The following is a 268,836-nucleotide window of genomic DNA, read 5'->3' as shown; positions in this document are numbered from 1 at the left end:
TTACCATGCTCATTGTATAGGAAACCAAAGTTCTCTGTCATTTATCACAAGGACAGGTGCAGCAGAGGCAGTGAAACTGAAGCTATCCTACTACTACTCTGAGTAGTGTGAGTTTAGTTTGTGGGCACTAGATTGTTGTGTGTTTTTTTTTGTTTTTATTTATTTTTTTTTTTACACCCAGATGTACATTTATATATTCTGCACAGTAACATGGCTTCCAAACCTTTGACTACTGCCCCTGTGTGTTCAAGTCCCCTTTCCTTTCTTCTGCCTTTGCTGGTATGCTAGCTGTTATAGGTTTTCGTAACAGTAATAACAGCAGACAAGGGCCAAGAGGTTCATCCAGTCTGCCCAGCAAGCTTCTTATGGTGGTATATGCCACACCGTGCAGGTTAACCCCACGTTTTTCTTAAGGGTAGCAACTACCGCTCCATGTAATTATTTTGAGTCTGCTTGAAAATTGAGACAGTGCTGATGTTTTTGCTTATGGACTTGAAAAAGCAGTTCTGTGCCTTTTCACTTATGTCTGCATATCAGTACTCCAGATGTTAAAAGTCACGGTCTGTGTTGGTCATCTAAATCCAATTTCTCTTCCACACCTACCACCCATCTGCAAGCAAGCAAGTTTCTCTGCAGCATGACTAATAAGATATCACAAATCTTTTTGCACTGAGGTACCTCACTCCAAAGCCATACCTATGCAATTTGGCAGTTATGGCAAAGTTAAACAATGTGTCCTCGCCCTGCATGTTACACACGACACCACAAGCCTATTAAATGCTTGTTCCATCTCATTCTGCTACATCAGTCCAGCCCTTACAAGTGAGTTATTTCCCCCTAGCAGCAAATGGAGGCAGACAACCTTGTTTTCCTGTGTGACGTCACAGGCCCTACATTGATGGTGCTAGCAGCAGGAACTAGTATTTTCTGTCTCCAGCAGAAAGCTTCTACACTAGATCCGTCAATGGTGGCCATGTTGCTTTCTCCTGTGGTGTGTGCTGGATTACAGCAACATTCCATGGAGGCCATGGGAAGATTTTTTTTTTTTTAGGCTGGATTACAGCAGTGATCTGCAAGGGAATTGTGTGGACTCCCTCCAGCTTTGATTCCCTGGAATTTTTGAGGTGTTTCTTTTTAGCCATAAACTGGACCCTGAGCACTTCCTGTGGAACTCCTGATCTTCCAGCCAGCATTTGAAAATTACAGAAGCCGGGGGCCAGTTGGAGGTCTTCTGTCAGCTAGGTTTCACTCACTGACTTTAGCAATGCATTCAGCTAATCAATAAAAAAAAAAAAAAAGCTGGCTATAGTGTCTGTCTTTTCCCTGGCCCAGAGCTAGTGTGGGTGGAGCCTAAGGCTGAGCCTGATTCAGGCAGATGATTTCCCTACTAGAGGGACAGTGATGTCAGAGGAGAGGGCATGGTAATTTGCACCCATTTTTATGAAGCTCTTAATACCTCCGTGGTTGGTCAGGTGCAGTTTTGGTTTGAAATAGCGGATGCCAAGATGGTCTGGTTGGGATCCCTTTCTTAGGGGAGTCATATCTGCACAGGTTTTTTGTTGTGATCATTGGTGCTTGGGTTGGAGGTCCACAAGGCGCAGCCTCAGAGGCATGAAGACTTTGGTCAAGTCTGTCTTCTCGGGCAGCGGATCAGCATTTATTCCAGAAGAAAGTCTAGGTAAGTCTTACCCTGGCTGCTGTTACTTTCTACTGGGACTGAAGTTTGTGTATTACCTCAGGATAGTCGAATGGGTCTCTGCTACTTTCTATGTTTTGATTCGGCAGTCCAGATCAGCATGGGAAAACAGTGTGCTGCAGGAACATTTTCAGTTCTGGGCCTTTTGGTCTTGCGACTGTGCCATGAGTGTTACCAAGGTCATGATCTCGCTTCGGCACAAGGGAATTATGGTACACCCTTATGTTGATGATTGATTAATACATGCACTGTTATACAAGGAGGTGATGCAGGTGACCCAGTGAGTGGTTCAGGTCTTAAAATACTTGTGCTGAGTGATTAATTTTTGCCAAAAGCTTCCTTCAGCCCCTGGAGTACTTGGGGGTGCGGTTCGTCACTCAGGTGGGCCAGGTATTCCTCGTGGAAAAGTGGGTCCGCAAGGTGCACCAGCAAGGCCTGAGCTTTCTGGAGTTGTCTATTCCCTTAGTGTGGGACTATTTGCAGTTGCTCGGCTTGATGGTAGCAGCTTTAGAGCTGGTACCGTGGCCCAGGGCACATGTGTCACCTGCAAACATCCCTTCTGTCTGAATGGTCTCTGTGGAGTCCCAGAACTAAGGGGTGAAACTTCCTCTGTGGGTTTGAGAGTCATTGGCCTGGTGGATGCACCCGGCCCATCTCCTGAAGAGAATCAGTCTTTGCTGTGTTGAGTGTTAGTGATGACTGATGCAAGCATCTTGGGTTGGGGAACTCATTGTCAGGAGCAGGTGACTCAGGGCAAGTGGTCCCTGATGGAGGCCTCTTGGTCCAGCAACAGTTTGGAGACTAGAACTGTTTGGTTGGCACTCCTTAATTTTCTCCCTCTGATTCGGGTGAGGGCCCTTTGGGTCCTCTCGGACAATGCCATGGCCAAAAAAGATTTGGCTCTGAGTTTTTTTTTCTCTCAGGAGACAGCTCTGTTTCCTTGCTCTTGCAGGGCTTAGGGGGGCTTGTCCCCTTGTGTTCCATAACCTAAGCCCCTTTTCGGGGTGGTCCTATTGTGGGGTGAAACTGGTGGTCCAGTCACTCCCCCCTTGCCTGGCTGCTTTTTGATCCGGAACGCTTCTTCACTGGCAGTGCCCTCAGGGATGTGCATGCCCCTGTCTCTAGCTTGCTGAAGTAAAAATAAATAAATAATAAAGTGAGAGAAAAGCCCCAAGCCAGTCAATTTTACTTCTGGGCACTTTTTTTCATTTTTCGACCGGCAGCCAGGGTCTGATTGACAGAGGAGCGTCAGGGATCGTTCCTATGCCTCCGCTCCTCCCGGCAGCGAAGTTTTTCTCTCACAGCTGATTTTTTTCTTCAGATTGTGGCTTCCCTGCATCGACTATGCCACGATCCAACTGCTCTCCTTGCCTGTGGAGAGCCCTCGATGTGTTTTTCGCGCGAGGGGCTCTGTTTCTTATGTTTGCTGGGTGGGGAAGGTCCCTCCCCGGCAGCAAAGCAAGCCCAGGGTCGCTCTGCTCCACGCATGGCCAGGCCGTTCCTGGATCGGCAAACTACGGGCACGGTAGCCATCTTGGGGGGGGGGGGGGGGTTTCAGCAGCTCCCGATTTGGAGCTGCTTGGCACAGAAGATGCAAATTTTTTGGGGTCATCCCCCTCCGGCAAGTCTAGGCCTCGCTTTTTGTTGGAATTTGTGCTCCTCATGCACAAATCATATCAGGCCAGCTTGCAGGAGTAGGAGGACCCCTCGCCAGGTCCCCTGCCAGCCAAACTCCCGCGGTTGGACCCTGTGCTTGCTCCGGATGCGCAGGGGTTTGTCCGGGTACGGGTGGTCCTGGGGGCCTCTCCTTTCCTGGACCCTCCAGCGCCTCTGGGGACCATGGATCCGAATCTGGCGGAGACACTCCCTCTTCTGGAAGGGGATGATCCCAGGGTTCTCAGTCACTTTCTTTCAAAAAGAAGAGTTGGAACCCATCATTCCTTTTGTCCTTCAGGAGTTAGGGATTGAGGGACCCCCAGCGGATACTCTTACTGCTGCGCTGCCAAAGCTTATGGACCCTGTCCTGGCAGGACTCAGAGTTCCGGCTTCTGCCTTTCCTTTTCACCCTATGCACAAATTGCTGCTCCTCCGGGAATGGGAAGCTCCCGAGGCAGGTCTCCGTGTCGGGAGAGCCATGGACAAACTGTATCCGCTCCTGGAGGACTGCCTGGAAATGCTGAAAATTCCCACGGTGGATTCTTCAGTCTCCGCGGTTACAAAGCACACCACCATTCTAGTAGTGGGTGCTATGGCCTTGAAGGATGTACAGGATCACAAGCTCGAATTCCACCTTAAGCGTATCTTCGAGGTGCTGGCTTTGGGAGTCCGGGCGATTATTTGCAGCAGGCAGGCCTTAGGTGGGTTCAGCAATTACTGGGCACCCAGTATCTCCCGTCTGCTGAAGCGGAGCAGGCTGAACGATTAGAAGGCGTCATTCTGTATGGGGCGGATGCTCTGTACGATGTTCTCCGCGTCCAGGTAAAAGCGATGGCCTCGGCGGTCTGCAGAAGGCTCCTCTGGTTATGCAATTGGTCAGTGGACCCGTCGTCCAAGGCGCGCTTGGGCACTCTGCCTTTTAAAGGCACGGGGTCCCAGCGGTGAACTAGGCCTGCGCGATCGGCGCTGAAGCCCGTCGGGGTAAGGCCTCTTGTTCCGCTCACCCCGATCGGGCTCCCTCGCTGACCGCGGGCCTGGCCCTAAAGCTACCTCCTACCTGCAGGGCCGCGAATCCCCGCCTCCAGCCGGCCGAGATCGGAGCCGCGTTTCGCCGCATCCAGCCGCCCCCGACCCGGACCACGAGCCCTCGCCTCCAACGGGCCCCGAGCCGCAAGCCGAGCCCCGAACCGCCCACAAACAACGTCGCGGCGGTGACGTCAGAGGCGCGACCGGCGGGATATTTAAACGGCCGCTCTGCTCCACAAACTCCTTTACCATCCACGGGGTCCCAGCGGTGAACTAGGCCTGCGCGATCGGCGCTGAAGCCCGTCGGGGTAAGGCCTCTTGTTCCGCTCACCCCGATCGGGCTCCCTCGCTGACCGCGGGCCTGGCCCTAAAGCTACCTCCTACCTGCAGGGCCGCGAATCCCCGCCTCCAGCCGGCCGAGATCGGAGCCGCGTTTCGCCGCATCCAGCCGCCCCCGACCCGGACCACGAGCCCTCGCCTCCAACGGGCCCCGAGCCGCAAGCCGAGCCCCGAACCGCCCACAAACAACGTCGCGGCGGTGACGTCAGAGGCGCGACCGGCGGGATATTTAAACTGCCGCTCTGCTCCACAAACTCCTTTACCATCCACGGGGTCCCAGCGGTGAACTAGGCCTGCGCGATCGGCGCTGAAGCCCGTCGGGGTAAGGCCTCTTGTTCCGCTCACCCCGATCGGGCTCCCTCGCTGACCGCGGGCCTGGCCCTAAAGCTACCTCCTACCTGCAGGGCCGCGAATCCCCGCCTCCAGCCGGCCGAGATCGGAGCCGCGTTTCGCCGCATCCAGCCGCCCCCGACCCGGACCACGAGCCCTCGCCTCCAACGGGCCCCGAGCCGCAAGCCGAGCCCCGAACCGCCCACAAACAACGTCGCGGCGGTGACGTCAGAGGCGCGACCGGCGGGATATTTACACTACCACTCTCCCTGGCGTCGCGCGCCGGGCGTCGCGCGCACGAAGGAGCACGACAAAGGGGCCTGCCCCTTTGTCTCGCCCCTTCGTCGGCGCCCCATAGGAACCCAACTCATCACCACAAAGAGACTACAGACTAACCGTAATACAATCCGTGACCAACAAGAAAATAGCTGAAACCAGGCGGGTTGCAACGGGTATCGCAACGCTCCACCTCCCGACCACAACTACACCTCATCACTCCTCTACTAGGGCTCGCGCGGCCGGCGCCACCCACTCGGGGTAAGAGCCTCTTCCTGCTAACCCGCCCACCAGCGTTAGACCCACCTCGATCACCATACTACCTGTTTTGGGGATATAACTTAATGGTGTTTTTAACAACATTCTAAAACAGTCTCTCTGGATAGCACCCTTCCTTTGAATGGTCGTTACATTTGATCACTCTGTATTGTCAGTGTATCTTTTGATCCGCCCTAAGCAAACTATCGTCAGTCAATCAATTGAATCATCCAACGCTTCCTTTCGAGCGTACCATGCTTTTGAGTGTACCCAACGTATCGTTATAACCTAATTGCCTTGTAATCTATCTGTGCTTCTTACACCCTAACACTCCAAGTATCACCACCGCCCCCCCCCGGTGCTTTGGTGCTTACTTCAAGCCCACACTACCCTAGTCCCCTCCCTGCTACTAGAACCATGTGCCTTCTCCCCATCCCAAGACGGCACCGCCCGCTACTACGAAAGCCCCCTACAATCCCCCCCCCCCCCACCCAACCCTCGCAAATCCCTCATACCTATCACGACCCCACCTTTCTCACAACTCCTAGGTCTCACTACCTTAGCCATTACCCTCTTCAATGCCCAATCCATCCAAAAAAAAGGACCTATACTAAATGACCTACTTACAGACGACAATCCCGACCTATGTGCCATTACCGAATCCTGGTTAAAATCCACCGACCAGGTTTTCCTCAACCAGCTCCCAACAAAGACATACGACCTCCTCTCCATCCCAAGACCAAAAAAGAGAGGTGGGGGCCTACTCTTGGCTGCCAAAAAAAGGCTTAACCTCAAACTCCAATCTACTCAACCCCCACCCAAACTAGAAATTGCACTATTTACATCTAAATCCCTACAAATCTGCCTAGTCTACGCCCCCCCAGGCCTAATTGAACAAGATCCCTCACCCATCACCGAATATTTCACAGTCAACATCAAAACAGACCTTCCTACCATTATACTAGGGGATTTCAATCTCCATGTGGACTCCCACCCCACCACCCCTACCTGCGAGATCCTACTGGACACCCTCAAAGCCCTGGGTTTCAATCAAATCATCACCGAACCCACACACAAAGCGGGCCACACACTTGACTTAATCTTTGTGAACTCCAAAATAACCATTGCCACCCCCCCTGTAGTCACCCCAGTACCGTGGTCCGACCACTTCCTCATTAATGCTACCCTCGAAACCAAATCCCCCACGCCTTCCACACAAAAACTCCGCAAAACTATTTCCTTCCGTAAACACTGTAGTACAGAGGAGCTTACCCTAGCTTTCGACAAAATAACCAACAACATCGACCTCACCAATCCAGACACCGCACTTCACTCCTGGAACAACCTTACAACGACCATAGCCAACGACCTATGCCCCACTATCCACAAAGAAGTACCCCTTGCACACTGTGAGAAAAGGAAACCATGGTTCTCCACCAAGTTAAAAACCATGAAACAAGACTTAAGAGCTAAAGAACGCGCATGGCGCAAACAACCATCTGCCACTCTAAAAGCTACCTACTACAACTCACTACACGCATACCGTCATGCAATCACCCAAACCAAGCGTGATTTCCACGCAGCAAAGATCCATGACTACCAATTCAATGCAAATACCTTATTCACTTATATCACAGAACTCACCAACCCTAATACACCCACCCTCAACGAAACCATCTCCAACAATAGATGCGAAGAACTAGCTACCTATTTCAAAAACAAAATCGACAATATCCTACTTCGCTTCCCTGCCAACACCACCCCCCTCACCCCCATTCCCAATGACAAAAAGATCATTCTCAGAGCCTTTGACACCGCCACCAACATAGAAGTAGAAGCTATCCTAAAGAAGATGAAACCCGCCACGCACTCCTCTGACACCATTCCCTCAAAAACACTCCTCTCCATTACACCCGCCATCACCAAACCTATTAAAGACCTTATCAACTGCTCTATCACCGCAGGCAGTGTCCCAGACCCACTCAAGCTGGCCATAGTTAAGCCCCTCCTAAAGAAACCCACCCTCGACCCCACCGATCCTGCCAATTACCGCCCAATTTCCAATCTCCCTTTCTTATCCAAAGTCCTAGAAAGGGTTATTAACAAACAACTGACGGACTTTTTAGAAGACCACAATATCCTCCACACCCTACAGTTCGGTTTCCGTAAAGCCCGAAGTACCGAAACCTTACTACTATCCATGACAGATACCATACTCAAAGGTATGGACCATGGAAACTCGTACCTACTCGCCCTACTAGACATTTCAGCTGCCTATGATACAGTCAACCATCAAATACTAATGACCCGCCTAGCAGAAATAGGTATCGCCGGTACAGCCCTTTCATGGCTCTCTTCCTACCTCACACACAGAGAATACATAGTAAAACTCGACGAGCACGAATCCTCACGCATACCTATCACGCAAGGTGTACCCCAAGGCTCATCTCTATCCTCCACCCTCTTTAATATTTACCTCCTACCCCTATGCCACCTCCTCTCAGACCTGGGCCTAAAATTCTTCCTGTATGCAGACGACGTGCAGATCCTCATCCCGTTTCAAGGGTCCATAAACGAACCTTTGCAACGCTGGGAATCTTGCCTCACCACTATAAGCACCCTGCTATCCAAGCTCCATCTAGCTCTAAATACTTCCAAAACAGAAGTACTCGTTATCTCCAATCAACCCGAACGTTTCACTATACCCTTGCAACAGGACACCCCCCATACCCCTACCACAGCCCTCGCTCAGACCCAGTTTGTAAGAGACCTGGGCGTCTTCATAGATCAACACTTGAACTTTAAACCCCACATCAAATCTCTCCTAAAGGGGGGTTTCTATAAACTCAACATCTTAAAAAAACTCAAACCCCTCCTCCACACCCGCGATTTCCGTACAGTCGTACAGACCACCATGCTCACGAAACTAGACTACTGTAACTCCCTGCTACTAGGACTCCCTGCATCCACCATCAAACCCCTTCAGATTCTACAAAACTCCATGGCTAGAATCATAACCGGTACACGCAAAAGGGATCACATCACCCCTATACTAAAGGACCTACATTGGTTGCCAATATCCTACCGCTCTCAATACAAAACACTCACCATCCTTCACAACTCCCTACATAAACACAATCACACCTGGCTCGACGAAATGCCTCGTCACCGCTCCTCCGACCGCCCCACAAGAACAACCCATACAGGCACCCTCCACATCCCACCCCTCAAAGCAGCGCACTCAACTCACACCAGAAGGAGAGCTTTCTCCATTGCTGGTCCCACCCTCTGGAACTCCCTCCCCACCTTCTTACGCCAAGAGACATCCTTTCACAACTTCAAGAAAGGAATCAAGACATGGCTCTTCCGACAGGCCTACCCCGACACAAACCAAACCTAACATCTCCCCCCTCAGCTTCCCCTGCTCGACCTCTACTACTCCCCCCCTTCTCAGCTCCTCCCTTTTCGGCCTCCTACCTTTCACCCTACCCCTCCGCTCGACTTTTCCCTCATCTCCTCCCTTTCAGCCTCTCCCCTTATCCCTTGTCACCTAGCCGACTCTCCACCCTTAGTATTCCCCCTCCCCCGCAACTCCCTTTTACCACCCAAAATCAAAAAAAGAAAAACTTAGTTTCTTGTGATTCCCAATGACCAACGACCTTCAACCCCTCCGTATCTCTACGTAGTTAAAGAGATCCTTGTATATTTTAAGCCTCTGTACCCCTTCCCCGCCCTACTCACCCTGCCTCTCCTCTACCCTCCTTTGCTAACCTTTGACCCCCCATTTCCCTCCAATGCCGCCCGTTAAATCCTTCTAACCCCTCTTATCTCATATTTAAGTGAATACCGTTAAGCAAATGTCTCTCAACTCCTCATTAGCTCTACAATCTGACTGTAACTGTACTTATCGTCAACTGTATATAGTTGCATCTATTTATGTTTTTTTCACTCCTCCAGTCCAGCCTTGCCCTCCCCTCTAGCTCCCCCTCTCCCACCCTTCCGGTATCCTCGCTTCCCACTCCCCTCCCCTGTATTATTGCTCTATTGTGCTTTTGTTTTATTATCTATTTATCTGTTTTACTGTTTTATTGTTTTATTGTTATATTGTAACTTTCCCCCGTTTGAGTTTTTTGTAAACCGGCATGATGTGTTTCACGAATGTCGGTAAATAAAAGTTAATAAATAAATAAAATAAATAAGTTGCTTTTTGGTGAGGACCTTGAGCAGCTCATTAATTCCTTGGGTGAGAACAAGGGTCAGAAGCTGCCTGAGGACCGACCAAAACTATCCTGAGCGTTTTTGCCTTCCCATTCCCGTTTTCAGGGCCAACGTAGATATATGGCTCGAGGCCGAGGTGCTTCTAGGTTTCCAGGTCTCAATCCTGGTCTCAGCCCTTTCGAGGTCGCAGACCCTTCCAAGAGGGTGCATCTCAGTGTACCACCCCGAAGCCCGCCTCCAAATGAGATAAGGTCGGCCCATTCCTCCGTTCCCAATCTCGGGGGTCGTCTTTCCCTGTTCGAGGAATGGGTCAAGATCAAGTCGGATCTCGAGATTATCCGAGACAGTTATGCTTTAGAATTTTCTCGATCTGCCGTACCTCTATGTAGTTCCTCCTTGCGGACGTCTGAAGCAGGATGCTATAGCCCAAACCCTTTCCAGGCTCCGACAGCTGGGCACCATTGTCCCAGTTCCTGCGGCAGAGCATGGCGCCGGCCAGTGGCCAGTAGGAGCTCCACCTTCAGGCAGCAAAACACTGCATGGAGCGGCAGTAGCCACAGAGGCATTCACGGAGCGGGATGCCAGTGGCCAGTAGTTGGTGTTCCACCTTCAGGCAGCAAAACACTGCACGGAGCAGCAGTAGCCACAGAGGCATTCATGGAGTGGGATGCCAGTGGCCAGTGGTTGGTGTCCCGCCTTCACGGAGGGCTGCCATCTACAAATAAAACTAAAACAAGAAACAAACAAACAAAGCAGGGGTGGGTAGGAGTATGGGGCAGGGGTGTGGCCTGCATGTTGCGGTGGTTGCTACCCCTGTTTTGAGCTGGATGTTCACTGGGATGCGGATACGGCGCTGCTCTCTGCATGGTGGAGGGGTGGAAGGGAGTTGGGGCCGGAGGGTGCTGGAAGCTCGCTGCATGGTGGAGAGGTGGAAGGGAGTTGGGGCCGGAGGGTGCTGGAAGCCAATAGTGATGGGTGGGAAGGGGTGGAAGGGAGTTGGGGCCGGAGGGTGCTGGAAGCCAACAGTGATGGGTGGGAGGGAGGAAAAGGGTGGGGGAAAAAAAAAATGAAAAAAAGGGTTGAGGGAGAAAAAGGCTGGGAAAAAACAAACAAAAAAAAAATAGATAAATAAATGGATGGACTGCGTGGCTTGCTGGGCAGACTGGATGGGCCGTTTGGTCTTCTTCTGCCGTCATTTCTATGTTTCTATTCCATCTACTTCACAGTGCCAAAGAAGGAAGATTCCTTTTGCCCGATCTTGGACCTCAAAAGGGTCAATCGGGCCCTCAGGATACCCCATTTCCATATGGAAGCCCTGAGGGCGGTCATAGCGACTGTTCATCCCGGCGAATACCTCTCCTTTCTCGACCTAATTGAGGTGTACTTACACATCCTGATTCACTCCGAACACCAGAAGTATCTCCATTTCCTCATTCTGGGCCAGCATTTTCAGTTCCGGGTGCTACCTTTCGGTCTCTCCACCGCTCCATGCATCTTCACCAAGGTCATGTTGGTGGTGGCAGCAGCTCTCCACCGTGAAAGAGTCTTGGTCCATCCTTACCTGGACTACTGGTTCGGTTCTGGTCCTAGCTCTTCTTACCTCTCTCGGGTGGATAGTAAACTTCCCCAAGAGCCATCTCCAGCCTTTCAGGTATTGGAATTTCTGGGGGCCCGCTTCGATACTCGGGTCGGCAAGGTGTTTCTGCCCCTTGCTCGGGCACTCATCGACCAGGTATGCAACCTTATCTTGCTCCCACACCCAACGGCATGGGACTACCTCCAGGTCCTGGGGGACTAAGGCCTCCACCATAGATCATGTCCCCTGGGCTTTTGCGCATATGCGACCGTTACAGAGAGCTTTGCTATCGTGCTGGCAACCGGTGTTGGAACAGTTCACATGGTTCTTCCGCTTTCGGCCTCTTATCACCGACATACAGTGGTGGCTTTCGCTTCCACATCTTCTGATAAATTGCAGGAAGACCTTGTGAGGCTGGAAAATTGGGCATCCAAATGGCAGATGAAATTTAATGTGGATAAGTGCAAGGTGATGCATATAGGGAAAAATAACCCATGCTATAATTACACGATGTTGGGTTCCATATTAGGTGCTACAACCCAAGAAAGAGATCTAGGTGTCATAGTGGATAACACATTGAAATCGTCGGTTCAGTGTGCTGCGGCAGTCAAAAAAGCAAACAGAATGTTGGGAATTATTAGAAAAGGAATGATGAATAAAACGGAAAATGTCATAATGCCTCTGTATCGCTCCATGGTGAGACCGCACCTTGAATACTGTGTACAATTCTGGTTGCCGCATCTCAAAAAAGATAGAATTGCGATGGAGAAGGTACAGAGAAGGGCTACCAAAATGATAAGGGGAATGGAACAACTCCCCTATGAGGAAAGACTAAAGAGGTTAGGACTTTTCAGCTTGGAGAAGAGACGACTGAGGGGGGATATGATAGAGGAGTTTAAAATCATGAGAGGTCTAGAACGGGTAGATGTGAATCGGTTATTTACTCTTTCGGATAGTAGAAAGACTAGGGGGCACTCCATGAAGTTAGCATGGGGCACATTTAAAACTAATCGGAGAAAGTTCTTTTTTACTCAACGCACAATTAAACTCTGGAATTTGTTGCCAGAGAATGTGGTTCGTGCAGTTAGTATAGCTGTGTTTAAAAAAGGATTGGATAAGTTCTTGGAGGAGAAGTCCATTACCTGCTATTAAGTTCACTTAGAGAATAGCCACTGCCATTAGCAATGGTTACATGGAATAAACTTAGTTTTTGGGTACTTGCCAGGTTCTTATGGCCTGGATTGGCCACTGTTGGAAACAGGATGCTGGGCTTGATGGACCCTTGGTCTGACCCAGTATGGCATTTTCTTATGTTCTTATTATAAAAAGCAAACTCCCTCCCCTAGTGGGCTCAGCTGGGCTTTTGGGGTATATGTAATGAAATATGCATGATAGATTTGCAAACATTGAGGATCCCGTCTCTATGAACTTAACTCATGCATATTCATTGTGTCAGTGCAGAAAACCTGATTGAATAGGTACGTCTTCAGGAGGGGATTGGGAATCACTGTTGTGTTGCATCCTAAAAACCCTGCCACCAAACACTCTGAACCTTTGTGGCAAATGTACCGAAAACGAGGGTGAGCAAATGTTTTCAGTTGCGGCTCCCCCAAGATGAGTACTATGTACACACCCGGACGTATGTGAAGGGTATTCATCAGGCAGCTGTACTTCCAAACCAGGACTCAAAAACCCCCATTTTGGTTTTTTTTCTTCAAGTTGCTGAAAAGATTAAGTTAAAACACATTGGTATAGAGAGGCAGGCACCCCACACCCATACTGCCAGTAAAAGACACCCAGACATACAGTACAGCTGTGCTAAAAAAGCACCTCTGTTTTCAACGCCTGCTCTTTCAACACATCCTCAGCCCCCTCTGCTGGGCATGCGATACTGAATGTAAATGAGGGTTTGTTGCTAAAAGGCACTGGGGACAATTGTGCCTCTCCTTGGCCCAGGAGAGATGGCTGTCAGTGGATTTGGAAAACGCTCAATTTTACAAGCTTTTTTTTTTTTTTTTAACCTTTTGGTTCCTCTGACAATATCGCTATGATAGTTGGAGGATGTATTTTCTGCTCTTCTGTACACTTTTTCAGGCTACTCAGAAATTAACGTCTGTCCTTGGGCAGGCAATAGTTTCTGAGTGTAAAACGTGCAGATTGGCCGTACATTTTATTTCCTATATCCTGGGCGAATGACTAATAGCCTCATCAACATTCATTTGCATCGATGAGCGTTAATAGTTTTGGGAGGTTTGGATGCGCGTTGTGGACACACTAAACCAGGTTAAAAAGTGCTTGGGTACAGGTTAACATTGAGGGACTGCTGGTGGCACTCTAGATTATGTGGCAGTATCTGTAAAGCTTTTTTGGTCTCCCATCTGCTGGCAGTGATGCAAAACCCGGCAGTCTGGACTGATCTGTGGTACTACAAGGACAACAATTAGCAGCTAAGACCCATTTTTCCCTTTCGAACTGCTGATGCTTGAACTGCACGTGGCTTTAAGGATGTGGAGTACCACACTTTAAACAGGTTCCAATGACCTGGGCCTGCAAAAGGAGGGAAGAGGCGTCTCGGGTGGCAGGAGCAGTTGGATGGGTTAAAGGTGCCACCCGAGGAGGGTGAGGGACAGCATGAGCTGATCCCTAGTTTGGATTAGCTGTTCCTGCAGTTGTTTGGCAGTGCCCTTCTAGTACTGGCTCCTCTAGCCAAGGCCATGTTGGCCATAGGGGCAGCTCTGGCTGTGCCCCACTGCTCCCATCAGCTATAGCTGCTGTTTCTGTAAGGGCTATATAGAAATCTTCCTTTTTTTCTCTCTCTATCTTCTTTACAATGTGCTCTTTAATGGGACCACTTCAGCTATTTTCTCTGCCTGAAAGACTGCCCTAAGCTGTCCTGTGGGCCCTCGCTTTCCTTCTCTGAACTCTGAAATTCAGATTCCTTCTAGGTATCCCGTCTTCGCTAGCTTCTCCCTGTGAAGAACACACAAACCTTCCAGCCTGGTATTTCTTGCAGTTTATCATCCTTAATAGCCCCGGCCATTATAGATCCGTTTGAAATATGTGCAAAGGCTCTCTTAATGAACAGCTCTTCCTGACACAAATATCATATGCCTGTGTCTTTTTTTTTCCTACCTCTGTGGTGTAAGCAGAGCAAGGATATCTTTCTCGCTCTCTTTTATTACATTAAACTTTCAAAGCTATCTTTCAAAATAAAGTGCTTGGTGCTGCCAAGCCCGGTGCTGCGTTATTAAAGGTTATGAGCTAGAGAAAGTAGAGGCAAGCTCTGCAATGTTAATGGAGTCCTCCAGGTCTTGGGCTTACTGCACGGCAAAAGTGTCTGACCTGAGAGAAGCATAAACTGAAACTCCAGGTGTCAAAGTTCAAGACGAGCATTTCCAGGAAGAGGCAGGGAAGATAAATATTCTGTTACTTTCATCCATTCTCTACCACTTTCCCTGTTCCATTACAATGCTGATTAAAAAAAAAAAAGACCAAATCGCCCTCTTTTAGAAAGCAGTAGGCTAGCAGGTCTGCATAATATTGCAGGGACCGTAAATGGTTTGTTTTGATGATGTGCCAAAGAATTTCTTTTCATCACTGTTGCTAATTGAATTTGAAGGAACATAACATGGCTGCTATTCTTGTTTGTGAGTAGTGTCCCTCACCAGCACACAAGCCTGCATGAAGAGGTGGATATTGAAGGCTTCTTACTGTGCTTACCTCCTTGTTTACAAATAAACAGACTCAGTCAGATTAGAAGCATTTATTGGTAAGCAAAATAAGGGCTGACGGTCACTGGCAGGAGTGCCTTCAGTTTTCTGCTTGAACATTAGCTGCCTATATAGAAAATTTCTTTCTTTGTTTACCAGATTCTTCTTATCTCAGTATCATGACAGTTTGTTCTGTTTCTTTTCATCCTAGCCTATCCCATTATTATTGCCCCCAACACTAGAATCTTTTCCTGGTCCCACAAGTTAGCTCCCTTCTGAGTTTCAGTCTCACCTGGCATCAGTGGATTCGGCATCACAAGTCTTTTTTTTTTATCACGTGTCCCATTTGTCTCGTTATCAAATTGCCCTGCTGGCAATGTTTCTTTTTCTGATATGGATCATGAGCACCACAGCTTCAATTCTGTGCATACACATTATGTCTGCTAGACCTGTCGCTCTTGCTCTGCAGATATACATTTTCCTCTCTACCCTTCCCTAAATGTGGACAGTAAGGGTCATAAACGTGAGGTGCAGTGGGAGGGGGTGACATAAGAGAGATCAGATGATCCAGCTGCTGAGAGAGAAAATCTTAGGCAAGATACATAATGTTATTGTTACGAGCGCGCGCGGGCGCGGTCGTCTCGGGCGGGTGGTGAGCCCTTGGGCCACGGTAGGACCCCAGGAGGAGCCCAAGGCCACACCGTGGGAGGTGAGCTGAGCAGGCATGGTGAGCCAGGCAGGCAGGAACAGAAGCAGGAAGTCCGGCCCTCAGCCGGACCTGCATGCCCATGGTAGCCAACACGGGGAAGTTGACTAGTGAACGGTCCTCCGACTGTTCCCGGCCCTTTCGGACCCGCCGCAGGGAACGGCAATGGGCAGCAGGCCGGACAGAGGCGAGGGCAGACAGAGTCCTTAAACAGACAACATCAGACAGGGCAGAAGCAGGCTGAAGCAGACGGAGACATCAGGACAAGGGCTGAAGCGAGACACTAGAAGGATCCAGGCGAGTAGGAACTCCGATGCTGGGATACTCACATCCGAAGCCCCCTCGGCTGGCAGAGGAAGACATCAGGGTACGGGCTGAAGCAGACACTGTAGACAGGGCTGGACGGGAACATTGCACTGTCCATCAGGGCGCCCTACTCAGCCCACCCGTGGGACTGAGTCGCGGACCACCCTGTCCCAGACGCGCCCTACACAGCCCAGAGAGGCTGGTCGCGGACCACGCTGAGAAGGAGGGCGCGGGGAAGACCCAGGCGAACAGGACTCCGATGCTGGGAAACTCACATCCGAAGCCCTTACGGCTGGCAGGCACAGGAACAAACATCTAGGCAGGGTCAGAGACAGACATCAAGGCAGAGACACTGGACATCAGGAACAGCAAGCAGAGACAGGACAAGGCGCCATCAAACATGGAGGACCTGGATCGGCTAGGTTACAGGCGACTGTAATGCTCAGATCCAAGGCCAAGACACAGTGAACAGAAAGTCCTTAAATACTGGAGGTAGAAGGCAACTCCCTGGGAGGAGCTTGCCAGGACCACCCACCGCTGGTCCTATAACTAGGGTAGAGAGCTGCGGGCCAGCCCCTAGGGAAGGGCGTCGCCCAACAGGAAGTCCAAACACTGAGGCTGCAAGCCACCGGCATGCCTCAGGAGCAACTAGGCCTCTCAGGCCCTGGAGCAAGTCCTGGATGATGCGCAGGCGAGGCCCTGGCTTCAGAGCGGCCTCCAGAGGAAGGTAAGAGACCTCCTGCAGCACAGCAGCAGGGGGGATCGCAACAGTTATCACCACCCCAATTTAAATTAGAATCTCAGTTTAGGTACTTCCCTTCCAAAAATCTCAAGGGAAGGAGTACTTAAGCTGCCTGGTTAGCTGAGAGAAGAAGAATATTGTGGTAGTTTAAAAAAGTATTACAGGCAATCCCTTCATCTCTAAACCATGTAAAATTGGAGTATTCAAATTATGGGGTACAACAACTGGCAAAGATACTGGCAAAAGGTGGGTAATCACCTGGTTTAGAGCACTTTTAATACATACTGTGATCAGAAGTAATACGATACTGTTCTGGCTCAATAAAAACATATGTGTTTTCTCATCTAGACAGCTAACTTTTCTTCCCAATCAGTCCTCAAGACAAAGATCCTTTAAGTTTTAAATTATTTATTGTACAGGTAAAATTCTACTTACAATTGTTGCATTTCAAATGTATAGCCCCAGGCAGAAGGTCTTTGTAGCTGGAGATAAGTAGGAGAGGGGAGAACGGAGTTTCTGGGTTGCAGGGTGAGAGGTTTCTGAGACTGATTTAATCTTTGGAATAAAGCGATAAGAAGAATGTAAAAAAAGCCAATCGTTTCACAGAGCTTTACAAAGAGTTGCTGGCTTTGAAGCCCACATGGGCAAGACTGAAACTTTCCTAGAGGGCTATTGCAGAAAATGCCTCCACAAGTTGGGAACAGGGGCCAAGGTCCAATGGCAGTGAGCCTAGGACCCATGTGGCACAGGGGGAGCATGAAGGGCAGTCCCTTGAGCCAATAGGGCACTTAGGAAGACTCAAGTTAGACTGAGGGGCATTTGAGCTCTTCCGATAGTGAGAGAAAGTAAAGGAGGGAGGGAGCTTCTTTTAAGGGCAAAGCTTCTTAAAGGCAGGGCTCACAGACTTTTATCATGGGTTACAAAAAGTGTTTCAATATTAAGAGTCATTGGAGGAAGGACTGCACTAGACACGGTTAAACTGCAATGTATATACAGATACAAACATGTACCCACTGCTGGGGACAGAACAGATACAGTCACTAAGCCCAATGGCAAGATATACGAGAATATTTGTATTGCAACCTTGTATTTGTTCCCAAAGTGATAATGAGGGTTTATGCCACTTGGGATCAGCTAACCAATCAGAGGGTAAATTATAATTTTCACTTAAATGCTTTGTAAAATTAAAAATAATAGGAGTTCTATCAGTAACTTCAACACAACATTGGCAGCAAAATTTAGTTTTAAAGTATTACACAAGCCTCCTTGTGCCAATAATAATAAATCTAATGCTTAGCAGAGGTCCTGTAGGCCTTCGGTAATTTCTCTTATTTGGTTGCACTGTGCTCTTGAATTTCAGTAGTAATATATTTAAAGATTTCAACAATAGCTTGTAAGCACAAAATACTTATTGCCAATCTGGCTGTACTATGGCCAGCACCAAATATAAATACTTTAGCTGCAAAAAGGCTATCTTTCTGTCAGGGTTAATGGATCCCATGTAATTGCTTCTGCTAGGGTCGTATGCTTACTATGTGTATGTATGTTACCATAATTTAATTTAATTTATTTATTTAGCGCTTTTTATATACCGGCATTCGTAGGACACATCATGTCGGTTTACAGGTAACTGAGAAAGGAAATTACAATGAACGATGAAAGAAGGCTAAATAGATAATATATGACAGTGCAAAGAAAGAGAGACAGCGAACAGAAATACAACTTGGTAGAACTAATGTATGTATAATAATGATGTAATAATAATGATGTAATGTTTGTAAAGGATTCTAATACTAAGCATGAAAAAATGCAATATAAAGCAAGCAAAATTAAAATAAACTATTCTTTTGTATAGAATGTTTATAAAGGTAGTCCAAGAAATAGAGATGAAATAAGAATCTGCAGCATTGATGATCTTTTGCATCTCTGCATACATCAGGACTTGTGAATTCATTTCTGGTGACAAACAGGCAGGCAGACAGACTTCCAGTCTGTTGATTCAGGACAAGAAAGATGCCCTTTTTTCCTTTTGTAGCAGGATGCCAACAGTAAAGGCATTTTGTTACTGGACATACAAAGTAATCGGCAATTCTGCTTAAAACAAAAATAAAAACAAAGTGTAAACTAAACATACATTATATTCATGGAAAATAGACAAGATAGCTGCTCTTTCTCTCTATTTCCTGATCAGAGCCATTCCTTATCTATCTCACATACAAGTATTTATTTACCCAGCATTTAGAAAAACCATACATTATGAGTTAATTTCCAGGTTTTTCTTTTCTGGACTCTGAAACATAGTGAATACCTACGGTAGTACTGGTTCTTATCTTTGTAAATCCATCACTAGGAGTCAGTTTATTTGTTAAAAATTTCATAGAGCTTTTCAGCTGCCCCTACTATAATTAGTGGGAAGAGATTCATAGACAGTGTCCCTAAACGCTATTGCACTCCCCTATATGGAGGAGGGTCTGCCTCAGTTTATGACTAAGCTCTCTGGTGCTCATCCTCTCTGCTGGACATCACAAGTGCAGCCTTAGGGAAAGGATTTTATTTCCACAGGCGGCAACATTTTTTTAAGGGCAGACTTGCTTAGGCTAGCTAGTGCTTCTTTTGAGAAGCCAGCAATTTGCATCTGGGCTGCTTCACTAAAGTTCAAGGGATAAGGGCAATCTTGTCTCCCTCATAATTAATGCTTGCAGTTTAGTTAGATGATTTATGGCAAACTCTGACTCCTTTCTTATGATCATTGACTGCTTAGCTAAACTTTTGCGTAGCTCCACACCCTCTACTGTTTTTACTGCATGGTACAGGAAGGAGACTCCTGTCTTCTTCCTCCCTTAACAAGTAAAGGGGGAAGAGAAGCCAGGCAGGACCCATCAACCTTTACCAGCTGTGAATACCTTATCAAACCCGCTCTGCCAGTTTTTCCCTTTGTTCATACAGTAAGGCAATCATTCCTGAATGCGTTTACAATCTCACAGCATGAGTCAGCTGAATTCATTCTGGTTAACAGTTTAACTCTTTTTGTCAGTTACTGTGATTTCCTTCCTAGGACGCTCTATATAGATGAATCAATCTCAGGTGAAAACTCTAAATTTATTGTTTAATTCTTTCCTGTGCATTTTGTAGAAATGCTAGCCATTAAGAGAATTATGCATTTTCTGTTGTCACTTTGACAGATTACAGATTGCATTTCAGTGCAAATGAAACTAAACTTTCTTACTAAATTAAATATGGCTGTGATTCCTGGAGTGGATCTCCACTTCCGGATTTGGACAGACAGCTGTGGTAACTTATTTACACCATAGCTGCAAACAGACATAAACATAAGTCTCGATTCCAAACAGTTACTGACACTTGCCAACCTTTGCTGGAAAAGGCAAGCAACAATTTAAACAATCAAATCAGAATTTTGTCCTAGTGTTAAGATTCTTTAAAATGCTGCCTTAAACTACTTTTTGTTGTTGTGCTCCAGTACATGCTTTTTGTTTAAAGGAAATGCTGCACAGATTTCATCTATGGGCAACACTAAAGCAGAATCAGACATACTAAAGCTTATATTGCAAAAACAACATTTTTCTTAAACTCAATGGGCATTCCCACAACAGAAAAAACTAAAGTAAACTGTACAATAGAAATAGATTTTATACTTACAACTTCCTTATGGAGTTTGTCATCATACAGCTTCACTTACAAATTCTTCTCCAAAGTCTCTCTGCCGAGGCTACTCTGATCATGGATTCCTCTCGGACACTTCTGCTGAGGTTACACTATATCTCTTCTTCCTGTGGAGGATAAACAGCCTTTGCTGTCTTCCAGGCCATGCCTGGGAATTACGAATGGGTCACCAGAATTAAGGCTTCATACAGTGCTTATCCTCTTGTTTACAGATAAACGGTCTCGGTACTCAGTCAGGTTAGAAGCATTTATTGGTATGCAAAATAAGACAGGGTACCGGTAAGAGCCTGACAGTCACTGTCGGAGTTCCTTCAGTTATCTGTTTGCACATTAGCTGCCTTTATAGAAAATTTCTTTGATTACCAGTTTCTTCTTATTTCAATATCATGACAGTTGGTTCTGTTTTTCATCCTAGCCTAGTCCATTATTATTGCCCCCAACATTAGTTTCTTTTCCTGTTCCCACAGGTTATCTCCCTTCTATCTGAGTTTCAGCCCCACCTGGTGTCATTGGTTTTGGCATCTCTTTTGTCATGCGTCCCTTTTGTCTGTTTATCAGATCTCCCTGTTGACAATGTTTCTTTTTCTGATATGGATCATGAGCACCACAGTTGCAATTCTGTGCCCTCACATTATGTCTGCTAGAGTTGCCTCTCGCTCTGCAGAAATACTGTATTCAGCTGACAGATAGCCAGAAAAGTACTACTTATTCATCTATCTAGCAGCTGCTGAATATCTGATTATACTCAGTGGCTGCTAGTTAGCTGGATAAGTGACTTATCCAATTATCTAGTTAGCCAGATAAGAAGTGGGCGAGCAACAGACGTATTGGCGTGGTGCTACTTAGCTGGATAAGTAGCTATTTTCAACTTTAGTCAGATAACTTATTCAGCTCAATAGCATGTTTAAACTTAGATGGATAAGGCTTATCCATCTAAGCTGCACCAAATACAGGAATGTTCAGCAGCATAGCAGTGCTGCTAAATATCCCGTCTAAGTTAGCCAGATATGTCTATCCAGCTAACTTAGATACCGGCTAGGTTTTCAATATTGACCTCATGGAATTTTCTTTTTAGTTATTTAAAGGGTATTGTTTTCCTCTCTAACTCCAAATTTGTTCAAAGTTTTGCATCAGTTTTGTTAAAATTTGGGTGGAGGGTTTGCCTTCTGCTAGCTCCTGTTTTCCTGGTATTGGCTCAAGCAAGCTAAAGAGGTACAGCCATGGGGAGATTGATACCCACATGGTAGGCTCACCTCCTGCAATTAGCTGCAGAGCTAAATCAAGGCATAATCCTCCCCTCCGTCTGTCCTCCAGGTGGTGTAAAAAAGCAGAGCTCATAAGAAGATAAGAAATTGCCATGCTGGGTCAGGCCAAGGGTCCATCAAGCCCAGCATCCTGTTTCCAACAGAGACCAAAACCAGGCCACAAGAACCTGGCAATTACCCCAACACCTAGAAGATCCCATGCTGCTGATGCAATTAATAGCAGTGGCTATTCCCCAAGTAAACTTGATTAATAGCCATTAATGGACTTCTCCTCCGAGAACTTATCCAAACCTTTTTTGAACCCAGCTACACTAACTGCACTAACTACCTTCTCTGGCAACAAATTCCAGAGCTTTATTGTGCGTTGAGTGAAAAAGAATTTTCTCCTGCCTCTTCCTTATCTTTATCAGGTCACGTGATCTGCGTGGCAGGGACAGTTGACAGCTTCTTTTAGTTGTGCTGCAGGGTGAGGGGCACGCCCTGATTGTTCTGCACCACCCTCTCTAACCTGCTAACATGGCAGAGAGACAGCAAAATGACCCATGCAGTCTGGCCGGCTGGTGTTTGTGCACGTAGGGCAGATGCACACACGAGTTTCCCCACATGCCGTCCAACTTCCCCACACCTTTTACCTGACCCCTCAGCCCTTTTCCCAACCTCTGCCCTCCACAGCTGTTGATAGAGTGCCCTACGCCTGCGAAAGTGAGGTCCTCCACCCTCTCTGCACGTAGCTCGTGCCAGGCCTTGCCATCTTCCGCTTGGCTTCTTACAAGATCAGTGCTTAAGCCCACACCCAGGCTCCCTTCCAGGTCACAATCTGGCCTGCCCTTGCTCATTTAAATTTAGTGTTTTAACCATGCTCCAGGACCAATGGAATTATACCACTGCTGTTTAGGGATTAACCCCCCTTTGTGCTGGTTAGCCAAATGCTTTACTCCCTTTTGTACATTGCTTAGAGCAACTGCATTAGCGATTAATAAATATTAATAAAGATAAAGATCCTCTTGCTTCTAGAGATTCTCTGTAGGTGCTGAGTTAATTCTGTTACCTTTGTTTTGTTTCTGTTCTCCCCAAACTGTAGGGGTCAAATCGCGATGGGCCGTTATCGCGTGCATTGGGGTGTTACCGCATCGTGAATTGAAAATGCAAATTAGGGAAAGGGGAGGAGTCTGGGCAGGGTTTAGGTGGGGGCTAAGGAACTTTAGGGGGCCTGCAGCGCTGTGGGCGATAATGTCTCGCACATTTATCACCTGCATTAGTGTCAGAAATAGCTACAGCTATTTCATTGGCGCAAAGGGGGCGATAATGTGGCGGGTGAAAATGCACTGCCGTGATATGGCTGGCTGCTCACTATTGACCCCCGTTTTTTTTTCCTGCAGTGGATCATTTTGCTATAATTACAGCTGGGGTAGATTTTCAAATAGCGCGATTTGGCGTACTTTTGTTGGCGCTCCAGGCGCCAACAAAAGTACGCGGGATTTTAGTAGATACGCGCGTAGCCGCGTAAATCCGGGATCGGCGCGCGCAAGGCTATCGATTCCGTATAGCCGCGCAGCCTACCTCCGTTCCCTCCGAGGCCGCTCCGAAATTGGAGCGGCCTCGGAGGGAACTTTCTTTTGCCCTCCCCTCACCTTCCCCTCCCTTCCCCTACCTAACCCACCCGCCCGGCCCTGTCTAAACCTCCCCCTTACCTTTGTCGGGGGATTTACGCCTCCCGGAGGGAGACGTAAATCCCCGCGCGCCAGCGGGCCTCTAGCGCGCCGGGACGCGACCTGGGGGCGGGTCCCGAGGGCGCGGCCACGCCCCCGGACCACCCCGGGCCGTAACCATGCCCCCGGGCCCGCCCCCGAAACGCTACGGCCCGCCCCGAAAACGCCGCACGGATCGGGCCCACCCCCTCGACACGCCCCCCTCGGAAAACCCTGGGACTTACGCGAGTCCCGGGGTCTGCGCGTGCCGGTAGGCCTATTGAACATAGGCGCACTGGCGCGCAGGGCCCTGCTCGCCTAAATCCGCCCGGATTTAGGCGGTTTTAGGCGAGCAGGGCTCTGAAAATCCGCCCCTTTGTTTACAAGAGTGTCACTGTGTTAAATGTAATCTAGTGTTTTGAGTAAAGTTATGTATTAGCTGTGTTTTTTTTTCTATTTCACAAGTAATCAATAAGGACACATCTGACATGATATGGAAGGGGATTTGGTGTGAAACAGAAACCAGCACAGCATGCACATTGGCAGGGAATGCCAGACAGCTGCCCTGCTCTACCAAAGCCAGCATCTCTGCAAGAGAATTTGCTGGCTTTTGTAGAGGAGCAACCTTGCCAGGTAACTAAATGCAAATGCATTAGGTATCTAATTAGTCTAATAAAATGGTATCGCCGCCATCTTGGCTGGTAACCTGTATATCTATGGATTTAAGCAGACTCTTAGTATGACCATTTTCTTTTTATGTTGACTAAAGAAAAGTATAAGTGCTTTTATCTCCAAAGGGATCGGGAGAAAAAAACCTAGCGCAGCCAGTAGATGGCACAAAGCGTCTTTATTGTAAACGAGGAAACGTCTGAGCAGTAGGGTTTTGGCGTTGCTTGCTCTGTGTGTTGCCTCTGTATTACTCTCTAGTTGCTATGGAGGCTGATATGTATTAGTTTCAGAGAAACAGGAAGGTAGTTAAGGAGCCCAAGATTCATCTGGTCCACCCAATTTACTTCTTGTTCCATTGCCATAGACCCCAGTTGATGTCTGACTTGCCTTCGTGTCTTTACGACTAGGGATCCTCTCTGCCTATCTCGTGCTTTCTTGAATTCCGTTGCAGTTTCTGTCTCCATCACCACTCTGGGAGGCCATTCCCTATTACCTCTGCCTTCCTAAACCTTTTCCTGGAAACCCCATAGCCGTGGGATAAACCTGCATACTCCGAAGGCTTAGTATACGCACATTTCTCTTCTGCATATTCATCGTGGGTATCCTGATGACTCACCTGGCTGTGTGGGATCCTCAGGCCAGGTTTGGGAAGCCCTGACCTAAAAGCTCATTTACCTCTTGGATCAGGATAAGCTTTTCAAATCGCCTCAGTTTCCTGAGAAGATGGCATGGGTTGACATTGATGAGTGAAGGCTTTCCTAAATTTTGGGGGTACCAGGAACCCTACGGCGGTCACTTAACGTTATTGACAGCAGTACCACACATCCTCTTGGAGTACGTACTGGCGAAAAAAAAAATACAGAGTTACAAACAACTGGCAGGTACAAAAAAATAAACTTTTCATTGTATAAACCCCAAGCGTAATATAAATAAGAATATTTACAATGTGCATGTCTGCCTTCAATTCTCACCCCAGCCACAGCTCATCATTTCTGGGTTTGTCTTGGCTGCCACGCACGCTTGTATAAGCTGAATGGCAGAGAAAGCGTGAGACAGTTATTCCCACTAGCATTCGATACCGGGTCAGCGGGGGCAGTCTCCTAGGACATAGAATTAATTTGCCGTGTCGTTACCATATTCAGAAGCATAAAAGTAGCAGGTAAAAGACCAGCCCCCCCCCCCCCCCCCAAGCCTTAACTAATGCTATTTAAATGGAAGAGGGGGAGAGAAGAGCCAGGACCCAGAAGATGAGCCGTCAGCAAGAGATGAACCCAAAAGAAATCCTTGCGGGCCACTCCACCCAGGCAGGTCCCACCACGACGAGGGCCACCGTCTCAGCTGAACTCTTAAATGGGTAGGGAGGTGGTGGCAGTATCTGATACTTAATTCCAGATTGACTCTTTTCCATTAACTCGCTCCCCTGCCCCCTAGCCTCATTGCTTTTAAGTCTGGCCACGAACTGCTTACGTGCCCCGCTGCATTTATTCCTTCTGCTGTGCTGTCCAGAGTAACCGAGCCTGCTTATCTTCCTGCATTTTCTCTGTAGGGTTTGTCTTATCTTCAAGGTCACCCAGTGTTCCCAGCCTGGGCCTAGCCATGATGCCAGCCGCAGAGCCCAGGATCGTCCTAGCAGTGACATTGCAAAAGAAAGCTCATCGGCCTTTTCAGTTCCTACCTGCTGTCCCATTTTCAGTTCCTACCTGCTGTCCCCACTCTGTATTGCTGAAAAGGCTATGAAAGTTTCCCGATCCCTGCTTGGGCCATTCCTCCTGCCTTCCAGTGTCTCGCTTGCAGTGCACTGCACCGGTTAATGCATTTTTGGGGACTGATTTATTAAAGTGATCGAAAGGGAAAATGCTTTTTACAAATCAGGTCTATTTTGTGGAGGAAACAAACTGAGGGACTGGAGAATCAACAATGCCAAACTCTTCAGGCTCGTCCTCTTATTTGCCACTTTTTTCCTTTTCTTCTTTTACACACATTCATATATTTATTTATCTTTTCCTAAAACTCCAATAAACCTTCCTGGGTAAAAATAACCAAATAAAGAATTGTATGCGATCAAATTGTGCAAATTGTGATCAGAAGGCCCCCTCATCCCTGCAGGTCGGCTGGCAGATGGACCCCCCAGACCCCCCCTGCCTCGTGCCAGGCAACGAGGTGAACGGGGACTGTGGAGCTGTAAGCCTGGCTAGGAGCCCCTGGGTATGACATAAAGTCAGAGTGGCCAGATTTTTCATCTCCATGCAGAGAGTGGGTACGACTGGTCAGCTTCTCAAGGGTACATTTCTGAACCAAAACTCCCTAATGTTGTAATCGCCAAGCAAGTCAGGGAATGCATTCTGCAGCGGGTACAGCTCAACATGCGCGGCAGAGAAAGAAGTAAGGTTATTGTTCATGAAAGCAGCAGTGTGCAAAGAGGCTAGAGTCATCTCGGGCTAAGGGAAGCAGCTTCCAATGTATTTATTTATTTATTTTTACTGAATCTAACCTTGCTGCATGCAGTTAAAAAAAAACAGTGAGAAGGAAACTGAAATAAGCACGGCAAGGAGGAAGCATGAGGCAAGAGAAGAGCCTTACAACCCAAGTCGTCAAGGACAATCTGAGCAATGCCTTTGTACCCCACTCCCTTCGGGCAGTGACTCTCCCGCTAAGGTGGCCTCTAGGATTATGGGGTTTCTGGGAGCCACTAAGTCCACAGAAGAGGGGCTACGAGAGGAAAAGTTTGCTTGCCTTCCGGTTGGGTCTTCCAAAACCAGGAAACAAGGGACTGAAACCCACCCAACCAGTCTCCCAGGGGTAGAGAGGGAAGGCAGACACTTTGAAAGTATAATACTCAGCAAAATCAAATGTAAACTTAAAGGAAACAGTTTAACAGTTTGTCTACCAAGAAAATAACGTAAGTTGGTAGTTTGAAGTTTACAAAAGAAACATTTAAGGCAGAAAGTATTATTTTACAATAGAAAATAGTATTAAAGGACTTTTTTGTTTCCTATATCACCCTTCCACTTAGGATTTCTTATCCCTTGTCTGGTACCGGTACCTGCTAATAGGGAACTCTTTTCAGATAAGCATAATTGAGATATCAATACCTTATATGGTAAAAGAGTCATATATATATATATATATATATATAGACTCATTCCAAAGTTAGTTATAAAAGACAATGATCCTTTCAAAACTCTTTCCTCAGGTGTTCAGGCTGATCCTCAGGTGTAATGCAACAAAGAAGGTAAATATGTTTGTTGGTTTTTAATTTTTCTCTTTAATGTTCTCTTTGCTTCACTGAGAAAAAAAATACCAGAAGTAGCACAGTTTCCTTATTTTCACTCCTATGCAGTGTGTAAATATGTAGCTTTCTCAAATTATTACCATATTATGTTGGCCTTAGCTGTCCTGTAGTCCTTCCAGACCGGTTCCTATTTTCCTCGCTGCAGCTCTCCCTTTGTCTTTTCCAGGTGCCGGATGCAGGTGGCTGAAGGCCGTCTGTCTCTTCTCTCCATCTCCTGGAGCAGGTGTTTGAAGTCCGATCTTTAAATAAATCACTATCCGCGACCCCCTCTTCCGAAGATGTGCTTAAATAATATTTCTAAATGCAGTGTCTTATTGAACTGGTCTAACTTGATGTGTAAAATAAAGGATAATCGGTCCCACCATAGACTCACTAAAAGAGGGAAAATGATTTGCTTTCTTAAGTGAACAACAGCTTAAGCTTACTTATAGTTCCTCTCCTCTGCTATGTGACTGTTCTCAGAGGTTTTGAATTTAAAGCGGACCCAGAAATATCTAGTCCTGTTTCCTATGAAACGCTGAATAGTCACTTAAATTGCACAGCCACTCTCAGACCAGAATCTGAGCTAAGTAGAGGGTGGTCCATGGGAAAGCAGCCTGCCTCAGGCGATAGTTTGACAAGATGAACGAGCGAGTGGATCGGAATAGGAAGGCAAAATAAAGCCGGAACAGTGCACACAGGGCGACGCCACATCGCCAGACAGACAGACAGACAGTCGGCAGACAGACAGCAAGGGGCTATGGCCTCCTCCAGAGAGCGAGGCACTGGTATTGGAGGTGGGCTACCTTTCCATGGTCCACCCTGTACTTGTGCTGTAAGAACTTCAACAACAGTCCATGAACTCTCAGGTTCTGTCAGTTTATGTCGCAAACGTTCACAGTGAGGTCAACCCGAAAAGTTTATTTACACTTTTCAGTTAACAAGTAAAGAACATTAGCACAGCGTTTTTAATGCACGTCAGTTTCTCATCCTCGGTACATTTTCTCACTACAACAGTCTAACTGAACTAAGCCAATGAAAATCTCCGCGTCTTGGCTGCAATTTTAAATAACTGTAACTATACTTATGAAAAATAGGCGCGCCTATTTTGCATAGGCCGCCAGCGCACACAAAGCCCCGGGATGCGCATAAGTCCCGGGGCTTGCTAAAATGGGCGGTCCGGGGGGGCGTGTCTGGGGGCCTGGCCAGCCGGGGTGCGCGAGTTACGCGTGTCTGTCTTGCTAGATCCGGGTATATATTTATCTTAAAATCAAGAAAAGTGACTGAACGATTACAGAAAAACAATTTTAATATCCAGTCCCGATAAGATTCCAATAGGAACGCAACAATTAGAGTTGCTGGGGTAATTATATCTTTTTGGGTTGTTTCCAGTAAATTAGTGAGATCCAACGACGGCATCTCCACAGGGATTATGGTGTCGAGTCCATTTTTGATCTGATGGCACTTTTATTTGATTGAGGAATATAATACACTCTAGACATTAAAGGCAGCGTCATCTCAGGAATCTTAAAGACTTCCAACAGATATTTTTTCCACATATCCTTTGGAGTTATTGTATGAGCTTTTGGAAAATTAATGACTCGAAGATTTTTCCCTCTCATTTGATTCTCCAGCTATTCAAGCTTGTTAGTTAAAACTTGGTTACCTTGCTGGGATTCAGAAATTTTCCCAATTTCCAGTTTGAGATTTAGGCAGTCTTTTTTATTATTGGAACTCTCACTTTCAACCAGCTTTAGACGGTGGTCTAACAGGCCAACAGTGGTAATCACAGGGCTTATTTGTTTAGAAATTTTTTTTTTTCAGTTCCCATATCGATTTCAAGGTATTATATATAATGCAGGTCTTACCAGTTCTGGAGATTCGATTCTGGTATTTCCTAAATAGTTGCTCTCAAATTGCCCCACTGCGGCAGCTCTGGCACATTCCCCGGGATCTCTATGGGCTCCGTAGACCTCCAGCTCCTCCTCCGAAGCCTCACCAAGCTGAGACTGAGCACATCGATTTTCGACCACGTCCGTGGTCTCCGGCTCTCGAGTCATCGAGGCATCTCTGGTCTCGGCTGGATTTCCTGCTGCACTGGGGAAAAAGATGGTCATAAGCTCAGGTAGGTGGCCGAGTTCTTCTTCCTCTCGGCGTTCCCTCCAGTGAGCCGCCTCCCGGTGCCCTAGATCCCCCGCAGCACATGGGCGTCCATTGGACCTGTAACCGATAATACCAGGGAATCAGATGCAACAAGATGCTCCCTTGCATGGCGTTTCCTGCCGGAGTGGGGCATCTTGAAAGGGAAAAAGAAATGCGGTCCGTGCAGACTTCTTGCGCTGTTCAGATTAGTCGGCCATCTTGATCCCACCTCTCACCTGCCCCATTTTCTGATTCATAAGAACATAAGAAATTGCCACGTTGGGTCAGACCATCAAGCCCAGCATCCTGTTTCCAACAGAGGCCAAACCAGGCCACAAGAACCTGGCAATTACCCAAACACTAAGAAGATCCCATGCTACTGATGCCAGTAATAGCAGTGGCTATTCACTAACAGGCCTATACAGTACATTGCGCTCCGACGGAGTGCACTGTTAGCCTGCTCTTGGACGCGCGTTTTCCCTTACCCCTTATTCAGTAAGGGGAGAAAAGCACGCGTCCAACCTGCGGCACCTAATAGCGCCCTCAACATGCAAATGCATGTTGATGGCCCTATTAGGTATTCCTGTGCGATTCAGAAAGCAAAATGTGCAGCCAAGCCGCACATTTTACTTTCAGAAATTAGCGCCTACCCAAAGGTAGGCGCTAGTTTCTGCCAGCACCGGGAAAGTGCACAGAAAAGCAGTAAAAACTGCTTTTCTGTGCACCCTCCGACTTAATTTCATGGCGAAATTAAGTCGGAGGTCCCGAAGAGTAAAAAAAGGTAAAAAAAAAAAAAAATTTGAATTCGGCTGTCAGCGGGCTCAAGAACTGACGCCGGCAAAATTGAGCGTCGGCTGTCAAACCCGCTGACAGCCACCGCTCCTGTCAAAAAGGAGGCGCTAGGGACGCGCTAGTGTCCCTAGCGCCTCCTTTTGCCGGGTCTACCGCCGGACATAATTTAAATACTGCATCCTGCGCACCGGCGAGTGGCCAGTGCGCGTGCTGGGAGAGCGGGCGTTTGCCCGCTCTCCCGCGGACTATACTGTATCGGCCCGTAAGTAAACTTCGGAGACAGTTTTTAAAGTTTGTATCACTGAAGGGACCTGAGTGTTTTTTTGGTGGGCCCGGGACAGAGAATGAATGGGGGGGGGGAGGGGGGAACAGCAACTGTTCGCACAGGGCAGCAAAAAAGCTAGCACCGGCCCTGCAATTATGTTAAAGTCACCCCCCCTCCCACTATGAGAGCATATCCCTCCCAACGTAACAACAGTGTAACTAGAGAAGAAAAGAGTTTGTGGGAGTATCTATTTGGGGCATAGACATTGGCAAAAGCTAGTTTTTTTCCCATACAATGAGCCTGCTAAAAAGAGAAACCTGTCGTTCAAGTACAAAAGGAGTAGACTTATGGAAAAGTATGGCCACTCTCCTTTGGCGGGTAGAATAGGAGGAAAAAAAAACATTGCCCTACCCAATCTCTACATAATTTAGCATGTTCAATATCATCCGAGTGCGCTTCCTGTAGAAACGCTATAGCAGTTGCCCGCTTCCTCAGATCTGTTAAAATTTTCTTCCGTTTGATTGGAGAATGCAACCCATCTACATTAAGAGAACATAACAGTACATCGGCCATGAGGGAAACAAAACAGATCCTATTCAGCGATCAAATATATAATACAGAGGCGAGCCCCCCAGCCTATGTTCCCCCCTACAGGTATACCGTCTGCCAGGACCCAAAATAGCAAAAGATTCACAACAGGTGCAACCAAAGAAAGGCCCATTGGTTCTCCATACACACCCAAGCAGAAAGGAGGCAAGCCTAGCAGCCACATCCACTGATACACACTCAAAACCCACACCAACTGGATCATGCACCCATACATTCAAGCATTCACACAACCAAAGCAACTCAACAAGGTTCCCCATGAAACCCTGAGTCCTTGTAGAAAGCACCACACAAATGGCCAACGCCAAGTTGTTTCTGCTCTCTGCGCCGAGCTCAGAGTATCCTCCCCACAAGGCTCCCGGGATCACCCCTGTAATTACGATGCGTAGAAAACTACTGCAGTGATGAAAAGAAAAGAAACCAAACAGTTACTGCCCAAAGCAATGCCAAACCGGATCATAAGTCAACGGCGAGCCGTCGACACCGATAAGTAGGACATCAGGAAGCAGAGTCCGCCCGCAGTGTAAGGTAAACAGCTCTGAAGAACAATACTGCAGAGGCGCAGGCACTCAGCATATCCCCTTCATCACGCGGGAACAACAACAAAAAAAAAATGTCAAAAACGGGGGATGAGTGCGCAGAAGCATGCCGGCTGAGAACCCAGAGCAGGCAGTCAGTGTAGCTAAATATGGCAACCGGCAGAAGTGCTAGGCCACACCTAATGGCGCATTAGTCCTTGAGAGAATCGCTTCATGTGCGGTAGTAAATAATTTTGTGTCCCCATGGTGGAACGCTTTCAGTCGAGCAGGAAACCGGAGTGAGAAACCTCACCCCCAAGCTGAAATAGCTGAGAACAATAGAGGGAAAATTCCCTTCTAGAAGCTTGCACCTTGGCATAAAAATCAGGAAAAAGCAGAAGTCTGGAAGTTCCATATTTGAGATCCGAGGCTTTGCGAAATACTGACAGGAGATTAGTTTTGCCTGTTCGGTTTAGATACCTGACAGTGACTTTTTGGCGCGGCCTGTTTGCATCCAGCCTGCCTGCGCCGAGGCAACGCGCTCGCTCTGCGATGATTTTCCTATCCCCTGTGGGAAGATGAAGCGCCTCAGGCAGCCAGTGGTCACAAAATGTAAGCAGCTCCTCTCATAAGGCTAAGGGAAAAAGGGGAGGTGTCGGGGAAAGGAGCAGGCCTTTGCTGCACAGTTTCCTTTTAATTTTTTTTTTTTTTAAACTTTTGGGGGCAAGAACTGCCTCAGAAGGTGGCGAGGGTCTCCAAAGATCCCCTGGGGGTTTTTTTTTTGCTAGATTGGTGAGGGTTGGGTTTTTTTTTTTTTGTGCCTCAGGTCCATTGCACAATTAGACCGCGTTCTCTGATGCATTTTTTTTTGTCCAGCATTTGTGCCAGATTAATAAATTGTACCGCGATACTGCCATGATAGTTTGTTGGGAAAGGCTCTCAATATTGCAGAGATGCCCCCTCCATGAAATTTGGACCCTCCCGCGATAAACTTTCACAGCTTGGTAAATCTTCCTATCAGGCACCTTATTCAGGAACTTAAATTTAGAGGCCCTGCTCTTTTTAGATATCAGCCCCTAGGTTCCTAAACGTAGGTGCCTTAAGAGATGGTGGGGCCAAAGGCAGAATTAGGGCAAGGGAATGGGGTTAGGGACTCTGCATTGATTTCCAGCTCTGGGTGCCCAGCTTAGGACATCCCTAGCCCTGGCCTCAGTTTAAGGCACCAAAATTTAGGATTCTATATTCAGAAAAATATTTCAGGTGCTTATATTCTCTGATTATAGGCTCTCAGCTTGAGTATCTAACTTGGGCACCTCTACTGAGATACTCTGCCCTCATCTGAATGTTGGGATCCGTATGATTTATTCTTATATTATGCTTAGGGCATGTTTATTGATGAACCCCCCCCCCCCCGTTTTTGAGTGTAACGTGCTTGAGTGCTGGTTTTACCAGCAGCAAGGCATGATCCAAACTGAAATTGCATTATATTACTTCAGCCCAATGTCTGCAACGGCACTCGAATTCCATCTGAGAGAGTTGTGAAAATGTTTAAGATAAGGAGCTGGACATCACGAGTATGATGTGAATCTGGGAGAACCTTAGTGGGAACTGTAGGGAACGAGGTGGAAAAGAGAGGTGACGAGAGAGGTCACGGGAATGGAAATCAGCTCAAGAGGCCATCCAGTTCTTCCCTCTGCCTCCAGGCAAGCTCAGCCATCCTAGCTAGTCGTGCTTGTGAAATCCTACCGTGATGGACCCTACACCACCTCCTTTGCAGTGCTTTAGCACCCTTACCGTCCTGAAGAAGTTGTTTGCATGTCTATCTGGCTGTGCACTAAGAGTAACAGAGCGTCACCATCTGTTCTTCATCTCTCAGATTGTAAGGATGCGGTTAAAATAAACTCCGTCCCCATTGTTTTATCCTGACTGAAAGCTCTCCTTTAATACGCAGCACGCGTAACGAGATACTGAATCGTTAAATGCCTGCGTGTACTCTCCTCCCTTACACAGCACTGTTTCTCTTCACTTCAGCTGAGCCTGCTTCTTTCCTCTCCTCTTGCTCATTCCCTCCATCCTTTCCTCTCCTCCCCTCCCTCTTTGAAAGTTCCTCTCTTCTTCCGTCTCTTCCACATTTTGGTATTTCTTCCCTGGATGAGCTCAATCCCTTTTCCCCTCAACCCTCTCTCTCTCTTCATCCCCATTTCTCAATTTGTCACCTCCCTTCCCTTCCCATCCCTCTCATCTCTCCCCTGTTACCCTTCTTTCATCTCTCCTTCCTTACATCCCTCTCCAGCCTTTCCCCTTCCTATCATTCCCTCTAAATCGCCAGCTTTCTCCCTCCATCCCCCATCTCTTTCCTCCTTTCCCCAGCCCTTCTTCTCTCCCCCTACTTCTCCATCTATCTAAATCAGTTACGTTTCTCTCTCTCTCTTCACCTCTCTTTCTTCTCCACCTCATTCATTCCCTATTCTCTTCCCTCAGCTTGGTCCTTGGTCCTTTTCCTTCCTCTTCCCTATTTGATCTTCCTCTTGTTTCCCCACCAGATCAATCTCTGCTCCTCTCCTCACAACTCAAGCCCCTAGTTCGCTCTCCCTCCCTTCTCTCAACGTTTTGAGCAGGGACTGCCCACCTCTTGTCAATGGAAGTTTCTGTGGTATTTGCGAATGTACAGGAGCCAGGTCCCGGATGCAGAAGTCTTGGCAGCTGGGTGAGTCCGTCTGCAAATGAAGGTGAGGGCCTGGTCCTTAGAGGCCACTTTTAAAATTCAGTTTGGGAGCCAGGAAATCCTGGGTCCTACCCTGGATGATGTCCAAGCAGGGAGCACAAGCTCTTTGAAATGAACAATCACATTTTTGCTGTATGGTAACAAAAGGATGAAACTCAGACCTGCTTTCGAATTCTCCATTTCTGAGGGCAATGAAAAGTTGTCTCTGCTGCCTGCAATGGAGCAGTCCAACTGCGGGTGCCCTGTAAGAGAGAGGATGGACATCAAGCTCAATGCCTCCCCCGAGTGCTTTAGAAATCAGATATTTATTCAGCCTGATTGAAAATATGAGAAATATTTAGATCTGGCCATGGGTCCTCATATGCACTGTAGGGTTTGTGTCTAGAACTGCAGTCCTTTCCTGTAGACTGAACAGAATGGTTTCGTTTTTTCCTCTAAGGAATTACAGTAACCTGCACTGAGATTCAATAGTCGGAGGGAACTTCTCAGGGAAACCCAGTAACTGTGCATTGCTGGACCCCATCACTAGGTGGCACCCCTAAATTTCTTGTTCTAGCCGAGCATGCTGTCATCTAGCTATAGTGGGAATAAACCTGTGCTTATCTTACCTCTGTCTCTCATTCCCGATTCGGTTCGGTTCTTTTGGGCCTATTATAGGGGGTGTGACAGGGAAGAGTCGGATGTTTTAGTAAAAGCTCTTGATTGAGAGACAGAGGTGGTTTGTTAGCCATTAGATCTGCTATTTTTTTGGGGGGGGGTTTATTGGCCAGGTTCTCTGGTTTGATGTGAGAGTTGTGAAGGGGATGGCCTGGGCTTTTCCCTGTCATTGCTTTGGGACTGGGTGAGGAGGGTCACTGTATTATGGAGACCTTGTGATTTTATTATTTTGTAAGATATATTTTATGTTATCTCTGTTTTGTTTGTCATCCACCCTGGATGTTTCTCAGAAGGGTACAAGTATAAGTAAATATATAAATAAACAAAAATACAAAAAACCCCCAAAAAACAGAAGAGCTTGACATTCCCCACAGGTATCAGAAGAAGAGGAGATCAATCATCAGTGCTTCGAAATATGGATAGTGAATAGATACAAAGGCTAAGAAGAAAATAAATGTCTGAACGGGAAAGCTTCTTCAGCTCAAGTCAACCCTGTAATGTATTGAAAAGATATTAGATGGCATGTGCCATTAACTTAGAAGAAATATGGTCCAGAATGTACATGTTAACTTATTAGGATAATTACTGTATGTAGCCTGGGAGAATGAAGCGTTTGTGGTACCAGGCAAAATGTGAAATATAAGGCTTAAGAACAACATGGCTGCAGTCAGAGACGGATTTAGGAGTTTACCACCTCCTAGGCACTGTTGTTGCTGTTGTGCACTCCCCCCCCCCCCCCAGGTAAGGTCAGACAACAGGGAGCAGGCGGTGTTAGGCACAATCCCATGGTTTGCTGCAGCCACTCAGGCATAGATTCTATGGCAAAAACTGGAAAAATTCCAAGCACATTGGCAAACTTTTCTTTCCATCTTTTATATTATAAAAATAAAATAATTTGCCATCCTTGTTTGTGTCTGTATAATTTTTTTTTTTTATTGGGTGAGGAAAAGGGAAGTTAAGTATCAGTACAGGAAGGAGATCTCGGGGATGGGCGGAAGAGAAGGGGAGGATGAGAGGACCAGGAATGGGGTGAGGAGAAGGTGAAAGGACTGGAGATAGGAGGGAGGAGTATGAGAAGGAAAGAGGGCTGGGGATGGGGGAGGAGAGGTAGAAAGGACTGGGGATGGGGAGTATGAGAAGGAAAGAGGGCTGGGGATGGGGGAGGAGAGGTAGAAAGGACTGGGGATAGGAGGGAGGAGTATGAGAAGGAAAGAGGGCTGGGGATGGGGAGGAGAGAAGTAGATAGGGAGAAGAAAGGAGGTCCTGGGATTGAGAAAGGGGGAAGGGAGTAGGACAGGTTAGGGGGTGGGTTGCAGGATCTGGGGGATAGAATCTGAGATCAAGGGAGGGAGAACTGAACTGCAGTGAGGAGGGGGGGGGGGGGGGGGGAGGTGTCCCTACTGTGCCCTGGCCCTTCTCCCACTATCAGCTCCTCCCTATCCTCTCAGTCTGACACACACACACCAGCATCGATCGTTTCTCTCTCACACACACACAAACACTTCTCCCTCCACCCCCATCTGATCCACTCTCATCCCTCAGCCTCTCTTATTGATAAATCCAGGCCTGCCTTTACACCAAGTAACACAAAGATCCCTTGGGCCACTGTAGGACGCACTTCTGTCTCCTCTCCACCAGGCAGCAGGTTTTATCTGCTTGCCTTACCACCTTGTTTTGTACTTTTACCTGTATGTCTCGCCTTCCATGGTATGCAAAATGCAAGGGCCTGTCTCTTGCTATAAATAATCACGTGTTGATTTGATTACATTTCCGCCATCACACCATGGAACAGGCACCTCGGCTGCTTCCTGATTCACGGCACAGAGGCAACACCTAAAGAGAGAGTGGCACACAGAGGTTGTGTTAGTGCTGCCCTGCATAACAAGACGTCAACGTCAGCAGCACAACGCCGGCTTTTTACAGCGGAGGGATTGCTATTAAAAGCCAATTATAAAAGGTGGTGTACGTTGACTTCAGAGCGATACTAATTAAGTAAGCAAAACTCTTGACAGCAAACAAATTGAATGGGTGAGGTCTGACAGCAGCAGATGGCGCAGCGGCATACTAATAAGGAGCAGCCGAGGCAGCGAAGGTAGACAAAGCATGCAACAGGTGCTGCCCGCTCCGCCGAGCGCTCCAGGGAAAAACAAAGCACAATGCACAGAAGGTGCTTATCTAGTCCTGGTTTCTGCAGGGTGTGAAACCCAGGGCCTTATACCCTGCACCCTTATCAGCAGCACTGAGGTTGTGGGGTTTAGGAAAGGGGAGCGACGGAGATGGTAACACATCTGGAAGCCTAACTGTAAGCAAGTGTAACCCCCCTCCTCCCGTGTCCTCCCTATGAAGGTGGGGGGGGGGGGGGAAGCAGCGGGTGTAGAGCCGTTTCCGGACCAGTGGAAGCACTAAGCGGACTAAGCGGCCACCTAGAGTGCCACGGTTTTGGGGTTAGAGACGATGGTGTCTCCTTCCTCCCAGGTGTGGGCAGGAAGACCACGAGGCCATTGCTGGAAGATGCAGACTGCGACAGGGGCCCCCACGATGGAAAGGAGGAGGCCCCAGAGCAACATCGGCCACGCAGGCCGAGAAGAGCAGGAGGTGGAGCAGTATTCACTGCATGGGCAAACGTGGGGTGGGGGCTAGGCAGAGCAGAGTCAGCCCACAGCACAGAAGAAATCAAAAGGCAGAGTAGTCTGGGCCCCAGCCCTGAAGAAAGAGTCATCCTGTCACTGAGGGATCTGAAGGAGGAAGTTGCTACCTCCCTTGTGCTTCCAGACAGGGTGTTAGTGAAGTGAGAGGAAGTGTGTGACTGAGCCTGTGTGAAAGAGGGAGCATGTATGTGTGTGAGAGAGAGAGAGAGAGCGCTAGAGACGGAATGTGAGTGAGCCTGTGTGAAAGAGAGCATGTATGTGTGTGAGAGAGAGAGAGAGGGAATGTGAGTGAGCCTGTGTGAAAGAGAGAGCATGTATGTGTGTGAGAGAGAGAGAGGGAATGTGAGTGAGCCTGTGTGAAAGAGAGAGCATGTATGTGTGTGCGTGTGTGAGAGAGAGAGAGCGCTAGAGACGGAATGTGAGTGAGCCTGTGTGAAAGAGAGCATGTATGTGTGTGAGAGAGAGAGAGAGGGAATGTGAGTGAACCTGTGTGAAAGAGAGAGCATGTATGTGTGTGGTTAAGAGAGGGAGTGTGAGTGAGCATGTGTGAGAATGTTTATGTATGACTGAGCATGTATGAATGTATGACTGAGCATGTATGAGAGGAAGTGTGAAAGGGCATGTGTGAGAGAGGGAGAATGTGTAAGTGTGTATGTGATGGAAAGGAGAAAGTTTGCGTACAATAACCCCTCTCCTTCCCCAACTAATCCATGACTATCTCAGGGCACCTGGAAATCAAAAGTTACCAGATCTGGAGTGTGAGAGATTTTTTTAAAAATCCTTATTAGTTTTAATTATTAATTGTTATTTAATGTGTCTGCTGTTTTGAAATACTTTATTGGTGTTTGGTGAATTACAATTTGATCTGAGTTTTTAATTATTGGATGTTATTATATTCACTAGCTTTTTTTTATTAGTATGGTTTCATTGAGGTTTTATATTTTTTTATTTAATGGTTTTATGAGGAGTGGTAATTTTTCTATTTCAGTACTTTATAAATGATACCACTGCAATGAGTGAAATAATACCCCAAACCAAAATCACTCAGTGTAACACATGTCACCGAGAATCAATTATAAGTAAAAGTATAAATACATGAGTGTATGTTATGCAGAGTGCAAGAAAAGGCTGCAAGTTTGTACTGTTTGGACGAAAAGTCTCCTTCTGATACAGAATAGTTAAGTTTTAATTGCAAAGTAAAAATTAAAAAAAATATTTATACTGCACCATTTCGAATGGAAACACAGTGATTAGAATAAGGGATCGATGCTGAAGAAAGTTTAAATTCAAGTGAGCCGCTGATGAGTGATTCCACACTACATAACATACACTCATGTATTTATACTTTTATTTATAACTGATTCATGGTGACGTGTATTACATTGAGTGATTTCAATGTGGGCAATGTTTCTATTTCTCCAGAAACTGGCGTGTTGCAGTTAACAGTTCAGCTGATGTCTGCAAGATTTTATTTCTAATTTATGGTCTCTTTATTTTGTATTTGGTGAATGTCTGTCTGTGTCTTGTACGTGTGACAGAGGTGAGGTATACCGCTAGCATATAGTTTCGGGGTAGGGTTCTATAGCAACTAGGCTTGTTCTGTATTCCTAATAAGAGGTGTATTGGTGTTTTAGGGCCTGGTGTAATATTTGAGGCATTGCCTTTTCACAGGTAGAGTTGTTGGCAGTTAGTGCTGTTGTGGTAGGAGAAGTTTACTATATTGTAATTGTAATTCAATTTACTCCTGGCTTTCTGAGGGCCCAGCCCAAAATCAGGATGTATTACAATGGGCCTCACACCATATGGGTTCCAAGTGTCTACTAAAAAAAACATTTCAGGGTTTTCTGGTTGGTACCACAGCATATAAATATATTATACATATTGTAAGTGATATTTTTACCTCAGAAAACTGAACTTTGGATGTCCTATTCCATGTAAAATCTGTTATAAATACATAAATTGTAATTTTGCGTGTGTTTGCGAGGGTGAGGTGGGGGTGTGAGGAACAAGCCTGTATGGTTCACCTAGGGCGCCTAATACCCTTGGCCGGCTCTGGAAAAGATTAGCTTCTAGGTCCTTGGGGACTGTACACGTGGGCCCTGACGAAAACAGTCTCCACCTCCTGAATGGTGTTCCAACGGCAAACCTTTCTGAAATTAAACGTCTTCCATGTTGACGATCTGGCAAACAGTGCATGAGATCTGTTTCTCCCATTTACGCACCCCAAAGCCACACAAACAAGATCCCCTTTGCTTCTCTACTGCAGGATCTCCTAATGGGCAAGTCTGGGAGCTTCCCCTTGGACCCGGGGGCAGGCTCCTCGCCTCTTCCTTTGGTTTAAGCCGTGTGAGCGTGCAGACGTCTGAATGAGGCAGAACCTTTCCGGCACCGGGTCACACTGACTGGAAGAGTCAGAACGAAACTCTTGCTAACTTCAGCAGGCAGCTGCATGGTTTCCCAGATCCCTTCTGGCAAGCCAACTGGAAACCTCTCGCGCCGGGATATGAGCATTTTTTCCCCTCCCCGGAACAAGCCTAAGAGCAGGAGCCACCATCCGCACCATTGGGAAGCTCTTGCTCCTTCTCAGTCCATGACCTTAGGACTCGGGATGGAAAGTTTTGAACTTGCTTCACCCTCCTCAGCTCTCCGAGGGTCGGAGTCTATTTAAAAGGTAAGATGGTTTTCTCCGGAGTTTGTAAATCCCATGGGTAGAATACCACAGCTTAGCTGACCCCCCCCCCCCCATTGCGCACCGTGAGATGGCAGCCCCCACATCCGAGGGATGACATCTAAAAGAAATGGTCCCTGGTGCTTCTCCAGGGACCATTTCTCCAGGTATCCATTGACTCCCCCCCCCTCCCCATTTCTGGGGAGGGGGGGGGAGTCAATGGATACCCTCACTCTCCCACCCCCCTTCCGCTGCCCCCTGAGGCGGCCAAACATTTCGAATTTTAAAGAATGCCCTGAAGTTGGTTCCCCCACCCTAAAACCCTTCCCTGTCGTAAAAAAAAATAAATGCTGCAACCTTCTTGGTTCCCCCCTGCCCGGCTCCACACTCTGGAGCACTTTACTGTGCTGGTGGTCCTAGTATAGAAGGCTGCAGTGCCCCTTATGCTTCAGGGCTGACGCCATTTCCAAAATGGCGCCTGCCAGCCTCAAGCATCCCACCAGCTGCACCGGCCCCTTTAAGACGTGAGCCTGGGAGCTTCAACAGCCCGATGCTCCCGGGGAAAGTTAGCTACACCTTGCACATTTTAAGGCAAGCCATATGATTTGATTTCCATGTGCATGACCTGGTTTGCCTGCACTTCCATGCCAATCAGGCCATTTAAATACCTGCACTGGGTCAGGTTTGTGGCGTGAAAGATAACATGCAGTATTTGAAATATCACATATTATCTGTGCAATAAGGCATTTACTGTGCGGTAAACACTATTTACCATATGATAAATGCTGTTTTACTGCAGAGTAGAGCTTTAGTGCAGTTTAATAAATGACCTCCCCCCTCCAAATAGGGAATGATTGGAACCCTGCACTGTGTCTGCAACTACTCCCCTGCATAAAACAGTCTCTGCTGCCTTGTAACTTACTGCATGATAGAGAGAAAATGAACTGACTGAACCTCTACATCCTGGAACTCTCCAGAAAACTCTGGAGCGTTCTCTAGTGGTCCTTAAAAGTCACAAACGAGTCTGATTTTCAGGATATCCACAATGAATATGCAGGCGATAAGATCTGCATGCACTGCCTCCATTGTAACTATGCAGATGTATCTCATGCATATTCTTTGTGATATCCTGAAAACCTGGCCTGTTTGTGGCTCCTGGGGACTGGAATTGGTCACCCTTGTTCTACAGTTTACAGCACGTTTCATCCTGACAACCTCCCAAAGGGGTGCTCTTGAAAATGAATCCTACCAATGTCTTACTCCACAAAAACAAAACATGTTCTGTCTAAAGGGGACACATTAAATTAGTGAGGAACGTAAAAGGGTTTCTAGAGACAAACCTCTGCTAACCTCAGTCAAGCTTCCAGTGAACGCTGGGTCCTTCGAAGGCTGTGATATTTTTTATTGGACTCCGATACGAATTATCGAAAGCAGATGCTGTATGCGAGTTTGGAGATGTGGTCACATCTGAAGAGAATGCAGACCCTCAATATCAAACCCAGCCTGGGGGGAAAGCTCTCCGCTTGGATGCGGTCTGGCACTGCCCAAAGTACTGCAGGAATAAAAACTTTTAAGTTTCACCACTGTCCATACAACAAAATGGAATTTTACTTCACATTTGGACCCTTGGCCTGTATTTTCATAGAAAGAGAGAGATGCTGAACATCTTACAAAGCTGCAATGCGTGACTGATTTATCTCCTGTGTCAAGCACATTGTTCATCTCTGCCTCTGTTAAAGAATGAAATCTTGTCTCAGCAATTACAGAAGAGACAAGACAATGCAGACCTGCTGTGTGTACCTGAGAGGAGTCACAGATCTGAAGTTTCAGCCAAGCTCAGAAGTACTTGGCAACCCAGACTCCAGTCCCGAAAGGAGACCTCATCTGATCCAAGTCAACTGCCACATGGCAGAAGGTGGGCCCTCCTGGGGAAGGTGGGGAGCGGGTCAAGCAGTCAAAAGGAGGAAAGAAGAACCAGTCAGAAGTTGACTCCTGTCCCTATGTTCATTTCCATGATGCTACTGAATATGCATATGCTATCTCTTAAAATCAGCTGGAACTCTAGAGAGGCTAAGGGCTGGAGTAAGAGGGTTCCATGGACACCAGCAAGGAGCTGTCCGAGTCATTGCTTCCAGCTCCGCCCTGCATCTAAAGTGCCAGATGAGATCCAGGGTTCTGGAGCATTGCTTGGAGGAGCATCTCAAGCCCTGTTATTTTAGCTAGACCTGGAACTTGCCTGTTTCTTCTCAAGGAACTAGGTGAATCCTCTGCCTTCATCCAGGTGCAGAGACCCACAGTCTGCTTCCTGGTGATGGAGACAGTGTTTGGGACTTCTAGCACAGCTCAAGAGACAAGAATCTGCAAAGTGGTGAGGCCGAGAGGATTACATTTCTGGGCTTTGTCTAAGGGATACATGTTAAGCATGTATTATAAGTTTGTAAGATCACTAAGTTATTGGTGTTTGTACTGGTAACCTAATGCCATGCAAACAAATCTCTATTCTGAGGCAAACGAGTGTGAGTTCCTGGGCTGATCAGGGTAAAATAAGTGTTAATTTTTTATGCACTGCTAGTTCTCATAGGGGTAAATTTTAAAACATACGCATGGGCGTGCATGGGTGTACATGTGCACGCGCTACCCAGCGTGCACACGTTCGCCCGATTTTATAACATGCGCATGCGTCCCCAGATTGCCCCTTTTTTAAAGCCCCGGGACTTACACGCGTCCTGGGGCCTTTATAAAATAGGCCCAGCGTGCATAACCTGATTTACGCGTGTGGAGCTTTTAAAATCCGGCCCATAGGGAGGAGGAAGAGGGCAATATCCAGACTGCAGCCGATGCTTTAAAAAAAAATCCTTATAGGAACACCATAACGCTGATTCCTCTGATAACTACTACCAGGGTACGTGCTAGGTAAAGAGGGGGTGAGGGAATTTAATTTCATTTAACAAACCTTTTCAGCTATCACCCATAGCGTTGAAATCCGATACAGCAAGGAGAAGGAGGGCGATGGGTGTCGGAAGAGAAGGGAAGGGACGTTGGGACTTGGAGAAGGCAGAAGGGTTAGGGAAGCGCATGATGCATGTCAAGGTGAAAGGAAAGGAAGAGAGGATGACAGGAGCCCGGGAACAGTTGCTGAGGCAGAAAAAATGAGTGAAAAAATGAGTGAAAGGAGAAATGTTGTAATGAAGGAAAATCAAGATCGGAATATAATAATAATAATATCTATAATTAGAATTAGGAAGCATGGCCATTTCACATACAAGTAAATGTGTGCTGTGAATAAAGGCTCAGAGGATACAGGATATAGTATGTGCATATAGTAATTGCAGGCCGGGTGTCACACGTAAAACAAATATCGCTGACTTTTTTTTGCTCAGTAGACTCAGTCAATGACAACTGTGGGAATAGCTTACACGTGACATGAGCATAGGATTTGGTGCGAGAGGTAACAGTGTTGGAGCCACTTGGCAACAGTGGTCACAACATGATCAAATTTGACTTAATAACTGGAGGGAGGGCACTAAAGAAATCTACTACAACAGCATTTAACTTTCAAAAAGGTGACTGATAAAATGAGGAAAATTATTAGGAAAAAAATTGAAAAGAGCAACTGCAAAGGTTAAGAGTTTAGATCAGGCATGGACGATGTTTAAACATGCCATCTTGGAAGCTCAGACCAGATGTATTCCATGCTTTAGAAAAGATGGAAGGAAGACTAGATGACTACCGGCATTGTTAAAAGGTAGGTGAGAAATGCTTTAATAGCTAAAAGAACATTTTGTGAATTGCAAGCTGGTTAAAAGACAGGAAACAGAGAATAGGATTAAATGGTCAGTTTTCACAGTGGAAAAGGTAAACAGTGGAGTGCCTCAGGGATCTGTACTTGGACCGGTGCTTTTAAAAATATTTATAAATGATCTTGAAAGGGGTATGACGAGTGAGGTGACCAGATTTGCGGATGAATCAAAATTATGTAGACTAGTTAAATCTTAAGTGGATTGTGATGAATTGCAGGAGGACCTTGCGAGACTGGAAGATTGGGCTTCCAAATGGCAGATGAAATTTAATGTGGAAAGTGCAAAGTGATACATATAGGGGAAAAATGACCCTTGCTGTAGTCACACAATGTTAGGTTCTATCTTAGGAGTTAACCATCCAGGAAAGAGATCTAGGCATCATAGTGGATAATACATTGAAATAGTTGACCCAGTGTGCTGTGGCGATCAAAAAAGCAAACAATGTTAGGAATTATTAAGAAGGGAATGGAAAATAAAACGGAGGATGTCATAATGCTTGTGTATCGCTTCAGGGGGAGACCACACCTTGAATACTGTGTGCAGTTCTGTTCATCGCATCTCGAAAAGGATATAGCTGCATTGGAGAAAGTGCAGAGAATGGTGACCAAAATGATAAGGAGCATGGAATGGCTCCCCTATGAGGAAAGGCTAAAGAAGTTAGGGCTGTTCAGTTTGGAAAAGAGATGGCTGAGGGGGGATATGATAGAAGGCTACAAAATTATGAAAGGATATGAACAAGTTAATGTAAATCAGTTATTTACTCTTTTAGATAATAGAAGGACCAGGGGGCACTCCATGAAGTTACATAGAAACATAGAAACATAGAAATGACGGCAGAAGAAGACCAAATGGCCCATCCAGTCTGCCCAGCAAGCTTCACACATTTTTTCTCTCATACTTATCTGTTTCTCTTAGCTCTTGGTTCTATTTCCCTTCCACCCCCACCTTTAATGTAGAGAGCAGTGATGGAGCTGCATCCAAGTGAAATATCTAGCTTGATTCGTTAAGGGTAGTAGCCGCCGCAATAAGCAAGCTACACCCATGCTTATTTGTTTTACCCAGACTATGTTATACAGCCCTTATTGGTTGTTTTTCTTCTCCCCTGCCATTGAAGCAGGGAGCTATGCTGGATATGCGTGAAGTATCAGTCTTCTCCCATGCTGTTGAAGCAGAGAGCCATGCTGGATGTGCATCGAAAGTGAAGTATCAGGCACATTTGGTTTGGGGTAGTAACCCGCCGTAACAAGCCAGCTACTCCCCGCTTTGTGAGTGCGAACCCTTTTTTCTTCTCCCCTGCCGTTGAAGCAGAGAGCTCTGCTGGATGTGTGAAGTATCAGTTTTTCTTCTCCCCTGCCGTTGAATCAGAGAACTATGCTGTATATGCATTGAAAGTGAAGTATCAGGCTTTTTTGATTTGGGGTAGTAACCGCCGTAACAAGCCAGCTACTCCCCTCTTTGTGAGTGTGAATCCTTTTTTCCACATTTCCTCTTGTTGTTGAAGCTTAGAGCGATGTTGGAGTCACAGTAAGCATGTGTATGTTTATTTAATAAGGGTATTGACTCCAGGCAGTAGCCATCATTCTGGCGAGTCACCCACTCTTCATTGGCAGCATCTTGACTTTATGGATCCACAGTGTTTATCCCACGCCCCTTTGAAGTCCTTCACAGTTCTGGTCTTCACCACATCCTCCGGAAGGGCATTCCAGGCATCCACCACTCTCTCCGTGAAGAAATACTTCCTGACATTGGTTCTGAATCTTCCTCCCTGGAGCTTCAAATCGTGACCCCTGGTTCTGCTGATTTTTTTCCTATGAAAAGGTTTGTCGTTGTCTTTTGATCATTAACACCTTTCAAGTATCTGAAAGTCTGTATCATATCACCTCTGCTCCTCCTTTCCTCCAGGGTATACATATTTAGATTCTTCAATCTCTCCTCGTACGTCATCCGATAAAGATCCTCCACCTTCCTGGTCGCCCTTCTCTGTACCGCCTCCATCTTGTCTTTGTCTTTTTGAAGATACGGTCTCTAGAACTGAACACAGTACTCCAGGTGAGGCCTCACCAAGGACCTGTACAAGGGAATAATCACTTCCCTTTTCTTACTCGATATTCCTCTCTCTATGCAGCCCAACATTCTTCTGGCTTTAGCTATCGCCTTGTCGCATTGTTTCGCCGATTTCAGATCATTAGACACCATCACCCCAAGGTCCCTCTCCTGCTCCGTGCACATCAGCCTTTCCCCCCCCCCCATCGAATACAGTTCATTCGGATTTCCACTCCCCATATGCATGACTTTGCACTTCTTGGCATTGAATCTCAGCTGCCATATCTTCGACCACTCTTCCAGTTTCCTTAGATCCCGTCTCATTCTCTCCACTCCTTCCGGCGTGTCCACTCTGTTGCAGATCTTAGTGTCATCCGCAAAAAGACAAACCTTACCTTCTATCCCGTCCGCAATGTCGCTCACAAAGATATTGAACAGGACCGGTCCCAACACCGATCCTTGCGGTACACCACTTAAAACCGCTCTCTCTTCAGAGAAGGTTCCATTTACCATCACACATTGTCTTCTGTCCGTCAACCAATTTGCAATCCAGGTCACCACCTCGGCACCTTAGCAAGTAGTTTATTTAAAACAAATCAAAGAAAATTATTTTTCACTCAGCGCATAGTTAAGCTCTGGAATTCATTGCCAGAGGATGTGATTATAGCAGTTAGTGAAACTGGGTTTAAAAAAGGTTTGGATAAGTTCCTAGAGGAAAAATCCATAAACTGCTATTATGGTAATTAATAAGCAATAGTAGCTTGTGATTTATCTAATGTTTGGGTACTTGTGACTTGGATTGGCCACTGTTGGAAACAGGATACTGGGCTGCATGGACTCTTGGTCTGACCCAGTTTGGCATATCTTACGTACTTACGTTCTTTTGTTCTAAATGGAAAAGAGATCCAAATGAAGAAAACAGGAAACAGCAAAAGCACTGGCAAGTTAAATGCAAAGCATTGATAAGGAAGGCAAAGACAGATTTAAAAAAAAAAAAAAAAAGCAAGCCATGGAAGCAAAAACTCATAATAAAAGCTTTTTCAGGTACATTCAAGGTTAAAAGCCTGAGAGGGAGTCAACTGGACCATTAGATGATCAAGGGGTAAAAGGAACACTTAGGGATGACAAAGCCATAGCAGAGAAACAAATTAATTCTTTGCTTCAGTATTCACTGAGGAAGATGTAAGAGAGATACCCATGCTAGAAATGATATTCAAAGGTGATGATTCAGAGGAACTGCAACAAATATCAGTGAACCTGGAGGAAATACTAGGGTAAGTTGACAAACTAAAGAGTATCAAATCACCTGGACCAGATGTTATACATCCCAGAGTGCTGAAAGAAATGAGAAATTAAATTGCAGACTAGTGCTATTGGAAATTTGTAAACTATCAGAAACATCGTCTATGGTACCTGAAGAGTGGAGAGTTGCTAATGTAATGCCAATTTTTTTAAATGGGATCAAGGGGTGAGCCAGGAAACTACAGACCAGTGAGTCTGATGTCTGAGCCAGGCAAAATGGTAGAAACTATAATAAATTGCATAGTTTAATGGGACAAAGCCAACATGGATTTAGCCAAGGGAAGTCTTGCCTCACCAATGTGCTACATTTTTTGAGGGCTTAAATAAACATGTGGATAAAGGTGAGCCAGTTGATATAGTGTATCTGGATTTCCAGAAAGCATTTGATAAATTCCCTCATGAGAGACTTCTTAGGAAATTAAAATGTCAATGGATAAGGAGCAATGTCCTATTGTGGATTGCCAAATGGTAAAAGATAGAAAACAGAGAGTAGGGCTAAATGGTAAATTTTCCCATTGGAATAAGGTGAAGAATGGAGTGCACCAGGGATCTGTTCTGGGACCTCTGCTTTTTAATATATTTATAAATGACCTGGAAATGGGAACAAGTGAGGTGATCAAATTTTCTGATGTCACAAAATTATTCAAAGCTGTTTATTCACAAGAGCATTGTGACAAATTGCAAGAGGACTTGCAAAACTGGGAGACTGGGCATGCAAATAGCAAATGAAATTTAATGTGGACAATTATAAAATGATGCACTTAGGGAAGAGTAACCCAAATTATAGCCTACACAATGCAAGGTTCCACATTAGGAGTCACCACTCAGGAAAAGGATCTAGGCGTCATCGTTGATAATATTTTGAATGCTTCTGCTCAATGTGCAGCAGCAGCAGCCAAGAAAACAAACAGAAAGCTAGGGATTATTAGAAAAGGAATGGAGAATAACATGGAGGATATCCTAATGCCTCTGTATCGCTCCATGGTGGAACCTCATCTTGAGTATTGGGTGCAGTTCTGGTCACCACATCTCAGGAAAGATATAGCAGAATTAGAAAAGGTACAGAGAAAGTCAACCAAGATCATAAAGGGGATAAAACAATTCCCCTATGAAGAAAGGCTAAAGAGGTTAGGACTCTTCAGCTTGGAGAAGAGACGGCTGAGGGGAGATATGATAGAGGTCTATAAAATAATGAGTGGAATCGAACGAGTATACGTTAATCAGTTGTTTACTCTTTCAGAAAGTACAAAGACCAGGGGACACACAATGAAGTTACTGGGTAATACATTTAAAACTAATACAAGAAAAATTTTTTTTTTACTCAGCACATAATTAAGCTCTGGAATTTGTTGGCAGAGGATGTGGTGAAAGCTATTAGTTTAGCTGCATTTAAAAATGGTTTGGACAAGTTAAGAACATAAGAACATGCCATACTGGGTCAGCCCAAGGGTCCATCAAGCCCAGCATCCTGTTTCCTGCAGCGGCTAATCCAAGTCACAAGTACCTGGCAAGTACCCAAACATTAAATACATCCCATGCTACGAATGCCTGCAACAAGCAGTGGCTATTCTCTATTGATTAATAACAGTTTATTGACTTCTCCTGCAGGAACTTATCCAAACCTTTTTTAAACCCAGTTTCACTAACTGTCTTAACCACATCCTCTGGCAATAAATTCCAGAGCTAAATTGTGCGTTGATTGAAAAAGAATTTTCTCCGATTTGTTTTAAAAAAGAGGAGGAATAGAGTGATCTTGTCTTAAGAGAGAGAGAGACAAGCCTGCTTGGTTATGTGTGTGAGTGAATAGGAGCCTCCTGGGGTATGTGTGTTTGTATGAATTAAATTTGTACTGCCCTATAATCCACAAGCTCAGGATGGCTGGAAATCAAAAGTTTTCAGGTATGGAGAACGGGATTTTTCATCCTTATTAGTTTTAATTATTGGATGTCTGATGTGTCTGCCATTTTGAAATATTTTATTGCTGTTTGGAAAGTTTTTTAAATTTTTTGTATGAGTTCTTCATTATTGGATACTATTATTTTCATCAGCTCATAGGAAATATTATTTTTATTAGTATGGTTTTACTTGTATGATTTATATTTCTTTATTTTTATTGTCCAATGATTTATGAGAATTGGTGGTTTCTGCTTTTCCATTGCTGTATTGCATATAGTCTTTGGGTTGTTGCAGTTTCCAGTTTGGTTGTTGTCTACATGTTTCTGTTTATACTTTATCGTTTTTAATTCTTTATTTGTCTGTGTTATGCATGTGTGGCACTGGGGCCACTAGATGGAGTAATGGCTTTATGCCCTAGTAGGTTTTCTGTCTAACTCTAGAGGTGAAAAGATTGTGTTATGTGTTGTTTTTTTTTCAAACTTTATCATGTAGATGCCACATTTGTACAACTGTATATTTATAAAAACAAAAGCAACACGTTGTAATGTATATGCTTTAAAAAACAGTGTGTAACAAAGAGGCACACTTACAGTAACAAATGATGAGACATTGTTGCATCCAGTTTAACTAGAAAAAGCAGAAAGTTATCAAAGTAACTACACAGCACCAGACACGCATACATTCAAGACCCACATTCAAGACCCACTGAACAGATCGATTTACATAACATTACACGGCTTGTAATCTCTCATTTCTGAAGACGTAAGAAAATAAAAACTTCTCCGAGCATGCACATTCTCTTTAGCCACTCTCCTAGAGCTATAAATAACATCAGCATATTCGGACTGCATCTAGATAGTCGTATGCTGATACCAGGGTGTAATAGGAGGTGAGACGTCTTTAAGCCAATATGTGCTATGTGTTATAATAGGGGGATTGCATGTAAGAGGGTGCAATCTGTATGACTGGAAGTGACTCGGTGCCCTAGGCGAGTGTGTTTGAGTGGTATAAAAGGAAGCGTTGCCCGTGTGGAAGGGGCTGGCCATCTGAGGAAGGCTGGCCATGAAAGGGAAGAGCCATGGGGGAGCCAAACTGGAAGAGTGACAGAGAGGTGTATGGAGCCATCCCCTGAGGTACCCCCAAGAGTGAGCGAGAGAATTGGGAGGAGCAGCAAAGCTTTCCATCAAGCTTCAGGAGTTGGGTTTTTGTTTAGATTTTTGGAGCATAGAGAGGATTGGGTTGTTTTTTTTTGTGACTGATTCAGTCCGGAGGGAAGGTCATTCCCCCCCGGATCCTAAAAAGCTGAATCCAGAGATATCTTTCTGCCTGAGCACAGGAGGAAGCAAGGGAGAGAAGAAGGACTCTACTCTTGACCAAGCAAGCAAGGGACCTGAATTTCTGGATTTGGATTACAGTTGAGTGTTTTTGCTGTTTTGGATATTATTACTATGTTTGAACCTGGGATTCTTTTCCACATTGGACCAGTGTATCCTGAAACTACACTCCAGTTATCCTATCCTCCAAGGGGAAGATATTTTGTATATGGGTGGTGGTGCAGAAGAAGGGAGTTTAGTAAGACCTAAAATGGATAAGGAAACTATTAGTTTTCTCATTCTAATTTTTTTTTTTATGCCATTCTTGATTTTCTCGTTTGGCCTGGATACTTTTCTTTAAGGTACAATAAACTGGTTATGACCAGGGCTGGTGCAAGGGGATTAGGCGCCCTAGGCACCTTCTGCCTTGCGCTGCCACCCGCCCCACCCCCGGACGCAGCCCTGACTCCTACCTCCAGGGGCAGAGACCCCACCCTCCACACTGCCTCCCCAAATTTAAATAAAATAACCCCTCCCAACCTCCCCCCAAGGCTCATGAAAACCCTTGGTGGTCCAGCGGGGGCACAAAAGTTATCTGCTGCGCCCGGGCCGTCGGCTGCCACTAACCAAAATGGCGCTAGTGACCTTTAGTCCTTACCATGTGACAGGGGCTACCAGTGCCATTGGCCGGCCCAAGTCACATGGTAGGGGCAATGAGTAGCCGGCTCCTGCTCCCCTGCTTTGCAGTATATATTTTGTAATGGAAAGAGAAAGAATCTATGTCAAGCGAATTTGCAGGAGAAAGAAATGGTCTGGGAGCAGCAAAGAATGAATTGCGTATGCGTAGGGGGGGATGTGAGGGCAAATGCTCAGCCTTCTGATTTTACTGTGGCAGCTTCCTAAGAAGGCTGCACGGATCTGAATTTATAACTCGGAAGGGAGCAGCTGAGAAACTTCCTCTTCAGTGGGAACGTTTTGTTATGGCGGAGTTACAGAGGCTTCTTGTCATGGGTCCCCGCGCCTCCACGTTTGACTGCCTCATGTTGCCGGGGCAGAGAGATCTGTCACGATTCGCTGCAGCCAAGTTATTCTGTAGGCGCGGTTTTGCAATTTGCAAGGTTGATTTGAAAAACAAACTGAAACAGTGTTGTTCTCACTGCCATTCCCTGCTCCTGATTCTCCTCTTGAGTATTGTGGTCTTTTAAAATTTTGTTTTAATTCCCTCAGTTACCACTCAGTGGAAACTGGTTCTTCAGTTTGGGTCTTGCTCAGGAGAAGAGTCACTGGCTGATGGCGTCGGGCTCACCGATGGCTTGGCCTTACAGTTCCAGCTAACAAAGGGAAGTGTAGTATGTAAGAGCTTTGTCATGTTGGTACAAATCTGTCTGAGGCTGAAAGCTGTACCTGTTCTGTGCCCCCCCCGAAGAGCAGGAGACCTTTTGCTTTGTGCGGAAAGTGGACATGATATTTCCCCTCCTTGGTGTTTATACAAAAAATAATAATAATAATAAGCCTCAGGCATTTGTTGGTCAGTTCTCTGTAAGCCCCCCACGGCTTCCCCCAATGTTCCATCTGGGTGCTTAGGGTGGCTGCTGAAGTTGGTGGTGCACCAGAAAATTCACTGTTGCCATGTGATTAAATTTAAAAAAAACCAAAAAAAAAACTACACATACATACACCCCTGGGGCTTTGTTTCTGAAATAATCTGCCTGCATAGATAATTTCTCACCTTTATAGGCTGGTAATTTGGTAATTCCTTAAGTGTTATCCATCAAATTTACAAAAACAAAATGAGGACTATCCAATGCAACTGCTGTGGAGCCTTTATATTGAGGGTAATCATATGGAAACTTAAGGCTTGCCCCATTTGTTCACAACTCTCTACCTTGGAAAAGGAACTGGCTGAAGTTAAAGCTGAATTAGCTTCAATAAAGAAAGTCCCAGCCACTGTACATTATTCAGGAATTAATTACCCATTACCACAGAATAACCAAAAGTCAAGGAAAAAGAGATTTACTGTGGGCTCAGGAAGGATAAGACCTGTGATCCACAGACACCCGTTGTTGACAGCTGTGCATCCCACAACTCTACCCCCCCCCCCCCCCCCGCCACTCACATAGGGCATTAAGGAACTCAAAAAAACAGCATTACAGTGGGCTCTGGTAGAATTAGATCTGTGATCCGGGGACAGACACTGTATCAAGTGCAACAAGTACAAAATTCCTTCTCTGTACTAAATACTGAAGAAGTTCTTGAGAAAAAGATTGAAGTGTTATCTGATAAGAGAGAAGAAACCCAATGTATACAGAATTTCCAGATCAGAAACCAAAGAAAAAACTCACTGTGATGGATGACTCTGTCATCAGAGGCACTAATCTTTCCCCTTGCACAAATGCAAAGGGAAAAGTGGATAACAAAACTCAACTAAAGAGGTCACAAAAGGAGTCCAGGAACAGCAGTAACCTGAACGAAGAAAGCTGGAAAGCTATGAGCACAAATGCTCGTAGTTTGGGCAATAAAATCCCAGATCTGCAAGCCCTAATGGTGGAGGCGGACTTGGACATTGTTGCTGTCACAGAGATGTGATTCACGGAATCTCATGATTGGGATACGGCAATACTGGGCTATAACTTGTTAAGGAAGGACAGAGAGGATAGGAAAGGGGGAGGAGTGGCTCTTTATGTCAGAAACAATATCCAAGCATCTGAGCTGCAAAGAAGATGGGGCAATGAAGAAGCACTATGGGCCGACCTAAAAAAAGATGGAGCATCCATTTTTATTGGAGTGGTTTACAGGCCTCCAAACCAAAAGGAAGAACTGGACAGAGATCTGATTGAAGACATCCAAAAGATAGGAAAGAAGGGAGAAGTGGTGACCGTTGGAGACTTTAATATGCCAGATGTAGACTGGAGAATCCCATCTGCAGAATCTAATAATAGTAGAGAAATAGTGGATGCCCTGCAAGTAGCTTTTGTTCAAACAAATGGTAATGGAACCCACGAGAGAAGGAGCTATACTCGACTTAGTGCTCACTAATGGAGATAATGTCTCAGACGTCCAGGTGGACGCCCACCTCAGCAGCAGTGATCATCAAACGGTATGGTTTAATATCACAAAAAGGATACAGAAAAGAAGCACAAAGACCCAAGTTTTGCAGTTCAAAAACACGGACTTTGATGAAATGGGGAAGTACCTGGAGGAAGAACTAAAAGGCTGGGAGAACGAGAGAGATGTGGATCAACAGTGGACCAATCTAAAAGGAGCAATTGCCAAGGCAACTAATCTATATGTTAGAAAAGTAAAGAAAAGCAAAGGAAAAATGAAACCTATCTGGTTTTCAAAGGAGGTGGCTGACAAAATAAAGGCTAACAGAACAGCGTTCAAGAAATATAAAAGATCCCAAAGGGAGGAGCACAAGGAAGAATATCTGGTAGAGCTGAGGGAGACAAAGAAATTAATCAAGATGGCAAAAAGTCAAGCAGAAGAAAGGATTGCCAAAGAGGTAAAGAGAGGTGACAAAACATTTTTCAGATACACCAGTGAAAGGAGAAAAGTCCAAAGTGGTATAGTGAAATTGAAAGATGAAAAGAATCAATGTGTGGAGAGAGACGAAGAAATGGCAGAAATATTAAACAAATACTTCAGTTCGGTGTTCACTAAAGAGGACCCTGGAGAAGGACGGTCCCTAGTTAACAAGAAACTGGAGGGGAATGGAGTAGATGTAACTTCATTTACAGTGGAGAATGTATGGGAAGAGCTAGGAAAACTGAAAGTGGACAAAGCCATGGGGCCTGATGAGATTCATCCCAGGATACTGGGATCAACTGGGAAATTAAGGATACTGGGATACTGGGAAATTAAGGATTTCTGGGAAAATTTCAGATACTTGAAAGGTTTTAATGATCCAAGGTTTTAAAAGGTTCATTAAAAGGATCATTAAAAGGTTTGGATCATTAAAAGGTTTTAATGATCCAAAGACAATGACAAACCTTTTCCGTTGCAAAAAAATCAGCAGAACCAGGGATCATGATTTAAAACTCCAGGGAGGAAGACTCAGAACCAATGTCAGGAAGAATTTCTTCACGGAGAGGGTGGTAGATGCCTGGAATGTCCTTCCAGAGGAAGTGGTGAAGACCAAAACTGTGAAGGATTTCAAAGGGGCGTGGGATAAACACTATGGATCCATAAAGTCTAGAGGATGTGAATGAAGAGAAGAGGCAAGTGGTGGCTTGCTTGCGGGAATGATGGCTACTACCTGGAGATTAATATCCTTATTCAATAAACATACACACAGTTAATGAGACTCCAATATTGCTCTATACTTCAATGGCAAGAGGAAATGTGGAAAAAAGGATTTGCATCCACAAAAAAGCAGGGGAGTAGCTTGCTTGTTACGGCGGTTACTACCCCAAATCAAATAAGCCTGATACTTCACTTTCAATGCACATCCAGCATAGCTCTCTCCTTCAACGGCAGGGAAAATGAAGAAAAGATGTTTTATATTCAGCATCAACCAACAAGGAATGAATTACATAGTCTGGGTAAACAGATAAGCATAGGAGTAGCTGGCTTGTTACGGCATTTACCACCACTGAATAGCCTGATACTTCACTTGCAATGCACATAAAACATAGCTCTCTGCTTCAACGGCAGAGAGAATGAAGAAAAGATGATTTATATCAGCATCAACCAACAAGGAATGAATTACATAGTCTGGGTAAACAAATAAGCATGGGTGTAGCTTGCTTATTACGGTAGCTACTACCCTGAATCAATTAAGCATGATACTTGACTTGGAATAAGTATCCAGTGCAGCTCACTGCTTCAGCAACAGAGGGAATTAAGTAAAGAGGATTTTTATTCAGAAAACCAACAATGGCTGAATTGCACATGCAGGGTAAACAAACGGGAGTAGATTGCTTATTACGGCGGTTATTACGCCAAACCAATTAGCTAGATACTTCACTTAGATGCAGCTCCAGCACTGCTGTCTGCATCGATGGTGGGGGTGGAAGGGAATTGGAACCAAAAAGTTACCAATAAGGGCCCTGACCTCAGCGGTCAGAGTAACAGATTATGAAAACAAATAGGTGTGAAAGCTTGCTGGGCAGATTGGATGGGCCGTTTGGTCTTCTTCTGCCGTCACTTCTATGTTTCTATGTTTCTATAATTACACTTGCTATTTAGCACAATACAACCCAACAGGAGAAAAAAAAATCTTCAAATTCTGATGTCACCTCAACAAAAAGACTTCCTCCATTGCGAAACATTTTGTGAAGTAACACAAAACCCTGCAAAAAAAAAAAAAAGAAAAGAAATTACACCTAGAACCTTGCCATAGCACTGACTCTCAGGACTCAGCAACTTTACGAAAAAGCAGCAATGCAAATACTACACCAGGACCTAGAACATTAATACATCACCTACTGGAGTAACAGAACAAGCCGGACTACTACAGAGAAACTACACACTAGCAGCAATACAGCACTTCAGTCACAGGCACAAGCAAAACAGAGACCGACCCTTACCTAATACAGAAATATGGGACTACAAATTAGAAACGGAAACATGCAGATAAAACCAAAATAGAAAACCTGAGAAACTAAAGTCTCTGAAGAGTGGAATACTGAAGAAAGAGCAAAATACAAAAATATAAGAAATGCACATTCCCAAAGATGCCATATTCCAATCGCTAAAAGCTCAAAATAATTTTTTTTTACCTTTGTTGTCTGATCTATTTTTTTTTTAATCAGTTGGTCCTGGTCTCTTTTTTACATTTTCCCCTTGTCAGTCTTTTCCTAATTCCTTCTCCAAGGTCACTCTTCTCTTGTTTCTTCTCTCTTCATCCCTTCCTCCCTCACACACACACACACATGCTCATGTTTTCTCTTACAGACTCCCTTACACACACAAGCTCACTCTCACTCACACACCCAGGCTCCCATTCTCAAACACACATTCTCCTATTCTTACACACACACACAAATCACCTAGGCTCCCATTCTCACACCCACACTCAGGCGCTCATTCTCACACACATACCCAAACCCAGGCTCGCATTTTTTACATAGAAACAATCAAACTCAGGCTCCCATTCTCACATGCATACCCAGGCTCCCATTCTCACCCATACCCAAACCCAGGCTCGCATTCTTACACAGAAACAATCAAACTCAGGCTCCCATTCTCACACACACTCACGCATTAACTGGGCCTCATCCCCAACCCCTTCTTCCACCACCACAGGGATGGCCACCTTTGGCACCCTTGCATCATGGATCTTCTTCGTTGCCACGAGAATTGTCTCCCATGTGGCCTAGCATTGCGGGCCTTCTTCACTGCCACAGTGATGGGCTCCTGTGGCAGCCTTGCACTGGTAGGCCTTCTTCGTCGCCACGGGGATGGGCTCCTGTGGTGGCCTTGCATCGCAGGCCTTCTTCGCTGCCACGGGGATGGGCTCCCATTGTGACCTTGCTACAGTGGGCCTTGCATCAGGGGTCTTCTCTTCGTCGCCAAGGGGATGGGCTTCTATGACGGCCTTGCATCAGCGGGCTTTCTTAGCCACCATGGGGATGAGTTCCCATGGCAGCCTTGAATCGATGGGCCTTCTTAGCCACCATGGGGATGGTGTTTCTAGTTTGTGGTGCACGGCACACCCCTTTTGTAAGTTGATGGTGCCTGTGTAGCACTGTGCACTGTGGACACTACTCCTGAGGTTCCATCAAGGCCTGGCAGAAGGCTCACAAGTACAAGTCCTTCACATGGGAAATAGAGTAAGAACAACCAACTGAGCACAACTGACCTGGAAGTCAGAGAGCAGCCATACATCGGAAATGAAGTGTCATCTTCACTGTAGAGCTTAGAGAAGCCAGTTCTAGTTTTCCCACCCCTGGCATTCATGGGACTTCTAGTCTTGCTTTTCTCTGGGAAACCACTAGGGAGATCAAAAGTACAAGGCCATGTATGCATTAGTGCAGAACCAGGACTGGATCAATCTGTTCTGGAAACAAGAAGCCAGTTGGGGATCTTAGTGGAGATGCTTTCATTTTAATTTAAAAAATGCAACAGAATGGAGATGAGATGAAAATTCATGATCATGGATCTTGAGCATAAACTTCATTGTCCTGCATGCCAGGATTTTTTCCCACAATTACAGCAAGAACGCTTAAAACAATTGGAAAAAAATGTCAAAATCCCAGTAACGATAAGGACTCTTAAAATCTTGGGAAAAAAGAATGGCAAAGTCCCCCCCAGTATGATCACCACTGCACTGTAATTGATAATTATTTAAAAGACGCCTTCCTGAGATGGTCCATGGAAAACCATCCATTGCAGCTCATTTCCATAGTATCTACCAACAGAACAATAGACAAAGGCCTGGCCAATGCAGAAAGTCCCCATTTCGATTCCTGATTTGGGTGTTCATCTCTCGGGATCGGCCTTGAGCTGGGATGCTGCAGAGACCATGCCCCCAGCCCGAGGGGGGAGAAGGAGAGTTGTGATCAGCACTCGCGATCTAAGGGCTGATGCGATAAGCCAGGCTGACCTTCCTGTGGGTTTTAACTCCCCTTTCAGCGTGGGTTTTTCGGGGCTAACCTAACTTTAGCATGCAATAGGGATTTTAGCACCAGAAAAATCCACGCTAAGAAACCTGTGGCAAGCTTAGCGCATCTCTTGCTAAACTTCAGGGTAATAAGCCTTATTAGCTCTTACCCTGCATGCAATACAAGGAGGTGTGCTAGGGAGGAGGCTGCCTAGGGTGAGTCCTTTTACCGCTGGAAATTTAACTCCCAGACGGAGGAAGGAGTTAAACTCCATGGTAAAGAGGATCTACACCCTGTTGTGGTTATTGTATTTTTTTTCTGAGAGACTTTGGGGCCGATGCAATAATACAGCGCGCTCAGCCGAGTGCACTGCATAACCCGCAGTGGGACGAGGGTTGTATAGGCGCTAACTAATCCCCTCATGTGAGTGGGCTCCTCTTTGGGCCTTCCGGCTTTGCTGAACACGATGGAAGAAGCCAGGTTTTCCCTCAATCCTTGCAGCATCTGAAGGTGACCGCCTTGCCTGTTTCCGGAAGCGTCTGGAAAAGGGGGGGGTTACAGAATGAAAGAGGCAGAGGGTGCAGAACTGGGAAGGGGAATGGGGGAGGGTTAATTGGAAATGTTCACGTCTCCTGTGCAAAAAAAGAGCTGTTTACTAAATTTGCTTTTTTTTTGTGTGGCTTCCTAATGCGTGTCTTGACTTAAACAATCAATAAAAAAAAAAAATGTAATCCCCCCCCCCAAAGAACCGGTTATCCTTCCACTCTCAATAATAGGCAGATAGCCCTGCAGCGCTTCCTTATTTTTTGTCCTGAGATCTCTCTGCTTTGTAAACGTCTTCGCCTGCTCTGATTTTCTTGAATGATGCAGTGCAGTCCTTCACCTGGGCCTGGTTAAATGTGTCCACATAAAGGTCAGCAGGCAAGATGCAGGCTACGACGTTGCACTGGACTCTTCCACAACCTTTTTTTTTTTTTTTTACCAAACCCTCAATAATTGTGCTTCTTTCATCCGTCAGGTGTCAGTGCAAAAGATGAGCAGTGGGCAACGACGCCTGAATAGCATTAGCACTTGCATTTTATTTATTTATTTAAAATTCTTATAGACCGCATGATTAAGGCAGGAATCTGCCTGTCTAAGCGGTCTACAACATTACGTTCATAAAAATAGGACAAACAATAAATTATAATACATTAGGTACTTCAGGTCTGGTATATATATATATATTTAAACAAAATTAGATTACTGATTATTGAATGCTTTATTAAACAGATAGGTTTTCAGTTTTTTCTTGAATTCATTGTGATTAGCTGGCAATCTTATAAAAGTTAGCGTGAGCTTTAGGGCCAGCTTGAGTCTGGTTATTGGTTCAGGTCTTGTGCTCTCTGGGTTGGCCAGGGCTGGGAATGCTGCAGAGGCAATTCTAACAGGGGAGAGGAGTCTGTCCCAGCCATTGTGCCATGCTGACACCCGGCAGCCCTACAAAGAGCCCATGATCCCAGGATCCAGAAATGTATAACCACATTCAATGAAAGGATGGGAGCTGGAGGAGATGGAGTAGGGGGGAGTCCTTCCGACCATTATGGTCTATTAGTTTAGACGTATGTGAACTTTTTATTTTTTTTTATCGAAGGGAGGTGAGACAAATCACTGTAGGGCGGGTTAGGATTTCCCCAAAACTCAGTTATTGGGAATGATCCAGCATTGGGAGGTTCCAGGGGAGCGGTGGTCACTTAGGGGGTGACAGGAGGGTCCGCCCCCAGAGGGTGGCTCATAAGACTTAGTGCGTCGTGGGGAGAATTCATAGGGAGCAGAGTGAGTTCATTCGAGGAGAGAGGGGCAGCAGGCGGCTGCTTGCGCTCTCTGAGTCCCTGGGTAGGTGGGAGCCAGAGGGCGGGCGGCCTTCGTTCCTGTCCAGTGGGAGAGTTGTTGTCGTAACTTTCACACGGGGTGGAAGGGAATGGCAGGAGGTTTTAAAGGGAAGAGAAGGCTCATTGTGAAGGGGGTTTGTTCTTCTCTGTACCGGGGAGAGAAGTTCCTGATTTCTGAGGGGTTTCTGAGGAAGAGGAGGCCATTTGGAATTAAGGGAAGATCCTTTTTTTTTTATCTTTGTCAAATTCAAGGTGCAGGAGGAATTGTGTTTTGAGAATGAAAGCTGGAAAAGCACTGCCTCTTCCATTCTTGTGTTTTCTGTTTTGTAAAGAATGATGGGGACTGACAGGGGCTCATTGTATCATCATTGGACTGTCTTACATTTAAGGAAAGGTTTTTCCTTGCTTTAGAACACCATCTATGGCGTGGGCTGTTCCTGAGCCTTAGGTGAATCCTATCCCCCACCTCTACTGCATGAATCTGGGTGTTTCCCCGGCAGTGCATTGAGTTGGTCAGTGCTCAACTGTCCTTGAAGGTGAGCTCCTTGCCAAAGGGGGAGGGGGAGGGGGGGGCTACATCCGAGAGGAGGATCAAACAGCAAAATTAGTTGTTGCAAAAATTATGTTGTCTAAGGCATCCAAGGATTTTATTAATTCCGTTTGTATTTTGCTATTGTGATGTATTAAATCTAAATCCTAAAAATTAAATTAGACATGGTCATAAGAACATAAGAACATGCCATACTGGGTCAGACCAAGGGTCCATCAAGCCCAGCATCCTGTTTCCAACAGTGGCCAATCCAGGCCATAAGAACCTGGCAAGTACCCAAACACTAAGTAGATCCCATGCTAGTAATAGCAGTGGCTATTTTCTAAGGCAACTAATTTTGCAGCAAATTCTTGGTGAGGGCTGTTTCACTCCAGCTTTACAGTCTTCCCTGAGTCCTGCAGGGTTAGTGCAGAAACAGCCAGGTGACATGTGAGGACAGAGCTCCCCCTAAACACTCAGTACTAAGCAGCTTGGTCATTAAGGGCCGCTAACACTTAACGAGCATGCTAAATAGTGGCCCAGTCACTATCAATTTAGGGCAGGTGAAAGCCAACGCAAATCAGGCATACGATTGGACACTCAAAAACATGTTTTTGCATGCCATTTAGTGACTCAGGCCCGAACTGCTGATGCTGGCATGCTAGACACCTCCTCTCCACCCTGACCGAAGGTAGGTATACTATTCAAATTCTGCACAGTACACAAATGGCCCGATTTGAAACGGCCGGTGCATGTAAAAAAAAAACGGGGGTTATGCTCGTGGCTGGGCCTTGCGTGCACCGTGCGCCTTTAAAAAGGAGCCCAGCCACATACGTAACTCTCATTACGCACAGAAGAGCTGGGCGGAAGGAAAGGGGGGGGGGGGGGGGGCGGAGCTGGAGGCGGCCCGTACAGCCTGCTGGGGGATTGCGCGCCTGCAGCTCAGGATAAGTTTGAAAACAAAGAAAAAAAAAAAAAGTCAGGACATTTTAAGGGGTCAGGGAGGAGAGGGGAAAGAGGGAGGGAGGGTAGATTTAGGTGTAGGAAAGTGATTTTAACTGCATAAACTCTCCCAGCGGCGGTGTGGGAATCCTGTTGGAGGTGTCCCCAGACTGAAAGCGAGAATCCCACCTTTAGACATCTTCTTCTCCTCGCTCACCCAGCCTGTCCTGGACCCTTGGGAGGAAATCCAGGTGGGATCTCCTGATTCTTGTTCTTCATTCCTTTAATTTAGTTGTTCCTTTAATCCCTGGCTTTTCTTTTTCCTGGGGGACTTCTCTTAGGGAAGAGTCAGTGGCATCAGGCACAGTCTCCGCTCTGAAATCCCAGTGGGGAAGGAGGATCCAAAAACCTCCCAAATATACTTTAAATCTTAAACTGGATATCTTCTCTGCCTTCACTGCCTCTTGCAGCAGGATCTATTACCTGCTATTAATCAAGTCAACTTAGGGAATGGCCACCGCTATTACTGGCATCAGTAGCATGGGGTCTACTTAGTTTTTGGGTACTTGCCAGGTTCTTGTGGCCTGGATTGGCCTCTGTTGGAAACAGGATGCTGGGCTTGACGAACTCTTGGTCTGACCCAGTATGGCAACTTCTTATATACCGTACTTATCCATCATTGGAGCTTGCCTATCTAGGGTTTAGAGCAGGCTCACAGGTCTTTGGTCACCTGGTGAGAGCCCTTTTGCCCCTAAAGGATATCAGGCTTACAAATCTACCTCCCGGTAAATTATAAGAAGGACCCTCAGGCAGGGAGTGCACTGGGAGGTGTCACTTCTAAAATAAATTCCTTTGGAGGCCCCACCAGAGTGTGGAAAAAACACATCTTCACTCCTTGACTATTTCCTTAAACTGAACCCCACAAAGATTAGAATGGCTGGGCTAAATAGAGCTAAGGCACCCAAACCAGAACCTCAGAGTGGGAAGGGACTAAAGGGTGTGGATGGCGCCTTAATAGAGAGTTATACTACAGGGACAGTGACATCTGGTGGCCAAACCCAGTAGGGCGCCACCCATGTACTGAGGCACTTTGGCATGATGGTGGCGTCTCCTGTCTGTTATGCTAGCTGCCTTGACCATATCCTCTGGCAGCAGGTTGCACGGCTTAAGAACCAAGAACTTGACTGCACACTGAATGAAAAAGTGCTTTCTACAATTTGTTTTAAATCTTCTGGTTGCTAGTTTCGTGACGTGTCCCCTTGTTTTAGTATTATTTGAAAGGGTAATCCGCCCTTTACTTGCCCGTTCCACCCCAATTAGGATTTTATAAGCTGCTAGCACGTTCCCTCTCAGCCGTCTCTCTTCCAAGCTGAAGAGTCCTGGCCTGCGTAGCCTCCTCTCATCATAGGGGAGATGCTCCATCCCCTTCATCATTGCTGTCGCCCCCCTCTGCACCTTTTCTAGTTCTGCTGTGTCTTTCTTTCACATGAGGCATTTAGAACCGCACACGATACTCAAGGTGCGGATCACACCATGGTTCGCTACAGAGGTGTATGATATTGTCCGTTTTATTCTCCTTTCCTTTTCAGCTCATTCCTAATATTTTGTTTGCTTTTTTGCTCGCTGCTGCACACTGAGTTGAGGATTTCAATGTATGAGCCACAAGGACTCCAAGGTCCTTGTCCCGGGTGATGACTCCTTAGACCAAACCCAGCACTGTGAATCTGTAGTTGGGATTATTTTTCTCTATGTGCATCACTTTGCACTTTTCCATTTTAAATTTCACCTGCCTTTCAGATGCTCAGTCTCCTAGTCTTGCAAGGTCCTTCTTCAGTTCTTCACAATCCACTGCTGTTTTAATAACTTTGAATAATTATGTGTCATTTGCAAATTTGAACACCTCACTTGTTGTTCTCTTTTCCACATCGTTTATGAATATATTAAATAGCACAGGTCCCAGTACCAATCCCTTTGATACTGCACTAATGACTTTTCTCCATACATAAAACTGAACATTTAGTCCTATCCGCTGTTTCCTGTCTTTTAATCAGTTCCAAATCCACAGGAGGACTCTGCCTCCTATCCCATGACTTTGTAATTTCCTGAGGAATTATTCATAGGGGACTTTGTCAAATGCCTTCTGAAAGGCCAGGTACATTATATCAACTGGCTCACCTTTATCAACATGTTTATTTACACTTTCAAAAACATCTTAAGAGATTGGTAAGGCAAGACTACCTTTTCCTAAAACCATGTTGACTCTTCCCCATGTTTATCTATATGGCCTATTATTTTCGTTTTAAGAATGGTTTCTACTGTTTTGCCTGGCACCGATGTCAGGCTCATTGATCTATAGTTTCCTGAATCACCCTGGAGCTCTTTTAAAAATCACCGTCATATTGGCCACCTTCCAGGCTTCAGGTATCATGGCTGTTTTAAATGATAGGTTACAGATTACTAGCACAGGTTTGCAATTTCATGTTTTAGTTCTTTTTTTTAATTATTATTATAAATTTATCAATATGTAACATTGCATCACTTTTTCTGATAAAACATAGATTGGCTACTGTAGAAGTCATATACAACAATATCATTCATGTATTAGCTTTTTTAGAATTTTGGGGTGGATGCCATCCTGTCCTAGTGATTTGCTACTCTTTAGTTTTGTCAACTTGATCTATTACATGCTCCATTATGACAGAGATTTGTTTTCGTTGTTCAGAATCTGCACCATTAAAGAATGTTTCTGTCACGTTTCCGGCTGCTATGCAGCCTTTCCTCTACCAGAGGACTCCAGTGAGCCCCACTCTGAACTGTATTCACCAGCACATCTCTGGTTTCATGTCTTAGCCAGTCCTACAGCCTCCGCTTCACCAGGGGACCTCCATGAGCACACTCACCTGGCTGCACTATAACCAGATTTATTCATTTTTTATGAACCTGGAACCTGGGCTCTAAGAAAATATTGCTTTCATGTTTTCTCACTGTGTATGTTGCTACATGGGAAACATGTACAAGCAACTGGTGAGAGCTCCTATTTCCCTCCCTGTGCTGCTGAGAATCTGATGACTCTAATGTTTTGCAATAAAGTTGCAGGAGAATTGACATGTGAGTACTGGAGGAGGTACTTCCTGGTTCTACAGAGAGCAGAAGAACTTTTGAAAGTTTATAAAAGGGGCACTGATCTTCCTGGGTGTGAGTTGGTGATTTCATTCAGTCTGGGTTTCACTAAGTGAGAGAGCAGAAGGTACTTGGCCTGTTCTCTTCAGAGACTGCTCTGAAATCCCAGAAATACACAACAGTGGAGCACAGAGAAGAAGGCACACATGTCCTATATGGAGTACGTGTGACTGTGTTAGTGTGATATTTGTTTTAAAAATAAGGTAAATTCCAGGTACGGTTCAGGGTAGGCAGTTTAATTGTTAATATTAAATTAACCTGGCTGTATTGTGCTGAATTTTCCTCAGCATTACAAGACTTGACTGGAAATTTGGCAAATGTAATGGAGATAAAGTCAGTGATTTTCCAATCACAATTCCTACATTTGGCTGTATCTGCCACTGTTATGGCTTGCTTTGAAGAAATATATAATAATCAGTGACCTTGGCTTTCTCTAACAAGGAGAGGGCTACAGCTCTCACAATATAGGGAAATACACGTCTCTTCTAAAGAAGTATGTTCTCTCCAATTGAACTGATGTAGGAGAACCCGAGTCTGTCACAGGAGAAGGAGAAGCCACTGAGAAAGTTAAAAGAAAGGAGTGACAAACAGCAGAGCTGCTTCTAAAGTGCGAGGAACCATTTTGCTATTTATCTTAAAGTGGAAACAGTCTGCCGCTGTGACTCTACTCTGCACCAGGGTGAGAATACACAGAAGTACAGATAATAGAGCTTTAATATTTATAACATCCCCAGTATTAAAATACTTGTTGGCACCTTCTCAGATTACGTATATATCTAAATATACAGCCACTGGTGGTGACTACCTATTGATGAGCACCTGAGCCTTTACTCAGTGCACTGTGGTAATAGTGTGAGAGGAGAGTGAAAGAAAGCGTGAAAATAATCCTCACCATACCCGAGCGAGCATCTGAATTTAATTCCTCTGTGCTAGGATATTTAATTATCTTTTCTTTTCCACAATCAGCTTGCCCAGTTCCTGTTATAGTTTCCAGGAATAAACACTGAGGGAGCCCTCCTAGTGCACTCCGGAAGATAAACGCGGTTAGTGCAGTGGAGGAACATGGTATTCTGTTATTTATTTATTTTTATTTATTTATTTAAGGGTTTATATACCGGAGGTTCCTGTATAATATACATATCACCCCGGTTTACAATGAACAGTAACTATCGCTTCAAGTTAGCGGTTTACAATGAACATGGTTAATCCAGATAACAGGAAAATATATATAATAATGTTAACAATTAAGAAGTAATAATAAATAGATAAAATAACAATTAATAAATAAATAGAAAAATAAATAGATAACTAACAGTAAACATCCATGAAAAATAACAGTAAATAAGATAACAAGTTATGTGAAATATGCTGGGGTAAATGGATGATAAGTGACTGACTTTCTACCTGCTCTTAGCTCTGCGGGAATGCTTGTTTAAATAACCAAGTCTTAAGTTTCTTTTTAAATGTGGAGTGGCATGGTTCAAGGCGAAGGTCTGTAGGAAGTGAGTTCCAGAGTGACGGGCCCGCTGTGGATAGGGCGCGTTTTCTCAGTGCGGATTTAGCTGGTTGGGTGATTAGTCTGTTCTGATAAGCGCTTCTGGTCGGTTTCATGGATGTGTGTAGTTGAATTTGGAATGGTAGCTTGAGAGGCGCGATGTTGTACAAGGCTTTATGTATCATCATTAAGGATTTGAATTGGATCCTGAATTTAATAGGGAGCCAGTGGAGTTGAAGAAGGATTGGGGTAATATGATCTCTTTTTTTGGCATTTGAGAGGATTCTTGCTGAGGCATTAAGGACCATCTGAAGTGGTTTTGTGGTGCATGCTGGTAGGCCCAGAAGGAGGGAGTTGCAGTAGTCCAGTTTTGGGAGTATGATGGCCTGTAGTACCATGCGGAAGTCTCTGTATAGCAGGAGTGGTTTTAGTTTCTTTAAGGTTTGAAGTTTAAAGAAACATTCTTTTGTAGTGTTATTGACGAATTTGTTGAGGCTGAATCCGCTGTCTATGATGACTCCTAGGTCTTTTACTTGTTGTGAAAAGGTATCCAGGCTTTGGCTAGTATTAAGAGTTGTGGGTGGGACATAGTTTTCCGGTGCTATAATGAGGATTTCAGTTTTTAAAGAGTACAGAGAGTTTAAAGAGTACAGAGAGGTTTCTGACTGCTCCAGAGACAGTGTACCCAATATAGCACAAGGATCACAGTCGGGGAGCCACATCCGGGACCCTCTGGCACTCAAGCCACGCCCCCGAGCAGCAAGCCACGCCCCCTGTCAGTGGCAGAGAGTACGAAGACTCATCCTAAAGAAAGCAGGCTAACGGCTACATTTTAAATTCCTTGCGCGCGGAGAAAACGGGGTTTGCGTGCACCGCGTGCGTCTTCAAAGGAGCCCGGCCGCGCCTTATGCGCAGAAGCGCCGGGCCCAAGAAAAGGGGGCGGTGCTGGAGGCAGCCGCTACAGCGGCCGTTTGCCTGCTGTACCGGGGAAGGGGAATCCTGGCGCGCGCAAGTCGCTAATGTTCCGTTGGAGCAGCAAGCAACGAAATAAGAAAAAAGAAAAAAGGTAGGAGATAGTGTTTAGGGGAAGGGACCTTAGAGTAGGGGGCAGGGAACTGGGGAAGGCCGCGATGCGTCGCCGTGCGAAACTCGCACAAATCTACCCCCCCCCTTGCGCGCGCTGCGCACACGCAGATTACAAAATCCGGTGCGCGTGTGCCCTCGGGGCCCAACGATTTTATAACGTGTGGGCGCGCACGTACTAAAATCTACCCCTAAGTGCGTGCTTGCCATAAAGTCTAGCTAGACTGAAACCTTTTTTTTTTTTTTTCCCCCACATCACAAAGAAAGAGGACAGAATCACTGCAGCAGCTGTCACGAGTAATTGTGCCAGAAACATCAGTGAAGGACCACGCAGTACAAAAGCCTCAAAATTCACAGGGTCTGGAGAGTTTGCTGTAAGGAGACAGAGGACGAAAAAAAGGGTTAAATAGACATAGAGAGTCAAACAACACAAAACACTTCTTCTCTACTTACCTGCAATTACAGTGTTGATTTTGTCCTGCTGCACCTGCAAGACAGAATTGGGACACAAAGATTCACTTTCTTCATAGTATCATTAATTACTAAATGCGTGATATAGAAAGTATAGCAGATAATACTCAGCCCATACTTATCTGATTGTTGTATGGTTCTTTTCATTTAAAATACTTGTCAGCTAGGAACTGAAAGAAAGCCAAGTTGTGTTAGCTGTGGAAAACGTACAGTACATTTATAATATTCTCATTACTTGTTTCTCACTGTTTAAACTGGTGATGATAAATCTGAGTCATAGCTCAGAGTTTGTAAAAATGTTAGCTTCAAGTTTTTTTTTCTCTTTGGGTTCTGCCTCCTCTCTCTGCCCCTGGGAGACTCGCTGGGCGGGCTCCGGACCCCTAATCCTAATATTGGGAGACCCGGTAAGAAGGGGGGGAATTCCTTTTCTATCCTTTCCCCCCTCTGCGGAATTAAAATTGGCGACTCCTCTGCCACCACAGTGGGAGGGTCACTATGAATACACCCGGGAGGGGCGCCGTGCCCAGACCCCGTCTAGTCTTTGCCTCAATGCTTCGCGTTCAGGTTCCATCTGGCTCCTTGCTTTAGCCACTTCTGTCTTGTGGCCTCCTCAGGCTTTTCCTTTCTTTGTCTCGTGGGCCTTTGGGCAGGGGCGGATTCCTGCTGACGACCGGCACTGGGATTCGTCACCCCGGCTGGCCCCGGAGATACCACGTGGTCTGCCGATCCCCCGATAGACCAATCTGCCCCTGCCTTTAGGCCTTCTGACTACAGCCTTGACTTGTCTTACTTCGCGGCCTCTGGGCCTTCTGATTCCTTGTGACCCATCCAGCCTTCCACTCTTGTTTCTGTTTTGTAGCCTTCAGGTCCCTCTTGGCCTCTTCCTGAGTCTAGGCCTCTCTCTGTCTCCCTGACCTCTGGCCTAACCCAGGCCTGGCCTAGCCCTGAGGCTTCCCTTGGCCTCTCCCTGCCTTGCCCCCTGGGGGCCTTGCTTGTCTATGCTGCCTTCGGGTTTTCTGTTTCATGTTGTGCATTGTCCTGTCTTGCTCTGCCTCAGTCAGTCCCAGTCCCAGTCCGAGTTCCAGTTCCATGCTTACCTGCACTCTGTCCAATTATCCCAGGTCACTCTTACCCCCGCGCAGCCCCAGTCTGTTCCTGAGCTGCAGCCCTGCCTTGCTCCAGCTTCACCGGACTGCCCAAGCTCCAGCCGTCATGCCATCCTGTGCCACTCCTGAGCTGGGGTCCCCCACACTCCTTCAGCAATGCAGCCACAGCAGTTTCAGGGGTTAGGTATGTTCCCAGCATCCTCCTCAGTAAAGACCGAAGTAAAACATGTATTCAGTTTTTCTGCTGTTTTCATGTTCGCCCTGAGCACCCCTTTTATCCCTTGGTCATCTAGCGGCCCAGCTGACTCCCTCACAGTCTTATTGCTTCAAATGTACTTGAAAATGTTTTTCTTATTAGAGTTTGCTCTTTGGCAAACACCTTTGCTATATGACAGATACCTCAGATTCCCTGAGATTCACCTGCAATATTAAGGAGGAATGACAGGATTTTCAACAGAGAAGTCCTTGAATGGTACCAAATAAGCTCAGCTTCAGTGAGCAGGCCATTATCATGAGGATGGAGATTACCAGAATTCTCAAAGCTGTGCTCTACAGCCAACTGAAAAGTGGGCACAGATCACGAGGAAGGCCATGCCTTGGATTCAAGGACACCCTCAAGCACAATCTTAAAATTTTCAAAATAGACCCCTGTAAAACCAGGATGTAAATTTTAACAGGGCAGGTCAAACTGGTGGAAGGGTGGCACACAGTCAAGCATGACAAATATCCTGCAGGAAACAAAATGCACTGTGGAATCCTTATGGATAGAAATTCCATGCATGACGGGTAGGAGTACAGCAGCGGGTGTATACTGCCGACTGCTTGGCCAAGATGAAAAAACAGTGAGAGGCTAGTTTAAATTATAAAAGCAAATACATTTGGCAACAGAATAATAATGGGAGATTTAAATTATTCCAGCACTGACTGGGCCAGTGTCTCATTGGGACATGTTCGAGAGGTCACATTTCTAGATGTCATAAATGATTGTTTCATGGAGCAGCTTGTCCTAGAATCAACAAAAGGGGCAGCTGTTTTAGATTCAGTCCTCAGTGGAATGCATGGTGCAAGGAGTTACTGTGTGAGGGCGGGGGAGGGCACTAAGCAATTTGACATGATCACTGGAGGGAGGACAGTAAGTGAAACTACAGCAGTAGCATTACTCCTTGGGGAAGATGCAGAGTTTTAAATATTTTGAGCAGAATTCCCCTAGAAGTTCACTGTAAGAGTGACCCTTCCACCTCTCTCCCTACTCCCCTGGCCAGACCTCTTTCACTATGCACTTTTAGGTCCCCAATTCTTCTGCTCTCCACTATCTCTCCCCTCCCCCTCCATGCTCAAGTCCTTCCATTCTATTTCCACCCTTCAGCCCTCCACTCCCAAAGTTTGACTGCTTTCTCAATCAGGCCCTCACACAGGCTTCCTCTGTCCCTTTCATATTCTCTCTCTCACACACACACTCACACACACACACACACACACACACTCTTACACAGGCTCCCTCTGTCACACACACACAGGCTCCCTCTGTCTCTCTCATATTCTCACACACACAGGCTCCCTCTGTCTCTCTCTCTCTCACACACACACACACATCTGGCTCCTTGCTTTAGCCATTTCTGCCTTGTGGCCTTCTCAGGCTTTTCCTTTCTTTGTCTCGTGGCCTTTGGGCCTTCTGACTACAGTAGGTAGTCTCACAGCTCTCTCATCTCAAATTCACTGATGGAATCTGTTAAAGGAAGCACTTGACTTAGCAAGGTGTTGTATAATCTCAGTGTTAGAAACAATTCTTCCAAGATAACAGAATTCATCAGTTGTATTTAGTTGAATGCCCTCAATGAAAACTGTAGGCTTGACTTAGGCCTTAGATGGAGCTGGCTAGTTCATGGCCTTCATTTTTTACATTGAGCTCACAGTATTGGGTTGTTTGAGCAAATTGGTCTATAACGACCATTTTGTTCATGCAACCAGTGCACATATAATATGCAAACAGCAAGTCCTTGAGCACAGATTCCACCACTTTAGAGAGAGTTTATAGATGACTTTTGTTGAACAGTCCTCCCCTTGTGCGTGACTGGATATAAATGCCCCCAGTCCATGTTCTGGAAGGCATCCAGGAGCATCGTGGAGAACACAATGGAGAAGGATGCTGAGGCCAATATGCAGCTCTGTTTTTGTGCCATTTGAGACCGAGGAGAGAGCACATTCCTGCACCTTGGCCAACATTACTTCAGGGAAAGATCTGATGATGGAAACAAACTTCTTTGGGCAGTTTTCATATAAATAAGGCGAGACTGAGACCCTTTTGTATATGGTGGAGATATCGAACAATAAACAGAAGGGTACAGCTCTCCTACAAATAAAGCCAAGCCAAGACCGTTGCTGACGAGTCTTCCTCTAACTCTCATCATTCTTGTAACCACTTCTGTTCCAGCCCTTGTCATGCCTGTGTCTGTCTCTACCCTAGCCCTTGTTACACCTCTGCCCGCCAGGTGACTTATCAGTATTACTTCAGGGGTCCATATTCAGCTTCTGTGCGGCTGTGTTGGCCAGATAAACCTATCCGGCTAATTCAACTCCTCCCTGATCTGCCCATTCTCCACCCCCGAGTTATCCCAGGTAAATACTTAGCCAGATAAGTGATGTATTCAGCTTAAGTGGCAACCACTGACTGTAGCCAAATATTCAGCAGCGCCACTTAGCCAGATGAGTCCATCTCCTCCCTCTTAAGTGTGTTACGAATATTGGGCTCACAGGTGTTCACCAGTGAAACCTTATTTCTGGTAGAAATGAGACAACACATAAACAAATTACTGATGCAGCTATAAGAACAAGAGAGAGGGTGGCCAGTGTAAAGTTGCCAAAAATAAAACTGGCACAGTGCCAACAAGGCAGGTGAAGAGGATGATTCCCTAAGGTCAACAGATGGTTAAAGAGACCTCCCCGTCTTCTGACAAAAGGCCCAAGCCCTCTATGAAATTTTAAGCATATCACCAGGTGCTTTGTTTTCAGGCCTGGTAGTTTTCTTCTTTCCGTAGAGCTGTGAAAGCACGAGCCTTCATTCCCATCCCATCTCACTCTGCCCGGTCACTGCGAGGAGAGTGGCCGACCAGAGGGAGGACAGATACCTCGCCTCCTCCCTCTAAAGCCCTGCAAATCACAGGCCCCTGAATCCCACACCAGCTGCCATCATTGTGCGAACCTGAGAACATACAGGCCTCCGCAGCCCTGGCCAACAGAAGACCGGAGCCGGGAATCGAAGCCAGGCTCCTGCCCACGACAGTGCTTGCCACCGAGCCACCAGGCTGGCCTGTCCCTGGACACTTTGACCTGTCAAGCAAGTGAGACTCCTAGGCCCCCCGAGTCTTAATTTTGTGGGTGGGATGTTGCATTAATTTATAGCACCGACAGCTCCTGCGGTCACTGATTGCATAAAGATAATGGTGCATTTCCGACAGAACTATCTGCTGTCTGCTCTCTCATCATGGGCACCTTTATATCATTTCACTATTTAAGTGTCCCATTGGCATCGTCTAAAAGGCTGAGTTAGCTGTGCTGAATGAAAAACGGGCATAGAACTCCTGCCACCCAGGCAGAGGGAAGGATGGGGGGGGGGGGGGGGGGGGGGCTGTGGGGAGAGGGTTTGTGGAAAAATCGTTCTGTGTCTATCTGTCCTCCCCCCCTCCACCCCCACCCTTCCTCTGTTTTTGTTGAAATGATGTCACTGGGCAGCAACTCCAGGTATCCCCAGCGTTTACGGAACAAAAGGACCATTCATGCGCTGTGCGAGTGGAACACTGACAGCGGGGCCTCTGTGCGCTTGTGTGAATGCAGCCACTGTTTCCATAATCCCAAGCCAAATTCCAGCCCTTCAGGAACGGGCCCGCAGACCCCTGTGAGAGAAAATAGAGCAGAGGGGGAGGACGGGGGCTTCTGGCATTTATTAGGCCAAAAAAAAAAAGGCAAACCAAACAACAAAGCAAGGCTTCGAGCTTCGTCTGCAAACAAAGTCAGACGTGTGCAGAGAAATGTCCTGTGAGGCTTCCAAGCCTTTGTCCGTCCAGGGCCCTCTCGTTACTGGCATGGATCAACAGCTGCAGGGAGCACGCATGAGGGCATTAAACTGAAAAAGGGTTTAATTCATACACTAGAAGCTGGACAAACAGCTCTGAATGAGGCAAATGCAACAAGGTGCATTCAGCAGAGTGCACGGGTTTTACCCGCTGTTGTCCGCACAGTTTTTGTGTGCAAGTGACACGTTAATCCCGATGCTGCAAGGGTATTTGTGCATATAATGTACATGTGCAATTCTGCGTATCCTGCTGGGCACCTTTGCATAGAAATCCCATGCAAATGAAGGCATTAACTATTACCCTCCCAATGCAGAGAGTTGCGCTGGCTGAACTCGGGGGTTTTTTCTTTTAGCACTGGAAACGTTAGTCCTGGTCAGAGGTGGAGGAAAGTTTACAGCGCTTGTGTCAGTCGATAGGCGGAAGCTGGAGTTCTGGAGCCGGGACCTGCAATCAGGATTTCTGTGCTGAAAGCATTTTTATGCAAATACATTCTATTTTATGCACACAAAATGTAGTCCATTTATACTAATTTGGGAAATGTGGGAATGATCAACTGAACAAATTCTGGAAGCAACTTTGAATATCGCGTGTCGGAATCAGTTAAGTCTTCCGCAAGGCAACCAGAAGTCCTTCTATTGCTCATCTGCTGCACACTTACTTACTTATTTATTTATAGCTTTTCTATACCGGCATTCATGATACAATCACATCATGCTGGTTTACAATTAACAAGGGGTGTAAACGGCTTGAACATTTAACAAGTGAAGAGGAGCAAAAAAAAAAAAAAAGTTACAATAAAACAGGGGTGCTAGAACTAGGGGAAGTAGAAGACAAGGCTAGAGTAGCTTAGCAGTAGGATGAGCAATTATTTACATAGTGCTGAGGGTCTCTTAATAGTTGTTGTGGTGCTTCAGTTAGGTTCGGGAAAGGCTTGTTTAAACAACCAAGTCTTAAGCCTTTTTCTAAATGTTGGTAAGCATGGTTCCTGTCTGAGATCAGGGGGAATGGCATTCCATATAGATGGTCCCGCTGTAGAGAAGGCCCAGTCTCTGAATGCTAGATGATGTGTAGATTTAGTTTGGGGACATGCAGTGATCCTCTGTAAGCTTCTCTGATGGGTCTGGATGAGGTATGTGGTCTGAGCGGGATTTGCAGATTAAGAGGGGCCTGGTTATGGATGGATTTGTGGATGATGGTGATGGACTTGTGAAGAATTCTGAAATGTATTGGCAGCCAGTGCAAATTCTTTAGGATGGGAGAGATGTGGTCTCTTCTTCTAGTGTTTGTCAGGATTCTGGCTGTCGCGTTTTGGAGCATCTGAAGAGGTTTGATGGAGGAGGAAGGGAGACCTAGCAAAATAGTTTATCTTGGAGAAAATTACGGCTTGGAGGACAGTTCTGAAGTCTTGAAAGTGAAGGAGTGGTTTAATTCTTTTCAGTACCTGCAGTTTGTAAAAGCGCCAGGTTGATGCTCTCCGATCATGAGAATTTCCTCCTCCAAGGTAGCACCAGGGCTCTCTATCTGCCTCAGCTCCTCCAGGTCTGCCACTCTAGCCTCCAGAGATCGGACTCATTCCCCAAGGCAATCAAAAGTCTTCTATTACTCTGCTGCGCACTTCCTCATCTTTCCTGCAAATGTTTTTGGATAATTTTGTTTCCTTAAACTGCATCTCAGCATACTGCTGGTACCTGGGAGGCCCTGCCTGGCCTGCATCTGAGACTTATCCTCGGTGCGAGAGGATACTACATCACCTTGAGGGAAGGTCCTAGCTACAGGATTGCTTCCGAGCATCACCAAGGTGATGCTCTCCTTCCAGGTGATCTTCCTCCTCCAAGGCAGCACAGGAGGTGGGACTTCTCTGCTATATCCCTGAAGGTCTCCTCTCAATACCTCTCTGCCTTCCATAGGTCCTCCAGAGATCGGACTCGTTCTCTGAGGGCCAGGAGCTCTTTGCACTTAGGGCACACGCACAACCTCTCGCCAGCTGGGAGACGATCATACATGTGACACTCAGTGCAAAAGACTGGAAAGCCTTCCTCTTGCTGCTGGACTACTTCCTGCATCTTAATTTTGTTGATTTGTTATTGATTTAAAATTTTTAAGGGAGCAGGGATATAAAGCTAACGTAAACTACTTTTCGTCTATGGATTTATTTTATATGTGGCAATGACCCTCAAACACTACAGTTAATCAACTTATATCTTCCTGGTTACCCAACTTTTGGGCCGATACAGTATAGTGCGCTCCGACAGAGCGCACTGTTAACTTGCCATTGGACGCGCGTTTTCCCTTACCCCTTATTCAGTAAGGGGCCAAAAACGCGCGTCCAACCCGCCGAACCTAATAGCACCCTCAACATGCAAATACATGTTGATGGCCCTATTAGGTATTCCCGCATGATTCACAAAGCAAAATGTGCAGCCAAGCCGCACATTTTACTTTCAGAAATTAGCACCGACCCAAAGGTAGGCGCTATTTCTTCGGGCACCGGGAAAGTGCACAGAAAAGCAATTTTCTGTGCACCCTCCGACTTAATATCATGGCGACATTAAGTTGGAGGTCCCAAAGGGACCTTTTGCCTGTTTCTACTGCCGGGCCTCATTTAAATACAGAATCGTGCGCACAGGTGAGTGGCCTGTGCGTGCGCCGGGAGACTCTCCTGCGACTTTACTGAATCGTCCCGATATTGACTCTTGTTTTGAATTAGATTCCTTATGGAACTCTCACACTCAGTGGCTCTCTGCACACAAATTCACACAGACACAGGTACTCTCTCACACTCAGTGGCCTGCTTACTGTCTCACACACACAGACTCTCACTCACACAGGCTCAGGTCTTCCATTCTCTGCCTCTTCGCCATGCCACTGGGTCATGAGTCCTCTCTTTTTCAGCTGCGGCAGTGTGGGTTCTGCAGCGGCCTTTTGGGACTTGTTTTCAGATGCCAATGGGATGGGCTCCATGGTGACCTGCTGGATCACGGGTTCCTTTTTGTGGCATGGACTGCACAGGCGTTGCATTGGTGCAGTACCTTCTCCTGCCGCCATGGGGCCGATCTCGGGATAAGAGCTGTGAGATCGGCCCCGCGGCAGCAGGAGACGACGTTCACTTAAATGCGACTCCTGCTTCTAGCTGGGGGTCGGTGAAGTGGATTGCATGGTTGAGTGCAGTATCGGCTCAGCGGGCAGGGGTTTGGTTTATCCCTGTACAATGCAAAAAACACAAAAACAAGTAAATAAAGGAAACGGGTTAGGGCCGGAGATTCACCGAATCCCTTGAAAGCCCTGAACGCACGCCGCTGATAGTGAGTGGCTCTTACACTGAGCATCACTCAGTGGTGAGGAGGCTGAGGCACATCAAAGGCCTGAGATCATTCAGAAAGTCAATACAAAGCCAGGGTTTAGTGGCCAGCAGCAGAAGCTTGTCTGGATACTAGCCTCTTCTGTAACCATCACGCTGTTTATGCACTCTGGGTACTGGGACGGGAGGAGGCTGGTGGGAATGGAGAGAAAGAGAGATGTATTTTCTTTACCTTTGGCTGCCTGGAGACTATCATATAATAATAAATCTACACTTAATGGAATTCAGCTCGGTGTCCTGGGAAAGGCAGCTATGGACGGTGATATGTGTTTAAATCACAGAGGAGTCCAGACGTCACTCCCGTAAGGTTTGGAACGGAAGAAAGAATAGATGAAAGGAAAAACGTCAGTGATCTGTCACTTCTGCTTTCTATATTAGAGGAACAACAGGATCATGCTCCGGGTGCTGTCGCTCTGAAGAAGGTGACGGAGCTATTCCGTCTGCTGCCAACGCCATGAAACAACATGACAGCGCCACAAGCTGACAGCAGCAGTACCTGCACTGCCAGAACCTCGCCTCTCATCTCCAAGGGCACAGGCGTGGCACGGATACGCATTCACGAGAAATGTTTGCACACCAACGAAAGTTATAGAGGCACTCATAAAACAAAAGGAATGACAAACATCAGCTGTAAAGTGAAACAGCTGCCCGCAGGGCCTGATTTTAAAAAGCATTTACACGCTAAAATTTGGGTTTTACACGTGCAAATGCACTTTACCCATGTATGTGGGCTTTTGGAAATTGCTACAGTACATGCCATTGAATTGTCAATAGGATTCGCCCGCAGAAGTGCACTTTACTCAGTTTTGAGAACTGCTACGATAAATGTTACATTTACACTCATAAGTCCTTTGAAGATTACCTCCTCAGGTTTCAATCCTAGATCCCCATAAAACAGGTCTTTATGGATTTTGAAATTTCTTTGAAATTTGTGTAGCAAATAGCTTCTTGTATATAACTAAAAAAACAAAAAACAACCTCGCTTCCCTGTATGGACACTGTCCAAGTGACCTAGTCTCTTACTGAAATTGTAAAAGACCTTCCCAAACAGAGGTCAACATCAGCGCCCAGCCTTAAACTTCATACACAGTGGCCATGCTCTGTACAGCGATAGCGCCCAATACTGCTTAAATCCTGACAGGCGATGCCAGAGCGTGAACGTGCATTTATTAACCATTCATTTGCTCGTTGGAAGGACACGTTAAGCACAGAGAATGTTAAAGTCAAGGTCTCCTCCCACTTCTAGCTGCAAACTAGGGGCAGATTTTGTGGCAAGGGTTGGCGAATTTCTGTGGCAGAGGTTTGTTTTTTTTCGAGATTCTCTGGCAATTGTGTGACAAATGTGCTGCGTTTTCATAAAGTCCTATATCACTTAGTAAGCATAAAAAAAGCTACTTTTTATTGAAAATGTAAACTCTATGTAAATAATAGAATGTTTATTGCGTATATAAAAGCTATTTAATACGTCAAGCCTGCAATAAGTTGCAGACTTTATCTGTGAAATGTCACTTTTGTCCTGCATTAGAACACCATGCAATCCTTCCTTCCTTCCTTCTTATATTTATTATCCTGGGAAAGTCCTCATCTTCTTTCAGTTGATGGGTGCTGAAGCTGTGCTCAGCATCAGCAGAGTTTGTCAGACTGCTTTGAAATTCATAAAAGAAATTAATAGATGTGATCCATGAGGTATATTGTTAATAGAATCAATAAATAAAGAGAACAGAACACTGGCGGGAAAAAAAAAATATGTGCAGCACTGCAGAGAGACATCACCAAAGGCGGTAAACCATGAAATAATTCTGACTTTTAGCAAGTACGCACACTACCATATGCAAGGGGTCAGTCCCATGGCTCGGGCCCCAGAGTTTGGTTCTGTGATTACAGAGGATGCCACTCAGGCCCAGGGAGGGAGGAAGGGACATCTGCTACTATGGTGGCTCCACTGCTTTGCCACCCAGCCAATGGCACTGAAGGCAGCGCCCCTCCATGCTTTGGACTGGTGAAGGTCCTCTGAATCTCCTGCATCTGCCGTCTGGAGAGAGCAGAGGATGGCAGAAACTGCTGAGGGAAGAAGAACAGGGGAAAATGACAAACGAAGTGCAATCCATAAAATACATTTGTAATTAGAAATAAAAATAATTAAAAAATAATATATAAAAACACAACAGCAGCAAAACTAACATGCAGTAAAATTACTGCTCTTTCCGGGTGAAGCAGCAGCAGTACTAATGACAGTTTGCAGTTCTCTTTTCCGGCCATTAGATGTCAGCACCAATACTATCAGTCAGAGTCTTATCTATTTGAGTAGTTGCTCCCTAACTTTGGCGTCCTTCCTCCAGATGTGATGATTGGCTCTCTTTTCTACTTGCAGGAATCTGATTGGATAAGTCAGGGGTGGTCAACTCCTGTCCTCAAGAGTCACACACAGATCAGGTTTTCAGGATATTCGCAATGAATATACATGAGAGAGAGATTTGCATGCTCTGCCACCACTCTATGCACGTCTATCTCACGCATATGCATTGCGGATATCCTGAAAACCTGGCCTGTTTGTGGCCCTCAAGGACCAGAGTTGGCCACCCCGGGATTAAGTGATTGAGCTAATCGGCCTGCAGCACAAGATTGCTGCAGGCCCCCATAGGGTAAAGGGAACAGCTGTTGTCAACCCAATGCTGGCAAATGATTTATTAAATTATATGGCAGAGAACCAACAGTTATGTGTTTCCTGCAGGGACATGCAAATTCTGCATCCTCTCCTGTGGCCATGACACAGGGAGCCGTAGTTAATGTTCAAGCAGAAAATGTTTCTATGCATCCTACTACCCAAGGAGAAAGAGAGGCAAAACAATGCATTAATAAATATATCTTTCTAAAGGAAGCCTAGAAAAAGGATAAAAAGGATATAGGCATGAAACACACAGATAATAAAGGTAGAAAACACAAGTTTATTGCCAAAAAAACAGACCTTTTCTCTTTCATCTTCCTTGTTCTCCTGCTCTATTCTATTTTATTCTTAGGCTTATAGGGTCCCTTGGTCCTTCAGCAGTTTGCATCATAAGAGATAACATACAAAGAATTCAAAAGAAACAAAAAATATACCTGCTATGACCCTTGTATGCTTACAGATGAAATAATGGAAACCCTCATACAAAGACATGCATTTGTAGCAGAGGGAGTTGATTTATTTATTTAGGGGTCAAGTTTAACAGCGTTTCTCATACAAAAATGCCCATATATGTGCGTATGTGGGCCATGCATGAGCAATGCAGGTTTTAAAAGCTGCGATTTATGTGTGCATGCAGAGCCAAAAATAAGGGGGCAGAAAAGGCGCAGAGCATGGACGTTCCGGGGCACGGCCAAACTTACGCATGTAACTCCGCTTCTTAGCCACGCAACTTTACTGCCGCTCCTGATGAGGAGCAGGTCTGCAGATCTTGCATTTCAGGGCTTACACAACAGGATGAGGGGCCCGGGTGAGCTGGGGGGTGTGCAGGATGATATTCTTACAGGGTTAGGTTATTATAATGCGCTATACTTAGGGTTTCCGAGGCTGCTCTACGTTCTTTCCAATTAGTACAAAATGCCGCCGCTCAAACCCTTGTCAATGTAAAACCTAGAGAGCATCTCTCTCCAGTCCTCTGCGCATTGCACTGGCTCCCTGTGCAATTGCGAATTCAATATAAAGTCTTATCGATCACCTATAACCTTTTACATAAGACCTCTGCCATCTGGCTATGCTCAACCCTGCGCCTGTATACATCATCTTCACTCTATAAATAAAAACCATTTAGAAGTGCCCACAATCAAAATGGCAAGGCTTGACCTCACCAGTAGGCGCGCGCTCTCTCAGCTGCTGGTCCTACTCTCTGGCACTCAATTCCATTTTCCTAATTCTAACGAGTTCAAGAAAAACTTAAAAACCTATCTATGTTCCATTGCATTTAATTTGCCAGAGGCACACTGATTCCAACTGGTCCCCTTTATGAGGCTTTATAGTTTAACGGTATTTTTTTTGTTACGAATTGATGTTTTGACTATTTTATGTTTTTATTATGGATGTTTTATCTTGTAAATTGCTTAGACTCACTCCCATTGTATAAGCAGTATATAAAAAATGTAAAATAAATAAAATAAATAAATATTGAGAATGACTGGGCAAACTGGTGGACTAATTGGGAATATCCCTGGTGCGAGCATGTTTTAAAATCCACTTACACATGCACCTTAAAGCCTGCAAAGTCATTAGGAAGATATGCGAAGTAGGTTTGCTCAAGTAACCTCTTAAAATTAGGAGCATACTTACACGCGTGCAAGTGCACACATGGTTTAAAATTCTAGTGGATCTTCACTCGCATGCTGGTATGTGCGGGTATGGGTGCATGGATGCTCATTTTAAAATTAGCTTGCTACTGCATTTAAGATATTTATAATTCGCCTAGCTACAATACTAGGTGGGTAACAATGAATGCGTTCATAATTTCAATAGTATAAAAAACAATAAAACATAATTTCAAACAAACAGTAAAATGTATGAAACATGATAAAATAAATAAAAACAAATAAAACAAACAGACCGTGAAATAAATATTCTGCACTTGTTACAAAGAACTCCCGGTTTTCTATCCATACTCATGTCACTCCGTCTTGTACCTGCTCCCACCACCAATTCTATTCTTGTGCCCACCCACAACATCCTAAATCACCAGTGGAGCCTGGATTCTCCTCATTGCAAAGGCCAAATTAAGTCTCCTTTAATATCTCCCTGCCGTACAGGCCAATTAGCATCTCTGTTAATATCATCCGGAGAGAGCATTCAACTTCAAAAAAGGGTTTTTTAGCCATAAGCTTGTTGATTTTAAAATCTTCTGGAATCTAACTATTGAAGTCTCAGTTTTAATTTCATTTGGCAGCTTATTCTATAAACTAGGTCCTGTGTGAGTGACCCAGAGATTGATTTTGGGTCCAGTTCTGTTCAATATCTTTGTGAGGAAATTGCAGAAGAGATAGAAGGTAAAGTTTGTCTATTTGCAGATGTCAATAAGATCTGCAACAGAGTGGACACACTTGAAAGAGTAGAGAGAATGAAAAGTGATTTAAGAAAGCTTGAAGAGTGGTTGAAAAGTTGGCAGCTGGGATTCAATGCCAAGAAGTGCAGAGTCCTGCATCTGGGGTATGGCAATCCAAAAGAGCTTTATGTGATGGGAGTGGAAGACTAATGTGCACGGACTGGGAGAGGGATCTTGGGGTGATAGTGTCTGGTGTTCTGAGGGCAGTGAAGCAATGGGACAAGGCGATAGCTAAATTCAGAAGGATGCTGGGCTGCATAGAGAGAGGAATAACCAGTAAGGAAAAGGAGGCGGTGATGCCCTTGTACAGGTCCTTGGTGAGGGCTCACCTGGAGCACTGTGTTCAGTACTGGAGACCTCATCTCAAAAGGGACAGACAGGATGGAGGCAGTGCAGAGAAGGGTGATCAAAATAGTGTGGGGTCTATATTGGAAAACTTATGAGAAGTTAAAGGACCTAAATATGCACACCCTGGAAGAAAGGAGGTGCAGGGGAGATACGATATACACCTTCAGATACTTGAAAGGTTTTAATGATGCATGAGCTTTGAACGTTTTCTATTTCAAATGAAACAGTAGAACTAGGGGCCACAAAATTAAACTTTAGAGGGGGATGACTCAGATCCAATGTCAGGAAATATTTCTTCACACAGAGAGTGGTGGATGCCTGGAATGCCCTTCCGGAGGAGGTGGCGAGGATGCAAACAGTAAATTAATTTAGGAGGGCATGGGATAAACACTGTGGATCCCTAAATTTTAGAGTTTGAAAATGAAGAAAAGGGTGCATGGGGGTAACCTGCAGGGAGCAGCAGTTACTACCCTTAATGAAAAGGCGTGGGATTACTCCCATTAACCCATTAGTCTTGATGCTTGTCGTGGCCACTGCAACATCGCTCTCCGCTTCACCGATGGGGGAGGAGGAAGAGGAATTGGATTCAAAACGACAGCCAATGCTGGGATCTGACTTTTATGGTCCAGAGTACTGATCGGCAGATAATCGGTGAAAAGGCACAGGAAAGGCACTGCTTCTACAGCCGAGACCGTAAGCAAGGCGCATCTGATTGTAAATATTACTACCCTTAACATAAGGCTTGGAGGTAACCAGCACAGAGCGGCAGTTAGCACCTCGGGAAACTTGCTGGGCCAGACTGGATGGACCACTTGGTCTTTTTCTGCCGTCATTGCTATGTTACTTAAAATAAACAAACAGTCTCTAGACTCTGTCAGTATTACTTGCTTAGCAGATGGCCTTGCCCCGAGCTTGCATTAAAACAAGCTGGGGCAAGGCCGTAACAGAGTAAAATGATTTTACATTTCATATGGAACTTAACTGGTAGCCAATGCGATTGGGGTAGGGTAGGAGATGCATGTTCCCGAATGTTTGGGCTAGTCTCAGTCCTGACCGTGGCATTTTGCACTAGCTGTAATGCCTTTAAGGTGGAGTCAAGCCAACCAACGTACAATGCATTACAGTAATCAATAACAGAAGTTACCAATGCATGCAATATAGCTTTTAAGTCCTAGTCAGAGCGCTAAGGTTTTAGCTACCTTAACATTTGGGGTCTATAAAAACAATAATCGGATTAGATTTCTTATTTGAGTTTTAAAGGAACAAGCAGTGTCCATGATTACATCTAAGTTACAGACTTGACTTGAAATTGCAATATTTATGCCTTCCAAAGATAAAACAAAAGCCAGAGGATCTTGTGACGGAGAATCTCGATAGAAACAATCTTTCTGTTTTCCTTGTATTCAAAAATGAGTCTGTTATCAAAAAGCCAAGTCTTGAGTGCAGGCAAACATTGTGTACCCTTCTCAAGAGTCTCGGTCATACCTGACTGCACCGGGACAAAAAAAAACTGGATGTCGTCGGTGTACAATCAATAGACGACACCCAGGCTGGATAACTGTTGGCACAGTGGAAACATGTACAGATTAAATAATGCTGCTGACAGTGATGATCCCCGAGGAACCCCTGTCTCCAAGGTAACTGGTGCAGAGATAATCCCTCCCAAAGGTACCTGTTGAAAGCGATCATTCAAAAAGGAAAGGAACCATTGGTATACTTTGGAAGGAATATCAGTTTGCTGAAGGAGCTGCAGCAGCAATGTATGATTAAGTGTGTCAAACACCGCCGAGACGTCTAATAAAATTAGAAAATGATCCGTTATATTGTCAAAACCACAGCGGAAAATGTCACAAATATAGATAAGTGCTTCAGTGCCATGGGCCACCAGAAAACAGAACTGACAGGTATCTAATAGTGTCTAAATACTCATTAAGTTGTTCTAAAACAACGTTCTCCGACACCTTAGCTAAAAATAAAGAGCGTGGATATCTGACAGTAGTTAACACAATCTGTAAGGTCAAGATCCAATGTCTTCAAAGCAGGGCGAACTGAAGCTACTTTCAAAATCTCGGTAATTACATCTTCATGTAAGGATCTAACTCACAATATCATTCAAAACTTGCCCTAATTTTTTTTCTCATTATTTTAAAACGGACATTAGAACAAGAAGAAAATGGACAAAATATGTCTGTAGTTTAGAAACAACCTCTATTAATTACTTCCTTAATGCAAACCTCATTAAGCTGTTCCCAACACAAACTTTTTTTCAGGGAGAAGACATTGATTAAAAGGCTGGGTCAGCCTTAAGACCTTATCTCAAAAAAAAGCTGGAGGAGTAGCCTAATAGTTCATGTAGTGGGCTGTGAACCAGCGTTCAAATCCCACTATGAGTCCTTGTGACCTTGGGCAAGTTATTTCACCCTCCATTACTTCGGGTACAAACTCACGGGCCGATACAGTAAGGAGCGGTAGGAAGAGCTGCGTTAGTGCCGGGCGCACCCGCGTTTGCCGCACGCACAGTCCGGCTCACCTACCGCTCGATCCTGTATGTAAATTGCTTGCAAATGCAAGCCGCGTCCAAGAAGCGTCCATGAGGCGTTAGGCCCGCGCAACCCATTTTACTGTATAGGCGCTTAACACAACGCCTATACAGTATCCTGGGGGCGCTGGTACCTGTCATTTCAAATGACATTTGAAATCCCCTCGCGACCCGACACGCAAAGTTTAACTTGCTTTTCCCGCTGCCCTCCCCCGGAGACGGACCGCGGCCCCCCTGCCTCCCGGGGGCAGCCGGCGGCGAAATTTGGGCGCTCAAGCGTCATTTGAAATCATCCTCGCGACCCGACACGCAAAGTTTAACTTGCTTTTCCCGCAGCCCTCCCCCTGAAGACGGACCGCGGCCCCCCTGCCTCCCGGGGGCAGCCAGTGGCGAAAGCGGCCCCCGCCGCCGGCGAAGATGGATGCCTGCACAGGCCCTCTCCCACGATCGCTCCCGGGTGGCTTCTTTACCAAAGCAGCTTCTCCGCCCTTCCGCCGTATCGTCCATTCGGGCCCCCAAGCCAGCAAAGCGCACGAACGGGTGTACGCCGCGACGTCACGCACGCACGCCCATTCGTGCGCTTTGCTGGCTTGGGGGCCCGAATGGACGTCATGGCGGAAGGGCGGAGAAGCTGCTTTGGTAAGGAAGCCGCCCGGGAGGCAGGGGGCAGCCTCCGGCAGGCAGGGGGGGCCGCAGTCCATCTCCGGGGGAGGGCTGCGGGAAAAGTAAGTTTAACTTTGCGTGTCGGGTCGCGAGGGGGATATCAAATGTCGCTTGAGCGCCCAAATTTCGCTTTTTTTGCTTTTCGGAGACCGACACCCATGGACGCGGCCAGGGCAGGTGAGCGAGGGCTGGGGGAAAATTTGCCGCCTACCCTTACTCCTGCCTCTAACGCAGGGGTAGGGGTAGGCGGTAAATTAGCAGAATAAACGCGCGGCTAAACCGCAGGTTAAAAAGGCGATAGTCGGGGCGCGCGTTACTGAATGGGGGGGGGGGGGGAATAGCTAATCCGATCGTTTACATCTCATATACATGCCACGGGCGGAAGGGGTTACTCATTGATTTAAAGAGGCGGTAAGAATGGGTTAAAGGGGATAGTGTATCGCGGGTTGGACTAACGCGGCCAAATTGTGAGTAGAAGGTGGGTTAGGAGCGGGGTAACCGAGGCCGCACTTTACTGTATTGACCCGTTAGATTGCAGGGACAGGGACAAACCTACAGTCCCTGAATAAAATCTGCCCTGAAGTGCATGAAAAGTGGACTATAAATACATAAACATCTAAGCAAGCCACGTTACTCTCAGACACTGTAAATGTCTTAACACCGTGGGATAACTCACAAGGGCAGACTGAATGCACTGTGAATAATAATCTCTCTTGGCTTTATCAATAGCACTTTTTATACTCAGACAATGCAATTTATTTATTTATTTATTTATTTAAGTTTTTTTATATACCAACATTCAGGACGATAGTCCCATCATGCTGGTTCACAAGAAACAGGGGTGTAATAATAATAAAACTTTACAATTTGAACAATAGTGCAGAAAAAGCAGTTACATATAACAAGGAAATCAATAACTTGGAGTGAGAAGGAAAATGAAGATCAGATAATTATATATAAGTATAGATAGCATTGAATAAATAACATTTATTAACGTTATTACTAGCGAAACGTGTTGATTGATGGGAGATTAAATAATGTTGGAGTTAGGAAATGCCTGCGTGAACAGCCACGTCTTGAGTTTTTTCTTGAATGTTGAGATGCTGGGTTCCATTCTAAGATCTGGGGGAATGGAGTTCCATAAAGTTGGACCGGCTGTGGAGAATGCCCGATCTCTAAGCGTGATGTGTCTGGTAGTTTTGGCTGGAGGTACTTGAAGTGAACCTTTGTAAGCATCTCTTGTCGGTCTTGTAGAGTGGTGTAATCGGAGGGGGATATGGAGATCGATTGGAGCTAATTGATGGATGTTTTTGAAAATGGTGAGAATGGCCTTGTAGATTATTCTGAAGTGTATGGGCAGCCAATGAAGGTCCATCAGGATAGGGGTTATGTGTTCTCTTCAAATCGACTCTAAATTACCAGAGGTATTCTGCTTCTGCCATTGGCGTTCACATTGTTGAAAACGACGTTTGAGCAGCACTAATTTCTTACAATACCGCGGGGCATTGTAATTACGTTTAATAATTTCGACACGTCAAGGAGCGGTTTCTTCCAGCGCAGAGGTAAAAGTATCTTGCCATCCATTCACAGCAGCATCCAAATCTGTGGCAACAATGCACTCCCAATTGTGGTAAATACAATGAGCATAACTGCTTAACCTCAAATCAGATTCTTTTCATACACTGTCTGGGGACAGAAGCTGAGCGCGTATCAGTGCATGTCATATTCATTGTTAAGGATTTCAGAAACTGATCTGACCATGGCACTCTTTCGCATATATAACAGACCCTGGGAACTGGAGAGCAAACAGTCTCCTAAAATCACTAAATCCAGAGAGTGCTTGTGAAGGGGGGTATATTAAATTAGCTGTGTCCACCCTAAGGCTGATATGGAACTTAAAAACAACCTCACACGAATCAGTTCAGGATAAAACGATGACGTGCAAATTAAAATCACCCAACACAGCAAAATGAAGCTTCCGTATCATATTATAATCATCAGTCTCTCAAAGGAGAATACAAGATTTGTTTAATATATTTTGTTTGCAATAAAACAGTCCGATACTTCCTTAATTGGTGTGGTTTTCATCCACAATGAAAGAATAAAAATATCTTCTTCTTAGCTGATGTCTTCAGTATTACACTCGAGTTCTTACTCAAAGCTCATCGTCACACATGTACAATTATCCACGTGTTCAATACTGCCATGAACCCCTGGCAAGTCAAAAAGAAAAACACTTATCCAGCATGTTTCTGCAAGAGTCCCATATATTAAAAAAAAGAAGCTTTTTAATGAATTTCTCGTCATTGCTGCATCTCTGTGTTACCTGACACCGACACCTTGCTTCGATGAATGTCCGCCCTCCAGCAACGGTTCTAGTGCTGTTGGGTTTCTCAGCAGCCTTTCACACCGAGGCTCACAATATCATGCGCTCGTGACTAGAAGAAGCCGGCCTAAGTGGCAGAGTCCTGATCAGGTCCTTTCTGTCTGACAGGCAACAATTTTGCATATTTCGCTGACACCCTGGACCTTGACCTGCTGGGTCCCCCTGGCTCTTCTACTGTCACTACTACTTTTCAACATTTGCCTCAGACCACTAGCACAGCAGAGCCAAATATCTGATCTATAAGCTTATGTCTACATGGATAATGTCAAGCTCGCACTACCAATGGATCCGGACCATATAAAAACGCTAAGTACGTGTCTCGCAAGCCATCCAAGAATGAACTAAAAATAATAAACGACATCTGAATCCCAACAAAACGCAGATTGTCTGGATACAAAACAGGTCCCTGGTTTAAAAATCCCACTCAGAATCTATGAAGTCCCACTAAAAAACACAGATATGAAAAATCCTCAGTTTTGCTGGGTTTGGAACTCACCATTCTCCCATAAATCCAGGCAACAATACAGATCTGCCGATTCTAATTATATAACCTATAAATACTTTGTCTTCTCATTGATGAGACGTAGCTAATCACGGCAGTCCATGCCATGGCTGGATTAATGCAATGTACTGTACAAGGGTCTAACAGAGAAGGCCCTCCGCATACTCCAACTAATACAAAACTCCGCTGCAAGATTTATAGAGGGATGCAAGCCACGTGACCATGTCACACCTGTCCTACTTAAACTACACTGGCTACCAGTCCCCTAAGGAACCAAATTCAAGATCATGATGCTGATTTTCAAGGATCTAGAAGGATACAGGCCTATTTACTTGTGAGAAAGTCTGCCCTTCTACATGCCTTTCAGACATAAAAACGTAGAAACATGACAGCAGAAAGAGACCCTATAGCTTAGCTAGCCTGTCCATGCAGATCACTAAGATCCTCACCTGGAACCTCCATAGCAACTTCGTCAATAAATGAAATCAAAAGAACAAATACCCATCAATGATCTTTTGCTTTTGAGTGTATTGGGTTTGTGTCATAGTGTGGACCCTTAGTCGCAGTGGTGATGACTCCTCCCATGGGGAGGGGCCCCGTGGGGAACCACAGCGATAGGCTAGACTCAGAGCAGACACTGGAGATGAAAAGCTTTATTGTACTGCTGTAGATAGATGGTAGTTGTGCAGGAAGGAATGGCACTGAAGTCCAGCAAGGTGCCAATATGTTCAGACAGCCTCAGATATAGAAGTCTCACCTGGATGTACAAGGTTGGTGGTGTTCCGCAGAGTGGGATAAGCCGAACCTGGTGGGTGGAAATGGAGAGCTGGATCATAGAGGTACTCACTGAAGAGTAGTGCAGGAATCCTCCTGGCAGAGGATGAAGGTGGGACCCGAGGTCCGAGGTGCAGGATGCCCTGAGCTGGATAGGCCCTCGAGGAGCGAGTACCTGGAAGTGCAGGTGTTCCTGAAAAGAGAAGAGAGACCCCCGAGGAGCAATTGCTTAGTTAGTAGAAAACCCCGAAGGGTAGTTGGAAGCGAAAGGCCCCCAAGGAGCGGGTGCCCAGAGCTTCTTCAGGAGCGAGATACCCCTGAGGGTAGCGAGGAGTCTAAGCGTGCAGCTTAGAAGCGATCAGAGTAGCTAAACCGAAGTCCTTGCTAACTCGTTTGTTAGGAGCGGAGCGGAGGCTTAAATACCCGGAGGTATTGACGTCATGCGGTGGGGACGCCTCGAGGTTCTCGCCATGACGTGTAGATAAGTATAGGCAGCGTGCACACCCTAGGAGGCCACGGGACGGAGCATGGCGGACGGGGACGTCCATGCTGGGTTAGAGACGCCGAGGGTTCGGCACTTGGCACCGGAGGCAGCCATCTTACCCATGGAGGAGGAGAAAGGTACAAAAGAGGTGAGGAGGAGCGGTCACAGCGTATGCGACCGACGGAAGTAACAGAGTGCCTTGAACATGCTGCTACAACCTATGAGATATTATTTATTTCAAGTTTAGTCATTATTGTTGTTGATTTATTTCAAGCTTAGTCCTTATTGTCCACCTTCTTAAGACTAAAATTGTAAAGCTGCCATTCTAATATGTTGTACCCTGCCTTGGGCAGAATGTCTTATTCAAAAAAGGCAGATAAGTCCAAATAAATAAATACATACATATTCATTTTCCTCAGACAATTCAGCAGTCATCTCTTTCATCCAGGGTACAGGTAAATGGTGTTAAAGAAAGTGAGTGTTTCGGAGCACGCCCTCAGGCCCGGTTAGGAGCTCGGAGGCGCAGTCCCATCTAAGGAAGAATGTGAGCCCTTGAGCTGCGGCACGGCTCAGGGAGGAGCCCCAAGACACACCGTGGGAGGTGAGCTGAGACTAGCACGGGTGGAGCAGGAGCGAGGCTGGAGTGAAGACAAGGCAAGGATTCCGGAACAGGAACTAGGCAGGCGTAAACCTCCACTGGACCTATACGCACCAATGAGATTCAGCAACGCAATGCTGATCTCGCGAGTAGCCCTCCGGCCACTCGATAGCCCTTCCGGACCCGTCGCTGGGGAAACGACGAGTGCGTGAGGCCAGACGGAGGCTGAGGGCAGGAACATGAAGACTTGGACGAAGACTCAGGATACTCAGAGGATTCAGACTTAGACTTGGATACTCAGACAAGGACTCAGGATACTCAGAAGACTCGGAGGACTCAGAGAAGGATTCAGGATACTCGGAAGTTTCAGGCAAGGATTCAAGAGGCAGGTGAAAGTACTGGGTGAGAACTGCATCGCAGCACGCCCTATACAACCGCCCATGGCTGGTCGTGGACCACGCTGAACGCGAATATGTGGACCACTCCAGGCGAAGATGTGGAACTTGAGACTGGAACATGGCAAAGATTTAGTAGAGGCCTGCACCGGAGCGTGCCCTACACAGCCACCTGTGGCTGATCGCGGACCACGCTGGAGCAGAGCAGGTTCTGGCAGAGTCTTAGGCATGGACGGATACAGACACAAGGGAACTCCGTAGACCGGGAACAAGATACTCAGGAACAAGGCTTCAAGAACAGAAGTCTCCCAGAGGCTTGCGCTGCAGACGAGAAGAAGGCCTTGTACTATGAGGCACCCAACCAGCCATCCCTCGGGCTGGACATGGACCACAACATGGCACGCCACGAGAGGTGGATAGACGAGGGACCTGGGAACTGGATGAGGAGCTGAAGAAGAGACGGACGAAGTCAAGTCAGAACATTGGACATCAGGAACAAGGAACATGGCACCTCAGGACATCTGGAACAGAAGACAGGTGACAAAGGAGCTCCAACGAGGGATGAGACCAGGGACACCAAGGAGACGAAGATCAGGAACACGAAGAACATGGAACGAAGATCCATCAAGGCACAGGAGACCACGGAAGACCTGGATCAGAAGGAAGAACACAGCCGATGTGCAAACCTGATCCGAAGGAAGGCAGGCAGGGCCCTTTAATAGAGCTGAAGCAGGAAGTGGTGGATGAAGTCATCACAGAGGGCCGCGGGGCTTTTCCCGCCGCTGGCCCTTTAAATGTCAGGGAGAGGCGCGCGCCCACACCTAAGGAGAGGCAGGAGAGAAGACAGGCTCTTCGGCGGCATCCCTGCCGCATGGGAGGCCCGAAGAACAGCAGCATCGGCGGTGGAAGCCCTGCCGTGAAGACTGGAGCAAGGCAGGCTGCAGGAGCAGCTCTGTGCCATGAAGAGGAGAAGAAGCACAGGCATCGGCAGAGACGGCTTCCCTGCCGTGCAAGGACCCTGGCAGCGGCTCCAGCCGCTAGAAGGAAGCGGACAGCTCAGCTCTGCCACGCAGGGCAGGGGACGGCTGCGGCCACTGGGCCGTGGAGGATGGAGTCGGCGGTGGCCTGCCGCGTTCCGACTAAAGTGAGATACGAGGTCCCTCCTGGGGAACCTGCTTAGCTGTGGTCTTCCTTTGAACAACATTGAATCTCTGCTGCTGGCAGGCACTGAAGCCTTCTATGTCCTTTGCTTTCTTGTTTTAAACTGGACAGGTTGCTTCCCCATCATTGAGAGCTTCTAAGTATAGGTATTATTAGTTTAATTATTATTATAATTATGAATGTATTACTTGTATAATCCAAAAGTTCTAGGCAAGTTACAATAAAACTCTCATTATTTATATATATATATATATATATATATATAAATAATGAGAGTATATAATTGCTCACTATATTCTCCTAGCCATAATATCTTGCCTGTCCTATAAATTATAAGATAAGTAATCTGAAACTTTGCTCAGGCAAATATTCCTTTGCTTACTTTTCCTACCTGAGCAAAGGCTGCTGCTGCTCCTCCCCCTTCCTTGCTTGTATGTGTGCCTCATGGAGGAGGAGCAGCTGTGGGGACAGGAAGTACATGATCACCATGTCCCCCCTCTGCTGTGGCCTGCCTCTATTCTGTCCAAAGCACTGTAGCCCAAGAAACTGAGAGGAGTGGGAATGGAGAGGAATCTGGGAGAGGAGTGATAGGAATCTGAGGTAGAAGGAGGAGATGGAGAGGAATGCAAGGGTCAGAGGAGAGGGACATGACCATGCAGGGGAGGAGGAGATGAAAAACAACTTAAGGGGAGGGTATTGATGAATTAAAGAGGGACTTTTAAAGTCCCAGGCCTTGTTACTGGCCTCAGCTGCCCTAGCCTGGCTTGGGCCCCTCTTTGAGCTGGGCTGGTGAAAAGAACCAGCCAAGCTCCGCCCAAAATAACATAAAAATACAAATTATTTAAACAGTCTGTATTGCAACAGGAAAGTCCTTTTTCTACGCCTCACAGTCCAACACCTAGGTTCTCAAAATATCTCCTCTTCTCCAGAATACAAAAATACTGGTTAGGCTTTTTAAGCCAACCGCTGTGCCACCCTGCTGGGGAACTGCACAACTCTCCCCAACTCCCCTGTGTTGTGCTGCAGTCAGCGGTCTTCCCAAACCAAAATCATGTTACACACAATAGGTTTCCTTAACTTATACACAAAAGCATTCTTTTATACTATAAGGGATACCCCATCCCCCAACCAGGTCGCTTACCCCGTCTCCATAGCAGAATCCGAGAACGCCTCCGTTAGGGAGTCTACCTCCATGTCCTGTTGCTCCTGCTCTGAGGAGCTGGGCTTTTCAGCCCACTTCCACCAGCCCGGCACGCCCTCCTCCTCTACGGCCATGGACTCCGCTGTGTCTGATTCACCACTACTTGATTCAAACACCTGTTCCCCTTCGTCCCGGGGCAATAGATCAGGTGGTGCCTCTAAAAACCTGAGAGTTGTAGTTCTCCTTGTCCCCTTCAGCGCCCTCTGCTGTTTAACCAGGTTCTGAGTTACCTTTTTCCTATATAACTCCACTGTGTCGGCCTCTGGCCGGGTTGTGCTTTATCACAATACCGATATACATTTATTCCCTGCCCCACATTTAGCTTCACAGTCTTGTTAAAGGCTTCCTTACCAGAAATCCTCTGCATGGGGATCACGAATGGCCAGTCTGGATTCCCATGCCTAGCAGTGTCTTGCTTCAGTCTGCTGCAATGCTGGTTCATGTTCCCTCCAAGACCTCTCTGCTTATAAGTCCTTGTATATCCAATTTTACATTGGTTGGGGGGGGGGGGGTAGGGGGAAGATGGAGCAGGAGAAGGGACAATCTTCAACATCCCACATTATCTGCAGCGCATGCAGATACTTTTAGCCTAGTACATTGCAGTCAGTTTTCAAAGGGAAACCATCCGTAGCAATCACGTGCTAAAAGCCACCGCATACATACATTGCACCTGAGATTTGTGTAGGTGCTTGGGTGGGGGCGGGGTTAAAATAGCACGTGTTACATTTGAAAATCTCATGCACACGCATTATTTCCTCCCATCCCTTAGCTAAATGTAGCAGGTCCCCTGTCTAGCGCATGATCCTTAACTAGGGGTAACACGGGTCCGGGTTCGAGTCCAGACAGGGAGGAATAATTCTCTTCTGGGGTCCTGGGTGCATTCACTCTCCGGCGCACTCGCGTCTCTCACTCTAGGTAGAAAATCTCACTAAGGTGCAACATTGTCCCGAAGAGGAGCAAGAATAGCAAAACGTGTGGAAGCGATAGAAAATAGATTCAACCCGGTGTCCATCCATTCAGCTCAGTCACCAGTCAGAATAGCCAACTGGAAAAATGCTCACTGGAGTCCAGAAGTGGTGTCCATCCAACATAAATTGTTTACTGTAACTTAAATAAAAATATCCAAAAATAACATCAGAAGATCAGAATGAGGAAAAGCAGTAGTGCCCTTGTCCCTTCTAAAGTTCTTTCTCTCCTTTTCTACCTCTTACACCTTCATCCTTAGCCAACAAATCCTCACCAGTGGAGTGGGGCAACTAGAGTGTGGCCTCCAGCATCGGCCAATCTCTTGGAAACCATCTCCAACTAGAGTGTGGCCTCCAGCACCGGCCAATCTCTTGGAAACCATCTCCAACTAGAGTGTGACCTCCAGCACTGGCCAATCTCTTGGAAACCATCTCCAATCCAAAAATATCAGAACCGGGATTCCAAACTTCTCAGAGCTCAAACTGTAATCCAATTGTCCAAACGTGAGGCTCCGGATTTTGACTTCTCTCCATCCTTGCTTGACTGGACGCTTCGGCAAAAAGGTATTGAATCCGAATCTTCAGGGAGGCGGGGGGGGGAGGGGCAACCCTTCCTTTCAGACCAGGAAAATGCAATCTTCAATAGCAAAAATCTTCTCCTTCAACCTCCTGCATAAGATCCAGAGGGGATCTTCAGCGCTCCTACACCTTTGCTCAAGATCAGGGAGTGATCACTCGCTGTTCTCCAACCTCTCTGTTGAGATCCTGGGAGGGATCTCTGACTCCTTCCTAATCCACTAAACCCCCCTCAGGTGCTCTGAAATCCGGGAGGAATCCCTAGCAGCTTTCCCGTGGCTCCTTCAGTCGCGCCTAACCCTCTGTTGCTCTGGCCATGCTCGCCGAGATTATAAACCCATGGTTGCCTCTCCCCCAACAGGTAGGGTTTAAGCCATGGGAGGGATTCAAAGACCAACAATCCTCCCACCGCCCCTAACTTAGAAAAATGTACTTTGGGGGAAAAAAAATATTAGTGATGGGCTGAGACCCTCATCACATAAGCAAGCTCGGGGCACATGCCTCCTTGCATTCTGGGTATATTTGCCCAGGCTCGGGACATGCCTCCTTGCATTCTGGGTATATTTGCCCAGGCTCGGGACACGCCTCCTTGCATTCTGGGTATATTTGCCCAGGCTCAGGGCACATGCCTCCTTGCATTCTGGGTATATTTGCCCAGGCTCGGGGCACGCCTCCTTGCATTCTGGGTATATTTGCCCAGGCTCAGGGCACATGCCTCCTTGCATTCTGGGTATATTTGCCCAAGCTCGGGGCACATGCCTCCTTGCATTCTGGGTATATTTGCCCAAGCTCAGGGCACATGCCTCCTTGCATTCTGGGTATATTTGCCAAGGCTCGGGACATGCCTCCTTGCATTCTGGGTATATTTGCCCAGGCTCGGGACACGCCTCCTTGCATTCTGGGTATATTTGCCCAGGAAGACTATGTCCTTTTTAAACGGTGCAGAGGAAGGCAGTTGTCAGCCAAGCTACTTCATCTGGCGAAATCCCTAATTTTCCAAGTCAATGGCTTTGAAAATTGCACCCCCCCCCCATCTTTCCCAGTTCTCTCTTATTGCTCCCCATGTTTCCTTGGACTTTTTGGGGGGTTTGTGGGGACATGGTCTTGCGTAGCTGCTTTTGACGACAAAGTTTGCTCATGGTTACGCAGGTTCTTGTCATCTGCTTTTAAAGTTGATGCTTGTCGAAGCTTATCTTGGTCTTTGGGATCTCCTGTTACATGGTCCTCTCTCAGCCAAGCCTATGTTTTCTGCATGTAGACAATTTTTTGCAAAAGGATAACAAATTTTATCTGTTGTCCCTGGACAGACTTGTGTTAAAAAGTTTACCTGAATGCTTCTGCTGGGCTGGAATTTACCCAGAAGCCTTTTCTTTGTAGTTTGACTCCTTAAAGCCTGGGCTAGGTGTAAGCGTGACAGAGTGGGAAAATGCAAACAAATTGCACCAATTTCTGCTGATTGCATTATGTAAATAACGGCTTGGATGTTATTTAAAGTTCAGGTTTCTGTGGGCTCCAGGAGTAGGGAGATGAAGCTCCCAGTGGAAGAAAAAGCAGATGAGTATTTTTAAAAGCTTGTTCCTTTCTGCATGAAGGAGGAATGCAGAGGGGGGGAACTGGGGGCTGAATCCTTCCTGAATCTCTGGATAATATTAATGTTGCTGAATGTGATGCAAGTTCATATTTTAGCTCACCAATTCTGGTTTTTAGTTTTGTTTGGCAGCTGGTTATAATACAGATATGTGTTTTCCTCTTTGGAATATTGAAAACTACAGAAAGCTGTAACACAGGACAGGAAGCTGCCATGGAATTACCGTAACTTCCGGACTGTATGTCGCTCCGTCCTGTTAAGTCGCAGTAAGCAAAAATTGGCTAAATCTGTGAAAGGTTGATGTATAAGTCGCCGCGGACCACGAGTCGCCACGAACGGCTAGTGTCGCTTCACGCGGAAATGGCTGCGCATGATTCTGTAAACAAGCGTGAGCCTACCACGTAGCCCTATTGGCACCTAAAGATATTTAAATACTTAATGGGAACAAAGATTTGCGTTTTCGTTGTGTGGTTTGTCGTTACTGGAAAATTTAAATGCAATAAATGATAAACAGTGAAATATCCTTCACCCGCCATAGGCAACCAAAGGCGACAAATATACGAGTTGTCCACTATAGGTCAGTAAGTAAGTATTAGTAAAATATTAACAAAGGCACATTTCAAACCACGCATGGGCTTTTATTTGAATCAAACCGGTGCTATGAACATTTTCTTCGACGGATGCTTACACTGTAGACCTCGCCAGTGTTTGAAGAGCTCCAAAGTGCTTTGAGTTACGTGGAATATTCCTGCGTTTATATATGCCGATGGCCAGACAGAACTGCTATTGGAATTAGCGTAATTTGCTTAGCGAAGGGATTTCTTCAAGGCGTTCGAATTATGTCGGGCGTCATATTAATTACGGAAGCCAGAACCAGGCACAGACAGCGACTTCCAGTTTACTCCTCATATTAAATTAAGGCCAGGTACTGCATTTGATTACATATAATTATTTCGCAGAGTTCCGTCAATTTGTTGCCAACTTTTTTTTTGCGACTGTTACGTAAACTTTCGGTAAATTTCACATATAAGTCGCGCCCTTGAAAACTCATGAAAACAAGTGCGACTTATAGTCCAGAAATTACGGTAACTATTATTTTGTTTGCAGTATTTCAGCCAAATGAGCTGCAAAACTGCATTTCCAGTGCCACTTCCCTATTATTTTTGTGTTACAGCTAGATTTAATTTGTAGAAAAACAAAACCACTACACAGTAAGCTCTATCGAGCAGGGACGATCATGTTTTTTGTGTGTTTGTGCAGCACTGCGTATGTCGTGTAGTGCTATAGAAGTTTTAAATGGTAGTAGTAATAGCAGCTCAGACTCCAGGAAAATGCAATGGACCATCTGAGCTACAAGACCAAGGGTTAACTTGCTTAATACTTCTCTACTGTTTTTGTGTAGCAAATAGATTCTGTAGATCTTCTCAACCAGTGTGTCCTGTTTTCTTTGGGTCCAAATAACCAGGGGGTCAACAGGCAGAGGGCAGTCGATTGCTTCTGGCAAGCAGATCTTTGGCTCAAATTCAAGTTCAGTTCCCGAACCCAGCCGCTATTCCTTGAACCGATCAGGACAAGGGATGCTGCAGAGGGAGGAGTCACAGCCTCCAGGGGGGAGGGTGAACCAGCCATTGATCAACAGTGACCCCTACTGACCATGCCTAGGGTGCGTATATAACAGGTTCAGCTGGGAGCTGTGATCTGTGGCTGCTGTCTTAGTGAATGGCTACAGAAGAAGGGATATAAAAATGGAGCCAGAAAAGAAACCGTGCGAAGAACAGGTAGTGCATCTGCTGGCCCTGCAGGATCATGTTTGCCCATGCTTAGGCTGTTTCACATGTATTCCTCCAGCCTGGCGGCATAGGTTGAAACTGAGTTTAACCAGCGCATCCACCGGTTGAATAGGAAAGCTTATCTGGGAGTAATCATCTCGGATGATCTGGAGATTGCCAGCCCATGCGACGAAGCTAGGTACCATCAGCAGGAAAAAGGCACTGATAATGCTCTTGTTCAAGGCACTAGTGAGACTGAGTACTTTATTTGGTTCTGGAGGCTGTAGCTTCATAAGGACACTCAGACGAAAACAAACTGAAATAATGAAAACTCATTTTTTTTCTTGCACCCCCCTACTGGTTGGGGAAAGATTTCCCTTTCAGAGGCCAGAGTGCTGTGGGTGCCTTCCTCTTTAATCTTTGTCTCGGGGAGAGGAGGGTATGCAGACCCTTCCGCTCACTGTAGTGCCAATAAGAGATTGGAGACAGGTTGTTTGTATCCAAAATTAAATTCTTTACTCAAGGTGAATCAGACTTGGAAAATGCCACAATTAACAGAGGGGCGGATTTTCAGAGCCCTGCTCGCCTAAATCCGCCCAAATCCGGGCGGATTTAGGTGAGCAGGGCCCTGCGCGCCGGTGAGCCTATTTTACATAGGCTCACCGGCGCGTGCAGACCCTGGGACTCGCGTAAGTCCCGGGGTTCGCTGAGGGGGGCGTGTCGGGGGCATGTCGGGGGGCGGGCCCGAACCGCACGGCGTTTAGGGGGCGTGCCGGGAGAGTTTCGGGGGTGGACCCGGAGGCGTGGTTACGGCCCGGGGCGGCCTGGGGGCGTGGCTGCGCCCTCCAGACCCGCCCCCAGGTCACGTCCCGGCGCGCAGGAGGCCCGCTGACACGCGGGGATTTACGCCTCCCAGAGGGAGGCGTAAATCCCCCGACAAAGGTAAGGGGGGGGCTTAGACAGGGCCGGGTGGGTGGGTGGGTTAGGGAGGGGAAGGTGAGGGGAGGGCAAAAGGAAGTTCCCTCCGAGGCCGCTCCGATTTCGGAGCGGCCTCGGAGGGAACGGGGGTAGGCTGCGCGGTTCGGCGCGCCGATCCAGGATTTTAGTGGATACGCACGGCTCCGCGCGTATCCACTAAAATCCAGCGTACTTTTGCTTGCGCCTGATGCGCCAGCAAAAGTAGGCCTATTCGCATAGTTTGAAAATCTACCCCTTAGTCTCTTTCCTCAGTCTGTGCGCAGGTCTCTAATACCAGGTAAAGGGAATTTCCACCCTCCGGGGCTTGGATGAGTGGTACACCCAGGGGGGGCAGGGTGCCCTTGTGGAAAACAGGAAAAAAACAACCCCCTCCTAAACTGATAAAACTTGGAAAAAAGAAGTCACTGCACAGAGAGTCCAACCCTTTCTCTCTCCCCAGGGGGAGCCGGAAATTCCAGATGTACCAAGTCCCAGGCAGGAAAGAGGCAAAAAATCTTCCTCCTGGCCAGCAACCAAAAGCCTGTCGTCCCCAAATCAGAAGGAACTGCAGAGGGCGCCGCAGTGGGTCACCACCGTACCTCCGTTTCCTGAGCAGGTCACAGGGTGAGGCTTCCCCTAAACCTCTCCCCCAGCAACACCCTGGGGTCTCGCAGTCCTCTTACAACAAAAAGGTCAAATTCCCCAAAATAACCCAGGACAACCACCCTGCACCTATGGAGTGGGTTGCCCAGGCCTCCAGGTAGGCCAACATTTCCAGCTCAAATGAAAAAAAAAACCCCCAACCTCCTTCAAACTCTCAACTAATACTGCCCCAGCCAAGCTCTCTGTAGGGAGCTGCTTTATATCCCACAGAGGGGAACGTCCATCCCAGCACCGTCGAAGAGAGGGGCCATACCGAATGGATCCTCCCCTCGTTATTTCCTCTAACTGCACTAGCTGAATCAGGAATTACCCAGTAACGCAACCGTAAGGGTCCATTACACTTATGGGCCGATGCAGTAAAGTGCGCTCATGCTGAGTGCACCTTTAGCCCCGGTTTGGCCGCTCGTTTTCCACGCGCTATTTTTACCCCTTATACAGTAAGGGGTAATAGCGCGTGGAAAATGCATGTTGATGGGCCTATTAGTCATTCCCGCGCGATACAGAAAGTAAAATTAACGCCTGCCCAAAGGCAGGCGTTAATTTCGGCCGGCACAGGGAAAGTGTACAGAAAAGCAGAAAAAACTGCTTTTCTGTGCACCCTGCCCCCCCCAAATAAAAAAAAATTAAGAATTAAAAATCTGCCCGCGGCTCGCGGGCTGGAAGAAGGACGCACAATTTTGCCAGCGTCCGTTTTCCGAACCCGTGGCTGTCAGCGGGTTCGAGAACCGACGCCGGTAAAATTAAGCATCGCCTGTCAAACCCGCCGACAGCCACCGCTTCTGTCAAAAAAGGAGGCGCTAGGGACGCGCTAGTGTCCCATGCGCCTCCTTTTACCGCGGGACCTCATTTACATAAATTTATTTTCTGGATCGCGAAGTTTTCTGTATCGTCCCGTTAGCTAAAACAGTGTAGATGGGAACGACCGGGGAGACTGGATGGGTCACTTGGTCCTTATCTGCCATTATTTACTCTATTAGTATCCAAGCGAATATCTATGGTTGTATGAAGTTTTCTACGTGTACCTATGGCATTCTTTTGATCGTACTGCAGTGTTCAACTTCTGTACCATCAGATACATCCCCTGTGATTCTCAAGTGATAGATTATCAGTATTATTATTACAGCCAATCATTATTATATTTGTATGACAGACTGCATATCTCTGAGTCTCTGTGCACCTTTTATTACAATTTTTCATTCGTGTTTGGAGAAAGGAGAGAAGGGATTGCCATCCCTGTGTGTGTGTGCGCGCGTGTGCGCATAAGCGTGCAACAGCACCGACCGTCTTTGGTTGAAATTTGCTCTGCACAGATGAATGGAAGAGTGTGATCCAATAGCTCCTGCATTATTCATGGCACTGTAATCCTGCCTTCTTCTTTGCAGGGTGAAATGGACTGAAACGAGAAAAGGATTTGGCTTCCTACATTATTTTATTCACTTCTCCTAACTTTCTGCAAGACTAATTGCCGCACACAGAGAAATAAGAGGGCAAGAGCCTCTGCAGCCAGCAAACCGAAAATTATAAGCGACTTTCTATCAGGGCGGGAAATGAAAGGTTGCTCTTTTGCCTTCCAAGGTGCACTCTGAGCAAAAACGAATCAGCTCCCAGTGGCTATTGTGCTTAAATAATATAAAGGGTTGCAGTCGTAACAGAGTTAGAGTTCCGGTACAAGGTGAATTAAAGTCAGGAAAGAAATGCCAGAAGCCAGGTGGCAAAAGCTTTAGCCTGAACTTCCAGCTTGCTTCTCCTGGCAGAAATGCGCCATCAGCATGTATACTGGATACAATGACTCTCAGCCCGCCGCAATCACCTCATGTGCAGTTAACTTTTATTATTTATTTATTTATTTATTTATTTATTTAACATTTTTCTATACCGACATTCGCACGAGACATCACATCGGTTTCCAGACAACAGCAAATTCAGCCAACAGGGCTTTACATTGTAACTGATATTTTAACTGGGGGGGAGGAGGGGGAAGGGGCAGGGCAGTAACTTGGAGCTAATGAGTATGCTGGGAACAGGGGAGGGGAGTACAGGGGTTAATTTACAAAAAGCAGGAGTAATGTACATGCTATATACAATCTATTATGTACGTTCTATATACAAGACGAGGGAGTGGGGGGAGGGTAGGTTAAGGAGGGAAGAGGAAGGATGGGGGTGGGGGGGAGGAAAGAGTCTAGGTGTAAGGTAGAGTGGATTAGAAGGGGGGTGTGGGGGGGGGAAAGGAACTGGGATGGCAGATTAAGAGTAGGCGTGCGTGAAAAGCCATGTTTTAAGTTTCTGTCTAAATTTCTTTGGACAGATTTCAAGGCGTAGACTGGTGGGCATAGAGTTCCATAGCTTGGGACCAGCTAAGGAGATGGAGCGTTGTTTGGTGGAAGCGAGGTGGGATAGTTTGGGTGTAGGAGTAGGTATTGTTGCAAGGTATGGTGATCTGGTTGGCCTTGATGTCGTACGAAGGTGTAGGGTGTCAGAGAACCACTGCATGTTTGGGTTGTGGATGGCTTTGTGTATGAGAGTTAGGGTCTTGAAGATGATTCTTGAAGATATGGGGAGCCAATGTAGTTGTTTCAGAATGGGCGTGATGTGATCGTTTCTGCGTGTGCCTGTTAGTATGCGCGCGGCTGCGTTTAGAAGAAGTTGTAAGGGGGTTGTGGTATTTTTGGGAAGGCCTAGTAGTATGGCGTTTGCGTAATCTATTTTGGATAGGATGAGAGCCTGAAGCACAGTTCTGAAGTCGCTAGGATGCAGGAGTGGTTTTAGTTTTTTGAGTGTGTGTAGTTTGAAGTAGCATTCTTTAAGGGTGGTGTTGATGAATTTTTGCAGGTTGAATTGGGAGTCAAGAATTACACCAAGGTCTCTTACGTGTTGAACGAAGTCTGGGAGGGGGTGCAGAGAGCTGATATTGGTGGGTGAGGGATTGAGTTGTTGGGGGGCGATGATCATTAGTTCAGTTTTATTAGTGTTTAGTGCTAGGTTGAGTTGAGTGAGAAGGCTGTTGATGGAGGAGAGGGCACTTCCCCATTTTAGGAGGGCATTAGGTAGAGAGTCTGTGATGGGAATGAGGACTTGTACATCGTCGGCGTAAACAAAATGTGGGAGACCAAGTTTCAGAAGGAGGTGGCAGAGAGGTAGGAGGTATATGTTAAATAGGGTTGAAGATAGGGAGGAGCCTTGGGGAACTCCGCACGTGATATTGATGGGTTTGGATTCATGCTTTCCGATTTTGACTTTGAAGTGTCTGTCATTGATGAAGGATTTGAACCATAGGAGGGGGATTCCTGAGATTCCAATTTCGGTCAGCCTGTCGATTAGTATGGAGTGATTGATGGTATCGAAGGCTGCTGATATGTCTAGTAGGGCTAAGATGTATGTGTGACCCATGTCTAGTCCTCTGATGATGTAGTCCGAGAGTGACGTCAGGAGGGTTTCTGTACTAAATTGTTTGCGAAAGCCGTGCTGTGAAGGTAGGAGGATTTGATGCTGGTCTAAATAATTGGATAATTGTGTGTTAACAGTTCTTTCTAGGACCTTCGCAATAAACGGGAGATTGGAAATGGGGCGAAAGTTAGTTGGGTCTGTAGGATCTAGTTTGGGCTTTTTTAGAATGGGTTTTACAATGGCTAGTTTTAGTTGGTTGGGAACGTTGCCGGAGGCCAGGGATGTGTTAATGAGGTCAGATAGGGGTTGTGCGATGCAATCTGGTATAGATAAAAGTGCTTTGGTGGGTATTGAGTCTGAGGGGTGGGAGGAGGGTTTCATTTTACTTAGTATAGATCTGATTTCAGAAGTGGATGTGGTTTCGAAGGCATCCATTTGATGATTGGGGGCTTTCAGAGAGGTTTTGGTAGGTGAGGGAGGGGTGGTGAAGCGTGAGGTGATGTTAGCTATTTTGTTATGGAAGTATTTTGCGAGCTCGTTGCATTTGTTGTCGTTTTCTTCGTCCAGAGTGGAGTTAGGTGCCGTTTTTGTTAAGCTTGTGACGAAGGAGAATAGGGCTTTAGGATTGAACTGATAATTGTGTATTCTGGTAGCGTAGAAGTCTCGTTTAGTATTGAGCGTGTTTGATCTGTATGTGTGTAGCATGGATTTATATTTGTTGAGATTGGAGGTGGTGGGTCTTTGCGCCATGTTTTTTCTAGGCTTCTCAATTTGTGCTTTAGTAGCTTTAATTCAGGAGTGTACCAGGGTTGTCTAGATTTAGCATCGGCGGGGATTTCTTTTGTTATTAGGGGGCATAGCTTGTTGGCTGTGTCGCTAGTGATGTGGCTCCATGAGGTGACTGCGGCTTCAGAGTCCTTGAGGTCTAATTTTTTGAGGTTATCTGTAAGTGTGTCTATGAGTTCTTCTCTGGGACATGCTTTTCTAAATTGTATGGTAGTTTTGTTGTTGGGGCGTTGTGGGAGGTTTTTTAAGGAGCAGGTTGCTTTGATGAGATAGTGGTCGGACCAGGGTACTGGCGTGTAAGTTGGAGGGTTAGGAAGGAGGAGGGAGTTCGTGAAAATAAGGTCTAGTGAATGTCCAGCTTTGTGTGTGGGTTTGGAGATGATTTGATGTAGATCCATTGCTAGGAGGGAGGTTAATAGGGATTCGCAACTGTGTGATAGTGGATGGGAGTCAATGTGGAGGTTAAAGTCTCCGAGTACTATGGCGGGTATATCATTGGTTATGTTTGATGCTATGCATTCAATGATGGGTGATAAATCAGAGTCTAAGATGCCAGGAGGAGTATATATAAGGCATATTTGTAGGTGAGGTGATTTAAAGAGGCCGACTTCATATTTGGGTGGAAGGTTGACTGGGTATTGTTTTAGCATGAGGTGTTTTTTTTGCGACTAGAAGGAGGCCTCCGCCTCTTTTTTTAGGTCTGGGGATGGAAAAAATGTCATATTCTAGGCTTGGGAGTTGGTTAATTAGTACCGTGTCAGTGTTCTTTAGCCAGGTCTCAGTTACCGCACAGAAGTCCGGCTTTTCATCAAGGAGGAGGTCGTTTAGTATAAGGGTTTTCTTGGTTAAGGACTGAGAGTTGATCAGTAGCATAGTGAGAGTTGTGAGGCCTAGGAATTGTGTGAGTGGTGTGAGCATGATTGGGATGAGTGTGCTAGGTTGCGAATGTGCTGGGGGGGTGGTGGTGGAGTGAGTGTCTGTGGCGGTTATATATGAGTTTGCGTATGGGGAATGAGGCCATTTGGAGTGGGTGGTCTGGGTATATGGGGTAACAGGGTATGTAGAGGCGGAAGGGGTGGGGAATTGCAGGGGTAAGTAAAGAGCGAGAAAATATAGTTGCTCAATGAGATACAAAGGGAACACAAAGGGGCACACTAAGGGGCAAGCCCCTTTGTCGCGCCCCTTAGGCGCGAGACGCCTTGGAGAGCGGTATCCCACAGCATGGGAGAGCGGTATTCCCACAGCGGTATTTTCCCACAGCGTGGGAAATCCAGCCAATCACTGAGAGCCCTTCATCCGCCTCCGTTTCCTCCTCAGTTGTCTATCTCTTCCTGCTGCTCAGTTGGGTCCTTCGGCTGGGGAAGATGTGGCATATGAGCACACTGTATGATACCAGTTATAGAGAATCGGACAGGGTTTTCTTCTTCCTTTGGATGTTAATTAATTATCTACATTTGCCAAACCCATCAAATATATTTTAGCCATAAATATTTTAAACGTCCCGAACTGAGTCTTCAGAGATGATGATGTCACTTGATGCGTGTGGCACTTTATGGGGTAGAGGACGAGACACCTTCATGTCTATGCTGTGGAGGACAAGAATGAACATAAGAACATAAGAACATGCCATACTGGGTCAGAGCGAGGGTCCATCAAGCCCAGCATCCTGTTTCCAACAGTGGCCAAGCCAGGTCACAAGAACCTGGCAATTACCCAAGAACCTGGCAATGGGTTGTACATCTGCGACTGGGGGCTCTCCATTGGGCAAAAGTAAATCGACATGAGATTTTGGCCCCTCAGAAATGTTACATTTAAAGGCCGGGAAAAGTTCCACAATGTTTTGTGCAGAGGTTTTGGATTACTCGCAATTTTTTTTTCTTCCTGTGCATTTTTTATGTTTTTTCATGAAGATGAATCTTTGGGCAAAAGATGGGCTAGTTGAAAGTTGCATCGGCAAGGTTAGTTACAGGCTTTCTGCACCTTTTGGGATACATTTTATATCTGACCTTTATTCAGCTTTGCATCTGCTTCTTACCTTATGAGAGACTCGATGCTCTTCTGGTTGCTTCAGTTTAAGTTCTGTAGAATCTGCAGTAATGGACGGTTTCCTTCTTCATTGGTTGTTTGTTTGGTTTTTTTTTTTGCTTCCCCTTTACGTAATTCTTCTCCTTTGTTTCTTGGTGGAACCCATCACACCTGACATCAACACAGAAGTTATTTAAGATTTCTTACTAGAACAGGTATTCATTTATTTATAAGAGTTTCATTATATTTTCAGTTCGATGCAAAGAATCTCTCTCTTGTTTGTAGCTGTTGCAGCCGTGACAGGAGGCAGTGAGGCTAAACCATCAGTGCTGAGCAGGAAAAAAAGATCCATATGGAGGTAATTAAAAAAAATTGTCCATCAAATGCACAATTCAAATGCGCATCATCCAATTACCAACACCCTTTCATTTCTATACAATAGGCTTGCACTCATTTATACAATTATAAAAGCTCATGCCAACTTGAAGGAGACCTGTCCAGCATAGTCAACAACATCACTCTGTGCGGTGGTGTACCTAAAGTATTTGGTATCCGGGGCGGACACTTGCTTCGGCGCTCCTCCCGCTCAGCGATCCCCGGTTCACTCCCTCCCCGCCCCCTATGGATCCCCTCACTCACCGGCTCCTCTCAATTCGAAACAGGAGGAGGAGAAGGACACCAGCCCTGCAGCTCCTCCGGCATGTCTTCCCTCCTTCCCTACCAGGGGCGAGCCCAAGGATTCAGGCCTCAGCAGGGGAGGACAGAGAACACATGGGAGGAGCTGCAAGGCTGCTTTCCTCCTCCTCTTGTATCGAAGTAGGAGGAGCCAGTGAACTAAGGGATATGGGTTGGGCGTGAGGAGGATGTTTCTTCTCCGGAGCAAGTGGGAGGGAGAGGGGAAATGCGCCATGCACTGCCACCAGTGCTGGCCGGCTGAAATATTTGAGAAGCCGTAGTCCCTGCGGCTTCCCCGTTCTTACGTCTATGCATCCACAAGGTGAAACTGTTGAATCTTCGTATAGTCAGTCAAACCTATTAGCCTGAGATAATTATGCGCACGGTGCACCAGGACGTTCTGGGCCTGGACTGTCACATATTTCAACCAGGGGTGGCTCAAGGCCAGCTGCTACCTGAGGTGAGAGACGAGATGCTTTTCCTTTTCCCTCCCCCCATAGGCACAGCATAAGTCAAATCACTGAGGGGGTCAAGGGGGGAATCCCTTGGAGTCTGGCCCTTTCGGTGATTTGAAATGCTGCAGAAAGGGGAAAGCAGGGGGTAGGGCTTTCAGAGGAGTGGCGGATAGAGTGTCAGTGATATTATTTCTAGGAAGCTAGCAACCCTGCCATCTGCCTCCCATCTTTTTCCAGAGAAGTGGGAGTTGGGTGAATGGTGGGAGTCTGTGTGTGGCGCGCTCTCTCCAGGTTGGTGCAAGGGTATTAGGCCCATTAAGCAAACTTTACAGCTTTCCACTCCCACCTTCCCAGCCCTCACCACACACAATTAAAAACTGTGTATTTATAATAACAGATTTTACATGGAAAAGGATATTCATAGTCTTCTGAGATTACAAATATCACAAAAAACATGCATGTTATTTTTACATGCACTGCTGTGGTGCCAACCAGAAAACCCTGCAAAAAAGACAGTTGGCACACCAATTACAATATAGTAAACCTTCCATTCAAATAGTAACAGCTCTATCTATGAAAAGGCAACACTACAAAATTACACCAGGCCCTAAATCACTAATACACCTCTTATTAGGAAAACAGAATAATATAGGCTGCTATAGATCCCTACTCAGAAACTATATGCCAGAAGTTTACCTCACCTCGATTACACAAACAGAACACAGACAGTCTGACTCCAAATATTAAATAAAGTATAAACAGATATGTGCAGACAAAAACTGAACTGGAAACTGCAAGAAGCCAGACTCTGTATGCAGTGCAACAATGGAAAAACAATTCACCATCATTTCTCATAAAGCAATAACAAAAATAAAAAATATAACACATCATAATAGTAGAAAAACACATATTTCAAAACAGCTGAGGAACTGAACATCATTCAATAATTAAACAAGAAAATTAAAAAAAAATTTCAAAAACCATTAAAATATTTCAAAACCACAGACACATAAACAGTTAAATCTAATAAGATTTTTAAAAATCTCTCGCTCTCCATACCTGGGATTTTTTTTATTTCCAGTCACCCTGAGATTGTTGAGAATTAGAGAAGGGGGTCTGTACAAGCTTTGTCTTCTCTCTTATACACACATACTCTCCCTCTCACATACACAGGCTCTTTCTCCCTAACTCATACACACACACACACACACACACATACACACACACTTATGTACACAACACACTTTCACACATGCATACATGCTCTCACTCACACACCCACAAACTTACACATGCAGATAGGCTCTCATGCACACCACACATCACTTATGCATTCAAGCTCTCATGCACATACACACACACTCACACACACATGCATACAGGCTCTCACTCACAAATATATTCACCAGGCATATAGGCTCTTACTTGCACGCACACACATGCATACAGACTCTCACACACAGACTCACACATGCATAGAAGCTCTCATGCACATCACACACACATGCACACTGGCTCTCTCACACACTCACTCCACACACATGGACACCCACACACTCACACATGCATACAGGTTCTCTCACACACACACACACCCACTCATGCATACAGACTATTTAACATACACACAAGGTTCTCTCACACACATGCACACACACAGTCTCGGGGCCTTCTTTTCCTTCCATGGCCTTGCCGGACCTCTTCTTTGGGCTCTGGTGGGATGGGCTCTGCTATGGCCTTGCTGGGCCAATTCTTTCTTTGGGTTGAAGCGGAATGGACTCTGCTGTGGCCTCGCCAGACTTCCTTTCTTTGGGCCACCCATGTTTCAACCCTCCCAATGGCAACCCCCTAGCTGTACACCACTGACTTTATGCTTCCTCAGGGAGCCTGCATGCACAACCAGCCTTTCCCATTAACAAATTCATAATGTGATAATGTCATTCCTCTCCAATGTAATCATGACATCCAATCTATGTCCTAACAAGCGCTTCCTCAAGAAGCCTGTGCTTGTGCTGCTTGTCTGTCCCATTAATGTATTCATAATGTGATGATGTAATTCCTGTCTAGTGCAGTTATTACTAGGGATATGCATTCATTTAAAGCCAATGGGTAAAATATAATGAAAAAGCTCATATTTGTTTCATTTATAGACCTCCAAAATGAATGGAGGGTGTCCCATGATTGAGATTAAAAACAATTGTCTCATTTATTTGTTTCCCACTCATTTTTAAGAGCCATTGAAGTCTATGGCTGTGTACTGCTGAGCAAAAAAATAACTGGTAACTATAGCAACTGGCTTTTGCCTGTGTGGCCTCTCCACCTTGTCAGAGCTGTGTTAGAGCCAAGGCAGGATAAATGGTAAGGAGACTTGATAGAGGACAAATCACAGTGCAGCATCTTTTTAAACAAGCAGTAGCTGATATCTGAATCAAGCGATTCTGATTTCCTCCCATTGTAAAGCCTGAACATGTCTAAGAAACTCTTTGTTTCCTCTCTGGCTCTTGGTGGAGAAGGCCATGCTGCTAGAAACTTTCACAGAGTTTTAGGATAGCTTGCAAACTTTGGGATTTGGCACAGCATGAGCGATGCCCCTGGTATTTTTCCTCAGGATGTAGCCTCTACCACAACTCCAGTGCTAGCATCTGCCCTCAAGGACGTAGAGAAGGGATCGCGGAAGAAATCCCTGATCTGGAGGCACTTTAAAATGATGGAGGGGGCCAAGATGGCGCTGAGAGTGGATGCACAGTAAAGTAGCTCCCGTGTCGTCTTTGGTTTTCCTCCTTTTTGTGCTCTGCCTGATGGTGAAAAGGAAGGGTAAGCTTCGAGGAGTTCCCCCCCACACACCCGCAGAGTCCCTCTGTGAGCCAGTCTGCACTGCTGGAGCACTTTCATCCCTTCTTTTCGCCGGGATCGGCTTTCATTGCTGCAGCGGATGGGGGAGCATTGCTGTGGCCAGAAACCAGCGCAGGCACCACGCCGAGTCCCAATGAGCGAACCTTGCCCTCCCCTACGCTCCCGAGACTGCTGTTGCCGTCTTTTGATAAAAATGAGGCTGGGGATGGCCCGGATGCAACCAGGAGGGGGGCCGACAGTAACCACAACTGGAGCTTTGAAAGAAATGGAGGGAGGTAGTTCTGGACCTATGCTGTCCACCGCCAGTCTCCAGGAGGTACGGGGCGAGGCTGGAAGGCCATCCTTGCTTAGCGGTGCAGACAGTGTTAGTGCAGCTGTCCTTCTTGTATCTGTTTTGGGTGAATCTGCTGTGGTCCCTGTGTCTGGCCTAACCTCATGCCCTTCCACTCCTAAGCCTTCTCCGATAACTCTGGATAATATCTGGAGTATTCTCTCTTCTGTAACGCAATCTTTATTTTCTCTCACCATCAACGTCAGTACTTTTTTACCTCAGATACAAGCACAAGAGACAGTAATGTCCATACACTCAGATAAACTTGAAAAGATGGAATCAAACACTGGGAAATTAACAAATGTTCAAAATATTTTGATTCATGATCAAACCACTATTCATCGCAGGCTTGAAAATTTCGAACATTCTGCGAAATCTCTTAATCGCAGAGTGATTTCCCAGAGATTTCAATGATTTCTCCTCCTGAATGTTTTAAGACTTACATGCAGGAACTTTTGGGGGTGTCTCAGTCTGCTTTACCCTTGATTCATAAAGGCTTTTATTTGGCTAGGCCTCTTCGTTCTGAGAGTGCATCACTCTGGTGATGCACTCTCAAGTTTGGATGTCTTTGCTATCTTGAAGGCAACCGTTGTTGACAAATCTAGTGACTTTTGTTTCCTGTCGTGACTGGAATTTAATTCTGCGATTATATGCATACCTCATTTAAAGGTTGTAAAATGTCTGTATTTCCTGATTTTTGCAGGGCTATACAGTTGCGAAGGAAGCTACTTTTAGGTATGTGTCAGGAAGTTTCTGCTCCAGGCACTTTTTTTTTTTTTTTTTAACGCTTCCCTTGCAAATGTTTGATAAATTTCCCTAATGAAAAGTTTGTATTTTTTTTGACCCTGCACATCTTCGCTCACTTATTAACTTCAAGCTTCTTAGTATTAGATGAGTGTAGGGAAGTGAAGGGATAATGTTGGCGCAACCTAGGTTCCAATGTGTATTTTGGAAAGACTTAGTCCACTAGGGTTAGATTCTCCTTATTTTTATTTCATTAATTATCCCCTATTTTGCTGGGCCACATTTATTTTGTGGAGTTCGAAACACAATTAAAAATATTGTATGTTTTGCTTATGGATTTATTATTGTTTCTTTTTCCTTCTCAATTGCGTATTTCTATTGCAAGTTATACTTGTAATGATGTTAAAATGAAATAAAAAGATAGCTAAATAAAATGATGCTGGAACTAGATTTTGCTGAGTGCGTTCAATGCAGGAAGGATATCAGTTGAGGGAAGCGAGTGGAGCATCTCACAAACACAGGTATGCAGCCTGTGCTTTAGAAGCAGCACTGACTAGCACTAGCATCAGGGGAGCCTGGGTTCCCCCTTCTGCCATTCCATGCAAAAACCAGAGGAAAGGGATGGAAGAGAGGAAGATTTTTCCCTAAGCATTCATGTAGGCTCAAATGTTGCTGGTGAAATGCATGCTACTCCACTCTGCCTTAGCCAGCAGCACCTACATGTGACTACGGCACTGGTTGTACAGGCTGGGGATGACCTTCCTACTAAATGTGCTCTTGGAGGGGACTTTGTAATTTGGCACTAACGCCTGCAGCAGATGGTTATCAAGGGCAATCATTTCCCCAATGCTCCTTGTTACAAATTTTGATGTTGCCTGCCTCCTACAATGCTACTGGACACCACCCCATGCCGCCCATTGTGAGCTGTCGCTTCTGACGTGCAACAGGGGCCTGCTGGGCTGATTGCTGGAAGGGGCTGAGAGCATGGACTCAGGTTGGGAAACATTTTTTCCTGTTTCAACCACTTTCCTCTGACTGGAAGAAGTGGTCCCCTGGCTAGTACTGCCACCCTCCCCAGATACCAGTGCTAGTGGATGCTGCTTCGGCAGGTGATGCGGCATACCAGCATTTGTAACTTGCCCCACTTGGCACAGTAAATACACTGAGCCAAACTGGGGTCACTTTGTAGTGCATCCAGATTACGGATTTCTTTCATGATCCCTTCTCTACATCCATGGGGGTGGATGTTGGCACTGGAGTTGAGGCAGAGAGTGACCCTTGAGAAAACATACCAAGGGCATCAGTCATGCTCTCTACCTGCTCTTCCTCACTATCATCACCAGTTTACTCTGTCTCTTCCATCACTGAAGTGGAGGCTAAGATGCTAGTAACTAATCCTCCAAAACTTTCTTCAGCTAATAACTCTCTAATTTCTTCTTCAGAGAATCCTATACAAGACGATCCATCTTCAGAATCAGATGCAAATGCTGGCAACTAAGGAAGAGTGTGCTTCTGGTTTTGGTCTTTCACTTCTGTTACCTCTACTGCCCTACTGTCTAACCTGGATGGCTCTACGGTCCTTTCCCTCTTCTCCAAAACAATAGGTAGAGAAACAGGTGATATTGGCACATCCTCTTCAAATTTCAATTTCTTCTGGCTGGAGTTGCCTGCCTCTACTTCCATTTTGAATTTTAAAAAGTCCCTTTTCCATTTAGGTGCAGGACTTCCTGTCTTAGTGTTCCCTCTGCCACTAACATTCTTCCCTCAGCCTTTGCCATTCCCTGACATCATGAAAGTTGTTATTACTTACTGGAGATTTGGATAATAAAAGGATTTTATTCTTCATAAGTTGTTCTGTAACTGACTGAGTGTACACCACTGACTGTATACTCTGTGTATGAGTGTGGAGAACTACCCACAAACAGACAATGCAGTGTCATGCTAGTGTGCACTAGTGGACAGCTGAGACTGTTCTTCTCATTGGCTTTATAAAATGAACACTGACATTCCTGGCTGGTATGCTGCTTGCTGCAGTCTCACTGTGTACTGCAGTACTCAACTCACTGGAGTGAGCACTCTGTATTGGCAACCCTGGTCCACTGTAACTCTCCCCACTCTCTCTCACCAACACCTAGACCCTGCCTGCATCCTCCCCAGGGGAGAAGATAATCAGCATCAGCAGCAAAATGTCAGTGCTGGGTGCCTGCACTGCTTTTCTTTCTCCATGGGTGAGACCAGTACAGCAGTACTGTAGCAAAAGGCAGCCAAAAAGATTTTTTCTAAAGTTGAAGAACAAGTGGATTTTAAAGTTTTGAACAAACACTCTGTGAGAGCAGAGCTCAATATACATGCTCCGAAGAAATGCACAGTACTCTTCGCAAATACCCAGATTCCAGGATCAACATTACTGGATCCAGAGAACAGCGATAGGCCAGAATAGAAAAATGCTTCACTCTTATGTTGTCTCTGTGGTCCCCTTGTTAAGTCCTGCCCAGTGCCCTCCAGTCTTTAACAAGGCTGCAAGGTCAGATATGACTCACAGGGAGGGGCTGGCAGGCTGCTTTAGTTACTTACTTACCATTACTAACTGGTACTACACCTGTTCCCCAATCTCCATTGACTTCTATAGCTCATAGACTTCAATGGCCCATAGAAATGAATGGAGGATGAAACAAATGAAACTATAGGATATGTTTCATTCATGGGATGGTTCCCATTCATTTTATGGAACCCGCAAATGAAACAAATGGGACCCATTCATTTCAGATATTACATTTGTTTTAAACAAATGCATATCCCTACTTCAGAGTGTGGAATCAGAGTAGAAAAAGTCCTCCTATTTAGGGCCACAAAGGGTCTTGGATCTCTAAGCAGGCAGCTTTCAGGGTGTCACATGGTGGTATATTTTTAATTCAGTTCAGTGTGTTGTTTATTGCATGTCTATAAGTTTTATGAGGTAATGTTGCAATCTGCTTTCTGGAATTGGGGGTAAATGTAGATTTATATCTGGAACACAGTCATGGCGAAACAGCAAGGCTGTTTATGGGGATGAAGAAATGTCAAGAGTTGGGATGGAAAAAAACATCATGAGATGCCTTTCTAAAATGGAGGCTTAAGTGGTATTTGGCCTTCGACCTAAGATGGGGGCTTGAACCTAAAATGGTGAGGAAAGGGGCACGCTATCGCATTATAGTATAAGTGGATGAATTAGTGTATGATTGAGTTGGGGGCTGTAGACCAGACCCTTGATTGGCTCCCAGGTACAGCACAGACATATGGAAATGAGTCAGGGAAATGCGTATGCAAATTAGAACTTTGGATTGGTTCTGTATGCTTTCAGTGATAAGTAAGAATTATATTATTGCCTATCTGGGTTTGTGATAGAGCAGCTGTAATTTCCTAACTTATCCAGTGTTTCTTTCAATTAAAAAAAACACAAAAAGGTTTGGTGTGAAAGGAGGGGTTCAGCCTGTGGCCTTACACAGGGTGACCCTCCTTGAAAACCAGAGACCACAATTACTTTTAACAAAACCTTCCTTTAAAAGTATTGTACTGATAAGAATAACAAAAGGCTTTCTGTCGATTGAGGATTGTATCCTCAGTTTAAAAATCTTACAGTTATTTTCACTATCTTAAGATGAAGTAAGGCAACCTTTTTCTTAATACTTGCAGGCATCTCCAGTTGCTTCTACTTTGCTTCCGTTTCATAGGCTTAGACAGAGTTTGGAGAAATGTTAACAGGCAGATCTTTGGGGTGCGAACCGTAGCAGGCCTTCCACGCTGCAGAGAGGACTGTGGGAGGCTGGTGCAGACTTTGTACTTACGTACAGAATAAGAAGTAAGCTACAGGAAGCTCAGCAGTAGGGATGTACATTCGTTTCAAAACAAAATGAAAAAATGCAACAAATATTTTTGTTTCCTTGGCAACAAAATGAAAAAGTGCTGCAAACAAAAAATGTGTTTCACTGCCATTAAAATCTATAGGGAAAACATTAAGCAATGCGTATTTTTTTTAATTAGTCTAAGATAGCCTGGAGCCTGTGGGGGATGGGGCAAGGAGTAGGACCAATCACATGCAAGCAGTTTTTCATCTAGTCTATCCCAACTTGTTACTTTCTCTTTTTTTTAGTTCTTAAGCATGTATAGGCAGCATTTTAAACTCATAAAAATTAAAACAATTTCCCAAAAAAATAATAAAATAAGTCAAAATAACAGTCATCAAATAACAAGTAATAATTACAATTGGGAACTTTTGAGAGTGTTGTAGATTAGTGCAGGGAAAAGGGGGAGGAGGTGTGCACACAAACTTTGTTCTCTCTCATATAAACACACTCTCTAACATACACACACACACTTTCATACTCTCACACTCACTCTTTTCCTCTTCCCGAATGCACAAATGACAACGGCCTCCACCCTCAGCTCACGCGGCCGATGGGACTCCTCCTCTTGGAACTTGGACCAATGCTATTCCTGCTCCTTTCTTCCAGCTTCATGGACCAATGGTATTCCTGCTCCTTAAAGTGCAGCAATATTGCTGACTTCTTCCCACCCATGGAGACCCATACAACGTCTTCCCCCCCTCCCCTCTCACTAATTCACTACTCTTCCCTTCTCACATCCCTTCCCTTCCCTCTGTTGCTCACACCACCCTCTCTTCTCACTCATTCACCCCTTCTCTATGTCACTCACACCACATTCCCTTCTCTCTCACTCCCTCTCTCCATCCCTTCCCCTCCCTAGAGGATCAATTAAGAACCTAGGCTTTTTTGGCAAAAATCAAGGTTTTTTTGAGAAATGGAAGCAATTTTGAACAAATGTTTCCTCAATCTGATGATTTTAATTATAGCATCTACCCAGGAGCTTTGTAACAAATTGAAGAGTGAATTGGATGCACAACTCATTGGTATTAAAGCAGAGGTGAGCCCGGAAAAAATTTGAAAGTAATTACAGTGATTTACAGAAATAAATAGAAATTAAAAAAAAAATTTGAGAGAGTTTAAGCTATCTAAGTTCACTTGAGATGAGGCAGACTATAAAAAAAAGGCAGCATTTATTCATGGATGCAACCAAGAATAAGAAGAACTAGAAAAGTCACATTTGGCAGTTCGTCTGAAGGTTCATCAGAAGGTGAAGATACAGAGAAATATGAAATAGAAGGGGATTTTTTAGAACCGGAAACAACTTTGCGAAAAGGAAAAATAAGTTGGAAGGAACGCAGAGGGGCATCCCCAAGAATTACAAGGTCATGAGCATGAGCACAGGGATGGAAAATGCAGTAATTAATTTGTCACATCGTCATTTGAATGCAAAAGAGGTACAGGTATTAAATATGGGCTTATCGTTTGTACCAAATATGAAACATGATGCTTTTCAATTTCGGATTGACCTTCAACAATTTATCAGAAAATTGTGGATTAAAACATATTTTAACTACAGTTGAGAATGTCATTAGTGTATTAAAAAAATCCAGGTGGGCTCTACCAGGTTCTATTCATCCTTTAATTCATACATTTCATCAATTAATATTAAAAGATATAGAATCACTGGAGAAAGAAGATAAAAAGTTTTGTAATAACGTGAACAAGGAAGAGAGACAAACAATTTCCTCATTGGCAAAGGATTCGAGTATTATCATAAAACCCGCGGACAAAGGCATTTCTCAGAATTAAATTAAAATCAGCAAAAGACAGTGGCATGGACAAATTGACATCATAAGGACTGTGTTATAAAGATAAGTAAATCTAAATGATTCTTATATTTGAAGCCAAGTCGTACTATAAATTTATAAAACGGTGAAATTTTGTGAAATTTATGTGCGGGGAAGAGCTTGCCATCACAAGTAGCTCAGAGAAGATTTTTGCAATACCGGCATATTTCTGTGTTTTAATCATGAAGAAAAATAAAATTTAAAATGTAAAATTATTAAAAAATAATATTACAAAAAGGAGAGGTTTTTGTAGACTAGTGACTGCACCAACTGTATGGGGGGGATTCAGCCTTTGGCATTTCTCGTCAGTACTGAGGTCTTTTCCTCTCAAAATAAAAACTTTGATATACATAATTTACAGAATAGGTGCTTCTGTTGACAGAAATAAGCCTTGAGAAGAGCATTGGTTAATTATTCGAGTTGCTTTACTGTAAACCAGTTGTTCCTTTAATTGATTTCACGATCTTGAAGTGTTGTCTCACGGGTTTACTTGCCGGCAGTGTGAAAACCCTACTGGCATTAGATTACAAAATTCAAAGGGAGGAATTCACCACAGGGATATTTTGGGGGACAGTTGCTGCTGCCCCAAAATTTTGCCACCTGAGGCAACTGCCTCACCCTGCCTCATTATAGAACCATCTTTGAAATGCTACACATCTTGCTGTGCTGCAGCATAGAAATCTGACACAGTTCCCATATTTCTGAAATAAATGAGCTGATTGCTCATTGGGTAATAACACCCTTCTAGGGAAACAGATGGGATGTTATTTTTCCTGGTTAATAGGAAGATTCATGTTGCATGCACTGTCGTTCGTGATGCATAGGCATCTGAAACATTTTTGAATGTGTGTGAATTACTACCACTATTTATCATTTTCATAGCAATACTAGGCATAGGCAGTGCCTTGCTGATCACAAAAGAGGCAGTTCCTGCTCAATGGAGCTTGCAATCCAGTCAAAACACACAGACAAGACAAATAAGAGGTTTCAGAAAATGTATTTCTTACAGTAAACATGGTTAAAATCAAGAAAGATGTGATCAGGGAGAGCCAGGGTTTCAAATTTGAAATTGCCTCAAAAAGACACTGCCAATGCATTGCTCCAAGCTCTTGAAATTAACTGAACCCCCATCCCCCCCAAGGGAGAGAGGGTAAAGAGCAGGCTACCATTTAAGTGAACTGCAGCAGAGAAAACAAAGAGGACAATGCAGCTATGTGACATGAACTACCAGCACAGGAAACCCAGAATGAGACTGAAAAGGTTGCCAGACCTCTTACTGTGAAGGTGCTTAAATGACAATTGAATAGATGAGTCGGAGACTCGTGTAGGGGAATTTGCATGTCACAGCCCCCTGGACTACTGTTGGTAACTTGCAGTGAAATATCACTTTAAATCATACAGAACTATGACTGGAAAAGTCCTATACTGGAGAATTCTGAATGAGAGAGGGATTTATGAAAGCGGAAACTGCAGAGGGCCTGAATCAGTGAATGCTAAACAAGCCATGGGCTTAGTGGAACTATGAACCCAAGCTAAGGAAAAAACCTCTCCTACCAAGGGAGGTGACCTTGGGTCCCCCTTGAGTAAGGGGACCCCCAGTGGCAGATCAAGCAGTCCCCCAGGAGGAAGGAGATCCCAGCAGCAGATTGAGTGGTCCACCTGGAAGAAGAGGACCCCCACAGCAGAGCAGAAGATGACCCTGGGTCCCCCTTGCACAAGGGGTCCCAAAAAGCAGATCAAGAAATCTCAGCTTTTAGTGATTTTAGCTCTGCTAAGCTCATGGTTAGTCAATATCTGTTACACCACATGGATGGGTCACCTTCTCTCAATCAAAAGGCCAAAACTCAGGCAGGACCATAGAAAGAGAATATGTGCACCCCCTTCCATCCTGGCTGCTTTTTCCTCTCGTTCTTTGAGAAGTGAGTACCCAAGGGTCTGACTCTCCTTGTCAGTCAGGGTGAGAATCTGTTTGTTTCCTAGGACTTTTTTTCAGTACATTTCTCTCATAAATCCTTCTCTCATTGAAAATTCTCCCATGTAGGACTATTCCAGTCATACTTCTGTATGATTTAAAGTGATATTTCACTGCAAGCTCCCACCAGTAGTCCAGGGAGGGTGTGACATGCAAATTCCCTACCTGAGTCTCTAGCTCATCTATTCAATGGTCATTTAAGCACCTTCACAGTAAGAGGTCTGGTAACCTTTTCAATCTCATTCTGGGTTTCCTGGGCTGGTAGCTCATGTTACATAGCTACATTTGCTTCTTCCTTTTCTCTGCTGCAGTTCAATTAAATGGTAAGCATGCTCTTTACCCTCTCTCCCTTTGGGGAGGAGGGGGTGTGTGTTTCAGTTAATTTCAAGAGCTTGGAGCAATGCATGTGCATTCAAAAATGTCTCAGATGCCTATTCATCACCCAGGACAGTGCATGCAGCATGAATCTTCTCTTCCTATTAACCAGGAAAAATAGCACCTCATCTGTTTCTCTAGAAGGGTTTTATTGCCCAATGAGCAATCAGTTTTCAAAATTAACAGGCCTGAAAGTGGAAATTCTATTTCAGAACTGCAGGAATTGTGTCAAATTATTTTTGTTTGCTTTTAATGCATGCCGAAGGAAGATTTAAAATGTCTCCCTTGAAGCCAGCCCTGTAGCAAATGCTGGTGCATAGCCATGCAGAAGTTTAATCCTGAGGCCTGGACTCTGCACCCCCTGGTCCAGCTGAGGGATGTTTCACAGGGAGGGAGTCTCAGCCTGTTGGCCAGACTTAGAGTCCACGTTAGCTGCAGTCTGTGGCTTCTGGCTGAGGATTATCACTGTGATGGCTGTGCTGAGTGGGTAAGAGGGAACTACCCTGAGCAGTTGTGTATGAAGGGGTCATGGCTCCGTAGACCCACGGAGGCTAGGCCTTACTGAGCTGAAAGCTCACATGTGCAGGAGGAAGCTGCCAGGTCAAAAAAAGAAAGTGATGTTACTTTTTGCCTCTCTCCCTCCCTAGGCTGGCTGGAGAGGTGGTGGAGGCACTTGGAGGCAACAGCCACAGCCCCTTGGTGTGGGGGTTGGGGGGGGGGAATGGGTGAGGCAGTTTCTGGCTATCACACAACTTGGGTGAGGCAGTTTCTGGCTATCACATAACTTTGACTCAGGGTGTACTCAGAACGGGGTTCTAGAGGGAGCTGAGGCCTCTTGCTGAAAAGTTTGGACTGCGGTGGAGGAGGAGTGGGGGAATGTGGTAACTTGGGTGATAGCGGCTTGGAAACAGCTAAGAGAAATAAGGAGGCAGATTCTGGCTGTTCCTTAGGTGTAGTTCATTTACAGTGGAAAAAACAAAACCAAAACAATCAGTGCAGTCCACCTTACAATTACTCAAAAGGGGAAAACCCCCATCAAGCTCTGTGGTACTTCACAAATTGCAAACAGCACATAGGGTAGTAATGTGTCCCAATTCTTGCTGTCTTCATCTAGAAATTTCCTCAGCATTTGTTTGAGCGTCTGATTGAAGTGTTCGACAAGGGCATAAGTCTGCGGGTGATACACCGAGGTACTTTGAGCAAGGTGCAAATTTATTTCATTACCTTGGACGCGAACTGGTCTCCCTGATCCATCAGGATCTCCTTGGGCAGCTCAATTGTGGAGGAGGAAACTGCCAAAACCACTACTTGTTCTTCTGACACCATTCCTACCCAGCATCTCAGTTCTCTCACCCCTGCAATCATCCCCTCCATCTGTGACATCCTCAATCAATCACTTGCCTCTACAAATGTCCCCTCTTCCTTCAAACATGCTGTGATCATGCCACTCCTCAAAAAGTCTTCACTTCACCCTATCTGCCCTGCTATCATCCCATCTTCCTCCCCTCTTTCACATCCAAACTACTTGAATCTTCTTCTTAACTCTGCTGTCTTGATTTTCTTTTATCGCCAGTCATCCTAGATTCACTCCGATCTGGCTTTCACCCTCTAAATTCCACAGAAAACAGCTTTTGCCAAAGTCTCCAGTGACATCTTCATGGCCAAGGCAAAGGGCCTTTACTCCATCCTCATCCGCTTTAACCTATCCACTGCTTTTGACATAGTTGATCACCGTCTACTCCTTGACACACTGTTTTCGATTGGATTCAGGACTATGCTCTATCTTGATTTCTTTTTACCTCTCCCAACATGCTTTAAACTATATCCTCTGGTGGTCCTTGCTCCCCTGTTAGTCAACATTCAGACAGTGATCCTCAAGGCTCCATTCTGGGCCCTCTTCTCTTTTCTCTCTCTTTCTCTACATTTCTTCCCTTAGCATGCTGATCTCCTTCCCATGGCTTTTGATACTACTTTTATTCTGATGACTCCCAGATCTACCTCTGTATATCAGAAATGTCACTAAGAATCCAGTCCCAGATTTCAGCTTGCTTGTCGGATGTTGGCACATGGATATTCTGCCACCCGTTTCAACTCAACATGGCCAAGATGGAATTTCTTCTTTCCCCCCCAACCCTGTATCCCCTGTTCCTTCTTTTTCTATCTCTCTGGATTGCATGCTTATCCTCCTGGTTCCCTTGGTCTGTAATCTTGGGGCTCATCATTGATGCCTTTTTCTCATTCCCAACAATAATCCAAAACATTGCTAAGGTGTGTTGTTTCTTCCTCTGTAATATCGTTAAAATCATTCCCTTCCATTTTGAGCATGGTACCAAAACATTCGTCCATTCTCTTATCACCTCCCACTTAGACAACTGCAACTTGCTATTTGTGGGCCTCTCACTGAATGACCTTTCTCCAATGCAATCTATTCAAAATTCGACTGCACAACCTGCTGTATGTCCCTTCAGCATCACTATGACCATATAATCCTTCTTCTCAAGCTGCTACATTGGCTCCACATCTGCTTCCACATACAGTTCAAGCTTCTCTTACTCGCCTACAAATGCGTTCACTCTGGAGCTCCTCATTACCTCTCTTCTCTTGTTTCTCCCTACATTGAGCAAGTCACTTTTACCTGTGGCCTTCTTCTCCACCACCAATTTCCATCTTGCTGCACCATATGCCTGGAACAGATTTCCTAAGTCAGTGCGTCTTGCTTCTTCTCTGGCCGTACTCAAATCAGTCTAAAAATAGTTATGAAACAATGCAAAGTTTAAAAAAACAAAACCCAAAACAACCTACATGGCCTGCCAGCCCGATCCCTCACGCCCGCATCCCGGTGAAACAAATCTTGGGCCTGCCAGCTGATCCTCCCTTCCCCCCATTGTCCCAAAATATGTAAAAATCATAGCGGGCCAAATGCTTGAAAAGCCTCCCCTCCCAGAAATCTCCAAAAAGCATTAAAAGTAGCCCCTCTCCAGAAGCCCACCTGATCCCCTCTTCCCCCCCACTTTTAGTCCTGCCATCCCACCCTAGAAACCCTCCCCCCCCCCACAAACCCCTTCCGCGGCTGTGAGCTTGGAACAATCGTCTAGCTCTCGGCAGCGTGCATCCTCCGGACGCCCACATTTCAGTTGCACATTGAAAGGCGTGCGTGGCATCACGTCTGCATGGACGTTCGCGAGCAAACCCCCCCCGGGGGCCCGTTTTCTAAGAGCCCGTTCCCCGCATAAAACCGTGTTTTATTTGCGTAAATGCTTTTGAAAACCAGGCCCCCGAAGCTTTTATTCTGGAAAATGTCTATTGCTTACAATGAATGGTCAAAAGGGAAAAAAAGTGGAAAAGAACCCCATAAAAATGCACTCCCTGTTCTAGCTGTTTAGTCTCTCTGCTTCTCTTCTTCCTTTCTGTCACCCTCCCAGTGCCCCACTCGTTTATTGATCTGACTTCACTCTATCCTCTCATAAGAACATAAGAACATAAGAAAATGCCATACTGGGTCAGACCAAGGGTCCATCAAGCCCAGCATCCTGTTTCCAACAGAGGCCAATCCAGGCCATAAGAACCTGGCAAGTACCAAAAAACTAAGTCTATTCCATGTAACCATTGCTAATGGCAGTGGCTATTCTCTAAGTGAACTTAATAGCAGGTAATGGACTTCTCCTCCAAGAACTTATCCAATCCTTTTTTAAACACAGCTACACTAACTGCACTAACCACATCCTCTGGCAACAAATTCCAGAGTTTAATTGTGCGTTGAGTAAAAAAGAACTTTCTCCGATTAGTTTTACATGTGCCCCATGCTAACTTCATGGAGTGTCCCCTAGTCCTTCTACTATCCCTTCACCTTTCTTTCTTCTCCACTTTCCTCTTTTCCTCCTCACCTTCCTCTCAGCCCCCATATCTTCTTCTCCCCTATCACCTTCCTTCCTGACATTTACATTGAATATCATGCAGAAAAACATAATATGTGTGCATAGGACTAGCTGACACCTGTGGAAATTCCCCAGAGGCCCCTACGAATCGCCTTCCCCCTGCTCCATCACAGCCTACCCTCCCTCCCCCCACCTCCACCCCCTCAGGAGCAGCCCAGGCTACCCACTCCTCAGCCAGAGCAGCAGCACAGCTGCCCATAGGGATTGCCTGCAGGCTTCTTTTTATTGGCTGTCTCCCACTCCAGTCCCAGCAGCCTGCCCCCCCCCTCTAGCCCCAGCACAGCCTGCCCCCACCCCCCCCCCCCCCCCAGCCCCAGCACAGCCTGATCCCTACCAGCCTGAACCCCCAGCCACTGCAGCCTCCATATATCTGAGGTCACGGAGCTCTTTGCACTGAGCGCACACGTACAACCTCTCACCAACTGGTAGACAGTCAAACCTGTGGCACTCCGTGCAAAAGACTGGATAAGCCCTCTTCTTGCTGATCCACTACCGCCTGTATCTTAATTTTCGTTCATTTGATAGCGATTTAAAATTTTTAAGGGAGTAAGGATGCTCAAAATAATCTAACAGCACAGCGCAAAACAGAACCCAAAAGTGAAAGAATCTGTATCTCGTAAATAAATAAACCATCTCACTTACACTCCAAGAATGAAAATCAAAAAACTTGTACCTACTACGATTGTGTCTTATCACCCAGTGCTGTACGAAGGTCACTATTTGTGATAAGACACAATCGTAGTAGGTACAGGCTTTTAGATTTTCATTTTTGGAGTGTGAAATGTTTATTTACAAAATAATCTAAAGCATTTTTAAATTATTGGTTTATTTTATATATGGCTGTCAGTGATCCTCCAGTGACTACAATTAATCTAGTTATAACTACATGATTACACACCTTATTGACTCTTGCTTTGAATTAATTCCCTGCTATTGTACTAAATAAATCTGTAGTTGAAATTTTATAGGAAGTTGTCACGGTCTGGCAGGCTGAAATCAGGGAGCATCCCTGAAAAAGTGGCATAGGATGCAGGGCAGGAGTGGAGATCTTCTGTCTAACTAGCCCCTTCCACCGCGGGTTGAGCCCTTGGGTTCTGGGGGATGGTAGGATTTGCCATCTACAGAACATCATGGCTAGAGCAGGCACGGACTGGGAGCTGTGTACAGGCTGGGAGCAGGACTCAGGTACTGACTGGGAACTGAATCCAGGCACTGATGGTAAGGCTGGTAGTGAGGACTGGCAGGGCCTGCATACAAGCAGGGCTTGAACCAAGGACATGAACAAGGTCAGGGAAACAGACAAGGGACTGAACTGGATTGGGCAGGACAAGGACCAAACAAGGACAGGAATGGAATTGGCCTGAACTAAACTAGGACAGCATTAGGACACGCAAAGTAAACAAGAAAGCCCAACAGGGCTCAAGACTGGGCAAGGTAACTCTAGTAGGCCCAAAGGCCACAAGGCAGGACAAGTAGACCAAGAAGGCTGCAGAGGAAGGTAAGGAAGCCTGGAAGACCACAGAGCAAGGCAGGAGGCCAAGATAGGTCACAGAGCAAGGCAGGAGGCCAAGATAGGCCACAGAGCAAGGCATGTGGCCAAATTAGGCAACGAGGCAAGGCAGGAGGCCTGGAGAGGCTGCAAGGCAAGACAGAATAGCAAGACAAGGCTGGCCATGTCAAGTTGCTAAGGTGATGCCATGAAGAGGCACTGAGGAACTGGACAAGCTGGGTTAAATAGGCCTGAGGCTGAGGCATCAGGTCAGCGAGGAGGTAACTAACTGAGGACCCTTTGTGGAGGGGAGGCTGCGCAGCAAGCGGAACTGTAACAAAGTAGTTTGGCACATGCCTTCTGCTGCTGGAAAAAGAGGAGGAGATGAGGAAGCTGGGGCTGTTGAAGATGAAACCTAAATGGCTCATGATGTCCTCTCGAGTCCTCTGCTGGGTCTGCTGAGAGAAGTATACAGATAAGCCATCCAGGGCTCTGCTGCTAGAAAGAGAGCAGGGGCAGTAAAATATGAAGCCCAGAGGGCTCACGGTGTTCTCTGCTGGAGAAATGTGCAGATGCGCTTTCTGGTCCTCTGCTACTGGAAAGTTAGAGCTGTGGAAGCTAAAACCTAGATAACTTGCAATGTTCTTTTCTGGAGCTGTTGGGGGAAGTATACAAATGAACTTTCCAGTTATCTGTTGCTGGAAAGAATGTGGGGGTTGTGGAAAATGAAGCCTCTATTGCTTGCAGCGTCCCTGGAGTCCTCTGCTGGGCCTGCTTGGAGAGGTATGCAGAAAAGTCTTCCAATCCTCTGTTGCTGAAAAAGGGTGAGGGATGTGGAAGCTGGGGCTATAGAAGCTGAAGCCTCGATGGCTCATTGTGTCCTCTGCTGGGACTGCTGAGAAAAGTATATCGATGAGCCTTTTGATCCTCCACTGTTGGAAAGAGTGTTGTAGCTGTGGAAGCTGAGCCTAGAGAGCTTCCAATGTCCTCTGGAGTCCTCTGCTGGGGTTGCGAGAAGAAACATGAAGAACAGCCATTTGGTTCTCTGCTCTTGGAAAGAGTGTGGGGGGCTTTAGATGCCGAAGCCTAGATGTTTTTTGGTGTCCTCGAGAGCCTCTGATCGGGCTGCTGGGAGAAGTATGCAGATGAGCCATTCAGTTCTCTACTTCTGGAAAGCATGCAGGGGCTGTGAAAGCTGAGCCTAGAAGGCTCACGGTGTTCTCTGCTGGAAGAAATATGCAGATGAGCATTCTTGTTCTCTGCTGCTGGAAAGAGCACTGGAGCTGTAAAAACTAAAACCAAGATGGCTTGCAGTATCCTCTTCTGGGTCTGCTAGGAATAAGTATGTAAATGAGCCTGCCTGGAAAGAGTGCAGGGGCTGTGGAAGCTGGAACCTAGATGGTTTGTGGTGTTCTATGGCGCCCTCTGCTGGGGCTGCTGGAAAAAAAAACATGTAGATGAGCCTTCTACTCCTCTGCTGTTGGAAAGAGGGTGGGGGTTGTGGAAGTTGAAGCCTAGAAGGTCCAACTGTCCTCTGGGTTCTCTGTTGTGGCTGCTAGGAAAAGTAGGAAGATGAGCCTTCTGGTACTCGGCTCTTGGAAAGAATGTGGGGGCTGAAGCCGAGATGTTGCATGGTGTCCTGTCGTGTGGCTGTTGGGAGAAATATTCAAGCAAGCCTTCCAGTTGTCTGTTGTTAGAAGGAGTGCAAGGTTAGGAGGGCTCACAGTGTCTTCTAGAATCCTCTGCTGAGAAAAATATGCAAATGAGTCTGTCCATCCTCTGCTGCTGAAAGAGAGTGGGTAATGTGGAAGATGAAGACTAGATGGCTCATGGCATCCTCTGGAGTTCTCTGCTGGTTTTGCCGGGAGAAAATATGCAGATAAGCCTTCTGGTTCTCTGCTGCTGGAAAGAACGTGGGGGCTGGGAAGATGATGCCTAAATGGTTCCTAACTTCCTAGTGTGTTCTGGAACTCTCTGCTGGGGCTGCTGGAAGACGTATGCAAATGAGCCTCCCAGTCCTCTGCTGTAGACAGGAAGACACCACTTCCTCCTAAGCAAATTATATATATATAGAAGATGTAATAAGTCAGATCAGGACTAAAAATAGATATACAAATTAGTCACTTGGTCCACAAATCACAAAATGGCCATAAACTGGTGCTGGTTATGCAAAAGATGGTTTTAAATAAATGAAAAGTAAATATGACTGGTGGAGTAAAGGGACCACACATAAAAGGTAACAAATAAGGGCAGGGAATGTGTGATAATAAATTGAAACTCTTCAGTCTCAGAAGATTTACTTATGCGAAGCAGTAAAAGTTCAATGTGCTGGCTAAGCTCATTTATTAATGAATATTTAATATCAATACAGTCCCACATTGAACTTTTACTGCTTCGCATAAGTAAATCTTCTGAGACTGAACAGTTTCAATTTATTATCACACATTCCTGCCCTTATTTTTTTTAAACAAATGAAAACAAGACACTTTCACTTGTTTTCGCTAGTTTAAAATAATTCTTTAGAGAGACACCACCTGTAATTTTGTAATTTTGGGAAATCTGTGGACCAGAGGATTACTTTTTTTTTTTTTTTTTTAATTTATGAACGCCGATTAACTATTAGGAGTTACAACATATATGAAATAAAAATGTGAGGGGGCTACGCCAGTCCCTAAATTTATCCCTCTGTGATTTTTCTAGCTAGGGGCAGTAGGAGGGGGGTATTGATATTTTTGATCCCTCCCACTGCTATAGCCCTGTATTTTTGGGGGTACATAGACCTAAGGAGCGTGCCCAGTGGGTCAGGAGCTAAGGAGAAGGAAGGAGGCTGGAGATTGCACCAGGATCTCAAGCAAGGTCGGTGGGAGGAAACTTTCCCTGGGTTTCAAAAGAAAGAGAGAGAGAGAGAGGACTGGAGAGGGCTGGGGATTCCCCCTGGATCTCACTGAAGGCAATTCAAGCATTTGGCAAAGAAGTATTGAGGAAGAATTTTGCAAGAAGACTTTTTTTTTTTGTGGATTTTCACTGACCAGGGCCAGAGGGAAGGGCACACCCCCGGGCTCCCAAAGGGCTGGAACAGAGATATTTTGACCCGTTTGACCAGTTAGCAGATTGGGTGAAGAGAAGGATGCAGAATTTTGCGCCACTAACTAAGGGGGTCATATTCTATCTACATCGCACGCGAAAAGGGACTTTTTTGCACGCGATAGCAAGCGGGAGGGGGGGGGGCGGAGTCGGGGCCGGAAGGGGAGGAGTCGGGGCGGCGAGGAGGCGGTAACTTTGCTGGCATGGATAAGGTAAGACCTGTTGTCGCCGCCAGTAGCGCGCCCAATATTGGGTGCGAAAGCCGGCAGCGATAACACCGCAGTGGTGCGATCGCTGCCGGCTTTCGCAGGCACGCCCCCCCGTTACCGCCAGGGAGAACAGTGAATCCAGGCCTAAGAGGCTTGCATTTTTTGATAGCTGACTTACAGTTGAAGAGTTTTGATGTGTTGAACCCTCTTTTGAATATTTTTTTTTGGGGGGGATATTTGCAGACCAGCTCATGCCTGAATTGGAGCTGCACTCTTAATTATCCCACTCCCACTGGTGAGGATATATTGGCTGAGGATGAAGGTGCAAGAGGTAGGAGAGAAGTGGAAAAAAAAAAATCTAGAATCGGTAAGAACACTACTGCTGTTCCCATTTTGATCTTGCTTGGATACTTTTATTTAAGTTACAGTAAAGGATTAATGCCGAACACCACTAATGGACTTCCTTTTGAATTTCTTCCTGCTGATTCCAGTTAAAGCGTTGAATGGATGGCCACTGAATTGACTTTTTTTTTTTTTTTTCTCTTTCCTCTACTCAGTTTTGTTCCCTTGCACTTTGGTGAGATTTTCTACCTACAACGTGAGCCGTAAGTAAAGCCAGGGAACTGATTTCGCCCAGAACCCGGGAAGAAAATTCTTCGCGTCTGGATTCGATCCCGGACCCCTGGCATCACTAATTAAGGATAAAAGCACCAGACGAAGGAACCAGTCCAAAAATAAAACATAAATACCTATTTTGATTTTATGCAAAATAAACGTATCACTTTTTTTTACAGTGGCATCATGGCAATCTCCGCCGACTTTACGTCCGAGCATAGGGCGCTAAGCAGTTTCCTTGCCATGTTGTCCTATGGTCTTGTGCTAATCCTGCAGCCTTCCCCGGTTATCAGCCGGGGGAGGGGGGGGGGGGTCACCTTCCCTCCCTTTAAGCTCCTTTTAAGGCTATTGAAAGGCTGTGGGCTGTTTCCCTGCGCTAATAGCCTGAAGAATGGCCCTAATTACCGCTTGGCAGATGGCAAGCAGTGGCGATGGATCTATAGGGGGGGGGGGGGGTGAAGGGAGCCTGACGTCGGCACCGGAGACTGTGGTGGATAATTATGACAGGTCAAATCCCAGCAGCCTGGGTTAGCGGCATCCCGGTGTCCTTCCATCCCTGCGCAAAATCGCTCCCCTTCGTCCTAATGAGAAAAGAATGAAGTGCTGCAGCCAGAATCCCCCTTAGCTGGTTCGTTTTGTGACAGGCCTCCCCCACCGGGCTCCCCTCTCCCAGTTAAGATTTCACCGGTGCACGGTGACAGCAGCAGCAGCCACGGTACCGGCTTCATAGGGTCGGGGGCGAGGCGAAGGCCGCCCCTGAAATTCACGTCGTGCCCTTTCAAGCAGCCTCTGAAATCGCCCTAGGGTCGATTTAACATTTCCGAGGGGGAAAGTGGCGTTAATGACTATGGAGCAGCGCTCAAAGGGGCGCCGTCAAGCTTGAGAGCTCGAGAATTTGAAGATCTCTGAAAGGTAGATCATGTTGCCCCAGCGTTATATATTGCCAGCCTGATTAATTAGACTCTTGCATTGCCTTTCAGCCTTCTGGCTATTTTTTTTTTTATTTTTGTAAAAAGCCTTTTTAGTGAACGTGAACACGTTTTAGAGTCGCCATGTGTCACGCTGTAGTGTTCTCTGCTGACAAGATCAAGTGAGTCAAATCAGCCACTTCAGAAAGAGAATAATAAATATAATCACATGCCTAATCTTTATTTCACAAGCTTCTGACAGTCCTGTGACTTTCTGCTGTAAACTGACAGGTGGGCCTGTTCTGCCGGTCGTTCCCCTCTCCTGGGTCAACCAAGTAAAGCTGATCCGGTCCCGGTTTTACCCATTGCCAGCAAGGAACCGTAATCCTGCTTCTCTCAGGGAAATCAGAACTACATCTCCAGGCATGAAGTGGGGGCAAAACCTACACTGGATCAGCCTCTTCAGGTTCACCTGAGAGAGGAGACAACCGTGCTCGGTCCATAGCTCACATACAGGTATTTTGAGATTCCAAGTCACCTGTATTCGACGTTTGACATTCGCTTACAATGGTGCTGCAGCAGGAAAGACATGCAAATTAGATAGAAAAGTGATTGCTTTAGGGCAGTGATTCTAAACCTTTCCTGGGGCACCCCCAGCCACTCAGATTTTCAAAATATCCCTGTGATGGTGAAGAGGAGGGCCTCAGAAAAAAGCAAGGCCGTCGCGGGATCCCATTCCTGCGGCGACAAAGAGGAGGGCCAGAGCTGCAATGCCATCACAGGGTCCTATCCCCGCAGCGGCAGCTGAAGTAGGAGTTTGTCAGTTTTCCTAATGGAAAGGCCCTGCGTGTTTGTGGGTGAGAATGGTAGCTTGAATGTGTGTGTTGGTGAGAATGGGAGCCTGTGTGTGTTGGTGAGAATGGGAGTCTGGGTGTGTATGTCTGGATTAGTATGGGAGCTTGAATGTGTATGTGGGTGAGAATGGGAACCTAGGGGTGTGTGTGTGTGTGTGTGGGGGGGGGGGGTGAGAATGGGAGCCTGGGTGTGTGTGTATGGGGGGGGGGGGGTGAGAATGGGAGCCTGGGTGTGTGTGCATGTGAGCAAGAATGGGAGCCGGTGTGGGTACGAATGGAAGCCTTAGTGTGCATCTGTGTATAAGAACTGGAGCCTGAGTGTGCGTCTGTGTAGGTATAAGAATGAGTGCCAGGGAAGGGGGGGTGAGAGAATGAGAGAGAGGTTGCGTGTGTTTTTGTAAGGGAAGAAGACAGTGGGAGAAGAAAGACCCTGACAAGGAATTAGGAAATGACCGACAAGGGAAAAGTGAGAAAAAAAGACTCGGATCAACTTATAAGAAAAATACAAAGATCAGACAACAAAGGGAAAAAAAATATTTTGAGATTTTAGCAATTGGAATCTGCCATCTTTGGGAATGTGCATTTCTTATATTTTTGTATTTTGCTCTTTCTTCAGTATTCCACTGTTCAGAGTCTATTTTCTCAGGCTGTTTTGCCTGTGCGTGTGACTGAAGTGCTGTATTGCTGCTTGTGTGTAGTTTCTCTGTAGCAGTCCAGCTTGTTCTGTTACGCCAGTAGGTGATGTAAGAACATAAGAACATAAGAAAATGCCATACTGGGTCAGACCAAGGGTCCATCAAGCCCAGCATCCTATTTCCAACAGTGGCCAATCCAGGCCATAAGAACCTGGCAAGTACCCAAAAACTAAGTGTTCCAGGGCCTGGAGTAGTATTTGAATTGCTGCTTTTTCATAAGGTTGCTGTAATTTGAGTCCTGAGAGTCAGTGCTGTGACTGTATGGTATGGCAAGGTTCTAGACATCTCTTTCTTTGCAGGAGTTTGTGTTACTTCACAAAATATCTATCTATTTTATTTATTTATTTATTTATTTATAGATTCTTATATACCGTGGTACGTATAGTTCTACATCACCTCGGTTCACAGTGAACAATAACTTAGCAACAGGCTTTACATATAACAGGTTCTACAGAAAAACAATAGTAGTAACAAATTTTACATATAACAGTTAATATATTATGTAATCAGTCAAATAAACAAGTTTTATATAAATAACATATACAGGAGGCCAATATTTATTTATTTATTTATTTATTTATTTATTTTTTGGATCTTATATACCGTCACTCGGGTTCCATCGCAACGGTTTACAACAATAAATACATTATAAATAGTAAAACAGCCAAGTAAAACATGAAACAATATAAAACTTAAAAGATTACAACTAAAAGCAACATTTCATAAATGATCCTAAAATACATCAAAACACCTGTTCGGTCTTCCTCCTTTCCCGCCTAGAGTAAGCTATTCTGAAATCCTTATAGCCTAAAACAGTAAAGTCAGCATGTTAATACATAAAACGGTAAAAACATAAAATGAACTACATCAACTCTACAGTCCATACATAAAACAGTAAAACAGAGCATAAAAACAGACTTTAGGACTGATTGGAGTATGCCTCCTTCAAAAGCCATGTTTTTAAACCTTTCTTAAACTGTTTAAAATTCACCTCCATTCTGATCTCTACCCGGAGCGTATTCCATATAATCCGGCCTGCGAGTGCAAGGGCTCCATCTCTCACTTGATTTAAACGAGCTGATTGAAGTTCGTCAATAGCCCTTTATTAGCAGAACGGAGATTTCTCTGCGGGACGTGTAGTTTAATAGCTGCGTTCAGCCAGTCTACCTGGTCTCCATAAACCAACTTATGTAAAATACAGAGAGATTTAAATTTGGCTCTGGTAACCAGTGCAACTGAGTTAAGGTTGGTGTAATATGTTCGCTTTTCCTTTTCCCAGTCAAAATGCGTGCTGCCACGTTCTGAAGTACCTGTAAAGGTCGGCTAGTGGAAGCAGGTATTTTTTTTGCTGAGGTGACACCAGAATTTTATTTTATTTTTTTTCATGTTGGTTGTAATGTGAATTGTCCTAGCTCTGCTCTGCACCTTTTCTGATTATTAATGCTATTTAAGAACATAAGAACATATTGTAGTTATGGTGATTTCTGGCTTTCTGCAAAGAGGATTCATGAAAGAATACATTAAGTTTTGTTTTATTACATGTTTGATTGGATCTGTTTGTTTTCTTTGCTTTTTACATGATATACTTGTGCATTTATAAACTGCAATAAATATAAAATAAATTTAATACAGATTAATAAGGAATTTTTAATGCTGGTAAGAGCTTGAAATAATTGAGGTAAAATGTTTTAAAGTTTCACGCGTGTGTGGCATTATTTATCAGTAAGAAGACAACTAGTAGGTCTCAGACCTGCATAACTAATCTCCCTATCATTGCGAAGATACTCAAAAGAATAGTCAATAAACAGCTCTCTGAATTCTTAGAAAACAACAACATCCTCTCCCCAGCTCAACTTGGTTTCCACAAATCTCGAAGCACAGAATCTCTCCTATTATCACTGTCAGACAAAATTCTCATGAACCTTGGAAATAAACAGTCCTGCCTGCTCAACCTTCTGGATTTAACCGCTGCATTCGACACAGTTAATCACGATTGTCTCATTGACAGACTAACTGAAATCGGCATCAAAAACACTGCCTTAAATTGGTTTAAATCCTTCCTCCAGAACAGAGTCAAGATCAACAGTAAATAATCTTCTCCTTTTAGCTCCACCCTCGAGTTCCTCAAGGATCATCGTTATCACCAACTTTATTTAACATCTATCTACTCCCGCTCTGTAAACTCCTCTCTGAGCTCAAGTTAACACACTACATGTATGCAGACGACGTCCAAATCCTCCTACCAATAACCGATTCTCTGGTCAGCACTATACACCGTTGGAACACCTACCTCTGCGCCATTAACAGCCTCCTTTCAAATCTCAACCTGATTCTCAACAACAACAAAACTGAATTCCTTCTAATCACTCAAGATGGTAATCTTTCACTAAACAACTCTTTCTCTACTGTGCTTCCTCCCATCTCTCCCAAAGTTAGAAACCTAGGGGTAGTCATGGACAATCAATTCAGATACACAGGCTTCATAAACTTGAAGTTTGAAGCTACACAGGCTTCAAACTTCAAGTTTTAAAAAGACTAAGACCCCTCCTTCATTTTCAAGACTTCAGAACTGTCCTTACAAGCGATTATATTTTCAAAACTCGACTATTGCAATTCTCTTCTTCACGGCCTCCCCGACAACTCCATCAAACCCCTCCAGTTGCTGCAGAATGCAACTGCAAGGATTCTTACAAAGTCAAACAAAAGGGACCACATAACACCAATCCTTAAAAAGCTTCATTGGCTCCCAGTCAAATTCAGAATCCTCCACAAGCTTCTATCAATTACTCACAAAGCCATTCTCAACATTGCCCCACTGGACCTCTCAACCCCCCTGCAATTTCATACTTCTACCCGTCCTCTTAGATTAGCGCAAAGAGGCACTCTCAGAGCACCTACAATCAAAATCTCCCTAGGCAGAAGAGCGCTTTCTGCCGCAGGCCCCAAACAGTGGAATTTGCTTCCTCCTGACCTTAGACAAGAAAAATGCCCTACAACTTTCAAGAAGAGACTTAAGACGCTACTGTTCAGACAAGTCTTCCCACAACCACTCGTCAAGGCCACCTCCTTCACGGACTCACCTCCCAAGCGGAGAATCCTAAGCTCACCCTTTTACTCTGCCTAAGCTATCCAGTACTGATTTTTGTCTCATTGAAGCTATGTTAACCCACATTCCTTCCATCCCCCATCTCTTCAACCCTTCCCTTAGATTTCTCCTTTTCACCCCAACTAGACAATTCATTTAGCTCTTAACAGTTCGATTTGTTATATTTTCCCTTTGCTTATGTTGTATCCAAGTTTCTCCCCCTGTTCTATGTAAGACAATTTTTGTCACTGTTTGTTCAAGGTTGATATGTAAACCGGAGTGATAATTAACTCTGTTTTTTGAACTTCGGTATAGAAAAAGTTATAAATAAATAAAATAAATAACTACAGCCCACCCATGTTAACCTTGTGCCCACCCAAAAAATCAATTCTGGCTATGGCACTGCAAAACATCATCACAAAAACCTCCTCAGTGAGCTTGCTGGAAAACTATAAACTTGTAAAAAAATTAAAAGCTAATCGTTTAATCCACGAGTGAATGAAGTACTCAGTAAAATAACTACATTTCCTTCTTGCACTTGACCACTGTAATTTACATCAGTAATGCAGAGATGTGCCTAATCATTTCACACTTGTTTTGAAAGTAATTTAATGGGCAGTTCACCTACTGTGTGACCACACTTAGAGCATTGGGGCCGATGCAATACAGTGCGCTCAGCCGCAGTCGGACACGTGTTAAATAGGCGCTAATCCACCCCCTAATGCAATAGGGGGATTAGCGCCTATTAAACGTGCGTCCCATGCGGAGTGAATGAGATAGCGCTCATCGCATGCAAATGCACGTGAATGAGGCTATTACTCATTCACGCCCAATGCAAAAAAATAAAAGTGCGTCTCAGGCGTTAATAGCTGAGCACATGTAAAAGAAGTACAGAAAAGCAGAAAAAAACTGCTTTTTTGTACTTCTTTTTTTTTTTTTTTTACTTAAAAAACCCCAAACCTCTGCAGACTGCCGCGTTATGAAGGCCGATGCTGATAAACTCGGCATCGGTTTTCATAACCGGCCGTCTGCCAGTAATGAAAATGGACGCCGATATGAAAACCGATGCCAAGTTTACCAGCGTCGGTTTCTGTAACCGGCAGCCACGGCCCTAGCGCCTCCTTGCTAGCGCGACCCCCCTAATTTGGGTATAGCATGGTGCCCTCCCTTGTGTGCGCCATGCGCACGTTACGAAAGCGGGCGCTGACCTTTCAGCTTTCCGTGGTTTTTATTGCATCGGCTCCGTTGTGTGTAATTCTGGTCGCTGCATCTGAAAAAAAGATATGGCGGAACTAGAAAAGATACAGAGGAGAGCAACTAAAATGGAACGGCTCTCCTATGAAGAAAGGTTAAAGAGGTTAGGGCTCTTCAGCTTGAAGAAGAGGTGACTGAGGAGACATATGATAGAAGTCTACAATATCATGAGTGGAATGTAACAGGTAAACACAAATAGCTTGTTTACTTTTCCAACAAATAGGCTATGAGACAGTCCATGAAGTTACCAAGTAGCACATTTAAAACAAATCGGAGAAAATATTTTTTCACTTAATGTTCAATTAAGCTCTGGAATTAATTGCCAGAGCACGTGGTAAAAGCAGTTAGCGTTGCTGGTTTGGACAAGTTCCTGGAGGAAAAGTCCATAAATTATTATAAACCAGGTAAACTTGAGGAAAGCCGGTGCTTAGTCCTAGGTGTAAGCAACATGGAATCTCTAGATTATTTGGGATCTTGCCAGGTTCTTACGGCCTGGATTGGCCTCTGTTGGAAACAGGATGCTTGGCTTGATGGACCCTTGGTCTGACCCAGTATGGTGCTTCTTATATCTATAGCCCTCCTGCTTTGGATGCTACCACCGAATTGGGTGCAGGGAGACACACTCTGTCTCAGGGTTAAATACCAGTTCTTTCAGCTCCAGAGTCTGGATTCTCCAAAAAGGGGTGGGGGAGGCTGAACCTCCAGAGCAATGTCATACAGGGAGGGAACGCCTCATTTTCTCTCTCTCCAATGGCGCTCATTGCTGTTGCATCCTCTCTACCAACTTTGCATCAGTACCCAAAATGCACTGGACGTACAGGTGGGGCGTTCCAAGCTCAGAGTTTACTGTAACAAACTCTTCCAAGCTAATCACAGACATTTCCTCTTGTAACCTTCAACAATCAAATCCTGATATGAATGCAGTCTCCCGTCCTGATCCTCCACGTGAGTGACCCTCCCTCCAGCAGGCAGACAGGACCAAAGTCCTTCCTTCCAGGTGGTGTAAGCCAGGCTCCTTCCCAGTGGGGGGTACTACTGGGTCTTGTCTTCTCCTCTGATGTTTCTAGGGGGTCTCTCGGGCAGAACATCCCACAAACAGAAAACATTTATTCTTCTCAGCTCCTTTTCCTGGACAGGAATGGAGGGCAAAAATGTCCTCTTAAGAAAAAGGAACAGAAATCTTTTCCAAAATATAACAAACTTCTTTGATGGCAAGACACTGCTGTCCCTGCTTATATAACATGAACCACCAAACAATCCACAAGATGGGGGTAAATTAATGTACTTAACATTACCCAACCCACACCAAATTAATTCATTTTATTGTTTTATCTGTAAATATTGCTCTGTGCAATCTCTCCCCCTTTTCCAGTTCCAAGTTGATTTCCCTGATTTATTGTAACTTTCTCAATTCCTTTATCTGATTCACGATATTTAAAGTTCAAGGTTCTTTTTGAGAACATTGTTTTACGTTATGTTATGTTTTACACACTTTGTTAATTGTAAACCGGGTTGATGCGATGCCAGTCATGAAACTCGGTATAACAAAAACAATAAATAAATAAATAAATAAATAAAATCTTTAACTTTTTAAATATTTTTGTAATGAATTAATATACCGCACACCAGTAATCACCATATCATTAAAATTGTAAACACCCTTCTCACAATAGAAAACATTTTTTTTAGAGAGGAGAGTGATGTCTCATAAAGTACGTTCAAGATACCATCCAGGTTATCTTTGATGTTTTTTAATCATGAACACCACCTTCCACCCTGTTATATAATTTTTTTCATTTCGATTTTTGTTACTCAAAAGATTGTTTATCTCTTGTAAAATATTGTGAAAAGTGCACCATCAACATGAATGAAACCCGTCCACCAACTCATTGTAAACGAGCCATACTTAGCTTCAAAGTGAGACGCTGAGAAGTCGAATCGGCATGAGCGTGATTTACCCAACAAGGCCTAGTTTCGAATCTCTTCTTCGTCAGGGGAACCACATCACCACTGCTCTTCTCAGCTCATTCATGTTGTTAATCCATCTCATTTTCTCTGAATTCAAAAAACGCTCGCAGTGCGCTGCCTAGATGCGGTTCCCCTGACGAAGAAGAGATTCGAAACTAGGCCTTGTTGGGTAAATCACGCTCATGCCGATTCGACTTCTCAGCGTCTCACTTTGAAGCTAAGTATGGCTCGTTTACAATGAGTTGGTGGACGGGTTTCATTCATGTTGATGGTGCACTTTTCACAATATTTTACAAGAGATAAACAATCTTTTGAGTAACAAAAATCGAAATGAAAAAAATTATATAACAGGGTGGAAGGTGGTGTTCATGATTAAAAAACATCAAAGATAACCTGGATGGTATCTTGAACGTACTTTATGAGACATCACTCTCCTCTCTAAAAAAAATTTTTTTTCTATTGTGAGAAGGGTGTTTACAATTTTAATGATATGGTGATTACTGGTGTGCGGTATATTAATTCATTACAAAAATATTTAAAAAGTTAAAGATAAAACAATAAAATGAATTGATTTGGTGTGGGTTGGGTAATGTTAAGTCCCTGCTTATATGGCAGGCAGGTAACCACAGCTCTCTACTGACCCCTTACCTCTTCCTAGCAGGGGATAAAGTAAAAAAAAAAAAAAATCCTCGCAGAGGTAGAAATGGAGAATCTCCACCGAAACAAATCTCTTCAGTTTCTCAAACCACTGAGGCCGCGCCTTGCGGACCTGTTGGATACTAAATAGGGAGGCACCTCTTCTCCTCTCCCAGGTATCAGGCTGTGGAGATCGGGGGAAACTGCAAGCTGCATTTTTCTCCTGAACTCCCCACATTGCTTTCCTGCTCTGTCTGCTTTTATACAGGCCGGGCTGACCAACCCAGCAGCCTCACCGGAGGTGTTGGTCAGGGATGGCCTCCCCACCTCCTACTCCTAGGTCCTACCCAGGGCCAGAGGTAGGCACAACATAGTCTTAGGGAGGCCATTTAGTGGAGAAGTTATCCAGATAACCTGACCTGCATATTCGGCGGGATAAACATCCTGCTAAATATACTAACCTAAAGTTATCTGGCTACATGTAGCTGGATGACTAAGAATCCTAACTGGCTATGAGTGTGTGTGTGAGCACTTGAGCCTGCCTGGGAGTGTGAGTGAGTGTGTGTGTGTGTGTGTGTGAGCACTGGAGCCTGCCTGGGAGTGTGAATGTGTGTGTGTGTGTGTGTGTGAGAGCACTGGAGCCTGCCTGGGAGTGTGAGTGTGTCTATGTGTGTGAGAGAGCACTGGAGCCTGCCTGGGAGTGTGTGTGAGCACTGGAGCCTGCCTGTGAGTGTGTGTATGTGTGTGTGTGAGTGTGTTTGTGTGTGTGAGAGAGCACTGGAGCCTGCCTGGGAGTGTGTATGTGTGTGTGTGTGAGAGAGAGAGCACTGGAGCCTGCCTGGGAGTGTATGTGTGTGTGTGTGTGTGTGTGAGAGAGAGCACTGGAGCCTGCCTGGGAGTGTGTATGTGTGTGTGTGTGTGTGTGAGAGAGCACTGGAGCCTGCCTGGGAGTGTGAATGTGTGTGTGTGTGTGTGTGAGAGAGCACTGGAGCCTGCCTGGGAGTGTGTATGTGTGTATGTGTGTGAGAGCACTGGAGCCTGCCTGGGAGTGTGTATGTGTGTGAGAGCACTGGAGCCTGCCTGGGAGTGTGTGTGTGTATGAGAGAGCACTGGAGCCTGCCTGGGAGTGTGTATGTGTGAGTGTGTGTGAGAGCACTGGAGCCTGCCTGGGAGTGTGTGTGCGTGTGTGTGTATGTGTGGGTGAGAGAGAGCACTGGAGCCTGCCTGGGAGTGTGTATGTGTGTGTGTGTTTGAGAGAGCACTGGAGCCTGCCTGGGAGTGTGTGTGTGTGTGTGTGTGTGTGTGTGAGAGCACTGGAGCCTGCCTGGGAGTGTGTATGTGTGTGTGTGTGTGTGTGTGTGTGAGGGCACTGGAGCCTGCCTGGGAGTGTGTGTGTGTGTGAGAGAGAGAGCACTGGAGCCTGCCTGAGAGTGTGTATGTGTGTGTGTGTGTGTGAGTGAGAGAGAGCACTGGAGCCTGCCTGAGAGTGTGTATGTGTGTGTGTGTGTGTGTGTGAGAGAGAGAGAGCACTGGAACCTGCCTGGGAGTGTGTATGTGTGAGCACTGGAGCCTGCCTGGGAGTGTGTATGTGTGTGTGTGTGTGTGAGAGCACTGGAGCCTGCCTGGGAGTGTGTGTGCATGTGTGTGTGTGTGAGAGAGAGCACTGGAGCCTGCCAGGGAGTGTGTGTGTGTGTGTGTGTGAGAGCATGATTTCCTTAAGAAATCCATGCATGCAATGGGGTAAAAAACCAGAATTGGATCAGTCATACTGTCAGAAATGCAACCAGTTGGCAATCCCAGTCAGCATGAACTTTCCAGGTGAAGTGATGCAGTTTTACAAAGGGTATTTGTGGTTTTTAATGTGACCGCTTTTATTTTTGACATTTATATTTTCTTGGATTGCATCACTCCCCCAGACCCCTACGCTTTGGTTGTAGCGACGGTTGTTTGCTGCTCTGTAAACAATAAAACCATTAAGGGAATTCAGGGAGGCCTGGGCATCAGCGCAGGGTATCCCCCTAAGTTGTGAACAAGTGATGGGAAAGACAGAGAACCACTGAGGGAGCCTGTGGCAACTGCACCCAGCCATGGGCACTGGGCAGACCAGATAGGCCTGCTGGTCCCTCTCTGCCCTCAGGTTCTCTGTTTCACCGTTTCAGTGCTGCCTCACCACAGAGCACATAGGAAGGAAAAATCAAAGCCCTCTAGGAAAATGAGAGTGTAATTCCCGTTCCTGAATTTCCATGGCTGCCGGAACAGCTGTCAACAGCTGGTCACGCAGCTCCCTTTGGTAACCCTCACCCTGTCGCCTGGGCGGTTAGGTCGGGAGCCTGTGGAATTCAGCGTCTGCTGACAGTTAAACCCAATTTATCCTGCCGAAGAAGCTAGCGAGGGAGCGAGAGAAAAGAGGCACAGAACATAAACCGCAGGACTCTCCTGGAATACCAAGTGACTGGCGGACACACAGGCCGAGCTGCCACCGTTTTATCTCTCTGTCCACGGTGACAAATGAGGCCTAGCAGGAATGAATGCCCGTCTCCAAGCCATAAACCATGGCAGGAAAACACTGCTCACAGCCGGACAGTTATTGTCCCCCCCACACCCCCCGGCTTTCTATAAACCTAAGTGAAAGGAGAAGCTGTAAAAGCAATTTGAAATATAAGCGGTCAGAAGGACGTCGCTCTCTCCATCGCAGAGGGCACTCTCTCTCTCTCTCTCTATATATATATATGGATAGAAGATAAAATCATTTGAATGGAACACACCACTGATGAAGGAGATAGAAGTGCAAATTGAGAGCTTTAAGAGTTGAAATTATACAATCTACAGTGGTGTTTTCCATTATAAAAGACCAACTACAACATTCATATATTTTGGTGATGTAAAGTCTATTAAGGGTAAGATTGAGGTAAGAAATAGGATAGAGTTGAGGGTCACAATCATTCGGGCTTAAACCAATATCCAGTGGTAATTGTTATTATATGGAGATAAAGTAATGAATGATGTATATGGGATTGATATTGATTTTATGTAAAAACTGAAAAAATTTACATTATCATTGAATTTTCAATAAAGCAGTATAATTTTAGGAAAAATCATACTTTTTGCATGAGTAATTGATAAGTGAGAGTACTTTTTTTCCTTCCCCCTAAATTTTATTTTGGGGGGTTTGTTTGTTTTTTTGCGTTTTATATATATATATATATATATATATATCTATATATCTATCTATATATATATATATATATTTTTTTTTTTTTTAAATTAATTTAAAGGGGCACTGAACTTTTTCTTGTAAAAAGCTTTCCCCAGTCTGGTAATTTCGAGAGCTGAAACCAGCACCCTGGGAAAGGAAGCATATCGGCGATCGTTTCCGGCTAACTAGCCGAGCCGTACATTAACTGAAAATGGACCCCGGGGCGGCTGGATGTTTCAGCCTCACTGTTTTCTTTTTTTTTGGTGGCTGCCTGGGTTATTACATTGCTTCGTGATAAAGCACGGGGTAGAGGGGGGCTAGGGTACTGGATTAAGTAGGGGATTTACAAGAATCAAAAAAGACCACGAGGCCCGAGGTAGCCCACGCGTATTAGGGAGCGCAGACCAGCACGGCGACAGAAAGATACAGGATGGAAAGGTGAAGTTAAAGCCCGGGGGGGCGTGGAAAGGGTCGTCTCGGCTTAATATGAGAATTTTAAACTCTCAGCTTCTGAAAGCGGCAGGGAGCCAGCAAGGAAGACAACTGGACAGGCTGGAGAGGGCCAATCGGTCCTTATCTGATGTCAAAAATCAGAAAGGGCAGCGAGAAAACCCAAAACACACACAATTTCTCGCCAACAGTCGTTCAAAACGCCTGATTAAACATTTAAAATGGAGGAAAAAGGCCTCAGAAAGGAGTAAACAGTGTGGAATCACAAGTCGCTAATCTCTCAATCCTTGGTCAAAAGTACCTCCTTACAAAACAGCTTGATGTTTTGCATAGGTAAAACTTTATCAAATTACTGTATATCTTCACTTGCAGCTCTGGCTTAGCTTGGCTGTGCTACACTAGCATCTTTATCATTAGGGTGTTGGAATATGCCTTAGACCATTTTGCTTTAACACTGGCTCTGCTGTTATTGATGCATGTGAGGCTGGACTCTGAGGTGTCCCAGAGCTGCCATCGTGTACCCTGCTCTCGTACAACTGCTCCCATGCCCTGTCATGCGAGAGCAGTTATGATGAACCCCTGCGGCAGATCTCTATCGAAACATGGCATCTGTTTCACGCAACACTTTGTATCTTGCTAAAGATAGAGGTGGCTTGGGAGTCCCGAATTTACAATGGTACTACTGTACGGCCCAGCTCCGTGCCCTACTGGTATTCCATACTACTCATAACGTCCCGCTGTGGGTCTCTCTGGAACAGGCAATAATAGGGGATTTTTCCACTCTCTGCACTCCCGTGGCAGCCTAAGTCCTCCTAGGCCATGGTCTCTTACATGCCCTATGCTCTGGGTACCACACTTTGCCTTTGGCAGAGGTGGAAAGCTCTGTTGGTTGGGAAGGAGCCTTATACTCCTCTCACTCATCTTTTTGCTAATGCGCTTTTCCCTCGTACCACCACTGCTGCGGCGTCTCAGCCATGGCTTGCCGCTGGCATTCGCTATATAGAACACGTTCTTGTTCAGGGCTCTATCATGACAAAGGAGGCTGTTTGCTGTCATTATCAGCTTATAGACGTGGACTTCTTACTGTATGCTAAAATATATCACTCTATTAAAAGGGCTGTAAGACAGGGTACTCTGCGCCTTAATGTCACCTTGTTTGAACATTATTGTATTAATGTACATAAGCTAAGGGGTCTCATCTCCAAAACTTATGCTTTATTGGCAGGGAGGACACCGGGCCAGTTTTGCCAACAGAGGGCTTGGGTGTCTAACCTTGGCCATGCATTGGATGAGGATGACTGGTCTCAAGTTTTTCTGACAGCCCACAAATGTTCTATCTCTGCTAATCTCCAGGAAAACTGTTACAAACTATTATATCGCTGGCATTATACCCCTATGCTTCTCCATCGCTTCAAACCTATCATACCGGATGCCTGCTGGCGGCAATGCGGTCAGATAGGAGATTATTATCATATATGGTGGCAATGTGGGAAAATTAGTAGCCTGTGGGCTGAGGTTTTTGAGTGGTTATCTCACACCCTTCGGGAACCTCTAGAAATCAAACCGTGGCGCGCCTTGTTAACCTTGCCAGTGACATCAGTCAATAAACCACAACAAAGGTTTATACAACAAGTCTTTATTGTCACTAGGATTGAAATAGCAGCACATTAGAAAGCAAGTAGTGTCCCCAGTCTTGCCCGAGTCCTTCATAGATTACATAATGTTTATCAACTGGAGGGCCTAACGGCAGTGCATCATAACCGTGTGAAACCTTTTACTGCAATTTGGGAACCATATTTTACATGGTTCACGGATCAAGCTCAGGGGGACACTGTCCCTGGTTTGAGTGCTGAGCCCGCTTGTTAATCTGATCTCCCCACTTCCTGTTTTCCCCTCCCAAGATTGGGATTTCCCGACGGTCTCCAGGCGCCTGACTCACTTAAGGCTGTGTACTTATGTCACCCCTTCCCAACAAAAAACGAAAAACTATGTACTTTTGCCACTCATTCATTTGTTGTTTCAATTCCTGTTGTCAGGGTGGGAGGGGAGTTGTGGGTCTTATTCTTATTTTTATAGTTTTGATGATTGCTAGTATGGTTGTACTTACTATTTTGTATTTACTAAATCATCCAATAAAAATTGTTAAAATGAAAAAAAAAACCCATGGCATCTGTGCCAGGTAGATGAAGTGGAGGATGATTAACCTTTTAAGGTTCAAGATTCAACTTTACATATACTGGACTTGTGAAGATAAATATCCATTTCTTGATTATCTCAGGGTATGCACGGTATGGGGGTAATTTTCAAAAGGATTTTCACGTGTAAATGTAACAACCATTGTAGCAATTTTCAAAGCTCATTTATGTGTGAAAAGTGGACTTATGCGGGTAGATCCTGTGGACATTTCAATGGCATATATTGTAGCAATTTTCAAAAGCTACATGGGTAAAGTGCATTTTTTTAAAATTAGACTCTATGCGAATAAGTGTGGAATATTTGGGAATCCATTATAGGTGGAATAGATGTCATTTTAAATAAATAAAATATGAAGTGATATAAACAAATGTGCAGCATTCGATTAAGTGTGAAATATCTGGAGAAAAAGCAATTTTTGGATTTTTTTATTGCAGACAAAGCATATTCCAAACATTCATCCAGGAGGCCGATGATTTTAACAGGGATACTGGTGTGGAATGAGCAATTGAAGCTGCAAATGGGTATCCAAGTAGGAGGGACTCTAATTACAGGTTGCCTGCATCATCTATGGGTATGAGTAAGCAGTTGTATGATTTCTGATTGTGATATCTACCTGCTGTGGTTTTGATCTCTCTCTACTAAAATAAATACAACAGTATTTTATTTCACTCTGCCTAATGCTGGAAGAATGAAATGGATTAACAGAAAGAACTTAAAACAAATAACAGGTAAGTGATCTTTTCTGCTGACTTGATTCCACTTCACAGCAATGCTCTTCTTAACACTATTTTCCTTTCCTCGGGTAACACTACAGGCTGTGACCTAAATGGCAGCCACGCAATCAACTTTCAAAACGCTTTGATCCCCAGAGACAGCGTCTGCACCCTAACACAAAACCTAGCGGAATTTACTGTCCATAAATTCTGATCCCTTTTCCCTTGATTTGCCTTTTCTCTACGTCTTGTAACGAACAGTGAAGATCCGAAAGGGCCAGGAACAGAATGCTCAATGGCATCCTAACAATATCTAACAAATCAGAGGTAATAAGGCAGTAATTATTAATGCCACACTATTAATTTTATTGTGAAGAATCTGTTTTACATCAATACTTCACGTGAACAGAACATAACATCCAATAGACCACTATCCTATGTCACCTATATCCGCAAATTTACTATAACAGTAAAAATATTATCCCCTCATACTCAATCGTGCTTGATCCTCCAATCACTACAATCATACATCCATAGATCTCAACCACTCATTCATTCATCCAAAATATAAAAACCATCATATTAAAACTTCCCTTGCACAAGTGTCATAATAATGTTATTAATGTAGAAATACCACTCTATATTGTTTTTCAAACATACTGCTGTCTATACAATATAGATTATTTCTTAGGTTTCTCCACTATGTACTTTCCTTCAAAAATACTAACATTTATAAAACAACAAATTTTTTTTATCATTGTACTGTCCTCAGATGTTCTTGTTGTATTTGTCCAACGAGCGCCTCGTTTCACCCTGCTGCTCAGGGCTTCCTCAGGGACACCTCACTTTTTACTTCTCAGCGTGTTGTTGCTTAATGTCTTAGCTGTAACCTTGAACAACGTGATAGTGGTCCAGCACCCGATGCTGTTATTTTTTACATCAGACCAATGATATTCCTCTGACGGTTCCTGTATTTAACATCTTCAAACCAATACATTTTCTAATATTTGTGCTTGACGCATCACCATTTATTTTTCATCTTACACAGATTGCGCAAATAGATTCTCTAACCGGCACGTCAATATTTCACACTGGCCTTCAGTTCACAAATGATCTGTTCAGAGTATCTTCTCTCTGGGCCCCCAGAGAAAGATTTCCGCATGAGATTTCTCCAGGCAGCACCCAGGGGTTTCCACAAGGCTTTTTACAAAGAGAAAAATCTTTAAAAAAAATCCCAAATCAACCCGGGATGCAACCCCTACCAGCCAGTGAGTAGACTGAAAGATCATCTCCCCGAACTCCTTCAAGGACACCAGGCTAGAGTACCTGAACCCCCAAAGGCAGGGCTCAAAAATGCAAAAATACGTAAAAGCTTCAACATCTCCTCTAACTTCCAAAAATCAGACTGCACTGCCCCAAACTCTTATATAACTACCAAGGAATGGCCATCCCAGCACCCTCAAAGCATAGGGCTGTACCGAATGGTGCCTCCCTTTAACCACAATTCTGTCATGTTCTAGCTGCATGAATTAACTAGGGACTTTTACTACTAAACCCCAAAGGGTCATTACACATCTCCACTGGGAGGCCGTTCCATGCATCCACTACCCTCTCTATAAAGAAATACTTCCTAAGATTACTCCTGAGTCTATCCCCTTTCACCCTCATCCCATGGCCCCTCATCCATAGGCCTCTGTTATATTTTTTTAATTTACTTTTTGCACATAAAACATAAAGACCAATTTATCTTGATTCTTGTATTTCCATATTCCCGACTGTCAGCATTTTGAAAGCTGTAGCGTCTCTACTTCAGAGCTAGTTTATGCTTGTTCTGCATTCCTCTACGGTGAAAAAAAGCGGCCATTTTTAACGGCTGTATCTGCAGGGGTAACCAATCTACTTGAGTCTGGGGATGGACCGATCAAAACTAATGATTAATAATCATTGACACGAACAATGTCGCGGAGATGTAGCAGCTAATGGTGAGTGAATTACAGGAAGAACTGATTTTGTCACAAGGTCCTTGATATTCAGAATTCAGGAATATGCTAATCAAGGGCATCTCTGAAAATAAACTATGCCAGTGTTTCAGAATTCCCAGCGCCACAGCTGTTGACTTGTTTGTGTACAGCAACATACATATTTGTTTATTCTGATCTTTCACCAATGTTATATGGCAATCATTGTGGCCAATCTGAGTAGAAAGCCCTAAAATATGCAGTTTTAATTGCTGCTTGCGAGTATCCTCTCTCCCAAAAACAAAGCATCAGAGATTGTGCTTGACATTTAAAATCTAATAAATCTGAGCACAGCCACCAAATTTTAAAACTCTGGCTGACTGGGTATCCCAACTTCAACAGACGAGAGTGGTGACTTTCAAACCTTAACAAGTCCCTCTTCTCAACAGGTTTCTAATATAAAGATGTACACATTTGCTCCCCTTCTTTACTTATAAGGATGACCCTCCATTGTAAACTGTAAATGACCATCTAAAGTACTTATCCACTGATGAAATAAATGGAACTCGTCCACTGATGTTGCTTGAAATGCGGAATCATTTCCTGGATATATGCAAAATGCTCAGATACAGTCTCTTAACATTGATAGACCTTCATAAATTGACATTGATCATGCACGTCTTATACTAGTGCTTTAAAAGCATCTATGGGTTTATAATCAACATCTGCATGTCTTTTTTATATGTGTTTTTGATTGCATTTAAGAATGTCCCGATATAGCCATAAACCCATAGACGCTTTTAAAGCATTAGTATAAGACATGCATGATTAACATCACATTTATTAAAGTCTATCTATTTGAGAGATTGTATCTGAAAACAATCTATAAACATTGATAATGGCTCCAAAACTGATCCAATACTAGATACAGTAGGTCCGCTGGTAGGTCTTGATAAAGATTTATGTTATTTTTGGTAGACCATACCAAACGTTTTATAATTTAAATTTGTATGCTAAGCAATCCTTACAGGGGTTGGCAAAGATATTCATCTCCTAGTTAAACCTTGCGGATAAAGGGGGTGGAGTGGTGATTCTTGACAGAGCACCATATGTGTAAGAATTATGCAGTCCAGCATACGTTCTGAGTTATCTGGCTAAATGGTTCCGAATAAGGGCCTCTGGATGCATTTAAGTGACTGATGTATTTAACTGCTTTGTGTTTAAAGTGCTATTTATGAATTAACTTTCTTGTTATTCGCAGCAGACAAATATTTTGGAAGCTGCGGAATATTAAGCTCTTAAAATAAATAGAGTAATAAAATAACTATAACCACACCCCTTCACTGCAAAATGAAGGGGTGTGGAGGACGGGTAGTCTCCTGCACCCAGAATCTTCTCCAAGGGCTTCTTAAGGATGAAAAGGGATTCCTTTTTGGGAGACCTATCAAACTAGCATCTTTGCTGTTTAGTCTTGATGATTAGATTAAAATTTAAATTTGTCGAAGTAACTGAAAGGTTTGTGTGAACTGGACTTAATGCAGATGCAACAAGTTAAACTAAACTTGCACGACACTACACCACTACGTAATTTGCTTATTGGGGTAGGCGAGAGGAGGACCATCTGCTCTTCTTTTGTTTGTGTGGCTCCACTTTGGGTTAGCCAATAGATGTCCCTAGCAGCCCACAGATCATCCAGCAGGAATGCCACATTTCAGCTCCTCCACTAGAGGCTGCTTGAGTGGGTGGACCTTGCCTAAAAGTAGGGTCTCGACTAATAGGAGGTGTGGCATTTGAGGTGAGATGTTGTAGGGAGAGGAGCTCTGTTGGAGTGAGTTTTTAGTGAGGCCTACATTTCTCACTTAAGAGGCCGATTCAGTAAACACTGCGGGAGAACGGGCGCTCCGTGTTGAGCGCCTGCTCTCGCAACGCGCCCAGCCATTTCTCTTGGGTGCGCAATCCTATATTTAAATGAGGGGTCCCCCTAAAAGGGGGCACTAGGGACGATTATGCGCCCCCCTAGAGCCTCCTTTGGCCCAGGAGAGGTGGCTCTCTCAGCGGTTTCAGGAAAACGACGCTCAATTTTTTGAGCGTTGGTTTTCCGAACCCACTGACAGCGATTGGTTAGGAAAACAGACACCGGTAAAATTGAGCATTCGTTCCCCTAACTGGACTGGGCAGAACATTTTTTAAAAAATTAAAAAAATTTTTTTTTTTACATTTTTGGTTCTTTGCTAGAATATTAAGTCGGACGGTGTACAGAAAAGCAGTATTTTCTGCTTTTCTGTACACTTTTCGGGGCTGCTCATAAATTAACAATTGCCCTTAGGTAGGCATTAATTTATGAGCGTAAAATGTGAGGACTGGCCACGCATTATACTTACAGAATGCTGGGTGAATGACTAATAGCCTCATCAACATACATTTGCATGTGATGAGCGCGTTTTCGAGGCACTAAACCTCTTACAGTATAAGGGGTAACAAACGCCCTCGCAAACACGCAGCCAAACGCATGTTGAACAGCGCGCATGGCCGAGCGCACTTTACACAATCGGCCTATTAGTATATTTTTGAGGCTACTCCTTCCTGCCCACTCCCTGCCAGTAGGGATATACCATACCTCAGTTTAGAGAAAGAGACTTCTTTCAGGATTTTTGACTTCTTTGTGAATTGTTTTGCTGGGTTGGCGGCCTGGTGTTCCCGGTGAAAGCAGGTCCCCCAGATCCAGAGGCCGGGTCACTGCCGAGCTGCTGGTGCCCTTCTAAAACAGAGAAGAGCTGCAGTGAAAGGGTCACCCCAGAGGGTTTTGTGCATTTTTTTTCTATTTTTTTCCTTAGAGACCTCCTGTACTTACTCCAGGCTTTCTTACATCCAGATCCTTGTTTTTCCTCCGTAAAGAAATATTTCCTAAGATTACTGGAGTCTATCCTCTTTGAACCTCATTGCATGACCCCTTGTGCTTTTTATTGGACTAATTTAATACAGCAGAGACTGTATAGTTCCACACTCTCTAAGGGTGCATCTGTTGCAGCAGTCAAACGCCATGTCCGTTATCCTGAGCATAAAAGAGTGCTCCCCAAAGCAAAGTTTTAGAGTTGGACTCTGTAGCTGATCTATGACCAGATCTTAAATCTTTCATTCACCAATAGTAAGAGGCACTAACCACTCAGCTTGTATTCTCTCCCTCCAGCTCCCCCAAAAGGGAAGAGGAATGATCATCAATAACTGAGAGCAACTGCATCACTGCAATACTCCCAGCCTGCTTCACGCTCAGGAGAGAACACTGCAGCTCCTCCTCGTGGTTAGCGAGACAAATCACTTTCATGCACATTTCTCCAGTTACCAACTATAGAAATGATCCCTGAAAGTATAGTCTTAACCTTCCCAGCCCGCCGGCCCCACTCCCCCACTCATGCTCGCAGCCATTCAGCTCACGGTGAGAGAACACCGAGCCCGTGTCCTCACAAAAAACACAGACAATAGGCCAGCAAAGCACACCTGTAACAAAACAATAGCTACAAACAGCTCGGCAACACTGCAAAGGTTGCCACAATGTAACAATCTCAGGATCTTTCGCCTGGAGTTTTAAGCCAGGAACCGTAACCCCGCCCCCTACTTAGCATACGGTGCCGTCACAGCCATAGAGTGGGCGGCACCTTTGCCCCGCCCCTGCCCGTAGGATTTATTTATTTAACAGTTTTTTTTTTATACCGACCTTCATAGTAAATAGAAAGAAAATAGAAAAAAAATAGAAAGAAAATAGATGGCGCAAAACCCCTAACAAAACAACCCTCTCATCATACAAGGGATCCTTAAATCACTACAGGACCGCCATTCTACAGAAAAAAAAGGAATACTATGCAAACAAAATACACCATTTTCAGTATGATGCCCAGGCCCTATTCGCTTACGTATCACAAATCACTAAATCGACCTCACCACCTATTCCAGATGAACAAGCTCTCTCCAAAGCTATAGAACTCGCTTCTTTCTTCCAACAGAAGATCTTAAATACCCTCGCCCTCCTTCCTACAAATACAACTCCCCTCAAGTCAGGCGAGAATTCCAATTCTCTAAATAGACCCAAACTTGACTGTTTCGAATCAATCTCCACCAAAGAGATTGAATCCCTTCTAAAAAGACAGAAACCATCTAGCCATCCGGCTGATAATATTCCATCGAGACTCCTGCTTCTCATCCCAAACTTGATCTCAGGACCTCTGACCAGCATCATAAACAGTCTCCTATCCCAAGGAAGCTACCCAGACATCCTAAAAACCGCTTCACTCAAGCCCCTCCTCAAGAAACACAATTTAGACCCAAATGTACCAGCAAATTTCAGACCCATCTCTAACCTCCCATTCGTCGCTAAACTAACGGAGAAACTGGTAAACACACAGCTTTCTGACTATCTGGAAGACCACAAGATCTTACACCCTTCGCAATATGGTTTCCGTAAATCACGCAACACTGAAACCCTCCTCATTTCACTAACAGACCATATTATTATGGGGTTAGACAAAGGACACTCCTTCTTACTAGTCCTGTTAGACATCTCGGCGGCCTTCGACACCGTCAATCACACCATCCTGTTGGATCGCCTAGCAGATATCGGCATCTCCGGATCTGCGTACAACTGGTTCAAGTCCTTCCTCAGCAATAGGACTTACAAAGTCAAAATCAATAATAAAGAGTCACCCCTAACAAAATCTAATCTTGGCGTACCACAAGGATCTTCTTTATCCCCAACCCTCTTCAACATATATCTCCTCCCCCTCAGCCAACTGTTAACAGATCTCAACCTAATTCATTATCTGTACGCAGACGACGTACAGATTCTAATCCCCATAACAGAATCAATCTCAAAAGCGCTCACCCATTGGAATAACTGCCTACATTCCATCACCAATCCACTCAACAGCTTAAACTTGGTCCTCAACGCCTCTAAGACAGAGCTTCTCCTCATCTCCTCAAATGATAACAATATCTCCCAACCATCACCACTCAACTCTCACATCACATATAAGCAGGTTAGAGATCTTGGGGTGATTTTAGACAATCGACTAAACCTAAGGAAAATGGTCAACATAACAACTAAAGATTGCTTCTACAGATTACAGGTCCTAAAACGACTTAAACCACTCTTATTCTTCCATGACTTCAGGACAGTCCTCCAAGCGCTACAGTTCGCCAAAATAGACTACTGCTGCGCCCTTCTACTAGGACTCCCCAAATCCACTACCAAACCTCTGCAGATGATTCAAAATGCAGCAGCAAGATTGTTGACCAGTACCCAGCTGCTACGAACACATCTCACCCATTCTCAGGAACCTACACTGGTTACCAGTAAATTTTAGAATTCTATACAAATCAATCACCTTAATCCATAAAACCATCCATCATCAACTTCAACTTGACCTGGAAATACCATTCAAACTCCACTCCTTTAACAGACCAACTAGAGACATTTACAAAGGCACTCTTAATGTTCCCCCCACTAAAGCCACACGCCTCGCTACGACCAAAGACAGAGCCTTTTCGATAGCAGGCCCATCTATCTGGAATAGCATCCCATCGAATCTCAGACTGGAGCCTTGCCTTTTAACTTTCAGAAAAAGACTTAAAACCTGGCTCTTTCACCAAGCCTTCCCTGAACCACCAGACAATTACTAGTTGGCCTTCATTCCTACCCGGTCTGGCACTCCGTTTCTCAAAGAAAAAATAAATGGACTCTGAGACTTTCAGGTTAAAGCACCGTTCTTAAGTTTTAACTTGTACACTCTATGGTAAAAATACTTTTACCGGCCTTTCTTCTTTCCAGCTTGTTGCAAGCTTCCAAGTTCTCTCCCCCTGTTGATTGTAACTTTGACTTATTCCTACTTATTGTTATCTTTCGTTTACGTGAATTTGTTACTCTAGTTTTTCCCTTTGTTAAACTGTAAACCGATCCGATATGGTAATTTACTATGAAGGTCGGTATAAAAAAAAACCCGGTTAAATAAATAAATAAATAAATAAATTTTTAATTTTGTCAGCCACCTCTCAAAGGAGGTGGCTGACAAAATTAAAGCTAAAAGAACAGCATTCAAAAAATATAAAGGATCTCAAAGGGAGGAGCACAAAGAAGAATATTTGTATCAACTGAGGGAGACAAAGAAATTAATCAAGTTGGCAAAAAGTCAAGCGGAAGAGAGGATTGCCAAGGAGATAAAAAATGGTGACAAAACATTTTTCAGATACATCAGCGAAAAGAGAAAGGTCCAAAGTGGTATAGTGAAATTGAAAGGTGGTAATGATCAATGTGTGGAGAGAGACGAAGAAATGGCAGAAATATTAAACGAATACTTCAGCTCTGTTTTCACTAAAGAAGACCCTGGAGAAAGACCATCTCTACACAACAAGAAACTGGAGGGAAGTGGAATAGATGAAAATCCTTTTACAGTTGAAAATGTGTGGGAAGAGCTAAAGAACCTGAAAGTGGACAAAGCCATGGGGCCTGATGGGATTCATCCAAGGATATTGAGGGAGCTCAGAGATGTTCTGGCGGGTCCGCTGTGTGACCTGTTCAATAGATCCCTAGAAATGGGAGTGGTGCCGAGTGATTGGAGAAGAGCGGTGGTGGTCCCGCTTCACAAGAGTGGGAACAGGGAGGAGGCTGGCAACTACAGACCGGTTAGCCTCACTTCGGTGGTAGGAAAAGTAATGGAGTCACTGCTGAAAGAGAGAATAGTGAACTATCTACAGTCTGGAGAATTGATGGACCAGAGGCAGCATGGATTCACCAGGGGAAGATCCTGTCAGACAAATCTGATTGACTTTTTTGACTGGGTAACCAAGGAATTGGATCAAGGAAGAGCGATCGATGTCATATACTTGGATTTCAGCAAAGCTTTTGATACGGTTCCGCACAGGAGACTGGTGAATAAAACGAGAAGCTTGGGAGTGAGTGCCGAGGTGGTGACCTGGATTGCAAATTGGTTGACGGACAGAAGACAATGTGTGATGGTAAATGGAGCCTTCTCTGAAGAGAGAGTGGTTTTAAGTGGTGTACCGCAAGGATCGGTGTTGGGACCGGTCCTGTTCAATATCTTTGTGAGAGACATTGCGGACGGGATAGAAGGTAAGGTTTGTCTTTTTGCGGATGACACTAAGATCTGCAACAGAGTGGACACGCCGGAAGGAGTGGAGAGAATGAGACGGGATCTAAGGAAACTGGAAGAGTGGTCGAAGATATGGCAGCTGAGATTCAATGCCAAGAAGTGCAAAGTCATGCATATGGGGAGTGGAAATCCGAATGTACTGTATTCGTTGGGGGGGGGGGAAAGGCTGATGTGCACGGAACAGGAGAGGGACCTTGGGGTGATAGTGTCTAACGATATGAAGTCTGCGAAACAATGCAACAAGGCGATAGCAAAAGCCAGAAGAATGCTGGGCTGCATAGAGAGAGGAATATCGAGTAAGAAAAGGGAAGTGATTATTCCCTTGTACAGGTCCTTGGTGAGGCCTCACCTGGAGTACTGTGTTCAGTTCTGGAGACCGTATCTACAAAAAGACAAAGACAAGATGGAAGCGGTACAGAGAAGGGCGACCAGGAAGGTGGAGGATCTTCATCGGATGACGTACGAGGAGAGATTGAAGAATCTAAATATGTACACCCTGGAGGAAAGGAGGAGCAGAGGTGATATGATACAGACTTTCAGATACTTGAAAGGTTTTAATGATCCAAAGACAACGACAAACCTTTTCCGTAGGAAAAAAATCAGCAGAACCAGGGGTCACGATGTGAGGCTCCAGGGAGGAAGATTCAGAACCAATGTCAGGAAGTATTTCTTCATGGAGAGGGTGGTGGATGCCTGGAATGCCCTTCCGGAGGAAGTGGTGAAGACCAGAACTGTGAAGGACTTCAAAGGGGCGTGGGATAAACACTGTGGATCCATAAAAGTCAAGAGGCCGCCAATGAAGAGTGGGTGACTCGCCAGAATGATGGCTACTGCCTGGACACAATACCCTTATTCAATAAACATACACATGCTTACTGTGACTCCAACATCACTCTAAGCTTCAACAGCAAGAGGAAATGTGAAAAAAGGATAGCACTCACAAAGAGGGGAGTAGCTGGCTTGTTACAGCGGTTACTACCCCAAACCAAATATGCCTGATACTTCACTTTCAATGCATATTCAGCATAGCTCTCTGCTTCAACAGCAGGGGAGAAGAATAACTGAAACTTCACACATCCAGCAGAGCTCTCTGCTTCAACGGCAGGGGAGAAGAAAAAAGGGTTCGCACTCACAAAGCGGGGAGTGGCTGGCTTGTTATGGCGGTTACTACCCCAAACCAAATGTGCCTGATACTTCACTTTCAATGCATATCCAGCAAGGCTCTTTGCTTCAAGGCATGGGAGAGAGACTGATACATCAAGAATTTCCAGCATAGCTCTCTGCTTCAACAGCAGGGGAAAAGAAAAACTGATGCTTCACACATATCCAGCATAGCTTCAACGGCAGGGGAGAAGAAAAAAAGGATTCGCAATCACAAAGCGGGGAGTAGCTGGCTTGTTACGGCGGTTACTACCCCAAACCAAATGTGCCTGATACTTCACTTTCAATGCATATCCAGCGTGGCTCTCTGCTTCAACGGCAGGGGAGAAAAAAACCCTGATACTTCACGCGTCAGCGGCAGGGGAGAAGAAAAAAAACAACCAATAAGGGCTGTATAACATAGTCTGGGTAAAACAAATAAGCATGGGTGTGGCTTGCTTATTGCGGCGGTTACTACCCCTACTACCCCTAACTGATCAAGCTAGGTGTTTCACATGGATGCAGCTCCATCACTGCTCTCTACAATAGGGGTGGGGGTGGAAGGGAAATAGAACCAAGAGCTAAGAGAAACAGATAAGTATGAGAGAGAAAAGGTGTGTGAAGCTTGCTGGGCAGACTGGATGGACCGTTGGGTCTTCTTCTGCCGTCATTTCTATGTTTCTATTTTAGTAAAAGCATTCTCTTTTGTAGAGAGGAGGTCTTTTGGTCACCCCTCCTCTCATTTGGAGATTGGGCAGGGCGCCTGATCTATATCAGTCAAGGCCTTTCTTTCTGAGAGGTCCAAGAAAGCAAGAAAGAAGAGCAGAAGGGAAGACCCTCCACAGGCGCAGGCTGGAAACCATTTCAGGCCACCTGGCGGACTCAGGCAGGACCGTACATTTTTAAAAGGGACCCCGTGCAGAATAGGATTCCCCAGAGACCGGGCCTCTCGCACACTCGCTGCAGGAGTGTTAGGAATCACCGGAGGAACCCGAGTCGGTGGACGTACACAAAGCAGGAGGCACATCCAGCTGTACATTCGGTTATTTATTCAAGTTGGACGTTGATTACGTTCTTGAAACAATCAGTGGGCTATTTATTTATTTATTTTATTTGAATTTCTTATATACCGGCATTCGCGATGGGAGTCGCATCATGCCGGTTTACAATAAACAGGGTGTGACAAAAGGATAAATACTTAAAACATTAACCTGTGATAGAAGAGGAAAATAGCAGTTACAATAAAACAGGGACATAATGCAACTTGGAATGTAGAGAAGGCGAAAGAGAAAATTAACAATGAGATAAAAAGAAATAACCAAGGTAATAAAACCTGCCAATTTAAAAAAATATTTTTTTTTATTTTGAACACCCGGCTCTGTGTCCTCTTCCTTTTGCACCAGGGAAGCATCGTGGCAGCACCATTTCAGCCAGCGAGCTACACACAGATAAGGAAAACACTTTGCCTGGGCCCCCCCCCAAAGAAAAGACTCACCCCTGGGGTGGCAAAGGAAAACGGCCCCAATTTATAAATTCTTTGTGCGTGCCTGGCAGGAAAACGCCCCTTCCAAGAAAAGGGTTACATTTACCTAACAAGAACACCCCCCCCCACCCCCCCGCATACCAATTTATTTCTGCAGCCGCGAAGAAATGTATTTCCTGATCCCAAAAAAATACAGTGCGTGGCATGCGCCCCTGGCTCAGCATGATTTCCCGGAGAATTTCTCCCCACACCCACTCCCCCCCCCCCCCCCCCCCCCCCGCCATCACAGAAAGAGACAACAGACCGTGTGCCCCCCTGCATCCCACCTGCAGGTGTCACTGTGGCTTGATGGCTGGGATTCCCTCCCCCGCTCCGAGCTTAATTAAACTATTATGGTCAACTGACCTCGCTTTTTCTCTTTGGGAACAGGGAACGCACTAACAGGCGGAGGAGCACAGACTGTGACCGCCCCCCAACCCTCAGAAAGCCATGAGTAAATTATAATTCAGATGTAACAAACCTACCACACCATAACAGCACTAACTGCCAGCACTTAAAAAGTAACAAGCTTACCTATGAAAAGGCAACACTGTAAATATTGCACCGGGCCCTAAAAGACCAATACACCTTCTATTGGGTAAAGAGAACAAACCAAGCTGCTAGCAGAAGACCTCTCCTCGGTCACACAGGCAGGACACAGGCAGACCCTCACCAAATACAGAAAAATAGAAACCATAAAGAATAACAGAAACATGCAGGCAAAAACTTAACTGGAGACCGCTATGTCAGACTCTGTATGCAGTGCAACAATAGAAAAACAGAACTATCATCAGTTCTCAGCCATTAAACAATAAAATTAATTAATATAATAAATATATTAAGAACATAAGAACATGCCATACTGGGTCAGACCAAGAGTCCATCAAGCCCAGCATCCTGTTTCCAACAGTGGCCAATCCAGGCCATAAGAATCTGGCAAGTACCCAAAAACTAAGTCTATCCCATGTTACTGTTGCTAGTAATAGCAGTGGCTATTTTCTAAGTCAACTTAATTAATAGCAGGTAATGGACTTCTCCTCCAAGAACTTATCAAATCCTTTTTTAAACACAGCTATACTAACTGCACTAACCACATCCTCTGGCAACAAATTCCAGAGTTTAATTGTGCGTTGAGTGAAAAAGAACTTTCTCCGATTAGTTTTAAATGTACCACATGCTAACTTCATGGAGTGCCCCCTAGTCTTTCTATTATCCGAAAGAGTAAATAACCAATTCACATTTACCCGTTCTAGACCTCTCATGATTTTAAACACCTCTATCATATCCCCCCTCAGCCATCTCTTCTCCAAGCTGAAAAGTCCTAACCTCTTTAGTCTTTCCTCATAGGGGAGCTGTTCCATTCCCTTTATCATTTTGGTAGCCCTTCTCTGTACCTTCTCCATTGCAATTATATCTTTTTTGAGATGCGGCGACCAGAATTGTACACAATATTCAAGGTGCGGTCTCACCATGGAGCGATACAGAGGCATTATGACATTTTCCGTTTTATTCACCATTCCCTTCCTAATAATTCCCAGCATTCTGTTTGCTTTTTTGACTGCCGCAGCACACTGCACCGACGATTTCAATGTGTTATCCACTATGACACCTAGATCTCTTTCTTGGGTAGTAGCACCTAATATGGAACCTAACATTGTGTAACTATCATAATAGTATAAACTATCATAATAAACATACCAATAAAAAGAATATTTCAAAACAGCTGATGAAAGGAAGAACCAATAATTAAAATATACAATTAGTTAAAACGCTCTCCAAACCTGGGAACTTTTGATTTCCAGCCACTCAGAGATTATTGTGGATTAGTGGGAGAAGGATGCACAAACGTTCTCTTCCCTCTCTCATATATATAGATATATCTCTATACATACACACACATGCTTCTTCTCCCATACGCATATATGCATGTGCTCTCTCTTATAGACACACACACACATGCTCCCACTTATACTTGCTCACACACACTCATCTTCTCATGCACATGCTCAGAAACACACACACACGCTCATACACATGCTCCCTCACTCACATACACATCAGACACCTACATGCATACACACCAACATGCTCAGACATATATGAAGAGAAGTGGCAGGCCTGGACTCCCATCCACTCACCCTATGATTCAATACCACAGACTTTCCTGATATAAAGTGCATATGTTCCTATTCAAAAGAATTTGCTACTTACTATTTAGACCTCTTATTCCATCTCCCTAGAGCTTGGTCTCTGCACTTGTTTCAGTGCTCCCTCTCACACACACACACAAACACACTCCCTCTCACACGCACATGCTATGATGCTCAGACACACATATAAACACACACACAGCGGCTCCCTCTCACGCTCACCAAGGTCTCTCTCGGCAGCCTGGAGCCCTCCTCTTCTTCACTTCCGCCGAGGTGCAGGTTGGGAACTGCCTCATGGTAATTTTTCTTCTGGCTATGTCTGACTGGGAACCACTGGGCGGCCATGTAGCTCTCTCATCTCGGCCACATGGCGAGCTGACAACCTCCAGGCAGCCCTGCAGCTCTCATCTCAGCCGCGCGGCGGGTTGGGAACCGCCGGGTAGCACTGGAACCACTGGGTAGCTTTGCGGCATAAGCTTCTTCAGGTTCCCTGGCGGGTTTCTGCCAGGTGGGCAGCAACCACTTTCTCTTCTCGGGCGCTTGGTGGATTGTTCTCCAGTGGCAGTGGCTTTCTTTCATTTTGGCTGCCGGCCCTGCAGCTCTCTCTTGACTTTGGGTCTCGGTGCCTCCCAGGCTGCCACCCTCTTCAGGCCGCCGCCCAATGCAAGTGCACAGCTTGCACAGTGGGTTGCGCCGGCCCTGGCAGAGGGATAAGCTGATCATGCAGGCGGCACCATCAGGAGAACGTCTCTTAAACCTTGCCATGGACCTGACTCATGTCAAATTTGGTAATCTTGTGAGGGCTTTTTCCTCCCTTGGATTTTTCTGGCTTGCACATCCACTTTCCTGCCCCCCTTTTTTCTTGTTTCTTTGTAATGTTCCTTGCTGACTAGAGGGAGGCTTATGTTCTTACAGAACGCAACATGAACTTCCACATCCATTGCCACTCTGCAGTAACTGAGTAATGAAGTGTCATCGTTTTTATTAAAAGTTTGTGCTGTGCAAAAACACAGAGACTACATTGTACCAGAATTGCTTCATGCTTTCGGATTTCCCCTGGAGTCCTTACGGAGTTATCGCATCAGGCTCTTACTGTAGCAGCATCTGTCAGGAGTAGAAATTGCAAATCATGTTTATTATTTGTGTGTGCTGGGTGCCTGGGGGGTCAGTTAATTTACCACATGAATTCCTTCCTACTCTGCGTATTTTAATGCCCTTCTACTCTGTTCTGCTCCAGTCTCTGCATTTCCCTGGCCACGGGGACCTGAGCAGCAGGCTCTTGTCAGTATATCATTTGGATTTCAGATTTCATGGCTATGAGATTTTTGTCTCTCGGTTTCGTTTTGCGCATTGGGGTTTTGGCAGGGGCCAGTGACGATACGGCTCCAGAGGAGTGGGGTGGGCTCTCCCAGGGTGCTGAGGGTGTAAAGGTTGCATGATTTGCATGTGGCAGTTACCAAGCCCGGGGGAATGGGGGAGGGGGAGCCCTGGAGGAGATGGACTGCAGCATCTTAAGTCACACTTGATTTTTTTCATCCAAAGCAGCAAGCTTGAGGTCCCTTTCAGTGCTTCCGCCCGCTCTTTCCTGCTGCTCCTGGCAGTTACCCTAATGCTGGCTCTTGCCAGATGCATGAGGTGGTGATGTTTATAGTAAGGGATTCAGTCTGGCTCCATCAGCCCCCTCTCAACTTCCATCTCCAATCCCTCCCCCCTCCCGAATCACCAGCGGTCTCACACCCTCCATCCCCTCTCCCTGCCTATAGCCCCCACCCCCCAAGTCTTCACTACCTCTGTCCCCTTTCCCCAACGTATAAAAGAGGTTGGAACCCATGTGGTATTGGGCCTTTTGTAACATGCAGAAAGCTAGGAATAAACAAATTACAATGTAGTAAACCTCCCATACCAAAACAACACTAACTGCTGGCACTCAGACAATAACAACCCTTCCTATAAAAAGGCAACACTGCAAATATTACATCAGGCCCGAAAACACTAACACACCACCTATTAGATAAACAGAATAAGCCAGGCTGCCCAAAAATGCCTGCAAAATAAAAAAAAAATAGCTGTACCTAAAAATATTGTACAAAAGCTTTTAAAAGTATAGAGGTCCCTTCTTCAGATCTCAGATCAGAGATATTCACGTCTAAAGTCGGAGTCCATATTGTTTCAATAGCTCATGTATAGTATTTTGGATAATGTTGTGACCGCAACCTACAGGTCCTGATACGGGCGCGGCCGCTAGCTCACGGGAGAGCGTGAGCCCCTGAACCACGGCACGACTCGGAGAGGAGCCCCGAGCCACACCGTGGGAGGTGAGCGCCTGCAAGCAGGAGCAGAGCAGGAACAAAGCAGGACTGGAACTAATGCAAGGCACTCGGAACAGGTGTTGCGCCCGTCGGTCGCAGGCGGCTGCGACCTCTGTTGCTCACCTCTTTTCTCTCCTCTGCTGCTAGTCTGGGGAGGAAAGCCGCCTGCGCTTCTCCACGCCGACCCTCACGGCGTTCCCGGGATGGCGTGGGCGCTCCTGGCGACCATCTTACTTCCGGGATAACCTAGGGCACGCGCCTGGCCCCTTCTTGAGCGCATCATGGCGGGAACCTCAGGGACGTCCCCACCGCATGACGTCACCCGCTTCTACTACTTAAGCTCAGCTGACCTTCAGTACGACGAGTTAGCAAGGATTCCTGTCCTGCTTATTCCGCCTTCCTGCGACTCTGGTTGCTGTTCCTGTCTGAGTGTTCTCGGTACCCACTCCTCGGGGGCCTCGCTCACACTCAGGGCTATCTGCTCCTCGGAGGGCCTCTCTCACTGCCTCTGCTTTCTTTCAGTGAGTCCTGCATCGTTTCCTTGGACGACCTGGCCCTGCTCCGTTCCAGGTCTCCTTGGTGCTTACGCTTCAATCTACTTCTTCAGTGCCGAGTGAGTACAGTGCCTGCTGTCCACCTACCTTTACCTTCACTGTGTGGCTTCTCGGGTTACCCCACTCTGCGGACCACTACCGGATCCATACCATCTTGTGCAGCTTGCCACATCTTGTGCAACTTGCGTCCTGCCTACCCCGAGTTGCGGACCACTACCGGATATCGCTTGCACAGACACCAGCAAGAGAAGGTATTCTCCAGGGCACCCCACGCTGCGGGTTACCACCGGCTCTCTATTACCTTGTGTACATCCATCTACTATCTCCGGCCTATTCTGCACTACGGGCTCTACCAGAAATATCTTACACAAGCACCACTGAGAGGAAATATTTCCAGGACCATTCCGCGCTGCGGGTTAGCATCGGAAAAGGCCTGCTTGCAGGTCCTACATCTTGGACTAAGTTCATTACCCGTTCCTCGGGTACCTCTGCAGTATAATAACGTTATTTCTCTGTTGTCCATCATCACTGAGACTCCGCCTGTCGTGGTGAGTCACCACAGGGCTCCTCCCTGTGGGTGGAGTCTACCCTTACCACCACCCAGGGGCCCAATGTATAACTCTAGACACACAGAATGTAACAACAGGCACCAAGAAGCATCAGCCCTCCGCTGGACCCACACACACCAAAGAGACCCAGCAATGCAATGCTGGTCTCAGGAGTAGCCCTCCGGCCACTCAAGCCCTTTCGGACCCGCCGCTTGGGAATGACGAGTGCATGAGGCCAGACGGAGGCTGAGGGCAAGAACAAGATGAGGACTTGGAACTTGGAAGGACTCAGATGAGAACTTGGAAAGACTCTGACAAGGATTCAGGTTACTCAGAAGACTCGGACAAGGATTCAGGACTCAGGCGAAAGTACTGGGTGAGAACTGCATCACAGCGCACCCTACACAGCCGCCCATGGCTGGTCGCGGACCATGCTGAGCGAGAAGCAGACTCCAGGCAAAGTAGTGGAACTTGAGACTAGAACATATCAAAGATTCAGTAGATGCCTGCACCGGGGCACACCCTACACAGCTGCCTGTGGCTGGTCGCGGACCAGGCTGGAGTGGAGCAGGTTCTGGCAGAGTCTTGGGCATGGACGGAAGCAGGCAAGGAACTCAGAAGACTGGGACAGGATTCAAGACTCAGGATTCAAGACTCGGAACTCGGAACATTAAAAACAAGGGTCTTCCGGAGACTTGCGTTGCAGACGAGAAGAAGGCCTTGTACCATGAAGCGCCCTACACAGCCCCCCATGGGCTGGTCACTGACCATGACGGTGGCACGCCAGGAAAGGTGGATGCAGGAAACTAGGAACTGGTTGCAGAGGCAAAGACGAAGGCATCAGGACCAAGACATCAAAAACACGGAACATCTGGAACACCATGACTCAGGAACGGAACCACGGAACATCAGGACTTGGAAAAGGCGATGAAGGAGCTCTGATGGAGGACGAGACCAGGAACATCAGGACGAGGAGAACAAGAATATCAGGATTAGGAGACCAGGAACACAGAACGAAGCCATCAAGACAGGTGAAGACCATGGAGGACCTGGACCGGCACAGAAGAACATGGACAACCAAGGATTCCGATCTGAAGGCCCCGAGGAACTGGAAGTGAGCCCTTTTATAGGGCTGAAGCAGGAAGTGAACAGACGAAGACTTCCGGTGGGGCTGTGGGCTTTTCCCGCCACTGGCCCTTTAAATATCTTTGAAGAGGTGCGCGCCGGCGCCTAGAGGAAGGCCCAGAGAGGAGCAGGACCATGGACAGCGACGTCCCCACGGTGCAGAACAAAGAAGCAGGCAGGCGTCAAGGGTGGCCTCCAGGCCACAGGATGGAATCGAAAGCGGCTTCCCAAGCGGCACAGGCCGCAAGGAGGAAGCAGGGCCTGGCAGCAGCACTAGGCCGCAAAGAGAGTACTTGTCGGCGGCTCTCCTGCCGCAAGAGGTGTCCCAGCGGTGGTGCTCCTGCTGCAGTTGAACAACAGTCGGCAACAATGGCGGCACCGGCTGTGAAGAGTGAAAGAGCAGGCCGGCGTGGGGCCGGCCTCCAGCCGCGGAGGTAAAGTGGAGAGGCCTGCGAGCAGGATGGGCTCTGCGAGCAGGATCGTAACAGATAATACTTACATAGATCCTATAAAAGCTATTACAGTCTGTCAAGAATACAATTTACCCCAAGAGACAAAACTGCTATAACGAAACAACAATAACTGCCAGGACTCGAACATCAACCACCCTACCCAGAAAAGAGCAGCACCCCAAATATTACAACAATATTTAAAAACAGCAAACATATCAAATATCCAACAATTAAAACTAATAGGAATTTCATACCTAGGAACTTTTGATTTTCAGTCACCCTGTGATTGTCCTGGATTAGTTGACAAAGGATACACCCCCCCACACACACCCCCCCACACACATATATATATATTCACAAACACCAGACAGCACTCATGTAATTATCTAGAATCCTCCCAAATCGTTAATACAACATTTATATATGAGGATAACTCAACATAACCTTCTTTTCCCAAAATTATTTTATTTATCAAATGAACTTCACATTCACATTATTAAAAACACATCATACTATGTCCCTAGTACGTAATATCCAACTTTCAAATTTTAATCCTGTCACCAAATTTTACTAAAACCTTCCCAAAAAGATTGCTTTTACCCCACTATTCCTCGAAAGGGTGTAGATAGCCATACTGGGCTCATCTGACTCATCACCCTTGAAAACCATCTCTGGAACTGGTATCTTCCCAACATCCTCATTAGTAAACATGGAAGCAAAAAATTCATTTAGTCTTTCTGCAATGGCCTTATCTTCCCTAAGAACCCCTTTAATCCCTTGGTCATCCAAAGGTCCAACCGAGTCTCTCACAGGTTTCTTGCTTCTGATATTTTTTTAAAAGTTTTTATTATGAGTTTTTGCCTCTACGATCAACTTCATTTCAAATTCTTTCCTCACCTGTCTTATCAATGTTTTACACTTAACTTGACAATGCTTATGCATTTTCCAATTTTCTTTAGATGGATCCTTCCAATTTTTGAAGGATGTTTTTTTGGGCTAAAATAGCCTCTTTCATCTCACCCTTTTAACCATCTCGGTAATCATTTTGCCTTCCTTCCACCTTTCTTAATGAATGGAATATCTCTGGACTGCGCATCTAAGATTGTATTTTTAAACAGTGTCCATGCCTGTTGAACACTTATAACCTTTTCAGCTGTACCTTTCAGTTTTTTTCTAACTATTTTCCTCATTTTATCAGTTTCCCCTTTGAAAATTTAGTGTTAGAGCTGTAGATTTACTTATTGTCCCCTTCCAGTTATTAGTTCAAATTTGATCATGTTATGATCACTGTTGCCAAGTGGCCCCACCACCGTTACCTCTCTCACCAAATCCTGCGTTCCACTAAGAATTAAATCTAAAATAGCTCCCTCTCTCGTTGGTTCCTGAACCAATTGCTTCATGAAACATTAGTTTATTCCAACCAGGAACTTTGTGGTTCTAGAATGTCCTGATGTTACATTTACCCAGTCAATATTGGGGTAATTGAAATCTAAGACCAACAGTACATAGGAGCAAAATCCTGCACTCCAAGCAATATCGCAGAAACCACAAGTGCAGGCACACAGTTCAATCCTGACAGAGTACTCTAAATCGGTGTATGTATTAAATGCTTTAATTCTTCAATATGGCAACTCCTCTGGCTCATACAAACATCAGACTTAATGGCGTCCCCCGACACGGTACCCGTGTTTCGCCGCGGGCTGCATCGGGAGGGCTCGCCAATAGGGATTCATAAGAAAGCTGACAGCATGAGAACTTCACTGTCACTTTGAAGTTCCCTGTCACTTTGAAGTTCCCTGTCACTTTGAAGTTCTCATGCTGTCAGCTTTCTTATGAATCCCTATTGGCGAGCCCTCCCGATGCAGCCCGCGGCGAAACACGGGTACCGTGTCGGGGGACGCCATTAAGTCTGATGTTTGTATGAGCCAGAGGAGTTGCCATATTGAAGAATTAAAGCATTTAATACATACACCGATTTAGAGTACTCTGTCAGGATTGAACTGTGTGCCTGCACTTGTGGTTTCTGCGGTAATTGAAATCTCCCATTATTATTGTACTGCCAAATTGGTTAGCTTCCCTGATTTCTCTTAGCATTTCATCATCTGTCTGACCATTTTGTCCTATCACTATACTCCTATCACTATACTCTTACCCAACACAAATGGGATTTCTACCCATATAGATTCTACTAAGCATTTAGTCTCTTGTATGTGTTGCGCAGGAGGTGGACCCTTGGGCCGAGGTGGAGTTGACGCTACCCGTAGGGAAGGCCCTATGGGTCCCCACCGTTGGCAGGCAGAGTGGGCTGACTGACGGAGGCCGACTGGAGCTTCACCAATACCAGCCCTCGTTCCCCGCGTGTTGATGGTATTTTCCCCATAAACACATTATGGGAGAAAACGTAAGTGCAGAGGCGCCCATAGTTTTAGGACCCTCCCACCCCCTGTCCTGCGCTATATTCACTGGTTAAACAGCCCGAGTCCTCATTCCCAGCCCTCGTTCCCCTCGCTCCAAGATGGTGGATGCATGGAATGACCTCCCAGGAGAGAGGAAGGAGGCGAAAAAAACCCCCCAAAACAAACAAACAAACAGTAACTGAATTCAGCAAAGCCTAGGACAAGCACAGAGTGTCCCCGGCCACGAGAGAGAGAGGGAAAAGCTGGAGGTCAGCCGAGGGCTGTGAGGTTGCGCCAGGAAGTAAATTGGGAAGACTGGATGGGCTGTGCCGTCTTTATCTGCCCTCAAGTCCTTTCTGCGCCTGCCGCACACTCAGTACGTATTTTCCAGTGTATAAGTCGCACCCCTCTATAAACAGCCATTTTTACAAAAACGTTAGTACATAGGTCGCACCTTTATACAAGGCCCATCCGTGTTTCTCCTTGCAGACTTCCGATGAGAGAGAGAGAAGTAATATATATATAAAAGCACATAAGTCAAATTGCTATATGACGCACTGATGGAAATTTGAAAAAAAAACCAAACAAACTGCGACTTATATACTAGAAAATATGGTTAAGTTTGGTAAAAAAAAGAAGTACTGCCCACAGTCCAAGGGCTTTATTTCTATCCTCTGCAAATCTGAGAGAGGAAGGAGGTTTTTTTTTATTCATGCAGGTTTTCTGGCAAGGTTCCTGAGTGAATTTGCCAGTCCATCCAAGGATACTGCTCCAGCTCCATAATCCATACATAGCCTGAGGGTAGAAGGCCGACAGCTTGCCATGTGAAAAATACATCTGCATGGCGTGAACGAGCAAAATCCAATTTTCTTCAGGCACTAGACTGGATTTGTTTTATAATTTATTTTTAATCCTTTGTATTGATTGCAGATCTGAGTAGGTTACAATATCCATCAGTAGGGCTTGTCATGCTATCATTACAGCTATTAACATATAAAAATCGTATTAACTCCGCTTGACATGTTTAACTGTGAAAAGAAGCCAACAGTGAACCCCTGCAATCAACTCTTCCTTAATAAATCCATGTCAGATCCTCCCAAAACTTCAAGCAGCTGGAAGCAACATGACTGTGCAAGCTTCCAGTGCTTGTCAGATATACTCTCCTGAAAGAACCTTAAAATGATCTACACAACAAGCATGGCCTGGGCAACAGCAGTGTGCAAGCTCTCCGCCCCCCAACACATGCACACTGTCCCACCATAAAATAGGTACAGCACAGGAAGGAGCAGTGCAAGTTTCCATGCCTCACCCACACACTCTCTGTCCCACCATAGAATAGACACAGCACAGGAAGGAACAGTGCGGTATCCCTGCCTCACATAAACACACAGACTCTCTGACCCACCATAGAATAGATACAGCACAGTGCAAGTTTCCATGCCTCACACACACACAAACACACACACACACACACACACACACACACACTCTCTCTCTCTGTCCCACCATTGAATAGATACAGCACAGTCAAGTTTCCATGCCTCACACACACACACACACTCTCTGTCCCACAACTGAATAGATACAGCACAGTGCAAGTATCCCTGCCTCTCACACTCACACACTCTCTGTCCCACCATAGAATAGATACAGCACAGTGCAAGTTTCCATGCCTCTCTCACACACACACACACTCTCTCTCTCTGTCCCACCATTGAATAGATACAGCAAAGTGCAAGTATCCCTGCCTCACACACACACACACCCACACACAGTCTCTGTCCCACCATAGAACATATACAGCACAGTGCAAGTATCCCTGCCTCACACACACACACTCTCTGTCCCACCATAGAACAGATACAGCACAGGAAGGAACAGTGCGAGTATCCCTGACTCACATAAACACACACAGTTACACACACTCTCTGTCCCACCATAAAATAGATACTGCACGAGCAGTAGCACTGCAAGCTTCCCACATCACACACACACACACACACACACACACACACACACAGAATAGATACTGCACGAGCAGCAGCACTGCAAGCTTTCCACATCACACACACACACGCACTGTCTGATGGCACAACAAGATGGCTGCTGACTGATGGCGAGGCGGGTGCTGGAGAAGGTAAGAGAGGGAAGATTCTGTTACAAGAAATGGAACTGGAAGGCCAAGGAATATAGAAACTGAATGTAAGAAGCTTCTGGGAGAAGGAGAGCAGTGTGGGAAAGGCAGTCAAGCAACAACAAAGGAGACGTCTGTCACAGCAGGTGAAACACCTTCAGTGAAGAAGCAAACCGTGGAAGGTGAAAAGGCTCAACTTGCAGGAGCAGAAACAAGCAGGGAAGTGAAAAGCAAAGGAAATGAACATCCTGAGGCCATGAATAAAAGAAATGCAGAACTTGAAAAGAGGCGTTTGGACCGTACTGGGAAGATGGGAGAAGTCTCCGAAGCTGCAGTCACACAAACAGCATCAAACGTGAAAGAGCAAGATACTGAGAAGCAAAGGCAAGCCGCTGAAACCAATGGCCAGCAGGAGGAAGCTGGTGTCCTACCTGGGAACTCTCTGGATCTGGCCCGGAGAAGGTGCTGCCAGGTCTCTGGGCCAACACCACAACACTCCAGACGCTGCTGCTCAAGTGTCCTACACAGATCCAAAAGAGGAAGTCGCCTGGGCCTGTGCGGGCAAGAAGAAAGCGGGCTAGTGACCGTGTGGCCTGAAGAAGGAGTGGGGGCCAGCGTTCGGCTGTGGAGCAGGAAGGAGCGGGGCAGCACCAGTCCACAGCAGGAAGAAAGAGGAGCCCTGGCGGCCACGCTGAGCTAAGGGAGGAGGCTGCTGTCGCTAATGGGTTCAGAGTGGAGAGAGAGTGAGTATGTGTGTGTGTGTGTGTTTGGGAGAGGGAAAGAGGTAGGTGAAACTGAGCATGTGTACATGAGGGAGTGTATGAGTGGGCATGTGTGCATGGAAGGGAGAGAAGTGAGAGTGAGCATGTGTACATGAGGGAGTGTAGTGAGTGGGCATGTGTGCATGGAAGGGAGAAAAGTGAGAGTGAGCATGTGTACATGAGGGAGTGTATGAGTGGGCATGTGTGCATGGAAGGGAGATAAGTGAGAGTGAGCATGTGTACATGAGGGAGTGTATGAGTGGGCATGTGTGTGTGGAAGAGAGAAGTGAGAGTGAGCATGTGTACATAAGGGAGTGTATGAGTGGGCATGTGTGCATGGAAGGGAGAGAAGTGAGAGTGAGCATGTGTACATGAGGGAGTGTATGAGTGGGCATGTGTGCATGGAAGGGAGAGAAGTGAGAGTGAGCATGTGTACATGAGGGAGTGGGCATGTGTGCATGGAAGGGAGAGAAGTGAGAGCGAGCATGTGTACATGCGGGATTGTATGAGTGAGCATGTGTGCATGGAAGGGAAAGTGAGAGTGAGCATGTGTACATGAGGGAGTGTATGAGTGGGCATGTGTGCATGGAAGGGAGAGAAGTGAGAGTGAGCATGTGTACATGAGGGAGTGTATGAGTGGGCATGTGTGCGTGGAAGGGAGAGAAGTGAGAGTGAGCATGTGTACATGAGGGAGTGTATGAGTGGGCATGTGTGCGTGGAAGGGAGAGAAGTGAGAGCGAGCATGTGTACATGAGGGAGTGTATGAGTGGGCATGTGTGCGTGGAAGGGAGAGAAGTGAGAGTGAACATGTGTACATGAGGGAGTGTATGAGTGGGCATGTGTGCGTGGAAGGGAGAGATGTGAGAGTGAGCGGACATGTGTACGTGGAAGGGAGAGAAGTGAGAGTGAGCATGTGTACATGAGGGAGTGTGTGAGTGGGCATGATTGCGTGGAAGGGAGAGAAGTGAGAGTGAGCATGTGTACATGAGGGAGTGTATGAGTGAGCATGTGTGTGTGGAAGAGAGAAGTGAGAGTGAGCATGTGTACATGAGGGAGTGTATGAGTGGGCATGTGTGCGTGGAAGGGAGAGAAGTGAGAGCGAGCATGTGTACATGAGGGAGTGTATGAGTGGGCATGTGTGCGTGGAAGGGAGAGAAGTGAGAGTGAACATGTGTACATGAGGGAGTGTATGAGTGGGCATGTGTGCGTGGAAGGGAGAGATGTGAGAGTGAGCGGACATGTGTACATGGAAGGGAGAGAAGTGAGAGTGAGCATGTGTACATGAGGGAGTGTGTGAGTGGGCATGATTGCGTGGAAGGGAGAGAAGTGAGAGTGAGCATGTATACATGAGGGAGTGAGTGAGTGGGCATGTGTGCATGGAAGGGAGAGAAGTGAGAGTGATCATGTGTACATGAGGGAGTGTGTGAGTGAGCATGTGTGCGTGGAAAGGAGAGAGGTGAGAGTGAGCATGTGTACATGAGGGAGTGTATGAGTGAGCATGTGTGTGTGGAAGAGAGAAGTGAGAGTGAGCATGTGTACATGAGGGAGTGTATGAGTGGGCATGTGTGCGTGGAAGGGAGAGAAGTGAAAGCGAGCATGGGTACATGAGGGAGTGTATGAGTGGGCATGTGTGCGTGGAAGGGAGAGAAGTGAGAGGAGTGAACATGTGTACATGAGGGAGTGTACGAGTGGGCATGTGTGCGTGGAAGGGAGAGATGTGAGAGTGAGCGGACATGTGTACGTGGAAGGGAGAGAAGTGAGAGTGAGCATGTGTACATGAGGGAGTGTGTGAGTGGGCATGATTGCATGGAAGGGAGAGAAGTGAGAGTGAGCATGTGTACATGAGGGAGTGAGTGAGTGGGCATGTGTGCGTGGAAGGGAGAGAAGTGAGAGTGAAAATGTGTACATGAGGGAGTGTGTGAGTGAGCATGTGTGCGTGGAAGGGAGAGAAGTGAGAGTGATCATGTGTACATGAGGGAGTGTGTGAGTGAGCATGTGTGCATGGAAGGGAGAGAAGTGAGCGTGAGCATGTGTACATGAGGAAGTGGGCATGTGTGCGTGGAAGGGAGAGAAGTGAGAGTAAGCATGTGTACATGAGGGAGTTTGTGAGTGAGCATTTGTGCATGGAAGTTAGAGAATTGGCCATGTGTGTGTGGAAGAGAGAAGTGAGAGTGAGCATGTGCGTGAAAGAGTGTCTGTATTTGAGAATGAGAAGAGAGAATGTGAGTGTGTAAGAATGGAGAAAATTTGTATGCATACCCCTGCCCCCATCCTCTCCTCCCTCCTCCTGCTAATCCACGGAAATCTCAGAGGAACTGAAAAGCAAAAGGTTCCAAGTATGGCCAGCAATCTTTCTCCTCGGGAGCAGGCTGAAAGCTTAGCAGTAATTAACTCAGGCAGTGCACCTGGGGCATAAGACCATAAAACTTGCCATACTGGGTCAGACCAAGGGTTCATCAAGCCCAGCATCCTATTTCCAACAGTGACAAATCCAGGTCACAAGTATCTGGCAGGATCCCAAATATTAGATAGATCCCAAGCTGCTAATGCCCAGGGATGAGTAATAGCTTTTCCCAAGTCTATTTGGTTAATAACAGCTCATGCCTTCTCCTCCAGGAACCTATCCAAATGTAGAAATACCTTGGATCCCTATTAGGAACAGGTGTGGGAGGAAACCACTTTTGTTCTGGGAGGAAACATAATGACAATAGCATGGGTGTATGGCTCCCCCATGTGAATGAGTGTAAATGGCGTATCCCTTTGTTATATAAAGCCAGACCACCATCTTAGGGTGTGGATTTAATTTTTTTTTTCTAGAGGCAGCATGTCAGTTGTTCGACTCTTAACTTCTCCATGGAGACTTTTATTCTGGAGATGGGTTTTTTTTTAAGAACATAAGAACATAAAAAATTGCCATGCTAGGTCAGACCAAGGGTCCATCAAGCCCAGCATCCTGTTTCCAACAGTGGCCAATCCAGGCCACAAGAACCTGGCAATTACCCAAACACCAAGAAGATCCCATGCTACTGATGCAATTAATAGCAGTGGCTATTCCCTATCCCTTTTATATTTTTATGATGATTGATTTGTGTGCTGAGTACCCATTAGCTATGGACTCGGTTAAGTTACTTTCTGTACTGATCTAACAACAAAAGGGAGGGGTTGCTTCCCTGAGAAGGAACCTGCGGATCATCAGCAGGTGGCTGGTGGCTGAAAGGAATCAGTAAGTTTTTGCTTGGGACATTGACATTGACTTTTTTAAAAGTATTGGGGCAAAGTTAACTATTTGGGAATATTATTTAGTGTGTTTGTGTGTTTGTGCCTTTAATAGTCAGGCAGTGAATAAACAAGTTAGACTGTTTGTATTTTTAGTCAGTCAATAAGGTAGCAGTAGGTAGTGTGTTTATTTTTTAAAAGTCTGCCTGACTATTAAAGTGTCCTCCAGACTTTTAAAGAGCTAAGTGTTTTATTTAATAATAACTGAGTGCATTGTATTGAAAAACAAAAAAAACCCACAAAAAAAAAACCAAAAAACCCCACAAAAAAGTAGCCAGAAGCTAGAAATAAGCTAGGAGCAGTATATACCAAAGTAAAAAAGTTGAATAGTTCAGCTCAGTTACTCACCTTGGAAAGGTGTTGAGGTAGTGTGATTAGGTTTGAATAGGGACCAACATTTGTTAATCAAGGGAGCTGTGAGTCACTCAGGCTGACTAACTAAAGTTAGACTGTTTGTAATTCCCAACCCTCCCACCCCTCGCCCACCCACCCGAAGCTCATCCCTTAATTTATAGGCAGGTGCCACTTGCACAAAAAAAAACAAAAACCCCATCAACAAAAACTTTATTGAGAATTCGATCAGACCCCAGTAGGCCACTACCAGACATATAGTGAATTCACTAATACATTTAAAGGAACTTAGACACATTCCTACTCCCATAGCAACCTAAAACTTAACTGGGAACTGATCAAAATTGAGATGAAGGCAGCAGTCCAGCAGCAAGAGGGGGGCTTCCCAGTCTTTTGCATCGAGTGTCACATGTATGATTTTTTACCCACCGGTGAGAAGTTGTACATGTGCATGCGATGCAAAGAGCTCCTGGCTCTCAGAGAACGAGTCCGATCTCTGGAGGCTAGAGTGGCAGACCTGGAGGAGCTGAGGGAGACAGAGAGGTATATAGATGAGACCTTCAGGGACATAGTAGTCCAGTCCCAACTTCAGACTGGCAGCCCTGATGTGCCTTGGAGGAGGAAGGTCTCATGATCGGAGGGCATCAACCGGGTGCAGCAGGAAAGGATCCTGTAGCAAGGACCTGCTCTCTAGGTGATGCATTGTCCTTTCGCACTGAGGATATCTCCCCAAGGCCTACTGCCCAGGAGGGAAGGGTTAGGTCGGCCGTCATAGTTGGTGATTCGATTATTAGGAATGTAGATAGCTGGGTGGCTGGTGGGCGCGAGGATCGCCTGGTAACATGCCTACCTGGTGTGAAGGTGGCGGACCTCACGCATCACCTAGATAGGATTTTAGACAGTGCTGGGGAGGAGCCGGCTGTCGTGGTACACGTGGGCACCAACGACATAGGAAAATGTGGGAGGGAGGTTCTGGAAGCCAAATTTAGGCTCTTAGGTAGAAAGATTAAATCCAGAACCTCCAGGGTAGCATTCTCTGAAATGCTCCCTGTTCCACGCGCAGGTCACCAGAAGCAGGCAGAGCTCCGGAGTCTCAATGCGTGGATGAGACGATGGTACAAGGAAGAGGGATTCAGTTTTGTTAGGAACTGGGGAACCTTTTGGGGAAGGGGGAGTCTCTTCCGAAGGGATGGGCTCCACCTTAACCAGGGTGGAACCCGACTGCTGGCGCTAACCTTTAAAAAGGAGATAGAGCAGCTTTTAAACTAGAACAAAGGGGAAAGCCGACAGTCGCTCAGCAGCGCATGGTTCGGAGAGATGTATCTTTAAAGGATACTAATGATGCATTAGAATTAGGGCATCCCGACAGTGAGGTTCCAATAATTAGAAAAGTAGTCCAAGTGCCTGTAACTAAAAACTCACCTGAGCTAAAAAATTCTAACTTATCCCTATCAATTAAAAAGCAGAATAAAAATACAAACAAAAAACAAACTTTGAAATGTTTGTATGCTAATGCCAGAAGTCTAAGAAGTAAGATGGGAGAATTAGAATGTATAGCAGTAAATGATGACATAGACTTAATTGGCATCTCAGAGACATGGTGGAAAGAGGATAACCAATGGGACAGTGCTATACCGGGGTACAAATTATATCGCAATGACAGAGAGGAGCAGTCGGGAGGAGGTGTGGCGCTTTATGTCCGGGATGGCATAGAGTCCAACAGGATAAACATCCTGCATGAGACTAAATACAAAATTGAATCTTTATGGGTAGAAATCCCTTGTGTATCAGGGAAGACTACAGTGATAGGGGTATACTACCGTCCACCTGGTCAAGATGGTGAGATGGACAGTGAAATGCTAAGAGAAATTAGGGAAGCTAACCAAATTGGTAGTGCAGTAATAATGGGAGACTTCAATTACCCCAATATAGACTGGGTAAATGTATCATCGGGTCACGCTAGAGAGATAACGTTCCTGGATGGAATAAATGATAGCTTTATGGAGCAATTGGTTCAGGAACCGACGAGAGAGGGAGCAATTTTAGATCTAATTCTCAGTGGAGCAAAGGACTTGGTGAGAGAGGTAACGGTGGTGGGGCCGCTTGGCAATAGTGATCATAATATGATCAAATTTGATTTAATGACTGGAAAAGGAACAGTGTGCAAATCCAAGGCTCTCGTGCTAAACTTTCAAAAGGGAAACTTTGATAAAATGAGAAAAATTGTTAGAAAAAAACTGAAAGGAGCAGCTACAAAAGTAAAAAATGTCCAAGAGGCGTGGTCATTGTTAAAAAATACCATTCTAGAAGCACAGTCCAGATGTATTCCACACATTAAGAAAGGTGGAAAGAAGGCAAAACGATTACCGGCATGGTTAAAAGGGGAGGTGAAAGAAGCTATTTTAGCCAAAAGATCTTCATTCAAAAATTGGAAGAAGGATCCAACAGAAGAAAATAGGATAAAGCATAAACATTGGCAAGTTAAATGTAAGACATTGATAAGACAGGCTAAGAGAGAATTTGAAAAGAAGTTGGCTGTAGAGGCAAAAACTCACAGTAAAAACTTTTTAAAATATATCCGAAGCAGAAAGCCTGTGAGGGAGTCAGTTGGACCGTTAGATGATCGAGGGGTTAAAGGGGCACTTAGAGAAGATAAGGCCATCGCGGAAAGATTAAATGATTTCTTTGCTTCGGTGTTTACTGAAGAGGATGTTGGGGAGGTACCCGTAATGGAGAAGGTTTTCATGGGTAATGATTCAGATGGACTGAATCAAATCACGGTGAACCTAGAAGATGTGGTAGGCCTGATTGACAAACTGAAGAGTAGTAAATCACCTGGACCGGATGGTATACACCCCAGAGTTCTGAAGGAACTAAAAAATGAAATTTCAGACCTATTAGTAAAAATTTGTAATTTATCATTAAAATCATCCATTGTACCTGAAGACTGGAGGATAGCAAATGTAACCCCAATATTTAAAAAGGGCTCCAGGGGCGATCCGGGAAACTACAGACCGGTTAGCCTGACTTCAGTGCCAGGAAAAATAGTGGAAAGTGTTCTAAACATCAAAATCACAGAACATATAGAAAGACATGGTTTAATGGAACAAAGTCAGCATGGCTTTACCCAGGGCAAGTCTTGCCTCACAAATCTGCTTCACTTTTTTGAAGGAGTTAATAAACATGTGGATAAAGGTGAACCGGTAGATATAGTATACTTGGATTTTCAGAAGGCGTTTGACAAAGTTCCTCATGAGAGGCTTCTAGGAAAAGTAAAAAGTCATGGGATAGGTGGCGATGTCCTTTCATGGATTGCAAACTGATTAAGAGACAGGAAACAGAGAGTAGGATTAAATGGGCAATTTTCTCAGTGGAAGGGAGTGGGCAGTGGAGTGCCTCAGGGATCTGTATTGGGACCCTTACTGTTCAATATATTTATAAATGATCTGGAAAGAAATACGACGAGTGAGATAATAAAATTTGCAGATGACACAAAATTGTTCAGAGTAGTTAAATCACAAGCAGACTGTGATAAATTGCAGGAAGACCTTGTGAGACTGGAAAATTGGGCATCCAAATGGCAGATGAAATTTAATGTGGATAAGTGCAAGGTGATGCATATAGGGAAAAATAACCCATGCTATAATTACACGATGTTGGGTTCCATATTAGGTGCTACAACCCAAGAAAGAGATCTAGGTGTCATAGTGGATAACACATTGAAATCATCGGTTCAGTGTGCTGCATCAGTCAAAAAAGCAAACAGAATGTTGGGAATTATTAGAAAAGGAATGATGAATAAAACGGAAAATGTCATAATGCCTCTGTATTGCTCCATGGTGAGACCGCACCTTGAATACTGTGTACAATTCTGGTCGCCGCATCTCAAAAAAGATATAATTGCGATGGAGAAGGTACAGAGAAGGGCGACCAAAATGATAAGGGGAATGGAACAGCTCCCCTATGAGGAAAGACTAAAGAGGTTAGGACTTTTCAGCTTGGAGAAGAGACGACTGAGGGGGGATATGATAGAGGTGTTTAAAATCATGAGAGGTCTAGAACAGGTAGATGTGAATCGGTTGTTTACTCTTTCGGATAGTAGAAAGACTAGGGGACACTCCATGAAGTTAGCATGGGGCACATTTAAAACTAATCGGAGAAAGTTCTTTTTTACTCAACGCACAATTAAACTCTGGAATTTGTTGCCAGAGAATGTGGTTCGTGCAGTTAGTATAGCTGTGTTTAAAAAAGGATTGGATAAGTTCTTGGAGGAGAAGTCCATTACCTGCTATTAAGTTCACTTAGAGAATAGCCACTGCTATTAGCAATGGTTACAAGGAATAGACTTAGTTTTTGGGTACTTGCCAGGTTCTTATGGCCTGGATTGGCCACTGTTGGAAACAGGATGCTGGGCTTGATGGACCCTTGGTCTGACCCAGTATGGCATTTTCTTATGTTCTTATGTTCTTATCCAGGGGAGGGATAACTCTCAGCCATCCAGAGGAGAGGAAAGGGAGAAAGGAGTTGGGATGGACACCCCCCCCCCCTATAGGGCCCATGAGTATCTACTGGCGATCTGGAGAAGAGGAGTAACAAGAGTATCATTCTGATACTGGAAGGAAGAAGAGGAGTATATTTGGTGCCATTCGGCTGCTGTGAATGAACTAAGAAGCTCAGAGGAGAAAATTACATGGAGAGGTAGGAGAAAATGACTCTGTAAAATGGATTTCACCTTTAATACTTCACCAACATTGGGAGGGAAGAATACATCTTTCCCTATGCCAGTGGGATGGGAGAAACATCAGATTAAAAACTGAATCAATTGACTTTAACATATTAATCTTAATCAAGATGTTAATAAGTCACCAATTTATTTAGAGCACTTGAACCATCGAAATGTAAACTGAACTGCCTAAAGAACATCGCCATCATTTCACACTATATCAGCAAAAAGTATTGCTGGAAATCAAGTCAGCTTTCAGTGTATTTTTACTCCATGCTTGCTGGTGCTGTTATCACTGCTATATACAAGATGTTGAACTGGGACTTAAGGGAATGCATTGCAAGGGCATTGAAAGTAATCTCCAACACCCCCCCCCCCCTCCCCTGCTCAGATATTTAATGTTATGAAACGTTTACTAGTTTACTACCTGAAACCTTGATTTGAGATGTGGCCTTTGGTGCCTCTGTCTGGGAATGACCAGCCTAGGGGTTTCACAAACCTTTTTTAAACCCAGCTATGCTAACTACCTTTACCACATCCACTGGCAATGAATTCCAGAGCTTAATTGTGCATTGAGTGTAAAAGGATTTTCTCCGATTTGTTTTAAATGTGCTACCTACTAACTTCATGGAGCATCCCCTAGTTTTTGTATTATTTGAAAGAGTAAATAACCAATTTACATTTACCCTTTCTATTCCACTCATGATTTTATAGACCTATATCATACCCTCTCAGCCATCTCCAAGCTGAAGTACCTTAACCTCTTTAGTCTTTCCTAATAAGGGAGTCATTCCATCTCCTTTATCATTTTGGTCAATCTTCCTCTGCCTTTTCCAGTGCAATTATATCTTTTTGAGATGTAGCGATCAGAATTGCACACAGTACTCAAGGTTTCACCATGCAGTGATACAGAGGCATTATCATATGCTCTGTTTTATTCTCCATTCCTTTCCTAATAATTCCTAACATTCTGTTTGCTTTTTTGATCGCCACAGCACACTGAGCCGAGGATTTCAAAGTATTATCTACAATGATGCCTAGATCCTTTTTCTGGGTAGTAACTCCCAATATGGAACTTAACATCATATAACTATAGTTTGGATTACTTTTCCCTATGTGCATCATTTTTTTCATCCACAGAAATAAGCTATGGTGGAGATACTTTCTGTTGTACAAAATCTTTTGAACGGCAGAGTTGAAAAAAGCACAATATTTGGAGTTGAATCTTGCCGGAAACCTATCTAGTGATAAAAAAGATCAGAAATTGCATCTAGCAAAATTGATTCATACCAATTAAAAAAAATAAGCCGCAGCAACTGTGCGAAACTCGGCCAGAGTTGGGATCTGTTTAAATGTATGTGCCAATAAATATCTTCAAGCTAAGGCGTCTGGTCTGTATTGTTTCTGTTTGCCGTTCACTTTGCACTTGTCCACATTAAATTTCATCTGCCATTTGGTTGCCCAATCTCCCAAGTCTTCCTGAAGTTTCTCACAATCTGCTTCTAATTTTATAACTCAGAATAATTTTGTGGCATCTGCAAATTTGCTCATCTCACTCATTATTCCCTTTTCCAGATCATTTACAAATATATTAAAATCACTGGTCCCAGTACAGATCCCTGAGGCACTCCACTGTTTACCATCCTCCACCTAGAACACTGAACATTAAGTTCTACACTCTGCTTCCTGTCTTTTAACCAGTTTGTAATCCACGAAAGGACATCGCCTCCTATCCCATGACTTTTTAATTCTTTCAGGAGTTTCTCATGAAGGACTTTATCAACCAATTTCTGAAAATACAAATACTGTAAATCCGTTTATTAACCTCTTCAAAAAATGTAGCAGATAGGTACTGCAACGCTTTCCTTGGGAAAATCCATGTTGGCTGTATCCCATTAAACCAGTGGTTCCCAACCCTGTCCTGGGGACCCCCCACCAGTCGGGTTTTCAGGATATCCACATTGAATATGCATGAGAGAGGACAGGTATTAAACCATGTCTTTCTATATGTTACGTTATTTTATTCTTTAGAATAGTTTCTATGCTGTTTCCTGGCACTGAAGTCAGGCTCAACAGTCTGTAGTTTCCCAAATCACCCCTGGAGCTATTTTTAAAAATCAGCATTACATTGGCCATCCTCCAATCTTCAAGTACAATAGACAATTTTAATGACAGGTTACAAATTACTAGTAATATATCTGCAATATAATTTTTTAGTTTTCTGAACTTTGGGATGTATGCCATCTGGTCCAGGTGATTTGCTACTCTTTAGTTTCTAAGTCGGCCCTATTACATCTTCCAGGTTCATCATGATATGTTTAGTTTCTCTGAATCATCACCATTAAATTCAGTTTCCGGCACAGGTATCTTCCCAACATTCTCCTCAGTAAACAACAAAGCAAAGAATGTATTTAGTCTTTCAGCTATGGCCTTGTCTTCCCTAAGTGCCCCATTTAACAGTCCAATCGACGCCCTCACAGACTTCCTGCTTCAGATGTATTTGAAAACATTTTTATTTGACTTTTTGTTTCTATGGCCATCTTTTCAATTTTTCTGGCTTTTCAGTGTTTTGCATCTAACTTGATAGAGTGCTTAAGCTTTTTCTATTTTCTTCAGTTGGTTCCTCTTTCCATTTTTGTAAGATTTTCTTTTGGCTAAAATAGCTTTTTTCACCTCACTTTTTCACCATGCCTGCATTCATTTGGCCTTCTATCCACCTTTTTTAATTTGTGGAATATATCTGGTCTGGGCTTCTAAGATGGTATTTTCAACAGTGTCCACACCTGAGGTAAACTCTTAACTTTTTCAGCTTTACCTTTAAGTATTTTTGTAACTATTTTCCTCATTTTAGCAAAGTCTCCCTTTGAAATTTAAATGCCAGAGCAATAATTTTCTTTAATGTCAAGCCTCCAGATATTGAGTCAAATTTGATCACATTATTATCACTGTTGTTAAGAGGCTTCACTACCTTTAACTTTCACATCAAATTTTGCATTCCACTAAGAATTAGTTCTAACATGGCTCCCCCTCTCGTCAGTTCCTGGGCCAGCTGCTCCTTGAAGCAGTCATTTATTTCATCTAGAAACTTCACTTCCCTAGCATGTCCTGATGTAACATTAACCCAGTCAATATTGAAGTAATTGAAATCTCCCATTATTATTGTGCTGCCAAATTTGTTAGCTTCCCTAATTCCTTCATTCTGGCCAGGAAGATGGTAATATACCCCCACTGTTGTATTTTTCCCCATCCCACGTGGAATTTCTGTGTATAAAGATTGCACAGTTCATTTAGTCTCCTGCAGGATCTTTATCCTGTTTGACTCTATGCCATCCCTAACATATAACACCAAGCCCAACCAAGTTGATCCACCCTATTGTTGCGATATACTTTGTCCCATTGGTTATCCTCTTATCACTATGTCCAAAGGTGTTTGGAGTAGAAAGTTTATTAGATCTATGGCAGTCTTCTTTTCCCCATTTGTCACTAAATAGATTGGCCACTATGAAAATAGTGTTTTCTCTTAGACAACATCATGCTTCCTGGTTTTCCAAAGAGGTCCAGGGTTTTAAGAGAGAAGTGCGTAGAGCAGAATGACTGTGGCAGAAGTATAAGCTCCAAAAATATTTAGAGCTTTATTGTTCTAAGCTCATTGTTCATAAGGATACCATCGATCGGGTTAAGACCTGAGTAGGCCTTGCTCTGCGGCCTACTCAGGTCTTTCCTTACCTTGTGGCCTCTGGGCCTCCTACCTCACCTAGTGGCTTCCAGACCTTTAGCCTAGTGGCCTACGAGCCTTCTTCCTTGCTGTCTTCAGGTCTCAGTTTTCTTTGTTCTGTGTTATCCTGGCCTAGTCCTTATCCGGCCCTGTCCTTGCCTGCTTTATCCAGTCCTACTCTTGTCTGATCTTTGTTGTGCCCTGTCCATACAGTTCCTTGTATTAATTTCCTGCCTTGCTATTGCCTTGCTTTGATCCAGCCTATGCCTATGTCCAGCCGCAGTCTTTTCTCAATATCCTGCCCAGCCTATGCCTGTGGCCAGCCCCAGTCCTCACTTAGTATCCTTCCCCAGTCTGTGTTGGTATCCAGCCCCAGGCCTTGCCTGGTATCCTGCTATCACCTTGCTCCAGTATCCAGTCCTCGGTTCTAGCCTGTGCTTACCCAGCCTTGTCCAGCCTGCCTTGCTGATCTCCACCACAGAAGCCAAGGGCTCAACCTGCAGGGGAAGAGACTGGCTAGGCAGAAGACAAACCCTAGCCCAACCCTGAGAACCTGCACTGCTCCTGCAGGGGTGCATCCGGAGTCCAGCCTACACCCGCAAGACATTTTGTTACCAATGTTAGACCCTATTCGACAATGCTTTGATTCAGGAGTCCAATACCTATTCGTTTTTTTAGAGCTTTCGGCAGCATTTGATAACCTGGATCATAAAATCTTGTTGAATAGACAGTTTTAGCATGGTTTTCTGCTTTTGTGTCAAATCATTTATTCAATATGATCATTGGGGATGCTGGCTCACAGGCAATTCCCCTGGAGACAGATGTCCTTCAAGGATGGCATTATCTCTGTCTCTGTTTAAGGTCGATGTGCTGCCCTTGTGTAAGATCTTGGCACAGTTGGATGTCTCCTTTAAAATTTATGCAGATGACATCCAGTTCTACTTCCCTGTTGTTTCATATTTGGAGGCGGTCTTAGAGAAACTTTCAGGATGTCTTCTGCAGATTAAAAATTGGTTAGTTAATAATACATTGGTATTCAGTGTTACTGAAACAGAGATCCTGTTTCTTTCCCATAAGACAGTGGATCATGTTCTTCGCTGTTGTGTCCTTGAAGAGGGGGGGGTGTCTCTATTTCTATTAAAACAAAGGTCTGAGATTTATGAGCAATTCATTTCAGCCCCAGGTTCAGGCTTTTGTTCAGACCGCATTCTTTAACCTTAGGCTGTTGCGGTCTATAAAACCGTTTTTTGCAAGCGGCTGACCTCCGCATAGTTATTCACGCACTAATGCTATCATCCTTAGATTATTGCAACTCTTTGTTCTTAGGCCTGCCACAGTCAACTGTGAAGGTATTACAATTGATCCAAAATTCGGTGGTCCGTCCACTTAATTTCAAGATGCTCTTAATGAAACCATATTACTCCAGGTTTGAGTCAATTACATTGGCTGCCTCCTTCTTGGCAGATCGGGTTTAAAGTCTTAGTCCTGGTTTTTAAAATTTGCATGGTCTGGCACTTCAGTATTTTTCTGGTTTACAGGCTGATATCATCCATCCTGCAACCTATGTTCTGCAGGGAGATGCCTATTAGAAGTGCCTTCCAATATACAGATTAAGAGAGATCGTATGTTTGGGGTGATGGGACCATGTCCCTCATTTCTTGATAAAAGAAACTGACCTTGTTAGATTCAGGAAACTATTTGAGACACACTTTTTCACCCTGGCTTGTGTTTCTGGCCAGTAAGGTACTCCTGAGATGATTGGCGTTGGTCATGGCTCTTGGTTTTTTTTGTTTGTTGGTTTGTTTGAGTAGGCTCAGATTTTGGCTAAGATTATGTACATACTGTCCATGTGTTTTGTTTTATGTTTATGGAATTATGTATGTTATTCTGTTCCTCGCTGAGATGTTTGGATCACTGGCTTATGAGTTCTGTAAATTTTATAAATATCTCTGAGATGCCAATTACGTTTACCTCTTCATTCAATGCTATACATTCTAACTCTCCCATCTTACTTTTTAAGTTTCTTGTATTTGCATATAGACATTTCAAGATGTGGGTTTTTTTTTGTTTATACAACTTTCTTAGCAGTTGACAGAGATAATTTGGAATCTTTGAACTCAGACGATGAAAACATATAAAACACAATGTGAAGACTTTTTGCTGGTCCTGCATACATCTTTATCCCAACATAAAACGCCAATCGGGATCTTTTTTCCCCCTCAGGGTGAGCGATTTACTCCACAGAGCAGGGATATTCCCCACCTCCACTAATGGATTCCTCAGAATCAGCTACGTCTAGCAAAGTATCAGAAGCACCACCAGAGGGAGCTAACCGTGGCACCCTCCACTCTCACTATCAGCCTCGGAAAAACTGTGGCAGAAGGTGGTCCTCCCCCTCCCCGAACTCCGAACGCGTTCAGAGAAATGAGAGCCTGTACGTCCTGCCTTCCTCAATTCCTTAGCTCCTGACTAGAATGTTCTTGGGTTTCTCTGAGCAAACCCTGGACTGCATCACTGCGCCCACGCCCAGGGGGGCAGTGCCATAGGAAATGAGTTAAGTCCACTCACCACTTTATCAGCCTCAACATGACCTCCGCTGGGAGAAGGCAGACCAGGTGGAAGAACCATAGGTCCCTTTGCTCATACGCTGCCCAACCACAGAACACGTGCATCACGAGCAGCACAGTAACGTAAGTAACTGCGAGGGTTTGTGAATGTGCACACAGTCCCTGAGGTCTGAACTCTCCCCCCCACTCCCTGGTTACATTTTTTTTTCCGTCCAAAGGTGTCCACGTAAAAGAAGCCGGCACAGGGGGATGTTCCCAGGGCACGGTTTCACTTTCTCTCAACAGCACTGATATCCAGCGCCGTCTAGACCAAGCTAACTCTGTGGACAGATAATTAGCAGAAGTTGCTCGGGTAACATTATCCGAACATATTATTCACCAGCACTTTTAGCCAGATGAATGGCGGGATAAAGTTTACAGGATAACTTACCCACTCCTCGAGGTTTTTTTTTAATTTTAAATATGGACCTTTATAGTAAATAACATCAGAAAAAGGCCAAAGTGCTCCATCCAGGCCTCCCAGAATCCCTTATGCAACCCTGCACCATCTTCTCCTTCCATCCCCCTCCCTCTCCCCCTCTCCCCCTTTTCCTCTGAATCCTTTTCCCACCACTGTCCTCCACAACTGCCCGAGTGATGCCCTCCACCCCTTCTGCTAGTGAGGGAAGCAGCTGCAAATGGAAAGTGCATGCAGGCCTTCCAAAATAAAAGCCCCGTGCAAACTTTTCCTCCCACGACGAACCCTGCCCCTTTGCTTGCTGTGAGTAAAACTACCCAAGCTGTAGCCAGGGCGGGCACTTTTACCCGCAGAAGGGCGGGTGGGGAAATTTCACAACACAGGCAAAATGACTTTGTTGGCGCTAACTCCCCAAAACGTTACAGGCCTGTCGCCAGCCTCCCATTTATAACCAGGGACATTTTTAAGACTCCTGTCGGTTATCAGTTTGAGCCCTTCCGGCTTTTACATTGAGCATGATTAGACTGACCTGAACGGACAGTAACTCTGAGCTGCATTACTGCAAGTAAACAAAAAATCACAGGTAACCTTTCAAAGCGGCGTGGGATAAACACTGTGGATCCATAAAGGCTAGAGGATGGGAATGAAGAGTAGAGCCATGGGGGTGGCTTGCTGGAGTGTTTACTACCTGGTGATTACTACCCTTACTCAAAAAAATCCCTTGCACGGTTATTGCAAGCCCAACATTGCTCTCTGCTTCAACGGCAAAGGGAAATGTGGAAAAGAGGATCTGCATTCAGACAACAACCAACAAGGACTTAACTACACAATCTGGGTAAACAAATAAATGTGGGGGTAGCTTGCTTATTACCACGATTACTACCCTAAACCAATTAAGCCTGATACATCACTTGAATGCATACACAGCGTTACTCTCTGCTTCTACGGCAGGGGGAAATGTGGAAAAGAGGATTAGCATTCAGACAACAACCAACATGGACTAAACTTCATAATCTGGGTAAACAAATTAGCATGGGGGTAGCTTGCTTATTAGGGTGGTTACTACCCTAAACCAATTAAGCCTGATACATCACTTTGAATACATATACAATGCTGCTCTCTGCTTCTACGGCAGGGGGAAAAAAGTAGAAAACAGGATTTACATTCAGACAACATCCAACAAGACATCGATCTGTGCAGTCTGGGTGAACAAGCATCGGGGTAACTTGCTTGATGTGGAGGTTACAACCCTTAAAAATAAGCCTTATGTTCACCTTTGATGCAACTCCAACATTGCTCTCTGCATCAATGACAGGAGATGGCAGGAAATTTGAATCAAACAGTTACCAACAAGAGCCCTGAAGTTGGTGGTGGGGGAAACAGATAAGTATGGGAAAATAAGAGTCGAAGCTTGCTGGGCAGACTAGATGGGCCGATTGGTCTTTTTCTGCCGTCATTTCTATGTTTCTATATTAAAATCATCCATTGTACCTGAAGACTGGAGGGTGGCTAATGTAACCCCAACGTTTAAAAAGAGCTCCAGAGGTGATCCAGGAACTTGTAGACCAGTGAGCCTGACTTCAGTGCCGGGATTTACCCACGGGAAGTCTTGCCTCACAAATCTGCTTCATTTTTTTGAAGGGATTAATAAACATGTGGACAAAGGTGAACCGGTAGATTTAGTGAATTTGGATTTTCAGAAGGCGTTTGACAAAGTCTCTCATGAGAGACTTCTAAGAAAACTAAAAAGTCATGGGATAGGAGGTGACATCCTTTTGTGGATTACAAACTGGTTAAAAGACAGGAAACAGAGAGTAGGATTATATGGTCAATTTTCTCAGTGGAAAAGGGTAAACAGTGGAGTGCCTCAGTGATGTGTACTTGGACCGGTGCTTTTCAATATATTTATAAATGATCTGGAAAGGACTACGACGAGTGAGGTAATCAAATTTGCAGATGATGCAAACTTATTCAGAGTAGTTAAATCACAAGCAGATTGTGATAAATTGCAGGAAGACCTTGCGAGGCTGAAAGATTGGGCTTCCAAATGGCAGATGAAATTTAATGCGGACAAGTGATACAGATAGGGAAAAATAACCCTTGCTATAATTACACAATGTTAGGTTCCATATTAGGAGCTACCACTCAGGAAAGAGATCTAGGCGTCATAGTGGATAATACATTGAAATCGTCGGCTCAGTGTGCTGCGGCAGTCAAAAAAGCAAACAGAATGTTAGGAATTATTAGGAAGGGAATGGTTAATAAAACGGAAAATGTCATAATGCCTCTGCATCGCTCCGTGGTGAGACTGCACCTTGAATACTGTGTACAATTCTGGTCGCCACAGCTCAAAAAAGATATAATTGCACTGGAGAAAGTGCAGAGAAGGGTGACCAAAATGATAAGGGGTATGGAACAGCTCCCCTATGAGGAAAGGCTGAAGAGGTTAGGACTTTTCAGCTTGGAGAAGAGACGGCTGAGGGGGATATGATAGAGGTCTACAAAATCCTGAAAGGACTTGAATGGGTAAATGAGAATCAGTTATTTACTCCCTCAGATAATAGAAGGACCAGGGGGCTCTCCATGAAGTTAGCATGTGTTATATTTAAAAATAATTGGAGAAAATTCTTTTTCACTCAATGCACAATTAAGCTCTGGAATTCATTGCCAGAGGATGTAGTTAAGGCAGCTAGTGTAGCTGGGTTTAAAAAAAGGTTTGGTTAAGTTCCTGGAGGAGAAGTCCATAAACTGCTATTAATGAATAGAGAATAGGCATTGCTTGTTACCAGTATTAGTAGCTTGGGATCTATTTAATGTTTGGGTACTTGCCAGGTGTTTGTGACTTGGATTGGCCAGTGTTGGAGACAGGATGCTGGGCTTGATGGACCTTTGGCATATCTTATGTGGGCCTGAGGGTGCTGAAAGGAGGAGCTGGGCTGGCCGAGACCACTGCGCGCTGTCTGTTGGATAAAACGCTGGAGCATTTCAGGCCAGCTCCGAGGTTTCAGTTGTTTCTGAGCCCTGCAGGAGCCTCATGAAATAGCAATGGAGTTTTAAAATAGTCTTCTGCCTGAGCTGTGCGCTAGCAGCTGTCATGAACCTATTCTAGTCCCAGTGCAGGGTCTGCTGGCGCTGGCTTAGCTCTGGAACAATGGGGCCTTGTGAAGCTGTTTTCACATTCTCTGATCCGGGATGATTAGAATTCACAGGGTAAACTTTCTCACTCTCCCTGCCTTCTGCAAAGCTCCGTTGCAAAGTTAGCGTCTTTCACTCATTATTTATTAATTGGGTAAGGTTTGTCACTTTTTACATTTTATTAAGACCTCCTTTCTTATATTCGTCTCGCCCATCTCTCATCTGGGGACCGTCGAATAACATTTCCGGTAATTTCTTTCCTTACGTCTCTCCTGTACATGCTTCAACCCCATCCGTGCCTCCAGTGGCCGAGAGAGGAGGGAAGTGGCCAGCCCGAGACTTCCCTGTTGGCTGCCTCTCCCAGGGCTCATGCAGGCTTGCAATGCCGGGCACTCCTAGGGGACGTTCAGGCCTGCAAGCTAGGGGACGTTCTAGGTCTGCAAGCTAAAAAAGACGCACTCATGTAAATCTCCTCGGGACAGATTCCAGCACCCCCCCTCCTCCCGAGCCAGCGTGAGTAAAGATTGCACCAGGCAGGCACCACCAGATAGCTGGCAGAGCTTGTAAACCACTACGACGATTACAATTGGGGCCGATGCAAAAAAAAAAAAAAATGCGCTGAAAGCGGGCGCTGAGCGTTTAGCACCCGCTTTCCTAACGCGCCCCCCCCCCCCCCCTGGGGCCACCATGCAATATTTTAATTAGCGTTCGCGCTGTCAAGGAGGCGCTAAGGTAAATTGTGCGCCCCCTAGCTGTCCGCGGATGTCTGCCAGTTAAGAAAACAGATGCTGAATTTATCGGCATCCATTTTCCTGATTGGCGCACAGCCATGGGTTCGGAAAACGGACGCTGGTTAACTGAGCGTTCGTCTCCCGAACCTGAGTGCCGGCACTTTAAAAAAAAAATAATTTTTTTTTTAATCCTTCGTTCCTCCGACTTAATATCGCCATGATATTAAATCGGAGTTTGTACAGAAGAGCAGTATTTTCTGCTTTTCTGTACAACTTTTTGGGGTGCTCTGGGCAGACGTTAATTTCTGAGCGCAAAAATGTGCATATTGGATGCACTTTTTTTTTTTTTTTTTTACTGCGTGTGGCGTGAATAACTAATAGCCTCATCGACATACATTTGCATGTGATGAGTGCTATTAGTTTTGCTGTGCGTTGTGGAGGCGCTAATCCCCTTATAGCATAAGGGGCTGTGGATGCACCTACACAACCAGTGTCCAGCTGCGGGTTAAACAGTGCACTTGGCTGTGTGGTGGGAGACAGAGGAGGAGACCGATCCCGGGCTGCAGGTCCCACTCTCCTGAATATCCACTTGCCCCAGGTGCTGAAGAATGAGGGCATCCAGACTTGGGGTCCTTGGTCATCAGAAACCCCCATCCTGGATGCCATCCTTGATTTCGAGGGTCTGCCCGCCAGAGTGCTGGCAGCAGACACAGCACGGCGTAACCCGGTCATTACACATAAAAATCTGAGCTAAAGACACAGAGGGGCAACCTCCAAGGGGTAGATTTTAAAAGAAGCGCGATCAGCCTACTTTTGCTTGCGCATCAGACTCAAGCAAAAGTACGCTGGATTTTAGTAGATACGCGCGGAGCCGCGCGTATCCACTAAAATCCTGGATCGGCGCGCGCAAGGCTATCGATTTTGTATAGCCTGCGCGCGCCGAGCCGCGCTGCCTCCCCCCGTTCCCTCCAAGGCCGCTCCGAAATCGGAGCGGCCTCGGAGGGAACTTTCCTTTGCCCTCCCCTCACCTTACCCTCCCTTCCCCTACCTAACCCACCCACCCGGCCCTGTCTACACCCCCCCCTTACCTTTGTCGGGGGATTTACGCCTCCCGGAGGGAGACGTAAATCCCCGCGCGCCAGCGGGCCTGCTGCGCGCCGGGCCGCGACCTGGGGGCGGGTACGGAGGGCGCGGCCACGCCCCCGGGCCGTAGCCACGCCCCCGTACCCGCCCCCCAAAACGCTGCCGACACGCCCCCGGAACGCCGCGACGACCGGGCCCGCCCCCCCGACACGCCCCCCCTCCGAGAACCCCGGGACTTACGCGAGTCCCGGGGCTCTGCGCGCGCCGGGAGGCCTATGTAAAATAGGCTTCCCGGCGCGCAGGGCCCTGCTCGCGTAAATCCGCCCGGTTTTGGGCGGATTTACGCGAGCAGGGCTCTGAAAATCCGCCCCTAAATGCGCAGCCACAAAAGGAGAGTGAACTGGGACTCTGAAGACGTGCAATGGGCAAACCTGGATTTGCCAACAGGGACACTAGGCCCGTGCCTAGGGCGGCAGAAATCTGGGAGCGGGGGGCAGCAGGCTGGCTGAAGGTTTGCTGCCTTCCAGCTGTGATGAATCTGTCAGAGAACAGCCTTCTCCTTCCTGATCCAGCCCCTCCGCTCCCAGGCAGCCTGCAGGGAACAAAAGTGGGATGAGATTGAGCCTGGAGCACAGGCAGCAAAGGAGGATCGTTTTGGTAAGATTAGGAGGGGCTGAATGGGGATCATTGGGGGTGAGAAGAGAGGCTGAGGGCTGAGAGTGGATCAGATGGGGGTGGAGGGAGAAGTGTTTGTGTGTGTGAGAGAGAAACGATCGAGGCTGGTGTGTGTGTGCCAGACTGAGAGGATAGGGAGGAGCTGATAGTGGGAGAAGGGCCAGGGCACAGTAGGGACACCTCCCCCCCCCCCTTCACTGCAGTTCAGGTTCTCCCTCCCTTGATCTCAGATTCCATCCCCCAGATCCTGGATCCTCCCTTCTCTCCAGATCCTGGAACCCACCCCCTAACCTGTCCTACTCCCTTCCCCCTTTCTCAATCCCAGGACCTCCCTTCCTTTCTCCCATTCCAGATTTTCTCCCTTTCCTCGATCTTCCCCATCCCCAATGCTTTCTACCTCTCCTCCCCATCCCCAGTCCTATCTACTTCTCTCCTCCCCCATCCCCAGTCCTTTCTACCTCTCCTCCCCATCCCCAGTCCTTTCACCTCCTCACCCCATTCCCAGCCCTATCTACTTCTCTCCTCCCCCATTCCCAGTCCTTTCTACCTCTCCTCCCCATCCCCAGTTCTCTTTCCTTCTCATACTCCTTCCTCCTATCCCCAGTCCTTTCACCTCCTCCTCCTTTCTTCACACCACCCGGGGTCCTCTCACCCTCCCCTTCTCTTTTACCCATCCCTGAGATCTCATCCCTCTACTGATACTTAAGATCCCTTTTCCTCCCCCAATAAAAAAAAAAAAAAAATTATACAGAGTCAGACAAGGCTGGAAAATGACTTTTTAAAAAATAATATGAAAGCTGGAAGTGTTTGCCAGTTTTTGCCACAGAATTTGTGCCGGAGCTGCGGCAGCAAGCTGTGCGTCTCTGCTTCACACCTCCTGCTCCCAGTGGCCTGACCTTACCCGTGGTGGTGGGAGGGGGGGGGGGAGAGCCATAGCAGCAGCAGTGCCCAGGGGTGGCAAACTCCTGACTCCATCTCTGATGATGGGGAAGGGGCGAGGTGACCCACCCCACGGAGCCAGTGAGAGGGGCCTCCTTGGACGTTTGCCGAGCAGGGGTCCCGGGGCATCTGATCCTTTCGGTGATCTGAAACGCTGGGAAGAGGAGAGGCAGGGGGCAGGGGTATGTCAGTAATATTTTTAGGAAGCTGGCGACCCTGCCACACTCCCAGTAATTGTACCAGCTGGGCTATTTCTCCCCTGGGGGAGATGGTAGTGTGTGTGTGTGTGTTGCACTCTCTCTCCTCACACTACCACATGCAGTCTCGCTCCCTCTCTGCTTCCCTCCCTTTTCCCCTCTTTTCCTCATACCCCCTACCTGCTCCATTTCCTTCTCAATAACTTTTAATTGACACAGAAGAAAACACAATACATCAGCACAATACAGTAAAACTCGATCACCATGAATTTATTACATCTATCACAAAGCTACAATAGCAAACTGTAACTGCACTGCCAGATTGGCACCATACACTACAGTACTGGATACAACAAGATCAGCATTGACGTAGGTGGTCAAACACATAACGTTTGCAGTAGAGGAGGACCGGAAGGCTCATCTGCAGACTGCTCCCAGCATCCCACCAGTGGCGGAAGAGGAGACTCGTGATGCCGCTGGTAGACCCCATCCCATTGGCAGCCGAGATGGCCCACGAGGCTGCTATTGGACCCCACCCTATCGGCGGACGCAGAAAGAAGAGGGAGCCCATCCTCCTGCTCCTTCTCTATGTCAGCATGCGGTATCCAAAACACGTGCAGCTAACATGTTCTCTATGCTGATCCTGCGATGCAGGAGATCAGCATAGAGGAAGTGCTAGTCCCGCAGGATTTGACTAGTGCAAGTGCCAGCACACAAGAAGCAACAGCAGAATGGGCCCCCCCATCTGCTCCCAATAGAGTGTGTGTTTATTAATGAATGAGAGCCTGACTGGGGTGCTGGTGCAGGAGTGTGTGTGTGTGTGGGTGAATGAGAGCCTGACTGGGGTGCTGGTGCAGGAGTGTGTGTGTGTGTGAGAATGAGAGCCTGACTGGGGTGCTGGTGCAGGAGTGTGTGTGTGTATGAATGAGAGCCTGACTGGGGTGCTGGTGCAGGAGTGTGTGTGTGTGTGGGTGAATGAGAGCCTGACTGGGGTGCTGGTGCAGGAGTGTGTGTGTGTGTGTGGGTGAATGAGAGCCTGACTGGGGTGCTGGTGCAGGAGTGTGTGTTTGTGTGGGTGAATGAGAGCCTGACTGGGGTGCTGGTGCAGGAGTGTGTGTGTGTGTGTGTGAATGAGAGCCTGACTGGGGTGCTGGTGCAGGAGTGTGTGTGTGTGTGTATGAATGAGAGCCTGACTGGGGTGCTGGTGCAGGAGTGTGTGTGTGTGTGGGTGAATGAGAGCCTGACTGGGGTGCTGGTGCAGGAGTGTGTGTTTGTGTGTGTGAATGAGAGCCTGACTGGGGTGCTGGTGCAGGAGTGTGTGTGTGTGAATGAGAGCCTGACTGGGCTATGTGGTGTGACTGGGAGCTTGACGAGGTGGGGGGGTTAGTATATATGTGTATGAATTGGATGTGTGTGTGTGAATGGGAGCTTGACTGGGATGTGTATGTGTGTGTGAATGGGAGCTTTACTGGGTATGTAGGTTCAGGAAGCAATTAAAAGCTTATCTGTTTCAGTCTGCATATAACAAGTTCTGATGAATTAAAAAGTGAATTTTGCTTGTTGGGATAAGTTCTTTTGCTTTTTGGGATTAGTTCTTTTACTGTTTTTATTTATTTGCTTTGTTTAAATGCTTTTATGATATGTATTTATCTTGTAATCTACTTAGCACAATATATTGTTATTTGCAGAATATAAATATTTGCAATAAATAAATAAAATGTGCGTGTATGTGTGAACAGGAGCCTAACTGGGGTGTAGCTGTGAATGGGATCCTGATGGCTGTGTGTGTGTGAATGGGAGCCTGCCTGTGGTCTGTGTGTGTAAATGGGAACCTACTAGGGGTCTCCCCTGGGGAGATAGGTGCAACCAACCTTGAACTCAGGAGAGGATTTCCTAGTGCCTGGGCCCCTCACACCCAGGAACCTGAGACAGTGGATGCGTGACGAGCAAATATACATCCAGCTGTACCTTCAGTTATTTTTACAAGCTGGACGTGGATTACGATTTTGAAAACAATCAGTAAACTACTTTAATTTGAAGACCCAGCTCTGTGTCCTGCTCCATTTGTCCTGGACGAGCATCACCACAGCCCCATTCCAGATAAGCAGGTGCACACACAGATAACGGAGGCACCTCGCTGCCAGGGCCACAAGCAGCAGCTTCCCTCCACAGAAAAGGACTTTACCCCCGGGGGACAGTCAGCAGGAGGGGACAAGCGGCGGCGACGACGACGTGTGCCCTGAAGGATCAAGCCCCTTCAAACAAAAGGGTTACACAAGGGTTACTTCTGTGTCAATAACTTTTAATTCTTTAATTAATATTTTGGTTTTAGGTCATCAAAAGAACAGACCACCAGCTCATCAGAGAGTATATCAATCGCACGGCAAGTTCCCTCATCGTAGCATTGTCGAATTATTCCCTCGCCACCTTGCCAAAAGAGAGGGTTATTCCAGAGGGTGATTAGTACGGAATACGGGCCGGGCAACGACCACTGCTCTCTACGATGCGCCCATGCCTTGGGTACAGGTTTAATCAGAGGGTGCCGTCTCATCCGCCCCGGCAGATGGTCTCCCCTTCTCTCCCCTCTCATTCACAGCTCCCTCCCTCCCCTTCCCCCTTTTACTTCCGTTCCTCCCCTCTTATTCACACCTTTGCTACCCCACTGGGCTCAACCCTCGTGTGACGGGGGTCTCCCATCACGGAGCCCTTTTTCATCACCGGAGGCTCAGAGCTGGATTTACTGTTGGGGAAATTCAGGGGGAAGGGTGAGAAGACGGGATAAGCTGCAGCAGCCTGTTCACTGCATGTGGATTGTGTGGGGTAGGCTGAACGGGCCTCTAGGAGAAAGGACCGAGGTGAAGCGATCCCGGGGGGAGGGCCTGTCCTGAGTCCCGGATGTGGAGGAGAGTCCGAAGATCCCACGGTCAGGGAGGAGAAGATGGGATGAGGAAGCCGCAAGCAGGTGACGGCCGGGGAGACTGGAAAAGTCCTGCAACTTTTGTTTGGATGGGAATGGGATAGAAGACACTTCTCAGGGATTACGAGTGTTTCTATGGAGAATGGAAAGAATTACCGGGAGGCCAATATTCAAAAACATCTGGCTGCAAAACTCACCAAGTTAGTCGAATAATTAAGGGGCGGGTTGGAGGCATTCCGGGGTGGGGATGAGTTAGCTGATATTTGGAGGTAGCCGAATAAGTTATTTGGCTCACTCTGGACCAGGCAGAGACTACATCTAAAGAGATATCTGGCTTTGTGTGGCCGGATACCTTAAACTTAACTGGCTATACTTTAAGAATAAAGCTGGTTAAGTGGCAAGGAGCCGCAAATAAATACCGTATTTTTCGCTCCATAAGACGCACCTGACCATAAGACGCACCTAGGATTCAGAGGGGTAAAATTAAAAAAAAAAAAAAAATTGTGCTAAACCGGCTCTGCGTCTGGGCGTCTTATGGAGCAAATTAGGGGAGTGCATAGCTTTTTTTTTCCTCCCCATTTTGTTTTCGGGTCTGGGGAGGGCCATTTCGGTCCACTCCCCAGATCAGAAAACTTTTCTTTCTCTGGGAACCCCTCCCCCCCCCCAAAAAAACCCCATCCCAACCCTTTAAATTAACAACCCCCACCCTCCTGACTCCCCCAAGACCTGCCGACTTAATTTACCGCAACCCCCTACCCTCCTGACCCCCTCCCCCAAGACCTGCCGACTTAATTTACCGCAACCCCCCACCCTCCTGACCCCCCCCAAGACCTGCCAAACGTCCCTGGTGGTCCAGCGGGGGTCCAGGAGCGGTCCGGGAACGATCTCCAGGGCGTGGGCCGTCGGCTGCCAGTAATTAAAATGGCGCCGACGGCCCTTTGCCCTCACTATGTCACTGAGACCGACCGCTGCTATTGGTCGGTCTCAGTGACATAGTGAGGGCAAAGGGCCGTCGGCGCCATTTTAATTACTGGCAGCCGACGGCCCACGCCCTGGAGATCGTTCCCGGACCGCTCCTGGACCCCCGCTGGACCACCAGGGACGTTTGGCAGGTCTTGGGGGGGTCAGGAGGGTGGGGGGTTGCGGTAAATTAAGTCGGCAGGTCTTGGGGGGGGGGGTCAGGAGGGTAGGGGGTTGCGGTAAATTAAGTCGGCAGGTCTTGGGGGAGTCGGGGGGGGGGGGGGGTTGTTAGATTTTTGTTTGTTTTTTTTTATATTCGCTCCATAAGACGCACATACATTTTCCCCCCACTTTTGGGGGAAAAAAAGTGCGTCTTATGGAGCGAAAAATACGGTAAATAAATAAATAAACAAACAGGGCCCCCTCCAGGCTGATCCCAAATCCTTCAAAGTCATTTGGAAAGATAGTTCTCTGAGGCTAAGCAGGATGGCAGTCCTCACATGGGGGTGACATAATCTGATGGAGCCCAGCCTGGAACTTTTGACTGTGCCTCACTGGGCATGCCCAGCGTGCTCCTATACCACAGGTCCACACGTGGTCCCCCTTCAATCTCTTCTTTACAGCGAAGCACACCGCTCACTCTCCTGCTTGCCACGGTGCTTTTTTCATCGGTAAAATTCGCAGGTTCGTTCCTCACGGGGCCCGTGGCCTTGATTTCTAATAGTAGAAGCAGAGAGACTACAACTACCAGAATGCAATGAGAAGCAAGTTCAGAAACCCAGGACTGGTCTGAATCCCCTGCAGGAACCGGCAGCTCTGCATTTCATGTCCTCAGCAGCTCGGCTATTGACACCGCTCTCCGACTTTCGCAGATTGCTTTGAAACAGGCCTTGGAAAACCCCAGGACACACCCAGCCTGAAGCCAGGGGCCTTTCCATCGAGCTGTTCCTTCCCCTGGTAGTGATTCTGTGTTATAAAAATAAACACATGTTCTGCTTTTAACGCCTTCAATATCATCCTTCGTATGAAAGTGACTCATATCATCAAATCCTGCTATTCGTTATTATTATTAGATACCTGAAAGGTTTTAATGATGCACAAGTAACAACAAACCTTTTCCGCTGGAAAGAAATCAGTAGAACTAGGGGGTCACGAAATGAAACTGCAGGGGGGACGACTCAGAACCAACGTCAGGAAATATTTCTTCACGGAGAGGGTGGTGGATGCCTGGAATGCCCTCCCGGAGGAGGTGGTGACAAAAACAGTGAAAGATTTCAAAGGGGCATGGGATAAACACTGTGGGTCCCTAAAGGCTGAAGGATGGGCATAAAGAAGAGTGCATGGGGGTAACTTGCTGGTTTGGTGGTTACTCCCCTTAACCAATAAGCCTTGATACTGTTGATGCAACTCCATCATTGCTCTCTGCTTTAATGGCAGGGGGGAAAAGAGGAAAAGGAGAATTAAATTCAGACAGAGACCAACAAGGACCCTGACTTTGATGGTCTGGGAAACTGACAAGTGTGGGGGTGACCTGCACGGCGCGACAGAGACTACCCTAAGGTTGCTGGGCAGACTGGACGGACCATTTGCTCCTTTTCTGCTGTCATTTCTGTTTCTATGTTTGTTTCATTTCTAGTCATTCGTACAGCACAGGTCAGGTGCACCGAGCATTGTACAGAGACAACTAATCACTGGACAGTCCCTACTCCTTGGAGCTTACAATCTATTCAGGACAGACATAAAACACACATCAAAAAAAACATAAGAAGTTTAGAGTTAAAAGCACAAGGTTTAAAGTTGGAAGGAAGGAAAGCAGGTGGCCTTAAAACAGGAAGAAGCTTGAATTAGGTGGTAAAGAACCAATCCTTTACCTAACTGGTGAATCAGCCAATTTCTGCTCCTCTATCATATCCCCCCTCAGCCAAGGTGAAGAGGCCTAACCTCTTTAGCCTTTCCTCATAGGGGAGCCGCTCCTTGCTCCTTATCATCGCTGCCCTATACGACTCTCTACAGGACTGTGGGAAACATGAGGCAAGGGGGCGAGATCAGAAAGCAACTGCTCTGCTCCTTCATAAGCCCTTCCCCTGCTGGGTACCAGAGGCCGAGCCCTCCCTCTGTGTCTTGCTGGTACTACCTACCCAACTGGACCTGCTTACCTGCAGACGATATCAAACGGAACCAGGCTCCTAGAATTATCCTGGTTATTGTCTTTTTTTTTTTTTTTACTGTTATTGTTAATATTATTTTTTTTCTATTCTTTTTCAAAGGGAATTGCCCAGGTAACAAAGGAATTAGCTGGGGAAAATCCCTGCAGGTGAGCATGACTCTCCTCTCAGCTGGCTCCACCATGCATGCTTAATTTTAGCCGTGAGTCTAAGGGCCCTTCTTAACATTTTCAAAATCCCTGCACCTACCTCCGGTGCAAAGCACTCCACTGGTCCAATGTTTTTCAAAAGGGAAACGTCATCGGGAATCTGACAACAAATGGACAAAAACTGTGGTGCCAATCAGGTTTCCTGAATCCATAAATTAAAAAAAAAACCCTCTACCTGGTCAACTGGTGCCATACTGGAGTTTGAGGCTCTGCTCCAGGGACTGTCATGGTCTAAGAGCAGAGAGAAAGAAAGAGACAAAGAGAGGACAGGGAACACAAGAGCAAGAAAGAGGGAGTGAGGGAGAGACGAGGGGGAGCGATAGAGAAGGGAGGGACAGAAAGAGGAGGGAGGGAGAAGCAGCAAGACAGAGAGAAAACAGGAAAGAGAAGGGAAGCAGAGTGGAGATGAAACAAATAGCGAGTGAGGTGAGGTTGTTAGCCTTGGGTCCAGGACCATAACCCCCCACCCATCCCCCCCCCCCCCCCAACCAGCTCACGCACAGAGAATGATAATTATGCAGGCTCGGAGGCCAAACAAACCACAAACCCTCCCACACACAGCCGGGTCCAAGGCACTAAAATGCGGAGTCCAGTAATGCATGCTCCACGCACTGTCTAGACATGGTTTACTATGCTTTTATCCTACCAAAAAAGGGCTCCAATACCTCATGCACTAGAGTAAGTTACAGCTTAGCGCACATATGAATTTTAGTGGCTGTTTATGAACCTGCATTAAGCCAGGTATCCTCTTGTGCTGGAAAGTCTCAGGTCTGGTGGTCCTGAGGGTCCTAGACCATGGACTCAGGTCTGTGGAGTTCCTGGGTCTGGGGGGGTTCTCTGGGCCAGGGCAATGTTTCCAGTCTGGTTATCTCGGTCCCTGGGCTCCCAGACCCAGAGGTCACGAACCTGGAGCTCTCAGGCTGGAGGTTTCAAATCCAGGGGTCCAGGCTATGGGATCCCTGATCCAGGAATCTGCGACTTGGGGGCCTTGGTCGGGAAATCCTAAGTTTGGGGGCTCCAGGTTCAGAAATCTGAGGTACAGGGTTCCTGTGGCTTGGGCTCTCTGGAACAGGGGAGGGGGCCTGTGGCTCCTGGCCTGGGGATTTTGGGTCCAGGCCTCCCAAGTCTAGGGATTTCTGGGCCGAGGTTCTCTGATACAGGAGTTCCAGGCTCAGGGTCCTGGATCTGAGCTTTTAGGTCCAAATGGGGGGTGGCTCTCTGGCAGGGGACCTAGGGCCTGGAGCATGGAACTCTTGAAATGAAGAGTTTTGGGTCCTGGGACCAGGGTTCTGGAGTGCCTAGGGGGCTCGTTGATCTCGGGTCATTAAGTCAGGGCCCCTGAACCTGGAGGACTCAGGTCCAAAACTATGGCTTCGTGGCATAGAAATTATTGCAACTAAATATATAAATAGATAAACAGACAGGGTCCCTATTCTGGAGCTCTTGGGGCAGTGGTTTTTTTGAGTCCAGGGCCCTGGTCCTGAAGATTCCCAGATCCCAGGCTTGGAAGTCGAAGGTTCTCAGGTCTGAGGATTTAATTCCAGTTTCACTTGGCACTCACATGCTTCAACCTCTTGCCCCCAGACTCCCATTACCGAAAAACTGTGCTTTAAGCTTTATTTCTCCTTAAAGCTGAAATTCAAAACATAAGCATAAAAAAAAAAGCAACTTGTACTAAATAACTCACTTCTTAAGGCAGTTTCCTAAACCGGAAATAACTATCTAATTATCATGTTACAAATAACTTGCATGGGTCATGTACGTATAAGTATTTTAAGTTTAGCACGTTCAGCATAATTGGGTATTAGCTCGCTTTCTTTTGGTTTTACTTGCAGGTAAAACAGCGGCAACGGTAAGAAACCGCCCTAAAACGTGCGCTATTAATAGCACAGCTTATTACATCCACCCCATTTAATAACTTCAGTAATTAAATATCAGACCAAGAGCTTGATTTACAAATTCTTCCCTCCCCCCCCATTCTTTGTTGTGGGATAAAAGTAAATTAAGCCCTAAAGCCACTTGCGCTACCTATAAACTGAATTATCTGCCTTTTCTTTCTCGCTAGCCCTGCTGCTCAAACCGCTTATCTGTCAGACCCCGTTATGACAAAGCCCCTGGGGCGAAATTTGGATTACCGTTCAAACAATCTTATTATTTCCCTCCATCAGAAGCAGCACAAAAAAAAAAAAGGGGCAAGGGTCAGAGTTCACGCGGCGTCTGCGCTCCCCGCGCTGTGCGGGGCTGCCGTGAGCGCAGGGTTTAAGCGACGTTCGCGCCAGGCCCGGCCCCATCTTGGAGCAGAGGCTCAGCAGCTAACACCGACCGTGCGTGTCCGCTGAGCTGGGCTGCTTGGGTCACTCCCCCCCCCCCCCCCTCATATTCCGCCAATGCAAACAGCCCTCCAGTGCGGATTACAGCCATCGCATGCATAATGAACACGCGATAAAAAGCACAGCGCCAGCAGGAATTAAAACATTAACGTGCAACACGTGCAGCACCTTTGAAAAGGCGGGGACCAAACTTTGTGGAGATGGGAAAGGGGTTTGAGCCAAGGCTTTCTAGAACGTTACACTTTCCACTGGCCATATTTTTTAAATAGGATTTTTTATAACTTGCTCTGTTGTTAATTAGTTTTCTTTGTAATACCTGATGCCCTGCTGTAACTGATTTTAGGAGCCCTACTCCTCTTCGGCTCCATGCTGGGAAGAGGAGTCATAAACCCGGAAATAAATAACGTTACGGTTAAGCAGGCCCTAGGTGTGCCAAGCGGTGTCAGGGCTCAGCCCGTGTGACCTCTTCTCCCCCCCCCCCCCCCCCCGACCGCGGCAGGGAGTGACGGCTCCGCGCTGTTAATTCTGCCCTGCCAGACAGAGGGGAAGCTTTGTAGCTTTAGCAATGAGGCTAATGACTGGCACCGGCACGGGCCAATCCAGCCTGGCGGGGGAGGGTATGGAGGGGGGCGCGCGATGGGCAACAGCAGGGGGTGGGGAGCGCGGCTTTCTCTCGCGTCCGCGCCCTACCATTCCCCCCCCCCCGAAGACAGAAGCCGGGGCTTCCCCCTCCCTCCAGCCCGGGAAGAGGCTTTCCCCACCCAGCCTGCCCCCCCCCCCCCCCAAAGGAGAGCCAAAAGCCGGGCTGGCACGCTCCGGCTGCAGAAAGTTTGGGGGGGCGCTGGCTTGGCTTGGCTTGGCTGGGGCCCCGGGCATCGGCGCTTTGGGTCTGACCGCGGCCAGAAGAGGGGGGTGGTGGTGGTGGAGAGAGACCGAGTCCATCGTGCTTCGGTGTCGGCAGCAGCGCCCCGGCGGGAGGAGGGCGCTGCGGCTGAGCCGTGCTCGCTATAGCGCTCGGGAAAGTCTCCGCTCCGCGGCGGACGGGGGTTACTGCTCTGCCTTTCGCCCTCACGCTGGCTGGAAGGGGCGGTGATTGATTGAACCGCCTCCCCAACTTGTTCGGATGGGGGGAAGCCGCTGAAGGCGGGGGAGGCACCGCTCTCTTCCCCCTCCCCGCCCCGGGCTTGTTTCCCGCTGATCCGGGCTCGTCGCGGACGGCGTTGCAGGAGGAGGGGGAAGGGGATCCCGCGGCTGGAGCCCCCCCGCATCGCAGCATCTCTGGCCGTGGCGGCGCCGCCGCCGCCGCGATCCCCGCCTTCGCCTCCCGGGCTTGCACCGTCTGACCTGCGTCCTTGCTTCCCCCACCCGTGACTCTCGTTTACCTCTGGGGCTGGAGCCGTATTCTGGAATAATTTGCGGATCGATTTCTAATTTTTTTTAATTTTTTTCTGGATAAACGCTTCTGGGAAAAGGGGAGCGTCCCGAGTCCGTGCAGGTGGATCGTGGAGGCGGATCCCCCCGCCGGTGCCCGATGCCACCGGCGCTTCGTTACTTCTCCAGCCGTCCAGGTAAGGAGCTCGTGGGGCTGCCCCGCTAAGATGTCAGACGCTCACCGGGGCACTGTTATTCCTCTCGGGCACCTGAAGCAAAAGAGAAAGTTTGCTGAATACTTGTAGGGCAGTGTGGAAAGAATCGCAAGGTTTGGGAGCCCTAGATAACTCTTATTTTTAGCCTTAGGTGGGATTTTTTTAAATCCCAGTATTATCGATCTAGTGTTAGGACCGGAAGACCCGCTGGAGTTGATGTCGAAGTTAAATGCTGGAAGGACTTTGGAGCAAAGTCACCCAAATGCCCCGGAGAAGTGGGCAGAAGGAGGGAGACCTTTCTTGTGTGGGATTTGAAACCCCCCAAATACAGATGCTTGTGCACTGAGGGGGTCGATGCAATTTAGTGCGCACAGTTTGACGCGCGCTTGGATGCGCGTTTTGCACACGCCAGAATAACTCCCGATCATGCATGAATGGGATTAGCGCGCCCAAAATGCACACCCGAACAAGCGCTTAAATTAACAGCGCTCATCACATGTAAAGGCCAGGTAGAAGAGGCTATCAATTTATTGCCCCAATGCAAAAAGCCTGACACGCACTTTTTAACACCGAAAATTTTAACACCAGTCCTGGGCTCAACTTAAAAAAAAAAAAATAATAAATACCGCTTTTTGTCCTGATGCTAAGTAGGAGGAACCACAGAAAGCAGCATCATGTAAAAAAATAAAAAGGCTTGATGGGAGCACACTATACCGCTACAATATGCACACTCCAGGCAGTGTGTATTGTGCCGGTAAATTAGCTGCGGCGGGATAAAACGGACGCTGGTGGTGATCGCCTGTTTTCCAAACGCACACGTCCACACCTCCTGGGTCCCCCCCCCCCCCCATGCCAAGGAGGCGCTAGGGTTGTACAATTTATCTATCACACATGATATTTTGCATCGGCCCCTAAATGGGGAAGACAGCTGGGTGCGCACAACCCAGCGCGCTTTTGATTACATCGGCCGAGGGGGGGGGGGGGAGAGGAAGCAGCTGTTCCAGATGTTATGAAGGCGAAAGCTCACCCCCCCCATAGGGACAGGACTGGGGAGGGAAGCAGCAGTGTTTGCAAACTGCTGCAGCAGACGCTGTAAGAAAGGAATGATGCTCCCGCAGCAGAAGAAACTTCTGTCGCTGTGGTTAATGTTAAAGGTTTTATTTCTCTGGGGTTTTTTTTGGGGGGGGGGGGGGGAGCTGGGATGGAAGGAGGCAGGGGGCGTTGGAGTTTTTGATTCAGGTAGAGGAGGACGGGTGATGAAGATTCTAAGTCTAAAATTTGATGTTGGGGAAAGCTTCATTGTGTCTCTCTCTCTCCCCCCACCACCCCCCCCCCCCATCCCACCGGGGCACAGGTGCCAGCTCTGAGGGTGCTTGAGCAACCCCCCCCTCCCCCACCATAGTGAGGAAACTCTTTCACTGTGTCCAGGGAGGGCTAATTTGTGTTGTGCTTGGCAGCCCCAGTCATTTTGAAAAGTTGAGCTCCTAATGCACCATGTGACGGGTGCCTCGGTTTAGCGTTGGCCGCAGCGCTGTCCCTGCTGGAGCTACACCCCCCCCCCCCCCCCCGGACTGACAGCTCGTGCCGGTGCAAAGGCCGGGAGGTGCGGGCCTTGTGGCTGTGGGTGAAACGATTGGTAGATGCGGGCCTGTCGCTTGCTTTTTCTTCACTGGGGATTTACCCTCCAGCAGTTCAGTGGGCGCGGCGCCCCGTTTTCTGGGCCCCGGGGTGCTCGTGCCAGGTGTGAATGATCCGCAGTTTGACTTCAGAGCCCGCTCTCTGCAAACGCCTCGGCTCGCACTAGGAGTTGTGCTTTTCCCCAGGGCGGCTGGAAGTAAAAGGTCACTGAACAAGCCGTAGAGGTTAGCTTTTTTTTTTTTTTGTACAGGACTAGCTTAATACGTTTGTGGCTAGCTTTCGGGAGCCTAGTCGTAAATGTATTAATTAATACGTTTGTGGCTAGCTTTCGGGAGCCTAGTCGTAAATGTATTAAGTTAGCCCGATTAAACAGTCCTTGCCTACCAGCTTTTTATTTCTTTGTACCTCTAAGTGGATCAAGAGTGCAGCCACCACATTCTGCGTAACCCCAAGGAATATAAAAATCCCCTTCCTGCCCTCCTCCACGTTTTGGAAATGCGGCGGGCAGCCCGTGCTCCCTTCCTGTACATCTCCAGGCCGTCGGATATCCGAGGGTGCGCTTTTATTTTTATATAAACTCAGACGCACGTCGTCGTCACAGCAGCAGGAGTGGAAAAAGTACGTTTTAGAAAACGGAGGTGGCAGCCCACGTTCTTCGGGGCCGGGGTTAAACAACAGTCTCTATAGGTTTTTTTTTTTTTTTAAAACTTTATTCATTTATTTAATCAAAATTTTTTAAGGATGATTTTTTTTCTTTTCACCTGTCCTTCTCTTTGCTCTCCAGCCTTCCTCCCTTCTGCAGCCTGTTGGCCCCGTTCCTCCCTCCCCTCTCAGCTCCAGACGCCCCTGCTGCTCTTTCTTGCCCACCTCCCCTCCTCCTGGTCCATCCCACCCCGGTGGCCACTGCTCCTGCCAGCCCGGGGCTGCCGCTGATCCTTCTGGCCCCAGCCCCGGCGCCTCTGCCCGGCAGCTGAGCCTGGGCCCGCCCGGCGCCTGAGTTTCTTGCCTGCCTGGTCCTCCGTTTGCAACAGCCTCTTCGCTTTCTGGGGCGTGAGGAGAGGCGTTTCAGGTTAATTCTGCTTTCAAAAGTAAACTACAGTGGGTTTTTTTTGCAGCCTTGGATCCGAGGGGAAAGCGGGCAGAGGCGCAGGCAAAAAAATGTCTGGTGCCGGGTATCTCCTGTGCACCGAAGGCCACAGTGGAAGGGGAGAACCCGCCGAGGACAAACTGGATACGCGAATGGTGGCAAATCCCCGTCTTGTGGCGTCGCCGGTGCAGCCTTAAATGCCTTTAGTAAGCCCCCTTGATCCCCTGTTATTTCATCGCTAAAGGGAAAGCAATTCACAGTTGTTCCAGCTTGTAATGTCCTGACCGTGCAAATCAGTGCCGCCCACAGGATTATTAAGGGAGAAGCGACGAAGAAGAATCTCTCCGGGTTTCAGCAGAGTCCTTCGTCCTGTGTTGCCTTTATCGGGGTGGCAGGCACGCCGCGGCCACACTAGGAGCCAGGGCGGCTGAAAGGAAAATGCTTTGTGCCTGTAGCTCTTTGGGGAGGGGAGGGGGGGGGGGCATTGGAAGACGGGGCCCATTTCCGTCTGTAAAATGCTCCTTAACCCGCAGAAATGCCTTTGAAAATGACCCTCCCTGTGCCTGAGGCGGGGCCCGGCGCAGGAAGTTTTGTGCAAGCCTCTTGCTTAGGTCATCAATCGCAGCGTCTCCCCAGGTGGGGCCCGGTGCCAGGGCATCTGCTCCCCCGTCCCCACGGATGTGCAGGTTCCCTCGGCCTCGGCCCACGGCCCCCTGTGCTCGGATTGCAGCCCAGAAAGAGGGCTGAGAGCGGCCACTCCAGTTTATTCAGCCTGGGAGAAGCAGGCAGACGAGCTGCAGCCCGACTCTTTTTTTTTTTTTTTTTCCCCAGCAAGGCATGCAACACATAAGTGCGTCCCGCAGTGGCGTGCCTTGCCTGCTTTTCCCGGGGCACAGCTGGATCAAGAGACCTTGGAAACTTGGTTGGGAGCAGGCAACCAGCAAATCAAGGAGATGCCTGGCATGGGCGTAGTTCTGGCAGGCGGGCCTGCGCCATGTAAAGCGCCGTGCATCCTGGAGCGTGCCTGGCGCAGAGCGACTGCAGACCACTGGCAGGAGATCTGGACTGGCAGAGAGACTCTCTCTCGTCTCTTCAGGTCTGCAGTTCACCCCCTCCCTGGGAAGGCCAGTTGAGGTCAAAGAGGCTCCCGCAGTCGGGTCTCAACTTCAAGGCAAACCCAATAATGCAACGTGAATGTCTGATTCTGACTTCCTTCTGCACCAAGGAACCGCTTCAGGGACCAACAGGGAATGCACAGGGGTTTGTAGGGTTGTAACATGAATTGTCTCCTAGGGTTTGTTTGTTTTTTTTTCCTTGCAGCCGATTTCCTTACAGAAGTCCTGGAAACGGAGACTCCTACCGCAGAGGAAGACCTCAGGGCCCTTCGAGTCTCTGCCCGCGCTCCCTCCTTGTCGCAACGCACGCCGCCACTACTGGGCTTAGCCCCGGCTTTAAGTCTGGATGATTTTGCCTCCGCCTCCTTCCGTACACGATCCCCAAAAATCTGTACAGCCCAGAAAAAAATCAGGACAGTCGGCAACCCTAGATGGTAACTTTTAAACTGCCGGGCGGGCGCACTTGTACGCGCTAGGGACGGCTCGCGCAACTGGACGCGGCCGTTTTATACCGTACGCGCGTTTGATATAAAATCGTCTGCAAGCGCGCGCGCAAGTTCGTATGGACACGCGCTTCTGCGCACAAACGCCGGCTCTTCCGCATAAGAGGGGAGGATTTTATTAGATACGTGCGCCGACGCCGTTAGAAGTTCCCCCAGTTTGCCCAGGCTTTTGACTTCTACCCCACCTAATTAACCTTCCTCCCTTTTACCCCGTTAGCCCTGAGCCTCCAGACCCCGCTCCGGTTTTGTTTTTTTTGTTGTCTTAAAACTTACGCGCCACCCACAGCAGAGGTCAAGTTAAGCCCCGGCGCGCGCTCGTGAGCCTGCACGCGCGCACATTTAAAGAGACCCATCCGGAATGCCCGTGTCGCGGCCGTGCTCTGCCCGGACCACGCCCACACCCCTCCCCTGTTCAAAAAACGTTTATTTGTGTGCGCGCCGGGAGAGAACGCGTGCGTCGGGCACGTGCCGGCCGGAGACACGCGCATATCTTTGGCGCGGGTAAGGTTTTTTAAAATTCACCTTCTAATGTATATTCTGGGGGCGGGGTTCGGGGGGAGGGTGTGGCTTTATACCTGAAGTGTGTGTGGCAGTTGCTCCGGGGTGGAGGCGGGGCTGAGAGAAGGTGTGTGTGAATGGGGGGTGCGGGAAGGAGCGGGGGGGGGGGGGGGGGGGATGTAGCTTTACCCCTGAAGTGTGCCTGGCAGTAGTTCTGGGGGTGGGGGAGGAGTGTTTCTGAGGAGAATGCGGGAGGCTATGTGGGGACTGGGTGAGGGGTGCATTTTCCTAGATCCCAACTCTCAGCTGTTGGCTCCTCCTCATTTTTGGCTGGCGGGATCGGGGATCCCCGCTGCCGCCCTCCCCCCACCGAACGTTACTGCTGCTTCTGCCAACGGCTCCTCCACCAGTGCTTTGTCCGCCTGCTTGCTGATGCTTCCCTGTCTGTGACGTCAGGGTCACAGATGGACAAAGCAAAACCATTAGCACTTTTTCGTTTCAGAACACCTGTTCCAAAATGCATCTTTTCAGACTTCCTTTCCCTAAGTGTTTTCAGTTTTATTTCATTAATGATTCAGTCTGGACTGGATTTTTATATTTATTTATTTATTTTATTTAAAAAAACTTTTATATACCGGTATTAGTATGCATACATCATACCGGTTTACAATGTAACTTTAAAGGTAGAAATTACAATGAACAGGGAGGGCGAACAAGGAGGAGTATACAAAGAGCAGGAGGTGGAGGAATTAAAGCAATAAATAAAAACTGCAACGGACTATTTACAGGAATATACAAGGCGTAGGCAAGATACTTGCAGAAGTCGGTGTACTTAATCAGGGTAGGCTTGTCGGAAGAGCCATGTTTTAAGTTTTTTTTCTGAACTTGGCGTAACATGGCTCTAGCCTGAGAGTGGTAGGGAGGGCGTTCCATTGTTTAGGGCCTGCAATGGATAGTGCACGGTCCCTAGTAGAGGAGAGGTGGGCTTTTTTTCAAAGGGGGAATGGAGAGGGTGCCTTTGTTGACAGTGCGAGTGGGTCGTTCAGTGCGTATAGGACGAAAGGGTTCAGGGCCTGGTGTATAAAATGAGAATATTTATTTTATTTATTTATTTATTTAAAATTTTTATAGACCGACATTCATCAGGGATATCACATCGGTTCACATTGTAACGCAAACAGACGCCTGGGGAGGCGTTTTACATCGAACAGAGTTATATCAACAATTTATAACAAATTAACAAAAGAACAATTGAGGGTGGGGGGTAAGAGGGGGAATATAAGGAGGGAAAGTAACATTGAATGTTAAATGTTAAGAATAGGCTTTACTAATATATATAAAATAAAATAATATTATAACAGTATATACATAATGTGACTTATAGTTTAGCTGTTTTCTTTTCTCGCGTGGTAAAAATTGAGTTAATTCCCAATTTGGTGAGCTAATGGTATGCAAGTGCACCAGGAGATAAGAAGAGCGCGCTGATACGATAGTGTGCACTGATGACATGCTTAGCGCACGTAAAGATTATTTCTGCACTAAGCATTTTTCCCATAGTTGCAGAACGGGAGAAAACCTTTAGTAATAACCCCCATAGTTTGCTGCACTGAAAACATATTTTGTGCACACAAACTGTCTTCTGCACATAAAATCAGATTTATGCATGCAAAGAAAATTCTTGTGCGTAAAAATGTGTGCAAAGCGTATTCTCCGAGGACAAGCAGGATGGTGGTCCTGACACATGGGTGACATCATCGGATGGAGTCCGGCACGGAACTTTGATCTCAAAGAATCTAGAACTTTGACTAGGCACACTGAGCATGCCCAGCATACCCTATACCACACGTCCACGCGGGGTCCCTCTTCAGTCTCTCTTCTTTTCTGTGGCGCTGTAAGCCTCGCACTGTGATTGAGCTCACTTTGGCTGTTTTTTGCCTTGTGGAAAACCTTTTGCTCTTCGCGGTTTTCTTCCTTCGATCCGTTGCCGGGTCCTTCTCTGTGTCCTCCCTTAGTGTCCCTAGTCAGGGTTTTCGGTGCCTGCCACCGTCACTTTCGACTTTGAGAACCTTTTGTTTCGCCCTGTCATGGCAAAGTCCTGTTTTCGCCAATGCTTCCAGTGCCTGAGGACCATGTCTATCACTGATCCTCATGAGGTGTGTATCCTCTGCCTGGGGGCATTGCGTGATGTTCGAGGTTGCTGTTTGTGTGCCCAGATGACCCTCCAGAGAGATTGTGTGGAAGATTTAAAATCGGCCCCTGCATAAGGCACGGATTTCGGTGCGATATGAAAGCAGAAGGCTCCAGGACTGGGAGACCGCAGTTTAAGGCTGTGTGGCCTATTAATCACAAATGTTCCTGGGTGCTGGAATGGCCCAAGGCAGCGGTATAAATAGCAGCAGACACAAAACCCATGTTAGAAGGCAGCCGGCTTACCACAGGAGGCCAGGAGAAGGACATTTTAGTGCCAGCATTTCAGGCTCTGCGAGAGAGTTCATCGGATGGAATATTTTCATTTTATGCAGTTAATGAACAGAAAGGAGGCTTATTCTCTGATGTGTACCTTCATGCTGTTGATACTGGAATCGCCAGATGACCCGGTTTCTGGAAGCAGATGTGACCATTTCTGGTTTCTTTCTTTCTTTTTTTTTTTAAATTTAACTTGCATCCTGGTGCTTTCTGGTATTTGCGGCCTTGCTTTATCCATTGGAAATTAGCACCACAGGTAACAGGAGCGGGGGTGCGGAAGAGTCACTCCTGAGGAAACTGGATCAGGCGGTGGCTCTAGTGACACCCGGGAGGTGGAACCTCGGATTAGAGGTGAAGGCAGGTACAGTTGCACAGGCAGCCATCTGTCTCTTTATTATGACTCCGTTTTGAAAAGGTTCAGTCCTCGAGCTGGCCCGATGGCAGCCCTGGATTCAGTTCCTGAGCCTAGGCTGGAGCATGCTGCAGGAGGAGCATCATTCACAACCCCCCCCCCCCCCCCCCCCCAGGGATAGAATCCCAGGCATCATCCAACAGCGACACCTGCTGGTGGAGTTGGAGCACGCTTGGGCCAGGTTCCAGAGGAACCTATTGTCTGTACTTCTCAGCTTAGAGAACTGAAGTTGTGATAGTGGGGATGGCAGTTAAAAATTAGGAAATGCTTCCGGTAGAGGCAAATGAATATTTTAGATATTCCATGAAAGATCTGGCCTTTTTATTTTTTTTTCCTGGTCTGACCGTTTCCTCCTGCGACTCTCAGCTTCCAGCTCTGCCAGAATCAGCCTCTGTTGGCCTATGGCGCTATGAGCTTTGATTTGCAATGACATAGGGTTTTCTCCCCTTACGTTTTATATCCACTCCTAATGCAGCCCCGCTATTACATGGACAGTCCTCGGGCCGGGGGGCCACAGCCTTCGAGCGGCGGCTGGGACTTCCCTACCCCACCCCGGGGCACTGTGAACACTCTCTGCAGCACTCCCAGCTGGCCCAGGAATCAGTCCCAGGTGCGCTGCCACTGAGCCGATCCTGTAATCGCCACATCCAACTGAGCTGGTGGAAGCCTGGAGGAGCGGGAGGGAATTTGTTGGGTCAAAAATGCGTGCGGCGTCGTGAGAGGACCCCAGGGACTTTTCTGATGTGCAGGGTTTCCAGACCTCGGAGGCACACAGTTTCACAGGACACACCAGGCCGGGTTTGGCTTTGAGCTGCTGATTCTAAGTGTTCCGAGTATTATAAGTGTGTTCTGGCTATGCAGAAGGCTTAACAGCTGGGCATTTCAAACCCCAGTATCTGTGGTGGTCGTGAGCACCCAGGCAGAGGCGCAGCCAGAAATGAATTTTTTTGGGAGGCCCAAGGTTAACATGGGTGGGCAGCTGAGATACAGGGCTAGGCCCTACTAGTTGTACTCTTATCGATTAAGTAGTACCTTAGAGTGCACCTGATAATGGATTTCTAAGTAGTTTCATCATGAGTGACGCTTTAAAATATTTTAATTCTATTATTTCAAGTACTTACCAGCGTTAAAAAAATCGTATTAATCTGTATTAATTTATTTTATATTTATTGCAGTTTATAAACACACATCATGTAAAAAGTAAACAAAGAATACTTAACTGAAACATCAGATTCAATCATGTAATCAAACAAATATCAATGTATTCTTTTATGAATCCTCTTTCTGAAAATGCAGAGAATATCATAACTACAATAAAACAGCAATACTCATAGGCATCATAAGAACTTAAGATTTGCAACAGAACTAGGACATGGAAACAAAATATATTCAAATTCTGGTGACACCTCAGTGACAGCAAATCAAACTCCCTCCAATGCCAAACAGTTTATGAAGTAAGACAAATCCCTACAAAAACAAAACAACAACAACAACACCTAGAACCTTCCCATGCCAAACCGTAACAGCAGTAACTCTCAGGACTCAAACAGCAGCAACCTAATCTACAACAAGACAGCAAAGGCAAACATTACACCAAGCCCTAGAACACTAATACACCACCTACTGGGCAAACAGAACAAGCCGAACTGCTACAGATCCCTACAGAGAAACTACACGCTAGCCAAAATACTGCATCTCTGTCATACATGCACAACACAGACAGAGCCTTACCTAATACAGTATAAGGGACTACAAATTAGAAACAAACATGCAGACAAAACTGAAATGGAAATCAGACTCTATGAACACTGGAATACTGAAGAAACAGCAAAATGAAAATATATAAGAAATGCACATTCCTAAAGGTGGAATATTCTAATTGCTGAAAGTCAAAATAATTTTTTTAAATATCTGTTTGATCTTATTTTTCTAATCGGTTGGTCTCAGTCTCTTTGTTCCCTCTGTCTTTTCTTAATTCCTTATTCTGAGTCTCTTTTATTCTTTGTTTCTTCTCTCTCCTCTTGTCTTATTTTCTTCTTTCATACACAGGACTGTCTCTCACTGCGCTCTCTCACACAGGCTCTCACTCACATACACACAGACTCCCACTCCAAAACACTCTTTCTCACTCTGTCTTCCATTCTCATATGCTCACTCACATGCTGGCTCTCACTCTCACATACTCTCTCACATGCATGTTCCCACTCACACAGACACTCACGCTCTCGCTCACTCTCACTTGCTGTCTCTCAAACGCAGGCTCTCATTCCCCCTCAGACACACACAAGCTCTCAATTTACTTTCTCACACACAGGTTCACATTTCCACACAAACATACAGGCTCTCACATGCTCTCTTTCTCATGCAGGCCCACAATCTCTCACACACACACACAGACTCTCACTCTCACAAACAGGTTGCCACTTCCACACACACACACTTCCTCACACACACAGGGTCTGACTCCCACATGCTCTCTCTTTCAAACACAGATGCTCTCTCTTACACACAGCCCTTACACCCACATTCTCTCTCTCTCTCACACACACACACAGGCAGCTTCTCCACTCCCACATGTTGACTCTCATACACACACCCCCAGGCAGGCTCTCATTCAGGGGAACCTGGGTTTATGTGTGCATGTAAGTATATGCCTCTCTGTCAGGCCGGTGCAATATCAGCGCTCTCCTAAGCACACTGATGCACCTCTCCGGGGTGCCCAATGTAATATTTAAATGGGCTGCTGCTGTAAAAAGGAGGCGCATGGGGGCATTATGCACTCCTAGCGCCTCCTCAGCAGCGGGCTCCCAGGAGAGGAGGCTGTCAGTATGGGTTAGGAAAATAGAAGCTAAATTTTACGAGCATCCGTTTTCCTAACTTGTACACAGCCATGGGTTAGAAAAATGGAAGCTCGTTAACTGAGTGTCCATTTTCCTAACCTGATCACTGGCGATTTCTTAAAAATTTTTTCTTCTTTACTTTTTTTTTCTGTTCCTCCGACTTAGTATTTGGTCGCCGCATCTCAAAAAAGATATAGTTGCACTGGAGAAAGTGCAGAGAAGGGCAACCAAAATAAGAGGCATGGAATGGCTGCCGTATGAGGAAAGGCTAAGGAAGTTAGGGCTGTTCAGTTTGGAGAAGAGACGACTAAGGGGGGATATGATAGAAGGCTACAAAATCATGAAAGGACTTGAATAAGTTAATGTAAATCAGTTATTTACTCTCTCAGATAATAGAAGGACCAGGGGGCACTCCTTGAAGTTAGCAAGTAGCTCATTTAAAGCGAATCAAAGAAAAATCTTTTTCACTCAGCGCACAGTTAAGCTCTGGAATTCATTGCCAGAGGACGTGGTTACAGCAGTTAGTGTAACCGGGTTTAAAAAAGGTTGGGATAAGTTCCTAGAGGAAAATCCACAAACTGCTATTTAATTAATAAACAATAGTAGCTTGAGATTTGTGACCTGGATTAGCCACTGTTGGAAACAGGATACTGGGCTTGTTGGACCCTTGGTCTGACCCAGTATGGCACATCTTATGTTCTTATGAAAAAAGGAATAGAAAAGCAGTATTTTCTGCTTTTCCGTTAACTTTAGGAGCTCCTCAAGAATTAATGCCTGCTCTGGATAAGGCGTTAATTTGAGAGAGTAAAAATGTGTGCGTCAAGCGCCCATTTTTACTTAGGCGCACGTTATGGACGCACTAATCCCGTTATTGCATAAGGGGATTTGGACATGCTTCCAAAACGTGCGCCTAAGCGCATGTTAAGCACATTGCGCTATATTGCATCGGCCTGAGTGTGTGCACGAGTGTGTTTGAGACAGTGCTTTGCAGACAGCGCACATTGCTGTGAAGGGTCCAGATCGCCCGGTCTTCTTTTCTCCAAGCCTCTGAAGCTCTCCTTTTAGATCAATGAGTAGTAGGGACTGGCACTTCTCTTCTCTGAGGCTGCCACTTTATTTTTCACCCACTCTCGGAAATCTCTCCAAACCCTCCCCCCCCAAAGAGTTTTCCCCATTCCTAGAGACCCCGGGTCCCAGCGTTTTTCCCAGGATAGGACTCTAAAGGTCCCCAGCTCCTGGTGCTTCCCCTGTGGAGGTAAAGAGCCCACACCAGCTCCTCTCTGTTGAGAGAGGCCCTGCAGACAGTTACCTTTCTGCGGCTCGGGCACCGCACGACTCCCCCCCTGTACTCTCACACGGGCTCAGGAATTTTGTTTCACCTAGGACACCTCCCACTGGGGAGTGTGCGACCTGTCCCAGCACACCTAGCTTATTCCGACTTCGCTCATGGGCGGGGTCTGTGAGACTACCGACTCTGCACTAGTAAGATTTGGATTCCTCTCGCGCAGATAGCCAGGACTAAGGCAAAAGGAGGCTGACCTCGCCAGTCAGACCACAGCGGTGCACCGGACTTCACCAGGTCCCTGTGACTTAAGGGCTACAAGCTTTCAGGGTTCTGTCATCTGCAGCCGTGTGGCTCCAAGACTCTGCCCCCCTGAATGTTATCGACTGCTGGACAAATGATGCTAACCTGACTGCGGCCCAAAGTACCTCACAGCCTCCAAGCGTCTCCTTTTATTTACCTGTTTTTATCATGGACTGTATGCATTTTTTTTTAAAGTGCTTTGCTAGCTTCGATTGGCATTGCTCAGATTTATCCAGCTGATATGTCATGTGGCATTTTGCATTCGTTTGGCCTGTCTGACTTCCTTGTGACTGACTGTGCCTTTTTGTTGGGGATGGCCCTGGGATCTGACTACAAAGGGACCAACAAAATATAAATGCCTGCATTCATACGCTCTGTAGTATAGTTGAGTATTATTAACGGCAGGGTAACCAGAAAGCTGGCTGCTGCGTGGCTTGCGCTGTACTAAGCTTAAGTGTCTCCATTTCGCGCGGGGTCAGGCCCCCATGATCAGTTACAAAATGACTCGAGAAAAATTAGGGATTTTGATTTGTCAGGCAGCATCATGTGACCCTGCCTTGCCAGCCAGTGGGGAGGAAGAGTTGATGGTGTTGGATGACATCACTGTGTGCTCTAGCCTGGCTGAGCTGGCGGCCATGACTGGAGAAACCGCCCATATCTTTGCTTCCATTGATTCTGTCACCTTCACAATGAAATTGGGGCCCAGTTGGATACCGGCAGCTTCCATGTGAAGCAGGGGACACCGTAGGGTTAGAACATGGGCATCTGAGGTTGTGCTCCTTTGCTCTCTCTTATGAGGCCAAAGCTCCTTGAGATTAATTTTTCCACAGCAGTTAGTATATTTGAAAGTGAGCCAGGTGTGTGGTCACAGATCGTGCAGCAGCCCCCCCCCCCCCACCCCTCATGGATGCTCCTGCTAAGAGGAAGCCTGTGCTCAGAGCAGGGGGAGGGGCTGCCAGGGGTCAATGACCCCCATGCTTCAGCACACAGGCCCCACGCCTATTTTAGCTGCCCGAAAAAGTTCTTGCTGCGGCCTGTGGCTGGATAAAAAAAAATAAAATCAGCAAGCCTGGAGGTGAGAGGAAGATGGATGGGAAGCCAAGGAGAAAGGGGGAAAAATGTGAGCAGGGACGTTTGTGGTGATTTCAAGAGGGGGACCACCCATCCACATGATTTCTACGGGGAGGGGAAGGGGACTTGCCTCTCCTCCCAGTGCCTGTGAGTGCCGAAGTTTTAAATTCGGCCTTGAACCGGAGTAGCTGGGAATGGAGTTAAGATGCCGGTGGATCAGCTGCCGGTGGAACAGCCAGGAATGGAGCTGCTGAATCTGTTAGAAGAACTGGATTCAGCAGTGCAGGGACCGGAGCTGCTGGAAGCGGCGTTGCTAAGAATGGCGCTAGAGCTGCTGAGACAACAACCGGAGCTGGAGTCACCGGCGCAAGAACTGGATTTGGAGTGTGACAAGCACAGTTTCCTCATCAGGCATATGCTGCAGTCCCAAAAAATGTTCCTCAGAGCCAGCTGGATGAGTGGCAGCGTTAGTGACTGTAACTAAAATCCTGATTTTTTTTTTTTTTCCCTTCTGTTGCTGGCACTTTTTTTTTTTATAGAACTATTCAGATTTGGATGAGGGCACTGGCAAACCACACAAACAGTAGTAGTAGTATTGCTTGCAAAGCATATATTATGCTCTCTTGGTTTCTTAGTAAACTGAACTCCAAAGCCAAGGCTCCCAACTAGTGGAAACATTCTCACTACTCTGACATGATGCTTTCAAAGTTACAAAACTTTGGTCTGACAGATACCTGGACAGGCACGAGCTAAAGTCAACAAAAATCAGGGCATGCTCTTTAGAGTCCATTTGGCCAGAGCCTGATGTGTCAGCGTAGTCCCTAAAGCCAGAAACAGGCGGTACCCAGACAGGATGAGATTAGTGGATTCTAACTAGAGCAGGGACAGGCATCTTCTGCCTGCATTGGCTACCTTCCCCTTGAATTGAGCCCTTGGGTGCTGATGGCTGGCAGGACTTGGACAGGAAAGACATGAACGCAAGGCACACATCAAGGCAATGTAAGAGCACAAATCTGGAGACACGAGGGCTCCCAGAGAAGCCACTGCAGGAAAACCTAGAAACATGAAGATGCTCACAGAAGCTGCGTAGAACCACTGTAGTTGGATTAGATACACTAAGCAAACAGAAACACTGGACACGTATAATGTATATGGGGTGTGTGTGAGCCCTTAGCGCTGTGGTGTAGTTGACACAGCCTCTGGTGCGAGGCCTCGAGGCCTACGTCGGCAGCTGGCGAACGCCCCCTGCAATGGGACAGTCTGGAGCCTTCACCAGCCACCTCCTCTGCAGGCTGAGCTCTTTATTCTGGCGGCCAGCAGGACTTAGGCGGGCCCTAGGGCAGAGGTGGTGGTTTGAGTTCAGAGACACACCAGAGAGAATGTAGACAGGCTTACGGAAGTCAGAGGAGAGCCAACATCGGGGCAGGCAGGCAGCAAGAGTAGTCCGGTCCAGGCTAGAGGTCAGGTGCAGACGGCAGGCAGATGTAGTCAGGTCCAGGCAGGAGGTCAAGATCTGAAGCGGCAATCCGATGGTGACGTGGACACTCGGGAAACACGACGAGAACGAGGAAGGCAGGCTGGACAGGCTGGGTTGGAAAGCGAGGCAAGACTGGACGAGGCTGGGCAAGGAAGGCGAGATGAGGAACACTGGCAATATGCCCTGCAAGGAATGCAGGAGACCCGTTGCTGATGTGAAGTGGTGACGTCCCAGTGGCCCTTTTATAGGGTAGCAGCAGTGATGTCATCTAAGAGCGCTGTGGCTTTTTCCCACCGTGGCACCTTTAAATCCGGCTAGGTCGGGCGCATGCAAGCCTAGAGGGAAGGCTCGAGATAGCGGTCCCGGCGGCGTCCTGCTGCATCTGCGAAGTCCAACAGGTTCTCGCCGGAGAGAGGAATCCTGGTTTTTCATGGTGAGTGTGGTGACTTGTGGGTACGTCCTGCAGGCTGCCAAATGTAACGATATGTGAAGCAACCTAGAAAGAAACAGGAACACTGGATACAGAGGGAAATCTAGGACCAAACGGAAACACAAAATATAGGACCATACTCTGGCAAAATATAGGCTGGATATATATATATATATATATCTATCTCCTGATCCTGACAGGAACAAAATGGCCACCAGCTGGAAGTGAGCCATGAAGCTGGGAGGACTGAACAGATAGTTCCAAGGCCTGACTGAGGACCTCTGCTGGTAGGAGGCAAGAACTGCCCATCAGGTTTTAAACATACTTTTTTGTCATAAATGACATCTGAATAGCCAGAGCTGACCTAGTCCTGATTTTTGCAAGATTACAAGCACATAGATGCTGTGGGATTGAAATGCGGGTGGACTCAGCCCACCACAGAGACACCAAACCTCGGAGTTTTGCAGTGGTCAGCTGGTTGGGAGGAGGGGGTTAATGTGTGAATACTAGAGAGATGCTGCAGTGAGGAGGTGTCTGTGAGTGTGCATATGGAAAAGGGATTGTGAAATATGGTGGTAAGTGATCAGGTTGAAGGGTGTATGTGTGAAAAGAAAGTGTAAATGTGTATTTATTAAAATTTATTAATTGCTTAACACAAAATAGGCCTAAGCGATTTACAGTAAAACATACATAAAATTAAACTTGATGTCAGAACATAGACAATAAAAAGACATAAAAATAAGGGTCAACCAACAACAGCACAGGATAAACATAAGCGTGGTACAAGGGAGAGTTCTTCAGAAGGAGTCTGTGATTTTTTAGAATTGTCATATAGACAAACGTCACCTTATCAAGCCACTGTCAACTCGGGCTAGCCATAGGCCTGCTGCAAAAGGAAGAGCTTCAGTTGAGGTCTGAATTTTTTTTGGATTATCTTGAAGACTGAGATCACATGGCAATGAGTTCCGTAAATGTGAATTGAGCAGGGTGAAGGGCAGCGGCGCAGGGGGCGCATATGATTGAGGAATATGACCAAAAGAGAGAAGGACGATAGAATAGGTTTCATTTTTCCTTGCCGCTCAACACTATTTCTATGTCGTGTCCCGGTGGTTATTAAGCCCACATGTTCAATGCTGGCACCTTACGAGTACTAGCAAACTGTGGGATTCAGCAGCACCCCTTGCACTGACAGGGCAAAGGTGTAAATTTTGCATAAGCGTCGAACATCTATAAGAACATAAGAAGGGCCATGCCGGATCAGACTAAAGGTCCATCGAGCCCAGCATCCTGTCTCTGAGAGTGCTCGGGCCCTGAAGTAGTTCCAGTTTCTTCCTGCGCTGTCTCTATGACAAATGGTGGGTCTCCCTGACTTTTCTTCCAGACTTTTTTTTTAAACCCAGCTATGCCAGTAGCCTTGACCACATCCTCCAGCAACGAATTCCTTAGCTTGATTGTGTATTAAGTGAAAAAATAGTTTCTCCAGTTTGGTTTAAATCAACTGTCTGCATGGATTCATGGAGTGACCCCCAAGTCCTAGAAATATTTTAAAGGGTAAATAATCATTCCCTATTAATCTTTTCCACCCCCCTCATGGTTTTGTAAACCTCATTCACATCCCCCCTCAGTTGCCTCTTCTCCTAGTTGAAGAGCCCTAACCTGTTCGGCCTTTCTTCCAGCCCCTTTATTGTTTTTGGTGCCCTTTTCGGGACCTTTTCTAATTTTCAGTGGAAGGGAAGTTCTGGAGCAAGAAGTCATGGCATTGTTATTCAAGTGAGCTCTCTTGGGATTGTATCGGGCCCGAAGAAGAGTCCAGAGTTGACACCATGCAAAAATAAAGAGCTTTTTTTTTTTTTTTTTTAGAACAGGAACACAGCTCTGGGCACTCAGGCTGGCTTTCGTTTTTCAGGTTGCAGTTACCGCTTCCTGTGGTGACCTTCCCGGGACCTTCAGTCTCCACCATTCTTAAAGAGGCATTACATCTGGCACGAGGCTCCAGGTAGATTCAGGAGGGACATAAGAAAATATTTATTCACAGATAGGGTGGTGCATGTGCATGTGGTGGTATCAGAATTTCACAGGCTGTGGGATAGGCTCAGAGGTGGTGTGGAGGAAAAGGAAAAACCAGAGTGGATGTTTACGGCTGGTAATGATCAGTCTTAGATAATTTTAGCCAATTGTTTTATATAGAATTTTAAAAACACAAATCAGTTGCTTTTCTTTCTTATTTATTTATTTTTTTCTAGCAGAAATAGGCACATCCTGTCTCTGACTTGTACAGAAGCTCGAAGCCATAGCAGAAAGCCTATGGGAGAGAGGAGAGGGGATATAGAGACAGTCAGAGCTGCCCGAAGCTGAGCTGTAAAAGAATGTCTGTGCCACAATATCAAAGCAGATAGTCCCGGAACTCAGCACATCACAGTAAGATGTCTGGACAGCTAATCGCAGATGCAGAACCGTTGGCCTTTTCTAAACAAGTCAGAACCCTGGTCAAGTAAGGCCTGACACAGAGCTCTGCTGGAAGCAGCCTAGTGGTTAGAGCAGTTGGCTATGAACCAGGAGACCTGGGTTCGAGTCCCACTGTTGCTCCTTGTAACCTTGGGCAAGTCACTTTACCCTCCATTGCCTCAGGTACAAAAACTTAGATTGTAAGCCCTCTGGGGATAGAGAAATACCTACAGTACCTGAATGTAAACCGGTGTGATATCTCAGATCAAATGTCAGTATATAAAAAATAATAAATAAATGTCCCTGCCATCCCGTCAGACCTGGAATGAATTCTGGCCAATTCAAGCTTAACAGTGAACTTCTGACATAGCAGGGTATCCATCTGGTCAGCAGAACCCATTCACTGTATGGCAGCAGCTCAGTCGTACTCAGTCAGGGATCTGTAAGGCCTGGCCATGCGATATCAACCAGTCAGGTGTCTATGAAGGTAGCAAGTAGCACATTTAAGACTAATTGGAGAAAATTCTTTTTCACTCAACGCACAATTAAACTCTGGAATTTGTTGCCAGAGGATGTGGTTAGTGCAGTTAGTGTAGCTGGGTTCAAAAAAGGTTTGGATAAGTTCTTGGAGGAGAAGTCCATTAACTGCTATTAATCTAAGTTTACTTAGGGAACAGCCACTGCTATTAATTGCATCAGTGGCATGGGATCTTCTAGGTGTTTGGGTAATTGCCAGGTTCTTGTGGTCTGGTTTGGCCTCTGTTGGAAACAGGATGCTGGGCTTGATGGACCCTTGGTCTGACCCAGCATGGCAAGTTCTTATGTTCTTATGTAACCAATGAGAGATGCACAACAATCGGACACTATCCACAATGACGAGCCCAATACTGCATACAGTGTTACATACAAAAAGCTACCAGCCTGGGAGCATCAAGGTGGAAGATTGCAATACGAAGATTGCAATAGAGAGCAGAAGACGTTGCAGCAGGTCCTGACAGCACAGAGACCTGATCTGCTAAGGTGGGCAAAGTTTTTTGTGCTGGGGCCACATTACAAGTTATCGGGTGCAAGTTATCGAGGCCAGGCATCGGAGGGTGGGGTCAGGCACAGCAGGGCCGGCCGGGTCTCCCTTGGAGCTCCTTGACACAGCAATGAAATCCCCACTGCTTGCTGCAGGCATTTCAGTATCCAGCAGGCTTAAGCGCCGTCATTTTTAGCACCCAAGGAGCCCCTTCGGTCATGGATCCCCAGCCTCTACCAAAATCAGAAAAACCTTCAACCCAACAGTACAAGGCGCTTTCCCAGCTAGCAGACCAGCTCACCTCAGTCATAGGTGCAGGCCATAAAGTATAAATAGTAAGGTGCAGACAAAAAAAAACTGGAAACCACTAAAAGCCAGACTCACATGCAGTGCAATAAATCAAAAACCTAATTAACGCCATTACTCATAAAAAAAAGTCAAGAAATATAAACCATTCATAATAGCGAGGAAACCATACTGATAATAAGCATATTTCAAACCAGATGACGAATAGAACACCACCTAATAAAGAAAATGAATAAGAATAAAAAAACCCTTTAAATATTTCTCCAAAATCAATCAATCAATATTTGAAGCAGCAGACATATCAAACACCCAATAAGTAAAACTAATAAAGATAAAAAAAATTCTCTATACCAGGAAACTCTTTTCCAGTCACCCTGAAATTGTAGATGATTAGTAGGGGGAAGGAGAGGAGATGCACACAGACTTCCTCCTTTCCCCCTTATATACATACTCACACACACACACACACACACACACTCTCTCTCTCTCATGCATCTCTTCTCATTCCCCTCTTCTACTTCCTCCCTCCCTTTTCCCTTTCCTCTCACTCATCTTCAGTTATTCACACTCCTTCCCTCATTCACTTCCTTAATTTCCCTCCCCTTCTCTCTGTCACTCTTACTCCCATTCACTCACCCTCCCACTCAGTCCTCTTTGCTCTGCCATTCACTCCCTCACTCCCACTCACCCTCTTCTGTTTCTCATTCTCACCGACTTCCCACTTAGTCACTTGCCTCTCTCTCCCCCTCACTCACTTATTCCCTTCCCTGATACCACCTCCCCCAAAGTCACTCTCCCTCTCCTTCCCACTCATTCACACCCCTTTCATTTCACTCACTAACCTCACCACTTTCCATGCATCCCTCTCTGTCCCATACCTTACTCCCCTATTATTCACCACCACTCCTCACTAGCATGGGGCCTCTCCTTGCTGGCAGGGGTGGGAACCCCACCAGCGCACCCACAATGGGGCCTCTCCTCACTGACTGGGGCTGGAAACCCTGTTAGCATGCCGCTGTTGGGGAGTGGAAACCCCACCAGCGCCGATGAATGGGGCCTGTCCTTGCTGGCGGGGTTGGGAACCCCACCAGCACGCCAACCAACAGTGCCTATCCTTGCTGGCAGGAATGGCTCCAGTGCCGACGAACGGAGTCTCTCCTCACCGGTGGGGGGTGGAAACCCCACCAGTGCGGTATTAAAACATGCCAATGCATTGACCTGCCTGCTTAAGCGTTGGGTGTCATCAAGGGTGATACTTAGAAACATAGAAATGACAGCAGAAAAGGACCAAATGGTCCATCCAGTATCCCCATCAGGCTTATAGTAGTATCTGCTGCGCCGTACAGGTCATCCCCCATACTTATCAGTTTCCCAGACCGTAAAAGTCAGGGCCCTTGTTGGTTGGTGTCTGAGTTCTATTCCTTGTTACCTCTTGCTGTTGAAGCAGAGAGCAATGTTGGAGTTTCATCAAGCTTATTGGTTAAGGGTATTAACACCTGCATCAGCAGGTTATCCCTATGCTTATTTGTTTTCCCAGACCGTAAATGTCAGTGCCTTTTTTGGTTGCTGTCTAAATCTAATTCCCCTTTTCCTCTTTTCCCCCCTGCCATTAAAGCAGAGAGCAATGATGGAGATGCATCAACAGTATGATGCTTATTGGTTAAGGGTAGTAACCTCCATATCAGCCAGTCACCCCCATGCACTCTTTTCTTCATTTCCATCCTCTAGTCTTGGCCTTTGATGACATTGGATGCTCAAGCAGGCAGGTCAGAGCCTCGGCGGGCCACATATAATGGAGAGTGTCCCAATGATTTGTAGGCCAGACTAAAAACCTTTAAGGATTGGATTTGGTCTTAAGAGTTGTAGTTTGCCCACCACTATGCTAAAGAACTCAGTTGACCATGGTTTCTGAAGCAGCTAAACGTCAAGTGATATAAATCCTAGATAAGGGTTAGATATTTCTGTTGAGGGAAGGCTAAATAGCCTCACAGGGTAGCAATGATGGTGGTGAGCTTTGTTAAAAAATGTTGGGTGTAATCCTGTTTTGTCTTCTTGTTAGTGTGTGTAGTTGTGTTTGGTGGAAGAGCCTGGGATGTGGACTGTAGAAGTCATTAAGGGTCATCCCATTTGTATATGCACATAAAGTCGGCAGCAGACAACAGGAAGGGGAACTTGGTAGACCAAGCTTGCACCAGAGGCTTCGCTCCTTCTTAATCTTGGTGGACCAGGTCAATGCGAAATGTTCCTCTTGCATCCTGCTCTTGGTAGACCACACTTGGACAAGCTCTTGCTTCCTAGGTTTGGTAGACCAAGCTTTTATTGGAGGCTCCTCTCCCCTCTTGATCTTGGTGGAACAAGTTTGCCCCAGAGGCTTTGCCTCTCTGCCCTGAACTGTAACTAGGCATTTTTTTTGTCTCAAGCAGGCAAGCATATTTGTGGCCCTGCCCCTCCCCTGATCCTTCTTCTTCTCTCTTTCCTCCCCTCCACTCTGATCACCATTCCTTTTTCACTCTCCCCCCAATCCAGATGTTAGAACGAGAGCTGCACTCTTCCTGGGTTTTGATTCTGTGCCAACCCTCGCTTATGGGTTTTTTTTGTAATTTTTCTTTTGCCAAAGAGCTTTTGCCCCTCTCTCCAGCCCCTGGTTTCAGCACTGTGTATGCCAGAGCTTCCTGTGTTTTCTCTCTCACTTTCCTCCTGCCACTCTTGCAGAAGTTTTCTGTTCATTTTCAGGAGAGCATGATATCGGCTTACTGAAAGCCACACTCACACACACACACACCTCTTTCATAATTTAGGAGCAGTTATTACAGCTTTCGGAAATACATTCTCTTCCAGCTGTGCAATTAATGCGAAGAAATACAAGTGGTGTTTCCAGCAATTGATCACACTTTTATGGACTAAACTGGGGCTTGGCTGCCACCCAAAATTTACATAACAATAAGAAATCATCCTGTTTTTTAAATAGAGCTGTGACATTTTGCAGGACTGTAGCCCATCTGTGGCCTTTCATCAACTGTTAGTTTTTGCGGGGACCAGAGGAAAGCGTTAACAATTCCAGTCCATGGTGGACTGGAATTGTCCATCCGGAATTTTTCCCAACCCGGGCACCCATAGTGAATATGCAGGAGATATATCTGCAAGCACTGCCTCGATTCTATGCAAATTTATCTCATGCATATTTATTTATTTATTTAAAGGCTTTTATATACCGATGCACGTTGGGAACATCTCATCGGTTCACAGAGAACATAAAATGCAGCTAACAAGCTTTACAGAGAACAATGAACAGGGCACAAAATTGAACATTGAACAGTAATGGGAGGGGCGAAACAAAAGGGTAAACTGCAGATTATATTGCATAGATTACAATTACATGTTACATATTATAAAATGTAGAAACAAATATAAGTGGGTAAAAATTAATTAGGTGACAGCGAAATGTCCTATAAGGAGGGAAAACAAACTACACACCTCCTCCTTCTGAAGTTAAGAGTAAGCTTGTTAATTAATTTGTTAATTTGTTAATTAATTTGTTAATTAATTTGTTAATTGTGGATATCCTGGAAACCCAGCTGGTTGGTTGTTAGCTTCAGGGACCACAGTGAGAACCTCTGCTTGTAAATGTGTAAAACTAAAAATTGGACCTTATGTATCGACACATGACGATTCACAAGAGGGAAGTTTTGATAAGAGGAAGTGGGAGAGGATTTCATCTCCCATGAAGTTGGGGGAATTTTAGGTGGGACGGTGGAAAGACTTGAGCATCAATAGGGGAATCTCTCTGCTAAATAAGAGAGAGCACTGGAGAAGTGATCAGCAACTTATTCCTTAGGAGCAAGCTGGTCGCACTGGTTTTCAGCTTATCCATAATTACTATGCATGAGGTACATTTACATATGTCAGCCTGGTTCTTAGACCCAAATATATCTCATGCATATTCATCATGGCTAGCCTGAAAAGCAGAGAAAGGAGGGAGCTCTCTGAGAGCTGGGTTGGGAAGCAGTGACCGTCTTGCCACAGGCAGAAAGGAACAGGTTAGGTCCAATCTCCCGTTGCAAAGTGTTTGTGGGCCTTTTCCGAGTGAGGGCTAAAAGCAGGAGTGATTCACCCGTTCCTTATCTCCTGGAATCAAGGCAGCCACGCTGCTTTCTGTTGGAGGGGGAATCGAAGCTCGGGTGGTGGTAGGGTGAGGAACAGATGAGCCAGTTCTGGGTTTTTATTTATTTTAATAAATCTGTTTTCTTTTTCAAAGGATTTCCTTTTGAGCAGCTTCCAACAGGCTTTGAAATAGAAGGCAGAAGAACAGCATCTGCTCGCCAATTCCATGAGACTTGGAAGGCAGGTGAACTCTTTTTAAGAGACAGCTGGATATACAGGATTGCTTTATCCTGTAGCAAGAGAAGGTATTTGGCTTGTAGAGCAGTGGCACTCAGAGAGAGAACTGTGTTAAGGAACCAAATCCTGAAGCCCATTTAATTGCTCTCTTTAATTGAATCTTACAATAATGTTAGCTCTGATCTGTGCTACTGTGAAAATGTCTGTGGTATCTGAGAGACACGTGTGGCTTCCAAGCTGCAGGCAGGGCGTTACTGGCCACCTCCTTTCATGATGCCCTACCAGCTCCTTCCATCACATGAAGGGTTCTGCTTGTCCCGTGAAGAGCAGCAATGCCTTGTGGGCCTAAGGCCTCTTTGCTTTACGGGCAAATCCATGGCGGTGGCTCGGGGAAATGGTACGACCCCCATCGCCCCTGTGGCCGGGTCAGTAAGCATCCCCTTCCGGTGGCGGGTGTACTAAGGATCCCGGAAAGTTCCGGAAGCTTCTCGAGGAGGGCTGCCGCTGCCTCTCAGCCGAGAGGGAGATGCTGGAGTTTCCAGAAGAATCTGGAGGCGCTGTGGGGATCCAGAATGAAATCCCCCCCATCTTCTCTAACCAGCTGCAGCCCTAATTAACAGGACTGGGCCCCGGGGCCTGTAATCCAGTGGAGAAGTCTCCTAGGCCCCATGCATCCATTGGGGACCTGCGAGTAGACGGCAGCGTCTGGGAACGGGCCATCCCTCCCCTGCCGGTGGGAGGGGAGTGATAAATCCCATGTTTTGCAAGGTGGCCGGCTGGCCGACTCCAGCCTGCCCCCCGAGCTAGCTGGATAAATTTCCAGCCAGATGAAAAGTTAACAGGCTAGCCCTGAGCCGGTCGGGGAGAAGAGGGAGTTCAAATCCGGCTAAGTCTGAGCTTACCTGGACAAACGACGCTGAATATTGACCTCGGAGAGATTTTTTTTTTTACTCTGTTTGCAATCACATCATCCTCGCATACTGTGATCAATTGGATAGAAAACACCGAAGGTTGCCACATTTTATCTCCATGGTAAAGAAAAGCTCTCTCTTTTTAATAGGCTAAAGACGGTTTATTTAAATGGAAGTAATTCCCTTTTTTATATATATATAGGCCACCCTAGGCGCGCGCCGTGTCTATAGGATTTCGGGGTTTTCACGCAGCTGCTTTCTTACCGGAGCGCGATGCCGTAAACCACTGCGGATGCCTTAACCGCTCAGCCGGTCCCCCGGTCTGGGTTCCTGAGGGGCCAGGGATGGTTTCAGGGGCAGAGGTGTCCCAGGGGGCCCTTGCAGGTTTAGAGTGGGAAGAACGGACACCACATTGAGCAGCCCAAAACGAAAGGGACGGACAGCACAGGGAGACCGGAATCTGCGGGGGTCCCCCGTATTCCTGATTCCCGCCCAGCAAGCTCGAGCTTCTAGGAAGTAGCTCCCTCTTCACTTTGCTCTCGGCTGATTCTCTGCTTCCTGCCTAATGCAGGGGGGAAGTGCTCTGTGTGCTTTTGTCTCACACGCACTGTTATTGCTTCCAATAAAGAAGCTCTCTGTTTAGTTCCAGGGATGCTCTTTGTGTTATTCAGCCTAATACTCTGCATCAATATCCATTTATCATGTCCACTAAACGGTGACATCCTCCCTGCTCCCCCCCAGTCCGGAAACGCCGTGTCGAGGGCCCCGGCCATTGGGTGAAAGCTGCTAATTAAAGTCTTGTCAGCCAGGATCTGCACTCCGTTAATAACCTCGCAGAGCGCCCGGTCCGTGCCTTTCAGGGGGTGCTGAAGCTGCGGCATCCAGCGCCTCTCTCGTGTGCCGTCTGGCCACAGCGACCGCGTAGGGTAACGAGGGAAGGAGTGAGCCCGGGGGGGACGTGAAGCCCAGGTACGCCGCTCTCGTCGCTCCTCTTCCCCCTTGGAGGGGGTGGCGCGGTTCTGGCGGGGAGCTGGCGGTCGGGGGCATCTTTGAGTTCTCACTGGGGCTCTCCCACTGGCTCCGTGCAACCTTGGGGGGGGGGGGGGGGGGATCTCGCCTCCGTTTTTCCGGCTGTAACGGGGTACCGCTCATAGTCAGCTGAGGGTGCCCTTTCTCCCCCCCCCTCCCACCTCAGAGGTGGTAGCACGGTGGAAGGCTGACCCTGCTGGACGTGCAGGCACTTTATTTGCTTTTCTCTCGGATAATTGCACTGCTCCAGCCGTATTGGACCGGGAGAAAACGGGATTTTTTTTTTTTTTTTGTGGGTAGTGCAATATTTTTTAATTGAATCAGCATGAAAATTAATTTAATTTCTTATTTGCATTCCGCCCTTTGTGACTGATCTGCCACTTTAAAGCGGATTCCGTTCGGGTGCTTTAGGTGTTTTCCTCCCCCCTCCTCCACGAACAACCTTCCTTCCCCCTCCCCCCCATTAGCAAACCTCCCTCCCCATGCGCTAGTTTCGCTCTAATAGTGCATACTGCTCCTGTTCCTAGTTATGTTATGTTATCCAGGTTGTTCACTCCCTTGTTCATTGTAAGACATATGTTGTCATTGTTTTCTACTTGTTATAATGTAAACCGGAGCGATAAGTAATTCTGTTCCCTGAACTTCGGTATAAAAAAAAAAGTTATACATAAATAAATAAATAAGCTATGGGCCTTATTTACTAAGCTTTAGCGCGCGCATATGTAAATCAGCTTATTACTAGTAAGTATTATTATGTAAATAAAACAACGTGGCTTGCATCACAAATTGTCATTTTATGAAAACTTAGCTACACCTCAGGCGGCGTAGCTAACCTTCCCCGGGAGCTTGCCCCAATGTCTCGCCTTCTCCCCCACCATCTCTTGAGGCAGCAGAGGAAATACAAATCGGAAATAAAATTCAAAAGAGTTGGGAGTCTTCCCTTTTGAGGTTTACGTTACCCCCCTCCTCCAGATCCCCTTGCCCAGGCCCCCACTCAACCCCTTGGTTTTGTATCTCAAAGCCTCTGGCGCTCTTCCCGTGCTCCGGCAGACATTTTCAGAGGAGTGGCCACCTATGTGTGCCTATAAATTTACACATAAGAGTGCCTTGGTACGCAGGAGTGGTTAGAGCAGCGGGTTGCAAACCAGGGAAGCCCGGGTTCAAATCCCCACTGCCGCTCCTTGTGACCTCAGGCAGGCCACTTCACTCTCCATTGGCTCAAGTATGAACTTTAGGTGTCTGTCTGCTAAGTTTTGATCTCGAGGCAGAGACCGGTTAACGCCTTTTTGTAAAACGGATGCCGGTCTGTGAGGCAAAGGGGGGGGGGGTCGCTGGAGGGCCTGCCAGGTCATCAGGGACTTCCAGGCACACAGCCAGAGGAGTCAGGTGGGGAATACAGGGGGTCCGGGGTGGATGGGGGTTGGGGGCTTAACCCTTTAAAACTTTAGTTCCGCTTTTTAATAGTTTGGGCCTCCTCAAGGGGACAGCAGGTGAGTGACAGGGGGGGTCTCAATAGACCGGGGCATTATGCAGGCTGCCAGGGCCTTTGAAAAGATGGCAGACCCTAGGCCGCCATCGCACGCTCTCCACTCTGGGCAGCTGAGGTACGGTATTTTACTGCCAGGTAAAATCCTGTAGGGCTTACTAAACTGTGATACCCATGGCTTTGTGAATCCTGCAGTCTTTTTCGCTCAGGGGAAAAACTTCAGATGGATAGACACCCCCCCCCCCACCCCCTAAATTTGTAGCTGAGGCAACGGAGAGTAAATGCTGCCCAAGATCAGAAGGAGCGGGCAGCAGGATCTGAAGCCTGCCTCGCCCGCCTGCTGCCATAGCCTCTAGTCTAGGCTAATCCTGCCCACAAGGGTAACGTTACCCGCGAGTTTATAAGATCACAAAGGGGATCGCGCCTTCAGAGCTGACGGCAAGGATCGAGGAAGGATGGCATAGTTACTTCATTTGATCAGTAACAATAGGTATTTTCAGTAGTTGTCGGACAGAGGGACGCGCTGGTTATAGTTAAGGCACAGCATCGAATCAGGTTTTGAGGCTGTTAAATTTGATGAGTGAGAGAGGCAGGTGCGAATGTGTAGTGAGACAGACAGGGGCCCTCCTGTGCAGCTCTGTGGTGTGCGGCGCCCGACTGATTACACATCAAATCAGGATTACAGATTAGGGCCATCCATGGAGATCTCTTTACATTCGCATCCTCTTCATGCAGATGAATTTCACAGATGCAGTGTTCGTTCTGCACACCGGGACACACTTTTTCTGCCTCTCCTTTTTCTCTTGCTTTCTCCCCCACCGGTCTTTCTTTTTTACTCTCCAATTGTCTCGGCCTCTCACCTGAGTTTCCTTGTCTCTTCCTTCTCTTATTTTTCCTTTTCGCACCCTGCCTGCCCACCCCTGGGCTGCACCGTCAGAGAGATGGCCCAGAGCAAGGGCTGACCCTGCTCACAGGGATCTCTTGCACCATGGCATTGGCCTCTATCAAGTTGTTTAGGGTTTTTTTTTGTCTTCCTTGGGTCTGCTGTGCGATACCCAGGCGCTGAGAAGTCATGGCATAGACAGGACAAAACCTCTCCGACTGCTGAGTCACTAATACAATGAGGGAGCTTTGTGTGACTTTCGATAGTTCTGTTGGGAGAATTCTTAACATTTAGTTGGTTGATGCTGTTTGGCATCACAGAGGTGAATGCTGTGATTACTGAAACACAGAAAATGTTGATCACGTGGTCTACCCCGTCTGCCCATTCGTGCCTTTGTGTCTGTCCCATGCCTACTTGAGTTCTGCCGCCGTTTTAGCTCCGATAACCTCTGCCAGGAGACTGCTCCAGGTGTGTTCCACAACCTCTCAGCGACGCTCTCTTCTCCCATTCCCATGAGCCTCGTACGATGACCGCTCGTCCTTGGGGAAAAATGCTTCCTTCTGATACCTTACTGAAGCCTTCTAGGTATCTGAATGTTTGCATCATATCTCGCCTTTCCAGCCATTCCGCTACCGGACACATCTTTAGCTCCTTCAGTCTCTCTGTGGATGGTTTGCAGTTTAGTGCTGGCCATGCACCATTTTGGTGGCCCTTCTGTGAACGTCCCGGCGAGAGAGTAAATGTCTTCCATGGAGGGGGTCACAGTTGGGATGCAGGGTCGTTGAGAGATGAGTGGCAGAGGGGGTATCGCCAATGCGGCGCAGGGTGGTTGAGACGGATGTGATCACCTTTCCCATCGGAGTATCGCCTTCAGGGACATCCGGCGAGGCCCTGCTGTCTGAAATCCTGCACCCAGGCAATTCCCAAGCGAGCCAAACTCCTCTTTTCCTACGTAGGGCGAGCAGAGGCTTTTCCGAATCTCCCCTTCATTTGCACTTCCGTGAGCGAGCCTGGAGATTTCCAGTGTTACACACAGCAGAGTTACCCCCCCCCCCCCCCCCGTCGGATTTATAGGGTCTCTCTGAGGGTGGGACATTGATCATCCAGTGATACCTTTTGTTCATACCATGAAGAGCCCCAGGGTCGTTCCGTGTCCTTGGCAGGTCAGAAGCAATAAAACCGCTCTGCGAACTGTACGTTTTTATATTCTTATTGATGGGATTTCATTACAGGGAAGAGCTTGCTTTTAATTAGTTTTAATTAGCTGTGCAGCTCTACTTTTTTTTTATGGTTCAGCCGCAGCTGTTTATGAAATTCTTTGCCGGCAGCAACCTGAATCCTCCCCTCCCGAGGGACGCCGCAGGGAAAAAATGTTTCTGGGTAGGAAGGTGACTTCTGGGGGCAAGGGGTGGGGAGGCAGAGGGGATGTTCAGTGTAGTGCCCCCATGCCCAATTTACCTTGCAGGGGTGTTTCTGGATCCGGGACCGACCTGGTGGGAGCCCCGCCTCTGGCAATCTCTGCCGACGCTTGATGGGGAAGAAGATATTAATAGGAGGGATTGCCCCCCCCCCCCATTCAGCCCTGGAAACTCCCCAAAATAGATCGGATTGGCAGCATTTTATAAGCAGGTTCAAATTTCATTAGACTATAAGACTATGCAGTTATACAAGATATCACACAGCAGGTTTAGCTATGTGGGGGAGGGGGTAATTAGTATCACCACTACACAGAGACGTAAAGAGCCTTTTGGGTTCCCTTGGGTCCATTAAGACTTTCTCTCCTCCTTTTTTCCTTTCCGGCTGTACCCCCAGTTCTCAGCCATGTGTAGGAAGGCACCTGGGCTGGAGGGCACTGCCAGTCTTGAGGGAGGGATCCCTTTGCACCCAGACTGCTCCTCACGGCTCTTCTCTGCTGTTTGGCCCATGACCCTCCCGGGAGAACCAAAGCTCCTTTTCCTCTCTGCTCTACTGTTGGCTCCACACCCCTCCTGGCCACCAAACTCTGCCTTTCAATCCGCCGCAGGGTCCACACCCTCCCTGTTTGGGAGATCAAACTCTGCCTCCGATCTGCCGCTGGCTCTGTGCTCTCCTGGGGGTCCAAACACCACCTCCTGATCAGCTGCTGGATCTAAACCTTGGACTGAAGTTCCGCCACTTCATGGCCAATGTCTTGAGGTTTTCTTCTGTGGTGGGAGGGTTTTTTGTTACTATGATTTATAGCCCAGCTAGGCTTACACTGGCCGATGCACTGTGACATGTGGTATCGAGAGCCCTTTATTCCTAACGCGCGCATACATATCTCTCCTGGCCGCCCGATGCAGTACTATAACGAGCTGCCACATTAAAAAGGACGCGCTGGGGATTAATTGTGCATGACTAACGCTCTGCATCGGGCGCCCAGGAGACAGCGGTGTGCGGATTAGGAAAACAGATGCTCAATACAAGCGTCCGTTTTTCTCATCCCCGCAAAAGAAAAGCCGGCGTGTGAAATCCCCTGCAGTGACAAAGAGCAGCCGCGCTCAGAACAGGGTCGGAGTCGCAAGTGGACCCTGCGGCAAAGATTTCAGCATCCTTATATTGGCTGATATCACCTGGGGTTATCTGTCAAGTATTGCAGCCTCGCAAAATGTAAACATTCTTACTGCAGGTTTAAAACTTTACACTGGATTCTGCTGCTAACAGGAAGCCAGTGCACTTCACACAGTGCTGGGGTAATCTCTGGTCTCTTTGGCTTTCACCAACCAGGCAGGCAGCCAGTAGGAGGAAGCAGAAAGTCACCGCTCAGCTAGATCAATGGACCCTTGACTCGCAGTATGACAACGCCAGCTGCAGGGATGGCGTTAAATTTGCCGCATTAAGGCTGCGTTACCTTAGCCGAGCGACAATTTTCTGCATTGGGGGTTAAAAGCTAATAGCCTCATCTACATGACGTTTGCATTTGATGAGCGCTATTAGCTTTGTGTGAGCTTGGACGCGCTAATCCCCTTTATTGCATTGGGGGTTAGCCTAGCGCATCCAAGACATGCGTCCAGTCACTCGTTAAATGCTGGGCTGAGCGCACTTCATTGCATCGGCCCCATAGCTTGCTCATTACCCAGCGATTCCAGCGTGGCTAAAACATGGCTTGCTAAGCAGCCTGTACCCAGCGACAAATGACCTCTTCTTTCTCAGGTACAAGGCCAGGACCCAGGCAGAACATAACTTTGCTGTTATTTGTTTGTGAAGTGATATTTTACTATGCAGATTATCCTTAACTGGATTAGGGGGTTCTTGTCCCATCTGTTAGTGCCGACCTTTCAACTGAACGTAAATGAGAGCGTTTCAGAATGTAAACCGCTGTACCTCAAGGCTCGGCATTATCTGTCACCTTGTTCAATGTGCATCTAGCCCCACTGGGTCGCTTACCTAGATCACTGGGGATAATATTTCAGTTCTTTGCTGATGATATCCAGCTTATTTTCCCAGTGATAGACACAGCGCAGTCCGCCAATTATCAAATGGCTCGGTGTATTCAAAGGGTGAAACGGTGGACGACCAGGGATGAGTTGATACTAAATTTGGCTCGGCCTGAACAATTCTGGGCCAGTCGAAACGTACCTGAAGAATACATGCCATCGTTTCTAATTGAGGAAAAGCTTTTTCACTTCAGTCAGATGCCAGGGATCTTGATGTTATTTCAGATACCAAATTATCCTTTCAACCGCAAATTAGAGAGGTATTAAAAAACATCCCTTTTAAAGTTACGGTTAGATCAAACGAATGTTTGCTTTCTGTAAAACCGTTCACCTAATGCTTTCCCCTCTCTTCTCTTCCACTTGCAGAATTGTAACTGCGTTTGAAAGGGGATCACGGCCCTGACGGCAGCAATAAAGAAGAAATGAAAGCAGGGTTCCCTTCCCATGCCCTGCACAGGATTCAGGCTTGCAGGGGAACGCGAGGAATGGCAGAGCGTGGTCAGCGAGGGATCCCTGCAGGGCTGTCGCAGTGGGGCATCGCTGAATGCCGCTCTCCGAGGCAGTGAGGCGGGTTGAACTGGAAAGCTTTGATTCGATTCCCGTCCCGTCCTGCCCCGCCTCGAGCCTCAGCCAGTCCCCAACACCGCGGAGAGAAGCCTGCGCTGGAGCTCGGCTGGCACCCAGCCCTTCCATCGCCTTTGGGACGTTATGGCACGCAGTTTGGATCCTCTCGAGCCCTAGGAGCAATTCTAGAAGAAGATGCAGAAAAGACGATGCTACTTTTCAGTACTTCCCCCTCCCAGCTTGAATGTGGACTACTGGATCGTCATCTTTTATTTTTATTTTTTTTTTTAAGCTTTTCAAAAACAAGGATTCCTCTTCATTTTTCTGTTTGAGGGATTATTTCAAATGAAACAACTGCCACAATCCCTCTGGAAGCCGCTTCATGCAAAGGGTTTTCATTTTCATATGGATTCCGCTGTCTTCCTCCTGTGAGCCCTGACGTGCATTTTTTTTTTCATCAGGGGTCCAGCTCATGATTCACGGAATCCAGGGCTGCCTTGGCCCCGGAGAGCAGGAGACCTCTCTCTCTTCCAGGCTCGGTGGAACCTGCCATGGGTGCTGGGCTGTCCGCTGGAGCAGTGGTAGCCATTTGCGTTAACTGCGTGCTGGCCTTCCTCATCCTGGCCCTCTTCCTCATCCTCTGCAAGGCCTGTAGGACGCCCTCCTGTCCCAAGATGAGCCCCACCTCCGATGCAGAGCAAGGGAAGAACGAGGAGAAGTACTTGCTTCAGCCTTGAGTCCTAAAATATTTTCTTCTATGGAAGGAGATAATTCCAGTGAATCTTGAGGAAGGCAAACAATGCACCTGGCTCTGTTTAAACCAAAATCATCATTCATGGCTTGGAGGTCCCGTCTCTGTTTTCCTTCCTTGTCTTTCCGCTGTTGGCCATGTATTCCATTTGCGGTTTCGGAGTGCACGCGAGCGGTGTGCGTCTGATGAAACCAGCAGTTTGATCCCCCCCACCCCCCCCAGCTTCTCTCCTCCCCTCTGCCCTCAAATACTTCCCCATCTTTTGCTCTTCCAAGCCCCCAAGCCCTGGAATTGCATAAACAAGCAATCTGAGACTACTGAGAAATCCAAACGGAAGGCTTTACCAGTGCCCGACTGGAGATTTCCATCTCCTCTGTTGCTGGTTTCTTTTGCGTCTCCCAGTTTGGGTCTGTGTTGTACTTGAGGACTATGCAGGATCCAGCAGGGGAAAAAAAACAAAACCCCAGTGAATATATTGGTTTAAGAGTAACATAAAGCAAGATAATGCGCCGTAGGAGAAAAAGTCTAAAGCGTGTGTAATTGTCTGTGACGGCGAGCAGAAGCAACTGAAGTCCAGAAATGTACTTTTTTCTCTCTTGCTCGACTTACGAGATGTCTGTCCTGTTACTTTTCTTGAACTGGGTCTGAATATTTCCCTGTTTTATGAGGGACTGCACCGAGCGTAGGTATCAGGGCTGCCTCAGTAATCAGCCTTGAGTCATGGCTCCTAAGCTTGAACGCCAGCCGTGCGTCTCGTCCCCATGCATTGGTGCCTGGGCTTCCGGACGCCTCACGGCCTCGCCTCTGCTGAGCTGCCGGCAGCCACCAGCTGGCAGGGTGTGGCCGAGAAGTCTTGCGAAGACTTCCCTGTCTCTCGGACAGCCTTGGCTGCCAATGCTGAACTGCCGATGGCTTCTCAAACAGTGGCCCTTCAAATGAGCCTGCCTCCAGGTAACATTAAGCAATGCTATTCGTCCAAACAGCCTCTCCCGGGAGCTCCTGGCTAGACTTCTGAAAGTCGTCGCACCGTTACGACGAAACATCGGGTTGAGTTTCCATCTGCGGGGCTGACAAAACAGTAGGGGGGGGGGGGGAGCCCGAAAAGGGGAAAAGCCTCGAGAGACAACAGGGGCCTTCACGTTCTTCCAGGTTGGCAGTGGGAGAATTGTCAGCAGGGCCCGTGGCGGCGTCGGGGGAAGCTGCCAGCTGCGTCTGCAGCAGCTCCCGGCCGTGCGTTGCTTGAGACCCTCAAATGTAGCTTAAATAAACCAGGAGAAAGGAGGTGCAGGGAGACCACAACAAAGAATCCCAGGAGCCAGTTTGCCTTCGTTTCCCACCATTGCAACAGGAATGGAAAAAAAGAAAAAAAAAACCCAACCTCGTGGGAGTAGACTTTTTACACGGGAGGGAGGGGGAAAGCAATGCAACGCAAAGCGCTAAAAGTCCCGTGGGAGCGTAGGCTGGGATTAGGCAGTACCACTGGGGCATCAGATCATAGCAACCTAGTACATGACAGCAGGAAACAACCCGGCAGCCCATCCAGGCAGTCCGGGCATTTCTTTTTCCGCTTCTGTTTGTTTGCAAGGTTTTCTCCTTCTGACTCTCATCCTGGAAACAGGGCAGGTGGGGACGGTCCCCTGCCCTTCCCCCCCCCCCTCCCCCCAGCTAGTTCCTGAATCGGGCGATGTGAGGGGGTGGAAGTGCACGGATCAATCCCCAGTCGCGTTCATTCTAGGACAAACCCAGTGGGGGGCGCTATGCTGACCAGCGCTCCTTCTTCTCGCACTACAGTACGTAAAAGCAAAAACAGCGCTGTTCTCCCGCTGTCACTTTAATGTCCTGGGTACGACAGGCAGGCGTCCTTGCAGATATTTTTCGACTTGACAGGGGTCCTCCTGCTCCTTCGTACTTCCAGCTCTGCCGGCACCAGGGCTGGGATCTGGAGCCATGAGCTTTCCTTGACAGCTGCTTGGGGATTTTACCCTTATTTTCTACCTCCCCATCATGCTTCACCTGGCCACTGCAGTGACTGTCCTGGGGACCACGCATCACAAAGTTGTCTCTGAATTTGGCCACTAGGTGTCGCCCTTAAGCAGTGACCATAACTCCCTCCCTGGGGACTTGAGGATCAAGCCAGGGTCCCTCCACATGGTGGGGCACAACATGGCCACCAGGGCTGGTTGAAAATATTTTGTATTTATTTTTAGGATGTCCAAGCCCTCTAATTCACTTCCAGCTTCACCCCACCCCAACACTATTCTGCAACTGCTCGTACTTTTTTGATATGCATCCAGGTAGAGAGACCACAGGTTCCGAGAGTGAGTTTGTATTTATAGCACGCCTTTCCAGTAAGAGAGTTCAAAGCGTGCTACAAAGAATCACGTAGAGCTCAGAATACAGTATGAGGGAGGGTAAAGTCAGTAAATGCCCGCGTTTCAGTTTCTAGTGTGTTTAATGGGAAAAAATGATGAGTATTTCGGATGTTTTCGAGTATTGCTCAGTACAACAAAAATTCAGATGCTGAGAGGGAAACACTGGCATGGTGGGAATTCAGAGGGAGTAGGGTGCCTCTGCTGTGTGCTGAATGCTGCTTGGGAGGAGAGGCAGGTTTTCACTCGTTTGATGAAGAACAGAAGATGAGGCGCACGCCTGATAGACGGTGAAAGGTTATTCCATAGAGTAGGAGCAGATCACGTGAAGGTCCTTCTGGTGCTGGTGAGGCAAACTGACTGGGGAAGGGATCGCTAAAGTAAGCCTGGGTAAGCGGGTGCAGAAGGTGGGCTGGTATATCAGAGGTAAGGGAACCGTTGATGGGGGCCTGGCCTTTGAGGGTTTTATAGGTTAGAACCCAGAATCTTAAGTTTGACCCAAAAGAATGTTGGGAGCCAGGGTAGGGGTGTCAGGATAGGCATTATTTGAATCCTTTTGTTTGCATTTCTGATCCTGCGAGCTGCTGCCTCCTGTATTAACTGCAGACGATGGTTTAGGGTGCTGGGGAGTGCCACATAGAGTGAATTGCAATAGTCTCTAGGCGAGAGAGTATGCAGGCTCTGGTTACCGTTTCAAAGGCCTTGTCATCGAAGAGGGGGCAAAGGAAGGGGCAGTATGTACGTTTTAATTACTGGCAATTAAGTAAATAAGATGGAATTGACACAGGTGGAAGAAGGCTGTGGTGGTCGTTGCTTGGACCTGTGCTCTGATGGTGAGTTGGGAATCTACAATAAAGCGTAGGCTCTGAACGTGGGTGCTGAGGGTTAGGGTAGTATCGCCAAGCGACACTAGTGGGAGTGGTTGAGTGGGCTCTTTTTATTTTTTTTTTAAACCAAAAGCATTTCCATCTGCTAGGAGTTTAGACTTCATTTGCTATGGCGCAGCCAATTTGCAATATTTCTGAGGCAGCTATTGAGGTTAGCAGTGGATTCGGTTTGGTTGAATGTCATCCACATAGGAGTACCGTGTATACTCGTGTAAAAGTTGAAAAATGTTACCCCCAAACCGGTCCTTAAAATCGCGGTTGTCTTATCCGCTGGTCAGTCCACATAATGCCGGTACCGTAATATAAGATGCACGAGTGTATCGTTCGCAGGCTTCTCCTCCCGATCCCTTAACTCACTCGTTGCTATGAGGATGATGGCGGCACTTGCCCCTCTCAGTTCAGGATCTGATTGGCGCACTTAGAACCACATGGGTTCAAAGCGCGCCACCGGGACCCTACGGGGGGGGGGGGGGGAGGAGGGAGGACATGCTCGAGCGAGGGCAAGTTCGTCGTCGTCCTCATAGCAGCAGCGAGCGTTCGGGTTAAGGGTTCCGGAGGAGTTTTGGGGGAGAAGCTCTCCTGCTGTTACACTGGGATACCACAGGGGAAGAGGAAGGGACGTTTCTGAGCAAATGCCAGTGCCATCGTTATCCAGATAGCAGCGGGTGAGTTAAGGAATCGGGAGGGGGGGTGGAGGATTCAAACAGGAGGGGCAGCCATGGGGGAGGGAGGCAAGGATTCATATAGCAGGGACATTTTCTTAAGCTGTTAAATAATAATTCTTATAAGACACTTTATTCTGCTTTTAAAAAATAAAAGCGATTTTCTTAAGTTATCGGTTTGTTTCTTAGTATGATTTCACCATTTCATAAGCCCCCTAGGTTTTACCCTCGACTTATCCATGGGTGACAGATAAATCTTGATTTTGGGGCCCAAAAAATACCCTCGACTTATACATGAGATCGACTTACACACGAGGATATGCGATTGATTTGACAGTTTCTGATGAAATTCTTCTGGGAAGGTGCTAATGTAGATATTAAATAATGTGGATGATAGAACAGAGCCTGGGAGTCTCTGCAAGAGAGGGTGTGAAGGTGAGAGTGAGCCTTGCGTAGACAGACAGATTGGGTTTGGTTGCAGAGGTACAAAAAGAACCAGGCTAGTGTTGGGCCCATAAGGTCAGCTAGTTGCCTGATGAAGATGTTGTCGTCAGTTATATCAGTCGCCTCAGAGATGTCAAGGAGGATTAGTAAAGCAGGTTGAACAAGGCTGAAACAGAGCTGCAGCTCATCGACTAAGCTTAGTAGTGTGGTTTCTGTACTGTGGTGTGACCAAAAACCAGATTGGTAAGGGTCCAGGTTGCTTGGTGAGCATATAATTGAAAATTGTAATGGTATTGCTTTCTCGGTTGGCTGAGAAACAGGAAGTTGGATACTGGGTGGTAGTTGAGGTCATTTGGGTCAAGGTTCATTTCTTCCCTATAGGTCTTACTGTTGCCAACTTCAAGGGCGGTAGGTGTGCTTCAGCTAACGATGAGTTGATGATAGGCTAAATATGAATTGTTAAACCTGCTTTGGCTTTTCTGATTAGCCAGCATGGGCAGAGGTCCTCCTGGCAGGTGATTTATTTGAGGGAGGAAAGTAAGGCAGTCACCTCTTCCAGTATGGGTAGAAAGAAGAAAGTGCTTGAGGTGTCTGATTGTTCTGGGTTGGTGGTAGGGGGTCCGCTGGTGGCCTATCAAGGGTCAATCAGATATTCTTGATTTTATCATTGAAGCAACTAGCTAGCTTATTGCAGTGGGAAGTGGTTGTGAGAGAGGTGGATAGTGAATGAGGAGGATTTGGGAGTTTGTTGATGGTCTGGAACAGCCTTTTGGGAGAGTTTTCTATTTAAGTGATGATGGTGTTTGTCTAGTGGGCTTTCTTCGCTCCAGTGAAGGCTTTGCGGTACGCAGCCCTAGTGCCATCTGCATTCATTCCTGGTGGATTGGGACTTCGATTTCTGCTACTTCCTTTCCAGCTGTCTGCCAGGTCTCTTAGATCCGGTGTAAAACAGGGGTTGGTTTAGAGTTTTTGATGATGGTGATTTTCCATGGAGCAATCTTTTCTGTGGATGATTTAAAGTCTGAATTCCAGTAGTCCACTAGATTGGACTTTGTAGTTGAGGGGAAAGGGAGCCTTCTAGTGAGCTTCAGAAGGTGTGTAAGAATGACTTAGGGATAAGGCAAGATTTCTCGGTTTGGATTTTTGTGATGTGAGAGGGTGGATGTCAAACTATATATATTTGGTGATTGGACCAAGAGGCTTCGATGGGCCATAGATTTTCTATCATTTGTTCCTTTAGGAATTATGGAGAGCTATAATGAGATTGAGTGTGTGGCATGCCTCGTAGGTAAACCTTATGATTACTTGGGTGAGGTTGAGAATGTCCAGGGAAGCTAGAAATTCTTGTGGGAGGTTCAGGTACGGTTCATTGGCATGAATATTGAAGTCGCCCAGGGTTAGGATTCTGGGGTGCTCCAGGGTGATCTCTGACATTAGGTGCAAGAGATTATACAGAGCTGAGATGGAGCTTGATGGAGGGCGGTAAACTAATAGGATCCCCTATTTGAGATGAATGCCAGTTGTGAAGAAGGGTGCTTCAATTTCATCCAGCTCTTGTGGTGATAGGGGAGTCTGAGATAGAGAGGACTGAAAAATTATGGCTACTCCGCAGCCTTTTTTATTTTTCCATGGGGGTATGAGTAAAGGTATAGCCTTGGGAAAGCTGGAGGGAGTCAGTATTTTGAACCCATGTTTCTAAGAGGCAGAGGATATCAGCAGGTTAATCTATGAGAAGACCATGCAAGAGGTTTATCTTCTTGTTAATAGAATGGGTATTTAGGAGCAGTATCTTGATTGATCCCAGTTGAGGATCTAGTCCCAGGGGTCAACTGATACAGGAGTATCTTGGTGGGTGGAGGAGAGACTTTTAGGAGCTGCAAGGTCTGTGTGTGCTGGGTGTGTGGTGTGGGAATATTTGCCATTGCCATTACCTGCTATTAAGTTCACCTAGAGAATAGCCACTGCCATTAGCAATGGTAACATGGAATAGACTTAGTGTTTGGGTACTTGCCAGGATCTTATGGCCTGGATTGGCCACTGTTGGAAACAGGATGCTGGGCTTGATGGACCCTTGGTCTGACCCAGTATGGCATATTCTTATGTTCTTATGCCAGTAATTATGGAAATTGGTGAGGCCGAGTGAGAGCAGGGGGTTAAGACTGATGTATGGCACATTTTGCACAGAACAGATCAGGTAGGCAGAGAAAAGTGGTGGGTGAGAGTGGCAAGGATGGTAGGTGGGATGGGTGAGGGCTTGTGGTGTGCGGGTGCTGGGGCCAGTTGCTGTAGTTTTGGTGAGTCTTGCCTTGTAAATCCACTGAAAGAGGGTAGATGCACTAGCTGAATTGGTAGGCAAGGCACTTCTGATGTGAGCGCTGCAATGGGAAAAACAGAGAAGGCCTCGGGTGAGTGGGACAGGGACCCGACCATGGGACAGCCCTTAAAAGGTTGGTTGCAGCTCTGATGATGTGGGGCGAGGTCTGGCCATGAAGGAAGCACCAGCAGAGGTAGGTGAGCAGGGGTTGGTGGACCCCGGTGTGGGGAAGGGGGCTGATCTGCACTCACCCCCTATGGCTCTCTTCTTTGGGCTTACAGCTGTGTGGCTCCTCAGGGTAGCCCTTTAAAGAGCTGGTTGCAAGCAGGCGCAAACAAAAGTACGCTGGATTTTATAAGATACGCGCATAGCCGTGCGTATCTTCTAAAATCCTGGATCGGCGCGCGCAAGGCTGCCGATTTTGGGCAGCCGGCGCGCGCCGAGCCGCGCAGCCTGCCTCCGTTCCCTCCGAGGCCGCTCCGAAATCGGAGCGGCCTCGGAGGGAACTCTCTTTCGCCCTCCCCTCACCTTCCCCTCCCTTCCTCTACCTAACCCACCCCCCCCGGCCCTATCTAAACCCCCCCCTTACCTTTGTACGTAGATTTACGCCTGCGAGAAGCAGACGTAAATCTACGCGCGCTAGCAGACTGCTGGCGCGCAGTGCTCCGACCCGGGGGCTGGTCCGAAGGCCTGGACCACGCCCCCGGGCCGGCACCATGCCCCCAGTCCCGCCCCCGAAACGCCACGCCCGCCCCGAAACACCGCGTCATCGGGTCCCGCCCCCGACACGCCCCCTTCCAAAAACAAGGCCCTGCTCGCGTAAATCCGGGCGGATTTACGCGAGCAGGGCTTTTAAAATCCGCCCGTGTGCGAGCAGTGCTCAGGGTTAAGTCTTGCAGGTGACATCCCGTAGCTCTCCCCACTGGTGAGATTTTTCGTTTTGCTCAGGCATGTTCTCTGGAGGGAGGAGGGATTACAAAATAAATGGGGGGGAATTTAGTTGTGAAGTCTCTCCACGAGCATGTTTCAAAAGGACAAAGTTAACGCACAGGAGAGATGCAGAGCACGGTTTTGCTAAGGTGACTGCTATTACTAGTGCTACTCATCACTTCTAAGCGCTACTTGATGTACACAACGCTGTACAAAAACATAAGCGGCAGCCCTACTCCATCCATAGAGCTTACAATCTTAAGAGAAACACAGGGGCCAAAAGCAACAGATTTTCATTTATTAAGAAAACTGTTTAAACCAATAAGGCTGTGATAATAAGGAGTTAAGATTTAAAAGCAGCCTCAAAAAAGTGGCTTTTTAGACTGGATTTGAGGGATCAGGAAGCTTATTCCAGGTGTGCAGTGCAGCCACGTAGAAAGCACAGAGTGGGGAGAAGGGCATAGATAGAATTGATGAGGGGAATAGCGAGAGGAGAGGGGGTGAGGAGCTGCAGAGCGAAGGCTTTTGGAGGTGAGTAAGAGGAGCTTGAACTGTATGCGGGAGCGGATAGGGAGCCAATGCCGTGACTTCAGAAAAAGGGTTATATAGGGGTGGAGCAACTTGGGAGAAGAATAAGTCGCGCAGCTGAATTTTGGATGGATTGCAGTGGAGAGATAGAGAGCTCACTGGGAGAATTGTGAGGAGCAGATTGCAATAGTCTAAGGGGGAGGTGAGGAGAGAGTGGATGTGGATTCTGGTTCTGTGTTCAGAAAGGAAGGGATGGATGTTGGTGCTGTTATAAAGAAAGAAATGACACATTTTAGCAGTGTTTTGGATAATGTGTAGAGAGGGCTGAGCGGAGTTGGAGGATAACCTTATCATCCACAGAATCGGGGGAAGAGGGGACGTGAGCTTGGAGGGACAGGTAAGGAGTTCTGTCTTGGCCACGTTGAGTTTAGGGTGGTGATGGGACAGGTAAGCAGGCTAAGATTTGGAACTGGATTCCTGATGAAATGTCTGGTGGAGAGAGGTGGAACTGAGAATTATCAGTGTAAAGATGGTATTGAAATCTATGAGAGGAAATCGAAGCAGCAAGGGAATTAGTTTACAGAGAAAAGGATCCACCAGAGGACACATTAAAAGTTCAAGGGTGGAGGGGGGAGGTAGGAAAACCGAGACAGGACGGAGTCCTTAAATCTAAGTGAAGACGGAGTATCAAGTGATCAGCAGTGTCAAAAGCAGATAGCTCAAGAGGACGAGGATGAATAAAAGGCCTTTGGTTTCAGCCATCAAGAGAAAATTGGAGACTTTGGTTTAAGAGCTGTCTCTGTGGAATATAGAAACCACAGAACTCCTCCTCGGCGGGCGAGGCTGAGGCAGTTCTGGGTTGCTTCTGGTTTCGTAAGAGTGGCTCGGCCTCTCCCTTCTGACTTGGAGCTCCCTGGGCACCCTAGCTCGAGCACACCACACTTCACGTTCCTGCAAGGGCATTTGAAAAACCCTTCCACATCCATTTCAAACACATTTGAGCTAAGATTGATTGTGGTGTACGTGGATTGTGCACATCGGCCGTAGGGTGGCAGAACTGCTCCCTGGATGACCGACTTGCCCAGCAGTGGTGTGCAATTTAAAGAGAGAGTACATTAGAAGACATTTTGTCTATCCTTAAACCAAATACTTATTTAGGCTCAGGAATGAGTTGAACAGGATTGACCCCTTCACTCAAAGTCAACTTGAGCAGTCTCATCGGGTTTTGGTTTTGCCCCATTGCATGCATGGACTTGTAGTTCTGACTTTCATTGGAAAAGCAATTGGGAAAAGTCAGAACTGCAAGTCCCTGCATGCAGTGGGACAGAGCCATATGTTGTACCCCGCCAAGAACAAACTTGTCGGATCCGCCGGCTACAGATTTCTTAAATGAAATAAGCGGTGCTTAACTGGCCGTTTCAGTTAACGTGGTGTGAGGCAGCAACCCTAGATTTACGCCAGCCAAAAAGCGGCATTGATAGAGGGGCGAGGCCTGCCCTGTCAGTTTACTTTGATGGGACAGCTTGTTTATTGTGGAGAAGCATTTTAGCTTGTTCCGCTATTTTAAGCCTCCGAGGGACATCACTGTGGTTTAAAACCCAGCCTTCATGTGACTCTTCGGTGTTGGGATGAACTGAAACCACTGTTGCCAGGGTGTAATTAATTCTTCCTTGGTGCCTCCTACATTCCCTGTGCTCTGGCCGTCCTTTCATGCTGGCTTCTCACTCTTTCCCCTCCTCTAATCCCAAGAGTTGCACGTGGAGTGCATTAGGGTCAGAGCTAAAGCAGTTCCTTACCAAAATCATTCCCCGAGCTACTGCAACCCTTTCATCTTTTAAATAGGATGAAAGGAACCGATCCAACCTCCATCATCTGCTAATGAGACCCTGCGGTGTTAACAGAACTGTGCGTGTTATTGCCTTGAGCCCTATTATCTCTGACCTCCAAGTCTGCCCATCGGCACAATTTTAGCTGCCGCCATAGCATGGGGTTACTGTGGGACTTCAGGGGCATCAGCTGGAGTGCAGACTGCAAGCCCCTTCTCGGTACTTTCCAGGGTCTCTCTGACCAATCGCCCCCTGCAGTTCTGAGTGGAAGTGACTCTCCCTGTGGGGGGTGGGCAGATGGGGGATGGCACCACTCTCGGAGCAAGAGCCTAGGCCCTTGCAGCTCTGTTACTGGTTTATGAACTGATGGGGCAGGGAGACTTGTACAATCTGACATAACTTTATTCACGTGCTGCAACTGTGGTGTCGCTGGGCCTTGCGCGGGTGGCAGAAATAAGAAGGGTGCACGCGCAGGGTTCACGAAGAAGAGAGCTGTGCCGCTGGGTCATGTTTGGACCGCGTCCCTGTCCTATTCCTAACGCTGCTGCGGCGGCTGCCCGGGCTGAGAATTTCCTCACTACTCCCTCTCTCTTAGACCGCCGAGTCCCCTGGCGAGTGACTGCCAGTAACGCTCCCTGGGTGAGAGGTGAATGCCACTGAAGCTCACTGAGGTGCGTGACCTGGTTAACAGGATGTCCCCCCTACACAACCAGAGGGGGGTGCCGGCCCACTCTTTGGAGAACATTGCCCACGGTCTTTGCGGTGCTTCTGGCCGTCTGCCGGCTGTCGCTGTTCCTTCTGTCTGCATTCCAGCAGTTTCCGGCAGCACCTTCGCTTTTCCTGGATCAGCACCAGAGACGGCAGCAAAACTGTTGCATCGACTCGAAGGGAAAACTGCCTTAATGCACTGTGCAAGGGAACAGAAACTGCAAGAAACTGATTTAAAACAAAACTATGCCAGGAATGTATAATTGTATTTTATTGGCCAAGCGGTTTGCTCCCGCTCCTTTTGTGCTTCCGGCTTAATCAGATCCAGCCTATTCGAAGGCTACGGTACCGTCAGCCTTCCTTTGCAACCGCTCAGAGCAGGAAGGATTGCAGACAATTGGCAGAGCTGGATGGGAAGGGCGGGGGATCCTCGGGGGCCAGCCACTTCTTCAGCAGCTGAATTCAGCCACCAAATGTTCTCGTTTTAGCAGGGGCTGAGTCGGCCATTTTAAAAATGGATCCCTTAGGGGCCTGATTCCTCGTGGCTGTCCCCTCCCTCAGTTCTGTGTCTGTGGGAATGGATTCTGTGTTCTCCTCATAGTGTTTTCCTTACTAAACCCCGCTCGGGGTGCAAATCACCACGGTGACAGCGACATTCAGTGAAAACTGAGCTACGGATCGCTGTTACTGTCTTTTACTGCTGAAAACATCTTAGCATCCCAAATTTACAAAATAAGAAGGAACATTTTATTACCGAGAGCTTTTCCACTCGCCTAAATAGTAATAACGATAGACTGTGATCCAGGAGAGGGCCTGGGAGAGGCGATGTGGATTACTTCCGGGAGGCAGTTCAAATCAAGGCATTTGTCTTAATGCGGCTTTCTCAGTCAGTACGTTTCTTTGGCTTGAAAAAGAGACGGCTGAGAGGGGGAGCATGACAGAGGGAATGGGTAAATAGAGGACGGTTATGTACGCTTTCAAATAATACTAAAACCAGGGGACACTCCGTGAAACTAACAACTGGGATATTTAAAACAGATCATAGATAGACGGTGCTCTTTCAATCAGCGCACTTCCAAGCTGGGCTCCATGGACCTTGGTCTGACCCAGCACGGTATATCTTCATGTTCGTACGTTCGTCAATCATATTAATTAAATATTTTATTTGTGCAGCCCTTAAAACCTGAACAAAAAAGGATTCCTTTGGCAGCTACCCCCAGTTTTGCGTGTTCTTCAAGATTTGTCCTCCCTTAGTTGTATTTTGCACCCTGGAGTAGGAGGCCTGCACGTTGCAGAAGGTGCATTGACTTGCCACATGGACAGCGGTGCGCCATGTTCCGGTGGAGGCCGGGCGGCAGCGTGCCACTTTTGCACGGACAGCGGTGCGCCATGTTCCGGTGGAGGCCGGGCGGCAGCGTGCCACTTTTGCACGGACAGCGGTGCGCCATGTTCCGGTGGAGGCCGGGCGGCAGCGTGCCACTTTTGCACGGACAGCGGTGCGCCATGTTCCCGGTGGAGGGCCGGGCGGCAGCGTGCCACTTTTGAACGGACAGCGGTGGCGCCATGTTCCGGTGGAGGCCGGGCGGCAGCGTGCCACTTTGCACGGACAGCGGTGCGCCATGTTCCGGTGGAGGCCGGGCGGCAGCGTGCCACTTTTGCACGGACAGCGGTGCGCCATGTTCCGGTGGAGGCCGGGGCGGCAGCGTGCCACTTTTGCACGGACAGCGTGCGCCATGTTCTGGTGGAGGCCGGGCGGCAGCGTGCCACTTTTGCACGGACAGCGGTGCGCCATGTTCCGGTGGAGGCCGGGCGGCAGCGTGCCACTTTTGCACGGACAGCGGTGCGCCATGTTCCGGTGGAGGCCGGGCGGCAGCGTGCCACTTCTGAATGGACAGCGGTGCGCCATGTTCCGGTGGAGGCCGGGCGGCAGCGTGCCACTTTTGCATCCAGTTGCAGCATGCCGTTTTAAAGCTTTTGTATCAGTCGGCCCAATGTAAGAAAATGCTCTTTTCTGAGTAATGTTCAAGTTGCGAGAGCAAAAAGAGGGGACACGGAGCAAGTTTGCATCGACTACTCTAAGTGAGCGTGCAGGATTATAGCGTTTAAGCTCAAAACCTAAAGAGCTTACATTTTCAAAATAAAGCGTCACATGCATCCAACACCTGACCTCTAACTTAGGTCAAGGGGCTTTGTTTGACCTCAGAACCTGCGGGGCCACGGCGGGAAGCCTGCAGTTTATGTTCTGATTGACGGAGAAAGCAGGTGACTGCAGCATATTGCAAAGCTCCTACAGTACAGCTGGGGAGGACCCGCCAATGATTATCCGACAGTATCGGGTTGGAAGGTACCCAGTTCTTTAAAGCAACAGGAATGTCCAGGCTAAGCTGTTGTCTATGCCCTAAAGCCGGTCTCTTTCAAACGGCAGCATACTTTGGGGTAAGCAAACACCTCTGGGAATCGGTGACCTTGGGCGTGGCCTTTCCACATCTATTCTGGTAAATGCTTGCTCGCTCCTTCATACAACACATTTTTTTAGAATTGCATGATGGCTGTGTAGTTTGAAATATTGTATATGGATTGACTGACGTAATACAGGCCTTCTCAGATGGTGTCATAGTATGAGATGGGCCGATGTAAAACCCCAGGGCAAAATCCTTTCCAAACTGGGCCATTTGTCAAGACACAGCGCAGTTTGTACAGTGGGAAGGATGCAGGCTCTTTGTCCCTAATATGCAGGTATACTAGGCAGGGGGTGGAATGTCCTGGTACCGGTTCTGTAGGAACACATCAATATTGTCATCTACAGCTGAAAGCAAAAAAAGAAAAATACAATGTGTGTGAGCAAGTCGAAGTCATGCCTCTGATCTCCTGCTGCAGCACATTCCTTGTCTCGCCTCCTGTCGGGCGCCGTCTCTCCTCAAAAAATGTCATTTTCCGTTTAATTCCTGGCCCGCTTTCTCAAGACCCGATTAGTAAGCACTTTTGGAGTGATGTGCAAGATAAGGTCTGGTGTGGAATGTTCTGGGGCATCTTGCCGCTCTTTCTGTATCAATACGCTGTGCCTCGACAGCTGTACCGGGGCTAGATCATAACAGAATCAAGTCCAGTCCCGTAACACTTCTTCATAAGCCACACTGCCGCCAAACAGCTGATACTTTGGAAAAGAGGAAAGGGACTCGAGGACTTTTATTAAAACAGCACCAGCACTGCAAAAAAACCCCGACAAATCCCATTCGCACTGCTAACCAGAATAATTCACGGCCCCCAAAGCCACTCTGATTTTTTTTAGATCATCCCTGAGGCGGAATAAGTGTTTGATGTTTTTGAAAGCATCTTCTGTTTAACCTCCCCCATTTACGAATCTTCAGCTTCTCGCCGTTCTGCTCGTCCCTGCCGTCTCACGATGATATTGATTCCATTTCTGCGGCGCACGGTTTCTGAAAGCTCCTGCTGTTGCTGACCCTCACCAAAAACCCAATGCAGGCATCACACCGATATGAGAAAGTGGATTTGGGGGAGGAGACTTTTAGAAAGAGAGGGGCCATGACCGTGTTTAGAAATGCAAATCTTTCATTTCAAAATGCATGTAGAAAGAAAAAAGAAAAACATACTAAGGGGGGCAATTTTTAAACCGCCTGGGGAAACTGTAAGTGAATTTGAAAATTTCAAGCAGGTTGCAGAATGCGGGTACTTCTCCTCCCCTGACCTAATTCTCACACCTTTTACCCCATGGGGAAAAGTGTGCTGTGAACAGGGCGCATGCTTCTCAAACCCACCGTGTCAACGAGTTCAGAAAATGTCCCTCTCAGGTGAAAAAAAAAGAAAGGAGACCTAGGAATGCAGCATAAAGAGGCAGGAATTAGAGCAAGAAAGCTGATAATTGGAGGGCTTCAGTTTCTCTGGCTCGCTCAAAGCCATCTCAGATAAAGAATTGGGTCTCCTGCCCTAGATGCTGCCCACCACCAACCCTGTTGGATTCCTCAAGGTTAACATTATGGTTACTCTTCTTTTTCTTATGGGTTTTTTTTTTTTTTTTTTTACTTTCCCAAGAATTTAGCTGTTTCAGGCAAGTTTCCTTCTTCTGGTGTTGGTTCAAGTTTTACATTTCCAGTTTACGCAGGATTATTACGTGCTAATATGTTAAGTACGCTGAGAGAGGCACAACAGAAACATAAACTAGTAAACACATTATAGTGTAGAGATGACAGGAGCTGGGGCTTAACAGCAGTAAAACCTGTGACGTGCCTTAAGGATGCTCCCGTATAGTTATCTGGATATGGTCAGCGGCACAGCCACACTGCTGAATATTCCACACAGGGGAGCCGGGTACGTTGATCCAGCCTTGTTCTGCCAGACAGCAGCTGAATACTGACCTCACTGTGGAAGGGCTGTCGGATGAGGTTTGCATTTTTGTGGATGAAAGCAAAATCTATAACTGGGTAGGCAGCATGGAAGGTGTGGAAAATAGGAGGAGGGATCTAATGAAGGTGGAGGAATAGTCTTAACGCTAGAGTACAGTTTGGCGGCTGGGATTAGTTGCTAAGAAAGTGCACAGTCATGCATTTGGGTTCTATAAACCCAAGGGAGCACACAGCACAGGGTCTAAAGTTCTGTGCACAAAACAAGAGCAGGATCCTGGGGGTGATCATATCCGGTGACCTTAAGGTGGCCAAACAGGGAGAGCAGGTGATGGCAAGAGCCAGAAGGATGCTTGGGCGCATAAGGAGAGGAATAGCCAGCAGGAAAAAGGAAAAGTCTGTATAAATCTCTGGCGAGATCTCATTTGGAGTTCTGCGTACAATGCAAGAGACCGCACCTTCAAAAGAGCGTAAACTGAAATGAGTCGGTCTAGAGGACAGCGACTGAAACGGTCAAGGGCCTTCACGGTAAACCATACCGAAACAGATTTAAACATCTATACGTGGAGGAAAAGCAGCAAAGGGGAGGCATTTAAATACCTTCAAGGATTAAATGCACAGAAGGCAGGTCTCTCATTGGAAAGGCGGCTCTAGAATGAGGCGTGATGGGATGAGGGGGGGTCCACAGGTGTAAATGTTTCTGTAGTGGACACATGGGATGGAGATGGCGGCTCTAGAATGAGGCGTGATGGGATGAGGGGGGGGTCCACAGGTGTAAATGTTTCTGTAGTGGACACATGGGATGGAGATGGGGGCTCTAGAATGAGGCGTGATGGGATGAGGGGGGTCCACAGGTGTAAATGTTTCTGTAGTGGACACATGGGATGGAGATGGGGGCTCTAGAATGAGGCGTGATGGGATGAGGGTGGTCCACAGGTGTAAATGTTTCTGTAGTGGACACATGGGATGGAGATGGGGGCTCTAGAATGAGGCGTGATGGGATGAGGGGGGCTCCACAGGTGTAAATGTTTCTGTAGTGGACACATGGGATGGAGATGGTGGCTCTAGAATGAGGCGTGATGGGATGAGGGGGGGGGGGGCTCCACAGGTGTAAATGTTTCTGTAGTGGACACATGGGATGGAGATGGTGGCTCTAGAATGAGGCGTGATGGGATGAGGGGGGGATCCACAGGTGTAAATGTTTCTGTAGTGGACACATGGGATGGAGATGGGGGCTCTAGAATGAGGCGTGATGGGATGAGGGGGGTCCACAGGTGTAAATGTTTCTGTAGTGGACACATGGGATGGAGATGGCGGCTCTAGAATGAGGCGTGATGGGATGAGGGGGGGTCCACAGGTGTAAATGTTTCTGTAGTGGACACATGGGATGGAGATGGGGGCTCTAGAATGAGGCGTGATGGGATGAGGGGGGTCCACAGGTGTAAATGTTTCTGTAGTGGACACATGGGATGGAGATGGGGGCTCTAGAATGAGGCGTGATGGGATGAGGGGGGTCCACAGGTGTAAATGTTTCTGTAGTGGACACATGGGATGGAGATGGGGGCTCTAGAATGAGGCGTGATGGGATGAGGGTGGTCCACAGGTGTAAATGTTTCTGTAGTGGACACATGGGATGGAGATGGGGGCTCTAGAATGAGGCGTGATGGGATGAGGGGGGCTCCACAGGTGTAAATGTTTCTGTAGTGGACACATGGGATGGAGATGGTGGCTCTAGAATGAGGCGTGATGGGATGAGGGGGGGGGGCTCCACAGGTGTAAATGTTTCTGTAGTGGACACATGGGATGGAGATGGTGGCTCTAGAATGAGGCGTGATGGGATGAGGGGGGGATCCACAGGTGTAAATGTTTCTGTAGTGGACACATGGGATGGAGATGGCGGCTCTAGAATGAGGCGTGATGGGATGAGGAGGGGTCCACAGGTGTAAATGTTTCTGTAGTGGACACATGGGATGGAGATGGGGGCTCTAGAATGAGGCGTGATGGGATGAGGGGGGTCCACAGGTGTAAATGTTTCTGTAGTGGACACATGGGATGGAGATGGGGGCTCTAGAATGAGGCGTGATGGGATGAGGGGGGTCCACAGGTGTAAATGTTTCTGTACTGGACACATGGGATGGAGATGGGGGCTCTAGAATGAGGCGTGATGGGATGAGGGGGGGCTCCACAGGTGTAAATTTTTCTGTAGTGGACACATGGGATGGAGATGGTGGCTCTAGAATGAGGCGTGATGGGATGAGGGGGGGGGGGGCTCCACAGGTGTAAATGTTTCTGTAGTGGACACATGGGATGGAGATGGTGGCTCTAGAATGAGGCGTGATGGGATGAGGGGGGGATCCACAGGTGTAAATGTTTCTGTAGTGGACACATGGGATGGAGATGGGGGCTCTAGAATGAGGCGTGATGGGATGAGGGGGGGTCCACAGGTGTAAATGTTTCTGTAGTGGACACATGGGATGGAGATGGTGGCCCTAGAATGAGGCGTGATGGGATGAGGGGGGGATCCACAGGTGTAAATGTTTCTGTAGTGGACACATGGGATGGAGATGGGGGCTCTAGAATGAGGCGTGATGGGATGAGGGGGGGTGTCCATAGGTGTAAATGTTTCTGTAGTGGACACATGGGATGGAGATGGGGGCGGTGTTGACGTCCCAGAAAGCATGGGACAAGCACAGAGGCTCTCTGAAGGAGTGAAAGGGACAGACTGGATGGCGCTTATGGTCCTTACCTGCTGTCATGTTCTATGTTTCAGTGTTACTTTTCCATTGTGACTTCAGTATAACCCTCTTACAGCTAAAGGGCTACATTTTCAGCAGTGTGTAACACAACTAAGGCCAAAGGTAGACGTAAAAACTGAAGCAGAATACTGGTGATGACAGGTCCCCTGTGTGGATGAAAAGGGATTCAAAGCATGCAAAAGATACATTTATTTTCAACATTAGATGCTAATGGGTTAGGCATCCATTTGAATGAATTTAGGATTCCAGGCTGGTTAATTAGCACCTTTAATTAAATGCATTTCCAAATGCCCATCTAACTTATTTTTACAGAGCCTCAGAAACTTTATTAGACAAATCCACAGCAATGAAGCCTGCTTTAAAAAAGCAAATATCAGCCACCATCTGAGCCATCCAGATTAATACAAAAAGTATTGCAAACGACAGCTATGAAAATTACTCACTATTGCTTTGTACAGTCCACAATTAAATGCATATTATTATAATCAGAAAAAAACAAAAACTCTACTGGTAGAGTTTGGAGATGGTCGTCGCGTATTTTTAGTTTCTCATTCCATGAACCATGATGGAGTAAAATATCTCGAAAGCTGACGGACTGGAACCCACAGGAAAACCAGATCCAGTCTCTCCCCAAGTGCAAACAACACAGGATCTAAGATTCCAAAAATAAGGCAGCCCGTCATGGCTGAGAACCGGATGCAAATTATGACGAAGAAATAATCCTAAGAGCAAGGCTTCCCAGACCTATCCTGGGGTGGGGGCGGAATCCACAATAAATATTGCATAAGAAGATAAGAAATTGCCATGCTGGGTCAGACCAAGGGTCCATCAAGCCCAGCATCCTGTTTCCAACAGAGGCCAAAACCAGGCCACAAGAACCTGGCAATTACCCAAACACTAAGAAGATCCCATGCTACTGATGCAATTAATAGCAGTGGCCATTCCCTAAGTAAACTTGATTAATAGCCATTAATGGACTTCTCCAGAGGAATCTGCAGGCATCCGAGACCCACTGTAAGCTAATTTGTCTCATGAATATTTGTTGCGAATATCTTGAAAACCTGTGTCCCTGGACAGGTCTGGGAAGCCCTGGAGCACAATGGTCATAGCACAGGCTTGTGAATAAATTAAAAGTCACCTGAAGAATTCAAATGCATATTTCAAGCTAGACAAACATGCTGTTAAATCTAAAGTTGGTTTTAATTGTTACTAGAAAATAAGAAAAAGGCTAGTCGCAGAAACACTTCCAAGTACCTTCTTATTTGGAAAGTCAACACCATTGGGTTGTTTTTTTTGTTTTGTGTCTTGTCTTTGTATTTTGCCTAGATTGTAAGCTCCAAGGAGCAGAGACTATGTCTTATGTGTCTCTGTACAGTGCTGCTAGATAAATAATAATAATAGTGAAGTTAAATGGTATTATATTTCAACATCCAGTGCTATGAATATCTTATCCGGATACCCTTCCTCTAGACTTCCCACCTAACCTTCTAAAACTAGGTATCTAAGATACTTGGACACAATAGGGAAGCAGTTTGAAAATGTGTTTAACATCTAATATCAATAGCTATCTAAGTTTAGATTTTAAGAGGGACTACTCCTAATGCCTACTCGAGTTAACTCTAGGAAGGTCCTGCCAAGCACTGCCTAGGCCTGCCTGCACCTCTGTACCTGCAGCCTTTCACCTGCCAATGGGTTCCCCGCTCTGGGCAAGTACTCCACCTGTGAGCTATTCCCTAGTGCTTTCTAGGGATACTGAGACTCCACACAACCCAAGGGGCATGCAGTTCGAAGAAATGCACAAGCTGAACACATACAGGAAATAAAATACTGGGATTATCAATTAGTCACAGGCAAGAGCTAACAAACTAAAATGTTCATTAACAAATAGCAAACACAGTTAACAGGAAAAATATTTAATTTACAAACAACAACATGTAAAATAAGAATTCATACAGTTAATACTAACTATGTACTTTTCATTAAATAAGAATTCATACAATTAATACTATGTACTTTTCATTATACTTAGCTCGTACCTGGGGAGGTTCAGGAAATGTTGTCCCCACAAGTATGTGTAGAGCTAGGACAATGCCTTTGGCACAAATCTGGTGCCTCTGCCATCCCAGCCAAGACTGGAGAGTTCTGCAAACACTGGACTGGGTCATTCTGGGCCTGCTAATTTATGACCAATGAAAGTCCAATGCACTGGTTTCCTGACCAATAACAATACAGATTGTTGCAACCTTCCACCACCTTGTGGAGACTGAGGAGGTATAAAAAAATGCAGATTATCCAAAAAGTGCAGAGCACAGTTAGGCTGCCACCTGCCAGTCAGTTCCAGGATTGCAAGGAGAAACAGAAAGGTCTCTGCAAAATCAAAAAAATCTCAACAGGGACAAAGATCCCCATTTTGCCACACGGAGATAAGGTTCAAAGATCTATGCAGGAGTTATGTACATAAAATTAGCACATATACGCGTAAATAGTCTCTGTGTGCAGTAAGAAAATTTGCAAAAGGGCCAGAGTAGGCGCATACTGTCTCTGCCACATGGAAAAGTATGCACGTACAACAAGGGCATTTGGACGTAAATGCACATTTACTTATTTTATAAACGGAGTATACATACACACCCTCAAACAGGCATGCATGCTTTTACACCTGCTAATCAAGTCCTGGAAATAAAACCTGACATCTCTTAATGTTCGCAGTGTTTGGGGAGTACAGTAAGTGGAGGGTGTGGGTGCACTGCAGAAGATCTGGGTCAACTGGTGGAAGTTTTAGCAAACGTGCTTGGATGTACTTACACAGGTATTTTCCTAAGCAAGATACATGAATACATCAGCCAACTTTGTAAAATACTTGCCTCTGCATATAAACTGAGGGTTATGTGCACGTTACAATTATTTAACACATGAAATATATGCACATACTTTTTATAAAATAGGTGTATAAACTATGCGGTCTCTACTGAAATATAAAAACATGATTTCAGGGCAGTAATACATGATATATTATAAACTGTGGAGCTCCCACTGCACAGTTAATAAAATACAGGTGTAAATGAGTGCACCTATCTTACCTGTGTAGGTGATGAGTTATGAGCGTGATTGAAAATAAAATGTCTATGTTCCGTGCAAGCTTTTGAAGTCTTGTCCCCAAATGCTAAATTGAAGATATTGAATATATGATGAAGACACTTCAGGTATGTGTGGCCGGTCTTCCTCCTTCACATAACGTTGCCTTTTCCAGCGGTTATTTTAGTAATAAACCACGTTAGCCTTTTTCAGTGTAGCTGGATGTTGGGTGCTTCTCTGGTTCACTAGTTGAGTGCAGCCATCGATTTGATGTAGGTGTGAGTGGGTGTCCCACAAGTAAAGCAATGAAGGAGGAATCTTGGCTGATGGGGGGTAGAGTTGTTATCCTTAAATTAGGGGTGGATGAACACTTCAGAGTGCTGGCTTAAATGATAATTGACATTATTCTGCCTTGAAGTATAGTTTTGTCTTTTGTTTAAAGAACCAGTTCAAACCTCTTTTATACTGAAATTCTAATTTTGTTTCAGCTGTCTTGAATATTTTGATTTGAGCCTGTTTAGATTTTTCTGTATCCTGCCTCGTTCTGCAGAACATCAGATATGGGCCCAAGGCAGCTCTTCCTTAGAAAACAGCTTCCTTACATCCTTTGGGCTCTGTAGTATCTTTCCAGTGGTTTCTCCACCTTGTGAGCCATCTTTGCCTTGGCTTCTGAGCTGGGTCCGTAAAAACTGGAATCCTTTGTTGGCTCTGGTTTCTTAGGGAGTGAAACGGTTCAAAACAACAACAAAATCCAGGCTGCAGTAGGGCGGAAGCAACTGTGACTGAGATGATCTGAGTCAAACCAATCTCCTTTGTCCCCTTCTCCTACGGCATGGATGAGATGTGAATGAAACCAAACCTGGAGAAGCCATCCCTACTTTGAAGCAAGGTAGGCTCAAGCCTTGGAGACTGAAGAACACGTTTTGCCACAAGCTGGACAGGTCTACGCATTAAGTAAATGCTGTCTGCAGAGCCAAAACGTGGACACATCTCACCTAGGTTTTGTAAAGTGCATTGTGAAAGACCCACACTTGGTCTGCTGTGTCTATATTCAGCTCTTTGCAGGTGGAAATCCTTTTTTTTTTTTTTTTTTTAATTGGAGGCCAATCTTGCCACTTAGAAAAGGAATCAGTGAGGACTGAAAAGCTCATGCACACAATGAGATCTTAAGCTATGAAAACCCTCAAATAATCCAGAATCCTGCACTATCAATGCTTCCATCATGGTAGCGGTTTTGTAGGCTCCTTGCTGCCGCTATCATAGCAGTTCCAGCATGGTCAGGGGCCTCCGATATTAAGAGTCCTCTTTGACCCAATACAGCCATTTGTATCTAATTGTTTTTGTTTTCTCACAGGACAAGCAGGATGGTTGTCCTCACAAATGGGTGACATCGAGGATGGAGCCCACCACGGAAAACTTCTGTCAAAGTTTAAACAGAACTTTGACTGGCCCCTACTGGGCATGCCCAGCAAGGCACTGACCCTGCAGCCAGCAGGGGTCTCCCTTCAGTCTTCTTTTTTCCGCGCAGCAGTTGCCACGCGGTGAAAGGAGCTCCCTTACCACGTTCCTGACAGGAATTCGGTACTTTTCTTTCCGAAGAAAATTTGCCCCTCAGGGGTCTCCCTTCGACAAATTTTTGTCACCTTCGCGGAAACCGGTAAGTTTTTTGCCTTTTTCCTCGACTACCGTCGAATTTGGCCCTCGAGGCCTGTTGGCACTTGCCGAGCCCGCGACTAAATTTGGCCTTAAGCCATGGCAACGGGGTTCCGTCGATGTCCGGATTGTACCCGGACTATGTCAATCACAGACCCCCATAGGGTTTGTGTTTTGTGTTTGGGTAGTGAGCATGATGTCCTGACTTGCACCAAATGTGCCCTAATGACACCTAAGGGTCGCAAGGCCAGGATGGAGAAGATGGGGCTCCTCTTCCATGCACCCACCCCAACGCCATCGATAGCATCGACGTCATCGGAACCGGCACCGTCGAAATTGCACCACCATCGTCAACCCTCCGGTGACCGTCCACCATCGATGACTTCTCGGCCGTCGACTCCTGTCCCCTCCCCGGATGGGCGAGGAGACTGGAAGGACAAGCATCGCCATCGACGGCACAAGTCTCGGCCTGTCGAGGATCCACAGTCATCGACCTCTGAACAGGCCGAACCACCGACTAAGAGGCCTCGATCAGACTTGGCACCGTCCACGTCTCGTTCGCAGGCATCGAGGAAACCCTCACCCTCTCAGGGTGTGGGAGCCGTGATCCCACCGGTTACGGTGGTCCCTCCGGCTCTGCCTCAGCCTCCCTCTCCCGTCGAGCCGGGTATTGTTACCCCTGGTCTCCGGGCTGAACTGGACCGGCTGGTCCAGGAGGCCATCGAGAAAGCGATGCAAAGATTCCAACCTCCATTGGCACCGTCTCCGGCACCGATTCCGGCACCGCCACCGGCATCGACCCCAGCACCGACTCCGCCACCGAGGAAGGAACCGACCACCGAACCTTTGGTGGAAGCACTGGCACCGCTACTACAACGTATGGAGGCACTGGTACATGCCCTTCCATCGATGATTCCAGTAGCACCGACAGCGCCATCGTCTCCGACTGGATTTTCATCGGCGGGAGAAACACCGTTCCTGATTCCCCCTTCCGGGGTGGTCCCATCGGTGCCTTCTCGTATATCTCCACCGATTTATCCTTTGGCTCCATCGGTTCCAAGACCGGCACCGACTCCATCGGCAGCACCGAAACCCTCGATGCCGTTCCCAGTACCGATTGTACCACTGGTTCCTCCAAGGTTTCCTTCGATGCCTTCGGATCCTCAACCAGGTCCATCGGGGCTTCAACCCCCAAGTGATCCCTATGATACCTGGGGTGATGATACATCTTCTGACACAGATTTACCATCACCGCCTTCTCCTACAGAGAGTAGAAAAAGATCTCCTCCAGAGGATCTCTCCTTTATTAATTTTGTAAAGGAGATGTCCGAAATTGTACCTTTTCAGCTGCAATCTGAGACCGATGACAGACACCAGATGATGGAACTGCTTCAATTTTTGGATGCTCCAAAAATCATCGCTTCCATCCCCATTCACCAGGTGTTTCTCGATCTCTTAAAGAAAAACTGGGAATCTCCTTCATCTGTATCACCAGTTAACAAGAAGGCTGACTCCACATACCTCGTCCAGTCAGCACCAGGCTTTCAAAAGCCTCAACTGGATCATCGCTCTGTTGTGGTTGAGTCCGCACAAAGAAAGGCCAAGCGTCTAAAGCCACACTCCTCCACTCCGCCGGTCAAGGACAATAAATTCCTGGACAGTGTGGGACGGAAAGTGTACCATGGAGCTATGCTGATTTCTCGCATAGCCTCATATCAACTCTACATGACGCAATATAACAGAGCCATCCTTAAACAGATGCAAGATTTTGCTGACACATTACCTGACCAATACCAGCCACAGCTTCAGGCCCTTCTTAACAAAGGGTTTGAAGCAGGGAAGCACGAGATCAGAACGGCTTATGACATCTTTGATGCCTCCACAAAGGTTTCAGCTACTGCCATTTCGGCCAGATGTTGGGCTTGGTTAAAATCATCCAACCTTCGCCCAGAGGTCCAGGATCGTTTAGCGGATTTACCCTGCTTAGGGGACAATTTGTTTGGAGAACAAATTCAGCAAATTGTAGCTGAATTAAAAGATCACCACGAGACGTTAAAACAACTTTCTTCTGTTCCATCTGAGGTTTCCTCCAAACAACCACTTAAGAAGGACTCTAAGAAGTCGTTCTTTCGGCCACGCCGTTACTACCCTCCATCGGCCAGGCCTCATCCAGCTCGATCCTCTACTAGGCCTCAGCCGCGTCAGCCTAGGAAACAAAGGCCTACTGTAGCCCCTCCTCCTGGGCCTGCGGCTGGCCTTTGACTCCCCTGTAGGGAACACATGCCAAACCCCTCTTCCAGACATTCCTGTAGGAGGTCGACTGTACCATTTTCTACAACCTTGGTTGCAGATCACCTCAGATCAGTGGGTGCTAACAATTATCGCACAGGGTTACCACCTCAAATTCATAATTCTTCCGGCAGACTCCCCGCCTCTTCAAGCGTGGAGTCTATCCACCCATTTGGCTCAATTACAACAGGAAGTATCTCTTCTTCTGCAATCAAATGCTATAGAACCCGTTCCTCCCTCTCAACGAGGCAAGGGATTCTATTCCAGATACTTCCTAATACCAAAGAAATCAGGGGGACTACGTCCCATTTTGGACCTTCGAGCCCTCAACAAATACCTTCAAAAAGAGAAGTTCAAAATGGTAACCCTAGGCGCGCTGCTCCCTCTGCTACAAAGAGGGGATTGGCTGTGCTCTCTCGACCTCAAGGACGCTTATACCCACATTGCGATCACACAATCCCATCGCAAATATCTGCGGTTTCTAGTAGGCCACGACCATTATCAATACCGTGTCCTACCTTTCGGTCTGGCTTCTGCCCCACGAGTCTTTACCAAATGTCTCGTAGTGGTAGCAGCATTCCTAAGGAAGGAAGGTGTCCACGTCTACCCCTACCTGGACGATTGGCTAATCAGGGCCTCCACCCAACAGATAGCTCAATCCTCCCTAAAATTGACAATTCAAACACTCCTTTCCTTAGGGTTTCTTGTCAATTTCGAGAAATCTTGCTTAGTCCCATCTCAAACCTTATCCTTCACTGGGGCAGACTTGGACACCTTACAGGCAAAGGCTTACCTTCCTCTTCAGAGGGTCCACACCCTAATATCCCTGGCTCGCCAGTTCCAGTCTCAGAACACTGCCACGGCTCGCCAGTTCCTCATTCTCCTAGGACACATGGCATCCTCGGTTCAAGTCACTCCCCTGACCCGACTAGCCATGAGAGTAACACAATGGACTCTACGACACCAATGGATTCAAGCTTTTCAGCCTCTGTCCTCCATAGTCACAGTCACGCAAGCGCTGCGCCTATCCTTAACCTGGTGGACGACTCAGGTCAACCTCCTTCAGGGCTTACCTTTTCTTCCACCGGATCCGCAAGTAATCCTAACCACCGACGCTTCTCACATCGGTTGGGGAGCCCATGTGGACGACTTTCAAACCCAAGGGTTATGGTCCAAAGAGGAAGCCGAACACCAGATCAATTTCCTGGAACTTCGAGCAATCCGCTATGCGCTCCGAACTTTCAAAGATCATCTATTTCATCAGATAATCTTAATCCAGACGGACAACCAAGTGGCCATGTGGTACATAAACAAGCAGGGAGGCACAGGCTCCTTCCTTCTGTGTCAGGAAGCTGCGCAGATCTGGGCGGAAGCCCTCTCCCACTCCATGTACCTCAGGGCCACTTACCTGCCGGGAGTAGACAATGTATTGGCAGACCAGCTGAGCCGTGTCTTCCAACCACACGAGTGGTCACTCGATCCTCTGGTAGCGACCTCTCTGTTTCACAAGTGGGGTTCTCCCCGCATAGACCTCTTTGTGTCCCCTCAGAACCACAAAGTGGACGATTACTGCTCTCTCATTCGGAGCCAGCACTCTCGGCCGAGAGATGCATTCTCCCTCAAGTGGACAACCGGTCTGCTCTATGCATTCCCTCCACTCCCTCTTGTGTCAAAGACTCTCGTGAAGCTACGCCAGGACGGAGGAACCATGATCCTGATAGCACCTTTCTGGCCACGCCAAGTATGGTTTCCAATACTCCAGGATCTCTCCATCCGCAGGCACATTCCTCTGGGACAGGACCCGCATCTGCTCACTCAAAACGACGGATGCCTCCTCCATCCCAACCTCCAAGCCTTGTCCCTGACGGCATGGATGTTGAAAGGTTAGTCCTTCAACCATTTAACCTTTCAGATTCCGTTTCTCGGGTCCTGATAGCTTCACGAAAGCCTTCCACAAGAAAGTCTTACTCATACAAATGGAAAAGGTACACATCATGGTGCACTTCTCAGTCCCTTGATCCCCTTTCCTGTCCAATCTCCAAATTCTTGGACTATTTATGGCATCTCTCTGAATCAGGTCTTAAAACCTCTTCTATCAGAATGCATGTCAGTGCGGTAGCCGCCTTCCATAAGGGTATTGGGGGTAATCCTATTTCAGTACAACCCCTAGTAACACGCTTTCTTAAGGGCTTACTCCATCTAAAGCCATCCTTGCGTCCTCCGGCCCCATCCTGGGACCTTAACCTGGTTCTTGGTCGTCTAATGAAACCTCCTTTCGAACCTCTGCACTCCTGTGACTTGAAATATCTCACTTGGAAAGTGTTATTCCTTTTGGCTGTTACTTCAGCTCGCAGGGTTAGTGAATTACAGGCCCTAGTTACCTATCCGCCTTACACTAAGCTCCTGCAGGACCGGGCGGTACTCCGCACTCACCCTAAATTTTTACCTAAGGTAGTTTCGGAGTTTCATATCAATCAATCTATCGTACTACCTATCTTTTTTCCCAGGCCCCACTCCAACTCTGGAGAGCAGACCCTGCATACCCTAGACTGTAAACGGGCTCTAGCTTTTTACCTAGACCGTAAAGTTTCTCACAGGAAGAGCACTCAATTATTCGTCTCTTTCCATCCTAACAAGTTAGGACAACCTGTGGGTAAGCAGGCTCTTTCTTCCTGGTTGGTGGACTGCATTTCTTTTTGCTATGAGCAAGCTGGCATTCCTTTTCAAGACCGTGTTAAAGCACACTCTGTGAGGGCCATGGCGACGTCAGTGGCACACCTTCGATCGGTGCCGCTTCCTGACATCTGCAAAGCTGCAACCTGGAGTTCTCTCCATACCTTTGCAGCCCACTATTGTTTGGACAAGGCTGGAAGACAGGACTCCATCTTCGGCCAGTCTGTCTTGCATAACCTTTTTCCAACCTGATGTACCAACACCCTTCCACCTACCCGGTAGGGTGCAGATGCCCTTTCCCAAATTTCTCCTCAGTTGTTGTGCCTGCTGCACACCGTTGGGTACATTTGGTGCAAGTCGGGACATCCTCAGCTCGGTACTCACCCATTTGTGAGGACAACCATCCTGCTTGTCCTGTGAGAAAGCAAATGTTGCTTACCTGATGTAACAGGTGTTCTCACAGGACAGCAGGATGTTAGTCCTCACGAAACCCGCCCGCCTCCCCGCGGTGTTGGGTTCGTTTTATTTTTACTTTCTAGGCACTGCCTGTAGCTTGAAAATCAGACTGAAGGGAGACCCCTGCTGGCTGCAGGGTCAGTGCCTTGCTGGGCATGCCCAGTAGGGGCCAGTCAAAGTTCTGTTTAAACTTTGACAGAAGTTTTCCGTGGTGGGCTCCATCCTCGATGTCACCCATTTGTGAGGACTAACATCCTGCTGTCCTGTGAGAACACCTGTTACATCAGGTAAGCAACATTTGCTTTTTTTTATTAAGCCTTGGCAGCCTGTTTCCATTTTCATTTTCCCATTAATGACTTCCTGTGTCATAGTATGTAGTACGTACATGTCTAGCTGTATTTTTACTAGAATAAAAGGAATACGCTATATTGTACCTTGCGTGTTAGCATGTTTCTTTTTTTTTTGGAAAATAAAAGTTCTATAGCTCTTGCTTTTCTGACATAAAAACCTATAAACCGTTTTAGGATAGCAAAACACCACACACAGATTTCTGAAACATCAAGTTACATCTGTCTGAGGGATTCTTAGAAGAAACTCAGTCTTCAGAGGGAGTTTTACAGCACAAAGAGTTTTCTTCACGATGTGACCGGATGATGGTTAGTGCCAAGCACTGTAGGGCTTCTTATCTCTAAGAATGAACGGATCCCCTCTTGTCCACCCAAAATCAGAGTTTGCTGGGGGGGGTTGAAAGGTGGTCCCTAAGGCTGTCCTTAGACTGGAGCATGGCCTGGTACAGTAATGACGTGTGGGGCTTTTCATGGCCCCTACCCCCCTGACAATCTGCCACAACCACTGCTCTGCTGAGATTCGAACCATCAAATGGCCCTAGCAACCGCCTCAAAAGGGTCTTTGGCTCATGTTGCATTCACTTGAAGAAGGGAACATAAGACTCAGGAAAGCTAATGAATATATTAGCTGTCTGAGCGGCCACAGAGACGCAGAAGCAGTGTGCAGGTGGCAGATATATCTGTCACAGTCTGATCAGTAACAAATGAGACGTAAGTAACTGGAGGAGCAGACCTTGTCAAAAGCATCCCCTTAGCTTTGCAGAGTCTTTCTGTAATATAATATTAAAACCTGGCAGAGGATTTGTGGAAAAGTTCTCGCTGCCTAAGAAAAAAAAACAACTATTTGGTTACCATTATTCTCTCAAAGTTGCCCTTGAATGAAGGGCTTGACTCCCTAAGGTAACAAAAGTAAGCTGCTAATAGAAGCCCTGATGTGATAAGGTGCGCTCGCCTCTGCGCAAATTTTTATGCCCTCAACTTTACTTCTGATGCAACAATGAGTTTAACGCAGACAAAATGTGCACACAGAGGTGAGTGAAACTGTGCCCACAAATTAGTCACGCAAATTCCATTTTAATCAAGGCTCCTACCCAACCAAATGCAGAAAGGCACAAAGGCTTAGCTCAGGTTTTCTTTAACACTGGAAATGTAACTCCCGTTCAGAGGTGGAATAAAAGTTTCTGGAGCTAATGTTAGTCCATGGGGCTAATCCTGGATTTTATAGTGCAGGGGTCCTGTGCTCGGGATTTGCATGCAAATCCTGTTTTCCGTGCATAAAGCAGGACTTGTGTGCATTGCTGCGTACAGAACATGATCTGTGCCCCTGCAAGGTGTGCGCACAAAACACAAGGTAAGCAGCACAAAAGTTGCGCCCCTGAATGTTAAGAGCACTACATGAGTCGGGGGCATAAAAATTGATTAGGTGCCCAACTCTTAGGACCCAAACTCATGTAGTGCCCCTAACATTCAGATTCAGAACTTTTAGGTTCTTAACTCCTGCGATCTGCCCACGTCTTTGGTGCTCCTAACTCCTGTTTTCTGTGCACAGCTGTTATGTGCACAAATCATGTTCTGCACACACCAATATGCATATACACCTGAAACATGGTATACAGTATATGCATAAATCATGTTTTTGTGTTCACATTTTCTAGTTATTGGGCTTTTTTTTTTTCAGTTCCCGAGTAGCATACCTTTAGCTTACTGTACCAGATGTTAATTCTCTTTTTAGCATGCAATTCAGTGCCCATGTTTTACTCGCCTTATCACATTGGAGCCAGAGTTAGGCAGGGGAGTTGCGTGCATTTCTTTATTCGTACTCAGATCAGTAGACACATTCAGTAACAGGCTTATCCACGCATGTGTTTGGGAAGAAGCATCACAAGTGTGGGCTGAGGGAGCTTTTTTTTTTTTTTTTTAAATGTAAGTTAGGTAGGTAGGTGGCTTTTACTGAGAGGAGAAAGGCCTGGAGAACAGCTACACCATGATGTCTGCTTCCTGCTCATCTCCAGAGACTCCCTGGGTTCTCCCGGTGCTCTGCTACTTATATGAGCTCATGCTGTAATCAAATAAGTTCTGGCCATAATTTACACAAATTAACACAAATTAATTATCTGGGCTACACTGACAAGAGTAACTTCCAGTTGTGGGATTTATATTTTCTGCTAATACTTATTGATCATTCTTGCCAGAGGTACTTCCTTGAATGCCATAAATGAGTATAATGTTAGAAGCCACCTTCTATAAACTGTGCCCTGTTTGGCATCTTAAGTACATTTTATCCAAGACTGATTTCCATACAGTAGTGCATGCACTAGTCTCAAAGCTGTTGGAATAGTGCAATGCAGCATATGGAAGGCTTCCTATATACATTGCATTACAGATGATGCAGAATTCAGCCGTGAGGTTGATCACCGGTTGCCATCACGGCTTCTCTTCCTTCTCAGCAATTACAATCGGGCAAGAGACGCTATGATTGCTAGTTCCCATCATTTAAAATCTGTAATTTTCCATCTCCCCATCGGCAGGTTTTTCCGCATTTTGGAATGAGTTTAAAAGTGAGATGGTATGAAAGATTTTAGGAAAAAGCTGAAGGCCTACCTGTTTAAGCAGGTTTACTCCCCTCTGGATTAAGTTGATACCATCTTACGTTTTTTTTTAGCATTGACCATTGTCCTGTTGAGTTTTGTCTGTGCTGGGAATTGTGATGTTTAAGGTATTGGCCTGTGTGGAAGATGTTTTTTGATGTGGTCCACTCAGAACACCTGCAGTTGCATTGAGCAGAATATAAATATTTTAAATAAAATAAATATTTGTCTCCTTCCCCAAGACCCATGGAGTCGTCCATAAGAACATAAGACATTGCCATACTGGGTCAGACCAAGGGTCCATCAAGCCCAGAATCCTGTTTCCAACAGAGGCCAAACCAGGCCACAAGAACCTGAAAAGTACCCAAACACTAAATAGATCCCATACTACTGATGCCAGTAATAGCAGTGGCCATTCCCCAAGTCAACTTGATTAATAGCAGGAGAGATAATGAAGATTGGTAGGCTCCCTTTTATGCAATATTCTGAGAGCAGTAGAAGCCCATATTGTTAACATCAGTAAGCCACAACACAATGCAGGAGCGAAAAGCTGCACTCCAATATAATCAATACCAACATCCAGGGAGATGCAGAAGATTCAACAAGTCCCTGCAGCTTTAAATACATTTAATGAAAGATATCTTTTTATTTTTCAATGGCAACTCCATTGCTTGAGACAGCTCAGATATTTTAAAACAGGGTCCCCCTTTTTTGACACGGACCTGTGTTTCGCCAAACCCGGCTGCGTCGGGAGGGTCAGACAATTTAATGTGGAGTTCATCAACTATAATGTAAAGAAATAAACGAAAGTAAAAATGGGGACCAATACAATGGATCAAAACGCAACCAATACTTTGAAATTATAAAGACATACCTTTTCAACTTTGTGCTTACATTAGATTCGCAAGGAGAGCAGACAGTGCGGACAGGGGGGACCCTGTTTTAATATCTGAGCTGTCTCAAGCAATGGAGTTGCCGTTGAAAAATAAAAAGATATCTTTCATTAAATTTATTTAAAGCTGCGGGGACTTGCTGAATCTTCTGCATCTCCCTGGATGTTGGTATTAACATCAGTAAGCAACATCAGCAGCGCCAGCTCACCATGAGTGGGAGGCCCCTACACACTAGGCACACTCATAGGCATCACTACAGGCAGGCAAGGGGAGATAAGAACCATCCAAAAACATGGTTTGCCAGCCCTTTGCCGCTCTAGTTTCAGACATTGGATTGGGCAGGGGTTTGGGTTACCCCTGCCCAATTCTATGTGGTGCAAAAAAGTCACTGTTAGTCATGGGCAGCATTTGTGGGGGGAGGGAGCATTGTCCTCCACCCAAATGCAAGAAGAGAAAAACATAGCAATCACCAGCAAACTCCATCCCACTGGCGGCTGAAGAAGAGGCCTAGAAGGGCTGCTCCACCACCACTCCCGCTGGTGACCGAAGTATAGGCCCAGTGGGGCTGCTGGCATACCCTCTCCTATGGGCAGCTGAAGACAGAGTCCAGCAGGGCTACCAACATCTACCCTCCTACTCACAGCTGTGGTCAAAGACAAGGCCCAGCGAGCCAGTGTCATGTTCTCTCCCACAAGCGGCCGAAGAAGAGGCCTAGCATGGTCACCAGCACTTCCTTTCCTGTCAGCAGCTAAAGCAAAGGCCCAGTGGGGCCTCTGGCCTGTCCTTTCCTGCCTACAGTCAAATAAGAGGCCCAGCAGGGCCCTGGCACTGCCCTTCCTCCCCACGGCTGCATAAAAGGCCCAGTGGGCCACTGACATCTCTCATACTGGCTTTTCGAACAAGCTTACTCAGCCTACCTAGGAGAAGACTAATAATAATACTACCATATTAAGATATAAAGCTTGTCTTTATGCCTATTCTGGGTTTTTTTTTAAATTGTCTCCCTTCCTTTTTAATGTAAGAATTTTATTGTATTTATAATTTTTAATGTATGCCTCGTGTTCTATGTGACCTTTCTGTTAACCGTTATGATGTATTTTTACGAATGATGGTATACAAAAACTTTTAAATAAACAAACAAACAAACAAACAAATAAATAAATAAACAAACAAACAAATAAATAAAAGGCCCCGCAGGGTTGTTGCACATTCTTTCCTACTAGCAGCCAAAGCAAAGGCCCAGCAGGCCGCTGACATGTCTTCTTCTGTTAGCAGAAGAAGAAGAGGCTGGAGTGAGAGGGAGCCTGTACCAAAGCCTGTGTGAGTGTGTATGTGAGAGAGAGGGGAAAAGACCAGTAAGTGTGAGAGCATGTGTGTGTGTGAGAGAGGGAGAGAGAGCATGTGTGTGTGGGGAGAGCCTGCATAAGTTCTTGTGTGTAAGAAGGAGAAAGAGCCAGTGAATGTGAGAGAGCATGTGTGTGTATGTGTGAAGGGGGAGAGAGCCAGTAAATGTGAAAAAGTGTGTTTGTGTGTGAGAGAGATAGTATGTGTGTTTATGGAAGAGAGAGCCTGTGTTTGTGTGTGTATGCACAATTATGTGTGTGGGAGAGTCTGTGTATGTGTGTGTTTCTGTGTGTGTTAGAGAGAGAGAGAGTGTGTGTGTGTGTGTGTGTGTATGAGAGAACACAAATGAATGTGAGAGCCTGTGTGTGTGTGTTTGTATGTATGAGAGAACAGCAGTGAGTATGAGAGCCTGCATATGTGTGTGTGTATAAAGGAATGAAAGAGAGTCAGTGAATATGAGATGTCCTGTGTGTGTGTGTGAAGGGGAGAGAGAACCAGTGAATGTGAAAAAGTGTGTTTGTGTGTGACGAAGAGAGAGCATATGTGTTTATAGAAGAGAGAGCCTGCGTTTGTGTGTGTGTACGTGCACGTGTGTGGGAGGGAGAGACAGCCTGTGTATATGGGATTGTGAATGTGAGGGAACCTGTATGTGTGGAAGGGAGAGGGAGACAGTGAGTGTGAAAGAACCTATGAGTGTCGAGGGAGAGAGCCAGTGAGTGTGAGAGAGCCTGTGTGTGTTTGTGTATGTGTTTGTGTGTAAGAGGGAGAGAGAGTGTATGTGGGTGTGAGTGAGAGCCTGTATGTGTGTTAGGGAGATGAAGCCAGTGAGTGTGAGAGAGCTTGTGAGTGCGTAAGTGAGAGCTTGTGTGTGTGTTTGAAAGCCTAGGTATGTGTGTGAGAGCCAGTGTGTGTTTGTGTGTGTGTGTGTGAGAGAGAGAGAATCTGTGTGTGTGTGCACGAGCATGAAAGTAAACATGTGTGAGAAAGAATGAGCGTGTGTGTTAGAGAATGTGTATATATGAGAAAGAGAGAAAGATGAAAACATTTGTGCACCCTCCTTCTCCCCCACTAATCCACCTCTGGAGGACCCCTGAATGTTTATTTTTGCTTTACAATATCATCTTAATCTAGATATATTTCATCTCTGAAGCAGGGACCTATTTGTTTTCGTGACCATCAGGGGCCCCCAAACTTTTCAAGGGAAGGTCCACCTAAGTAATTTCAAATCCCCAGTAGGGCCTTGGCAGGTACCTTTCAGAGTCTGCTGAACAGAGAGGAGAGGAAAGAGGAGGGGGATGTCGTCCCCTCTCAGAGTTTGCTGGGAAATAGTGGGGTGCGTGTCTGCTGCATGCCTGGCCCTTTTGAGGATTTGAAAAAGTGACACAGCCAGAACTGATTTTTAAAGAGGGCCCAAGGTTAACATGGGTGGGCAGTAGGCATACAGGTCTGAGCCCTACAAGTTGTACATTTATTGATAAATAATGCCTTACATTGCACCCTACAATGCATTTCTAAGTAGCCTGCAACAGCCGTCATGCATTGTGACACTTTAAAAAATTGAACTCAATTATTTCAAGAACGTACCAACATTAAAAATACCTTATTAATCTATATTATTACAGTTTATAAACAAAGAGCACATAATAAAAATATCATATCCAATCATGTAATTAAAAAAATATCAATGAATCCTCTTTAAAAAATGCAGAGAATATCATAACTACTATAAAATAGCAATAATCATAAGAACTTAAGATTTGCAACAGGTGCAGAGAGGAATTAGGAAGTTCACATTACAACCCAACATGCAAAATACATATATTCAAATTCTGGTGTCACCTCAGTAACAGCAAAACAAACTTCCTTCACTGCTAAATACTTTGTGAAATGACACAAACTCCTGCTAAAAATTAAACATCTAGATTTTTGTATACCATTCCATAATAGTATTAACTCTCAGGACTCAAACAGCAGCAACCTTGTCTTTGAAAAGGCAGCAATGCAAATATTACACCAGGCTATTACACTAATATTCTACCTACTGGGAAACAGAACAAGCCAGACTGCTACAAATCCCTACAGCGAAACTACACGCTAGCAGAAATACTGCACCTCAGTCACTCTTGCAGAATACAGACTGACCTTTACCTAATACAGATTAAGGAATACAAATGAGAAACAGAAACATGAAGACAAAGCTGAGAAACTAGACTCTGTGAACAGTGGAATACCAATGAGGATGTTGGGGAGATACCAGTTCCAGAGATGGTTTTCAGGGGCGATGAGTCAGATGAACTGAATGAAATCACTGTGAACCTGGAAGATGTAGTAGGCCAGATTGACAAACTAAAACATAGCAAATCACCTGGACCGGATGGTATGCATCCTAGGGTACTGAAGGAACTAAAAAATGAAATTTCTGATCTATTAGTTGAAATTTGTAACCTACCAGTAAAATCATCCATTGTACCTGAAGACTGGAGGGTGGCCAATGTAACCCCAATATTTAAAAAAGGCTCCTGGGGCGATCCGGGTAACTATAGACCAGTGAGCCTGACTTCAGTGCCGGGAAAAATAGTGGAAACTATTCTCAAGATCAAAATTGTAGAGCATATAGAAAGACATGGTTTAATGGAACACAGTCAACATGGATTTACCCAAGGGAAATCTGCTTCATTTTTTTGAAGGGGGTTAATAAACATGTGGGTAAAGGTGAACCGGTAGATGTAGTGTATTTGGATTTTCAGAAGGCGTTTGACAAAGTCCCTCATGCGAGGCTTATACGAAAACTAAAAAGTCATAGGATAGGAGGCAATGTCCTTTCGTGGATTACAAACTGGTTAAAAGACAGGAAACAGAGAGTAGGATTAAATGGTCAATTTTCTCAGTGGAAAAGGGTAAACAGTGGAGTGCCTCAGGGATCTGTACTTGGACCGGTGCTTTTCAATATATTTATAAATGATCTGGAAAGGAATACGACGAGTGAGGTTATCAAATTTGCGGATGACACAAAATTATTCAGAGTAGTTAAATCACAAGCGGACTGTGATACATTACAGGAGGACCTTGCAAGACTGGAAGATTGGGCATTGAAATGGCAAATGAAATTTAATGTGGATAAGTGCAAGGTGTTGCATATAGGGAAAAATAACCCTTGCTGTAGTTACACAAAGTTAGGTTCCATATTAGGAGCTACCAACCAGGAAAAAGATCTAGGCATCATAGTGGATAATACTTTAAAATCGTCGGCTCAGTGTGCTGCAGCAGTCAAAAAAGCAAACAGAATGTTAGGAATTATTAGGAAGGGAATGGTTAATAAAATGGAAAATGTCACAATGCCTCTATATTGCTCCATGGTGAGACCGCACCTTGAATACTGTGTACAATTCTGGTCGCCGCATCTCAAAAAAGATATAGTTGCGATGGAGAAGGTACAGAGAAGGGCAACCAAAATGATAAAGGGGATGGAACAGCTCCCCTATGAGGAAAGGCTGAAGAGGTTAGGGCTGTTTAGCTTGGAGAAGAGACGGCTGA

General features: G+C 46.5%; 4 long non-coding RNA genes and 1 other non-coding gene across 8 annotated transcripts; 3 read left to right on the top strand and 2 right to left on the bottom strand.

Moving 5' to 3' along the window:
• Positions 1 to 24,024: 24,024 nt before the first annotated feature.
• LOC115082376 lies at positions 24,025 to 27,783 on the top strand. Its single transcript, XR_003854156.1, has 3 exons — positions 24,025 to 24,106; positions 27,336 to 27,374; positions 27,601 to 27,783. It is a non-coding gene; the product is annotated as an uncharacterized LOC115082376 (long non-coding RNA).
• Positions 27,784 to 61,742: 33,959 nt separating this feature from the next.
• LOC115078473 lies at positions 61,743 to 127,446 on the top strand. Its single transcript, XR_003853121.1, has 3 exons — positions 61,743 to 61,925; positions 105,553 to 105,625; positions 127,343 to 127,446. It is a non-coding gene; the product is annotated as an uncharacterized LOC115078473 (long non-coding RNA).
• Positions 104,246 to 252,305, bottom strand: LOC115078465. Of its 2 annotated transcripts, none has more exons than XR_003853119.1 (3): positions 252,021 to 252,305; positions 105,278 to 105,438; positions 104,246 to 104,828 (listed from the first exon to the last, which is right to left on the bottom strand). It is a non-coding gene; the product is annotated as an uncharacterized LOC115078465 (long non-coding RNA). The 2 variants fall into 2 exon arrangements; XR_003853120.1 differs by lacking the exon at positions 252,021 to 252,305 and adding an exon at positions 121,018 to 121,105.
• Positions 148,786 to 149,001, bottom strand: LOC115082756. The gene has a single exon (XR_003854251.1). It is a non-coding gene; the product is annotated as a small nucleolar RNA U3 (small nucleolar RNA).
• Positions 199,179 to 217,655, top strand: LOC115078451. Of its 3 annotated transcripts, none has more exons than XR_003853118.1 (3): positions 199,179 to 199,873; positions 216,874 to 217,009; positions 217,260 to 217,655. It is a non-coding gene; the product is annotated as an uncharacterized LOC115078451 (long non-coding RNA). The 3 variants fall into 3 exon arrangements; XR_003853116.1 differs by having other exon boundaries at positions 217,257 to 217,655; XR_003853117.1 differs by lacking the exon at positions 199,179 to 199,873 and adding an exon at positions 202,339 to 202,598 and having other exon boundaries at positions 217,257 to 217,655.
• Positions 252,306 to 268,836: the final 16,531 nt, after the last annotated feature.

The sequence above is a fragment of the Rhinatrema bivittatum genome, chromosome 1, assembly GCF_901001135.1.
Source record: "Rhinatrema bivittatum chromosome 1, aRhiBiv1.1, whole genome shotgun sequence".
In the NCBI taxonomy this organism is placed as follows: domain Eukaryota; kingdom Metazoa; phylum Chordata; class Amphibia; order Gymnophiona; family Rhinatrematidae; genus Rhinatrema; species Rhinatrema bivittatum.
This window is presented reverse-complemented; position numbering and strand designations above follow the sequence as displayed.